At 36.5% G+C, this 288,358-nt stretch overlaps 2 protein-coding genes across 3 annotated transcripts; both read right to left on the reverse strand.

Annotated features, from left to right (window-relative positions):
• Nucleotides 1-19,067: 19,067 nt before the first annotated feature.
• ITGA1 (integrin subunit alpha 1) lies at nt 19,068-178,182 on the reverse strand. Its single transcript, XM_081054507.1, has 29 exons — nt 177,446-178,182; nt 117,945-118,065; nt 105,027-105,139; nt 102,169-102,257; nt 101,935-102,046; nt 101,199-101,326; nt 85,588-85,736; nt 81,800-81,950; nt 73,367-73,532; nt 70,045-70,118; nt 68,847-68,991; nt 62,419-62,561; nt 59,095-59,238; nt 57,616-57,873; nt 55,206-55,336; nt 52,937-53,103; nt 51,396-51,532; nt 49,286-49,396; nt 47,156-47,365; nt 46,295-46,375; nt 41,153-41,229; nt 38,657-38,746; nt 37,139-37,241; nt 34,283-34,396; nt 32,477-32,581; nt 32,211-32,315; nt 30,948-31,040; nt 28,684-28,800; nt 19,068-25,013 (listed from the first exon to the last, which is right to left on the reverse strand). The coding sequence occupies exons 1-29, from the start codon at nt 177,504-177,506 to the stop codon at nt 24,969-24,971; spliced, it is 3,540 nt and encodes a 1,179-aa protein (XP_080910633.1). The 5' UTR covers nt 177,507-178,182; the 3' UTR covers nt 19,068-24,968.
• Nucleotides 161,950-167,626, reverse strand: PELO (pelota mRNA surveillance and ribosome rescue factor). Of its 2 annotated transcripts, none has more exons than XM_081054508.1 (2): nt 165,153-167,626; nt 161,950-164,863 (listed from the first exon to the last, which is right to left on the reverse strand). In XM_081054508.1, the coding sequence occupies exons 1-2, from the start codon at nt 165,876-165,878 to the stop codon at nt 164,432-164,434; spliced, it is 1,158 nt and encodes a 385-aa protein (XP_080910634.1). In that variant the 5' UTR covers nt 165,879-167,626; the 3' UTR covers nt 161,950-164,431. The 2 variants fall into 2 exon arrangements, with proteins under 2 accessions (XP_080910634.1, XP_080910635.1); XM_081054509.1 differs by having other exon boundaries at nt 161,962-164,695; nt 165,153-166,221.
• Nucleotides 178,183-288,358: the final 110,176 nt, after the last annotated feature.

Consider the following 288,358-nt stretch of genomic DNA (forward strand, 5'->3'; position numbering starts at 1 on the left):
CAGGAAAGATCTGCTCACAAGTTATGATTATCCGAGGTGCTATTTAAGCCAGACCTGCTGCAAGAGGGGTGTGTGTGTGTGTGTGTGTGTGTGTGTGTGTGTGTGTGTGTCTGTGTGTGTGTGTGAGAGATAAATCCTCATTCATTCGTCTCCTCCAAGAGAATAAGAAGCTGATTTGTCTACTAAGTTTAAGCGATTTACAACAAGACGCCAAGAGAGAAGAGAGCCCATTTATGAACTTGTGACTCTTTTTCTGTATTACACCGTGACCATCCCCCCATCATTTCAGTCTTACATCTGGAAAGAGAACATTCTATAATAATATCTGAGATTTTTTACGTACCAATCTAGGAAACAGAATATTCAGTTTTCTTTAAATCTGATTTTTCTACCCACAAATTCCCATTATATTGCTGAAACCAGAATTTGTTCAGTGACTACTTTTGTGAAATAATCAAATGTTTCAATAAATTAAATCTAAGGAGTTATTAGTCTAATCATCATTATCACCAATCCAAATCTTTGTGGAGCTGGTACTACAATATAAGCAGGATAGAAAGATTAGAATACTGTCACCAGAAAGCAAAGTGGTTCAAGGTGGGAAGGACTTAAATGGCAAAAATCAATCCCTTACCAAAGTTAGGGCTGGAGTCTTAAAGTTTTAAGGTATTAAATTGGGGGATGGCGGGATGGCTCAGTTGGTTAGAGCTTGAGCTCTGAACAACAAGGTTGCATGTTCTATTCCCATGTGGGCCAGTGAGCTGTGCCCTCCACAACTAGATTGAAGGACAACGACTTGGGGCTCATGGGCCCTGGAGAAATGTTCCCCAATAAAAATTTTTAAAAAAGTATTAAATTGGTATACATCAATTGCTACTGCTTATAATTATGACTATAAACTCAATACCTTTAAACTTAAAATGTATAGCCCCTGGTTCTTACCTGTTTTCTCATCTGTCACTGACTAACTACTTACTAATCCTGACAACACTCGAAGGCTGTTTTTCCTGACCTGCCTATGGTACTCACCTGCTTACTAAGACTCCAGATATCACCTGTGGGCTCTTAGGTGGCCGCTCACTAACCCTGACACCCAACCTAGACTCTCTTCATAGACTTCTTGTGGGAAATGAGCCAGGTTTCAGAGAGATGAATATCTGTCTGTTTCCTTTTGACTCACTGAAATGTGAGTAAGTGTTTGGAACAGACCCTTGTTTGGGAGACAGGGTAGTTCCCTTCACATAAGGCAGGAATTTGTGCTTTGTCTTGGGTGCTGAAAGGGAAAATGCACTCTTCTTGCTTTTGTGCTCAGAACTGGACAAATTAACATTTTGCTGGCATGAGGTACAGAATAAATCAAGAGTTATATTTTTCCAGAGCAGGCAAAAATTTTAAATTTCAAGAAACAAAGCGCCAACTCCTGCTCCACGTTAATTTTAAGAGTGTAAAATCTTCTGAGATGAAACAGTGAGAACTCCTGCCTTAAAATTCCTAGAATCTATCCTATCTAGGTGTAATTGTGCTGGACTCCACGTTCTGAGGAGGATATAAGATTAAGGGAGGGCTTCTCAAACTCTTTGATCTCAGGAGCCCTTTACACTCTTAAAATTATTGAGGATCCCATGGATGAATGTATTAAAATGTGACATATATATGTATACATATATGTATGTATGTGTGTGTATATATATATATATACACACATATATATATATATATATGTATATATATACCAGGGGTGCCTAAAAAATGTATACAAGTGGACACTTTAGTCAATGTTGCTCAAGCAGTAGTTCGTTGTAATCAGAAGTGTCTGGATGCTGATGGTAACCACTTGCGCACCTATTGTAATTGCAGAAGTGAAACGTGACTTGTATTCATCTTTTGTTGTTGGTATATATTGAGTATTACTATTTTAATAGGTTTTCCTTTCTTAAAATGTGTATACATTTCTTGGCACCCTCTGTATATGAATGTATAATATTATTCAGCCATAAAAAAGAAGGAAATTCCTCCATTTGCGATCACATGAATGACCTGGAAGACATTATGCTAAGTGAAATAAGCCAGACAGAGAAAGACAGATACTATATGATCTCCTTACACGTGGAACCTGAAAAAGTCAAATCACAGTACAGATAATAGAATGATGGCTACCAGGGCCTGGGGGCAGGGAAAATAGGGAGATGTTGGTCTTAGGGTACAAACTTTCAGTTATACGATGACTAAGCTCTGGGAATCAAATGTGTTGCGTGATGACTATAGTTAATAATATTATATTGTATACTTGAAATTTGCTGAGAGTAAATCTTAAGGGTTCTCATCACACTTATATAGACACGCAAAGTCACTATGTGAAATGATGGATATATTAAATAGCTCGATTGTGGTAATCATTTCAAATTGTATACAAATATCAAAACATAACTTTGTACATTTTAAATATATATACTTTGTAACTGTCAGTTATATCTTAAAGCTGGAAAAAATATTGAGGACCCCAAAGAATTTCTGTTTATGTGGATTGTTTCTACCAATATTCACCACATAAGAAGTTGAAACAGATAAATTTTCCAACACTTATATGTTAATTCATTTTAAAATAATAATGAGGCCATTGAATTTTAACACAAATAACATATTTTATGAAAAATAACTATATTTCCCAAAATAAAAAAAAATTCATGAGAATTGCATTATTTTATATATTTGCCAATCTTTTAAATATCTGGCTTAAAAATAAACACTTGGATTCTCATATCTGCTTCTGCATTCCATTTGTTGTGATATGCAGTTTCAGTGAAATTATATGAATTAATCACATAGATATGTAGTTGGAAAAACAGGACATAATTGTGGATCTCTGTACCCACCCACCAGAATCTTAACAGTTTGTATAGAGGTCTTCACAGGGTTCAGACATGTACACCATCCAGACGGGCTCAGTAACACATTACTCTCTCAAGGTTGAGTTCTTGAAGTAGCTTCTAGTGTGGGAACAGTGGGCAGAAGGTAGGTTCCAAAGACAAGGGAGAGAGTGAGGAGCCTCTGATTGCCTGTGCCCAGTTGTGAGTTAATCAGTGATTATGTATTTTTGATGACCTCCTCCAATGTCTAGTGCACTAAAATTAATATGGCCTATTGAGCACTTTCAATAGACTTTTACCGATGCAAAATTTTTGTCCCATCAGGCATTGGTTACTCGGAATGTATTGGTTCACTGAGTTATGCAGCTCTTCCGACTATTGACACATTTCATGACATAATATCAAAAAAAAAATCATACCACTACCTATCTCATCAGAAAAGCCTTTCCATATTGGGAAACTGGCAAGCTCATGCTGGGAGATATACATTTTCCAAAATTTTAATTTTCATAGAAAGTTTGAATTTTATTATCGACAACACATTCTATCAATTGTTTTGTTTGAAATGAACGGCCTGCTTTGTTCATTCTTGAGAAATGTCTGTCTAATATATCACAGTTCTCTTTCTAAAATGCAGGATTGATCTGCTGAAAATCTTTCCAAGTCTATAGAATAAAGTTCAAACACTTTAATGTTTAAACTCCCAGTTGAATACCAATCTGACTTTGCAGCCTCTCTCACCATTCCTCCCTCCTGTACACTACACTTCCGCCATATTTGCCTATTTGCTGACCTGCCTCTCCCATTCTTCTTTGCTAAGAACCTCAGCTATTTTTTCTGCCGAGAATGGCTTTCTCCCTTTCCTTCATTTCTTAATGTTCTACTTTGAGGCTCCAATTGAATTTTATGTTACTTGCCATCCTTTCCCATCCCTTTTATTCAGAACCAAGTTTTCTTCTTTTCTTGGCTTCTGACTCCCTTGGTAAAAAAAAAAAAAAAAAAAAAAAAAAAAAAAAAAAAAAATCTTTCCTTTGGATGTATTATGGTGCGACCTGAATGGAATTGCATATGTATACTTCACCTTCTCACTTAAATGCTGGCTCTCTGAAATCGTATATGTTTATATCACAAGAGTTTAGTCTTATACCTGGCAAATGAGTTCCTAAAAATAATTCCTAAATTGAAATGAATTTCCTCATAGTTCCATATTCTTTTGCCTAGGGTAGTGTAGGTGAAATTCCGTATAAGTCCTGGAAAATTTGAAATGAAGTAACTAGTGACTCCTCAAACATTACCCAGTAAATCCACGATAAGACTGAGTGGTACTCAGAATCCACTGAGCTTGAATCATACACAGGCCTCCAGGCATTGGTTGAGTTGCATAATGTCAAAAATAAAAGAGAAACTTGCAACTTAAAAACAACAACAAAAAAACAATAAACAAAAGTAAAATAATTCTATGTTCTCCAGCTGCCTACTCATCAATACTCCTAGCATTTTATTCACACTTCTATACCAGCACTACTAGGGTTGACTGTCCTTATCTGTTATTATTGTTCTCATTATTCATGTGTGTAGCAGACAGGAAAAACAATCAGACAGCTCTGCCCACAGGTCGTTCTGAGTTTGCCATGACTCCGCTCCAGAAAGCACTGACTCACATAACCCTGTTTCTGATATATGGGTAGACGCCTGACCCAAGCTGGATCCTTCAAATTCTTTCCCAGGAATTTGTATTTAGGGTATAGAGATTCTAGAGAGTCTTTGCTCACCACGCAGAATAGGAAGTTATGTTCACTTGGGGCTATTTTCTTTAATGAGCATAAGAAAAGTCAGTTTGCAGCTATTCATACAAAACAGAGATGCAGAAATGAGTGACTAAGAAACAGAGGTGTACACAAATGGTGTGGGGGAAATGGAGTGGGAGAGAGAGAGAGACAGAGAGAGAGAGAGAGAGAGAGAGAGAGAGAGAGAGAGAGAGAGAGAGAGATTTTTTTAGTTCTGTATCTTTTTTTATGTTCTGTTTCCAGTCATTTGTAAGATCTGGCTGCACTTCCTTCCTTAACTTCCATGAAATGCTCCTGTGTCCTCCTAATATTTTGTTTCTATTCTTTTAACCTAGTTTAAGTAGGATTTTTTCTTTGTGTTTATGTTTTTATTCCTTGTATTTATGTGTTTATGTAGCTTATGTTTTTCCTATGGAAAATCCTTGAGGAGAGTGAACATGTCTCATTAACTTCTTTCACTCACGGTGTACGTAAAACAGGTCCTGACACAGTGTTGATGCTCAATAACTATTTGTTGTACTAATGAATAAACACATCTGTTCAACTAATGGCTAACGTTAAGAAGTTTATTTCTTAAACATGGAAAAGCTCAATGAAGGGAAAACATTGTTCACATGTACTTCAGGGTATTTTTTTTTTTTTAAGAAATATGTCATATGATGGATCAAGCTAAACTGTATGGCTCTTTGCTACTTTCCTTTTCTAGAAAACTTAGATGTTTCAGCTAGAGATCAGTTATTTTTCAAGGGGAAAAAACCCAGTCTTACTTAAACTAGCCTAAGTCAAAGAATAGTTGATTGAAAGGATCTGAGGAAATTTCAGAGAACTCAAAGACGTGGATTACAGCCAGGTCTCAGGGATCTGAAGTGGAGACCGGAAAGACAAGAACACAGATCACCCTGTACAACTTGTAGGGATGGTGTGAGTTCTTGTCTTTTCCTGTATGTACCTGCTCCATTCTCCTCTCTGTGGACTGACTTCCTCTTTAATTACTCACCAGTTCCATTGCCCTAGAACTTTAGCTTGCTCAAGCGCCTTTAGTTTTCCAAGGCCTGCCTAGAGTCCTGATTCTATGAGATGTAATTTTAACTCAGTGCAGCATCTTATTTAGTTTGACACACTCATACAACCACTCATGATGAAGTGTTTTTTCTCAAAGTTCTCTGCCAAGAATATACAATCTTTGATTCTTTAGGTAGTTTTTATTCTTCTCTGAAGCCAAGACCCCTCCTTTCCTCCTTTCTCAACAACTTTGCAATTTAACTTTTAGTGCTTCCTATGAATGACACTAACTCCTATTTTATTTGCAGTAATTTTCATTGCACCATTAGATTGGAATCTGTCCTTTTAGATGGAAATGAATTTCAAATGTTTAACATCAAAAAAGTCAAACTGAGCCAATTTTGCCATTAGGATTTATTTGACTGGCAGGCCAGTGAGCTCTGTTTACACATCATCAAAAGAATGAAATCAGTGAAGATGGGTGAGCTTCAAAAGACTTTGAACTTAAGTTTTGCCAGGAATCTCAGTCTTGATCATGATCTGAATTTTTTCTGCTTATACATCTCCTGTTATCGTATATGAGAAAGCAAAACTTCTGTTCCTGGCGAACAAACTTTGGTCCATTTCATGGTCTTCTAGTATTTGTCTCTCAGTTTCCTATGTAGTTCTCTTCCAGACTTCCTACCTCTCTCTTTCTCACAAATTCTTGTAATTTCTAACATGGTACTTCACTTGGATTAAGTTGAGAATCTTGCTAGTAACTTCACTTTTGTCATTTGTTCACTCACCAACACACATCTATTGAGCACCTACCATGTGTAATGTAATGAGCGAAGCACTGTGGTGAGAACCAATATGTTAACTGGCTGTCCTCAATGAGCTTGAAATCCCATGACCACGTATTGTCTTAGGAGTCTTGCTAAAGCTGAAAGCATATGAGGTGTAAGAGCAGAAAATATGGAAGTTCCGCCTGGTTTATGTCATTCAGTGGAATGAGGCCCTTTAGTTTCAGTATGAACTTTATTAAAATGCAGTTATAAGGAAGGTGGCTTATGCCATAAAAATCTTTAGATCTGAAGGTAATTGAAGAAGTTTCAAGGCTTAAATTTGAGGGGACCACATTTTAAAGCCTTTAAAACCATATATTTTCACATGGTAGGCTATGGTCATGAAGTTTATCTCCGTCATAGAGTTGTGGCCCACAACAAGCTTGTATACATAAAGGTGTGACTTTCACACCTTTGTTAACTGAAACTTGCCAGCCTTGCCAGTCTCTCAGTAAAAATGAGATCCCATTCATGCAAATGCCCAAGTGTCCTCCTCTCACTGTTCCCACTTGTATGTGTAGGGCCCTCAATCCCTGAACTATTTCTTGCATCCCTGGGGTGCGACTTATACACATGTGCTCAGTCCTGGCTTTTGCTGGTCTCTGCTGGTAGAGGCCCCTGCTATCCTCCACCACTAAATGGGCAGATATGGCTTTTATCTCTACAACTTGTATTGGCTTCAGACTTCACACTGTCAGTTCTGCTTGTGAGTCTATCTTAAAATGAGGAGGCTGCACCTCCCTTTAGACTGACATTCTCTTACAGGGATTCCCCAGAAGGCTCACTTATGCCCCAATGTGTTCCATGATCCAGTGAGATCTACCTGCAGCTGTTCCTCCCTTCCCCCTCCCTCAGGTTGCATACCTACGTCCAGGGTAGTTGGGTCACAGAGCGTTCAAATAACTTACCACACTGTATCCAGAAATACTATTTCCTCCTGAACCTTGGCTCTGTTTCTGGGTCCGGCTCAGAATTTTTCAAACCATACTTCCTTGTACTTTGGCTTCTGTTCTTTTCCATTCTTCATCTTCTGCTTTCCCAATGACCTAAGTCCACATGACATATATGACTAAATCTCAGCTCCAGCCCTAGCATAAACCCCTGCCATATGTATATTTTAGTATGAGATTTTAACAGTGATTATATTTGTTTTCTCTTCAACAGCTTGTTCTTTAACAGTAAAACTGACATGCAATAAACTGCACCTATTTTAGTTGGACTATTTGATAAGTCTTGATATTTCATATTTACAGTTTCAATAAACTGTTAAATAATCTTAAAGGATTTTTAAAAGTCCACACACACAGTTGTGTAGAAGTGTGTGTGTGGGCATGCATATTTTTGTGTGGGGTTGGAAGGCAAGGAGGAGGCACTCACAGCCGTGTGAGCTAATTTGAGGATCCTGACAGAGTGTGCAGGGCTACTCTGATGGACCCACGCCTCTATTTGAGCTGTAAAACCTCCAGGGAAGGAATTATTCCTAGGAGATAGTCAAGGTGTGAAATATTAATTAAAGGAACAAGGGTTTTCAAGGGACAAGATTAATCTGAGTAAAGCAGGGTGTCCGTCTGTAGGGAGAAACATATTAAAATGATTACAGAACAAAATGGTAGTGTCCTCCCAGGGATAAAGCAAAAGTGCTATACTTTGTATATCTTATAACACAAGTGAAGTGGTAGATAGTTTCCTTATTTCAGCAGACATATTACTGAAACTTGAACCAGAGGAGGGCCTGACTACCATTTAGAAGCCCCCAAAAGAGTTCAGAGTATGCCACCCCAACGTGTACCAACTCTGACATAAGGATTATTTAGAGCTAAAGGCAATTAAGAATAAGCAGGCACAAGAAAAGCTCTTTTAACTTCCCTTCTCTACTAGAAAGGGCAGGACATTTCTTCGTCACAAGAGAAAACTCTGGCTCTCATCCTGGAGAAGGCACCTGAGAAACCTGCATAACAAACCTTATTAAGTAGCCTTATCTTTCATTAGTTTCCCCATATATTTACTTTTCCACAGTTTGCTGCCCCTAAAATCCTAAATCACTTTTTCTTTGTCTTGTCATTTCTCTGTACAATTATTGTTTTCTGTTAAGATGCTATATAAGCCCCAAATTCTAACCACACCTTCTCTTGGGGGAGGTCATCAAGAGGATGTGACCACCTTGACCCATGAAGTAGACCAGGGCATTTGGAGGCTCCTCACCCTCTAAGTTGTCCTTGGAATGAATGCTCCGCTCACCAAACGTTCCCATAGCTCACGTTATTTGCAAGGACACATCTTGGAGAGAGCAATGTTTTGTTGAAATAATCTGGATGGTATATATGACTGAACCCTGTTAAACCTCTACATACACTTTCAGATTCTGGCAGTTTGGGGAGGAGGTATACTCGTCTTGCCGTCACTCAAGACAAGTCTTGTACATAAGTTCTGTTGCTTGTTAAACCTGCCATCTACCAATTGGAGTAGATTAAGTAGTAACTTCAGTTTCTCCTGCCCTCCATGTATAGAGGTCAATTTACAAACCAACACTTCAGCGTTACTCATGAATGAGTTTCCCATGTGTATGCTCGATGCACACGTTAATAAACCTTTGTTAATTTTTCTTCAGTTTCTCCTGCTCTCCATGTATAGAGGTCAATTTGCAAACCAACACTTCAGCGTTACTCATGAATGAGTTTCCCATGTGTATGCTCGATGAACACGTTAATAAACCTTTGTTTATTTTTTTCTCATTTTTCTGTCTCTTGTCAGACTAGTTCACAGGGTCCCTAGGAGGATAGAAGGAAAAGTTTTTTTCCTTCCCCTACACTACCAAGAATGTTCAAATGATTAGTACCAAGAGTACCAAGAGTACCAAGAGTAGAAGAAGACAACAATGACCTGGGCACCGAGCCATACAGTCTGGGTTGAAAATAAAAGTAGCAAAGGAACAGAATGACATGAGGACAGAATTACTGCTAATTGATATCTGTGAGATATACATTCTAGTAACACAAAGGAGATCAAAAGGAAAGACGTAGGCCTGTGGTTCCTACACATCTCTAAGTAAGACTTGAGTCAGAGAAATCCAAGGGTTACACATATCTGCTTGGTGTATTATATATTATAGCATGTAAGTTGCCATTTACTTTTGTTTATAGTCTATTTCCACCCCACTTCACCCCCCAAATTAGTGTTTCCTTATATGCTTTTCTTCTGGGCTCAATGTTTGCAGCAAAGCAGCAGGACTTCCTATACGTGTCATCTTTGGGTTGTAGGCTGCAGAGAGTCACATGTGGATGGAGAGAAAGATAGGTGACAAGCATCACTGCTGATCAGGAAAAGATGAGATCAACCAGTTCCTCACTCACTGTCTGTATGTTGATATTCAGTTTAATTTGAACCAAAAGGCAAACTAACTGTTGCTATTTCTACATGGTTAAAAATATAGATGTATGTTCTATAAACTGTGGCAGAAAGAAAATGTGTCTATTTTTCACTTAAAAAATTAATCATATTTGTTAATACCAACTACAGTGGTGATTACATTTAAAATAGTTTAAATAAGTTATTTGGGATCTAAAGAAAAAAAATGACTTTCTTCTTGCCCTAAATTATTATAGAAATTAAAAATCTGTATATGTCAAAGAGATTATTCAGAATAGGGAGCTGAGAAAGGAGCAGTGAGAGAGCTATTTGTCAACCACATGGACCAAAGTCTCCAAACTCCAAAATCCATTATTTTTCCACTATGTTATGGGGAAAATCATACTTTGAGATACAAACTCCAATATCTCACTCTTCGAAACTGTTTTATAGAAGAAAGAATCACATAAATTTATTAGGTGGTTTATGCAACACATAAGATCTGAGTACATTTCAGCCTGGTCAATACAAGACACATATAAATATGTTCAATACTTGGTGTGATTCTCTCTCATGTTGTCTGATAGGAAATACAAAACAAAAGAATCCAACTATAATACAAACACAATTCCCTCCAGTCCACAACAAACACAGATTTCAAAGACAAGAAAAATAAAATAACTACATCACGATCACGAAATACATCCATGCAATGGAATACTACTCAGCAAAAAAATGGAATGAGCAATTTACATATATAATCAGCAACATGGGTGAATTGCAAACACATCATGGTAAATGAGAAAAAGCAGATACAAAATACTATGTACTTATACTTGATATCTGTTGATATGAATCTATTGATATAATATTCTGGAAAAAGCAAAACTAAAGGGACAGAAAGCAGAGCAGTTGCAGAGGCTGGGATGAAGGGAGGAAATTGACTAAAAGGGCATGAGGAAATCTTTAGGATGATAGAAATACTTTATATCTTGATTGTGGTGGTGGTTATATGACTATGTACATTTTTAAAAATCCATAAAACTGTGGATCTGAAAAACATAAACTTTGCTGTATGTAAATTATACCTCAATAATCGTGACTTAAAAATTTTAAAATATAAATTAAAAAGAAAATACCAGGGGTGCCCAAAAAATGTATACAAGTGGACACTTTTGTCAACATGGCTCAAGCAGTACTTCACCGTAATCAGAAGTGTCTAGACGCTGATGGTAACCACTTTGAGCACCTCTTGTAAGTGCAGAAGTCAAACATGACTTGTATTCATCTTTTGTTATCTGTATATATTGAGTATTACAATTTTGATACAGTTTTCCTTTCTTAAAATGTGTCTACATTTTTTTTGGCATCCTCTGTATAAGTCTAGATAAAGGGATATAGGTGGAGCAAAGTCTGGGCTACAGAAATGTCGTCTGGGGAAGGAGCTGTGGTGGAAGTGGACCTCAGGACAAAATTTAAGGAAAACAAAATGCCAATATTAATGCCACAATGTCCAGGAAAGGAAAGAAGAGAGACTAATTATTCATATTTAATCACATCTTTAAAGACATTTTCAATCTAAGCACATTTGGCTGCCCTGCCTAGAAATTGATTAAAGTGAATGGATGTATCCTTTTATAGTCAGTGGAAATGATACTTAAGCATAAAGTAAAGGTTTCATTGGAGAGCTAGGCAGCTCCTAGGGTGTCTGAGCAAGTCCCTCTTCCTCTATTATTTCTATCAGTTCAAGGATGGCTCCCGGACAATGCCATCAAATGCAATTCAACCAACATTTCTGGGAAAACCTTGTGTTCGTTCTCATGTTTGCCTTCAGCCAGCTTCTGCATTCTGTGCACTGAGGAAAGATCCTCTCTTCATGTTACTTAGGTCCTGTCATATTCAATCCAGCACTTGTTTATTGAGTACTCTGTCGTAGCCAATGACTTCACAAGGAAGCAGAGGGAGGACAACACATGCTGCCCTCAGTCTATTTATGGGGTGAGGAGGGCAATGGGCATTTTTAGTAATTTTTAGTCCCTGCTAGGACTTTGTCTGAAGGACCTGTGGAGTTCTGAAGGACCATAACTCTGCAGAAAACTCACAGCTCTGCAGGAAACATTTTTCAAAGAATTGTCAGAAAAGAATTTCCCTCAGGTAGAAAGCATCTTTTGATGTCTCTTTGAGGGAATGGTGACTGCTCCTCAGTTTTCAGGTGTAGAATTATTTGCCTACAGTAGATACTTATGTTGATTATACTTGAAATACTATTTGAGTGGACATTACGAGTTGAATCACAATCCCACCCAACACCGCCTGTGTCTCTTACTTCTACTATAAAAGCTAGAAGTTAAAAACTCTGTTTTCCCAGCAATTAGGAATGGTCATATAACACTATTATACCCAACAAGACATTAGTGGTAGCCTGCTGGGAAGAAGGAATTCTGGGAAATCTTTTATGATTCTGATTTTTTTTTAAAAAGGGCAAACTGGCCTTCTACCTACTTTCTTCCAGCTTGGAGCACAGATATCATTCCAGAAGGGGCAACAAACTGGCTTGTGACCAAGGCCAGCAAAAAGGCCAAGAGAATCAGAGTTTTTAAGAACTGGCCATGATATCATTAAGCTACAGCATCCGTCCAAACTATCCACCATTGGACTTGTGGTCACGTCAGAAAATCAAACCCACACCTTTTTAATTTTTTGTTAAAATAATTGAGAAATTCAATTTTTAAAATATACTTTTTTATTATAAGGCCCATTTCTTATTTCAAGAATATCTTCTAAAAACAAATATTTTTAAACATTCATTCAATTGACTAAGTGTCAGAGGATTAAGTGACCTCTTGTATTTTGTATGTATTATTATTGTTATCATTTTAAGAATTTTTATTTGACTAGAATAAATTTGATTCCTTTTTCCAAAAACATGCCCATGGGCGGTGACATGTTTTGGAGTCGTGGGGCATCCAGTATGTCTGTGTTTCCTATTTGCCCATGAAGGAGGACTGAGCTGGGATTCTAAGGTCATTTCCCTTTTCCCTCAAGTTTCTGTTTTCTAGTTTCCCATATTACAGATGGTGTTAGTCTCATTCTTTTTCCTCTGTACACAATATCTTCATCTCTTGGGAACCTTACAAGATTTTCTCTTCATTTTGGAATTCAGGCTAACACTAGATCGTGTCTAGTATTGGGCTCTTTTTAAAACAATCCTGACTGGAACTTGGCAAGCTTCTTTCATCTGAAAATTCTAGATGTTTTCAGTTCAGGAAAATTTCCTTCTGTTATTTCCTTGATTATTGTTTCTCTTCCATCTGTACGTATCCATCCTTCTGTAAATATTCTATGCACAGTGGATCTTCTCCTTTTCAGTTTTTTGGTTCCTGAGAGGGCTTCTGTCATGCAGTTCAACATTATCCTTGGAGTTGCTCATTTTCTGTGCATGGCTAAGTATTTATAATTTCGTTTTAAATACTCTTTTCTTTTCTTTTTTGGGGAGGGATCAGCTTTGTTGAAGTGTAATTTCTGTACAATAAAATTCACTAATTTTAAGTGTGCGATTTGAAGAGTTTTGACAAAGGTATACGTCATGTAACTATCACCACAATCACCATGTGGAATTTTTACATCACTCCCAAGTTCTCTCATGCCCTTTGCAGTCCATCCTCTTCCCCCAGTCTAGCCACACCACGTACCTGCCTTCTATCACTATAGTTTTGCTTTTTTAGAATTTCATATAAATGGAAATATTCAGTAGGTGGTCTTCAGCTTAATGCTTTTGAGATTCAACTACGTTGTTGATTCCCAGTATAGTTCATTCCTTTTAATGGTTGAGTGAAATTCCTCTGTATGGCTGAACCATACATTATGTTTAATCATAAGAAAATTTAAGCCTCTCTAAATTAAGTTTTCTGTTATAAGATGACAAATATATCCCTAAATGAATTATTATTAACCCAATATACTCCTTTTATTCTGTAACATGTATATGAAAATATGTATACTTTTTATGCAAATGGAAAATGATTGTTTTAGTGTCTTGATTTATAATATTTGGGTATATGGCTTTGATATTACTTAAAATGTCAAAGGCTACTTTCAGAGATGAAGTTCTCCAAAGCCTCAATTTCCCATCCTCTCAATACTATTTAAAAATTATTCTTATCATTTTTAAGTTTGTATCTTAGTTTTTACCATAAATAAGCCCACTAATATTTCAAATAGTTTCACTGAAAACATTTTACCCGTAAACATAACAATATAATAGGGTCTTAAATAAGTACTTATTTTTGACCTATGGCAGCCTCATACATGAACTAATATATTTTTTGTAAAGTACATTCTTTCATCTTACGCTTTCATTATTCTATCAAGAACCTACTTGTATTGTCACTATGAGAAAAGATTGTTAGCTGCAAAATGCATCATAGATATACTGCATTTTATGTTGGTACTGTCATACGTTGTCTTGATTTTTACAATAGTTTATCATATAGTAATGATCCTAATATTGCTACAACTTTATCAATTGGGCATTTTTATATTATGGATAAGTTAAAACACTCATTTGAGAATCTTGATAGTTGGGAGAGGAGAAATAAATTGAGACATTAACTGGAGAAGCAATGTTAGATATTACAATAATATGGAGACAGAAATTAAATGAAGTATTACTTTGCACAAGAGGTAGTCAGTTTATGGAACTCATTACTCTAAGATATAATTAATAGATTAAAATGTTTACATAAATTTAAGCCTCTATCTTAAATAAGTACATCAATACTTTAGTTGATGTAGTGCTAACATTAGAATTTGAAATACAAGGACATGCTTTCGAACAATTAGCGCTTCTCAGAAGCAGAGCAGGGGTGCAGCTGGAGAAATGAGCGCCTCACTCTTAAAAGAGACCCAGATAGGCTGGGTAACACTATCAGGGACATTGTGAAGAAGTTTCCGGTAGTGGGTGACTTTTACATTACCTTCACATCTATAAATCTATGATTAGCCGCCCCATTGCATGTTCACAGTTTTCCTTCTAAAGAGATATAATAGTTAGACAAATAAAATCTTTATCCACTTATCAATTCTTGTATTCATTCAATAATAAACAAATATTTACTGAGTATCTACTATGTGCCAGATACAACCAAGATAGATGTGTGTTCTCCTGTATCACTGTGTTTTCATTTCTCTTCCCATGACTTCCTCTCAAGTCCCTGTTGGGGAAAATAGCTTTAGAATTAGACAGATCTTGGTCTTTATTTAAACATCACCACTTAATAGCTTTATAACCTCGAACTAGCCCCTTAACGCCTTCGAGTCTCAGTTACATTATCTGTTAAACAGAAGTAATAATAACACCACCACTTAGTGTGATTGATAGATTAAAAAAATGTAATGTTGGCAAATTGCCTAGCCCAATACTTGGCACATAGGATGCAGGCAATAAATGTTTGTCTCCTGCGTTTTTCTCTCTCCTCATAGAAATATGGGAGGCTTCACCCAGTCCCACCAGTTTTATTCAAAACTACCTGCCTCACATGCCCCAGTTGTAAATCTCTTGCAGAATATTACAACACAAATGACTCTTCATTTAAACATAATCTTCATTCGTGAAGATATGGACCATCTTAGAAGATGGAAAACCAAGAGGCAGTCAAACAATACACTAATAGGAATCTTTTCAGAATTACCCACCTTATAATGACGAGGTATGCAAAATAGGTAGGAATGAAATAAAGGTTTGAAAAGTGTGTAAAAAGGAATAATAGATGGTCCTTGAGTGCAAATGGAATAGAAAAGTCTGAGATTAAAGGAAGGAAGAAAATAGAAAATAAGAGACTGAGCGAGTGACACTGAAGAGCCCTGGGTATTTCATTCAGGACGTTTAGAGTCCCCAGTGTGGCTAACTTCCAGCTCCCTAATTACAGTCTGATATCCAGTTCTAAATGTTATTTTATATTTACCAGGTTGAGGCATTTCCACTCTTGCCTTTGGAATACCATTCGGGATTGTAGTATCTAAATGAATTTGTGGCACACATACTCAGTTGAAAGATACTACAAACACAAAATAGTTGAGTGAAGTGGAAACTAAAGGTGAACCTGCAGATGTTTCAATGTGGCTTTTATTAATTCAAGCCAGTACTTGCCAGTCAAGTACTAGCTAGAGCTCTGGCACATGAATAAACTGCATTCATCTGTGAAGTTGTTGACAGCCTGGGTGCTTACAAACAGTGGTGCTTGCCCTATTATTTCTGCTATTAGAGAGGACGGACCATTGTAACTGGAATCTCTGTAGGTCAGGGACCCTACACACTGATTTAAGAATCAAGTCTCAGAGTGGGATGGCTCCGTGATTCTGCTATAATCCACATAGAAGTTTCATTTCAGGTACCAACAAGTCTTGAAAATCTGCAGGACATCAAAATAAACTCAAGGATAATTCTAGGATTTCTATATACTACCTAGAGAAATTCCAGGAGGCTTTTGCTCCCTCACAGGGTAAGAATCTGCCTGGCATGCAGGGACTCAGCTCCTGCTCCCCACTCAAGAACGCAGGATATGGTGAGGCCAAAATGGAACACTTACGGAGCCATGGATAGGGGAGTCATACCACTATATTCTCACTGGGTTGGAGATACAGGGAGCAAATATCCACCAGTACCCCAACAAGGGGCCTTCCTGCACCCCAGTCTCTCTGGGAGCCAGGTGAGACACACGAAGTAGGATACACATGATCCACAATCTGCAGTCTGGTTCTCTGCCTGTCAAACAACCAACCAACCAGTGCAGCCACGGCAGTTATATCAGTGGCTAATTGGCTAACTGGTTACAGCTGATGGCCATGAAGTCACAGCTGATGGCCATCTACTACATGAGCCAGTGCCCTTCCACATGAGGCCGAAAGCCTGGAAACTGCTCTCTGGGACTCTGTCCCCACACTGCCTAAGTATGAAATTGCACACATTTAAAAGTTCATTTGTTTGCTATTAATACAGCCACTTCTAGCTCTCTTATGGTTATGTTTGCATGGCATATCCTTCTCCCATCATTTTCCTTTCAACTTCTCTGTGCCTTTGAATCTAAAATCTGTCTCTTTTAAAGGGCATACACATGAACCTTATTATTTTATCAGTCTGACAATCTTTGACTTTTGATTTGAGTGTTTAGACCATTCACTGGTCGGAGTTACATTTGTCATATTGCTGTTTGTTTTTTATATCTCTTTCATTGTTCTTTTGTCCCCCCTTCACTGACTTCTTTTTGTAAATGCTTGTAATGTAACAATACCAGGTCTAGTTTTTTAAAAATTCTTTCTTTTTCTAGGATTGTGAAGAAAACAACCCGGTTGGTTTTGCATGATAAACAGGGCCACATTTGCTATTATTCTTAGTGAAATTATTTTTTCCATTTTTCTCCACTTCTTATTGTCTGCCCTGCCTCGCTCCTGCTTGAAGAAGTAGGTAAAGAATTATTTGACATCTGGACTATAGAGAATTCCAGTATCATATGTGTATATATGTATAGTGGTTATTAATTTAGAGAGAATATGGGAGGGGGTAGTCTTCCTACCTATTGTCAACTCCAGAGTGAGGGAAAGACTTTGATGGCTATTACCTTTTTAATATTACCTGTAAGAATAATTAAGTAATGTAATGTTATTCTTTTAAGTGCAAGGTACCATATTCTCTGACTTCAAGTATGTCAAAATAGAAATGTGAAAAAAAGTAAACACGTATGCCCAGAGAAAAGACAATTTAATGTCATCTATTTCTGATGCTGGTATAATGACAGTTTTTAAATTATTTATTTGTGTTTTTCAAATTTTCTAGTACGTGTATACATTCCCTTTTATCTTAAATCAATTTTTGTCTTATTAAAAAAATTGATATCAGTTTTAAAACAATTCAAATAATATAATTCTTCTACAGAAGAAAAGAGAAATCGCCTCCAATCTTCTTGATAACCACTTTTGTTTGGTGAATATTCTTCTTGACATCTGCCAATGATTATCACATTAATTTTTATAATTAGAGTTAACAAAGGCATTACAAAGGATAAGAAAAACATGGTGTCTATGCTCTAGCCTTAACAAATAATAAATATTGATGTATACAATTTCTATAATATTGATGTATATACAATTTTGAAAATATCCAGATTCTTTCTAGTAACTCCACTTCCTTCTCTTCCTGGGCCAAGGTTGAAGTAGGAGAGGAACTACTTATCTCACACTAAGAGAGAAGAAGGGACATTGGGACATGTCCTGCCACAAATTTGCTACAGGACTTTATAAATAACCTCTTCACAACTCAGTCTGTTTCTTCTGTAAAGATACCTTCCTCACTCACCCTACAGCATAGTTTGAGGATGAAATCCTTTACAAGATGAACATATGTCATTACAACTATAACTTCTTTCTGTATTTTCTTCTAGACTTATATATTAAATATATTTCTTTAAACTATAGATTGAATAAATAAAATAACGTTTTTTACTTCTTAGTATTTTTTGTGGTTGTTTCACACTATGTGGTCCTATCTATTATTATATGGCGGATAATTTATTATTAAAACATCTCATTAGGAGAAGATACGTACTAATATGGATTCTGTGGGTTTTGTCTCAGGTTTGCAAAAGACTAAATTGTGTGCAGGAAACACCACAGACAGACTTAATTTGCCTTTTGTTTTTTCCTTTTAGAGCATCAAAGTGAAAACCTAGTAAAGAGCTAAAAAAACAGTTGGAACTTTGAAATAAATAGTAAACTTGAATAAAATTTGTGTACTTAAAATCAAGGCAATCACATTATTCTTTGAAAGAGTCATTTTTTAATTTAACATATAAGACAGGACGCTCATTTACCTTGACGTGAAATACACAGCTGATGCACAAGACAGATTTATACAAAAATACCAAACCCCTGACCTCAAATCGGTGTACAAGATGCCCCACACTCAGGACATTCAAACACTCTTTTGGTCTCTCAGCTATTTCTAATTATATCAGCTTAAATGACTGTTATCTGATAACAGATTTCTTTTTAAAAAGGGGCTTAAATTAGGTACCTAATAAATTACTACAGTCAACAAAAGTTGTGCTTCTTTGTTCTCGAATGTGACCAAAACATTTCCTTTTAATGAGTTTGTCCAATAAAAATCTTGTAGAAATGCAAATACCCTTAGCTATGTATGAGTTTATCCTGAAATGAATAAAAAAATAAGCAATGCAATATACTTTATGTTAGATCATGCAGAAAAGTTTATTGGCGTGAATATGATACAAGTCTCAGGGCAGTAGTTATTATGTACAATACTTTGTTTTTTAATAAAGTGGATATAATTCTTTACACTGCCCACTAACAACTTTACAACCTCCCAGTAGTAATACACGGTACATTCTCCCTCACAGCAATGATTCCGGATAAGGAATGCAGAGCGCGCTGTTGCAACCCGACTAAAGGCCGCGGGTGTCTCAGAAATTAAACACTGAGAATTGGGATGTCCTGTGTGAAATGGTTCTAGTGTGAAGAAGGCCTGAACTGTTGCTCTTTCAAATTATTGTTTTCACTTGAGCCAAAAGTATGTGAAACTCCAGGTAACTAGCCCTGGTTAACAGACAGGTAAGAATACACTTTTCCTCTTATTTAATCAGCAATTTACTTGTAAAAAGTATGTATGTTAGTATTGTGGGCAGGTACAATATGGTCTCAGGGAGCTTACATTACTTTTAGGAGAAACGACGCATACATCAAAGGCAAATAACTTCATCTCCTAACCCCACCCCTTTTTTTCTTTCTCTCAGTGCAAGTTGCCTCAGGGGCATGACAGCAAAATTGCCACCTGGCACTGGACCTATAGGCTGTGATCTCTCAGAAAGCCACAATTACGTTCTATGTGGTGGCTCCCTTCCATTTGGCTACTCTGGGTAGGAAAAAAAAAATTATGTCACTCGCTTTTTCCCATCCAATCTCTCTTCTCCTCTAAAGGGTGTGGGGACAGGGAATCTCAACAGGGATTGTTCAAGAGGACATATGGCTTTCGTTGTGTTTCATCTGGAAGATTTCTTTTAAAAATTTAGTCCCCAATCTATGTGCACAGATCAAATGGAAATAAAAGATTAAATACCGAGTCTCAGTTTGTTGCCGAAATGCTCCTAAAATTCCAGACTCAGACTGTTTTTCATAAAGACGTGACGTGAAATATGGTAAAATCAAGCATAATCATAGTTATGAGTGTCACTGGTCCCCAGCTGATGGCCATGATTGCCATGGTGTGTCAGATAATTAAAGGATTTCTGAGCCACCAGTCAAGGTCTTGTGGGGGGCACAGGCTTAGAATGGCCTTGCCAACGAAGCCCCAGATCAAAACAAAACATCTCCATAGTGCAGCTGAGAAGAGAAGAAACCACCTGGGAGACAGAGGCAGAGAAATCCTGTACCTGGGCTCTGGCTCCTGCTGCCATTCCCTGTGGCATTCAAGTTCTCTAGCCTGTGGTGAGAGAAAAATGCAAGAAGTCTCATGGAAAGTTCGGAACTCATTAGCTACAGGTGAAAAGTTTTGATAGGTTTTTAAAAAGAAAAAAACAAAAGCTGATCTCATAGCAGGGAGTCCAGCACTCAAAGTGGCAACTCATCCTTGCATACTGCTGGGTATTTAGGTAAAAAGGCAGCAAGGTGTGCTCTTGTACATGTCTGAAGTGGAGGGACTGATGCTGATGTAGTGAATTCAGGAGTTAAGTTCAGGACCTCTGTAGGGCCAGAAGGATCCATTCTCGTCAGTTAAGAGCCAGCTCTCCTGGGTGCCAGCTGTTGTAGGCGACAATGGAGCTGAGGCGTAAGAGCCTGCACGCTCCTTTACCATCCCGCTGGTCCCCAAGTGGTACAGTTGCTGACAATAGCCCGTGATGGTTTGTCTCTTAAAGATGCTAAAAAATTCTCTTAAACATGGTCCCTTTGAAATACATTTCATTTTGTCCCCCCTACATTATACCATGTCATCCCTTTAGAGCGGCACAGAAGAACCGAGGAGTGAAATCCTGTATAAATGATCAATTCACTGACGCCGGTATTTGCAGCAAACAGAGAGCACATGTTTTAGACACATTTTTCTCCAGTAATGTTCTCGAAAATCTCCTTTGGGAGAGAAGACTAATGGGGAGGGGGACTTGAGACGTGTTGAAAGTAAACAAGAGGTGCATAGGACATTATTTTTTAAAAAATTGATTTGCCAGAAGCCTCTTTATTTGAACAATTCTGTGACTGCAATCTGGCACAACAGCCATACTTGGGGCCAGGGTCTTCCCTCGTTTGCTCAGTGGTTTGCAAAGCAAGACAGTTAATTCACACAGAGCAGATTACAACATGTTGGACAAATTTTATCCTGTATGAAACAACACGGCACGACCCTAGTGGGGCAGCCATTAACACCGTGTAGGCTGTGGCCTGTGGGGGATGCTGAGAGAATAGGGCCAGAGCTTCTCACAGCCTCGGCTACAACTCAGTCTTACTCAAGCACTATGCAGCCAACGTTTGCTTTTATTTGTTTTCCAAGGGAGCCTTGACATATGTTGTTTTATAAAAGAAAAAGAGGATCTGTCTGTATATATCTATATACATTAGTAGGTAAAATTATCATGGTTGAGCAGGCATCAAATTTTGTAAAAACATCTACCTCCCCAAGCCTCATTTCAAGAACACTTATGCCATAGAAAACATTCGAAGTTTAAATTCTCCATCAATCTAGTGCTTAGAAAAAATAATTGAACAAATTAGATTAACGGAATCATTGAAGTTCAAATTGAATCACAGAAGTTAAAAATATCTACAAAGAATGACCTTTCACAATATTGCTCCCTGGGTTCTGGATTCTAGAGAAAGTATAGCAGCTTCTTTGTGGTTGTAGATTTGATTTTTTACTGTGTACCAACCTTTATATATTCTTGCTTCCAACTCCTTCCTACTCCTGCAAGTTTATATCATTTTATTAATGTTAAAAGAAAGTTATAATTTTAGAAATTAAAATTGAAGAACAAAGAACTACGTAGCATTTTGTCTACTGGACTTGAGATCAGCATTTTAAACATCATCTGAAATATAATTATATTGTGTGTGTTTGCATATGTATATGTACATGTTTTATCTATCTATCATCTATCTATCGTCTTTCATCTATTGCTCTATTAATCTATCATCTATATCTATCTCCTCTTTCTCTCACTAGCTATCGTTGTCATATAATCTCAGTAATGTGCTAAAGGCAGCTTATACTGGTTCATAAGAACTGACAGATAAATGCTCAGAAATTCTGCAAGCTGTTTAGGGTTATGTTAGTAGCTTGAAAATGGCCATGGCGAGACTATCTAGGGCATGAAAATTGGAAAATAATGCAAATCAGGCATTTTTTTCCTCTTGGAGAGGTATTTGTTAAATAATTTACCAATATACCATTATAGGTTTGGTCAGGAAAGGGATTTTATACATATTTTAGTTCACAGGAGAAGCAATAATCAATTAAAAAAAAATAACCAAAGTTAAAAAAAAAGAAAGTATTTGGTAATTTATTTTAGCCAATAAGTTCTTAGTCTTAAATTTCACCTACTATTCTTATTAAATATTTTAAAATAAAATGATAGGGTTTAGTATATTTCTTAATAATAGACTGTTTTAAAATATTTGTACAAAGATAATTTGGGACATCTGCGGCCTTATATTTTTTTAATCAAAGATTCTTCCTTTACGTTTTTTAAGATAGTTGCAGAATTGTATGCTAAGTTAAATATTAATGAAAATGGAAACATATTCAAAAGTGGACAAATAAAATTTTTCTTTTTGGTGTAGCTTTTCTGTATTTACTTTTTGTAAACTCCGTCATTGGGTGTTACTGAGGTATTTCATGTTAAATTTGTATCCGTGTGTGTGTGTCTGTGCATTTATACACACAAACACGCACGCACACAGATGCCCACATTAACCTGAACAAATTATAATACTATGTGATACCTAGTGAAGTAAATATTCTACTTAAAAGCCAGGAATGACATGTGTTCAAAATCGCGCCAGTCTTACAAGTACCTACTTGATCTGGCCAAACAGTTCTTACACTCTTTTCTAAAAAGTTCACAATGCAATCATTTCTCTTGTTCCTCTTCGTGTTAACATGTATTTAGCTTACACGTGCACGCTCCTAGTTCAGTGATGGCTTTGCTTCATAGTCACAGAAGCTGAGTGTGAATTGAACTTTATCTGTTGATTTATTTCTAAGGATGTGTTGAGATTGGAGTGGAGCTGCTGAGCAGGCTGTGCCCTGGAATTGTGTGACATGATACTCAGAATAAGAGAGGCCAGAGGTGTTGGGCAAAGGAAAAACAGATGGCAAGAATGATTTCTGAGCCTGGAGACAGATAGGGGGAATGAAGGAAATTCTCAAAGTAGACATTCCTCAACAAGACAGGCCAGCAGGAGGATAGCAAATCTCTGGAAAGACTTTTCTTCTAGCTACTGATAATCTCAGCACTCCCCAGGCGTACGGCTTTGACCATCAGGATCTTAGACGTAGATGCGGAGAGCCACGAGGCAGGCTGACTCTGAGTCCTCAGGTAATTCCTTGGAAATTAGTTCTAAAAAGTTAAATCCAGGGCATTTAATTTCTTTATTGAGTTGCTGCTTTTTGAGCAAAACAGCCCAGCACTTTCTGGATAGCTACAAGTTCTGGTCTTGTGATGGTCAATCAGGTGGAGACATGGAGTGGTTGAGGAAGCGTCAGCAAATGTTACAGCAGTAGTTCACACATGCAGCTACTATACATTCATTCCTGGGTATTTTCCGAAGAAATGGAGCAACCTAGGAGCTTATGCTACAGTACAGTCCGATGCACCATGACGATGACTTCGAGAACAAAGAAGCACATACAAAGTTGTAATATCCTTCCGCTGGTGCGAGGTTTCAAACCTGAAATTCTTTAAAATACATTTCTGGAGTTCTACTTAAATATTGATATGCCACACTCAAAAAGCAGTGGCTTCTTAGTAAAACACAATACTGAAATGGAATGCTGCCTTTTCATAGAAATAAGAAATGTATTTGGAAAATTACATAACTGTAAAAAATGAAAAATAAACATACTCTCACAGCTTGAGGGTTTGAATGAACCATGTACCAAAGAGTTGAGAAAACTCCTACTTTCGGTTACATCCAAGGTCCTCTGACGTTCGTTCAAAACGTGCCTAGCAAAGATGACTTAGGCATTTCGGTGGCATTTATCTACGCTGCCATGTTCCATTCAGAAACCATTTTAGTATATGCCACCCACAATGTGGCTTTTTATAACACATCACTGTTATGACACACAAAATTGCTCTAAATGTTTTTCAGTATAAAAGAATTTTGAGTTTCAGAGCTCAATATCAAAATCAAGCATGTTCCATAAAAACTTCAATTAATCCATTCAGTGCACTTGCTTTTAGCATAAATAAGTCTATCTTAATTTTCCATCATAGATAGAATTTCAGCTCAATTGCACTATTTTCCAAACACTTTGGAAAGAAAACCTTCCAAGTACTGAATTGAACACAAAGATACTGAATGTTTTTTCTGTGATTTAATTCTATTTTCAGTCCAGGTTATATATAGATTCTACCCGGGAAATTTTTCTCATTTGAATTGAGGGAAATGATCTTTTTAAGGTAATTCCTTTCTTAGCATTTACAAATGTTGACTGTCATGCTGAATGAGTATATTCATCAAGAATCAACTGAAAAAGTTAAGTTATATAGTTTTGAAAGTAAATGTTTCAATTATCATAAAAATATTTTTATGCATTCCTTAAATACTTTGAATGGTGATTTAATACATAAACATATTTGTACAGGTTATTCTTCATCTTCAAAACACTTTGTAATTTTTCTTAAGTACTCAACAAAAATGAGTAATTATTTAAAAATATTTTTCATCATTTTATAAAATATATATGGTATTATTTTTGGATCTTGCTTGATCTGTCATTTTCCAAGTGATTAACCCTGATGGATTATATAAATTTATGTGACTATGTCTTTAATTATATTTATAAATTTCTTGTCACATAGTTGAGGCAAACCTGAGGATAGATCATTTAATAATTTTTTTTTCTTTTAAAAAATATTTCATTTCTCCATTTTCTTCTTTAGTGGTCTTTTGAAGAATCCAATCTGTTGAGAGAATATCAAATATAACACAATTAATTATTTGAATTTAAATAATAAATACTAATCTCCTTAAATAGAATTTAATTTAATAATATGTTAGCAATTCTGAACATACAAATAATTAACATAATTGAGAGATTTTTTTCATTGACTTATTAAGTAATATTGGATGTTAAGAAATGACATTTATCAATTTGCTATTTCATTTTTAACCTTTCATTGGTTAAATATAACACGTCTCCTAGTAAACATTGGTATATGTAGTAAACTAACTAAAAGATTCTGGGAAAATATTTGGGGGACATACAAAATGCAGTTAGCTAGCACTGCCTCTCTTTTGCCATGGTCTTTTTTTTTAGGTATGTAGCAGAGAAATTTCCAACAAATAATTTATGGCCATACATTGAGGTCATTAAAGTTGATGAGAAATATAGTAGGTACACTGTGGCTTGGGGAAATTTCTGAGTTGTCTGGTTTAACATTAAATGTGTCAGAGCATATGTCTATATAGGCTTGGCATGAAGAGCCTCTTGAAAACAACCTGCATCATTTGGATATAAAAATGAAGTCATGGAAAATGTGAAAATTTTCACTTGGGGTGACTATGTGTATTTTTCATTATGCTTTGTGATTTGGGACATCATAAAAATTACAAGTGTTTTATTTATTTTATATTATACAGAATAATAAAAATAAGTGTAAGGACTGGAAGGGATCTTTGTAATAATATAATTGAAAATAGGTATTTTAAAAAAAGGAAATCAAGGGTCCCAAAGAAAGTGTTTTTTTAAATCTGTCTGTGTGTGTGTGTGTGTGTGTGTGTGTGTATTTTTATTTGAGAGTGGATTGTAATAGTTCAAACAAAAACAATAAGTTGATTCTTTGAAAGTGCAGTAGCTTCATATCATTTTAATCATAAAATTATAGTAAATTATTCAAGGCAATTATATATTTTAAAAAATAATTACTGAACAATTGAGGGCTTAAAGGGGGTAAACGGTAAAAAATGTGCAGTTTTAAATTAGAGAAGTTTTACTCAGGGCTTATGTTTTCCACTATGCCAGAAGCCAGATGATGGGAGATGAGGAAAAGGTGACAACAGGACAGGTGAACATAAAAAAAAACATTAATTTGTCTTCTTTAGAATGCCAGCTCTCCTAAATGTCTCAGGCGTTTTCCTTTGAACCAAAAATAAACGTTCTGGATTCACAAACCAGTAAGCCCCTTAACTTGTGCCTGCACGTCCTGACTTGAAAATAAATCAGACAAGGCTTTCACAGAAGCAGGTGGTGGTGAATTATAAAACTTTTCTCTTTCCTGCTCTACCAGTTCTTGAACTTTTATCCTTTCTCTTCCAAATCTTTTTGCTTTTTTCCAACCTTCCTGTGCTTTCACATATTAAATGCATTACTTTAAAACTCAGCTTCTGTTATCTAAACTTTCCCACTCAACTAATTCTATTAACATAGGGTTTTTAGTGGACGTTGGATAATTAGGGAGGATACTAGGAGAATATAGTTTATAGCTTCAAACTGGATGGAGCCAATACCAGCCAAAATTTGAAACAAGTTTGTTTTCAACTCCCAGACTTTCCTTGTAGTTTTCGGTTTCCTTCTTTTTCTTTCCCTATTTACTTAATGATCTTATTTATGTCCCCCTATTTCAAAACCTTATGACAAAGGATCTGATTAGATAATCCCTGGCAGAAAGTACATGCTTAATAACTATAATACGGAATAAATTTTCAATGAATAAATTTATACTAACGTATAAAAGACTGAAAAATTTCCCATCCACACCCCCCCAAGGATATGCATATTGAATAGGGAACAAAGTTTTAGGATTAGTAAGTAAAGCATCAATGGTGGAACTTCAGGCATCAGTATGAGATTAAGTTAAGAGAGAAGAATGTTCTGCTTTCTCAGGGTTCCTCTGTGGGCCGAGTTTCATTCCACTCTACTGTGGAAAAGCTTAAAACAGTTCCTGGCTTAGAGTAAGCACTCATTAAGTGCCAGTTCACTTCCCTTCTACTATGGAATCACAGTTCTGATTGCTGGAACTAACTGTACCTGTTGTTCAGGACACTCCAAAGGTTGTTAAATGACCATCCCTTGGGCTTAAAAAGATCTAAGAAGCCATCAGAATGTATCAACAAAATATTTGCTGGATGTGTTTATTTTTACATTAATGCTTTCTCAGACTGATGACAAAAAAACAGGTGGATGAAACATATTTAAAGGGAGGTATGCTGCCAGAGAGAACCTATGCAAATATCAGCGTTAGTTTTCTTCTTCTTTTGTCAGCGGAGTCCTAAAACTATAGGGGAAAGTTGTCAGAATAGAAGACCACACTGAAAGAAATCACGACTAAAACGCTCTCTCTATTAGAGGTGCATATAATGGGAGATACTGCAATCTGTATTTCAAGCAAAACCTTGACACCACTAAGCCAGGCCTCGGGTACCACAGTGTGGCAAGGCCAGGTATTACAGACAGAACAGTAGGAGGAAGAGCTGGGAGTTTGAGATGGTAGAGAGCTCTGTTTTGGAGACTTTGCTGGACAAAAGCCATGGACTCTATTTACTGACCTAAACACCACTGACTTACATCTTTAATGTGCTCTGATCATCTTCTCTGAGAGTAATCCCCCCAAAGGGGAAGTTAGTCATAAGAGAGTCAGAAAGGATCAGAACAGTTGGTATTTGGTGGGAGAGAAATTTGTTACTTAAACTATTTGATTAAAAGAAAATTCTGTTGCTCAGGTATTAGAAAAATGAATAAGTAGCCACAATCTGTATTTTTAACATAGTTTAGCTATTTAACAAAACAATAGGTAAAAGATAGGGTAAAAGATAGGGTGGTATTTATGCTAGAATAAATACCAATTTGATGTTTAACTGGAAAACATTAAATTCAACTTTTCTATGTGATTTTATTCTCTATTAAATTTATCCTAAAGCTATCATCTTGGTTCTGCTTAATTTAAAAATGACACAGTTAAGAGTTTAAAAAATCTTGCATACCTCAGTTTAAGCAAACATCTGTGTAAATATATGGATTTACCAGACAGAAAGTAGATGGTTACTCAATTTTACAAGAGGATTTGAAATAGGAGTCTGTAAAACTATAAATAGATTCCCCTTCCATGAATTAATTAATAAAACCATCATCTCTCACTCAGGCACAAAATGATTGCATAATATGTGGTATATTTGTTTATACATTAAAGAAGTATTTGATGTTTATAATACATAGAAATATATAATTAGGATAAGGCTTATCTTAACCATGATTCTATTGCTTATATATTCATAAATTGACATAGGAATTTATTCTTTTCTTTTCCTATAAGGGAGAGTGTACATTCTTTTCTGATTATATTTAATTTAAAATTTCCAGTGTTATAGTCCTAATATAAAGGTCTCTTAAAATCCCAACTTCTAGAGAGATCCTCCATGGTTTTAGGATATATTAATTTTTCTTATAAAAATGGGATCAAGTTGTGGCACAATGTTCGAGAAACACATTTTTCTTTTTTCTTTCGTCTTGGTCATCATTTCAATGGTTTTCATTGCTGTATGATACTATATTCCACAGTATGGATACATCAAAATTTAATTTACCATTTGCTGTTGATAATTGAAATAGAAAGTCAAGGGAACTTTGGTGCTTACCTTCCACAGTGCTAAAATGAGCAGCATTAACAGCAATAATCCAGCAAAAGCACTCAACAAGATAACCCATAATGGCACTCTGCCTGGTAGCCCATCTTTGGATATTTGAATAGCAAGCTGAAAATTATTAAACAAGACTGTTAATATTGATAAACACCTATTAGAACTTCCAGTGCTTTGGGTTCTTACATGCTAAAGTTTTCTATCATAAAGTGTTCTTAATCTCATTACAGGGAAAACATTGAGTTTACATTTGAAAATGCCCTTCATCTATTCTAAATCTCTAACCATATCAAATGTATTACTACCCCCCAAATTATAATCTTCTCCTTAAGAAATTTATACATATAGAGTAAACTGTCTATGAATCACAATGCTCAATGGTAGAGTGGAATTTAACTCAGGGGGAACCAAAAGTGTTGTATGTTTTAAAGATTTATGAATAGACTTTAGTGCTTTATTACAATAAGTTTAGACTAGAATGTCATCAGAGGTTGACATAAAAACCTGAGTAGACCTTCTTATTTTAATTCTAATTCTACTGTGTTTTATTTTTTTGTTTACTAATCGAGGTATAATTTTTATAATAAAATACATACATCTCAAGTGTGCAGATAAATGAATTTTTGCAAATACATTCATGCTAATGTGCTTTTTACTATGCCCCACTGTATCGTCCAGTTGACTTACTCTAGTCAGAATCTATACGGTGTATTAGGTCTTTAACTGAATTTTGAAGTGGACAGCTTTGAGTGTTCTAGCTACTCGAGCTCTCTCAGTGTGGCACCCAAACCTCAATGAAACTTGTCTGCTTTGTGTCCCATCCCTTAGGTTTCTGAGAAAAAAAATGATTTAGGATAGATATCCATGAATAATAATAGATCAAATTTCTGTATTTGCCTTTAGCAGGAAACATCACAATTCTTTAACCTAGAGAGAAGATTAAGGGTAAAAAATGGAAACCAATAGGGAGATATTTGCATATGTTGAATACTGAGTCAAACCCCTCAAATGGCTCAAGGTAGGTCACTGCTGATACATGTGAACACAGAGCAGGCAAGAGTATCAAACTTTTTAAGACAGACTTCAAACACAACTAAAAGAACTCCCTGAACTTAAGATACAGAAACTGAAGTCTGGATGGGATCAGTGACTTCTGTAAGATTAAATAATTATGGAATGATCACTGAATAATTTTAACAATTTAGGTATATTTCTTCCTTAGGATAAAATGTAGAACAAATAGCTCCATAGGGAATTTTAAGCTAACATTTAGGGGAAGTAAAGCTAATTACAAAAATTATAACAAAATATGTTTAGGAGCTAATGTACTCTTTTCCAGTATAATGTATACTCATATGTTTTGGTGTTTACTGGTGAAAGTTTGGCTTCTCTGTGTTTGGAACAACTTTGCATTTATCAGGCTAAGTTCTCTTTATAAAGTAAGTAATAATTATATGTATGTATTCTATGTATTATATGCTTATATTCTTTAATAGTGAATGTTTATTAGAGGTCATTGGCATTATACTTATTTGAAATGAGTAATACTTGGAAATAAGAGGTTTTGAAATAACATCTGAATGTTAGGTAGCTTCCAAATAGAATTTTATGACTCATAATATCCACATAGGGTATTTAAACTTTTCCATGATAAGAGGGGAAAGTATGCTGAAGCACCCTTATCTACAACAACTATTTTGGCTTTATTTTATAATAGCACAAGAGGAAAAAACTCAAACCATTTTATTTTAACCAAGGACTCAAGCATGAATTTGTATTAGGGAATAACACTTCGTTTTTATTTTAAATTTCCCACTGACTAAATGAAGAAAACTTTAAAAATTGTACATGTATTCCTGTATAATATAAAGACACTTTCTGTAAAGGAGTTGTTTTTCAAATCTGCTCTTCAGATGTCAAGTACATTTTAAAACATCAGTTTTAAAGGAGGAAAATTACAAATGCATTATTTGTTATCAAGGTGAAAGTAAAAACATCAATTTACTGTGAAAGTTAGAAGCAATGAAGTCAAACATGGCATGTTAACTGTAAATATCATGGTTTTCCCCAGTTTCTTACAAAGAAGGATGAGACTGAAATCACATTTCAGTCTAATCAAGTATAATTTGAAGCAGAAAGTGTCTGTCACTAACTGAGCAGCACGAGTCACTGCTTTAGGGGCTGTAAGCAATTATACAACATTATATCACAAAATTCAGAGTGAAGTGTACAATGTTTTCAAAACTTAGAGTTTCACTTACCTGTCTTTTTTGATTGCCGGTACTTAAAACCAGTGATGTATTTACACTATGAAGCTCTGCCTTTACAGTGAGATTTAAGCTGGAAAAACGTGCCTGAAAAGCAAATGGGATTTATTTTCAATATATTAAGTTGATCACAGTGAGAGCTAGTCATGTTTGAGTAGTGCAATTTTTAAAAGTAAGATTTTCCTGAGATTAAAAACACTGGTTTTGTTAACATTCAAATGGAGCTGGTGACTGTATACCCACCCTCCCTCTCTGCACTTAAAGACTCATTTAGATCCTTGTTACAGAACGGAAAAGTTTTCTAAGTAATTTCTATTGAGATTTATCCTTAGCAAAAACAAACCTCAAACCTGCCCACATCTCGTGTAACCAGGTATAAATAGCGACACGCTGATAATGAGGTTTATATAGGAGTTTGTTTAGGCTTAAACATGAAATTGCCAATATGCAACAATTTGTGACTTATGAAAATAGCAACTTAATATGATCAAATCTAAAAATGGAAATTTTGTATAATTAACCAATTATTTCTAAGAAAGAAACAAATAGTACAAAGTACAACAGATTAAGTTCTAAAATTGTTTGTTGTCAGATGAATTTGACGTTATTAGAGGTTAAAAATTGTCCTCCTATATACATATCATATATATATATGATATATGAATGTATGTATCTATATAGATACAGATATAGATGGATAGATAGACAGATAGTGTGATCTAATATAATGAGTCCATAATATGTATGTTAGCTCTACTCTTTGTCTGTGGTGTCAAGGTTCGTCTCCCTGTAATTCTTAGTCCCTTAACTGAGCTCTAAAGTATTAAGGTAAGTGCAAACTTTGATATTATACAGGTGTTTATCTCTTACAGTGCAAAGAAAAAGGATGAGATTGGAGAAAAGCATATACTATCTGAAAGGAGACCTTGAAGATAACTTAGTAAGTGACCAGGAAAGTGAAAGCCACATCGCTGGTTAAGTGGAGCTGGGGCTTGGAACACATTCTTTTACTTTTTTTTTTTTTTTTTTAAGGAGGGCACAGTGCACAGTGGCCCATGAGGGGATTGAACCGGCAACCTTTGTGTTATTAGCACCGGGCTTTAACCAACTGTGCTAACCGGCCACCTCAGAAACAAATTCTTTTAGACTTCCAATCTTGTGTTCTTTCTGCAGAAGTACTCTGCTTTGCATATACTAAGGATCGAACAAACATTTGTTAATATAGCAATAATTTCAGAGAACAGGGCAATCACTTACTTTTATAAAAGTTGGTTTCCATAAGATAAGTGAAACGTTCACTTGGCTCACATCAGAAGGAGTCAGATTACACGTGATGGTAGCAAATTTACATGTACTGCAGTCCTGTGTAAATGTCCAGAGGCATATATTAGTATCGTTGACATTTGATTAGAGATAGTATATTAAAATATTCTATAAGACAGTTATTTTTAGGTCAACATTGAGTTTATTCACTTAGAAAGCAAGAGTTCAAATTAGTACTTGTCTTGGTTATCAGCATTTACCAGAATTGTGCCTCGTTTGAGATCTTCAGATTTGAATCTAATCGGTTTCTTCTCCAAGTTGATACCAAGAGGATCCTGAAGACTACTGGGTCTGCAGTTTGCATTCTAAGAAATGAAAATTTTGCTTTTATCAGACAATGCCAAATGTCAGAGGGAAGAACAATTTGGTACCATAACATGAAGACTCTGTGAGTGACAGTCATGGACATAGAACAAAGATCCATCTTTGTAAGTGTGCACTATGAGGCAGCTATGCCGCACCAACCATACACACCTACCTCCAGATAATAATTACAGTTCCGGAGCCACTTTTGAATGGTAACAAATAGCAGTGAGCTTATGCTTGTAGAACTATTCCATAGTGATAAACATATTCGTTTATTATTTTCACTAGAAAAGTTTGTAAATTGCCATAATACAGACAGAGAGCAAAAAATTAAAACCCTATTGAGGAAAAAAAGGGTTAGCATTTGTTATTCAATATGATGGCTTATAGGATGATTTATGAAACAAGAAAAGAGAGGGACTTTCATCTGTTTTTATATATTCATCCAATGTTATTTTTGGAGTCTCTGTACACCAAAGGTAAGACGCTTAGTCTGTGTGGAAGGAAGATATAGGTAAGCAGCCCTATAGATGTTAAAATGTCACGTTTATAAGATAGCTGCTTCTGGATTGTTGCTCCAGACTTAATCTAATAAACTTTTTGCTTCTTCAGGACTCTCTACATCCTTGATAAAAGGTAATAAGGATAAAGATTCATAAGTAGTAGGAAAAGTACAATTTTATTCTTTCCAGATTCTCACAAACCTGATTTTTTGATTAGAGGGAAATGCCTGAGGTTTATTTTTTCCTTGCCGTTTGAAAAACATTTAGCTCTTACAAGCCAACTACTGTTGGTATTTCTTGATTTCTGAGACTACTTTAAATTAAAACAAAGTCTCTAAAAAGAAGACATATTATGATTTTCTATATTTTAGAGACTGAACCATAACAATTAACTACCCTACCGTATACAGGTACAAAGGGGGTGCGATATTGCTATTGTTTGGTATTCATTGCTGTTGCGATAAGTGAGTAAAAAGTGCTGTACTGCTTTATGTGCAAGCTCTGTGTGCTTAGGTACAATTAAGAAGTCTCTTTCTAGAGTTATTTGATCATCTCAAACAAATTAAAGGTGTAATAAACATTTCAGGCATAAGTAAAAAATTAGTTACCAAAAATCCATTCTAATGGATTGAATAGTGACCCCTAGGTCCTAACACCAAGAGGGTCATTGTGGGTACAATTAAATTAAGGATCTCCAGATGATACCATTCTGGATTTAGGGTGGACTCTAAATCCACTGATGAGTGTGCTTATAAGACAGAAAAGAAGAAGACACAGAAACAGGGAAGACAGCATGTGAAGCCACAGGCAGAGATTAGAGTTATTCTGCTGCAAGCTAAGGAACTCCAAGGGTTGACAGCTGCTGCCAGAAACTAGGAGAGGCAAGCCTCCAGAGGGAACCAACATTGTCAACGTTGATTTCAGTATTCTGGACTCCAGAACTGTGAGAAAATAAATTTCTGTTGTTTTAAGCCACGCAGTTTGGGGGTAACTTGTTACCACAGCAGCTGTAGGGAACTAATATATCTACTGAATAATGAGCGGATGTTATTATTATTATTTAAAATTTTTTCTAAATGCCTCTTCATGTTACTTTGCTAAAGCTCTTTATCACAAGTGGCATGCTGAACAGAAGGCTTTAAATTCAAACTGAGAAAGAGAACAGAGATGACATAATTCCAAGGCACCATGACTTACATCAGAAGATGACCATTCACTTGGGTACAGCACTGGATAACCATCTGACGTCAAGTTGGGGAATGAAATTGACAGCTTAAGTTCCGGCATTGGAAAATGTCCACTTTTTCTAATCTATGGGAAGAAAAATCAAAATATAATCTTTTCTTTCTCTTTCAACAGCATCCTTTCTGTCTTACGTAGGGCCTCAATTCTTCACTGAGGATTTGGTTGAGTAATATTTTGAATCCCCAAAATGAATGCAGATGGTTTATGACACTGAGACTAGAATTGGTATAATTAAAGGAGCAAAAAATAGGAATGTTTAATGGTCAGTGGTCATGTGTATCAGCCCCAATCATATATTGTTCGTTTATTCCCTCACTCCCAAAATAGAACTGAGATTCAAGGAAAATCAGAATTAAAATTTTTTCTTTGTTAATTTACCATGTTCATCATCCTTTCCAAATCCCAGCCTTTTGGGAGGTGGAAAGGAGGGAGGACACTTACCTGACCCACTCAGAACAGGTAAGTATATTTTTGTTTGCCGCAACCCAGTTTGCTATAATTCCCTAAGTCCACAAACCATTTCTCACCGTGGCTTGATGGTATATGCCACCACTGTACCGGCACACCAGACCTCCAGCTGCTTCTCTTTACAGCCTTATCCCCAGCTATGGTTCTTGTATCACTGGTCATTATTAATTCAGTCCATTAAGAGTCAGGGTGATGCTTATCTCAATCCCCATCTGTTTTTGTTCACTAATGTAATATTCCCACTCAATAGCACAGCATGCCACTCAATAGCACAGCATGCCACCCAAGGTGAGTCTTTCCTGATATTTAGTTAGAAATCATGTGTTCTGTAATTGACATTTTTTTCTGATTAAAAACAATGTTCCTTATAGAAACATTGGAAAATATTGAAAAAGAAAATAAATTTCCTAGAATTTCACTACCTTGTCAACATTTTAATGCACAAATAACATATTATTTGCATATATGCATATGTTATAAAATTTGTATTATAAAGTACAAAACTTGGTGTCCCATTTGTAAAATTGTGTATGCCATGGCATTTTCTTATAAATTTAGAGATTTGTAATATGACTTAAATAACCACTTATAACAACAACAACGACAACAACAACAACAATAGCAGTATGTATTGTTGGCTGTGTTCCAGACACTGCTAATTTTCTTGTTTGCATTATTGCCTTTAAATAGCCCTATGAAGTACATTCTCTTATTATGCCCGTTCTATCAGTGAGACAACAAGGTTCGAATGAGAACAAAGAACTTCCAGGGTCACAGAGTTGATAAATAGCAGAATTAGGTTTTTTGGTATTCGCCCCCCCCCCTCAAATGGGCCCTCTGAACTATCAGAATAACTATCTTTCCATTGAATAACCATATGACAATTTATTTAAGTAATTTCACGTTGTTAAGCATTTGGATAGTGCCCAAGTTTTAATTTTTAAACTACTATAAATAACATTGTTAAGACTACATCTGAGCATTAATCTTTGTGTCACCAATAATTTCCTTGGTAAATTTCTTGCAGTAAAGTTACTGGGTATGACCTAAAAAAGAAAAGTTCATCTTTTAAAAAATTGTATAACTCCAATTTTAGGTTTTACCTCAGTAAACTAATCAGAAATACAAAAGATTTATACTCATAATAAAGGGGTATTCTTAACAACGTTACTTATTTCAACATTATTTATAATAGTTTGGAAGTATCTGTTTCTAGTCTGGACTCTAATAAGTGACAATACATGAAGATCTATAACATTCAAAGTCTCTTTCTTTTTTCCTTCCTTCCTTCCTTCCCTCCCCGCCCCTTCCCTTTGATCTCCTTTCCCTTCCCTTTCCTTGTTTCCTTACTTTCTTGTGTTTTTGAAATTCTCTCTAATCCAGGAAAGCAAATGGGGCTAGAAAAACCTGGTAGTCTGAGTTCCAAAAATCTATCCCAGTGGTCGAGTGATTAGCATTTATGCTAATTTCCAGGGGACAGCTTGTCATAGGAATTTCAGCAAAAGGCACAAATGAAAACAATGAAATGCATCTTCAGAGTATACATGTATTTTACTTTGTAAGAGAATTTCCTTTTTCATTGTTGGCAATCCTCAAAAGATTGACCATCTTCACTATAATAATGTAGCATTATTTCATACTTTTGAATACGCATATATATTTAAATTCATCATTTGAATGGGATCCTCTTTCACTTAAGTAATATTTATTTGAGTCTGAGTCTGTAAGTAAGCGTCATCTAAAATGAAAGTCTGGCTCAACTCCATGGTTGTTTGCGATAGTGGATAGGAAAAGATTGTTATGTACGATTCCAAAAGAACAATGTTGTAATAAAAAACAGTACTTAAGGAAATGGTAGTGGGAACATAAGTTATAGTATAATACATATAAAAGGTAGTGATGAGCAGAATAAGATACACATTTATTTGTTGAGTAAACAAAAATATTAGCAAGACAATTTTAAATAATCAATTTCTGAAATATTCATAATTATTTTTTAAAAGTGCTTTTCTCAGTCATACTGAAAAAATAATGTAAATAAAGTCTACAGGTTTATAGGTAGTATCTATTTGGTTCCATTGTTTATTTTTTTCTAGGAAATCATTTTCATTATGTCTTATTGTCAGGAAATTAGAAAGCTAGATCTTTAAAATTACTTTAAGTGTCATTTTTACTTTAAATAAAATTATTTTAAAACAGTGAAATTGTAAAGAAAAGAATGCTGGAATACAAAGCCTAACTGTTGACGCAACATAGTTCTACGTGTCTGTTAATACTTTTATTTAATTTATAAATTTACAAATAACTCCTTACAATACTAATTTAGAGGTAATTTCTTACCAAGTAGAAGACATTAATTTCATTTCCAATGTCCTCGGTAGAATTAATCAATTCAGGGACTGTCTCATTGGCCGCAACTAAAATATGGTATTCACTCGCAGAGCTTAAAAGAATTAATCAGAAGAAGAAAAATAAACCACAACAAAATTTAACTTTTATTTGCCTTTGTTCTTTTTTCTTTTCTCCTATTAGGTAACCCCAGAAAAAAATCATTATAGAGATTTGAAATCAGAGGCAAATTCTTGTACGCTGAAATCTAAAATTAAGTCATTGAGGAATGTGAGAAGGATTATATAAATTAGTTCAATAGTCACTAATTCTTATATGGCCTTAAAATGCTAATATATGTATTTTTTTAAATAAAAATTCATTGTTACCAAGTGAAAAGTTTCCAAGAATTCACTAATACCACTTACATTTAGTGAATAGCCAGCTAAAACTTGGTATTTATAGTAGTGCTCAATTAAATAAATTTCAAAAAATTGTTACCTTTTCACTGTTTCAAGTTCTATATTTACTGCTAAACTTAAAAATTCAATCTTTTCCTTATGACTTCTTCATGATCTTTGGATGAACTTGATAGAATGAAATATAATATAAGCAATTTTTTAAGCTGTATGTCAGTTAAGAGAAGAAATTAAAAAAAAATTACAATATTTGCCAAAATCTGATTTTAAATAAATGAAAAATTCTTGGGAAAAGTCAGTACACCAAGAGAATTGGATACAGCAAAATAGAAAATAGCCAATAATAAAATTTAAAGGCTAAGAACTATAAGCAAAGTCTACATGTATATCCTATAATCCTCTCATTTTTGTGGTCTGTTATAAATAAAAGGAAAGTCCATATATAATAAATTAATAACATGATAAGCCTTTTAGACCACACTTGACACTGATTCTTATACTTTTTGTCTACATTGCACATATTTATTTAGCCAAAGCTTGGAGTCCGGCTTAAACAAGGGGATCTACAGTGGGAAAGTTCGCCAACATGATCTGTGTTTGGACAGATCAGAAGTTCTTAGGAGAAAGAATGGTTTATGAAAAATGGAAGAAATAAACAGCTCTTTGTCAATGATACATGATTTAATCTTGTGTGTCCAGAATGGACAGGCTCATCAGATCCCACACAATGAAAATGACAGCCAGGAAATATGCTGGTGACCTGTAAGAACATTGCCTTTTGTAAGGTCTTCTAGGTCTTTAGCTTGCACTCAGCATTTAAGGCTGGACTGCTAATGCAATCCTGTATCATTAGCACCTGACATTTTAGATTGTTCAATGTGCTGGTGCTCAAATTTTAGAGTGCATAAGAATTTCCTGGAGGGCTTATTTAACACAGATTTCTGGGCCCCACCCCCAGAGTTTCTGATTCAGTAGGTCTGGGCTGGTGCCTGAACGTTTGCCTCTCTCACTAGTTCATTGTAGGTAATTGATACCTTTCCCAAGACACTGCACTTTGTGAATCCCTCGGTTAGTAGAAAGGCATCGACATAAAAATGCAGTTTCCTCTCACCTGTAGAACTGTAGTCCAACTTCATATTTTACAGGGATGGAAATGTTTACTTCATTATCATAAAGGGCTTCAGGAGGTTCTTCACTGTCACTAGAAAATGCGCAGCACATACAGACAAATCATTAAACCATTGACTATTTAGAGATATTTCTGAGCATTTGGAAGAGCAGCTTAAGTTGGCAGCTAAAGAAAAGCACAAAAGAGTGGAATTCTTGATTTTTTAATGGAGGTGGGGAGGGAGTTCAGAGATGGGCATTGTTAAAAGTTCCCATGTTGATTCTGAAATGCAGCGAGGGTTGACAACCACAGTGATTTAGTCCCAAGTTTCTCAGACTTCCATGAGGAGAATGGTAAGAATCCTTGGGTCAATTCTTAAATACACAGATTATTGGGCTCCTCTCCCAGGAATATGAATTTAGTAGGGCCTAATTTGGGCCCAGGAACCTTGTGTTTTCAACAGGTGATCATTATTTATTTATCACAGGTGATGACCTTGTAAAGAGATGGAAATAGGGCAGCACAACTTAAAGCAAATCTAAAATCTTCTGGCTTGAGTTTAATAGTCTTTTCCATCCTAAATGCTTGATGCTCTCTTATTATTTAAGCACTTATTTATTCCCCTGATTTTAGTTATCATTTTATTTATATATTACATAAACACATGCATATATGTGTACACACACACATACACATACATGAATCTTGTAATCCCTCTATTAAAAATGCATGTATGAGTGATAGAAATGTTTCAAACACTGGCTCTGGGCTAGAGTTCATGGAAATGTTCTTGACATTGACACATTTTGGGCAAATTATTTACTCTCAGTGCCTTGGTTTCTTCACCTATAAAATGGAAATTTTATTTAAATAATTAATAAATGATGAGAAATAAATGTACAGTGCTTAACATAGAGCCTAGGGCATAGGAAATACTTAATAAGCATTAACTTTCACTACTATTATTACATAAACCCCTCCATGTGACTAAGTGCCTAGCATTTTTTTTCTCACAGAATGGCCAGTGAGTAGCTTTTAATGGCTCTGCATTGTTCCCAAGTGTATTAAGTGGCTTTGTATGAGCCAGGGGGCAGTGAAGGTAGTCCCCTGCCTCGGGTTACAGATATTTGTGTGACCGAGCTTTTGTAATGAATGGTCCCCTTCTCTCTGCCTGTCCCCCAATTTCACACTGCAGCAATGTTAATCTTCCTAGGAAGCAGCTCTGTACCTACGACTTCATCTCTCAAAAACTTTCCTGGATCCTCATTGTCTGTTCAATGAAGAAGAAAATGCCTCTGTTCTGACATTCAATACTTGCCATAACATGCTAGGATGAACACTCCAGGTTACTTTCCATAACTCTTTTGTGTATTCTCTGTATTTGAGCTAAAATGGATTACCCAATATTCCTCCAAACAGATCTAGTGGCCTACCTTTCAGTTTTTGTTCAAGCTGTATATTTTGCTTGAAATGCTCCACTAACTCCTCTGTTTATGAATTGCTATTCATATTTTAAGGATCTTCTCAATTATAACCTCCTTAATAAAGCTATCTTGGATTCTCATCGGCAAGTAGATGTAATTTCGCCCTTCATTAAGTCTCTGACACAAGACTTATATTTCTTTAATGGATTTTCCTTATTCTACACTAAATTACAAGAAATCATATGCTAGATTCAGCCCCCTACTGCAATATTCACCCCATGAAGAGGGGTGAAGAGGTTCATGCCCTTTTTAATTTTTATATTCCTACAGTGACTAATTCAATATCTTGTCCATAGTAGGTATCAAATAAATATTTGTTGAGTTGAACTGAGTTGAGTATACAGAATTAATCTATCCATTAATTCATTCCCTCATTTATTCACACATTGTACATTTATTTAGTGATTATTAGATGCCAGGCACCATGGTAGTTACTTGACAATAAAGGAATCAAAGATAGAACTGTATCTCAGAGAGCTTACAGTCCATTGGATAACTATACTTAGAAGAAAATAAAGCCACTATTTCAACTTTCTCATTAGCCTTTTGCTATATGTAGTCCATGTTATCTTTCAGAAGCTTTGACTTGGGAATAAAATTGGTCAAGCTACAAAAAGATATCATAAAACTAAGTCTGTCTAATGATTCAGTTGACCTTGATGGGCAGCCAGTAAAAGTTTTTAAATTAGCAGAGGCTGTAAAATTTTAAATGAATTTAAGTGCAGTTTGGCCAATATAAGTGATGTGTGATTACAAAATGTTCCACAGCTCATGAACCAATGGTTTAATCCAGTTAGATGTATTATTTCTACTAAATAAAAATGTCTTTATTTTGCTAATTACTCGTGAGGCTGTTTTGTGAAGCAAAGTGGTTCATTATCTTCTACTTCTACTGATACCGCCCCCCCCCAAAAAAGAGAAGCTTTCAGTGAGTCTATAAAGCAAAACATTCAAAGTATACAAAAGAAATTATATACATTCATACACATGCACTCATGCACACATATAAACCAACCTTGTTGTACTTAAATAAATGGTCACATTTTCCGTGAGATAGGATGTATTAAACTGAAATAATATTTTGAAAGTTACCTATGAAATAAAAATACACATCTTTAGTTTAGTACCAGATAAGGAAAACATTTACTTTGATTAAAATGTTCAGTTACATAAATGATATTACTTAAACTCAAATTATGACATTATTTAAGAAAAATCATCTTACAAAATAAAAAGTCATCACATCTCAAAAATAGACAGAATAAGATATGATGCACACACACTTTTCAATAACGTGAAATGTAATATGCTTTGCATATTAATGTTGAATTTAAATACTTTACTCAAATTATATTAATAAAGTAATTTATACTAACCATAAACTATTACCGTGAAGGTACATCCTATTTATTTTATTATATTATCATAGTTTGCAAGATCACAATCATAAACATTATAATTATGAAATGATCATAATTAAAGCCTCTTTAAAAGACATTTTCAAATAAAAGCAACTATCTATACATATTCATTATAAAATAGAGGAAAACATACTTGGCTCAATTAATTTGACAGCGTAAAAAAGTTTTAGACCTTTAAGCAATACCAACAACAAAATAAAATAAAATAAAATACTATTTTAGAAGTCTTTTTAGAATAATGTAAATTATAATAAAAAAGTAGTGAATTTTGTTTTAAAAAGTTGCATAGTTAGAATAATACCTAAGAAAAACTGAAAAATGTTTTTGTTATACTGATACTCTGACACTGGTAACTCACTTGTGAGAAATTATTCCTGAGAGTGAGTGAGTGTGTGTGTGTGTGTGTGTACATATCTATATACACACACAGAGGGTGCCAAAAAAATGTATACACATTTTAAGAAAGGAAAATACTGTATTGAAATTGTGATAATATATACCAATAACAAAAGATGAATAGAATTCATGTGTATACATCTTTTTGACACCCCATATATATACATCTATATGTATATATGAATTATATAATGCATAACTCTTCATAAAACACCAACAGGCAGACCAAAATAAATTATTTTTTGAAGAAATATGTCAACAGCAGAGTTCTACTCCCACAGTCCTCATAATGCTTATAAAACTGTATTTCCCATTTTCAAAACTAATCTTGGTTTGTGCTAAGTTTGGAATTTGGCAGTGTAATACGTAGTCCAAAATGCACAATTAATAGAAACTACCTAAAATTTTATCTTTGTAATTAAATGCTAGACAGGACAGAGTTTAATATTTAGAGCTTTTTTAATCAATGTAGGTACTATTCACAGAAGGGATACCTAGATTCATGGGTCATGATATTTACACGGTTGTACCATATTATGGTTTTTTTAATTGTTTTTTGTATTGTTGTTTTTTTTGGTATTTTTTTCTCCTACATATATCTTAAGCTACATTAAAAATTTTTTTTTTCTTCTAAAAATCTGCAGCTTTGCAGTTTTCTTCTTTCTTTTAAATAGCAATCACAATTGCAGCTGAAGCTTTACTGCATAGGCTTGAACAATAGATAAAGGGTCAAATTGCCAGAGTCTGTCAGTGAACCTTTTTTCCTGCTTTTTCTTAGCCTCCTGACTGGTCTGGACATATAAGTCTTGGCATTCCTGATGAATCTTTAGACTTAAGGAAGACACTAGCAGAGTACTGGGGCTAAAGAAGCTATGCCTATTGCATATTGACCTAATCCTGAAATGCTTCAACTAAAAATCTAGATCTTGAAATCAAAGAATTTCTAAGTGTAAAGCCCACGTAAAAATTACTTTCAAATTATCCAATTTATCTTCGTATCTCTCTATTGATGACATGAGACACGTTGATTTAGGCTTTTACCCCAAGCAGGAAAAAATTGCTAAGGAAAGGAAGAAATAGTTAATAAATGATTAAGACTGTAATTAATGTCTCTAATGATTGAAGTATAACATGAAGTGTGTCATTATTCTTTGAGAAATGGAGATAATTCCATGGTTAATTAAAGTGGTCAAAGAAAGGAGTAGATATGAACTGACATTCCTTATTTCCATGTCAAATTAGAGGAATTATGGGTGCATTTTTTTAAATGTAATGTGTATTTATAGATTTGTAGAGAAGAAACGTAATTTCACAGTACATTTTATTTGGGAGGGTCAAGAAATAGACTTTCTGATGAGGTTTTGAAACTAAATTGGTATATCTAGTTCTGTAAACTAAAATGAACATACAAGAGATTTATTGAATTTGATAATTACTGTGATTCATAGTTAGTTTCCTGGATAACTGGTAACGATGACAGATTGTGGGGACAAAGCCAGGAGTGCATTTTCCAGGCTCTCGGCCTCAAGTGGAAAGTTGCTGGCTCAGGTAGTAAATGACCATCAACTGTGATGGGATGGCCATCAGCTGTGGCTAGTTGGCTTTCAGCTGTAACCAGTGAGCCACTGGCCACTAATACAACTGCCGTAGCTACGCTAGCAAAAAATGGGGGCTAGCAAGAAGATGGTGGCTGGCAAGCGTGGATTGCAGTTAGCACGGCGGAGTGCGTGTTGCGGATCATGTGGATCCTGTTTCTTGTGTCTCCAACCCTGCCGCCAGCAAGACTATAGTGGTATGACTCCCCTATCTATGGCTCTGTGGGTGTTCTTGTTTGGCCTCACCATGTCCTGCGTTCCTATGTGGGGAGCGGGACCAGAGATCCCGCATGCCATCCTGCATGACACAGGTGTATTAAAGGAAAGGTCTTCTTGAATTCTCATTTGCAAAAAGAAAAGCTAAAATATTTCATTATAGATATGTGACTCTGCCATTTCCAGATATCCCACCCAGTGTTTATCATCTTTTTAAGATGTCTGTTAAAGATGGCAGGGACCTATTTTAAAGTCTTATAACACTATAATATGAGAAAATTGGAATAAATATTGGGAATAGTATTTCTCTTTTTATGTTTAAATAAAGTACCTCCTTATCTGAATCACTTTGATTAAATATTTTCCTCCTTAATAGTGAGTAAAAGAGCAAATATTTATACTGGCAAGCAAGCTTCATTGAAATATATGCAAATACCTTGTTTATCATTGAGATAATTATTCTCTGCTTTTATGGAAGGAAATATTGTATTTAAAAAGAAATGAAAGTGTTCTCACATTTATTCAACTTCTATAGGAGGTTCTAGCTAGGGCAATTAGGTAAGAAAAAGAAATAAAAGACATTGGATTGGAAAGGATGCCTCTATTTGCAGATGACATGATCTTATATACAGAATATCCTAAGGGATCCTCTAAAAAACTATTAGAACTAAAAAAAATTTTAGCAAGGTCACAGGAGAAAAATATCAATATTCAAAAATAAATTGTATGTCTATACATTATTAATAAACAACCTGAAAATAAATTTAAGAAAATGATTTATTTTATAATAGCACCAAAAAGAACAAAATGCTTAGGAATAAGCTTCACAAAGGGAATAAAACTTGTATTCTGAAAACTACAAAACACTTTTGAAAGTTATTTGAAAATCTAAATAAATAGAAAAACATTCCATTGTCATGCATCAAAAGACTTAATGGTTTTAAGATGGTTATATTTCCCAAATTGATGTACAGATTCAGTGTAATCCCTATCAAACATTGTGCTGCCTTTTTTTTTTTTAACAGAAAATGACAAGCTGACTCTAAAAAACAAATAGAAATGCAAGGGTCCTGGAATAGCCAAACAATGTTGGAAAATAAAACACAGTTGGAAGACTATGTTTTTTAAATCATTTCTTGCTTTAAAACTTATAACAAAGCTACAGTAATCAAAACAGTGTGATACTGGCATAAAGTTAGACATATAGATCAATGAAATATAATTAAGAGTCAAAAAATAAATAAGCCTATGTATTTATGGTCAACTGATTTTCAGTAAGACTGCCAAGATAATTCAATGGGGGAATGAATAATCTTTTCAACAAATGGTGTGGGACAACTGGATATCCACATGCAAAGAATGATGCTGGGTTTTTCTTTACCCTATACATAAAGTTCATCAAAATGGATCATAAACCTAAATGTAAGAACAAACACCATAAAACTCTTGGAAGAAAACACAGGAGTAAATCTTTGTGAGCTTGGGTTAGGCAAAGCCTTCCTAAATATGACACCAAAAGCATAAGTGACAAAGAAAAATAGATAAATTGGACTTCATCAAAGCGAAAACTTTTGTGCTTCAAAGGACACCATCAATAAAGTGAAAAGGCAGTTTACAGAACGGGAGACAATATTTGTAAATCAGATATTTGATAAGGGACTTGAATGTAGGCTGTATGAAGAGCTCTTACAACCCAACAACAAAAAGACATCTGAGTAAACATTAGGTGAAATATCTGAACAGACATTTCTCCAAAGAAAATATATACATGGCCAATAAACACATGAAAAAATGTTCAATATCATTATATTATTTGGAAATAAAAAGGAATGAACTATTGACATATGAATGAACCTTGCAAACATGGTAAATAAGTCAGTCACAAAAGACCACATATTGTACAATTTCACACATATGTATGTCAGAATAGGCAAATGCATAGAGAAAAAAAGTAGAATAGTGGTTGCCTGGGGTTCGGGGAAGGGCTGTTGAAGAAAAAAAAGAGCAGTAACTGGTAATGCGTACAGGGTTTCTTTTTGGGAGGTGAAAATGTTCTAAGATTGATTGTGGTGATGGTTGCAAATCCACAATTTGGTGGATATACTAAAAGCCATTGAATTGTATGCTTTAGATGAGTGAACTGTATGTTACATGAATTGCATCTCAACAAGGCTTTTATTAAAGAGTGAGAGAAATGACAAAAGAGTCTCCATACAAAGATCTAAAATAACCTGTGTGGAAGATTCGTTTTCCTACAGGTCAGAAAAGCCTACCACAAAGGAGACTCCCATGTGAGAATTTCCCAGCTTCATTTTATCAGATATGTTACCTAGTATAAATTTGTAATTTTGCCTTGGTCTTTGAGTTTGACTCATGAAATAATTGCCTTTTGATTCCAAGAACTCAAAATTTAAACTCAATTTTCTTCACCTACAACACCCTAAACTACCATGAGGATTTATATATTTGGTTTTGAGCATATTATTTTTCATATCCAATTGCCACATGTATTTTGAATATTCTGCTTACCATTTCTCCTCTTCTCAGGAAAGGATATCCAACTTTACAAGTGATATTATGATTGGATTCACAACTGTCTTTTTGGATATCCTAGAAAGAGAAAGTAAACAGAATTAGGGTGGACACGCAGGTGAAATCCTTTAGCTTGGTATTCCAGAATTTTCCCAGCTTTGCCTTGGACTCGGCCTTGCTAAGATTTTTCTCTCAATTTAGTTGTCAGAGTCACAGCATTTTGGGATCATCTGTCACACAACCCCCCCAAAATCTTTAAGTATTACTTATATTAGGGTGCGTGAAGGACAAAGCACACCACAATATGTTGTCTAAATCTTCCACTGTGAAATAGATGCACTAATAGCATCCAACTCACAGGATGATTAGATGGGTAGATGAAGTAACCCACACACAGTCATTTGACACAACTTTCTTGCCAGTGTAAGGAGTTTACAGAAGAAGTGGGAAATGGTATCTTGATTTTTCTGCATGTAAATTTTCTCTTTCCCTTCAGTACCTGCATTACTCCCTCTCTGCACTTCTGTTACACTGTTTTGACTTTATTAAGTTTATTGTTTTCCTTGACTCAGTCTCAATTTCAGCAATTTAAGGACTGTGAAACATGATTTTGATACATCAGAGAGTCTCTTCTCATACTGAATCCAAAAACGATATATAATCTCTAAAGAATGATATCGAAACAAAAGCTTTAAAGAAAATCTTAGTACTTTCACTATTAGAGATTACTAATTTTGTACAAAACGATTTTGGTTCTTTTAAAATCAATACAATAAAAACAATTTGCTCAGCAATACAAAAAATAGCTTCAATAAATGATTGTTACGAGAATAAATCAATGAAAAATTAAAAGTTTACCTCAATTCCTGAAAAAATTAGATTTGGAGAATAATGCACCATGGTTCTGGTATTATAGGCGCTGTCCTTTTTATTTTTGACTGTGAGGCTAATGTTGAACTTGTCATTGTGGGACCTGACAATAAGCAGACCCTTTTCTGTGGTGGATACATTCAGGGCGAGGTCTGAGATACATTTTTCTTTGTTTCCACAATCCTTGGCAAAGGGAATCTGAAATGGTCACAGAAAAGCATTTTCAAAATTTACTTAATTATTATTGAATATTATCTATTAATTTGTGTAAAAGAAATGACATATTGACAAATAAGCACCTCGTAAAGAGAACAGATTTCACTACAGAAATCATACGATATTTTATATTTGTTCCGATAATTTATAGGGGAAAAGAATCAACTTTTAGTTTTGAATAGAAATTCTTCCAGTCCTTTAAAGAATGCACAATTTTCACAGATATTTTTCATTGTCTTTAATGTGCTTGAGTAGAATTTCCAAAAAATTAAGTCAAGTACTTTAAGATCTAAGTCTATCAGGGAACACTTGAACTCAACTCCAATTATGAGATTTTCTATTAAAAAGAATCAAATACTTAAGAACATAATAGAGTTCAGTCATAAGGATAGAAAATGGTCAAGCCACACAAATGGGAGCTTTCCTTGATCCCTCTTCTTCATTAAGCCCCTTCTCTTTATTCAATCCATCATCAAGAACTGTCCATTCTACCTCTCTTCTAAATATCTCCTACATCCTTTCTGTGTCTTCACTTCTACCACCACCTCTGGTCTTGCCGTTTTTGTTTCCTCCTTTGCTTCCTAACTGATCTCCTGCACCCACTCTTGATTCCCTTCAATCATTCTCCACATTGCAGCTAAAGTAACCCTTAAAAAACAAACAAACAAACAAAAAACAACAGAAAAACACAAATCCAGTGCTGCTGCTGAACCAGTGAAAGCCATCAATAGCATTCCATTTCTCTTCAAGAAAGTTTGAAATCTGTGCGGTGGCCCAGAGTCCTGAATGACGGTGCCTCTGCCTATGCCCTCGCCTCATCCCACATCAGCTTGTCCCCAGCTCTTCACATTCAGTCACACTGTGAGGTTAGTTTAGTTCCTTTTAGGCCTCAGAAACTTTCCACATATCCCTCTGCCTGGAACACTGCTCTGAGCCCTCCTCTAAATAGGGTGGAAATTCATCCTAGCTACACGTCTCAGTTTAAATGTCACAACCTCAGGGAGGTGCCCCATGTCACCTCAGACTAAGCAGAAATTCTCTCGGAATTCTGAAGCTCCCCTCCAGAGCACACGATCTAATTACTACCTAATGCTTGTTTCCTAGGTTGGACTGTAAGCTCTGATGCCTGGTATGTACTCATAATACTCATAAGACACCCAAGATATATATTTGGAAGGAAGGGAGAGCAGAAGGATAGGTGCATGGGGAAAACTAAGTCCCTAGTGTTTCCTCCCTTGGTGCCAAACTGGTGATCCCCTCCTTCTATGCACTCATTCACTCTTTCTCAGGGCTGGGGCAGTGGACTCTGAATTTATAAGGAGGAGCTGGGTGAACACAGGTCAGTCCCTTCCTATCTGTTCTGCTCTTGAGTCAGTGGTGTGCTCATGGGAAGCACACATTCTTCTCCATACCTCCATTCTACAAGTTTTATGAGGTATGCCCCCCATGGAGAAAGCCAGAGATTTCTCAGCACTGCTGGTAGATGACCTACTTGGTTTTCTGTGGCCTAAATCTGGTTCAGCAGACAACCATTATACCTAAACCATGCCCTGCAATCCAGTGTTCATGAGTAATAAAGGGGGCCCCAAGTGGCTAACCCATGTCTTTCTTTTCATTGGTTCTAAACTCAGGAGAGATAAAAATAGGTGCAATTTATACATTCTCTTAAATCCCAACAATAGGAAGTTAGAAGAGTTGGGAAAAGTCGAAAAGAGTCAAATTCTTATAAAAAAATATAATTATAACTAATTAACTATAATTTTTCACCATAATTTTTAATATAATTGATTTAGAGTTTTGTGTGCATGTCTATTTATCTGTTTTAGGTTTTACATTCCCTAACATATTCCCTAACATATTCCCAAATAGGTATTCTGAATTGAAAAAAAAAATGTGACTTACGTATTCATGTACTGAATTCGGTAAAGAATCATCAAGAATGGGACCATTTTCTGGATCACTAAGATTAAAATCCAAAGTTATTCTTACAGAGTCCCGAAAGTCATGCTTGTCCTAGAGGTCGAAACAAAAATAAATCATTGGTATCATACATATTGGATGTTCTGACCTTGTTATGGCTTCCTTTTTCTGCTCTGTGGGTCAGCCTTTCTGGAACGTTCTTGTGCACCTGATATGACATAAAACCTCATCAGGCTTTTGCTTTGCTGGAGAGGAACACAGCTGGAATGCAGAGTTCCAGATGTGGAATGCAGGCACAGATCAGAGGTGCCTGCTGGAGTGATGGAATATGTCGCCCCTATGTCACTCTATACCACTCTGAGCTACTTGCATGCCAATATTGTTTCTCTCGAGACCTCAAGCTAAAAATCACTACGTAATCCTTCTAGGAATGTCTCTGAAATTCAGAAGAGCAAGCTTCTAAATTGAGCTCCTTCCATTAATATAATATGTACCTCGAATTGTAAGAATTTTATAATGTAAAATGATAAGTAAATGATGTTAATACAATCAATATTGATTATACTATTATGAGTAACAGCCATCATTTATGGCATGTCCAGAATTATGAGCTTTTATACACATTAATGAGAATTATTTTAACAATCCTCCAAGATGAATAATCACTATGGTCTTTATTTTACAAATGAAAAACTGAGCCTCTAAGAGACTAAACAACTTTGCCAAAATCAGTCGGAATGTGGGGAATCTGGGATACAAATTCCACCTTGCCTGACTCCAGAACAAATGTTAAAGTATCCATTAAGCTCAAAAAGTATTTTGGAAATTTGGAAACTAGTTCATTCCTTTTAATACCAATGCCTAGACTAAGCCAGATACTAAATTTTGGACAAATACACACTACAGGGATTTTTAGCAGGGTGGAGTCAATGCCACATCTGGTTTCATGTCCTTTCGAATTTTATCTAAGTTCTAACTCCTAAATGTTCAGTTCTGAAAAACTGAATAGGAGGGACAACCCCAGGTTTCTTTCCCCCCCATCATAGATTGATCTTAGTGTTGACAGAATACGTTTATTTTGATATACGTCATGGGGAATATTGACTTGAAAATCACTGAGGTAAGATAAGTATAGCACACCAGCTCACACATTTTCTATCACTCTCCTGCCCCTAACTACAATGTTCAAAAAAATAATATATAAACACATCAAGAATACAGAAATAAGTCAGAGTTGAGGGAAAATCAGCCTGTTCCTTAAAGACTCCAAGATCATGTTCAAATCTCTAAGCTTCAATCTCGGTTACTAAAATAGGTTTTCTCTCTCTCTCTTTCTCTCTCTCTCTCTCTCTCTCTCTTCCTCTCTCCCTCTCTCCCTCTCTCCCTCCCTCCCTTCCTCCCTCCCTCCCTCCCATTCTTTCTTTCTTTTTCTTACTTTTTAAGAAAATGTTTAAGAAACTCTTGCCCTTTGTTGGGAAAGCTCCCTAGATGCACGGTGACTCAATAAAATACATTTACAATGGTTCAAACTGACTTACCAGCCATTTCTAGATATTAACAATTTGCTTTCCAAGGCTCCCTCATCCACTATAATAGAAACTTAGGTAGCAAAAAGCATATAGAAGATAGAAAATACCACATATTTCCCCTTCAATTTAAAGTCAAAGAATGAAATACATAGCTCAGGACAAGAAGAGAGCTCAGAAAGCATATGGCCAAACAGTTCCATTTAGGGCATTTAATCACTTATCATCCATACTTGCCAGACAAGGCTGACAGAAGTTAAATGTTTTCAAGTTCAAAGAACAAATGAATGAAGAGACAGGTCTCTTACTGACTAGTGCGCTGAGCCTTTTACTATCCCATACTATATGGAGGTCTGATAACCCACAGAGAGAAGATGAAAGACAGCTTTATAAAATGTAGTTGGAAATTAGAAGATCAGACTTGTGGTTTTCTGATAAAAGTGAACAAATAAAATAAAGTTTACTTCATGATGTGTGCTTTAAAACAGTAACATTTGATTGAGTTGAAATAAGACATCTATATTCTTGATTTCGAATAAGGTAGCTATAATATATGATTTACTTGCCAACATGTAGAAGAAATGCTTAGTGCATTTTGATTCTCGAACTGTGATGTTTCTTTGAATCTTTCTCTCTTGAGTTCCAGAGAAAAAACTTCGTGATATCTGTCTTAGTGAATCTAGTGTGACACGGTACTGCATATCTATAAAAATTAAAAAAAGAATAATTGACAGAAATGTTTTTGGAAGGTTGATTTTCATATGAGCCAGTTCATTAAATTAGCATTATAGAAAAATCTCTTGGGCAATCAGTCAATAAAGTTTCTATTATTCAGCATATCCACACTATCGTAGTACAATGATATTCGCAGTCAGGAAGATAACCTCAAGGAACTCTATAAAACTGCTTTCCGAGTTCATTATTCTTTTAATGTTTAATTACACTTTTTTTGTAATACATATGTTTGTATGCACACACACACACACACACACATGCACACTTACATGTCATCTAATTTCCCGACCAGGGCTGTGTTTACTGAATTTTCACTTAAAATATTTTTACTTTGGAAGTGTTGGAGCCTTGCTTAGAATATTGATTATGCTACATTTCAATAGAGACAAAAATATACAGTAATGACATCTTTATCTTTTATAAAAAATGTCATTTTAGACTGTTCAAAGCTTATAATAAAATAAGCTTAATAAATAAATTTAATAAAATAAGCATACCACAATGTGATAAAGAAGTTAAACCTCATATTTTCATGAAGGCAGCAATCCTCCTTATTTGGTCATTTAGTTAGAATATAAAAATTAAATAAGACTGAAATAATGTTAAGTATGAAAATGTAAATCATTATTTTACATTCCTTATACCTCATTTCTCTTCTAGTCAGAGACTACTGCGGAGCATAAATACACACATAGAACAGACTAAGAAAAATCGATTGTAAAGATTAACATTTTTTTCTCGTTCCACTTATATTTATTTGGTTTGAAGAAAAAATTCCTCTTCTGCATCCAAAGGGCTTCATAGTTTGGCACCAACATATTCCACTATCATAAAAACAATAAAAAAATCCTTAGAAAGTGTAGTGTGTGGAGAGGAGGGGGATACTCGGGTTGTGTGATGTGCCTGATGTCTGACTTGCAAACGCGAGGGTAACCTTCTGAGTGGAGCAAAGGGATCTTGGGAAGGTGGGGGAGGGCAGGAGAAGGATGGGAGGGTTCTTCGTGAAAACCCATAGGAAGGACAGCTGGGCTCATTTGGAGCCCGATTTCCAAGCATGATCTCTGAATTGGTCTCTCTTTCTCTTATTTATTTTTTAAGCACCTGGTTGTTTATAGTAAGTGCAGAGCCAGAGGGGAACTCTGGAATGTTGAGGCCATCCCATACAGTTTCAGCTCCAGAATTTACTGGGTTCCATAACCTGTTCTTTCTGCAAGAGAATGTTTTTTTCAAGGTTCAACATATTCACAGGAGCAAATGTGATGGGTGGATGCCTATCATTGGGGGAAATACAATACCTTCCTGGATTTCATCCAGCTGGAGTAATTATATTGTCCTCCTGCCCCAAAGGACTTGCTCTATGTATTACACTTACCAGCTTCATATATTGTGTCTTCTTTCGACTTTAATTTCACATCAAAACACACTGTAGCGTTTATGCATACTGTTTCCTTTCCCTCCATGCGACAGTTTTTCTTTTGAATATTCACTTTATTCGGCTCAAATTTCATGGTCACTTTAACTACTGCCACGTCTCGGGACCTACAAACACGTAAACAGAGGTGATTCCTCACTCATTTTAATATTCGGTGAATGCCACCATTTTGGGAGTACAAAGAGAGCACATCCAAGGGGATGATTCTGTGTGCATATTATGGGCTCCCGGAACTCCATTTCTCTGGTGAATCTTTGATACACAAGAGATTGTGTCTGATGTTCTGAGGACACTCAGATTGTTTTGGAACTATCCTAGGTTTCTGTTTCTAAAGGGTAGTAGAAATGCCACCCCGAAATGTGACTGTAGGAGTTCAGGACATGCCATTCCAAAACATGCTGCTTCTGTGTATTGATCATTTTGAGCTGTCAGCACTTGAAAAACAGCTAATGCAGGAGCAGGCTTTCTCTGAACCACCTTATCTGCTTAAAGACAGATCCTCCAAAGGGAACTCAATTGTCACAAATATCCTCCCTGGGAGTTTCATCAACCAGGGAAGATTGACTCATTATAGGAGAGGGAACTAGAAGTCCACACCACACCTAGACAAACCTTGTCACAAACTGTCATACTTCCTATCTCTTCTTCTAAGGGCCTATTCATCTTTCCTAAAAATCATTTCCTTTCCCTAAGAGGTACACTTGGCCCTTCCCCTATTAAGGTAGTATTTAAGCCTGAATTCTAAGCCATCTTGGGGAGTTACTCATTTTCCCCTGGGTATCTTCCATGTATCCATGAGGTACACATGCTAATTAAGTTCAGGATTAACAGTTCAAACAAAAACTAAATGTATGTACTCTTTGTTCTCAACACTGGTGACTTCTGGTTTGGAGTGCTGCCGGATTCAGTGAGCCCTCCCCAAATACACAGCCACTTGCTGCTCAGCATTCTCCTTTCCTAGGCATCTCCTTTCAGTGTTCTTTTCTCCCTGCTATAAAGTATAATGTATATGTAGTTATACATATAGTTAAAATAGGTTTTTAAATAATGGTTATTATCTGTGTATGATTTAGTGTACAATTTGTATTTGACCATTAGCTCTTCAGCATTATTCTAAATTAAGACCAAGCCATCTATTTTCAGGTTTCTGTCTTCATCTCAGTCTTTCACAGTGGTCTTTACTTTTCTAGATAATTTTTGGAAAATGACCACTGAAAATGACCACTGAAGTTTGTTTCCACCTAAATTACATTAAACCAATGAGTAATTTGGAAGAATCAACATGTGGACTTTCCATTGAGGCACATATATATATATATACATATATATACATATATATGTATATATATATATATTTATATTTTTTTTTAATTTTTATTTTTTTGGGGGGATATTAGGGAACAGTGTGCTTCTCCAGGGCCCATCAACTCCAAGTCACTGTGCTTCAATTTAGCTGCAGAAGGTACAGCTCAGCTCCAAGTCCAGTTGCCGTTTTGAATTGAACCAGCAACCTTGTTGAGAGCTCACTCTCTAACCAACTTAGCCATCCGGCCGCCCCTCTGGAAGCTCAGCGGCAGCTGGTTGTCTTCAATCTAGTTGTGGAGGGTGCGCCTCACTGGCCCATGTGGGAATTGAACCCAACCGGCAACCCTGTTGTTCAGAGCTCAGGCTTTAACCAACTGAGCCATCCGTCAGCCCCCATAAATATATTTTTTATTTATTAAATCCGCTCTTTTTATTTCTTAATGAGGTTTGTAACTTCATTTTTCAAAATTCTCACTAATGTTATTCTTGATATGTTGTTAGCCACTTTTTTCATATAGAACCCTTTTTGAAATTGTTTTTTAACTAGCTAAAGCGAGAATTATTAATATTAATAAATTATTTTATTGATGTGAATTAATAAGTAAAATGATAATAATATATGTATTTGACCACTGATGAGGATTTTGCAATTAATTGAAATTAATTTGGGGATGCAGGTATTTTAAAGTCTGAGTAACTTAAGGGTTAACTCTACTTGTTTCTTTAATATGATTTCTTTTTAAGATTTCTAGTCTTCTTCAGCTTACCAAACTGCATAGTTTTTATCTGAATAATGAAGCACAAAAGGAAATAAACATTTGGTGTGATAGAAACTTCGACCATACTCTGGGGTCTAGAACTATTTGTGGTTATCAGATACATTGGTTGTTATTAAAATACATACCAGAAGAGGGCAGCACCACCAAGGCCTCCGATAGTCACATCAGTCAGACCGTCACCATTTAAATCCATTTCTCCGTGAATAGACTGGCCAAAAAATTTCAGTGTCTCGCCATCTCCACCTGATGGAATACGCTGTGAAAATACCAGCCGAGAGTATTTATGTCAGAAGAGTGTCTTTAAAACAGTTTTAAATGAATCTGAGAACTTGAGTTAGTTAACAAAAAACTAAAATTAAAGAACTTTTGGAAAAGATGCCCATGAGTCTGCTCATATGGAGACAAGAAATTACTCAGATATTCCCAAAGGATATTCTTTTTATAGTACAGACAAAATCATTTCAGGGTTACTGACACCAGAGAGAGGAAAAAAAAATGGTATAACGTCATCTTGTCTAATCCTCAAGGAAAACATTGTGAGTAATTGGCTCTGATTTCTAGTTCCTGTTCAATCCCATTACACAGAGCTACTTAAAGGACTGGAAACCTTGAAAACACATCATACAAGCAAGGAGGGGAGTATAAAATTGTCCGAGTGTCAGTTTGGTTCACTGAACTCGGGCTGGGTATATATAACACATTCCATCGAATACGTTTTTCAATATGTGATCGTCTTTACTGTCTGTCAAAAATTGTCCCGCAAGTCAAGGGCACAATACACTCAATTTCACTCACATGTATCCACAAAGTTGGGAGGGCACAAATGAATATGGAGTTCTCGAAGACTGGTTGTTGCACATCCTCATACATAATAGGCTTGACACCTGCACTTCCTGACTTAGCTTTGGTTCAATATGATACTATTTTAATAGAAGCTGATGGCAAGGAGACAGGACAGACAGACCCTTCCTCAACTTGAGGTCTTCTCATCCTCCTGTTTTCCACTTAAAAATCATGAATTAAGAAGCCAAATAAGGCAAACCAAATGGAAACAATTTTCATGCTTTAATGTTTGTAGCTCATTGGGAATTAAGTATTTCCTTATTTTTTCCGCAAACAAATCAGAAGATATCTGCATCATTGGTTCTGAAGGAGTTGATTCAGTGTGATCTGGATCATCCATACACAAGTAGCACCTCTGGTTACCAGAAACAAGGGAACACACCCTCACCTAGCCTTGCAAAAGCATTTTGCCGATAGTGAAAGAAATTCAACTTTAATATTCTTATTTTGTTGTTTAAAGCTGTCTCCTGATTTACCACAATTTTGCAAAATAAATGGCTTATGACAACAATATTACATTTATTAACGATTTTAAAATCTTTCTTTTTCTATTGCAAATGCCACTGCATTAAACTTGCAGGATTAATACTGAAGGAATAAAGTGGCAGAACACAAAAAAGAAACCCCTTCCTGTAATTCCTGATTCTGTCACACCTCAATTGTTCATATTGCTTGTTTTCAGTAAAGTAACTAATATTATGAAGATGTTTAACAGAAACAAATAACTCACTAAATGGACAGGAGTGTTGTTACTGAAATATGCCCTTTATTCTGTTTTCACTATTAATGTAATTATGATTTTATGAAAAGTTAAGCACAACTTTCTATACATGAATAAATTTTGGGTATTCTATTGACAAAGAGAACAATAAAATATAAAAACAAATAATTAATGTTCTGATTTTATTTTCTTGTTATATAAGCTAAGTAGTAAATTCCATTTTATTTATAAATAGTTGTCCAATGACTAACTAACTATGGTTACTTAAAAGCAGACAATTACATTAGAAGAATTCCTTTAAACTCCTATTCTTATAGTGCATTAAACACTTCTGTAAGTTTATATTTTTCTCATGTAGGAAAAAATTACATTTGTGGATTAGAGTCATTAACTGACAATGAATTTAAAACAGGAACAATAGAAATTCCTTGAAGGTTAAACTTAATTATTCAGAATTTTTTCCCAAAAAGAATTACTTGTGAGAAAATGATAAATCTCTGGAAACCCAAATTCATTTGATGAAAATATACCAATTTAATTCACAAGTACAAATATAATGTAGTTTTATTATAACCACATAAAAACAATAATCTCATCTCCCCTTATTGACAAAATCATGTAATTACTGTTCTCTTATTCAGAAAGTGGTACCCTCGGTTTGGGATCAGACACACTTCAGATGTTAAATAGCATTGTTAAAAAGTGTTTTTGTTTTGTTTTGTTTTTACCATTTCAAAAGATCAGATTACGGAGACATGGCAAATAACATAAAAAAAAAAAAACAACCTTGAAAAAAGGATAAAATACAAAGTAATTTTTCTATAAAGATAACTTAGAAGAGAATTAGAAATCTAGTTTCCCAATAGAGTCAGAAGAATGAAATTAAATAACTCATGAAGCATGACAGGTGATGCATGGCATTGAGCCCACTTATCACTTAAGGGCGAGAATCTGTAGGTTTAACTTCTTACTTGTGCATACTCTTTCCTGATAGTCTTGCCACTTCCATGATAAATGTACACAGCGCCCCCGTGATCATCTTCCAGGGGAGCTCCTATCACTATGTCATTAAATCCATCAAGATTGAGGTCTTTCACAGCAGCAATAGCTGTTCCAAAACGAGCCCCACATGGTTCATTTTTGTTTTCCTTTGTGCATGAATTGTGCTTCAGAGATGAACAGCAAGTCTGTTTAATGGGTTCCAGGCTCATTTGATATTCAAACCTTGTCTGGAAGAAAGATAAACAGGATACTTATAGATTTCTATCATTACTACAGCAGAGTGGAATTTTTAAGTGCACACTAAATCAGCTCTATTAAAAACCATTTGTACATTAACGGTAAAGTTTGTAAAACTTCTTAAAAACTGTGCCTATCTGAGAGCAAAGTTAGAGATTTTTAAAGAACAGATTGTAGAAGTGTGGGAAAGAAGACATATTGAGGATTTTAATGGATTCTTGTTTAAATGCAATTGAGTGAGTGTATAACTCACAGCATCTTTTTAAAGCTGAAGAACTGAATTTTAAAATCCTCCATTCATGTCATTATCCTTTCTTCATCCAATATCCTGCTTCTTTGAGATGTCTCTATATATTTCCCCCTATAGAGAAAATTTACTCTGTTCAAAAGAAGACTTTTCCCAAAGCTATCTAGTGTGAAAAAGCTAAAAACTCAATAAAGACCAGAAAGTACTAGCAATGATGGACAGGAGGAGAATACTTTCTTGGAAAAAAGGGAAAAAACCGTACAGGACCAAAAAAGGTTGACAGGAGGAAGCCCAAAACAAACAAACAAAAAGATAGAAAAATGTATGTGAATTAAATAATGAATATGGAGAGAATCTAAGAATTTAAATAACTAAATAGATGAACACTGACTTTGCTGTAAACAGCAAAAACCTCTATTGATGAAGAAATCAAGACTTATTTCACCTAATAAATGATGTCTGAAGTCAGAAGTGGAAAGCAAAATCTCACTCCAGCCCAATGAAATAATCCAAAGACCGTGGTAGTTTGCTGAAAATGTCTGGTGACACTGCTTTAAAATTCCCTACTTTTCCATAGTCTCTGCACTCCCCCAGCTCACCACCCACCCCTTTTGGCTTTAACTGCTAATATGGTTCACACCTCTAAGCCAGAGCTCATGAATGGGTGTCTTGTGAGTTTATTTATTAGTTTATTGAGATGTATATTTATCTTTATCCTATATATTCTGTTAACAAAGAATAGCTCAGATTTCCAAGCGGAAAATATCTAATGGTCAAAACTACTTCATCAGAATTCTAAATGTTCTTTTAGACAATAAGGGGTCAGTGGGGGTACATGAGCCCCAAAGGATACTTTGTTTCTTTTTCCAAAGTGAGTGAAAAATTAGACCCACATTATGTATTCAAAATTGAAAGAAAAAGGGAGATTCTCCTGGATTTTTACCTAACTCACAGTTCCCATTACCTGATTCAGAGTGTACACATACACTTTTCCTTGCTCCTCTTTCTCTGTTCCCATGTACATAGGAGCCCCAACCAGAAGAAGGTCAGTATGAGAATCTTTATCAATGTCAATCGTTGTTAAAACACCTCCGAAGTAGGAACCAATCTAGGACACAAAACAGAACAAAAGAGTCTGATGAACATCAGAAATTCTCAAAGCAGCTAACAATATCTGCAATTTCTTTTACTTCTACCAATCTAGAAGAGCATGTGAGAGTCAGAGGGCAAAGGAAGTGAACTATAGAAAGTGAAGCTACCTGAGAGCTCTTTATTGGCTCTTGCATGAGGCTAATGGTCATGTGCATCTTGGATGATGAGTCGCTGTTATAGGTTCTGTAGCTTGAGAGAAAGAAATTACTTCCTTTAGATCAGAGGTGTCCAAATTTTTTTCAACGTTTTTTACCAAGGGCCATATGCGGTAAAATACGCAAACAGCCGAGCCACTCACTCGAGATGAAGTACGTATTGCCTCACCTGGTTTATTTAAGTAAACTAAATATATTTTTGGAATTTGCTGCGGGCCAATTAACAATGGATTGCAGGCGGCAGTGGCCTGCGGGACGCAGTTTGGACACCCCTGCTTTAGATCTTACCCTAACCTCTTTCTTTTCCACAAATCAGAAAAGAATTGGTAAAGCTACAATGATTTTTTAAAAATGAAATAAGATGAGATAAACAATAGAGGCATTGTGAAGGCTTCAGTGTCTGTTTGAAGGCAGCAATGCGAAAATATGAAATGAAATACGTGTCGAAGAGCTGAATTGTATTGGAACACCAGGGCAGCATATTTCCCCTGATAGTCTTAGAAGACTGTCTACTCATCAAAATGGCTTGGTTGTGTCCCAGCTGCTATGGGAGACAGAAAAATATAAAGGGATCGCAAGGGACCATCCCCTTGCAGGAATGTGTTCTTTTAAAGATAGGAACATATTTTAGGGAAATGCAGGGACTTACTTTTCATTATCTAAATGCAATTACCTTTCCAAATATTGACCTGTGTTTCATATTTGAGATGTTGATAATTCTCTTATTGAAACTTCCTGTCTTGGAGTCCAGGATTTTATTTTTGCTTTCCTGATTCTGCCACTGTATCAGAGACCACCTTTCATTTCATCTTTGTTGGCATCTTTCCCTTCTCTGATACCCTAGATGTTGGCCTCCCCTAAGCTCAGATCTGCATTTTTCCCCGCGCCTCATTCCCGTATCTTAGATGACCAGTCCTGCCCAAACATTTCCATTGCTGCCAACTGAAAATTTCATTCCATCCTCCTTCTCAAGGCTCCAGGTCTACATTTCTGGATAGTGCTAGACATTTAGAAAACTGCTAGACATTGAATTTGAATGTTGAATATCCTTTTCTCACAGGCTTATGAAGGGTTTAAAAGGTATTTTTTTAAAAAAAAATTTTGAATTCATTACAAACATAAATAAAGTGTGTAAGATCTAGCGACGTCAGTCCTTCATTCCCACATGGCTGTCACCACCTGCAACTGGATGGAAGCTAAACATTTAGATGGCACCTGGGCTGCCCAAGCCATAGTTGTCACCGCGTCTGTCTTCTGTCCAGCAGCTTATTCATTTACTTTCCCTACCTGGCACCTGCAAGCATTTGAAGTTGTGCTCACTGCTATAGGAAACGAGACTAAAATCAAACACCAATTTTAAAAAGATCTAAACTGCTTGAGTTGCTGACGTTCTAATTGTGGTGCCATCTTTCGCCCATATTTCAGGCTTGAAATTCAAATCATTCATAATTTAAATCATTCATGACACTCTTATCAAACTTCCATAAGCATTTTTTTCACAACATTTTACACTTTGTATTTATAGACAATTAATAGAGTGGTAACGGACCTAAGAGGTCATCCAAAATGCTTCATTTTACAATCTTGCTAATTCCTCCTTATTTCTATCTACCATACTCCTTCCTTTTTCATTTTATTTTTTTTATATCATTTCAAGTTCTTCTCACCTCATCCTTGAGCTCCAACAATATTCTTGTTTTTATTGTTAATGCATTTTCTGATTACAAATGTGGACAAAGGGCTCATAACAAACACCCTTCCACCTGGTATATGAAACTCTGACCTGTGGCTTGGTCTAACTCTGTTCCTCTGTACATTTGATGAGAGCAGAAATTCAGCTGTATTACTAAGCAACACGGATTGCAGTAAAAAAAAGTAAAAAAAGTAAAAGTAACTTCTGACGCGGGACAGCCGCATAAATGCATAGCATTTAGGCTATGTGGAACTGTAAGTGAACTATAAATATCGGATGCAGATGACATATTTTGGGTTTTCCAGAGTGCAGTAACTCTTGTAACTGCATTCTCTTAGCAGTAACTCTGGAAGCTATGTCTATGGTGTCATAAAAGATGTTGGTTCCCGTGGGGCTTTAAAGCTACGGCAGCTCCTGCACCTGCATGACGTGTTTGCCTCCTGGCACCTAAGCTGTACACTCGTGCTGGGCTGCTGCAAGTGTAGTGAAGCCTGAGAAAGCCCCTCATTCTGTGAGGATTGCAGAAAAATGTTAACAAGTTCTCATTATAGAACACTTGGAAAACACAGAAAACTGTAAAAAAGGAATCAAAGGTATCCAAATTATTACAATTCAATAACAACAATAGCGTAGGTGTTTCTTTCAGTTTTAAACATATTTATGTATACTTATGTTTGCATATTGCATGTATAATTTCTTAAACTACTTTTAATATTCAAACTTATCTAATGAGAATTTCTGATTTCACATGTTACAAATAATTTCCAGTTACCTCCTGGAGAAAATCCTAACTCTTTAGTCTGTTATGCAAAACCTTACACCATCTTTTTAAACTGGCTCTTTCACTGCTCTTTCTACCTATCTACATTCTGACTTTCCTTCTAGACTAGCCCACAGTTTATCCCTTAAGACTTTCTGCACCAATCCTAGCTTAAAACAATCTTTCCATCTTCCGAATTTACTGCCTGTGCCACCATCACTTTCATGCTTGTTAATGTTTTCGATCTCTTTTTTTTTTGTCTATAAACATCTGTACATCTGTATCTACACCTGTCTCTATATCTATTATCTATTCGTCATACCTCCACCTCCATCCAACTGAAATATTCCTGAGGCCAAAGATACAGATACTTTACATGCCTCCCACGAACCTAACACAGGGCCTTGTTCTCAGCTGGTGTTGAATATGGGGGTAGTAGCTTTTTAAAAGTTTAGGACAATAGACAGTTAAGTTAAATTTACATAGAGTATGAGTGGATTAATTTCAAACAGTAATTTTCAAGCTTACCTGTTCTCCACGGAGTGTCTGGACAATCCTGATGTCCCCATCTTCCATCCTGTAGATGATGACCTGGCCTGTGTGATTGTACCGAGGCTGTCCCGCGATGTAAAGCACATCTCCAGGGATGGTGGCAGAGTTTACCGTGTAACCTGACAAAGGAGAGATGCCAGATAGTCTCTCTGACCCCGTAAAGTCCGCACAGAATAAATTAAGATCCATTTTCAATGATGGGGGACACTCATTTTTATAGTTTTATATGGACTCCACTTTTTTTGAAAATAAATATGTATTTTGAAATGCAGGTAAGTTTGTTTTGGCAGAAGCTTTTAGTGTACTCTCTGATTATCTACCACAACTGTTTTGTCCAGAAAAGGTATTTTACCCCCCAATTTCAGTGTTTCATTGTTTAGAGGAACCAATGATATAACAATAATGACAGAAAGAGAAAAAACAAACAAACATAAAACTCTTGCAATTTGAATTCACCGCTTTGTAGTAAACTGATTGCATTTTATTACATTTGGATACATATATCTATGCCATAGAAATTAATAATTTTACATAGTTGGAAATGCAAGCCTGCAAGCCTTATATAGTTGGAAATGCAAATGCAAGCCTTTCTGTATTGTGATCTAGGTTTTTAAATTGAAATTTTAAATGCTTGAAGCTGATTTCTCTGAGTTAAGGCATAAAGGCTTGCTTTTATCAGGATTATTCCCTGAAGGAATGGTGGAATTTAAATGTTTTTTAATTTTTTGGTATTATACTTAAGCCTGGAAATACATCTTTCAAGATTTAATCTTTTTCTTCTTTTGGATTTTTTTGATGATAAATTTCAAGGAATGGATTGCTGGATCAAATTTTTAATGGTTCTTGTAGAGTCTAGCAAATTGTTTCCATAACAGTTGTACTAATTAATTTCATCAGCAACCAAAGGGGAGACTAATTCCACCAAACTCTTCCAAAGATTGTGTATCATTACCATTATTTAAATTGTGGATGTTCTAATAGATGTTAAACCTAATCTAGTAATAGTACTGTACTTTGATTTTAATTTACGTTTATTTGAATAAAAGTGAGCTGGGACAGTTTTTCATGTTTAATCATTCCTCTTTTTAATTGGGTTTTCATGCCCTCTAAATTGTATCTTTGAGGCAGGTTATTATTAATTTCTGAGGGAAGAATTAGATTTATTCTTTGTGTGTCTAGAGAACAGAGCTAAATCAACACATAAAAATGATCACATGGAGATTTCAACTCTACAGAAGGAAGAAATGTTCTAATAATGAGAGCTGTCCATCATTGGAGCAGAAAGCAGAATAACATTTTTACTGAGGAAAAGATTATATTGATAATTAACTTATCAAATAATTTACTGGAAGGTAATAGTTCCACTTTCTTCCAAAATTTTAAAAAAGGAACAGGTTTTGTATACTAAAATATGTTTTATTCTTACAAGTGCTAAAGAAACACAATTCCTCAGGTTATTTCCCTCATGAATATTTTTCTCACATCCTGATTTTTTCATCTTTCTTTGAGCTTTTAATAATTATTATATATAATAGAGTATTTTTTTCAAACATGTAATGTTATAGTTTTATGTTACTAGCTAGAATATTGCTTAAAAATAAAACTCTAGGGCCTGTTTATACATAAATAAAATAGAAAAGAAGACTATGAAAAACAAAGGCTGTCTTATTTCATGCAACTAAGAAATATTAAGAAGGAAGTAGGATGAGTGTTAGTACACATTGATTTTTTTTTTTGTCATTTTCAAAACAATGAATGCAAACCGATAAAAGAACCTTAAAAAAAGTAAGTTGAGGGGGTGGGGGGTCGGTGATGAGGGTAAGGGGGATCAAATATATGGTGATGGAAGGAGAACTGACTCTGGGTGGTGAACACACAATGAGATTTATAGATGATGTAATACAGAATTGTACACCTGAAATCTATGTAAATTTACTAACAATTGTCACCCCAATAAATTTAATAAAAAAAAAAAGTAAGTTGAAAATTATGTTTAAGGCTTGGAGTTGTATGATTATTTAATCAACTTTGATGATTTGCACTTGATAACTTAAACTATTAGCCGAAAGCTTCACAGGGACAGTAACTTGACAGTAACTACCAGGTAGGCAGTGGTTGAAGATGGGGCATGTAAGGATAACACAAAGGGAGGGAGAAAGAGGGCCAAGTAAAGTCTAATTTTAATTAAAGGAAAATAATTGTAAATATTAAAGCTTAATATTGCTTTCTAAAAAAAAAAAAAACAGCACAAAATTGAAGAGAAAGAAAATTGATAGCATAGCCCCATGCATGGATTTATAAAGAATAAAATAAATCCTTACAGCTCCCATAATTCACTTCTTGGAAAAAGTGCTAATATATCTGGTGAAGTAATGGGAAACAGGTATGACCTGTCTTGATTTCATGCACTTGTCTCACATCTTTCCTTTTCCTTTTGAATCTGTCTGGCATGATTAGAAATCAGCAAACTGTGGGTGGGGGAGGCAGGGAACAGGATCTTGACTGTATTCTCACCATCAAAACGACTTGCTCAGTTCATATTGGCATAAGGCAGCTAGTTACTGGGTTGTAGAAAGATGGATGTGTGATTATATCCTGAGAGAGGTTCAGTCGTTTCAGTTCCTACTCCTTTCTGATCATCATTGGTTAGTATGGGATTTTAGATATTTACCTCTTATTTTGCTTCCTCCTTAAGATTTTTCATTGTCTAATAACTTGCAAAACCACACAGATTTTGGCCATATGTTCAAACTCATCTTAATTTGTAACCAACACAAGGAAGCATTTTGAAAGCCTCCTTTTAATTTTGGATAGTATTTTGAAGAAAGAAAGCTATTTTTGTCCCCTGATCCTTTTCTGGCTGCTTTTCTATTTTGAAAGAAATCTTACATATATTAAACTTTATGTTGGCAAAATATCTTACGTGCTAATCTATGACTAAGTGAACAAAATGATTTCTGAAATAGAAAAAAACATCGTCTTAGCACATTGTAGAAAACATACCCCCAAATTTCCCATTCTGGGCAGAAAGGAGTCGTACATTGTAAATACTCTGGTCAGGAATGAAGCTTCTTTTTTTTTTTCCTTGCTTGTTGTGATAGCTTTAAGTTGTGAATTCTCTAAGTCGGCTTTAAGCAAACATTAACACAAGCTTTTTGGCTATAATAGGTTTAGGACTCATTAAGAATATTTGTTTTTAAGGAATTTAATCACATAATGATAGCTCAGAATATCAAAAATACTATAGTGTTATTAATTAAAATGTGTGAACTTCCCCAAATTAGTGACAATGCCACACATATCTTTGTGGACTTCATGCAAAGTCTTTAATTTGGTAAATATTCAATATTAATTAGTAGCAGTATTAATGTCAGCTACTGTATTATATATAATACAGTATAAGACCTGTATTAATTTTCTATTGCTGCCGTGACAAATTACCACAAACTTGGTGGATTAACAACACCTCACAGATTTATTGTCTTACAAAGTTAGAAGTCTGACTTAGGTCTCCCTGGGCTAGCATCACGGTGTTTGCAGGGCTGTGTTCCCTTCTGAAGGTTCTGGGGGAGAATCCATTTCTTGGCCCTTTGTGGGTTCTAGAGACTACCCACATTCCTTGGCTTGTGGCTTTCCTTCTCCATCTTTAAAGCCAACAACATTGCATCTGGCTGACCATTTTTCTATCATTCTATCTCCCTCCAACCATGTCCAGAATAACTTCCCTGTTTTGAAGATCCCATGTGATTAGACTGGGCATAGTCAGGTATCCCAGGATAATGTCTACATTTCAAAACCCTTAACTTAAACCACTGCAAAGCCATCTAAGGTCAGGGTCTGGGAACAAGGACACAGACATCCTTGGCGGCTCGTTAGTCTCCCTATCATAATACCAGTAAGAAGAATGTTTATTATATAACATTACATAATAACAAAAAATAATACCTATTGAGTGTTAACTATCTGTCAGGCACAATCCTAAGCAACTTACAGGTATTATTTAATATTCAGAACAACTCAAATTTATGTATATACTATTTCCATTTTAAAAATAAGGGAATTGAAGTTTTGAGGAATAAAGTAATTTTCCTAAAGTCATAGCTAGGGGCAGAGTCAAAAAACAAACTGATTGTAAACCCAGTGCCATTATTACTTCAAATCTTTAGTATCATAGGATCAGCAGCTTTATGATTTTTATTTTCATGGGTGTATAATGTTCCATTAAGTGGATTTACTGTTTATTTAACTATTCCCATATTTAAAACAATACATTGAAAATCATTGCTCAGTTAATATTCTTAAATAATTGGATTTTTTTCTTAAGTTAGATTCTCAGAGTGAAATGTCTGGGTCATTGTGGTGTGAACATTTTTATGGCTCTGTATTACACGTTGTCAAATGACCTTCCTGAGTTATATTAATTTGTATGCCACCATTATACATGAGTATAAATGTTCTTTGGTTCTTCTATCTAAGAAGATAGAAAGGGCCTCAGATTAAACTGTTCTTGATTCCAAAGTCCCATAATACCGCCTCATAGAATCTTAGAATATGAAGAACCTTTAGAAACTAACCTAACCTCCTGTTGTATTTTTAGGTATTCTATGTCATAATATATACTATACTAACAGTGATTGCTTGGTTATCTATCATCTCTCATCCAAAAAGGTAAGCTTCATCAACGAAGGGATAGATATACCTTTTTTATCAGGTTATCCTTAATTTAAAAGTCAATGTTTGGCACATAGCAGGTACTCATTATTTATAAGTGCTTTCTTTATCAACTGGACTAAGAATCAAGAGACCTAAATTTTAGCTTCAGATTGCCATAGGTAGCTGTGACATAATTTTTCTATACATTTTCTTAATTTGGAAAATTAGATGTTTACTATATGCTCTCTAAGATCTCCTTTCATGCTAAAAGTCAATATGAACTTTTAGCTCAACCCCTTTAATTTATAGCACAATCCTCCAAATACTTAAAAGGCAGGAAGCATACACTTTGTTTCCTAACAATCAATTTTTTCAAGTTTTCAGGGGAGAGGAATAAGTAGAGGGGATTGTTTCCAGACCTGTACTCTTTAGAGAATTTTTCCTAGCACATCTTAGTTTGGCATTTTCTTTTGTAATGTGTGATGCTTAAGATAATGGAATGAATACTCTCGCTGCTCTCTGACCAGGGCAGAGTCTAATATAGAAATGGACTAGACTTTCATGAATGCAGTTCAACATGTCTTAAGAGGCTTTAGCACTCACATTATATCTACTGCTTACCATTGTACTTTTATTTATCTAAAACCCTCAGCCCTTTTATTCTTCTTAAATTCTGTTGCCTCTATAGCTTAAAATTGTGCCCTCGAATATGTATGGACCTACTATAAAGACCTGTCACCTTACTCCTAGAAAAAAATCACGCTGGTGAGAGATAAAGACTAACCTTCCACTGAAAAATCCCAGAGAGGAATGCTAACATGTTAAAATATGAATGCTTCAAGGTATTTGCTTTCTTTACCAGGCATCCTCAGCACCAAGAACAATGCCCGGGGCAAAAGAAATACTTCCAAAATATTTGTCAAGTGAGTACAGAGCTGGCATACCTTGAGGGTCCTTTCCATCCTAAGCCCTTGCAATTGTTTACTGAAATCATTTAGTGATGTAAGGTCCCCTGGTATCCCCTAGGCAGCTCCCTGCATGGTACAGATCTAGAATACGGTGATACCAGACACATACCTCTTCACCGCAGGCAAGTCTGGCAAATGAGATGACGTTACATCACTGGGTTAAGTTCAATATTTGTCTTGTCAATATTTGACTAGAGCTATTAAAGAATAAGCTACATGACAAACCAAATTAAAATTTTCTTTTCCAAAATTAGGACCCATAAAAAGAAACTAATGATAGAAGATATTTAAGGAAATATGGATAATCGACAATAATATACACATAAAAATTGGTTAAGAGGATACATCTTATGTTAAATGTTTTTCTCACAATAAAATAAAATAAGACAAAAAGAGAATATGAGAATCTGATCCTCAGGATATAGGCTGGGTCAAGGTTTTTTTTTTTTTCTACTCTCATTTCCTGTCCATCAGGTCCAAAACTCTTCTTGAATTGAAAGAGAATACTAGACACGGGGGACCTCAAAAGTGCACATATCAGCTTAAATCATTTCCTGCACTAGGTAGCCCTTCTGAGAAAGAATGACTTACATATTCTGTTATTTTGAGTAAGACTGCTCAGAGGCCCAGAAACATTCATGGGTCCTGTAAAATAGCTGAATCTTGGCAGCAATCTCTCTACATAGTTGTAAGCAAGCCTATATAAATAATAAACAAATAACACTAAAAATAAAAACAAAAATAAAAATTCACAACTTTCTATCAGTTACATACAAACTTTACCTAAGTAAGAAGCAAGCTGTTCATTCTTTTTGGTAGACTTCACATTAAAGGTCGTGTTTTGGGGGATTATGATTTGATTAGCCTTCTGCATGACGACTGTTCCATTCCAATCATAGGCTCCTACTGCTCCAAGCATGACCCAGTCCTTATATCCAAATAGAGAAAACAATGACATTCAATAAAAATAGTAAGAGCAAACACTTACATAGCATTAAAATGTGATAGGTACTCTTCAGAGTGCTCTGCACATATTAACTCATACATCCTCACAATAACCCTATGAGCTACCATGTTTCCCCACAAATAAGACCTAGCCAGACAATCAGCTCTAATGCATCTTTTGGAGCAAACATTAATATAAGATCCGGTATTATATTATATTATATTATATTATATTATATTGATTATATTAATTATATTAATTATATCATATCATATAATATCATATTATATTAAAGACCGGGTCTTATAATATAGTATAATAAGACTGGGTCTTACATTAATGTTTGCTCTAAAAGACGCATTAGAGCAGATTGTCCGGCTAGGCTTATTTTTGGGGAAACATGGTAGATGTCATTATTACTATCTCTATTTTACAGAAGAGGAAACTGAGGCAGAGTAAGTAACTTGCCCTAGGCGATACAGTACAATTACACATTGAAATGTCAATTTTCCTTTGCAGAGACCATGATGTCTTTACTTTTATCAACTATAAATGATATATTTTTCTATTCTTGCCTTTCTGCTTTATTCTGGGTGCCAAGAATCTTAGGTCTCGAACCTGGAATTCTAGTAATCCCCTTGAGGACGTGACACTGAGAAAATGATACATTCCATATCATTAGCAAATGTTTTAAATTAGTGTATCATTTAGCCAGATATATAATTGCATAAGGCAAACTGATTCACAATTATTAGTACAATGTAGGGAGCTGTGTGAGAGACCATGTTTTCCTAATCAGCAGCTTGGGAAATGCCGTTTTCCTATGTGGGCTAGAAATGTCACCACGGACTGAATAACCGCTGAAGCCATTAACTGCAAATTGCCCTTGTTATGATAATGCCTGGGTATTGGTTTTGGGAGAGGAAACTTCAAAAAAGAAAAAAAAGGAATTTAATATTCTTGAAATATATTCTTGAAATGTCTTTTATTTTCTTGAAATAAAAAAGACATGTGATTCACAGGCGGTCAGCATACCTGTGAATAATGAGCACTGAAGCCGGTCTGAGACATTTCCATTTCAAATGAAGCCGCTGACTGGTCAGCTGTAGCTGTAACATAGAAAAATAAATGCCTTTTAGCGTGCTGCGGATTTGCAGAGGACAGAGAGACCCAGTGCAGCCTAGGGCCTTTACCAACCAGAACTTCAACATCTTTAAGGCATTTTCAGCCACACATTTCTCAACCCCAGAGGCTGGGCTGCATAGAGGACAGAGAAAGTTAGCAGAAGGGCTGAATCGCACATTGTTGCTATTAGCTTCCACACCTTTGCTGGAGTTGTGGAGAAATCTCCACACCATCTCCATCCATGTTCGTATGCTCCAGCGTGCTTACAGATCCATTGGTGTGTGGTTCAAGCTGAGAGTCCTGTGGAAACCTCTCTCTCTCATCCTGCCACCCTGAGAGTTCTGCTGTGACCTGATATGTTACAGGGCTAAGAAAATTTCATTCACATTTTCAAGAGGTTTCTCGATTCTACCAGCCCCACATGGATTTCTGGCTATAGATCCTCTCGGAATTCTATTTTTGACACAGGGTGTAGGGATTCTGGGTTTGTATTTGTTCTAATTTCTGGCTGTGGGTATCACTCAGAGATCAGGAGGGGACTTTTTGACAGGGCTCCAGGCCACATGCCATTCAATCACTTTTTTTTTTTAAAGATTCCATGTCCATTTTGAAAATCTTTACTAAAATGCAGAGATAATCCAGAGTACTCTATGGAAATGTGCTACTCTCAAAATTATTCACCAACCCAAAGCCACAACCTCCTGAGGGGACTGAGGGAATGTTTTTTTTTATTTGCTTTCAGTAGGGAGTTACTGATTTATGTGGCATTGCAGATAAGTTAAAAGCAGAGCATCATTTTGAGAATGTCAGTGTACCCTTTTATTGACGCATGAGCATAATCACATTTGTGGAATCAAACTTATTTACTAGTTTTTTACTGGCATAAATTTGTTAACAAATATATCAGTGATTGCCTTTTTATAACACTAGATTAAATAGGGAAATCAATCAAGAATTCAAACATCATTTTAATCTCACAAATTGCCCTCTAATTTAAATGTTTCTCCCAGTGTTTGATGGGAAAGGGAGATAGTAGACCATTTTCTGATTTTATTGGACAAGTTGCTGGCATGCTCACCTTAGTTAAGTGAAACTGTCCTTGACAAGCAGGAATTTCATAATTGCAGCTATTTACTATCTCAAGATAAAAGTTGGAAGGAAATGGAGATTGCCCAACTAACAAGGAAATGGGGCCCTTTCTGATCTCATTATTTAAAAAAAAAAATCAGAAATAGGCTAGACAAAACACTGCTTTTGGTTAGCCCTGAAAGTGCAGCAACAAAGCGGTGCGAAACATTTTTAATGTGGAGAGTTCCTTATAAAATATTTTTGTTTTTCAATATAGAGACTTCTTGGAATCTTTGGGTACTCCAATTTGCGAACTATAACTCATGGTATGTCTAGGTTAGAAACTGAAAATGTCATGTAAGGCAAATTGATCCTTCCTCCATCCAACAGCTGAGATAGACTTTATTTCTACAAGTCTTAGGTTATACTTACTTGCTTACTTAAGATTTAGAAATGAGACTGTATTGTGTTTAACTACCTAATGTAACTCCGTATTTTTTCTTTTAAATGATCTTTACAGATCATTTCTATCATATCTTGGTTCATGTTTATTAAAAAGTAAAAGTGCACAATGATTGAAAACCTAATATAGTTCCGTAAGGAGAACTAAGCTCACCATCATGCCTAGTAGCAATGACACTAGGATAGCTGTTGCAAGACCAAAGCCACTTAAAAGTGTCTAGTCCACAGAACATAGGCAAGCCAAGTTCTTCTCACAGAAGCACCTGTGACTTTGGACTGATAAATACTTTGAGTGTTCAGTTTCTAAAGGCACAGGAAAAAGGAGCCAAGGCAAAAAGGGAACCAGAGAAATTCAAAGTCTTGATGGTCTGCAGATTTCCATCATCTAAATCAAACTTACTGCTTACTGGTTGTGGTCCAGTCATAAAATCAACAGGGTGAGTCATAACCAGCATTCTTTTTTTTTTAAATTAAAAGAGAAGAGAGTAGAATGGACGAGATGGGAAAATATCAGAGTGCATTGCATATAATAATGGTTATTTTGTGAAATTTTGTTTTACTTTATATGCACAGATGTGTGTGCACTGGGTCACAAAGCAAAATGTATTTATTATTGTGGGCCACTGCCAAAAATTGTTTGAAAACCATCGCTCTAAATCATTTTCTTTATATACATTTTAATATTCTGTCTGTTAGTCACTTCTGTGCATTTCCTTGTCACTTGATGCTTAATCAAAATGGTTCACCTTTTTTCACTTATGTCTCCTTCCCATTTTATCTTTCTGTTTCCCATTATCAGGTTATATCAGAGAGACTAAGAAAGTGCTTTTTAAATTTCTATGTTTAAGATGCAGAAACAACAGTCCTTCTGTGCGTCTTCACAAAGACAGACTCAATCGAATTTGGATGGAGAATAAAAGCAGAAATCTCTGGTGGTTTCTCATTCTAATTGAGAAAAAAAGTCTTGTTCTCTGAATCTCCAGATTATCAGAGAATGTGAAGAAAGAGGCTTTTTCATTGGCTTGGCAAAACAATTCTGACAACTTCTCTTCTGTCAGGAAAGATCCAATTCCTAAGTAATTTGTTACTTGACATCTTTTACCTAAGGCAGAGGAGGGAGTTCCATGACTCATTATCCCCAACAGCTAGTTGCCATTGAAAAATCAAAGAAAAAATCTACAAAGCAGTGATGTGATTTAGACAAATATAGTGAACGGATGTTTTGCTGCCTTGGGACTTGAGGCAGAGTTCCATGAAGACCTTTAAAATGGGCAAGGAGCAAAATAGGAGAAAATAAATGAATAAAGAAATTGTTGCCTAAGAGAAGTCCCATTAGAAGCCCAGAATAAAACAAATGAGAGAAACAAAACTTGAACTAGCTTCTCCATTTTTCACACCTGTATCTACAGAAGAGAAATAAAACTCGGGTACATTTTTGTGCTTGCACGTCTGCACTGACTCTTGTCTCCACCAGCTCTCACATCAGCACTGCCATGTCCTTACAAAGACAGCAGCCAGCAGACAAGGAGCTGTGTGAAACAGCCATTTATTTCAATGACAGATTTATATAAAAGGACATTGTTCCATGCTGACTATTGTACACAGTAAAAATGCATTAGCCACGTGGTAGGAATAAATACCAAAACCACTTACATTGCATTTGAATTGTAGAGAGATGCAGAATTATGAGAAATAGTCATACCTTCCAGGGCAAATATTCTTTCTCCAAGAGCTTCAACAATTGTGACTAGTGCCAATTCATCAGAGACGTTGAAGAAATGCTTTTCAGTGGGCTCACTTGCAATTGATTTTATTTCCTCCACAAATTTTTCAGTGCTTAAATTTCCTCGGTTATAGCTGCCAAGAATCTAAGACGCAACAAAAATAGCAAGAATATAGTTTAGATTCTATGTGTTAAATAAAAATCTCAAGCATTTTGTCAGTGAACAAGAGATTATATAGTATCTTAGCATAATGCAATTTTTATGCACTTCCACATTCTGGGAAGAGTAATTTTTAGAATATGTAGATTCTCTAATATTAACAGTTACAGACTATAATAGACACAGGAAATTTAAAGGGCAATCTCGTATATTCGTGAAACTTTCTCTTGCATTTTTGTGTCCCTGTTTATTAAGAGCTGTATCTTTAAAATATGACAGTTCAAAAGTAATGTTATGGTTTCTGGACGTCTGATATATTAGACCAGCCAGTGATATCACTGTTTGCTGGCAAAAGCAATTAGCAATGAGTTTCTTGATCTTGAATAGGCAGTTCTTCCTGAAAATCTTACCAAGGGGCAGTCCAACACATATATGTTTTAAACAGATATTGGACTAACTAGTAATCTAACTTGGCAACTTAGAACATGAACAATTAAGACTTCCTGTTTGAAACCAAATGCTCAAGACAGAGACCTTTTTATTTTTAAATAAAGAGAGTCAGGAATTATCTGTTATAGTTAACCATAATTATTTAGATGTCCTAAAGTTTTTCTGAAATATTTAGTTTACTTTTTAAAGTAAGGTTTATCAAGGTCTAATTTATATACAGTGAAATTCACCCTTTTTAGATATACAATTCTGAGTTTTGACAAACCTATTAGTTCTGTCACTGCCACATCTAGATGTGGAATATTTCTAACACCCCAAACAGTTCCCTCTTGCTCCTTTCTAGGCAATCTCTTCCCCAAAGCCCTCACACTCATCTATTTTCTGTCCTTATAGTTTTGCTTTTTCCAGAATGTTATATTTAAGGAATCATATAGTATATAGCCTTTTGTGTCTGGTTTCTTTTCCTTTGAACAATGCTTTTGAGAGTCATCCATATTACCTCGTGTATTGGAAGTTCAGTCCTTTTTATTGCCAGGTAGGGCTCTGGTATACAAAAGCATCACAGTTCATTTATTGAGGACATTTGTGTTGTTTTTAGTTTCAAGTGATTATGAGTAAAGCTGCTATAAATATTTATGCATAGGTATTTGTGTGGACATATGTTTTCTTTTCTTTTGAGTAAAGACCTAGGAGTGAGAGTGCTATGTTCTATAGTTAGTAAATGTCTAACTTTCTAAGAAACTGACAAACTGTTTTCCAGAGTGACTGTTCCATTTTGCCATTTTTTACCATTCCCACCAGCAATGTCTGAAAGATCCAATTGCTTTGCATCCTTGTCAACACTTGGTATTATCAGGGTTTTTTTCTGTTTGTTTGTATCAGTTTTAGCAATTTCATTAGTGTGTAGTGGTATCTCATTTAATTTACATTTCCCTGATGACTAATGAAATTGAGACCCTTTCATGTGTTTATTTGCCATAGTATTTCTTCTTTGGTGCAGTGTCTGTTTAAATCTGTTGACCATTAAAAAAAAAAAAAAGGATTGTTTATTTTCCTGTTATTGAGTTGGGGAATTTTGTATATACTCGTATCTTGGATACAGTCCTCTATGTGTTTTGCAAATATTTTCTCCCAGTTTGTGAGTTATCTTTTCCTTTTCTTAATAGTATTTGAAGCCCAGAAGTGTTTATTTTGATGAATTCCAACTAATATATTTTATTTTATGGTTTGTACTTTTTCTGCCTAAAAATTTAGTTTTTAATGTAAAGATTTTAAAATTTAATTTAATATGAAAATAAATGTTCAAGTTGAAGTAAATAAAAATTCCTTTTAAAAACAATATGTAAATTACAAATCCAAAAAAAGTTTAAAAACCAAACATATAAACAGGACCTAATTCTATTTTTTTATTGTATAAAAATGGCATTAAGAAAATGGCATTTTTGCCTTTTTATGGAAATGAAAAAAAAATGGGGAGAATTTTTAAGAAATAAAAAAGAAAAATGTGTACCATTATTTTGTGTCTATTAGATTAGGTATTCCACCTTATTTTCACTTAAATGTTTTTTTTAAAGTTTTTTTTTTTTAAAAAAAGAAAACACTTTTGTAACAAGATAAATGTCTAGCTTTTACCTCATTGCAAATGTTACTTGAAAAGTAGTTTTTACATTCTTTGTCAGTATTTATGGAGCATTTATTAAAATAACCCAGACTGAAAACAACCTAAATGTCCACAAACAGAGTATAGAATAAATTGTGGTATATTCACAATGGAAAATAATATTAAAATAGGATGAATCACCAATACCCAAAATATCATGGATAATCATTACGTTGAGTGAAAAGCTTAACACAAAAGAGCACATGCTGTATGATTTCATTTATATAAAATACAACAGGCAACTTCAGTTTTGGTGGTATAAGTCATACCAGTGGTTGCTATAGAAGGTGCATAATAAAAAAAAAAAGGAAAGCACAAAGGAACTTTCTGAGGGTGATGGACATGTTCTATTTCTTTTTTTTTTTTTGGTTTTTGAGAGCCCATTGGCCCATGTGGGAATCGAACCGGCAGCCTTCGGAGTCAGGAGCATAGAGCTCCAACCACCTGCGCCACCCGGCTGGCCCCATGTTCTATTTCTTGATTGGGGTGTCAGTTACGTGGGAGTATACAATTGTCAAAATTTACCAAATTGATTTTGTACACAGTTTTCACATTAAAATATTGCATTTCACTGCACGTAGTACCTCAACATAAAAAAAATGAAAGAATTGTTAATATAATGCCATGTAATAATATGGATGAATCTTAATATAACATTAAGTTTTAAAAATTTCAAAATATTATGAACTTTTTAAAATATAGTTAAAACAAGGAAGCCTTTTTAAAATTTATTTTTCTCTGATATGGATAGACACTAAAAGATTATTTGGAGAAGCGGAGCAAGAGATGGTGAGTATGGGATTTGGATTGATAGTTAGGAGGTGAAGGAAGGCAGGTGGTGAATGTGGTCCGATTAAGTTGTCAGAGGACAAAGCTAGCTCCATTTTAAGTGGTACAATGATGGATGTTTATAATGTTATTAAAATAACTATGAAGGTACAATTATAAACCCAGAAACAAGGTGACAGCCTCCAAGAAATCCTGAGAATGTCTCCTACACCAAAGAGCAAAATTAATCCAATTCTGTGCTCTGGGAAGTGAAAAAGCAAAGGTAAGCCCTGTGCTAGGTTATTGCTTGATTGTTTTTTTTTTTTTTTGAGATTTTATTGGGGAAGGGGAACAGGACTTTATTGGGGAACAGTGTGTACTTCCAGGACTTTTTTTTTTTTCCAAGTCAAGTTGTTGTCCTTTCAATCTTAGTTGTGGAGGGCGCAGCTCAGCTCCAGGTCCAGTTGCCATTGTTAGTTGCAGGGGTTGCTGCCCACCATCCCTTGTGGGAATCGAGGAATCGAACTGGCAATCTTGTGGTTGAGAGCCTGCGCTCCAACCAACTGAGCCATTTGGCTGGCAGCTCCGCTCAAGGGGCCATGTTCAATCTTTAGTTGCAGGGTGCGCTGCCCACCATCCCTTGTGGGACTTGAGGTGTTGAATCAGCAGCCTTGTGGTTGAGAGCCCACTGGCCCATGTGGGAATCGAACCAGCAGCCTTCGGAGTGAGGAGCATGGAGCTCTAACCGCCTGAGCCACCGGGCCGGCCCATTGCTTGACTATTCTTTGAATATCTGACTCTTTGGGGAGAAGGAGAATCGTGTCTTACAGTGGCCATGAAGATAACAGAATTTAGAATTTTCTAGCTTTTCTTTCCATGTTCAAATGATAGTCATAGATTTCTCTGGTATCGCTAAAAACAGAGAGTTCTATGGTGCCTTCTAAGTCCTGTTGCAAAACACACATGAAATAGTCTCCAACCACAGATGAGCATGATGACTGGGTGGATGGTGGACGCGTAGGTGGGCCCATGGGCATCAGTCTAGAACACACTGGGCCTTTGGTCACCCCCCACACAACCACCACCACCTGCTCCCACATCTATACGTATATTGTAAATGGTAGATATAGAATGTTAGACTTAAAAACTGATATTTTTTATTAAGAAGGGTACAGCTTCTATTTGTAGTAAGTTAGAAAAGAACTAAAATTACTGTTTTTAGTGTTGCTGTTTGTAATCTACAGCATACTCGTTTGTGTCATAAAACCCATAAGGGTTTATTTAGATCAACGACTGAATAATCACTATAATGCACACCAAATGTTAATGTGAGAATAGGAGCTGTGCACTAGCTAGTCAGGCAGGCAGTGCAATAGATCTCAAAGTCTCCTTCCTTGAGAAAAGGCGGTGGGGGGGCATTGTTATTCCTGGTTCCCGTACTGGAGGACCATAGGCCGTCTGGCATCTGAACACCAGGGTCTTCCTGCGTTCGATGCCAAGTGCATCACTCAGAGCACCCTTGTCAGTTTCTTAGCTCCTTTACCTGTAACACGTGTTCGTGAGGCATCCTGCCCTAACATTTAGGAAGAACTCTGAGTTGCTTTGAAGAAGTGCCCCATTTAGGAAAACCGGAGCTGACTCTTGAGGGAATAAGCTCACTATTTGGGTAGCTTTTTGATTTTTGAACTTACTCTCAATTACTATGTCCAGATTTGAGGTAGGAAGGTCTTTTCCAAGAATTTAAAAATTGTACCAGAACACAAAACTCACTTCCTGTCTACTTGGCAGATAAGCAAATGCCAAATAGCAAAAGGGTTTACATTTGAACAAAGACCTCTGGTGCTTTCCCCACTGCAGCTTCTCATTCGGGGAAGAGAATGGAAAGGATACTAGAGAATTGTCCAGATATGGACAGAAAACCCAAGGGCCACTTGTTCTTACTACATTGAACAAATCCTCTCTCATTTAGAAAACAATTAAGATACTCTTCTTACAATTGGGTATCTCACCATGTCTGGATGTACTTGTTCCAGAGTAAGCTGGTGTGATTCTCCAAGCTCCAGGGTCTCTATTCCATCTGTGGTGTGAGTTTAGGATAACTAGGGCTTTGCTCAACACCTCAATCTCTGGAATTCTCTGCAGACACCATTGGGTGCCTTTTTTTGCCAACAGTTTTGCAATGTATGGATTTTTTTCTTTTTTGATTCATACAAATTCTGCATCTTGTGAAGCCCTCTGAGTCCCCATTGATTTACCTAATTTATTCTCTAAATTTGCTGACATCCTGGGCTGAAAAGTCACCATCTTTCCCCCATGGCTCACATTTAACATATTCTAGATTCAGTGTCACACTGACACGTTTAACTTCCATTTCACTTATAAATTGATGCAGTTGGAAATACAAATAAAAATTCTAGACTTTTGGATCATACATGATTGAAGTTCTTAGTTATGATGTAAATATTATCAGACATTTAGTGCTCTGTGTGACAGTACAGAGACAAATGGATAAAGTTCAATGGGAGGAAATGCTCAAATGACATACCTAGAAAACAAAAACAAAATGTATAACTGCAATATGGGAGTATATTTTTAGGAGAAAATACAAGAGAAAAAATTTCCAGAAATTACTGTGATTTTATTGCAGTTTGAAGTATTTTGCATCATAGAATAAAAATAAAAATAAAGAGAAATGCATTTTGATCCTTCACCCAAGGGTCTGATAGCTTGTAAAAACATTGTTTTCTACGAATGAGAAGAGATGCACAATAACACATAAATTACTCCTGTTTCACTTAATACAAATATGTCAAGCCCAGGCATTTGGTATTCTGCTAATATTTACCTGAAATAGATAGGAGAATTGAAGCTCCCTTGAGGCAGATGTGTCAAATGTAAAGTGTACAATTCATTTACATGTAGATCAGTGCCTTTTGTGTGCAAATGAATGAAATTCTAAGACACTTTCCAACCTCTCTCATTTTCATTTGAATGCTGTAGGTGATTCACAGCCATTATAGTCCCAGCCATTTTCATTTAAGATTAGAATCTGAATCTAAAACCGGTTCTTGCTAGCAATGTCTTATATCCTCAAGTGACAGAATAGACATGGAATAGAGAGCTCAAACCAGCTCAGGACCTTCACCAGATCTGAGAGTTTAACAGGAAGTGTTTGGAATTGTGTCACAGAGTGCTTATAGTTTTAGTAGTCAATCCTTTTTGGGTGTTATCTCTCCCCAAAACATATCAGAATGGTGTTGAGGATCAAATGGTGGGTATAAAAAGATGGAGGTAATAAACATTCCAGGTGATACCTGGCCAGACCCCCAGGTAGATTTAGTAATGTGTAGCATGAACGATCTTGAGAAGTGCCTGAAACCTTCCTGTGTGAATGCACAAAGAAAGTAAAATAACTGTCTTGTTTCCTAGTTTGGTACAAACTGAAAAATACAAGAGTCACTGGTGAAGAGAAATATAAATTGGGAAAATAACAAATAAGTATTGCTAAAGTGAAATTTTCTTACACATTTTTACTGATACCATTTTGAAGAGCAATTTGATAATATATAATTCGCAGATTAAAATGGGAATGGAGCTCAGGGTTTTATGTTTCTCCAGGAAGATTAATACAATTATAAGACATCTTTGTGACCAAATAGGAAGCAGAGTATGAATTATGAACTAGAAATCCAACAGAGGGAAACATAGTGATTTAAGGGCTAGAAATACTGAACATGTAGTCAGAAACAAACAAGTGACAGAAGATTCACCTAAAATTAGGAAGTCATCTATTGATAGATAGTTTCCAGTGAAGTTTTCCTAATGTTGTTAATACTGCTGATGGTTAATTCAGTTTGTGGCCTACATCTATGGTACTTGTGATGCTAGACTATATTCTCTGGGAGGGAAGCTGAACAAATGCTATAATAGTACCTTTGGTACCCAGTTGCCTGGGACAAAGTGGACATGCACCGGCTTTGCACAATGAAGAGACCAGCCATAGCCTCTAATCATGCACAGCATCTCTGTGTGAAGGATGGGCCATGGAATTATTCTCAACCACAGAAGAGACTGAAATAGTTATGCTAATGGGGAGATAGTAACGGATTGAATAATAATTGGCAAAAGATAATTTATAGAAGTAACAAAAAGGGGAAAGAGAGAAATGATTTATTTATATTTTTGTACCCCAAATGGAAAAGAAAATATTGCAGTCAGAATTTATCACTGCTTATAATTTAGTGAAAGGGTTAGAAATAAAAGCTGGATGTAGTTGTAAAGGTTCTTAAACTGAGAGTAGATTTTATAGTGTATGGGGGAATTTCTGAAGGTTTCTAACCAAGAGGATAACATAATTTATCTCTAAGATAACTTCTAGTTCTAAAACACTATGATTTTATTATTTCATGGTTGCAAACGCCTGGAGGTAAAGATCCTTAAGAAAAAGTAATATTGTAGTAGATGTTTTTACAGTCATTATCCCACTGATTTTTTTGTTTGACAGAACAAAAGAGAAACAATATTACCTTATTTTACAGATAAGCTGAAGCTCAGAGTGTTAAGTAACTTATCCACTGTCACAGAGCCAGCCCATGGCTACGGCAAAGGTAGAATTTGAACAAAGTTCTTTCTGGCTCCAAACTATAGTTTGCTCTACCCTTCCCCGCTCCAACCCTTCTACTTCTCACTTCTGGAAAATGTCCGTGACTCCTTTGTTGTTTTAAGGTTATGACACATAATGGTACATGCTTAGTATCTCTTTGCTGGTATTCTTTTTGCTCTGGTACAAAAGGAGGGTTAGATGGAGAGGACTGTGCTGCTGTTTAGAGGCTGGGGGAGTGAGTGGAAACCGGTGAGGACAGCCCTATAGCACCATCCAGAGACTGGCAGCAGGAAAGAGACACGGGGGCCTGGGGATTAAAAGACCAGGGCAGTGGGTCATATAAGTCAAGAGAGGAGTCTGCAGACTTGGTCATGTGGTCTACAGCCGTGGGGGCCCTGCCCCTTGGTTTCCTTATTCACAAACTGGGGGAAATGAAAGCTACTCTACTCTCTCTGGGATGCCATGAGGGACAAGGAAAGGTACGTAGGACATGGATATAAGAAAACATTGTCAATGACAGAGTGCTGTCTCTGTAAGTGGCAATTTAAAATTATTTCCCAGATTTGAAAGACAGAAATTTTATGTCTCTTTTTCTGAATGTCCTCTTTGGGGTAGCACCATGAAAATGAATCCTGCCTGCACAGAGTTTACCTGCAAATGGAGAAGTTTCTCCTTTTCAACTTTGTGTAACTTCCGTAAAATATTTAGGATATGAACACAGCTTTAGTCTCTACACCAGAGTTTGAAAGCTATGTGTAGCGATGTACTTACAGCTATGGAAAACCGCTGAATGTTTTCATCTTCACAGTCTTGGATGACCTTATTCAGCCGATGGTTGTCATGCGACTCTCCATCAGTCACAATTACCATGACTTTTTTAACGCCCCTTCGGGCACCCCGGGCTTCAGTGAAAGCCTCTTTCCTGAAATAATTACAGACAAAAGAGAAGCAAATAAAGCACCACCCTGAGGTTAGGCGAAGCATAAACAAAATGGAAACTGACCAATCTAGGTAGCTCAGGGCTTTCTCTCCAAGATCAACATTGACGCCCATTGTTCAAGCTGGGAGGCATGATGATCATTATTTGCAATCGTTTTAGATTAATTCCAGATGATGGAGAGGTCACCATTTTACTAATCACCATATATCCCTTGTACAAAAGGCAGCAGTGTTTCATTCTTTGGAAACTTCAAAGGCAGGGTGTGACTGGTGCATACAACAGATTTAGAGAAGGTCAGATCTCAAATACTCTCCCAGCCACTCCTTTCTCTATAAAATCTCCTTCTCTTGCTTGACAGGCTTCTTTTCTTCTGCTTTTGGCAGCAGCTTTTGCTTTAGTCCTCACTTGCCCCACACCTCTGGTATTCATAGAATAGCTTGGAAATCCTCTGAACTAAGGAGGGGAGATGGGAGAAAACAGAATATTTGTATGGCTGTGAGTGCTTGAGAGTGCTCTTGGGTATGGGGGAGGAGACAATCAGACACAGGAATAAAAGATTGCAGATGGCAGTGGTCTGAGTCTGGGGCAGAGCTGGGTTATAGGGGCAAGAGGGATTGGAATAGCTATGAAAGATTTGGTTTGAACTAGGTTTCAGCACACAGGCAGCTGAGGGTGGGGTGGGAAGAAATGGCCTAGGGAGTGAGGAAAAATGCTATAGCAAAGAGAGGAATTTTGATTTAATTCAAAGAGGATTTATAGAAAGAGATAAAAGATAGGGAAAATGGACAATTTTTGTTTTGTGTCTACACACACACACACACACACACACACACACAAACACCACACTTTCCTCCTCTCTATTACTTTGTTTTACTCAACTCACTTTCCTCTCTGGGGTCTTGGAAAAGAAGAGTATGTTTTACTTAGAACTGAAACAATAAAACAACTTCATATAATAGTATTTTTCAAATTTTGATATAAAATGCAGTAATCATTGCACTGAATAGCCATTTAAATACTTTATTTGGGTCATGAGGACAAACAGCTGCAGTTTGGGATATGCCAAAGAGATACATGCCTTAAACTAACCTTCCAAACAGTATGCACAGTATACATTAATTTTACCATAGATGCACAGTAAATGTACAATAGTGGGCATTTTGTGAGCAGTGAGAGAGGATCCTGATGATGTGAGCAAAGGGATTTTTTCTGTGATTATTTTTCTTTTAATAGGACTTAAAGCAAATATGACAGGTGTTAACAACTGTTTTGATTCTGTTTGATGCATATAGATAGCATTTTGTTGCATTGTTTTTATATTTCCAATTTTTCATAAAATTTTCAAAAGAAAAATATGTTTAAAAAAAGTAGTGATCACTAAGGAACTGTGTCTCTGCTCTCTACACTATGCAAATAGATTTTTCTGACTTCTTTATATGCACAAGCAAAGGTGAAAACAGATGTTAAAGGCTAGTATCAAAATGAAGTTTGGACATAGACATCATGAAATTCAGTTCTTTTTATAGCTCTAGTTCCTTAGAGGATCACCAAAACTTCCTAATTCTCTTGAAGATCAAGTCATAGCTGAACAAACATCAACTGAGGGAGATGATTAAAAGAGCTTCATGATTTTCTTCAAAGAAAATCAAGCAGCTCTAAAACTGGAGCTGGCTTTATGTCCTGTAAGAGTAGCCATTGGCAAAACTGCTGAATACACCCTTTCTGTTTTAAATCTCTTCAGCAAACTGCCCTTGACCCCCAAATACCACCACCCAGTGTTCTTCAAATTAAACATTGACCTCAGTGCATGCTTTTAAACATGAAAATGTCTCTGGAGAATCCCTTTCTTTGGGATAGGAGAATACATGCCTTACAATTAAACACTGTGGATCTATTGAAAAGAAAGAAAATGTGGGATAGGGATAAGGGAACACAAAAATGTTTTGAACTGGGAGACACTGAAAATGGAAGTAGAGGATTCTAAAAAAAATACAAAAAAAATAGAAATATTGTTTGCAACTGCCCCAGCCTGAAAGGAATAAAGAGCAATTAAAAATATGCTTAAGCATGAAAAACTAATGTACAAGAAGGCTACTTAGTCATATCATATGGAGTTTTATTTATTTTCAAAACTCAATAAACTCTGTGTCCTACAGCTAGACCCTCCGTGAGACACACAGGCCAAAACCATATAGGGACATGGTATTCAGAGTGGTATTTATGCAGAAGCAAAAGCAGCCAGAATATTTCTTCGGTTAGTTTTCAGAGATGAATATTCATTCTTCAGTGGTTGCCTTTGGAAAATACACAGCTCCCATGGTGCAGAGCTTTCAAAGAGCACCTTGATTTGCTTTGAATGTGTGGTCACATTCAGTCAATTACTTCAGAGGCCTCATTCAGAACACCTAAACATATGCACTCTTCGGGCATGCAAATTGGTGATTCTACGGGCAGGTAAATGCGAAATCAGCCATCTGTTTGTGGTTATTTTCTCTTGGGCCCCATATAACTAGAACCACATGCTTTCCCAACATTTATGAATCTAAAGCTGCACAGAAAATTTAAAAGTTTTGAATATTCAACTCGTTCTTTGGAGTATCCATATTAACCATTTTAATCCCCTTAAAACACTGATTTTAACAGGCAGGTGAAGTGACAGTATAGGCAATTAGCTCTTCAGAATCAGGTGAGAATCCAGAAGTCGAAGGCACTTAACAAAAGGCTCCTTAACATCAGTCAAACTATTAGATTTCCTGTGATTTTGGTATTGTTTAGTGTTTGTTCATAAGCTTACTAGGTTTAATGTGACTGAGGTGAAAAACAAGAAAAGAGTTGAAATCGGAAACAATACAGAAAAGGAAGTGTTCTACATTGTAAAAAAAAAGGACAAGTTCTATATGTTCACAGAAGGAAGTTCAATCACAGCAGAGTGAATTACGTGCTCTCCGTGAAGGAAACTGCAGAAGGGAGGAAGGAAGGGATGTAAATTGGAGGGAATTTGGAGAAAGTAAGAAAGAAGAAAGAGTGAGAATTACAAATGAGTAAATCCTTTCCACTTCTTTCAATTTTTGCACTGAAAATGGTTGCAAATAAGGCAATATTGTATTTGGCCTCTTAAAAACTTATTTGAGAGCTTCAATAATACTAAATCAACTATTGTTAAATTATAGGCATACTAGAATATATATATATATATATATATATATATATATATATATATATATATATATATATATATATATATACTGTAGAAGTGGTCTAACCACTTTTCTTTTCTTTTTTAGATTGAGACTTCTAGAAGTGGAAAACAAAGAATAAAGGGAAAAGATAGCCACTCATAGCGTGTCTTATTACCCAAGAACATGAGGCAGTAGATGCCAGTGATTTTTGATTGATTTTCCATCCATTAAACCCTTGGAATAAAAAATAAGAGGAGTGGTGAGATTGTGGTACAAAAAAACCTGATTCTGTAACTATGAGCTAATCAGCTGAATCTAGTTTTAAACAAGATGGCTTTAAATATTGCCGAGGTAAATGTTCAATCAACACTCCAATGGGCTAGATCGTGAACAGTTACTTTTGTACAGTCTTTTACTCTGGTTTATTTTTAACCATGTACCTTGCTGTGTCTATTCCAAGGGCTGTCATAGTCTGGCGTCCACCTCTCTGGCCTATTTTATTTGCCGCAACCAGTACCTCTTCCGTCGACGAGTAGGTATTGAGGTTGAACTCATGGGTTACGTTTTCTCCATACTGTACAATTCCAACCTGAAATATCAAGGCATTGTGAGTTATCTACCTAGCAATATTCCCTGTTTCAATTTTGCTCAGTTTAAACATGTAGATCAGATGTAATGCATTTTAGTCTTTCAGACAAGTTTAAAAATCAATGAGTACAAAAATCCTTCTACTTTGACAGCAATAATCATTGCCATTGTGGATATTCATAGCCTGAAGAACAAAAATGGAGGTGCCGTTACCAAACTTCTCCAATGATTGGTGTTATCTCTTCAACAGTTTATACTGAATGACTCTGGTTGGCCTTGGGGGGTAGAATGTGAAACACACTGATAGGGTTTCTGCCTTTATTTTCGTGGGGCTTCTAAAACTAGAAGGAGAGCAAGATTAAGCACATGATCATCCAAATACATGTATGTTCAACTGCCAACTCTGAAGAGGGCTGTAACAGAAAAGCTGTTATCAGCAAGTATAACCTAAGGCCCTAATTTAAAATGGGGGCTCAGGGAAGGACTTTCAGGAGTAATATTTAAAAGGTGCTAGGAGGGCCTGTCCTGGATGGTGGCTGAGAAGTAGGATGGGGTCATGAAAGGAACTGTGTATCTGAAGAAGCTGAGGTGGGGAAGAGGGAGGCTCACTGCCTTTCTTTCTGTAGACCAGGCTGGACCAGGCTGTGAGGGGAGTGTGGAGCTAGGGGAGGCCAGCTGAGAAAGCAGCAGATGGATCTGGGAAGGGCACACGCGTGCGTCGTGCTTTATGTAACTCAGCCGTGGCTTTGTTTCTCTCAGATCAGCCCTTCTCCCACCACTCTTTTTCTTGTTCTCTGTCTTCCCTCTCTTACTACCTTTCTCCTTTCATTCCCTCTTTACTACAGATTGGACAATGTAGGCAGAGCCACCATAAAGTAAAACAATATAGGTAACATGCCTCCAGATTCAATTTCTCTTGATCCATAGTCCTCTCCCCACCCCAGAGATACCCAGTTTACTTATCATTTTTCTACACCCTTCTTTAAAGGTTGATGTGAACCAATAAACTAATCTACATCAAGAATTATGCCGAAGATACTTTTGTTTAGCCTTTCTACCCCAAAATTAAGGACTGAAAGAATTCTTTACCCCAAAGGGATTTCTTTTCAGGTAGGAATTCCGGGCACTTCATTTCTTGGGTAGGGCACATAAGTAGAGACAGGGTTGCCTTCTTTCAAAACAGTCGCCCATTGGTAAAGTTGCCTCTGGTACAGGCTTTAGAGAGAACCCTATTTCCAAGTGGAACAAAGAATCAGCATCTACCTTACCAGGCTCCCCTCCTGATAGCGCTGTCTTTAGAAATCTTTAGGCTTAATGATATGTCTGTTGCTTTATCAACACATTTCCACAGCTAGGTCCTTTTGGAAACCAAAAGCGTACTCTGGCGTATGCAGAAACAAATAAGAAAACCTCCAATTTAAAATAATCTTGATGATCTTTGAGCTACCTTCAAGAGTACACTAGACATCTGTAACAATTATGCCTAAATAAGAATACTGTCATGTATTTTTATGACATTCTTTAAGACATTCTTTCCTAATTTATTAAAATGATAGTAACAGAAATTACTATCACATCTGATAAATGAGGAAACAGTTTAAAAACCTCACTCCCCACAGTGAAGGGGCAGAAGGGGGTGCAATCCATGATGTGTATGCTTTATCCCAGGGCTCTATCCATCACTCTACTTCCTCTCAACAAAAATGCACCTCCTTAGTATCTCCCCATCCTCTAGTCACCTCATCCTGCTCGCTTCTGCCAAATACTGCTGCCATTTCATGGCTACTGAATGAATTCAATTAGCTAGCTAGCTAATTGAGACACACTAGAGAATATAATAAAGTTCAGAAACAAACAAATAAAGAGATCATATTTTAAAAATAAATAAATAGAACCTATTAATCTTTCCGGAGAGCTGCTTAATCAGGTAAGAAAATAAGAAGTGACTAGAGAATATATGAGAGAGTAAAATAAGGTACACCATACACTAAATGAACATGTTGAAAGGAACTGCTTAATCCATGTCCAGGCGAGCCCTGCTCTTCCATAAATGTATCTTTCACCTAATATCTGTCACTGTCTGTGTGCTATTATAATTGGAATGAAGATGAAGAGAAGTCCCTTTGAGAATAAGGTAGGAAACAACCAACTAATTACACAAAAAATAAAATGGATGAGGACACACCCATGACTTCAAGTCAGGTTATTTCTTTGCTTATAATTAAATGTTATCTATTATTCTCTACATAGAATTAAAACTATTTTCCCAGTGACCCTTACAACTTTTAGTTAGTAATCCAGGGAGACACTGAATTATTATTAAGGGGAATCATGGAGGTTTGACATTGCCTTTGTGTATATAAATGTTCAGTGTAAATAAAGATGAAATGATTTTGTTACTTAGATAATCATTATACCTTATTTTGGGTAACAAGAAAATAAAAGCTGCTGTGAAAGTTAATTGCTCATCCATCTGAGACATCTTACAGAGCTGGTTTTGTTTTTATTTTCCTTTGTTTTTGTTTGATTAAGCAAGAAGCTAAAGAACTTTAAAAATTGTCACTCGTGTCATTATTCTTGGACATTTTATTACTTGGATGAATCTATTGAACACCCTAGTCTCTCGTTTCTTTGACTTCCTCGGCTTCAGTAATGTTTTCCTCTAGCTCATCTATGTCATCTGCTCCCAAGGTCATATACTTGACCTTGTCATCTGGAAAAATTGCAGCACCTCAATGTCAATTTCTGATCATTAACTTCAGCTTATTTACCTAGTATATCTAATTCATTCCTTGACCACATCAAGACATCCAATTAATTCATAGATCGTACTTTTTTTTTTGTACCTAGCCTAGATTCCATGATCCATCACCACAATCATTTACTTGCAAACATTTAACTTTTTTAACCTTTTCTTCCCTCCATTAACTCACTTGGCTAACTTCCAACTCTGGTGAAGTCCAAATATCTCCTTCTGTGTGTGCTTCTGTGACACTGAATGCCGCTGGACAAAAAAAAAAAATCACACAACTTGTAGACTGCTCTCACTTTCAAGTTAGGACCATGGATCTCAAATAGGGTTTCACAAAGCACTGCCCAACAGCCCCCTAATTTTTGTTAATGAGTGCACTTTGCTTCCATTTATTCAATTCAATCAAATTCTAGACATAAGCTATTAACTCCTCAGGAAAAAGGGAGTTATTTGACTCACATGAAGAGAGGTGGAAGTCACACTAACTAAACAAGGCTGCTTTGTGCCATGATATTTTACATTTACAACACATTTTACATATCTTATAGAATTTACTATAAATGATTGCATTATCTGGACAAATTAGCTTTACACCAGAAATAGCAGAGAATTTTTAGCACCTTAATAAGTAAGAGATTAGTGCTTTCTATCTTCTCTATCATCTATCTGTCTATCTACCCATCTACCTACCTACCCACCCATCCATCCATCCATCCATCCATCCATCCATCCATCCATCCATCCATCCATCCATCCATCTATCTGTCTATCTGTCTATGATTTCTCTACTCTCCATCATCTCTATGTACTTAACAAATATATCACGTCTATAAGCTTATTCTTTGTAAATGTTAAGGTATCACCTTTTCTTTATTCTTTGCTCTAACAACTCCACCTGAGCTTTTCTTCAGATGACTGCCCTTGGGCTGCTGGAGCTGCTTTGTCCCAAAGGTTCAAAAAGCCAGAAGTGCCTGTAAGTTTTCTCCTGCCTGACGTTGGGCTCTGCTCCACAGGTAATGTCTGAGTACAGGCAATGAAAAACCAGACTCAACTTGGAGCTTCCCTTCCAGATTAGGCTGGGGCCTTGATTTCACCTGAAATCACACCCTTATTTGTCTTCTGTTGTCACTCTGTTTTGCGACCCAAAATCCCTTACTGTTTTACTATAGGAAGCACTCTGCCATTTGACTCCTCTCTTGGGGTTTGCTTCTGGGAAATGGGGCCTCAGGCAGCTATTATCTACATTTCTTCATTTCTCCTTTAGCCCAGGCCAGACATCATTGCCTAGAACCAGACCATGTCAGGGGTTGGTCTCTCCACTGCTGATGTCCCTCCTTCTACTTCCACTCTCCTCAAATCCTTCTACATATTAATGGCAGGTTACCTGTCTTGATGTTCTGCTTTTATCACATAACCTTCTTGTTCAAAAATCTCCAGTAACTCTCCATTGCTATATCAGTGACTCTGAAGTATGCTTTAAAAGATAATTTTTATTCCAATTAAAATAGAAAACAGATAAAACTTCAAGTTGCTACTTGAAATACTAGGCCTGTTGGTTAAAATGCTGTTTTCTTCCCCTGGTCCTCAGGCACTCAACAGTCTGACCCTACCATCTCTGACCTCCCTCCTTCATTTTGAGGGCTCCCCAATATGAACTCTACCCCTACCAAATTCCCTTCCTTATTGCCCCAACTAAGTGGAATTCTACCCATTCTGTAAGATTCAAGTTTCACGTTCTCTGTAAAACGTTCCCCACCTCATTGCCAGTATAACCCTTACTGATCTTCCCCTTCTCTGAAATCTGAAACAAACTTGTCCGTTCTGTTCCTGTGAGTACTGCACTCTTCTCAACTGTTTTGTGTGCATGCTTTATCTTCCCAACTACATTATGAGTTCTGAAGGGGCAAGCAGGGATAAAGAACATGAACTATGTCATAGCTTTTGGTATTCTCTTATCCATTCCCACTGTTTTGCTTTGCTCACAGTTGACCCTCATACATTCTTACTCCATGACTGTAACATTTCACACGAGCAAGTAGAGAACTGAGATGGGACGGAAATAATGATAAGCAGAAAAAGAGAGATACAAAGAAGTGTGAGAAATGAGAAGAGTGGGCAGTGGAAACTCAAATCTCAGGGAAATGACATTTAGTGTAGGTCCCTGGCTGATACTGGACTTTAGGAATCAGATAGAGTAATGCCCAGAAAAGTGTGCCATTTATTAATTTTCCTCACAGGAAAATGGTCATATCACAAAACAAACATCTGTAAAGCTTTGCTGAGTATTGGTAAAACACAGGTCAATACAAATAGTTTCAGTCTGAGCTTAGTGTATAATTTCAGGCACATGAAGTAGATTCTTACTAGCATAATGTGTATAGGTGCACATGTAACAGAATGAAATAAGTGTGAGAATTAAAGAATAAGATAAAAAGTGAGCTCCGTGGTGAATACACATAGCAAGGAGGCTGAGGAGAGGGACTCGAAAACATATCCACTGCCTCACATTGACAAGCCTATGTAGGAAGGGAGGAAGCTTCCTGATACCCTGATAAAGAAGAGACAACAGGTTATGCAAGTAAAGCAGGAGAAAGCAAAGCAGTCTGGAGCCTGGAAAATACCTCAGGATGATATAGAATTTAAATGATTCTAGAAATTGAGAAAAAAGGAAAAAAAACAATAATTATCAAGTTGACTTAGAGCAACCAATCGCACTGGAAACCAGAGAGTGCAAGTGAAGGAGGGAGCAGGTGAGGAGTAATGGGGTGGAAGGAGTCTAGGCATTTTTGCTGAATAGAAATCAGTAAGCAAGATGACAGCTACTAGAAGCAACTGGGTTCGATGTGGACTTTACTTCAAAAGGGAGAATGGAAAGAGTAGCTTGTGGCATCCTCAAAGGAGTAGATGAAGATGGTCACAATAGACACCTATAAAGAGATGTAAGTCACAAGGAGAAGGAACAGTTACTTTTCAGAGACAAATGGAAGGGATGCCTTTACCTCCTGGGGAGATCCAATTTGAACTTCTTAATTAAGTGGAACAAAAGATAGGTATATAATTACAATCTAAGGTCAAAGAGGCCTAAGAGCTGATTCAGGCTATAGCATAAACCAGGCACACAACTGGCTGAGGATTCTGTTATATGAACAAGACGTGTATATCATTTCATTGAACCTTCCACATAAACACTAGATTTATAATCCTTCTTTAGCTAAACCCCAAACTAATATCCCCTTATCTCTTTTGCAGGAAATACAAGCATGCTTTTTTATGTTACTAGGTATGATTTTAAAAAAGAGTTCCATGGCCAAGTGATCTTAAAAAACAATGGGTACCACAAAGATAAACATGCACCTTTAGAGCAGGAGCCCTCCCCTCTGTTTCTCTGTCTCTGTCATTATCATCTGTCTGTCTCCGTATTTTTCCCTCTGCTAATTACATTAAGAAAAAAAAAGTGCCACAAATTTCAAATGGTCCAAAAGGGCAAGGCTTTCATTTACTCGTGTCCCCAATTTCTCTACTCCAACTCATAAACAAGTACTTTGGCAAATGTTCTCAGTCTTTAATATGAAAACATGCATTGTGAGTCACCTGATGTATTTTATTCTTATTTAAGGGAGTTTGTGTGTATATGTGAGGAACATATTCAACACCTTAAACAACAGAACTTGGAAAACATTTGCTTTATGATATTAAGAGTTACCAGCTTGTAAAGATCAATGAATAGTTCTCTTCATTCATCCTTGTTATATTTATGATACTCTGTCATTCACTGTAATTATATAAATATAAGCTTTTGCCTCATTTCAAGTTTTTTTTAGGGGGGTAGATTGGGAACAAAGTTTTAGAGGTTTTGTTTTTTTTTATATTGCCCATGACACCTAGCATAATACTTAATAAGATACTTCATAAATATCTGCTGAACTAAAATGAACTAATTATCCAAATGGCTTCATTTCTTTCAGGGGTGGAGATGAAAGAGGAGGCACATGAATGTGAAGAATATAAAAGGAAGGGCATTGTTAGAAATCACTGAAAGGAGGACCTTACTGATTTTTCTCTCATGAAACTCAAAGTCACAACTGATTGACAAGGGAGTTCAAGAAAGAGAATGTTCAACATAGCTTTTAAGTATGTTGAGTCAACGAGTTTTGAAGGAGTGGAATTATTCACTCATTTAGAATTATATTATTACCTTACATTGTTCATCAGAGTTATAATACTGGCGCCTACATTTTAATGCCCAGCAGAACTATGTTTCTGGGCTTTTGTCAACAGTTGACATTATCAAATCAATGGCTTTTTTAGGGGAATAAAGACAGGGTAAAACAATGAGGTTTTCCATGTTTCCATAAGATGCACAATTTATACTTCCTTTTACCAAACTATGGGACCAAGTTTGGTAAAGATGCATGTACTGTCATGAAGTCAGGGTCAGAATGTGAAGATAGAAAAGGCTCCACTCCAAGTCAGCTGTCGGCACAAACCATTTTGAGGCTGTTGGCTGAAAACAGGCTTCACCTCTGTTACTATGGAAAAGGACATACATGGGACTGTTTCACAAGTAGACAAAGTGAGTCCTCAGAAACATTAATGAAGTTGATAGAAGATAGATATAGGTACTAGGAAAAGGGTGTCTTTAGCTGGCTTCTTGCTTCACGGAAGATGGTGCAATAAAATATGGATCCATGTTCTAAAACGCAAGGATAGCAAATTTGAAAGTGTTTTGGAGAAGAGAGAAGTCTGTGGCAGAAATCAGAATAGAGGTGAGTGGGGCTAGATGAGGGAACACTTACAAAGAAAAGCCTGAAGCCCAATGTAAAGGGGTGTCTGGGGGGATTCCCCACAAGCAAGTATCTTTTAGCTCAAAGACTTCATGAAGCAGAGTGAGAGATGGCAGTCACTACAATAATGATTTTCAACCCAAGGAGAAATGAAAAACTGCAGGAATTACATTTTCCCAATGTAAACAATTTGGCTCCTATGTGCTAGGCAATAACATAAAACTCCGAACTGTATACCATAGGGAAAGGATTAAGGCAAAATGCTGTCGTTGTGGAATTTACAGTCCACCAAGAGACAGACGCATGAAACAAAACATGACACTACAGAGTGATGGATGAGAGCAATAAGTGAAGGGTGTCCAAATACTGTGGGAACATGGGAGGGGAAGGAAATCTTGGGAAGAATGGGTAGAATAATCATAGCAAATGACAGAGAACGTGACATTTGACCTGAGTCTAAGAAGTTCACCTAGCACCTAAGGCTGGGGTGGAGAAGGGCACAGGAGGCAGAGGAAATCACGCGAGCATAGAACAATATGTTCAGGAAAGGCCAGGGTGAGAAGAAGCTGTGGGGCAAGAAAAGAGGTGGGCACCAGGGAGGCAGAGGCAGTGGGAATGACTGGCCCCAGGTGAGAAATGTCTTATAGTCCACTGGAGAGATTGGATATTACTCAGCAGGCAGCAATAATATATTTGTATCAAGGGAAATGCCATGATCTGAACTTTACCTTGGAAAGATAATTCAGGTGAGTGATGGATGGAGGTAGGAGAGAACGGAGTCCAGGAGGCTGGTGAGTGAGAAGATTCACACCACGTTCAGAAACTATAGCCTGATTGACAAAGAAGGCTGCATGGCTCAATCAGCCTTCTTTTCAGACCTCAAAACAATGAATCACACCTCGTATTTAAGACTTCTAGGGAAATGGCCATAAAATGTGCAGTAAAAGGAAAGATAAATAATATTCCTAAAATTTAATTAAATTCTCTTTTTCGTTTTGCCTGGTTTAATGTTATGCTGCACTCTTGATGGGAACAATCTAGACATTGTTCCATTAGTATATTTCACTTTTATATCAAGCCTCACAATTTACTGGTTTTATTTAGGGTAATGTACTCGTATTTGGCATATTTATATCATTCTCATTTATTATTAAAAGCAATGTTACATTTATGTATTGAGGATCAATAAGACCTTCATAATATTTATACCATCATATTTTTTATGGAAAGCTCAGAGTGTTTCAGGTTTGCTTTTATAGGTGGTTTTTTAAAAGGCAATTTTATAGCTTTTACCCTGTCTTGGGTAAAAAACTGGTTTACAAAAATTCCTTGACGATGTTCGCAAAAGTCTTAATGGGACCACACAGAAACATGGGAGAAACTTTTAATAACTACAGTTGTCCGTCTGTCCCCCAGGGACATGTGCTGAGACCCCCGTGGATGCTGAACCAGTGGACATCATGGGTAGTACCGAACCCTATACATACTTTGTTTTTTCCTGTACATACTTACTTATGATAAAGTTTAATTTATAAATTGGGCACAATAAGAGATTAACAACAATAACTAATAGTAAAGTAGAACAATTAAAACAATATACTGTAATAAAAGTTATGTGAATATGGTCTCTCTCCCAATGTCTTATATTGTATATACAGTATGAATACGCGGGGGCAAAGGGATGATTCACGTCCTGGGTGGGGACAGAGCAGAATGGTGAGACTTTATCACACTACTCAGAACAGCTTGCAATTTAAAATTTATGAATTATTTATTTCTGAAATATTCTATATAATATTTTTTGGATTGCAGTTGATCACAGTAACTAAAACTGGGGGTGGGGAGCAGAATTGCAGATAGGGGAGGATTACTGCATTTGGAATTAATGTTTCTGTTCTGTCACGGGTGTTGCATTTCCCTAATGTATCCCAATTGTCATATGGAAACTTTTATGCAAGGTTTTTATTTGCCTGCCTGCTTTTCTCCTTTCATTTCCCCCTCCCTTTCTCCTTCTTTTCCTTCCTTCCTTTTTTTTTTTCTTTGTGGAGGTGACAATCACTATGGAATGTTTCATATCCCTGAGACTGCCTTTCAATATTTGCAATTACTTAATGAAAAATCTATGACTGCAGAGAATAAGCCATCATAGTTGATCTTTACCTGTTGTACCAAGTGTGTAAATGTAATTGATATAACAAACAGGAACTCATGAAATACACAGTAGTTCTCCCCTTATCTGCAGTTTTGCTTTCAGTGGTTTCAGTTATACCTGGTCAACATTAAAAGGAAAATTCCAGAAATAAACAATGCATAAATTTTAAATTGCATGTTGTTCTGAGCGGCGTGATGAAATCTCATGACATCCTTCTCCATCCAGCCCAGGACATGAATCATCCTTTTGTCCAGTGTACCCACGCTGTGAACCCTATCCACCTACTAGTTACTTAATAGCCATATCTGTTATCAGATTGGCTGTCTTGGTTTCATAGGCTTGTGTTCAAGCAGCCATTATTTTACTTAGTAATGGCCCTAGAGTACAAGAGTAAATGATGCTGGTAATTTGAATATGCCAAAGAGAAGCCATAAAGTGAAAGGGTGAATGCAATACAATAAGATGGTTTAAGAGAGAGACCACATTCACATAACTTTTATTAAAGAATATTGTTATAATTGTTCTATTTTATTTTAGCTTCTTGTTCATCTTTTACTGTGCCTAACTTATAAATTAAACTTTATCATAGGTATGTATACATAGGACATAAACATAGTATATATAAGTTCAGTACTATCCTTGATTTCAGGCATTTTGGGGGTCCTAGAAAGTATCTCCCATGAATAAAGAGGACTACTGTAATCAGAATGCAATTTATTTTGCCCTTTAAAACTTATTTATGGTGAAACTGTTCCACTTTTCCTTGATGGAAAGATAAATGTCTTATGATTTTTCTTATTCTCCATTTTAAAATATCTGTTAATTAAAAAGTCCTATATTTTAATTTTAGTTGTACCACATGAAATTGCTGTATTTGCAGGTCAACAAATGATCAAATAGCAACAATTTCATATGGTTCATCTTAAATTGAAATAAAACCAACCAGATGAGCCATTAGTGTTGATTTATAATTAAGTCTTCCCTTCACCCGCTACTAAAGCTTACAGGAGGTGAGAAAAATATAGGTCAGAAGGGGCATGGCTGGCTGTTTCCCACTCATCTCCCCTTAGATTACTCACTAGAGTTTCTGACCTTTCCAGGGACAGGGGTAGAGAAGATAAATAAAGAGTATAGAAACTCCTACTTGACTGGAAGTACGCAGATGTTAACAGGTGTTTACAACTTTCTTATATGTTCTTTGGGAGTCTCCCCTCACCTCTAGCATTGCCTGAGTGAATGCATTTCATTACTGCCGTGTGTAGAAATCAGGGCTATCTTCTGCTTTCCTGGGCAGAGACCCCCACTCACTTGCAGGAGATTCTACAGACAGGACCTAACATGACCCCATGATGCTCCATGTCAAACACACTCATTCTTCATGTTGACAAACTCAGGAGTGTAGGCCGATCCCAGTGCAGCTACCTCTGCTTTGACTTGGCGAGGCAGCTGCTGTCTCACCTTTAGATATTTCAGGCAGGAGTCAGAAACTCACTGGTCAACTGTGAGTTTCAACTCTAGTCAACACATACCAAGCTCATTGTATGATCCCATTGAAGCCTTTCTCACGAGACTCTTTCTACAGAGAAATCCTCTTCACAAATCTTATCAACTCCATTCTTAATGCCTTTATACCCTTGGTATGAATGACAAGTCCAAGAGTCCTCTATCCAGTTCTTAACTTGCCGTCTTTGTAACTCCTCTGGGTAGCCTCTCTCACAATTCGTGTTTATGTCTGCCCCTTTCAGAAATGGAGGTAAGGAGGGTAAGTAAGGAGGAAGAAAAACTTTAGAAGCTAACTCTACCAATCTTAAGGCAGAGTTGAGTGCTTCTTTGTAAACAAAGCACATACACCAAAAACTTATTTAAATTGAGTTAGCAACAAATCAGGGAAAAAAATGGTTAAAACAAATAGTTTTTGGAGAGAATTGCCATAAGATCATACAAAAAAATAAGCATACTTTTCAGTACACATTTCTTTGAAGAGGAAGTATCTTTCCAAATTTTCTATGAATGAATTACTATTCTGAATCCATTGAAGGAAGGTTAAATTTAAAGAGAGTTTCAATTGTTATACTTAAAACCCTATTAAATTCAGTTTAGCAGAAGTAGTGTTCTAATAAATATATCCTTCCAATCCCTTCTGTTTAGAGAACTAATGAAACTAGTCATTAACACAACTTAAGCCAAAATAGACAAACATTAGAAAATACTAAAGCCTAAAGTATATACCTAAAAGAATATGAAAATGCCAGTTATAGAAAAAAGTCTTATCAAATGTCCACCCATCAGAGAATAATACAAACATGCATTTATTATGGTCTACACGTACGCGTATATTCAACAAGTGCTCATCGAGAGCCTGCTATGTCCCAGCAAAGCACTGGGCTGGCCACTGACAAGGACAAAAAGGTGATGTAAAGTCTTCACTCCTGAGGTGCCTGTAATCTACAGGATACAGCAAACACACACACACACACACACACTCACATGCACAGACACACACACATATCAGTATAATAAAATGCATTAGTCCAGTGTTTCTTCAACCTCAACCTGTTTACGAATTATGTGGATTGCTTACTAAAATGCAGGCTCTGTAGCCCCAGCCTCAGAGAAGCCAATTCTGAATGTCTGGGAGTTACAGTCCAAGCACCTCAGGGATTCTGAAGTAGGAATTCCATGAGCCACAGTTGGAGAAACACTGCATTTTACAGAAACTCCATGAAGGCAGTGGCTGTCTGTTTTATTTTCCATGATTATCCAAGACCTATCACAGAGTCTGCTACTTAGTAAACCCTCAGGAAAAACATCTGAATAAATGAGCTCCACAATAAATGATACAAGAAAAATGTGACACAAAAATCCAGCAATTTAAGCAGCTCCTTGCTCTTTAGGGAGCAGGTAGGTTCCTTCAGATGAGTTGGCAGATGCTACAAACAACTCAATATAGAACTGCATTCCGAAATCTTCCTCTCTGTGGAATGGGGTCCTGGAACTGAGTAAATGTGATCTGATTCTCCTGCCTCCCAGTAAGTTCAAGTCCCTCCCATTCACTATAGCATCTGGACCCTGCCCCCATCTCCATTCTTCTGAATAGAGTCATTGTTCCCTAAGAGAAAGCCTTAACTCCATGAAGTACACTGGCAGCTGGAATTCCTCTGGTGGTTAGGCAGAATAGCTCTTCTATTAGGAGTCTCACTACAGAAACGTAAAATTAATTATAATTCTGATAGTTAGAAATATCAAATTTGCAGCAGAATGGGTTGAGTATATAAGCTACTGATTGTTATTTATTTCTTTACAAAACTTAGCCACTGTCTCAGATCCCCAAATGAAGCAGTGATTAATATTCTAAAATAGTCTTATAGATTTTCTTCCTGAAGTTGTAGAGCAACTTCATACATATCGCAGCTGCACTAATTTCCACAAACAGCTACAAATAAATAAATTTTTACAGTAAAATAGACAAAAGAATTGAAAAGTAAACTTAAATATTCAGATGACGATATAATATTAGAAATTTAAAACTATTCCAAGAATATTATTAGCTTTGGAAAGAAAGCATTGGATAGGAAGGTAAAATGGGCGAGACAAAACAGGTGGAAGAAAGCAGCACATCATGGGGAAAGCGCTGAGAGAAGAGAGAGCTGTGATCCAGCAGGGTGGTTGCAGGTCTATCAGTGCAGGGAGTGGGGGCACCAAGAGGTCTGGCCTGGTTCCAGCCAAGGGGCTGGCCTAAGAAGGAGGAGGACAGTCATAAGAAGATGGAAAGAACTAGAGACCTATTATTTAAGGACGTCAGATGGGACCAGCTCTGAACCTTCTCCCGAAGTAGGGCTCTCAGAAAGGAAAGAACATGGGACTGTAATAGGAGAGTGGTATGTTTTGATCTGCTGTCAACAAACAAGGAACCCTGAACAAATCACTTAGCCTCTTGTGTCCCCTCCATAAATTGAGATTCTTGGCTAAATTACCTCTGAGATTCTGTCCAGCTTAATTTTCTGGCTCTACAAAATCTATAGACTGAGGAGAGAAAGGATGTGGAAGAGAGGAAAGGAGGCAGGGAGAGAGGTCCTAAGAAGGGAAGAGAAGGAGATCCATGTGGAAAGGTATGAGAAGGAGGAGCAAGTCACGATTCTAGAGTGGTTTTCTAAGAATGCAGGCCGCCTGACACCTGCAGCAGAAAGAGATACAGTATCCTCTCCAAACCTCTGGTAATTCACTTGGGAAGATCAATTGTAGATGAGAAACTTGCATCCAGGAAAATTTACATTTTGATGTGTAAAAGTCCATTTTCTTTGAATGATTTAACACTTCAAGTTCTCTATGCTCGAGTAGGATATACACAAGCTTATGCCTCACCTAGCTCTCTAAAGAGAACTGTTGAGCTTGGAACACAGCCTTATGACCTTTCACTTTGAGATTTCAGTCTAATTTGCAATCTTCAACTACCATCCCTTTGATAAAATTTGTTTTCCATGTATATACATATGTTTATATATATCTATATGGATATACACATATTTATATGGATATACCGGGGGTGCCAAAAAATGTGCATAAGTGGACACTTTGGTCAGTGTTGCTCAAGCAGTAGTTTGCCATAATCAGAAGTGTCTGGACACTGATGGTAACCACTATGAATACCTCTTATAATTGCAGAAGTCAAACGTAACTTGTGTTCATCTTTTGTTATCGGTATATACTGAGTATTACAATATTAATACAGTTTTCCTTTCTTAAAATATATATACATTTGTTTGGCACCCTCTGTATACACACATATATATGGATACACACACACGTGTGTGTGTGTGTACATTTATATCCCAATTTTAATGTGGGTGTGGCAAACCCTGATGTGTTCACACCACGTTTTCAGTGCCTCATAAATTCCTCCAAGAGTGGAGCTCTCAGAGAAGAAAGGAAAGCTCCTGGACGCATGTGCGGTACTAATGTCTCCGGGGCTCTCCTATAGCCCCAAACCAGGCAACAGTAATTTTGACTTTGATTCTAGGGCTAATTCCTTCATTCAAGGCACTGACTTCACTTGGATATTTAATTTGCCTGTAATCCTTTTGTCTTTATATTTTAAGCCATATGGCCACAAAGTATAAGAAACTTTAGATTAATTAAACCCAAACTCATTGTCTAAAGTGGAAGAGCCACACGAGAAGTTCTTCATTGAGTGGCAATAAAGGGGAAATCTTTAGAAACACAAACTCATGGGGTGAAAAAAAAAGACAAGAAACTATTTGACTTAATGCAGCTAAAGCATGGATCATTTACTTTTCACTTAAGGAAAGAAATTATTAAATATAGGCAACAATAGACTTTAAGCAATATTCTGTGATCAGTTCCTAATTTATTTGTATAATATGAGACAGTAGATTATAATGTGATGGGTTCTTTGGGATGTCCGATTAGTTTCTATAAATTCTGAAACCCTGCTCTGATATTACCAAGGTGACTGCAACTTATTTTATAACTAAGAATCCAATGATGATTTTACAGAGATCTATTGGGGACACTTTCCAAGGTCATTGAAAGTGGCAGATTTCATAACATTTTCTGTTTAGAAAATAACATGGTCTACCAGTAATGTCCCGTTTATCAGGAATAAGAACAGGGTTATGGAATATAAAATTCATGCTGAATTTTAGCTTTATTAATTAATTTACTTACAGCATGTTTTGCTTGATTAAAAATTTGTGCACTTTTGTCTTTTAGTCAACAGAAATCAAAATGCGGAGATCAAAACACAGCGTCACATACCTGTGTCTGTTTAAGACCAATATCCATTCTTTCAAGAAGGTTGTTTAAGAAAGCTGTAACACTTTCCCAGGGGTAAATACTGTTAGAACCATCCAGCACTATGACTATGTCCAGTTGAGTGCTGCATTCTGCAAAAAAAAGGAATCGATTGTTCAAATTGGAGTCTCTCTTTTTAGAGGTATATGAAGCATTTTCTTGCCTGCAAGAAGCTCAGTTTAAAAGATTAATTATGTTTTACAAAGTGGACAGATTGATTTTTTTAATCAGAAGAAGTAGTTTTAGAAAAAGTGAAAGTGATAAATACTCATTGCACTCAATAATGATTGGTATGGGATTCTTATCAAGTAAAAATCCACCTCTATTTAATTTTAATGAACATTGTATAAGTTATCTTCGGAAAGTTCCTCAGTGTGAGATTTATATAACAGTTCTCATTCTGTGTGCATTTCAAATGAGGTTACGATCCTCAAAGAAACTCACCCTTTAAATACAAACAATGTGACAGCTTCAGCTATGATGTTTACATATGACTCTCTAAAGGTTATTTACACTAATATCAATTCCAAAAATAGCAGTGAGGTTTGGTTATATATTGGCAAAGCAAACATTTACCTAAATTGGTAACGCTGGTAGCTGAGAAAATATATCAAGCTTTTTGGTATGCTCCTTTGTATACATATGTCTCATTAATTGCTTACGCTTTCAAACATGCAAGACCATTCCATAAAATTTGTACCTTGTACAGGGGCAATGGAGTTCAGGACTTGAAATGTGGGACTGACATCAGAACAGATTCCAGTTGTGTAATGCAAATGTCCACATCTATAGGCATATAAGGGCCCACATGCCTTTTAAAAATTGAAAACAAAATGAAAAAAAAAACTGAAGATTAAAATTATGTAACAGATTCTAATAGATTTACAATGTTAGCATTCCTGGTTCATTAACTATCATTACTCTGCTTTCTTACCAGAAACCCTCCGTTTGGGTTGGTGACTAACGTTGATCCAAACGTCATGTTCTCCTTTACTTCTGAGACATTGGGAATTGACGTATTAACTAAAAATAGAACAAAATTTTAGGAGGGTGGAAAACAAAGTGTTTTAAATTAAGGGTCTTCTCATTAAAACGCTCTAACTTGCTTTGCTCAAATCATAGCACATTCTTCTTTTGATTCAACTAAACAGTCTTGAAAGTATATTAAGGAATATAATGAGCAAGCTAAGGCTGAAAACATGGCTTATGTCCCAGAAACTTTGTCTGGATCACTATCCCAAATAGTTTTGCTGAACTGTAAAAGAATGCAGAACTATCAGGGCAACTAGAATGTGGGATTGTCTTTCACACATTTTTGCTAATTAAACCAAACAAAAAATTTATTCTTATAATATTGTAGATGTTATGTAAACTTACACATGTATCTTACGTGTTATATCTATATGTTATAAGTGACCAATAATGAAACATAACTTTTGGCAAGAAGAGGGAACCTGGATAGAAAACCAGAAAAGAAAACTCAAATACAAACTTTTGGATCATTAACTTCAATATCATGGGCATATCATGAGGGTTACAAAGAAAACTGGAGCAGTATTAGAGCAGTGTCAGGAAGTTTGAAGAAAAGAAACACAATGAAGGGACTATCTTTGACATTCCCCATAGGAATGTTAGGTTGTAAAGTAAGCCACTCTGGCAAAATTGGCAAAAAGTTCTACTTACTCACATTAAAAAAAAAAAAAAAAAAAAAAGATTGGACAGGAAAAGCAAAATCTTCTGAACTCTGCTTAGTGGAGTGTTGACATATTTGAAAGTGGCAAAACTCAAGGTCAAGAAAGATTTGCCTCACTATTCCTGCCCAGAAGAGTTTCCTACCTTAAGATTATACATAGATTTAAGGGGGGATTTGAAGCAGAGATTCCCAAATGGTCCCATTGACTTCTCTACCTGAACCTTGGTCTTTACCCAGAGTTTAGTCTGCTTTGCTTTGAAAGCACCTGGAAATGGGCTATCAGCTACAATAGTCTTGAATAACCTGGATTAGAGTTTTTAAGACTAGGGTTGGTCCAGGATGAACAGTCCTGGGACATTATAGACTACAGCAGAAACTTTTCTACCGTTCTGTTTTTTTGTTTTGTTTTGTTTTGTTTTTTGATATGATAACCCCAATGAGTCTATTACCCATCTGATACTATATATAATTATTACAATATTATTGACTACATTCCTTGTGCTGTACTTTATTTTTTTTATTTTGAATCTTTCAAAGTTGCTGAGTTTGTTAGTTATTTTTAACAGTATTTTCTTCTGGTTTTTTTTTTTTTTTTGTTAACATTTTTTTTAAATTAGTTTCAGGTGTACAAAACGGGGATATGAAACTCTACTGTTCTTCATATAGTTAAAGTCTCTATGCTAATGCTAAAACTCTATTCCAGTTTCCAGGAATGGAGGAGTATGTTCTGTCAGAACAACTGTTTTCCAAATAACAACTATAAACTCTAGGAAAAGGAAAATAAAATATATGAAACAACCATCTGAAGGCACTGGAAAGTAACTAAAAGCAGGCAGAAACTGGAGAGAAGCCTATGCCGGTAAGAAGAGATTAGCACAGGGTGAGTTTTCTCTTTTTTTGTATTCGTTTTTTCCTAAGAGAAGGCCCTAGTCGGTGGCTAAATCTCAAATAGAACTCTCTCAGTCTTACAGTGTTGAAGAAAGAGAGGACAGAAATTGGGGCAATGGCAGCAATTGCAAAGTGTGGGGGAAGATCTTGGAAAGCAGAGCCACGAAAGAAGAGTTCTAATACATACATACATATTCTGTCCAAATAGCTGAATGACCTGAACTATATATGCAAGGTATATATGCAAGGTAAACTTCCAACAGCCCAGCTTTCCAATGAAATTTGGAAATAGAGTTCAGCCAAGCAAATTGCTTTGCTAAAACAAAAAGTTAAGGCTATTTAAAGGCATACAATAGATCTAGGTCTCCACACTTATAACTTAAAAGTATAATCCAGGATACAATCCAAAATTACTAAACATAAGAAGAAACAGGAAAATGTGACCCAACTTCAAAAGAAAAGTAATAAATGGAAAGTGATGTAGATATATTCCAGATGTTGGAATTATCAAGCAAGGATATTAAAGCAGCTATTATAACTATGTTTTTGCATATAAAGGAAAAATGTTCATAATAAATAAAGCAATAGGAAATTTTAAAAAAGGAGAACTGAAAAAAATAATATCTGAAATAAAGCTGTAGGTTATGAGTCAGTTCCATATTATTTAATATTGTATAGAACACTGACAGGTTTCTGATTGCTGGATAGTTCTAATAGGAATTGTCTAGTCATGTTCTAACCACAGTGATATTTCTATCAAATATCTCTATTTCAATGTAAATTTACCGTGTGCTATTCTCTTTTTTTTTTTTTTTTTAATTCAGTTTATCTATTTCAATTCCTCTTGTACTATTTTCTTTTAAAAAAACAAACACTAAGTTATATTTTGTGGAGGAAATGTGATGGGCAGGTTTTATTTGGAAAAGTTGTTTCATGTTACCACTGGTTTACAAAGGATTCTGAACGATGGAGGCTGTTAAAAGTTACAAAACCAGTAAGATCTTCTAAATCTCTGGATACTCTATGGTGAATTTCTAAAGCAAATAGAGAGCAGAGGGAAACAAAATGTCATTTAATGTGAATTTGAATGAAAAGAATTAAAGAATGTTTATAGATTAGTTTTAATATTTTCCTGAGTTGGTTGAAATTTATTTTTAGTTAGAATACTGGGCAAAATTTAGGACCAGACTTTAACATTCTGAGTTACATACCTGGTAGATCCAACTTTATGCAAGGTGATGATTCTCCTCTCCCAACTGGACATTTATAGACATCTCCAGTTCTGTTCTTGGGTTGGCCAACTAAAGGAGAACCAATAAGTACCCTGGAAGTTAAATAATGCAATTAACATTTGTGAACAACAAGAAACATTTTGTTCTAGTTATTTTATAACTAATTCTAAGACAACAGACAGCAGTTCCCACAGACATAATCAGATAGTCATCTTCTATTATTAATTTAATGTTATCTAAAATGAGCAGAGTGTCTTTTCCAAACTGCAGATTGATTTGAATTAAAAAAAAACAAACATAAAATATATAGAGGAGAAATCTCAGTATATTTTATTTGATTGTATTAAATATTATTTTATCATATTTTCTATTTGGGGGCTAAAAATAATAATTAGTGGTTAAGCCTGCTGCTGTGTTAGTTTACAAAATACACATGGAAGTATAAATGCATTTTTCCCATCAGGAACTGACAATTTAATAGAGAAGTTAGGAAATACACTCGCAAACATTTGATCATCAAATGGTTTAATATTAGTATATGCTAATTTGTAAGCACTTAGAAAATAAGAATAATTATAAGACCCAGGTTAAAATCATTTAATGTCTTTTTAGACAGAATAATAAAATCACTGATTATAATTAATGGAAAATATAATCATGATTTATTGCAGTTCTAGCAAACCATTTAACAAGATGTCTTATGATATCTTCAGAAATGGGATGGATGAATGTGACTGATTGTTAAGGTACTGGTGCGGAACCACAGCTGCTTCATTGCTGGCTAAATAGCTGTACCCAAAGACATTGATGGCTAGTAACCAAAGAATTCCAATTATGCACCATAGGATTACACTTGGGACTGTCTTAGCCTATACTTTACTAATATCTTGAATGAAGATACAGAAAGCATAAAGGTATTCATCAAGTAAATATGCCTATTTGGGCATTCAGAAGTATCCCAACATTCTGAAAAAAGAAACTTAAATTAGCTCAAGTTTAATGAAAACCTATGTAAATAACTTCCCCTAACTGCATACTATTATCTACATCAGTACAGGATGTGGGAAACCTGACTTAATAGGAGTTCTCGTGAAAAAGTCATGCAGGATTTAGTTGACAGCAAGTAAACATGAACCAACAGTGTCTTTTAGTGCCAAAAATGCTAATGTGACCTTAGGCTGCATTGCTGGAAATAGATGCCTTGGTCAACAAAAGTGATAGCTCCTCTGTGCTCTGTACTGTCAGGCCATGTCTGGAATCTCCAAATTAAGAGGGACATAGGCACAATGGAATGTATTTAGGAGACTATGACTAAGACGGTTCAGTCTGGTAATTTTGTCAGACCAGAGATGAGAAAGTTGGGGATGTTTAGCACAGAGAAAAACATGTCTGAAGAAGAGTTGAGAGGTTGTATAAGGGTGCAGGCGGATAGGGCATACATTTTTAAAAATCTAAGTATGTGAAAGTCTGTCATATTGAAAAGGGATGGGATTTATGTTGTGTAGGTCCTTTGGGAGAAGCTAGTATTAATGGAAATAAATGTAATAACAATTGTAAATACTGAATTATTCAACAGACTCCCTAAAACATGGTTATGATATTAGGCCTTTGCAAAGCCACTTCTGATATGAATAAATAACCATAAAAATGTTTAAACCCTTTGATATATAATTCTTACTTCTGGAAATCTCTCCTAAAAAAAAATTACCTAAAATTAAGGGGGAAAATGTCATGCATAAAGATAATGCTCAAAGTGTTATATATAATAATGAACGATTAAAAGAAATATGATGATCAGCAAGAACTAATTAATTATTGCAGGGTCATTCTATAGGATATTGCAGTCATAAAAAAATAATGAGTAATAAGATTGCGAGGTAGGATTAAAAATTATTTTTGACCTGATTTAAAATAAAAACCTACCAAATTTAATGAAAATGTATGACATAATTTAAAGTGAAAGATACCAAATTATACTCAATGTGCTCATTATAATAGCAATAATAATAATAGCTATCATTTAATTAATTTATGCCATGTGCCAGACACTGTTCTAAGTGCTTTCCATGTACTGCTTAATTTAATCTTCTTTGTGAAACAGCACGAGCTTTGTTTCCAGACTTCGTAAATTCAAATCATGACTTTAACATTTACTTAGATATATGGTTTAGGACAAGTCAGTTACCCTTGGTGCCTTAGTTTCTTCATCTGTAAAATGAAAATAATAAGAGTAGCTATCTCACAGGGTCACCATGAAAATTAAATGTCAATGTACATAAAATACTTAAGACAATATTTGGCTCATAATATATACTGTTAGTTTTTTTGATTATTATTGTATATTTTTTTCAGATGATGAACAACTACATCTATGTAAAACATAGATTAAAAGGGAACACACCAAAAACATAACAAATTATATTAAAGAGGTTATGGTTAGGCTTTCCCCCCGGTATTTTCAAAGCGTTTTTGAGATGTGATTGATTACTTTAGTTTTATGGTTAAAACAGTTTAAAGGAAAGTAGTGAGTGTACTGTTATGGAAAGTTTTTAACTTGAGGCTAGATAGATCGATTAATGTTTATTAAGTCTACATGCTTGGCATTTATGGCAGGTCCTGGGGATATAAAATAGATAAAACACTGTTTTTAACTTTGTTTAAAACTTAGAGGGGAAGCAAAACTATAAATGTACTATAACAATACTAAATAGGTCTGAACTTGGAGCACTTCAGCAAAGACTCAAAAGGAAGAAAGAATACGGCTGTTTTGAGAAGTTCAAGTGGTTCACTGCAGCTGGAATGGAAGTTGAGTCTGGCAAGGTTATAAAGGTTCCAATTCTGAATATTCTTATAGTCCACCTTAAGAACATTAGATTTATTTTATGGAGGGGGAGGTTGGGAACCAGTGAATATATCAAAGAGGGATGTGACATGATCAACTCTAATTTATAAAGTTGATCTGCTTGCAGTATCATGAATAAATTGGGGAGAGGGACAAATTAGAATCAAAGAGTGAAGGTAAGAGTTCTTAAAATAATCCAGATGAGAAAAGAGTGTCTGAATTAAGGAAGTGAAGACAAAGTGAAACCAATTCTAGAAATATTTAGGATATATGTCTTAGTTTGGGTTCCCCCAAAAGCATACTCCAGATAAGGACTTTGGTACAGGTAAATTTTGGGGAGGCAATTCTAAGAATGCACTAATGTGGAGGTGGAGAAAATGATGGAGGGAGGGAAAACAGGTTAACAAAGAGTGCATTAATAATAGATTACTTCTGAAGGCAGCTGGGCTCAGTCTTGCTGGGGAACATCTAAGAAACCACATGGAACATATGTGAATATGCTGAGAGCATGGTTGAGACCCTGAGTAAATACTACCACCTTAAGATAGTAGAGTAAGAAGAGAGCTGAAGGCTAGCATCTAGGGAAAAAGAACACTTGAGATTTCAATGAGCAAAGGAAGGAAACTAGTAGGAGTGACTAGAGAGGAAGAAGGAGGATCAGGAAACAGTGGTGTCACAGAAGTCAAAGAAGGAAAGATTATCAAGAATGGGAGGTGAGAATGGGATCCATAAGTATAGGGCAGACTTCGTTTCAAGTAACATGGCTAAAAATGAGGGAGATAGGCCATGTTAATAAGTGTGGGCTTCTTTTTATTAGGTAAATCACTAGAGGTTTGAGGCAACTTTAAATTTATTATGGAGGCAACCTGGATATGGTTAACTCATAATAATAGGAGAAAGGCTGATGTCACAGGAGAAGGAGTAGAAAGTAGAGTTCCTGAGCAGGTAGAAGGGGCAGATCCAGAAGGACAGGTTTGTCTTAGAAATGCAGAAGGACTACTATCCCTAGGCAGGGCTCTGGATGGCCTGGTATCCAGAGGTTTGCAAGTGTAGTAGATGGTTTGGAACTGTGTGCATTTTTATGATGAGACTTTGTCTCTCATCCTTCACTGAGACAGAATGATATAATTATTCCTCCTGTTACAACTGGGATTTGCTTGACAAATAAAATGCAGCCAAAATGATACTGTGACTTCTAAGGCTAGGCCTTAAAAGGCTTTGCAGATTCCACTTTATCATTTTTGGAAATCTGAGACCAGTATGCTATGAATAAGCCCCACATGGCTTAATGGAGGATGAGAGGCCAAATGGAGGAGAAGCGTTGTTTGAGCTGACAGCAGGAACTGCCAGACGTGAGAGTTAAATCATCCTGGAACATCCCTCACAAATTAAGTTACCAAATGACTGCAGCTTCAGGAATGAGAATTCCTGTGGTTCCCTAGGCAGCAGGGGCACACCTATTCAATCCTGAAAATCTTGAGAAATAATTAATTATTGTTGTTTTAAGCCACTAAATTTCAGAGTAATTTGTTATACAGCAACAGCTAACTGAAACAGAAAGGGAGGATAAAGGTTTGATGTAGTGTATTCTTTTTCTTTCTCTCTCTCTCTCTCTCTCTCTCTCTCTCTCTCTCTCCCCCTCCCTCCCTCCCTCCCTCCCTCCCTCCCTCACTTCCTCCTTCCTTCCTTCCTTCCTTCCTTCCTTCCTTCCTTCCTTCCTCCTTCCTTCCTTCTTTCCTTCCTTCCTTCTTTCCATCCCTACCTTCTTCCCTCCCTTCTTTAGAAAATACTAGCTGTAGTCATCTAGTGAGATTTAGTGTGAGAGGTACGGTAGTAGGGTGGTGGGCTTGTAGAAACTGATAAATATTTAAACTGACAAGGAAGACATAGGCTGGTTAGATAGTCCTTCAGGCCAAGATGAAGTAGATTACAGTAGGTCATGGATGTTTTTGAAGATGTTTCTATAGTAGATGGAAGTCAGGCCTCCAAAAGAGCCTTTCAATTCTAGGATTCCACCATCAGATTAGAACAAATTCTAAGTGTGTAGAGGAGAAATGATTAGGTGGAAAATGTGAACTGGGGAAAAATCTAGGATAATCAATGAAAAGTGAGTCCTGAACAACATGTTAATAGTAAAGTTATTGTGAATTGTAAGGCAGGAGGGAAGGGAGATCATGGACAATTCAGGCGAAAATGTGGAAACGACAGTGATAGCTAAAAATGGAAGGTGAGAAGGAAGTATGGGTGGCTGGAACATGAGAAAAAGTTTCCATATAAACAAGAGCAGGGAAGTTGAGATTGGCTGGCAGTGGACTTTGAAGGAAACGGAAGGGTCTGGAATTTATATTTGATCTCCAGAACAATAGAAAGCCCCTTAGAGTATGGGGCTCATTGGAAATAACTTGATATAGCAACTGGAATTATGGCCTATTGTGTAATATGGGTGAAGTAAAGATGGAGGTGTGAGAGCTTAGAAAGTGGTAGAGTGCAGCAGGCCAGAGTTGAGGCCAATGGTAAAGAATGGGTTAACAGGACCTAGGACATAAAACAATTGTGTGTATTTTTCTAGGAGCTATCTGTTCTAATATCAAGCATGGAGCTCTGGAAAGAACATGCATTTTACCCCTTAATCCTAAGTAAGCCTTACTTTCCCCAATCTGTGTAAAATAACAAGATCCTAAAAAAGTAACGGCATAGTGTTTATAGAATTTCAAGAATCTCCAGCATTCCCAATTCCCATTATTTTGCTCTATTTTTGTTTCTCAGAGCACTTATCATATTCTGACATGTGACATAACCTATCTATTCAGTAATTTTATTATTTATTTTTTGTTCCCCCAACCCCGTCACCAATAGAATATAAGCTCCATGGTAACAGACATTTTCATCTGTTTTATTCACTCATATATCCTTGGTACCTATAACACTGATAGGTATAAAATAAGCGGTCAGTCGCTATTTATTAAATGAATGAATTGGTGACTGTGTCAGATACTCTAAGAATCTACATAAGGCCGACCTGGGAATTTTCAACTCATGTGAACAGCTAGGAGGTCCTAATGGGGAAGTTTTTGTTTTGTTTTGCTTTTTTTTCCATTTTAGAGGTTAAATATTTTGCTTAAGCAGCATGCCATACATGTCTTTGGGTAACACAGGAGGCATTTCCACATGTCAAGTTTCCAGAGAATCCTTGTTAGAGGAGAGAACTGGCTGAAAGTCAGAATGCTGCTGTTCCGTGTCCTGGCCCTGTCACGTACTTGCTATATTAAACCTTTGGCAATTCATTCTCAGTTTCCTGTTTAGACAAATGAAGATGATAAGAGAGATATTCACCTAAATCCACAGTGTCAATGTGAAGACCACGTTGTTTCATGAACTATGGATGTTTTTATTTTAAAATTCAATGCAAGTTTGCTTTAACCCATTATATTTTATTTCTATTAGATTTTTATTTTTATTTGACATTATTGCAGGGATTTGTCAGCAGATTAAGAGTATTAAAAAATGTTCTGGATTTCATTACTGAGCATTAGAGAAACACCTGATGAATTCAAAGATCACTGAAGTGAGAGAAACATCTCTTCTCCATAAAAAGCTCTAATTATAATAAAATTTGGTAAACTGAGAGATGTTTGCTATTCATAATAGTCATTATTACCATTGTTATATTTATCTGAAGAGTAGCTGATCTCTGACTACTCTGTTCTTGTGTTTATATTTTTTTCCCTCTATAAAACAGTTTTCTGGAGATTGGTGTCTCATAATTACATTATTTCATGAACACTCTTTTCACCTAACCCTTTCTTGATGTCCAAGCCAAGTCATTATCAGAGTGCCAAGTACCCCTGCTGCCCAATTTTTAAAAAATAAATGACGTGTTTGGTCATCCTAGAGAATGAAGTTATAAAAATGGCCCCACATTAGCTGTAGTGCTCTCGGTCATGAAAGGTAGAAGGGTGTGAATGAGGTAAGCCAAGACAAGTTTGGCAAAGAGGAAATTTCAACTTCAAAAGATATTATAAACAATGTAAAATAAATATTATATTAAAATAACGCAAGAGAACATTTGATAGAATCTTGAAAAAGTCTTTTCTTCCCCAAACTTGAACAGGCTTTATTTAAAACATACATTGGAAGCAGGGCATCAATCAAATGAGCCCACTAGTAAACTTTACCAGCATAAAGCAGGGTCCTCTAGGGAAAAGGCATGAAGCCAACAGATTTGGATACACACACACACACACACACACACACACGTATGCACACACATTGGATTGAGGATTGAGGATTGGCTAGGGAGGTATTTACATCATGAAAATCTGCTGTTTGAATACAGGCCCATTAAGTCACTGAAGTCCCCAAAAATGATTGCTGGAACAACAATTCGAAGGGCATGTACACAATGCTGGAAGGAATGAAACAAAGGAACAACAGACAGTGGAAAGCCCCACACCAACATCTCAGATTTTCCCCTTTAGCTGAGATCTTGCCCTGCTGGTGATTACCACTGAATCTGGAAGGGCTTGTACAATGCCGAGCACATTTAAGTTTCTTCTCTTCAAAGCACAAATATTAAACCAATTATGCTCTTTGTGAGTTTTTCTGAACCACATTGCAATTACGTGGTTGCTTCAGCTCATGCTAACCATAATGAACAACAGCTGACTTTAATCAGAGATATAATGTGCTCTGCCACTAAGGAAACGTGGCTTTTGAACCAGTGATATAAAATAACTTACACTTCACAGTAACCTTTGGAAAGGTAAAGGGTGTATAAAGCTGCCTCTTCTGTTTTTTAGTTCTTTCAAAATAATTAAAGCACTGCTTTTCAAATACAGAGACTACGCTTGTAATGGACAAACAAGTACTTCTTCTTTAGGCATACTTCAGCCAAGATGCAAGATGGCTCAGGGTGATTTTGTAAAAATATGAGATTGATGAGCTTCCAAAATAAGAGCAATAAATATGATTTAGAAAGGTGCCCACTTCAAGAAAAAATTAAATAACAAAATCCATGTTTGTCCAAATACGGAAGGTGCTAAAAAACTGTATACACATTTTAAGAAAGAAAAACTGTATTAAAATTGTAATACTCAATATACACCAATAACAAAAGATGAATACAAGTCACATTTGACTTCTGCAATTACAAGAGGTGCTCAGAGTCATTACCATTAGCGTCCAGACACTTCTGATTATGGCGAACTACTGCTTGAGCAACGCTGGCCAAATGTCCACCTGTATACATTTTTTTGGCACCTCCAGTAGGTCAGTTATTCCATAGTCCATTTCTTAAAATAAGTTCTGAATATGATCAGATTTTATAAATATTTACAGAATATCCAAACATGTTTCTAAAATTTATTTTGCCTTCCCAGTGCCTGGATCTCTTTACAACAATTATATGCTGGTACCATCCTTAAAGGTTTGGACATTTAGATTTTTGTAGTTTGCTAAGTTTTTGTTTTGTTGTTGTTATTGCCCTGATTTTTCACACCTTTTCAATAAAATCATTGTAAATATGGAATGCCAAAATGGAATTAAAGTATCTGAAATCCATATACATTCAAATGCTCAGAAAGTCTCACATACATATGAATATGGAAAGTCTGAGACTGCAAAGATAATTATTATCAACATTCACTGTTAATATAGTTCCACTAAAGAAAAGAGCACTAGACTGGGAGTGGAGAGACTTGAGTTTTATTTTCAGCTCTGGCCCTAAGTAGTTACCTTTCCCTAGGGGAGTCACTTGAAAAGAAAAAAGGTTTTATTGAAGTAAGAATGACATATACAAAGCTGTATATATTTAATGTATACAACCTGATGTGTTTGGAGATCAGTATACATTTGCAAGACTATCACCATAATCTATGCCGTAAACATACTTGTCACCTCCAAAAGTTTCCTCCTGTCCTCTTTAGTTATTATTACTATTATTATTATTTTGTGGTAAGAACACAACATACGATCTACCTTCTTAGCTAAATTTGAAGTATACGATTCAGTATTGTCAACTCTAGGCACTATGTTATAATCTCTAGGACTTACTCAGCTTGTATAACTGAAGCTTTGCACCCTTTGATTGACACCTCCTTTTATCCCTCTCCTTCCAGCCCCTGTAACCACCATTCTACGCTATGCTTCTATCAGTTTGACTATGGTAGGTTCTTCATAAAAGTGGAATCATGCAGTATTTGTTCCAAGTCTGACTTATCTCACTTAGCAAAATATCCTCTGGGTGCATCCACATTGTCTCAAATGGCAAGATTTCCTTATTTCTTAAAGCTAAATGATATCATATATACATACATATATGTATGTATAATTTTTAAAACTGTATTCATCTGTCAATGGGTATTTAGATTGCTTGCAAGTCTTGGCTATTGTGCATAATGCTGCAGTAAACATGGGAGTGCAGATACCTCTTCAAGATACTGATTTCAATTCCTTATGATATTTACTCAGAAGTGAGATGCTGGATCATATATCACAGTTCTAGTTTTAGTTTTTTGAGAACTCTCTATACTATTTTCCATAGTTGCTGCGCCAGTTTACATTCCCACAAACAGTATACAAATGCTCCCTTTTTCCCACATCCTTGACAACACTTGATAGCTTTTTTTTATAATAGCCATAGAAGAGTCACTTTTAACTTTATTTTTGTGTCTGTTTTTTCATCAATGATAATAAGGAGTTAAATTAAATTCAGTTCTTTAGCCAACAAATAAACACTGAGCACACATTACGTCTAGGAACCCATGCTAGATGTTGGGCAATTCCCAAGATTGTAAGTGGGAACCAAAACCAGTTCTTGCTCTCTACACATTTCCTCTAATATGTTAACTTCTCCCTCTTACCTGTTTGCCATTTTTGATTTCCAGCTACTTAGACATTACCTTGAACTCCCGCTGTTTAAAACCATACTCATCAATTTCCTGATAAAACTGATTTTCATCTTTTCTTGTATATTTGTCTCTGAATGACAACCCATTTCCCAATGGTCCAGTATAGAAATTTTGGAGTATGTTTGACTTCTCCTACAACTTCATTTGCCATTTCCAAACTTCCACCAAGAGTTAATGATTCACCTACATTTGTCTTGGATACTCTTTTCTTTAATTCCATTTCCCCCTAATCTATTCCATGACTTCAAACACCAGCTTGCTGTTTTTGCTTGCCTGTTGACTTCTTAGCTTTCAGGCACTCCTGTCTCCAATCCAATCTATGTGTAATTTCCTAAACTAAGTTTCACAAAACAACCTTCTCAATGGCCTCTACTTAGGTCTAAGCTCCTTTGTCTGGCTTTTAGGTCTGCCAGTATTCGTTCCTGTCTACCATCCCAACGTCAGACTTGTTTGCTTACCCCAGTGCACACTTTTTTTCAAATCTATGCCCTTGCTTATGTGGCTTCCCAACTTGGAGTGACATTTTGTCTTTTCTTATTAAAAGGTAAGACATTTTTCAAGGCTCAGCTCAAGAATCAAGAATCATTTACTCCCTCTTTGAACTCTATTGAATTAATAGTCTATATTACACTGATTAGTGGTATTCTTCACTTCTATTTCATATATGTCCTCTACTAGATTATAAGCTTATATAGTTGTCTTATATCTCCCATAGAATTTAGTATAATGCCAGACACATAGGATGTACTACATAAACACTTGTTGCTTGACTGGCCTACATTTATACCATGGGTGTAGAAAAAGTTCTAACCTACCAACAAACATTTGTACAGCAACAGTTATGTTAGATTTCATGGGTTAAGCAAGATGTATAAAGCATGGTCTCTAATCTCAAAAAGGTTAACATCTCATTATTAACATCTCACATATGTATATAGAATTCTGAATGGTTGGTCTGCCTAAAGTTCAATTCAACCCATTAACATCTATCTGTTGACCTTATTCTTACTATCCACTCTATGTACTCTTTTGTTTCTTTCCAAAAGTCATTCTGGCTATCTTTCTTTTTTTTCATCTACACATTTACTTTCTTCAAAGATAGCTATGGAAAGGAAATTCGTGAACTGAAGGTCCCATTCAGGTCTGATTTTCAGTTTCCCATTTGTTTGCCTTCTGGTGGCTTGAAAGAGAGGGATCAGAGAATTCAGAGGATGGAAATCTCACAATAGGACAGGCTCTTATAATAAAGGACAAAAAAAAAGATGGAAAAGATCAAATGAGTGCACTAAGTCTCCTAAGAAGAAATATGAACCTCTTCCTTACTCTATTCAGATTCACTCAGACAATTAGGGACTTCCTGATATCGGACTGCCTTAAAATCAGAGAGACAAGACTGAATGAGAGGGGGCTTCCAGGTTCTCCTCATATCAGAAAATGGAAAACAGACTTTCATAAAATGTTAACAATATTTGATTATCCTTTAAAAAGAGTTCACTTTAACTAGGAGGTTTAAGTTTTTAAGGCTTGCTATTTATTATATTCCTGTTTAAAATTTATGTAGCTATTAGTAACTAGTGAAAATTAACTTTTATATGTAGTTGTTATGTAGTTAAATTTTTAAAGAAAGACACACACTGTATTTCAGTTTATTATATACCGTATGCACAAAGAGAAGCTTGACAAGTTGGTCCACTCACTATTATTCTCCCAGAAGTAAACCTCCCTGAATTGCAAACCTAATGCTTAAAAGAATAAAATGATGACTGGGATGATTTTGCCAGCTGAACTTTAAAAACGAGCGTAGGGGAGAATGAGAGCACAGGATGGAAAGACAAAGGATATAACAACTTTGACTCCATTATTAGAATTCTCATCTGAGATAGTCATAAGGCAAATAGAAGAGGGAAGCACCCCCACACATTCTAGTTTACACCTAGGATATGAGGTTGGTGCAAAGGGAATGGCAGTTTTTGCGATTATTTTTAACCCTTTAAACAGCAATTACTTTTGCACCAACCCAATACAATATTTGTACTTAGGAAATGTGAGAACACAAATTCTTACTTTTGATAGCTCTGAGGGGATTATTATCAAATTAATGAAAAGTAAAAGATAAACATCAAAAAGGTACATCTTTTCATCTATGAAATATAACAGTGATGGATAGATCACAATTTTCCTAGTAGAATTAAATTCCTTTTTGTTTATTATTGTAGTTACTAGAAAAATGGGCTTGTTTAGTTTGTTGTTAAGCTGAAGCAAAGTTTTACTAACTTCTGTTCTTTTTTCTACAAGATGCAATAAAAAAAAAGACGCAATAAAAAAAAAGACTCACTAAAAATTATGTTAAGTATAACCCATAAAAGCTCTAATATTATTTTTGTGTAATTTTCAACAAGTTAAATATGTCTTAAAATCATTAAAAACAAACAAACAAAACAAAACGCCCTTGTAGACAAAGAGAACAGATTGGTGGTTACTAGAAGGGAAGCGATTGGGGGTGGGCAAAAGGGGTGAAAGGGGTCAATTGCATGATGATGCATGGTAATTAGACATTGGAGGTGATCACTTTGCAGTGTATACAGATGTTGAATTATAATGTTGCATACCAGAAACATAATAAAAAAAGCCATAAAAATCATACCTAAAGTGAACTTAACCAATATTAAAGGGTTTAAAAATATGTAAAAGAAATTCAGTAAGGTTCGTTATAAGTAGTAGATCAAACTCAGTAGCTCAGTAATGGGCCAAAAATATAAGCTCAGTATTATATTACAGAAGCAACATGGGACCGCATCTCATCCACCACCTCTCAATCCTTCCTGCTGAATTTCAGCTACTTTAAAATGAGAACAATTAAAGAACTCTTGCCATAAAATGTAATTACAGAACAATGGCTATTTTGGATAAGTACCTTCCTTGGAGTCAACCCAGGCTTCCACAGACATCACTAACTACTTATTTTAATATTGCCAAGGAAGTTTTGCTTTTTAACTTTGTCAGTATCCATTACCAAATGATTAGACTGCATTTTCTACCAAAAACGACTAATTCTGTTGAAGTACAGAACAAACTGTAGCCAGATAATATTTTACATTACCTTGTGAGAAAACTAAACAGCAACAACAGCAAAACCCACTGGCTTACCATTTTCCTTCTTCATTTTCATATTGTTGAACAGTATATCCAAACATGTCCTCCACGGGGCCGCTGAAAGTCATTGAATTTTTCACATCAACATTGAAGGATACGCAGAAGCCTAGAACAACTTTAAGAGGGAAAACAAAGATAGTTACACAGAGTTAACTAAGATTCCATTGTGTTTTGAATTATGTTAGGCATTCTTGATGTTACCATTGAAAGCTGTGCTCTTATTAAAAAGAGCAATGATGGTCAAGATTGAGAACTGCAAGAAAGGTCTAGCATATTAACTTATTACTGACTGGAAATCAACATAAGGGTTTTAAAAAATACAAATATTAAGATTCAAACAAACTCCCATAGTAATTTAGTATCTGTATAATGATACAGACACAAATTCCCAGAGCTTAAGATTTCAGCTGTGTGGGAAAGAGTGGGCAGAAACTCAAGCTCACATATGACCAATGCAGTTACAAAGGGTTTTCCAGTAGTGAGCCCCACAGCAAACCATGGCCACTAATGAAATGGAAACAGCTTCATTTTCTTGTTTTGACTACAGAGGATGCAAGAATCACAATTTAAAGCTTTGGGAGAGGAAGTTTTCTCATTGTTGCTTCTAAAGGGAAGTCAAAGTGACTGTCTCCACTCAGAGATGGCTTCCTATGCAGGCCTGAAATTTGCTCTGCTTTTCTCTCTGAATCAAACAGTGGATGGAAGGTTACACTAATACACTAAAGCTTCCTTACAGTGTTGGTGGTGGTGATAAACTCACTGGTTGCTGTCAAAATTAAACCAGATGATATAATATATCTAGAGTTCACCCAATGCCTGGCACGTACGAGATATTCAATGAGGGTTGATTCTCTTCAATTTCCTTGTAGTTCAGGTAATGGAAACCCTTTATAAGTGAGACTCTCTCCTAAAAGGGTTCTGGATGGTGCCAAATTCTTTCAAATGGATGGTACCAAAATCCATGCCTGGTACTGTTTTTTTAAAGTATACTTGTGAAGTTCCAAAGCATTCCCCTCTTAGATGTAACTCAGAATTCTTCTCAAGAATCACTCCCTTATAAAATCACAGAGCATCATAAGGTGCATTCGGACGTGGTTAAATCTACTCTCCTTTGTTAAACCATGATATAGCTACACGTATCTTGAGAAATTCTCTTTCCTTACCCACTGTAAACTCTTCTATAAATATAGTCTAAATCCAGACTCTAATTCATTGTATGTTCTAATTCATAACCTTCACATTTTGGTAACAATATGCAGTCTTTTTTTGAAGCATAGGATTGTATATAACTTAGAGAAAAGTTTGTTCTTAAAAAAAGATAATTACATATGTCTATTTACAAGAAATATATACTTATGTATGCCCATTTATAAAGTCTTTCTTGATCTCCACACCTGAAAATAATCTTTTAACTACTAAACCTTCCTCTTTAAAAAAAAAAAATATCTCATACAGATAATTATTAAACACTATATACATTGTAGTTATCTCTGTGAGTTTTTTCCCTAGATCGACAAATTATTTATTTATTTTTATTTTTTAAATTTATTTTTCAATTACAGTTGACATATACTATTGTATTAGTTTCAGGTATACAGCATAGTGATTAGACATTTATATACCTTATGAAGTAATCACCCCAATAAGTCTAGTACCCATCTGACACCATACATAGTTATTACAATATTATATTCCCTAGGTTGTACTTTATACCCTTGTGACTATTTTTATAACTGCCAATTTACATTTGTTTTTTTCCAAATTTATACTTCTTAATCTCTTAATCTTTTTCACCCAGCCCCCTCACTCCTCCTCCCATCTGGTGACCATCAGTTTGTTCTCTGTATCCGACTGGAAAATTCTTAAAAGCAGGGATCTCTTACTCATCTTTCTTATTCCTCCTCAAAATCTAGCACAGCTCCTTGCACACAGATGAGCAATATCATGTTTGTAGAATGAAAGATAACACGCAGAAGGAAGAAGCGTGCCAGTTGTAGCTAGAGGTGAACTGGCAACAATTTCATCTTAGTCAAGACTTTATGGAGATGGAAACTTTCAAGTTAGATTTTGAAGGGGAGTGAGAGATGTGACTTGGCAGTGAGAAGAAAATACATCCCAAGGATTTAGGAGGGTCTCTGCAGCAACAAGATTTAGGACAGGACAAATATGGTAGCAAGATGATAGAGACATTTGCCTGGCTCGCGTGGAAGATGCAGAAAAAGAATCGATGGGTAGCACAGGTCCATTTATGTACATTTCCTGTTCATTCTTCAAGGGTGATGAAGAACAGCTGGTTACCATCTTCCACATAATAGCCTTTCATATATTTGAAGACAGTTTTAAACTCTGTTGACTCTCTACTCCAAACTATTAATAAATAGTACATGCTCCTACCCTTTCCTCACAGGTTTACTTTTATTTTTTGAACAGTTTCAACAAATTATTTTTGATATGAGCAACACACAAAATAGTACTTCTACAGTGGGATTTCTCAACTTCGGCACTATTGACATTTTGGATGAGAACATTATTTGTTATGAGGGGCTCTCCTATGCATTGTATTTAGCAGCACCCCTGGGCCCTATCCACATGATGCCAGTAGTAACCTCTGAGTTGTGAAGACAAAAATGTCTCCAGACAGTGCCAAATTCCCCTGAGACCAAATCACCTGAGTTTAAAACCACTGTTCTATGGATAAGGACCAGAACACCACCACCGATGATTTTGTTGAAAAAGATGACTGAAAACCAAGGCAGCAACGTCTGTATCACCTGGGAGATCATGAGTGGTCCAGATATCTCAGGTCCCTTCTTCTAGATTGTCTGAATCAGTATCCATGTCCCAACAAGATCCCCAGGAATCTGATTCCTGTTAAGGTTTGAGAGGCAAGATCTGTAACATGGTACCCCTCTTTCGTAATTGATGCAGGTAACAGAATTTACCTAAATTAAAAGTTCTCAGCATCCTTTAGACAAAAGAGGAAAGGGATTATCATTAATCAAGGTCAAGTCACCCCTCTCGAAGGATTTTTCCATCACTTCATCATCTTTAGTATATGCTCTCCCAAAGGCCGTTCGTGGTACTGCCCTCAATATAAGAGCAAAGCTTTTGGTTTCCTTTTTGGGCCTGTTTGTTTATTCTACACGTTGTGTGGAATGTCCGGGGGTGTGTGCTGAACTTTTTTCATTTCCTGTCCTCAGAATTCTCCAGGCAATTTGCCAAAAGTGATTGTAAATCAGCCTCTTTCATGTTTGCTAAGGCACCAAGGAGCCCGCAGCACAGGAGATGACATAAAAAAATAGTTTACATTTTGTTCTTTTGATTTAAAGGAGTGCATAAACAGTAAAAGCAGCTACTCATACTTTTAGTTCAATGCTCATTTTGTTATACTAAGTTGTCTTGGAACTTTATGTACCAGAAGTAAAGCAAAATCATACTTACTCTCAATCAAAGTCAAACAAAAACAAAACATACAAACAAACAAAACTGAGGTGGCTTTAGGGGTCATATAAAGTGAAAATGATTGGAAATAAAACATAGACAGTAGTGAGATATCAAAAGTAAATTCTGATTTCACATCTACCAGCAAAAAAAGTTTTCCCCCTTAACTATAACAACACTATCGTGTACTTGCTATGTGTTACTCTTCACATGCTCCTTCTCACATAATTTGCCAAAAACCCTACAATTAAACAACGTTATTATCACCACAGTGCAGATGAGGAGAAGGGGGCTCAAGATGGCTGAGAAATTTGTCCACGTTTCCTCAGGATTCCCAAGTCATTAATATTGATTCAGTTTTTATAACAGCCCTAAACTGGGAAGAGCTAGTAGAAAGTGACATGATGGGTTTAGAAGAAAGGCTACTATCATCCCATGTCATTTCATCTCTTGAGAAACAGAGTTAGGGAGGAGGCTCTTCTATAGTGGTCACAGTTGGGAGGGTGCTGGAATGAGGGGGAAGGTTAAAGAGAGAAGACATGGCTACAGAGCTCCTGAGAAAGCTGCATGAGGGTTTTCAACTTCAACATATAAGTTCGGGTAGAAAAAAATTGAAAAAGCTTTCTCTCTCAAATATGCTTATATATACAATATATCTTAGGGTTGAAAACTGAGGAGGAAGATGAGACTGTTGGTATTGAAGGACATCTCTTGTGAAAGAGATCATTTGGTGCAATTTCTTATCCCCACAATGGAATATGATGTGTAAGACCAATAAAAGAGAAAAACCTCTTACTAACTACAATTGTGTAATGTTTTCTGCTTATATTTTGCCACTTACATTTTCACATAAATAACGGTATTGAGCTCGTCAATAAACTGTGGAGGTTAGGCAGGATAGCAGTCATTACTCTCTCTGTGTTAGGAAACTGGACCTCAGAGGGGTTAAATGATTTGTCAAAGGCCAGGCTGGGTGAGTGGCGGAGACCAGACTTCAGCATTGGTCTTCTGAGGTTGAATCATAGACTTTGTGACTACAGTGCTATTGAGCTGGTCATATTAATAAAAATAAAACAACCGAGGTCAACAGAACCCTCAAATGGCCCAGGGGAGCTCTTAATCATCCTGTAGCTGTGCAGTATTGTTTATTCCACAAATACAAATCACGTCTGTACTTCGGGTTGAATATGTATGCTAACCCTGGAGATAAAAAGTCATAAAAAGTCAGTGCTCCTGCTTTCACAGCTCTTATGGTCTAGCGTGGGGAAAAAAAATACAGCAAATGATTTAACCTCCATGAGCCTCAGTTTATCCCGTTTAAAATGAGCTTACAAATGCCTTCCATAGGGAATGGCCAATAAATGAGTTAATGCATTTCATGAGTAAAATCCAAAGGGTCAGTTTACCATTTGGCAGTTGAGTTTTCTTTTGCAAGAGGATTTCCCCCCATTCTGATGATCATTTGTATCTTGAAAAGTGATACAGATGTGTGATATCAGTGAGCAGGACAGGGGTTCATTGACTCATGTCCACAGCACATTCCCAGTTTCTGCTCACAGCTGCAATGACATGTATAAAGAAAATCTGAGATGTGGGTGTCAGGCCCTCCAAGTGGAAGAGCTGGCCGAGGAGGAGGAGTGCAGGTGATCACTGTTCTTGCAGTTAGATCCCTTGGCATCTCAACTCAGTCCCTCAAAAGGTGGTGCATATTTATGATACCACCCACGTTGTGAGCTAATAGCAAGTCAAGGCTTCTCTCACTCCAGTGACAAGCTACTCACGTCTAACCTACTTCAAAGACCACAAGTCTATTTCAAGGGTAGGATGAGCCTGCATACTCCTCTAGTATATTCAGGCCATACTGACTGTGTCAGCATGTTGAGCCACCTGAGAAGCAGAGAGCACACCTAGGCACTGTAACCTCTATGGTGAGGAGCGGCAGAGGACCCGTGCGCCCCAAACCCGGGTGCTGGTACATCCTGGGCACCTCTTTAAAGCTTCCTGGTAGAAAGAGTTCGTCCACTGCTGCTCGAATGGATATAAACTCCTAAAGTCATATATGCTCACGGTAACTATGATTTGATACGTGAGGGATTTGCATAACTCCAATTTTACTTTTTATTTTTTCCTTACATTTAGATAAAATATATTTAACATTGAGGCACTCCAGGGAGTTGGAAGAAAAACATTTTAAATGATAATAGTTGGTGAAAGTTGGAAGCCCTTTTCCTCACCTTGTAATACAGTATAATTAAATACCTTTATAATATCAGTATTGTGGATCTGAAGTCTTAGTTTAATTATTCTGAAAAGGCTGAGTTGGATCTCAATTTTGGCATACATGGTGACTTAAAAGACAAAATCTGATCAAAAGTGTAACTGAGCCTGTACAATAACATCACAGTCCTGCATCATTCTCCTTGATTTGAATTCTGAGATGATTATTTTTACAACATTGCAATCTTGAGAAGGAGGAGCCAAAGAACTCCAGTGGTAAGGACAAGAGAAATAAAAATAGAATGAAAAGAAGACAGTGTGAGAGCCTTCAGCAAAGAGTACAGAACCAACACATGTGTTTGGGAATGACAGCATAATCTTAAATACAGGCATTTATATTTTCTGGAAAAAATATCATCTCCAACTCAGTGTCTCCTTCAAACAACTGGAATTTCCCAATACAGTTATAAAAGGAAAAAAAAAGGCTCAATCAATCTCCCCATTCAAAGTTCTTTCACAGGAATGATGTAATATGTCAGCGACATATCTACCTCCATCAGCAAGTCCAGAAAAGCCAATCCAAATAAACACCTCGGTGTCCAAGGATTTTCCAAGTTTCATCCTGGGAAGCTGCTTTTTAACTTTAGCTTGGTGTAGTGAGCGAATTGTTTTGACTTTTAGTGCTAACGTCCCGTGGACCTCCAGTTATTACAAATGGTATTTGAACTTCAAAGTGAGTGTGTGTATATGTGCATATCTCTATATGGCTAGAGGGAGAGAGGCAAGGAGGCCTAATTCTTGGCACACAGTAGGTGTTTAGTACAAGTTTGTTAAATGGAACAAGACAGAATAAACAAAGAAATGAAGATTTCTAGTATAAAGGTCAGTTTGGCTGTAAGAACGTGTCCCCTTCAGTAAGTGCTGCCCAGAATATTAAACTCCAATAGAGTATTTCCCAAACATCCTTTGTTAAAAAAAAAAAAAAAATCCCCGCCCCCTAAGATTTTTCTACACAAGTTTGTTCTTCCACAAAGTTTATTTTCCTTTCTGGTATCTACAGACATCTGCTCTTTTCCCATATCCTCCCACCACAAATAATTGCTGGCTCTGCCAGCTCCTCTCAGACTGTCCCTTCTCCTAAAATTCTTTAAACAGCCTCAGAACCCAATGCCTCCATTCTATCAGCATCATCTTCTGGTTCAGTGTTTTACAGGATAAAAAAGCTGCAGAACCTTAGGGGTCCCTGGCTCCCACTGTGGGAAACATGCCTGGTGTGTTTGTGCAAGCAACATGAGCACAGCGCTCTGTTCTCCAGCTGCCCTGGCATTCTGAGAGCTGAACTCATGAATTTCTGTGACCATACAGTGTGGAGCACGGCGTATGGGAAGGCGTATGACACTTCAAAACACAGCAGGTTGTCAAACACTTACCCAGAAATAGGAGATCCAAAGTCTTTGGATGTGCAAGAATCTACATGAAAGCTGTACTGTTGTTAATGAAACCTTTTCAATGAGTTTCATTAATTTATGGATAATCTCTTCTCAGTGAGATAGTAAGACACTGACAGTTTTGAAATTATTTTTGTTAGTATGTACAACAGTACTCATGAGGGCCAGGAAATCAAAAAGGTAGTATGCAATATAAAATAAAGGATTTCCAATTTACCAGTAGCTTTAACTGGCAAAGTCAAATTCCAGGCATTGGGAGATTCCATTATTGATTCTCTTATACTATTTAATGAAACAATTTTTCTGGATGGTTTGAGTGTTAGCTTTTGAAGGGTATACACTTGTCCAAGTGTATGAGACATGGTTACTACTTCAGATACTGCCATTGCTTCACTGGGACCAGTGAAATTTTTTCTACTTATTTGTTTGTTTGTTTCTATGTTTAATAAGCCCAATGGAAATTAGGAAATTGAAAATCATTCATATCACTGTGTATACTACCCCTTTGCTTTCCTGACCCATAAAACTACCTGTTGTGTATACTAACAAAAATAACCTTAGGACTGGCAATGTGTTACTAACTCATATGTATTATTGAGAAGAAATTATATGTAAATTAATAAAACTCATTGAAAAGAATCTGTTAATAAAGGTACAACTTTTTATTCAGTCCTTTATTGTAAGGTATCAATACACGGAGTACATATGGTAGCTGGCTGATTTGACTCTGAATTTGAATCAATGACATCTCCTATATATGACAATAAAAAAAAAATTAAAAAAGGATTATCCAGTTACCTAATTGCAAATGGTACAAAAAAGAGTCAAAAGCCATTCTCTTTTTCTTAATTGTACAATTTAGAGTTTGGAGTTAAAATTGAGTGAAAACACTCTTATGTGTAACAAAAAAAAATGGAAAAGAATAATCGTAAACATTTCAAATATACATACTAGTTGAAAACATTTGGATTATTGAAATTAGAGGCAAAGTCAAATTTTAAGCTTTTTAAAAAATGTGATCATTTGTACTGCAATATATCACCTATTAAAATATATCAGACACTCCTCATTTAGTAGAATTCCAAAAAAAAAAGGAAAAAAATCAGTTAAATTAGGTTCTGATATTTAGATTCAAAAATAATTACCAGCATTTTGAGTCAGATACAATATTTTTTCAAAAGAGACATGACTAGACTTTTAAAAATGTTTTGACTTTTATGCAAGGTTTTAAGAATGCAACCAACACATAAAGTGAAGTCTACCTGTATTTTATTTTGCCATGATCCCCAAAAGGATATTAGATTTAACTTGCCTTTAGCTCTTGTTTTTTGTTTGTTTGTTCATTTTTGTTTTGTTTTGTTTTGTTTTTGCCAAATTACTCAGAAGCAGGAGGCAAAGTGTACAGATTTATAACATTCCTTCTTGATGGAATACGGTTATCTAAATGCTTTCTAGTTTAACACGCAGTGGTCAATCATTAACATTAATACAGTAAGAGTTTCATGAAGCTAACAAAATGGAAACTCCAACCAAAAACAAAACCTATAAGAAAACGATTGCTCATCCTAGAGTTACCTAGTAGCTTTAACTGGCAATTTCAAATTCCAGACACTGAGAGATGCGATTATTGATTCTTCTATACCATTTAATAGGATAATATTTCTGGATGGCTCAGTACTTCCCCTAATAATACACTACCACTTAAACTAAAATGATTCTGTATAATTATTCTCCCTTCCTAGTTACTTATTACAGAAATTTTCCATTATATCATTCACTACCAAACTTTCTCTTCATCAAAAGCTTCCTGGTACCTCTACTCAATTTAAAACATGTCCGGTTTATCAAGAGGAAACAGTGTAAGCTAAATGAATATTACTTGCTATTCACCTGAAAAAAGTTGGAAAAGAATTTAGAAAGTATTTTAAAGGACATTGGGGTTTGTTTATAAGAGATGAAGAAAAATCTCAGTAGCCTGGAATGTTGAAATATTTAAGAAGGCAAAGGTCAGTAGAATGCTTGTTTTCTTTTCAGGGGAAAGATATAACTTTTTGATGCTTTTTTCTTCTGTTTTGAGAAAGCTCTAAACTTTGTTTTCTTAGCTATAATTGTTGTTGCTAACTAAGACCATAATGATCTTTTAACACTTAGAACATTAGCCGAGAAGTAATATCCTTGGATCCAAACTCTATTTCTATCCAGTAGCATCATCTTTTACATTCTTTCCATTAGCCTACAAGGGTATCTTGAAATTGAAGTAAATACAGATGTTATTGTTAATATCCCCAAGAATTGGCAGCCGGTATTTTTCTTAATGAAAGCATTCTTGTACTTAGACTCACAAAACTCTAGCAACTAAATACTTGTCACATAAAAAGATCTTGCAATTCAGGTAGAGGTTACCTCTGGACTGGGGAAAGGGAAGGAAGATAACAGGTTCCAATAGGAGATAAAAATGTGGCTTTAACTTGACATGTTTTTAGAGGACAATGCTCACTTCCCATTCCTTCCAGGTAGAGAGAGATTCACTGGGTGTAACACTCCTTGTCTATTTCTGTATCTTCCTTCCTTTCACATTTAACTGATTGGTGAATTTGGAAGGAAAAACTGTACAGTAGCCCAGTCGTCTCTTATTCATTTTCTCTTGGAAGTGAGCCTTTTTTATATAAAAAAAAAACAAAAAACAAAAAAACACACACCGAAACACCAAAAAACAAAAAACAAAAAACCCTGCTTTATTCTATTCCTCCAGTGTCAGGCTCTGATCTGGTGCTGGAGGGTAAGTCAGCTTCATCTAAGGGTCAACAGTGGGAATTTCATTGATCAGCTGTGCTCCATTGTGATTCGTTGTCATTTCCCAATTGGTTCTGACCTCAAGCGAGAAACTGATTTGCTCGTCATTAGGCTTTCTCAAAAATCCTAATGGTGCTTTATTTCTTATAAACAATAAACAATTATGGGGAAATATTTAGATTTCACAAAGCTGGGTATTGGGCACATTCATGTTTGTTACATAACTTCTTTAATTTTCTTGTCAGCTTGAAGTATTTCATGATAAAAAAGCTTATAAATTTTCTCTATGTAATTATTATGTTTGAAGATGTATAGACATGATATAACTTCTCTAATTCTCAATTTCATTACATTTTTGTCCTATTTTTATAACTTTCGACAAAGAAATTTAGAACAAACACAATGCCGTTCTGTTTCTTATTGCTGCAAGGAGACACAAAATAAAAGAACTTGAATGAACGGTCTTAATTATCTTTATCCATTTCCTATTTACATAATGCCTTGACTTTTGGTGACATTGAAAGTAAGGAGTGAGGGTCAGCAGAAGAAGATATAAGGAGGCATGATTAGGATAAGGGGGGGATATAATGACTTCAGCGGCAAGCAAGGTGTGTTAACAACAGCCTAGTGGAGATCTGGCCAAGGGTAGTTTACTGTGGGAGCTGCAATCTTATACTCACCCTCTGGTGAACATCGCTGAGGGTGAACTTGGAAGGGCAAAAAAAGTCAAAGATTTTGGAAATGAGATTAACACAATGATTAGTCAAAATCTACAATTTGCTTAAACAAATACACTGACCTGAAAATTTGTTGAGTGCTAGTATTTCTGCTAGTTCCTTTCCATAACTTCCCCAGTACTTGTCTACATTCTAGTTTCTTATTTCATATCCTTTTATATGGACGGATCAATGCCTCTTTGGAGAAGTACAGACAATCCAAATTATGGAACTCAGAATTACATTAAGAAAGAGACACATGTGCTGCTCCAGGAGCTCATAATTCGTTAATCTGGGAGAAGTTTAACCAAGAAATATGGAAATAAATCAAGTAACACTGGCTTTCCACTGGCCATTTTTATTTCACAAACACTAGGCACTCAGGGAAGACATTAAAGAAACAGGTCATCACTCAATTTGGAACTGTCCAGCATGATACAGTTGAACTGAACATCTCCTTCTGAGAATATAAACATATTAAGATGGAAGGGGAAAATGCCACGGAGTTCTACAATTATCAGCAAGTCTAAACAGGATATAGCAACATTATGGCAGATGAATGAAAATGTTTGTTTGACAATTTTCCTCAGCTATCTCTCAACTTTAGAAAGCTTGCTGACCTCATCATTTCTCACCATTCTATGTAGTCTTGCAACTCTCTGCTCTTAAATTATCATTTGGATCTTTAAAGGGGCAGAAATTAGCACAAATGAATCAATAGTAACAACAAAGATCTCAACCTCTGACATTAATTGGATCTAGTACTACATTTCGTTAGAAGAGCTTCTTGTGGTAAAATACACACACACACACACACACACACACACACACACACACCTCTATCTCTAAATTCATCAATTTATTTTCCTTTCTGTTGCCCAAAGTGTTATTTTTAAAAACACATATCTGGTTATAATACTGTCTTATTCTTGGATGGCTCTCCAGAGCCTAATAAATTCTGTCCCACTCCCTAAATAGCATTTTAGAACCATTAAAATGAGGCCTCATTTCACTTTTCCAATCTCATTACCACTTCTGGCTAAGAATGTCAAGTTATGGCCACCCTTTAATATTTGCAGTCCCGTGAAACATCTTCTATTCTCATCTGAATCACTTCTCAGCCTTAAGGACTTCCATCCAATCTTTTAAAGTCTATCTCAAGGTCACCCTCCCCAGCTGCCCCACTGATAATCATTCTTCCTCTGTGTTCCTATAGGATTTTGACTTATGTATCCCATAGGACACATTATATCACATTACAAGTATCTAGGTTACATGCTTTATTCCCCTCTTGGACTATAAACTACTAAAAGTTAAGAATTCATATTCTCATCTTCAATGTCTAGAACAATTTCTGGATATAACAAAGATAACTTGTGGACTTCTAATCGCTATTTCTTTCTTTAATTTAGTAATAAAGTTTTTACTCAAGGTAGCAATGCATATGGCTAAAAGACAACTTGTGTAGCTATGTGTGATTCTATGATTAAATACTGATTAATGAAAAGTAAGTGGAAATATTGTATGAGACATCCAGGAAGCTCCTTAAGCAGAACTAATTCACCTAAAAGATTTGCCCTTTTTTGCCCTTCCATTTTCTCCTTCTTTTGTCCTTCTCCTTTCTTCAGTTATGAATTACTACATAAGAGAAAGAGCTCTGTGAGGGACTGAATTATGCCTCTCCCAATTCAAATGTTGAAGCCCTAACATTCAATGTGACTCTATTTGGAGACAGGGCCTTTAAGGAAGTAATTAAGGTTAAACAAGGTCAGAAGAGTGAGGCCCTAATCCAACAGGACTGGTATCCTGATAAAGGAGGAAGAGACACCAGAGATTCTCTCTCCACACACATACAGTGAGGAAAGGCCATGTGAGGACATGGTAAGAAGCCAGCTGACTACAAGCCAGGAAGGGAGGTGTCACCAGAAACCAACCCCGATGACACCTTGATCTTGGAATTCTAGCCTCAAGAACTATGAGAAAGTAATTTTTTTTTTCTTGTTTAAGCAACCCCTCTGCCCCGGACTGTGATATTCTGTCATGGAAACCTGAGCAGACTAATATAAGGTCCAACTGCCACACTAGATTATGAGGTGAATTTGAATGGAAGTGATGTGACAGAATGGTGGAATGGAAAGACAGAAGAAGTAGCATGGGATTAACGACAACAGAGCCACCTCACTAGCACTGAACTACCTTCATATAGACTTCTTTGATGTTATGTGTTATTCTGTATTGTTCTATATTACTTGAGTTACTGAAAGACACAGTTTTGTTAGTTTCAGGGAAGCCTAATCTTAGTGGATTCATTGGTACACAATAAGTGGTCAACAGAAGTTGTTGAATAAATGAATATATAATATGAATAACATCCTTTTAAAAAAGAGTTTCTTATGGAGTCTAATTCTCATGTTTCTTATTGAGTCTGCAATTCTATGTTACCTTACCCAGCCATTGTTTTTCTTTTCTTTTTTTTGCCTTTAATGGTACAATTCAACTAAACTAACACACCTACCTTTTAAGTGGCCGAATCACAGATTTAAGTTATATTCTAATTTACATATACATTTATCAGAATAGCTTCAACTTACTTCAAAGAATTCTACTCCTAAATACATTCTTGCAGCAAAATAAACTTACTCTAAACTATAACTTTATGATCACATAAAAAAGCAACCTCAACACCTACAACAAATAGTTCCTCCCCCGCAAAAGAAGTATTAGTTCCTACTGAATAAGCTTTCAGAAAACTCTTAACTCTAGCCAAGTTCAAGGTAGTAAAGTCAGATTAGAATAATTTGATAGACACGTAAAATGGCTGGGATATGCATATTCACTATGAAACAATTTTCCAGAAGATACATAGCCATAATGCTTTAGGAAACCCACAATATATTACATAATATTATGAGGGTTTTTTTCAAGACATGTAGAGTTAGTGCATCTTATAAAAATGTATTGATAACTAAGTGGCATTAGACTGGATGCACTCTCTTTTATCCGGATCCTGAAGGTTCTATATAGTGGCTTATCCTAGTGCAAGACCATTTTACTGTTTTTCAAAGACCATTTTATAGGTCTTTTCTGTCTATTGATGCTATACAAAGGTAACACTCCAATTTTAAAATCTTTGGTGGCTTGCCAAAACTAAATAACCAAACAAAACTAAACTCTTTTGAGCAATGGCACCAGGAGAAAAAAAATGTATATAGATATATAGATATTTCTGTTAGAATAAAAAGGGTCTTCTCAATATGTAGGATATTGTTTTAGTATTCAAATCTGCTTCCAGGCTTCTCGTGATAGTGTTAATTCCCCATTCTGACACAGTGTATGAAATTTTTGGTTGTATATTGGAATTTCTACAAGAGAAATCCATTTGACTCATTCTAGGTCAAACTAATGTGTTTAGGATAACCTGCATGTAATTAACTATGACTTCCCAATATTTAACTGTGCTGTCTAAAAGAAAGTTGGGAACAGATATCTTGAGACTTAACTTGGGTGATCCTTTATGTATTATGAAAACGTGTAACACCTCTTTTAGTTGATTAGGCCAGTGATTAAATATGATTTATTTTTATTTTTTATTTTTTAAACTTCCCGAGAGAAGTCTATACTTCAAATTGAAAAATACTTTCAGAGTTTCAGGTCTGTATTAGAAGCACTTCCAGAAGGTAAAAATAAACCAGGATGAAAACATGACATAGAAATCACACTGACTTTCATTGCTAGGTCAGATTTAAAATTGAATTCTTCCACTATGAAACATAAGAATAATTCATCTAAATACAAGCAAAAGGGCAGGATGGTGATGATGTCACCACAGAATAATTGCATCTTTGTGTCAGACTGGTCTTATTAGGAGGGCAAAGCTGAAGGCAGCATCAGCTTGCCCATCCACAAACTGGCACCTCTGCCGGGCGTCTAGAGTGAAAAACTGTGAGTGATTCTGTTATATGTCAGCTATTTCACAGCCAAACCCTGAAGCGTGTTTTTCCTTCAGTGTCTTGAGTGCAACTACTATTCCATCCATATTATGATGAAAGATCAGTAATATAAATTGTGTGGACACTTTATAAAATACTCAAACTTTTACTACTTTAAAGGTATAACAATAGCTTTGTGAAAAATTTAAAAATTGAATTTTCTTAATTTTTAACTATACCCAATTGGCTTTTAGTACGAGAACATACAAATTTAGGAATTCGGACAATGGCCTTATTCAGAAGACAGAAAGCTTAGAAGCCAATTTTCTGGATCCTAGTGCTATTCTGGGATCTTTTTTTTTTTTTTTCCTTCTTCTTGGATAGTGCTGTCTGTTAAGAAACAGATGATAAGGCTTTGATTCACCACCTTCTCAAACTGTCCCCACTATAAAACATGACTTCAAAGATAAATTTGGGACTCTTCAAATGCAGGATTGTATGAACGTTTAACATAAGTCCTAATTATTCACCAGTGAGCATATCTTTTAAAAACTTTTTTTACTTATTTTGTTTGATGAGTATTCTTTTTTAAATAATCTAACAGTCATTTTTAAGTTGATTGGAGTTCATCCAGAAAATCATTACTTGTTGGAAAAGGTGAAAATTAAGGAAATCCAATTTTTAAATTTTGGAACTCAAATAACTATCAACCTTTTTATATTTAGGAACTCAAATAACTTTTAATGTATTGGCTCAAATGTCATTCTTGACTAGAAAGGATTGCTTCATTGACATTTCTAACTGATGCATGAAATAACATCCCAGCAAAGGTGAGCACAGCTACATGTCACACTAAACACAAAGGTGCTGTGGCTAAGTGTCAGGTATAATATTCCTTTTATGACTTGAATCCCGAGTCAATAGTAAACCAGACTAAAGTTAGGATCACAACGATCAAAAAGGCCCAAATCTCAACATAATAGATGATTTAAAGATAAAAGAAAAAAAACAAACAAAAACAAAACAAAAACAAGAGTTCATCATGAGTAACACTGTGAACACAAGAAAACATGCTTTCTAGACATTTTAGTAGAGTCCTGTATTTGGCAATACCAAAAAATTCCAAACTCTTTATTATCTTAAAATGTATTCTCTCTACATGTGAATATGGTACTGTTCTCATTAGCTTGCTCTCAAAAAAAGAGAAATACACATCAATGTCCTTTGAAAATCTTATTTGAAAAGTTCTTTTCAGAATCATAATTAGTGAAGTAATTTTTCAAAAACTGATTAAGAATTTCTCTTTTAAATGGTGGCAAGTTTGTGCGATTTTCTTTCACTAATCTATAGATCTTTTGACTCAAATTACCACATTTTTCTAAAATTGTTTACCATTTCTTTTCTTAAAACCTTGCTTTAAAAAAATAAAAATAAAGCATGACATATATTCAGTGTAGTGATATGAATTGTGTCCCCTAAAAAATAGGTCTAAATTTGCAACACCTGTTATCTGTGAATGAGACCTTATTTGGAAATAGGACCTTTGCAGGTGTAATAATATATCCTAATGATGAAAGGAGAACGACTCGGGATGGTGAACACACAATGTGATGTATAGATGATGTACCGAATTGTATACCTGAAACCTATGTAACTTTACTAACAATTATCACCCCAATAAACTTTAAATTAAAAAAAAAATGTATCTCAAGATGAAATTATCCTTTAGTTAGAGTACGCCTAAAATTCAAAGACTGCTCTCCTTATAAGATAAAGGAAAAGGAAGTGAGACACCTACAACCAGAAACACAAAGGAGAGAAGGCATGTAAAGACAGAAGTAGAGACTGGAGAGATATGTCTACAAGCCATAGATGGCCAAAGAATTCAATGAACCACAAGAAACTGGAAAAGACAAGGAAAGATTCTGCCTTAGATCTTTCAGAGAGGGTAATAGCTCTTTCAACATCTTGAATTTGAACTTCTGACTTCCAGAACTGTCAGAGAATAAATTTCTGTTTTTGTGTTGTTTTACTTCCTCCTCCCACCCGCCATTTTTTATAGAGATATAATAGACATACAGCACTGTGTAAATTTAAGCTATACAGCATAATGATTTGACTTATACTGGGGGTACCAAAAATATATATAAATGGGCATTTTGGTCAACATTGCTCAAGCAGTAGTTCGCTGTAATCAGAAGTGTCTGGATGCTGATGGTAATCACTTTGAGCACCTCTTATAACTGCAGAAGTCAAACGTGACTTGTATTCATCTTTTGTTATTGGTGTATATTGAGTGTTACAATTTTAATACAGTTTTCCTTTCTTAAAATGTGTATACATATTTTTGGCACCCTCTGTATATATCATGAAATGATTACCATAATAAGTTTTGTTAATGTCCATTATCTCATATACAGAGGGTGCCAAAAAATGTATACACATTTTAAGAAAGGGAAAAGTTGTATTAAAATTGTAATGTTCAATATATACCGATAACATGTACAAATCACATGTATACATTTTTTTGGCACCCTTGGTATATACACACACACAAAAATATTTCCTTGTGATGACAACTGTTAGGATTTATTCTCTTAACAACATTCATAGATACCATACTGCAGTATTAACTATAGTCATCATGTTGAACATTACATCCCTAGTAAATATTTATCTTATAACTAGAAGTCTGTACCTTTTGACCACCTTCCTCTAATTCCCCCTCTGTCATCTCTCACCTCTGGTAACTACAAATCTGATCTCTTTTTCTATGAGTTAGGGTTTCGGTTTGTTTTTTAAGATTCTGCATGTAAGTGAGATCATACAGTATTTGTCTTTCTCTGTTCTGATTTATTTTACTTAGCATAATGCCCTCAAGGTCCATCCATGTTGTCACAAATGGCAAGATTTCCTTTTTCATGACTGAATAATATTTCCTCTTATACATATACCAATCATCTATTGATTGCCACTTAGGTTGATTCCATGTCTTGGCAATTGTAAATAATGATGCAATTAACATGGGGTGCAGATATCTCCTTAACATAATATATTTTTTTAGGATATATTCTCAGAAGTGGAATTACTGGATCACATAACAGTTCTAGTTTTAATTTCTTGAGGAATCTCCATACTATTTTCCATGGTGACTGTGCCAATTCATATTCCCACCAACAGTGTGCAAGTGTTCTTGTTTATCCACATCCTCACCAGCATTTTTTTGATGCTAGCCACAATTTCTGTTATTTTTAAGTCACTGTGTTTGTGGTTATTTAATATGACAGCCTTGGGAAACTAATACATTCAGAAAAGGGAACATACCCTCATTTTTCACAAAGGTACATAAGGACACAAAGTGAATGCACCAATATAACTACCATCCACATCTAGAAAAAATTTATTTCCAGCACAACTGAAGCCCGCTTGTCTCCATTTCCTTTTAAAATAAGAATCAATTCAACGACAAAAAAGGCAAACATCACAAATAAAAAGTGGGCAGAGGACTTTGATAGACATTTCTCCAAGTAAGTTACACAAATGGCCAATAAACACATAAAAAGATGCCCAACGTCAGTAATTATTAGGAAAAAGTAAATCAAAACCACAATGAGATACATCACACCCCATAGGATGGTTATAATAATTTTAAAACCCTACAAAATAGAAAGTAAATTTTGGCAAGGACTTGGAGTAATTGGAACCCTCATACATTGCTGAAGGGAATGTAAAATGATGCAGCAACTGTGGAAAAGAGTTTGGTGGTTCCTCAAAAAGTTAAACATAGAGGTACTATTATATATGATGCATGTATAATACTCCAAAGATCTGAAAACGTATGTTCACTCAAAAACTTGTACAAAAATAGCAGCACTATTCACAATAGTAAAATGGTGAAAACAACTTAAATTCCCATCAACTGAAGAATGGATAAACAAAATGGAATATATCCACACAGTGGAATATTATTCAGCCATACAAAGGAACTATATGCTATAGTATGCATGAACCTTAGAAACACTTTGCTAAGTGAAAGGCACCAGATACAAAAGGCCACATATTGTATGATTCCATTTATATGAAATATAAAGAACTGGCATATTCATAGAAATAGAAAGAAGATTTGTGGTTTCCACACCCTGTGGGAGATAGGAACGCCAGTGATTGCTTCATGGATATAGGGTTTCTATTTGGGGTGGTGAAATGTTCTCCAACTAGATAACTGGCAATAGTTGCACAACATTGTAAATGTACTTAATGCCACTGAATTGTAAGTTTAAATTGGTCAAAGGGCAAATTTTTAAATGTATATTTTACCACAATAAAAAATACAAAGGAGCTCAATTATCCACCCTAATCAGACAACTATATGATTTATTCTAAATTAAACTTGTTTTGAGGTAACTGCAGTTCACATGCAGTCCTTATTTCTCCTATTTAAAACAATCAAACGAAAAATTTAAAAATACATTCTCTTTGGCGTCTAATCTAGGATTGTGTAATTGGGCATTTTGCAAATTGGGCTTCCTGCCACTAACACAGAATAAAAGTACAATATGTTTTACTTGGTTACTTATCAGCCTATTAAGAAAGAATGACCTTCCCCGCTATTTATCTTTAATGAGAGGCAAAAGAAAACACAAATAAAGATAAATGTTGCTATTTGGATGATTCATGTACACCTTCGACTGCATTTTGGAAAGTAATATATGTATGTGTATATTTTTATTTTAACCCATAGAACAAAGCATGATCAGGACTGAAAGAAATGAAGTCACAGATCATTAAGTATGAGAATAGAAAACAAATACAGCACTCTTAAGTTAGGGTACATTTTCTCCAAGCTATGACTCTTCAAATATCTATCTCAGGAGTGTAGAACATGTTCATGATATTTTGGATACTCGTGAAGTAAGATGGCAAGTGCTGATGATAAGTCTAAGTTTTACAGGCATATAAAGACTTATTTTATTTTCCAAGTATGTGAGAGAAATTAAACAGAAATGTTAAAAGCACTATTCATCTTTTCTCCTTTCCCTTTTCTTTGTTTTCTCCTAGTTTCCAGTTATTTATCTTCATTTGCCTATATTTCACCACTCTCTGCACTGCTTTCTCAGTCTCCAGTGGGACATTTAAATGCCCAACCACTGGCTAAACATTGACCAAGTAAATAAACATCTAATTGGTTGTGGGTTCTGCCGACAGCAGGAACGTGGGATCGAAACTATAACTAGAAGAGATCTCAGGAGTTAGGTGACCTCCATTTTCCTAAGGCATAAAAAGATTGCGTGTCAGAGAGAAAAAAATAACCTTCAGGGTCACTCACTATAAACACATACATTTAAATGTTTATTTGTGATTAAATATCTTTAATCAAGAAATGAAACTGATATAGAGTTGTATATTATATATATATTATATATATTATGTATATAACTATAAATATATATGTATATATACATATATATTATATATATGACTCTATATTATATAGAGTTTCTCATTAATCTGGAAAATGATTGTCTTCGCCAATATTTTATTCATCAAACATAATTTGAACTGGACTCAAACATGTTTATCTTTGTTAACGTCTCTGTGTCTTAAACAGCTCTGTCAACGGTTTTTTAATGTTTTTGTAAAAATTCATGATCATTTAAAATGCTTAAATACTCCATAAAAATCAGGTGCTACCATTTTGAGCATTCAGTCAGAGTCTAGCTCTGAGGCTTGTGCAAGATTCAGAAGGATCTCGGGAAAGTCAGCACAACTGAGAGAGCTCACTCACTCTAAAGCTCTTTGGATCCAGCTCCTTGGAACCTTTCTCTCAGTACACTGAACAAACCCAAGGGTGCCCTTGAGAAATCTCAGAAGGCTACAGCCAGAAAAGGTCTTATTTAGATCATCTAATTAGAGAGTGTCCTTAAAGGAAGAGAACACTGAAGCCCAAGCACTTGAAATATCTTGTTTAAGATACTATGGCTAGTTTGGCGGTGGAACCCAGAGGAGAAAACAATTTCCCTGTCTTGTTTGAGCTCCTTCTCCACCAGCCCACACTATGAAACACATGAAGCGATGATGGGCCATCTTCACTATGCATTCCTGGGATGTAATGACAGTTTATACATGGTGGAAAGATGGGAGGCAACAGACCTTCTCCAGTCTTGCAGCTGTTTCCACTGGGGAAAACAATGTCATGGGTAGAGGCTAGAATAGGGACTGGTAGGGAACAGAGTCAAGTGACAGCCTTCCAGTTGGCAACAGGCTGAAGCCCGTTGGCTGGGCGCCACCTAAGTGTCCTGCAGCCCTGTGCAGAGCAGCCAGGGTACTTAGCAGCCAGCTCTTCTAGGAAACTAGCAACACTGTTGCCTCTCTGGGATTGAGGAAATGGCCTGCTCCCCCGCCCCCGCCCCCAGCCTAACCCCCCAGTCCACACTGAAAAGAGTCCCTATGTCAATGGGTGGGAGAGAGGTGGGAGATTGTTGGAGCAGGGCTGGGTTTCATCTTATTTACCTCTCTCTCCAGGGCCTTGCATAAAAAAAGATGCTCAAAATAAATTCATTTGAATAGAACAACTAATTATAGCCAGAACTTTGTCATCAATCTACTTCAGACAAAATATCTCTTTCCTCTGAGCCTCAGTTTCCAAGTCTGTCAAGTAGAAATGCTAATAACAATCCTTGTGGTTTTATTCTGAGATTGAAATGAGATTCTGCATGTGAACACCATTCGGGAACTCTAAAGCACTCTACAATATAAAGGATAAAAGTTCAGAAAACGGCCTGCCTGTGGAAACTCCTCAAGTAGGCCCACTGCCAATTTTGTTATTGACATTCTACTATTCCATAAAACATGCAACCGAAGTTGTAAGAACACAGGCATGTCTACTATCAGGTGAGCCAGTCACTCCTAATGGCGATCTCATGGTTTCTGCAAAGGCACATGTGAAAAATAACAGCACTTACGGTAAAAAGAGATTTGGAGCAGTGTGCGCAGAACTTACACGACTTTGTAGCCAAAGCACAAGCAAAACCAGTAACAACCAAAATAAAAATACTAGCACAGTTTGAAAGGCATGTTTAATTCCTAACAAATAAACACTACACTAAATATAGGACTTTAGTGGAGGGGAATAAGACAACTTTGAGGCTGCAGAGTTATGGTGACGAGGCGGAAATGGACCGAGTGTGGGCCGATCACGTAATGAGCCCTTCCAGAAATCACGAAGGCAAAACGAAGCCAAGGGGAAGAGCGTGAGGAGAAGGGGCATGGCGTACAGAGCGTGAGTTCATGCTTGCTGTGCGCAGCAAAGTGTGTACTTGGCATTCCAGGGCTGGTACTGGGTGGCACAAACATTCAAATGCTGGGGAAAACTGCATTATAGTGACACATGTTGTAGGGACATCATTGCTCTATTTAGCAGTTATGGGCTAATGTGCTTACAGCAACATGCACCTGAACAGAACGGACTCTATTCTTCTTTTTATGGTTTTTTTTGTTTGTTTGTTTGTTTTGTTTTCTCTTTTATTTATTTATTTATTTATTTATTTATTTATTTATTTATTTATTAGTTTCAGGTGTACAAGACAAGGTAATACTTAGACGTTCATCATTTATATCCCTCACACTGTGAACCCCCCTCCCCCCATCCACTATCCCTCCGACCTCACACTGAACCATCACATTATATATATAAAATTATAGTTGGCATTCATTAATGTTTAGCTTCTGGTGTACAATGCCATGATCAGGTATCCACAGTATCCCTGAGGTGGTCTCCATTTTCATTCAACATGGAGGAAAGAAAGAGCAGCCCAAACACGTAACTTTTTCATACTTTGAGGGACACTGATCCAAATTAAAATCCCTAAGCAGCCTTAGAAATGCAAACTAAAGGCAGTCACCCTTAATCTTTGTGTTATTGAATGGTGCCAAAGTTTAATGACTACGAGTCTCCAAATTCACTGCTGTATATACAATTCCCTTTGTCTAGTAATCAACCAACACTTTTTGAGTACACACTGATACATAATTGTTTTCCTGCGGTGACTGTAACTGGAGAAACAAGAAACACACACACACACACACACACACACACACACACACGGAGTAGGCTATCAATACAAAGGAATATGCGTCGTGATACAGATTTAAGGGTTACATAGTTAGATAAGAGTTTCACTTATCCATAAGTTAAACGGCAGAGAATTTCAAACACAACAACCTTAAACTGGGGGAAAAAAGCAGAAGGTAGCAAACATTCTATCAGCATATGTTCTCATCAAAACCAACTAAATGAAAACTGAGGTCATATTAATGAGTTTCTTATTAGTCCTTCTCTGATTGATTTTTGGACTCAACACCAGAACCCAATACTTTAAATGTTTTTTGGTGTCACTTTGGGGCTCACCAGTTATCACTGCACATCCAGATGCTCCTCTGAATTTCCCAGCTTCCCTTGCAGTTCGGTGGGAGCCATGTGGGCTGATTCTGGACAATGAATGATGAGCAGGAGTGACACTGTGTCACCTATAAAGCAGTGAAGAGGTGTGCTGCTTCCGACACCTCTCTGTCCCCTTCTGCTGCGATCTTACAGGCATGTATTCCTGATGGCATAGTACAAGTCAGTATGGGGCCACCCACCCCACACTGGACTGAGACATGTGGGAGAAACAGTCAGTGTTAAAAGCCAGTGACATTTTGGGGTCTTTTGACAGCTAACCACGTCTACCTTGTTGTTATCAAGCTCCTGATTCTTATTCTCAAAATATGATAAAATTAGTATTTAGAAAATAAAATTTAGAATCTCTAAATGGTGAGAGATTGGATACCTTTCTAAAGTACATATCAATGCTGGGTGCTTTAAGGAATGAGGATCGACTTGATTTCATATTATGTCAGAAAAGGGATGCGCATTCTTAAAACACATTGTTTAAGGTGAATGTGGGTAACGGTTATAAAAGACTGAGATCTAATCCTGATTTAATCCCTGCAGGAAATTCCTTAAAACACAATGGCTCAGATATTGTCAGGTAAACCATCTTTGAATGTACTTTCCAGGAAATTCACAAAATATTCTTGTGCAGCAGAAGGAAATCCTGTCTTGGACCTTCACGTAATGGGTTTGAGTCCAGTTTTGAAATTTGTCCACCACATTAAAACAGTAAACCCTATTGTCCAAATCCACATGGCTCTATGTTTAAACTTCAAAAAGTCCTGGTGAAATGCAAGCAGATTACAATGTAATGTATATACCAGCATCTCAACTGAATATACTTAGAAAAGAACCACACTATTTTTTTTTAATTTATTTATTGGGGTGACAATTGTTAATGAAATTACATAATTTCAGGTGTACAATTCCGTATTACATCATCAATAAATCCCATTGTGTGTTCACCACCCAGAGTCAGTTCTCCTTCCATCACCATATATTTGATCCCCCTTACCCTCATCTCCCTCCCCCCACCCCCCTTACCCTCTGGTAACCACTAAACTATTGTCTGTGTCTATGAGTTCTTGTTTCTCATTTGTTTGTCTTGTTTTTGGTTTATATACCACATATCAGTGAAATCATAGACTTAAGCCATGTTGCTAAAGAAATAAGTGTATACACTAAGGTTGTTTTTATACAACTGCTGAGTTAATAACTTATGAATGCATATTCATACACATATTTTTCTTTGGGTAAGTTATTTTAATTATGCCTGATTTGTAGATAACCTCTACAGTCTGCTGTAGGCCAGGGGTCAGCAAGCTGTCCTGTGGGCCAAATGCCAAATGGCAGAGTTAAGTAATCACGAAGGAGACTGTGTGACCTGCAAAGCCTACAGCGTGCACTATCTCTGACCCCTTCCAGAGAAAAAGGTTGCAGCTGTCCACTACAAATAAATCTGAAACAACCTTTTAAAATACATATATTACAATTTGCATATGCAAAGATACCTATCACAAATATTTTAGATCTTCTTAAATCTGTACCATCTTAATCTCCTACACTTAAATCAAAGGCAAGAAATAGGGTAAAATTTTGGCAGATGAAATAGATGTTATTCTGTAGGCAGTGTTTTCAATATTTGGTGCATTAAAGCAGAATTGTACACTTCTGAAGATTTCTATCATCTTATAATGATATCTGTCTTCTCAAATCACTTTAGTTTCTTTGGGAGGAAGATAATATCTATTTGGTCAGGACATCAAAGCTTTAAAAATAACATTCATTTTATATTTACTTAAAGAAGCAGCTCTAACAAAGCTGTGACCTTATCCCCCTAAGGCCATAGATTTAACATTTACTGAGCACCTACTATGTGAGCTGTGCTCACATAAAGGTTCCACTATTAAATCTTCCCCACATTTCCAGGCGGTGTTATTCCGCTTTATAGATTAGGCTCACAATGGCTTAGTGATGCCCAAAGTATAGTTAAGAATCCAAGTTTGGGCCTAGTTCTCCTGAAACCAAGATTAGGGCATTTTCTACATCACCCCCTCCAGCCCCGACCCCACCCCAACACACTCTTGTATTCAGTAATTCCGGTGTATTAAACTCTGACTGACTGTTACAAAAAGAAAGCCAAATAAGGGAAAACAAGTTTTTAAAAGATTAGCATCTTATTAGGTTTAAGCCAGACTAAATGTTTAATGGAAAAAATTCCTCAGATATGATTTCTTAGCAGATAGCATTTAACACTTTAGAATGTGTTGGGTTTGAGAAGTTTTAAACAGTACTAAATTGATTCCAAGCTGCCACAGTTTTTCACCCCATGTGCATTTTTTGCTTTTAGGGCGCCAATTCTGTCCAGGCAAAGGAATCCAGCTGCTAGATGACACTACTTGAAAACATTACTTCGAAGAAAACCCCCATCTGCTGTACCCAGTCATAACACAGATAGATTTTCACTATTATTATTGTCCCCGTGATACAGAATAAAACTGAAAAGGCCTGGGAGGGAATAAACACACCACTTTTCAGAAATGCGGAGTACTGAAAAAGAGCTCTGCTATCTCTCCAGGAGGATTACAGCTTCAAGATTCTAGAAGGAGATGTGCAAGATTCTAGGAGGAGCTGTGAGACCCGCTCCTCCCCTTGAACGTGGTTGCATGGTCCTTGGTAACCAGGACTCTGGTCGCTAAGACAGGAATGGCCTGGCTGCTGTGGATGGGCCTATCAAGTCTCTTTCAGCCAGTCAGTGAGCTTTTAATTGACTAATTCAGGAAACATTCCGTTCAATAGTCTCTCCCTCCTCCTCCATTCCATATTCCTCCCTAAAACTGACAGTTTCTAGGATGTTTGTGTAGGGTGGAGGGCATCATGGAAACTTCATGCCATGGCTCAGGAATAATTCTTTTAGAATATATACATATATATAAATAAACACCAACTTCATGATTGGCCGATATGTTCAACTCTCTATATCATTAATTTTCATCTTTCCCATAAAGAAATGGTCATTATTTGAAAACAAGCATATCTATTTTTGTTTCTGCTGGTAGAATGGTTTTCTTTACGAATTGAAAATGTGCTCAACGTTCATGGATATTTATCAAGTTCCAAGGAGGTAAATTTTAGATAAAGCAAATAAAATAGGTAAAATGTCTTGAGTTTTCCTGGACAAACCGTTATCAAAAGTGTCCATAATATCACTTACTTTTCAAAAAACCCATTAGTTTGGCCCTTCGTTTACAGATTAGGAAACAGCAGGAGGTTACTGAAATAATCAGAAGAAACCAGCCGGTCTAACTCCAGACTTGACCCACTACCTACAGACTTACTCACTACCTAATTCTGTCTCCATTATGTTGTTCCTGCCTTTACAAAAGTTCTTGTGACTTAGTTTCTGTTTAGTGACACATTTTAAATTAATATCCCTTAATTTATCAAGATAAGCCCACTTATAATTTATAACTTTATTTTTTCACATTATCAAATTGCATCAGAAACATTACTACTACTGTAAAGATGTCTTGCAATTAGGTACCTCCTTGGACTAAACCTCAGATGATTGAATTGAGAAAAGTGATGACCTCATTATTTTAGGATAGATGAATGATCTAGAAAAGAGGATGGCTAAATAGACATTCATTTACATTCAGCACTATTGTTGAAAGGCTTAGAAAAGTGTGTTCTAAACACAGGAGGAAAAGATTGGCACCTTCTCCATTTTTCCAACAAAGTCCCAAACTAGGAGCAAGACCAGTTCTGAGCAGGAATCCGTTCACCACTGCTCCTCACAACAGGCACCCTACCGAAGCCACTCAGGGCCAACGGAGCTGAAGAAATGAAGCTGAGGTACCAGGTTGCTAGACACCCAGTGAAATGTGAATTTGACAAACAATGAATACTTTTTTCAGTATTCACCCTCCTCCTCCCACCCCTATACCTGGCAACCTCAGGGAAGAGGAAGAGAAGCACTTGCTATGTTTTATGTTTCAACTTGGGCTCACCTCCAAATTTAGATTTACTTGTAAACGAGTAAAATCCCTTGTGGACCTTGTTCTTTTAAAATTTTGTGGCTTCCCTGCTTAATATTTGGTGCCCAACAGGAAATCTGGATGTATTTTCTAGCTCCTCCTCCTCCATGCTTGAAGTCTGACAGCTGGATTGAAAAACAATGTTTAGGCCAAGGACAAGTGGATGCTGGGAATGGGGGGGTGGTACAATATCGTCTTCCTCTTTCCTGGCTTCCACTTCCTTCCAGAACTAAATGTCAGCTGGGGAAAAGCAGAGATAAGAGATGTAAGTGGCCTGAAGTGACCCTAAGGAGACCTGAGTCTGCAGGAACCAAGTGTTCAACGAGTCTCCTGCACTTCCATCGTGTTTCAGGACTAACATCGAGTCTCTTACTGAGAATTTCCCACACTGAAAATTTAGACATCTTCTGAGTATTTAAATGATCTACCATTTTAAATCACAGAATAGGACTTGTTCTTAAGTTTTTGCTGGCAAATCAGACACGCATTCCAATATCAGGAGCCCATGAGCAAACTGAAGATTTAAGATAAGCATTCAGAAAAAAAGGTAAAAGGAAAAAGGAAATTTGTGTCAAGTAATTAACTAATTTATATGATTAGTTAATTTTTTCCCCAGCAGATACGACACCTGAAAGGGAGTCAGTCTAACGTTTTCCTAACTAATTGGGTCTCTGCTACAATGAGGAATAAGAGTTATAAACTGGACTGAATGAATTAGTGATGGGACATCAGGCCCTGGAGTCAGACTGCCAGCGGCTACACGCTCGTGCTGATTCCAGCATGTGGCCGAGATGGGATGTCAACCATGCCAGTCTGGCTGCCGGGGCCTGTGCCCCTCCCACCAGCGCAGAAGCTGCCTTGCTAAGGGATTTAGTAAATGTCAGTTTTCTTACTTCTACTGTTCTGAAATGGTTAGTGGATATTTTCTTTTGTTTTAGCTCTCCAGCATCCATACACTTGTAGTTGGGGAAAGGAGTGGAATTCCAAAGTATGGAATTCCAATGTATGGAGATAAGGATGGAAGTACTGAATTTGTCCTGCTTCCTAGTCCATAGATTGTGGGCATGTGACCTCTAGATGGCCAGTCTCATGTTCCTGCCTATTAGAAATTACTGTCAGAAGCTCTGGTTGAGTTTTAAGCCCAGTGGATTGGTTGTGGTTGTCCGGGGGTGGCGCTTCCATCTGCTGCACTGTCCTACACAGGTGATTTCTGTAGCAGGGGTTTGTGCTTTCCTTTTTTTCTTCCTATCTGAGCTTCCTCATCTTCTTATATAATATTCCGTTATTGCTTACATTACCATAGCTGCTTTCCGTTGTTTGCAACTGACTTAGAAATACCAAGAGAACTGTGGTTTGTTTATGACTTATGCATGGCTGAAACACCCAGATAAAGAAAGCTGAGCAGCTGAGGAATGATATTCAAATAATCATTAACAGGTGACATAGGGATTAAGGTGATTAAATGGAGGGAAATACAACACTTACTGTTTAACCTAAGAATCAAAATTAATTTGACTTGATGGGAAGTGTAATGATGGGTGATGGCTGGTACAGAACCAGCCTCAGCGTCATGACGCTGCACAAGCTTCTGTGTTCCTGCACACACAGCCAGGACCTCCCACGTGGGTGGCTGCGGTTCTCTGTGTGCACGCACTGGTATCCTTGAAGGGGTTACTTTTCCTGCCATGAACTTCACAACTGACATGTGCTCTTCTGTGTTCCTCTTTGTCATCGGCTTGTGTCAGTTACAAAAATTAGGTTTTCACCTCGATCCTCTGTGCAATGAGGTGGGATATGCACAGGTATGTGAATATGAAGAAATGAAAATATTATAAAGGCTAAGAAGGATCTGGCTAGCCCATTTCTTGCTCAGGGTAACTGTAGAGGGAGTGGGTCCACTTTTTCTGGTTTTAACACCATCTTAGATGGATGGTAGGAATTATGATAGGAAAAGGTATGAGACACCTTTTCTGCATTATACCCTCCACAGGTGATCTGGTGCCCAGGTAGTACATATGGTGAAAAGAGGCAATAGGAAGGAGAACTAGATAAAACTAAGTTAAATACAACTCTTAGTAATTCCCAGGTATTTTGCTTAAATCATATCATTTACTCCTTGTACCTCTATGAGGAAAATTTTATCATTTTTCCCATTTTGCAGATTAAAGCTCATAAACCTAAATTTGAGGATCATAAAGGTAACATGACTTGCCCAAGGTCACACAGCTCATCTGTGATGGAGCTAAGATTTTCCAGTTCAATATTCTTATCACTGCTGCCTGCCGAATGAGTGAAAGAAGACATTCAGAAGGTGGCTCATACTCAAATACCATCTACCCAGGTGAGTCCAGCGAATTATTTTGTCTTCCCATTGTCAACAATTTTAGCTTTTATTCTCTGTACAAAATGTGATTTTGAAGTCTTGTTCTGTTTTACATAATTCTTGCTTCCAAGACTTATAAGCTCCATCCTTCAAGGAGTGGGAACCAAGTTCCTCTACTTTTTGGTACCCTCATCCGACTGTATCTAGCAACATGTGTACATGTAAAAGCCATAAATAAATATTCACAAATTGGTCAATATTAGGCCTAATTTTGAATTTATTATAGCAAGTCAAAGACACATAAAAGTATAGACAAATCCCACGACGACGCGTTATAGCTAAAGAAATACATTCCCCTCATCAACCTTTAGAGTTGTCTTTTCAGTAGTGGAGATCAATTAATCTACAGTTTCACTTTTTTTTCTATGCATTATCTCTTTTTCTTAGCCAGACAGCTGACTGGTATTGTGGCCACATTAAAGCCAACTGGCCTACTCAGTGATGAAGCACCATGGTTTAACCCGGCTACAGCTAAGAGACACCTTTGGGGGAGCTTTTAAAATATTCACATGCCTAGGCTCCTTCCCCCAGTATTCTGATTTAATTATCTGGGGGGTAGAACACAGTCATCAGTGTGATTTTAATTTTTAAAACTCCCTAGTTAATTTTAATGTGTTGCCTGGTTTGAGAACCACTGACCAAACTGAAAGAATATTCCAGAAAAAAAAGACCTGTGTTTTCTCATTGCCTAGTTTTTTGGGACTGCAAGCAAGGTTGATGGGGAGTGAAATAGCAAGAAGGAAAGTGGCAGGACTATGTAACTTGGCACACCATTGGAATGTGGTAAACTATCCAAAAATATTTGTAAACCTCAACATTTTTATGCACCTATTGAGAAAGTGTCTTAAATGACTGTTTCTCCCCTATTCTCAAGTTTAAAAGTCCACAACAACTTTGAATTATTTGGCGAGGCATTCCACATAAATGACCCTCAGCTGTGGACTTTGGTCCTTCTAGCAGGCTGCTCTCTTTAGCCAGTCAGCCAAACCCAAAATTTGGCAGTTTTTGGAATATGGTGCAAAACAGATTCTTTTTGAACCCGAGAGTCACAGAAGATTTATGTTGCTGGAAAAGTAACAAGCAATTATTGCTACTGCAACAAGCAGAATCAGAGATCTGCAACAGACTACAAAATCAAGGCCACCTGTCTTTCCTCATTCTACTTGAAGAAATACAGGCTCAAAAAAGATGAAATTATTTCAAGTCACAAAACCTAACGGCAGGGCCTAGGCACATCCTGATCTCCTGACTCACAGGCTAATTCTCATGCTTGCCCTGCCATGGCCATGTAGTCCTCTGAGAATGGTATGGATGATTCTTCTGTGATTCACATGGGGTTATTCACAAATGCAATGTTCTTGCAAATACACCTATATGATTGTCGTGCGGGGTGTCCGGCGGGGCGGCCTGCGGGGTCTCTGTTCCCGCTCCCCACATAAGAACACAGGACATGGTGAGGCCAAAAAGGAACACCCACGGAGCCATAGGTCGGGGAGTCATACCGCTATGGTCTCACTGGAGGCTGGGTTTACACGACGTGCGATCTGCTGTCCGTTTTGCTGCCAACCGACCAACTGTCCTCGACTCTCCTTACTCTCCTTCAGTCTCCTCCTTCACTCTCCTCGGCTCCCCTCCGTAACCGCGGCAGTTATATCAGTGACCAATGGCTTGATGGCTACAGCTGATGGCTAAACCAGCCACAGCTGACAGCCATCCACTATCCGAGCCAGCACCTCTCCACATGAGGCCGAGAGCCTGGAAACTGCTTTCTGGGGCTCTGTCCCCACAATGATCTTCAGTAATCGTAGCAAATAACATGTAAGTTACTTTGTAATTTTTGGTGTGCAACACCCTTTCCATAGACGCAAATATAAAATCTGGTTGTATTACATTCTTGTCCCTGACAATGAAAGTTTCTAGTTCATCTAAAAGACCATATGTGAAACATTTAATTTGGGGAACGTAATCAATAATGTTGTAAAGATTTTGTAGGATATCTGATGGACACGTGTCCCATTTGGGAGACAACCTCAGGGATGATGTAGATGCCTGATCATGGCACTGTACACCTGAAACTGAACAATAATGAATGCCAACTATAATTTTATATATATAATGTGATGGCTCGGTGCGATGTTGGAGGGATAGTGGATGGGGGGATGGGGGGATGGGGGGGTCCACAGTGTGAGGGATATAAATGATGAATGTCTAAGTACTACCTTCTTGTACACCTGAAACTAATAAAAAAAAATAAAAGACCATATGTGATCATATGCCTAAAACGCAAATCTATGAGCTTTAAATCTAGTATAAACCACTATAAAAGGGTCTTGTCTTTCTCTGTATTTCCTGTCTACTCACCCCATTTCCCACTATATTTTACTGTAACTTAGGGAAAGTACAGAAGCCAGAGGTAAGGGTGAAAAATGATTCCCAGAAAGGCAGGAAAAATTCCAACCTTAACTTCTATTAGTTCTAGGCAAGAAGTTAGGGCTAAGTGAGAAATTTACTACGGTGCTAACAGACTTTTTTTTTTTAATTATGTAACTCATTTAATGATAATTAATTTTGTCTCAGTTCTTCCCACTTCCCCACATTCCACACGTCATCCCACTTCCTGTCCCTGAGACTGAAAATACCATTGAGACACAAGGGTCAGAGATCTATTCTGAGTTCATTCCTCCTCGTAAAATATGTTCTTCTTTTCTCCTTTTTGCAGAAAAACTCCTTTCCTTCCACCACATCCAATGCACGTGGTACATTTATTGAAATGTACTACTTAAAAGAGAAGTTGTTAGCTTATTAAGGGTTTTTCCCCTGAATTTTAAAACCAAAGATAAAATGCATAGAGAGGAAAGACCCTAGTAGATCCCCCCACTGTCCAGCCTCTGGCAGCTCCCTGTCGCTTCCCTTTTCTTGACAGTAGGTTGCTTCCCTGGTCCTGAGGTGGCTGCCACCACCTCCCCTCAGTCCTGGAATCCTCTTATCCAAGAATGGCTGTGAGTAGGACATAACGTCCCACACTTCCCTCCTCACCACCCCCTTCCTTGCTGAAGGAAGGCATCAATCTCTCTTTTCTGGTTTCACTGTTTTGCTGTTAGTCATGAGAGAGAAACAGAAGATAACAAATACATGGAAAATACAAAGGCTCCAGAATCTTTCAAAATTGTTTCTGTCGTGGTCGCCGGTCCGTATTTTTGATTCCACTTATGCCCTTTTCACTTATTTCTGAGGGTGGGAGGCAATGTCATCTCTTTTCTCCATGATGTCTCTTCTGTTTGTTCACTCTTCACCATAAATATTTAACATCTGGGGAGCTTAGGGGATTATACAGACACCATGACGTAGACGAGAAAAATGTTACCAAGTAAATTCGAGACGCCTAAAGAGGAATGCTCTCAGTTCTCTTTGCCTCATCTCTCTCGAAAGTAATGGAAGAGCAATGTGCACTAGCATTTATCATCACTAAGCTCTGACAGTACCTCCTAGTGAAGCCAGGATGCAGTCAGGGCGCCCTCTGAGCTGCCATAGTCCTGCCCATGTCTTCTTTCTGCACCCAGTGCAGGGCTATGATTGCATGTCCGCCGTCTGCTCCCCATCCTAGACTGGGTTTCCCTGGAAGGAAGGAACTGTGATCTTCTCTATTCACTCCGTGTCACTGAGGGCTGGTACAGTGCCTGGCACGTAGTCAGTACTTAGTAAATGGTTCTCAGAAGAAGAAAGGCAGGAGGCAGAATCTTTCTTTAGCAAAAGATAAATACTCCAAGGAGTGGACAATCAGACTTCAAAGGAGGGTTTGGGTCTCTGATGCTGCCGAGAGAGAAATTGCCTTGCCCCAAGATGAAGAATTATTTGATAAGTAAGGCGTATTGAAGGCATTTAAATATCCCACCGTGTTCCTTGTTTCCCTATCCCAACCACTTCCCAATATGCATTGGTGACAAGAAAATGGGTAAGAAATTGGAACGGGATGGATCAAACAGGAATGCAGACCTATGAAACACTCCATTCATGTGACTTTGACCAAGTTAACAACCCTCTCTGGGCCTCAGTTTACATCTGTATCATGAAGTGAGTAGGTCAGATAATATATATAAGGTTCCTTACAGCATCAACCTTCCATGATTCTAAATAATTCAGAGCCATGTGGTGCAATGTATTTTCAATTTTCCTCTCCTCCACCTCATCCAAAACAAGAAAACAAATCAAAACTGACTTCTACCATTGTCCACAATACACTTGGAGAGGAAGAAAAACTATAAATTATGGTCACAGGATCAATGAGCTGAAATGAAAAGATTAAAATGTTTTATATTCACAGGGCAATTTTTCACAATGGTGTCAAACAAAAAGTTCTAGTCAATGTTTACACTAGGACTTGATGAAAAATTCCAGACATAAAACTTCTGGAACTTAGACGTGAACTCAGAGGACCTCCCACTTCTGAATAAATTTTACAACTCAAATCTATTGGGATGTTTTTTCCTTAACAAGAATTCATCTTTCAGCAATGAATTGTCTTCTTATTAAGATTATCTCTGGCTACCTGGAACTGTCATTCTAGGTATGACAGCTAAAGATTTATTTAAGTACCTCTATCTTTTAATAATTTTAAAGGAAAATCATTTTGAAAAACATTATATTTCCTTGACTTTATCAGAATGCATGGAATGCAATTCAATCTGTTCGTCAACATGAACTCCAGTTACTATAACACAGTAGTCTTCAGGCCTCAGGGAATTACTCTATCACTCTAAGCCCTAGACTTTTTCTTCTGATGATGCTTCAGGGTCCCCCTGAGCTGTCAGCTGTCACTACTCATTGCTGTCACCTCCCTGTCAGCTTGCATGCTTGTGATCATTTCTCTCTAATATTTAACTTGCTGACAAAAGGCAGGGAAAAATTTATTAACTCATCATTGTATACCTAAGGGTAGCATAGTTCCTGCTACTTAAGATGTTTGGTAAATAAATGTTTATTGAAATAATGCATGAATTAACATAATAGGTTTAAAAATTATTTTAAAACAAGTTTGCTAAAAACAGGTGTGAAATAAATAGATGCGAAGTAAAGACTTGAGGGGCTTCCAGAAATGGAACCAAATGAAACAGAGGCAATCAACTTACCAGAGACAGAGTTTAAAACACTGATTATAAGAATACTTAAGGAACTTATCAAGAATTTCAACAAAGAGATAGCAAGCATAAAGAAGGATATAGTAATCAAAAAAAATAACCAGTCAGAAATAAAAAAAACACAATAACTGAAATGAAGAATACACTAGAAGGAAATACACTAGACTGGATGAAGCAGAGGATCAAATCAGTGATTTAGAAGGCAAGGTAGTAAAATTCTCCCAATCAGAACAAAAAGGAAAAAGAATAAAAAACAATGAAATAGTTTAAGAGACCTGTGAGACAACATCAAGCACAACAAAATTTGCATCATAGGAATACTAGCAGGAGAAGAGAGCAAGCAAGGGATTGAGAACATATTTGAAGAAATAATGACCAAAAACTTCCCTAACCTGGTGAAGGAAAATGACATACAAGCCCAGGAAGTACAGAGATTCCCAAACAAGATGAATCCAAATAGGTCCACAGCAAGACACATCATACTTCAAATGGCAAAGGTTAAAGACAAGAGAGAATCCTAAAAGCAGCAAGAGAAAGAGAGGGAGTTACCTACAAAGGAGCTCCCATAATACTATAAGCTGACTTTTCTACAGCAACTTTGCAGGCCAGAAGGGAGTGGTAGGAAATATTCAAAGTGATGAAAAACGAGGGCCTACAACCAAGACTGCTGTACTCAGTAAGGTTATCATTTAAAATAAAGAATCTCCCAGGAAAGAATAAGCTAAAGAAATTCATTACTACCAAGCCAGTATTACAGGAAATGTTAAAAGGGCTTCTTTAAGCAGAAGAAAGGTGAAAACAAACTAACTGACAAAGACTAGAAATACAAATAATAGCATGGTAATAACTATATACCTATCAGTAATCACTTTAAATGTAAATAGATTAAATGCTCCAGTCAAAATACATAGGGTGGCTGAGTGGATAAGAAAACAAGACCCTTGCTTATGCTGTATACAAGAGACTCACCTCAGATCAAAAGACACACACCGACTAAAAGTAAAGGGATGGAATAAGATATTTCATGCAAATGGAATAAAAAAAAAAGCTGGGATAGCAATACTTATATTGATTTTAAAACGAAGACTATAATAAAAGACAAAGAAGGGCCCTACATGATAATAAAGGGATCAATCCAACAAGAGGACATAACTGTAGTAAACATCTATGCACCCAACACAGGAGTATCTAAATATATAAAACAGATATTAACCAACATAAAGACAGAAATCAACAATAACATATGATACTAGGGGACGTCAACACCCCCCTGGCACCAATGAAAAGATCCTCCAGACAGAAAATCAATACAGAAACAGTGGCCTTAAATGACACATTAGACCAGTTGGATTGAATCGATATTTTTAGAGCATTTCACCCCAAAGCAGCAGAATATACATTCTTTTCAAGTGCACATGGAACATTTTCCAAGATACACCACATGCTAGGCCATAAAACAAGTCTCAATAAATTTAAGAGACTGAAATCATATCAAGTGTCTTCTCTGACCACAGTGCTATGAAACTAGAAATAAATTACAAGAAGAAAAGCGGAAAACACACAAACACATGGAGACTGAATAACATGCCACTAAATAATAAAGGGTCAACAAGATCAACGAAGAAACCAAAAGATACCTTGATTCAAATGAAAATAAAAGCACACTGACCCAAAATCTATGGGATGCAGCGAAAGCAGTCCTACTAAGGAAATTCATAGCAATGCAGGCCTACCGAAAGAAACACGAAAAATCTCAAATCAACAGTCTTATCTTTACACCTAAGAGAACTGGAAAAAGAACAGCAAAATAAGCCCAAAGGGACTACAAGAAAAAAAATAATAAAGATCAGAGCAAATTAAATGAAATAGACACCAAAAAAAAAAAAAAAATACAAAAGGTCAATGCAACCAAGAGCTAGTTTTTTGAAAAGATAAACAAAATTGATAAACCTTTAGCCAGACTCATCAAGAGAAAGAGAGGACCGAAATTACTAAAATCAGAAATGAAAGAGGAGAGGTGACAACAGACACTACAGAAATACAAAAAAATTTAAGAAAATACTACAAGAATCTATACACCAACAAATTACACAATCTGGAAGAAATGGATAAATTCCTAGAAGCATACAATCTTCCAAGGCTGAATCAAGAAGAAACAGAAAATCTGAAAAGAACAAGTACTACCAACAAGATTAAACCAGTAATCAACAAGCTACAAATAAACAAAAGCCCTGGACAAGATAACTTCACAGGTGAATTGTACCAAACATTCAAAAAATAATTATCACCTATTCTCCTTAAATTATTCCAAAAAATCCAGAGGGAAAGAAGGCTACCAAGCTCATTTTACAAGGCCACTATTACTCTGATACCCAAACCAGACAAAGACATTACAAAAAAATAAACCTATATGCCGATATCCCTAATGAACATTGATGCAAACATCCTCAATAAAATATTAGCAAACCGAATTCAGCAATACATTAAATAGATCATACATGACAATCAAGTGGGATTCTTTCCTGGTATTCAAGGTTGGTTCAATATCCGCAAATCAATTAATGTGATACACCACATTAACAAAATGAAAAATAAAAATCATACGGTCATATTAATAGATGCAGAAAAAGTAATTGACAAAATCCAGCATCCATTTATGATAAAAACTCTTAGCAAAATGGGAATAGAGGGGTCATATCTCAACATAATAAAAGGCCATATATAATAAACCTACAGCTAACATCATACTCAATGGAAAAAAGCTAAAAGCATTCTCCTTAAGATCAGCAATAAGACAGGATGTCCCCTTTCTCCACTTTTATTCAACATAGTACTGGAAGTTCTAGGCACAGCAATCAGACAAGAAAAAGAAATAAAAGGCATCCAAATTGGAAATGAGGAAGTAAAATTGTCATTCTATGCAGATGACATGATACTATGTATAGAGAACCCCAAAGATTCTCCACCAAAAAACTATTAGAACTGATAAATGAATTTAGTAAAGTAGCAGGATACAAAATTAATATTCAGAAATCAGTTGCATTTGTATACACCAATAACTATCAGAAAGAGAAATTAAGAAAACAATCCCATTTACAATTGCTTCAAAAACAATGAAATACTTAGGAATAAATTTAACCACAGGAGTAAAAGACCTGTACTCAGAAAATTATAAGACGTTGAAGAAAGAAATTAAAGAAGATACAAATAAATGGAAACAAATACCATACTCATGGATAGGAAGAATTAATATAGTTAAAAGTGCATACTGCCTAAAACAATATATAGATTCAACGTAATCCCTATCAAGTTACCAATGACATTTTTCACAGAACTAGAACAAATAATCCTAAAATTTACATGGAACCATAAATGACTCCGAACAGCCACTGCAATCTTGAGAAATAAGAACAAAGTGGGAGGTATCACGTACCTGACATCAAATCATACTACAAGGCTATAGTAATCAAAACAGCATGGTATTGGCACAAAAACAGACACATAAATCAATGGAACAGAATAGAGAGCCCAGAAATAAATCCATGCCTAAATGGTCATTTAATCTATGACAGTAGAAGCAAGAGTTTACAGTGGCATAAAGACAGTCTATTTAATAAATAGTGCTGGGAAAACTGGATACATACAAAACAATGAAGCTGGACCACCTTGTTATGCCATATACAAGAATAAATTCAAAATGGATTAAAGACTTAACTGTAAGACCCGAAACCATAAAACTGCCAGAAGAAAGTATAGGAAGTAAATTCACAGTCATTACCCGTAGTAATATTTTTACTGATATATCCTGTCACGTGAGGGAACGTGTGGGGACATATAAACCTGTGAGAAAAAATAAACATGTGGGATTACATCCAACTAAAAAGTTTTTTCACAGCAAAGGAAACCATCCTAAGACAAAAAGGGATCCTACAGAATGGAAGAAGATATTTGCCAATGATACATCTGATAAGGGGTTAATTTCCAAAAACACTCAAAGAACTCAACACCAAAAAAAAAAAAAAAAAAAAAAAAAAAAAAGCAAACAACCCAATTAAAAATTGGGCAGTGGACATGAAGAGACATATTTATAAAGAGGACCTACAAATGGCTAACAGACATATGAAAACATGCTCAACCTCACTAATCATTAGAGAAATGCAAATAAAAGCCACAATAAGATACCACCTCACTCCTGTCAAAATGGCTGTCATCAATAATTAACAAACAACAAGTGTTGGCGAGTATGTGGAAAAAAGGGAACCCTCGTGTACTGTTGGTGGGATTGCAGATTGGTGCAGCCACTATGGAAAACAGTATGGAGGTACCTCAAAAAATTGAAAACAGAACTACCTTATTACCCAGCAATTCCACTCCTGGGTATCCATCCAATGAAATCCAAACACTAATTCGAAAAAACATATGCACCCTTATGTTTATTGCAGTGCTATTCACAATAACCAAGATATGGAAACAACCGAAATGCCCATCAATAGACAATGGGATAAAGAAGTTGTGCTACATTTATGCAACGGAGTATTACTTGGAGATATATACTTGGATATATATATGAAATCTTATCATTTGCAACAACATGGATGGACCTAGAAAATATTATGCTAAGTGAAATACATCAGGACTGAAAAAGATAAATATCATATGATCTCACCTACATGTGGAACTTAAAGGACAGAATAAATGAACAAACAAAACTGAAATAGACTCAGAGATATAGGAAAAAAAAAACTGATGGTTACTAGATAGGAGGAGGGTGCAGATGGAGGAGAAGGGGAAGGGATTAGAAAGTACAAATTAATAGTCGCAATATGGTCATGGGGATGTGAAATATAGTATGGGGAATATAATCAATAATGCTGTAAAGTTTATGTGGGGCTCCAGATGGGTACTGGACTTATCGGGGGGAATCACTTCATAGACTACAGATGCCTGACCACTGCGCTATACACCTGAGGCTGAAATTGAATAATATTGAATATCGACTATAATTAAATATACATATATGTAGTCACAGGATGTGGAGTACAGCATAGTGAATATAGTCTATGGTATAGTAAAAGCTATATATGATATCAGAGGGATAACAGATTGGATGGGTTATCACTTTGTGATGGGTATAAATGTCTATTATATTGCTTTGTACACCTGAAACTAACTTAAAAAAGAAAAACAGAAAAAAAACTTAAGGCATAAGATTTGAAGCCATAAAAATAAACTGTGAGTTCTAGGAAAAAAAAAGACTTTAGGGGCTGGGTTTAACATGCAGATTTGTAACAGTTTCTATACATTTTCTAATTCTCAATTCTATCCTAGATAGATTAGAGAGCCATAGGATTGTGTTATAATTTTTCATGAGATGAAACAAAATCATACAAAATGATTAAACTTTTATATAAAATTTAGCTTTTATCAAATAATTTTTCAATTGTGAGGCACGTTTGACCTACTCCAAACAGAAAACTGAAGAATGGACTGGCATTCTTTTTTTTTCCTTTTTTTCATTTAGGGAGTTGCTTGACTGGGTACCTCGTTATACACACTAGCTATGTGATTTTGGACAAATTATTTAACCTCTTTTCAGTTTTATTATCTCAAAATAATAATGACAAACCTTTCTCACAGGGCTCTTCAAAAAATTACGCGAGTCATTCTTTTTAAGGCACTCATCATAGGCTCAGACGCTAATAAACGTATAGTTACTGTTCTTGTAATACGTTGGCCATTCCTGGAGTTGGGCCAGTGGTGTCAACCCTGTGTGTGGCCAGGCACTGTGGCTGCAAAGGCATTTCTCTGCCTGGCAGATACTGCCATGGTTCAGCATTGGGTAATTTGGGATAAAATGTGGCACCCTAAATCCATACAAGCTCTGTCTTCTACATTATAGAAAACAGGCATTTCCACTGTACTAGCATTTTAAAGAATGGAATTCAATGTGGGCAATGTTAGAGGAGGAAGAAAAGGGAACCTAAAATAAGACTGGCAATCCAAGTCCCACAATTTGTCATAAATGTCTCAATCCTTAGCAATTTGCATCCGGAAATATAAGACCTTCCCACATTGAAGCCAATTATTACAGAATGAAAATATTCACTGTCAAAAACAAAAATGAGATCCTCAAATTTGTACGCAGCTGAAGTATTACACACAAAAGTGGATTTTACTTGAGGGAACACATTAGTTTCTCCTCCATTAAAATAAACAAATTCACAATATTCTAGTTTCTTTCTCACTGTTACGTATCACAACAAAATATACTAACATGTTTCTTAATGTAGAGAAGTTAAATACTACAAAATAAATGGGCTGTATTACAAATAATTATACTTGGAAATCTATAAACACTCTAAAACGGATGAGGGCACAGATGGTGATACTCTCAAACACTTCCTAAAAAGGAATTCTTGCTATATAAAGAAAAACGATGAATGAGATTTTATCATCTCCACTTAGCTTAACAAGTATGTTTTGCCAACGTTTTTTCATGGTCTTCCTAATCTATCTTCTTACTGAACTTGGCCAATTTCTTTTTTATTTCTAGTCAAATTTACCTGCTACTTGATGACTATGTTACATAACTCCTCAGACTGTTCTCCTTGCTAAATTCTAGACCCTTACTATAGATCTTATCTTTTAACTTCTTAATTAGCTCCATTGTTGACTTCTGAATCTTTTCTAAGTAAGGCATCCTTGATAGACAAAAATATTATACTTGTGTCTCAACTCCTTTAGACATCATTTTGACTTTTCAGTAACACACACTAAACTTCTAAATCGACAATTCATCAGCAATCTACATAATGCTTTAGGAAACTCTTGAAGAGCACTTTTCTGAAATACTAAATCTCCCAGAATACATAAACTGAATCACAACACAAAGTTTAAATATACTCACATCAATAGGAAGACAAGTATTTTATTTCGGGTTTTGAAAACTTATCTGAAATTGTGTTTTTTCTTTGTTGTTGTTTTGTTTTTAGCTGCTCTTCACTACTTGGGAACTTATTTACTGAAAAATGTGTATTGGCAAAATTACAGACTGACCAAAATCAATTGTTAAAACAAACATAAATAAAACTTTGTAAAATTTATGTCACAATTCTGACACTTGTGGTTCTGCAGGGAGTAAAAGAGGACGTAGTAGGAAAATCGAAGATGTCTTATTAGGACATCCCATAAGGGCTAAGGGTCCAATGCCAGTAACCCTTGGGCCTGAATGAGATAGAGCTTGCCAATAATTTCTGTACATTAGGAATTCTGAAAATGCCTTCTAATAAATTCAATTGTCACCCTTAATATACCTTTTTTGTAAACCGGAATTTTTCATATACTAAATTTGTATGTTAAGACCCACTAAAAAACATACAAAAATAATTTAGCTTTTGTCCCAAAACTTAGAAATTTTTTTATCTTAAGGACTTATAAAAACTCAAGTTCTATGAAATCAACATTTTAGCTATTGTACGTGTATATTTCTAGCACACTATAGAGATCTGTAGGGGAATAATTATCTGGCCACATCAATTGTTGAAATATATAAACACCTCTGCTTTGAATAATTATAATACAGGTAACGGAGTCAAGTAGCATTTAAGAGAGATTACATGTTGCTGTTTCCCTATGCTTCTGTAACTGACCCTCTTTTTTTCAAGTTTTACTAATTCTTTTTAGGTCATATTTTTTCCTTCCTCTATGAATGATTTCAGGTCTACTTATATGCTGACATAGCTTGTATCATTATCCCCACACAACTGTTTTTCCCTGAACTTAAGATCTGGATGCATAATTGCTAAGGAATTTTCTTATGTAGATTCCTTCACTTAGTCAAATTTTTTTTGAGCATCTGCTCTGTGCCAGGAATTGTTCTTAGTGTTGGAGATACAGAAATGAATCTAACAGACCACAATCTCCATCCTCCTGGTGCTTACCTTTTCAACAGATGGGGAGCAAAACAAGTGGAACAGGCATTACAGATTAAAATAAGACAAGGAAGGGGAAAGGAATTTTGGAGAAGTGACATTTTTTTTTAAAAAGGCTGGTTTGGGAAGACCTCACTGAGAAAGTGACATTTAAGCAAAAACCTGAAGGGAATAAGGGAATGAATGAGCATATAGAAATCTGGTGGAAAAGCATTCCAGATGTCCCACAGGCACTTCTAACCAGATTCAAAATTGAACTTACTGTTTTTCCTTGCAAGCGAGTATCTCTTCCTATAATTCCTGTCTCTGAATTGTGCCATCATCTCTTCCAGCACTCAAGAAAACAATTTGGGATTTACCCCTAGACACCACGCTTTCAGTAACTCTGAACAGCAATCTGGAGCCCAAGTCCTTTTGATCTTACCTCCTCATATCTCCTAATTGATTTCATTCCTATTGCAAGGAATATTGTCACTGCCTTTGTTTAGGCCATCGTCATTTTTCCTTCGGATTTTTCTAATGTGCATTCTCTTAACCAGTGTTACTGCTTCCAATCTTGCCTCCTCCAATACATCCTCGATGCTGCTAGAAAGTGATATTTGTGAAATGCAGTTTATCACGCCATTCTCCTGCTTCAACTTTTCAGTGGTTTCTCATTATGGTCAAACCCACACTTTTTACTGTGGAATGAGGGTCTAATGTGATTAGCATACTCACTTTGTCCTCCTCGGCAGGTTTCTTCTTACCATATGAGGTAAACTTACTGGCTGTAGCTAAAAGTTCCTCTCAAAAGTGACTCCACAACACTGTGCCCTTATTGACTTCTACAGTTACTTTCATAACAGTGATTTGTTTACATGTTTGTCTTTCCTAAACCTCACTCAGTGCTAGGTTCAAAGAAGGTACTACAAAAAATGAATGGATACAATTACATGCATTACGCTTAATGATTGGTGTAATATAAATATGGACACTCATAGCTAAGCTCTGGCCACAGGCAAAATGGTTCCTCTCTCCACAAACCCTCAGAATCACCTTAGAAACCCCTCTTTAACATGCAATTCAACATATTCTGACACTGAACACAAATAGCCACTTATTATTTGCTTGAAAGACCATCTAATTTAAAAGCACAATACTCCTTTCCCAACAGTTACTTTGGGAAATTCATGTATACACCATTTCATCTGTGTACTTTCATTGTTAGTAACAAAGATTTTCAGTTCCAGAATATACGAACTACAGAAATTATGAGTCACTTCTGTTAAAGATAATTTGAGGTTGAGAGAATTGGTCATAGGGTTTAGAAAAGGAAACTAATGTTAGTGACAGAAAGCAAGTAGAGATAAAGGAAAAATAGCTTTACAAAGCTACTCTAGTGGCATGGGGTAGGAAAAAGACCCAACTTGTATATAAGAGAGTAATGAAAGTGAAACCCAGACTCAACAATCCAGACATAAAAATATTTAACATATAAATGGGGGACGAGGAATATCAAAATGCAATTTGATATATATCGTATCTAGAATAAAATAAAACAATTTGCAAGCTTCTCATTTATTGAGCCTAGTGGGGATAACAAATTTTTCACAAGTACCTGGTAGTAAATGGAAATTTACCGCACAACACTATAGTGAGAGGTATGTAACTGGTAGGGTTTTCATTTGTTACCACATGGTCTTTCCCTATTAATGAACAGCAGTTGAAATTAGACTGTGCATAATTTCCAAAAATGTATGGCTCATTTTGCTTTTTTGAGAATAGTAAGAAATCAGAATTTTTTATTTTATTTTATATGCTTCTATCACTATTTTGATATATTCTACCATGAATATTGGCCAGTTAACTCTCTTGGAAGTTAAAACAAATCATTGTCTATATGGCTCGTGACCTCAGAGGTCATTTACTAGAACAGAAAGAATAAGCTATTTTGCCTATGCTTATCAGATGTTATTATCCACAGCAATCAACTGGAGATGTCATTAAAATGGACTGCAACTCAGTAGGTCTAGGGTAGACACCAGGATGCTGCTGGTCCATGGAACACACTTATGAATAACAAGGCCTGAATCAGTGGTTCTCACCTTTGATGCCTACTGCGATCACCTGGAGAGCTTAAAAAAATATATATATTTCTAGGGGTGAAAGGTTATATAGTCTGAGGTCCAATCTGGGTATTGAGTTTTAAAAACACCCAAGCAGCTAAATTTGAGAATCTGTGGCCTAAAATGGATTAGGTTTATTGGTAGGTTTTATTTCCCCTAGTTTCTATTACTGTGTTTCCCCGAAAATAAGACCTGACCGGAAAATAAGCCCTAGTGTGATTTTTCAGGATGACATCCCCTGAACATAAGCCTTAATATGTCTTCTGGAGCAAAAATTCATATGAGACCCAGTCTTATTTTGGGAGAAACTGGTACTACTGATAGCTAGAAATAACCAATACTACACAAGATTAAGACAGTAATAGATGCCCCAAGTCTCCAAATTCTTACTGAGAATAATTCATTATCAATCAGGTTTTAAAATTAAGAATCTTAGTGGCTTCATTTATATATTCCTACCAAATTATTTAATAATACTTTTAACAATATTTTAAAGTTAAATATTCATGGAATGATAATGAAATGATCTGAATTATTTTTAGATTAGGATGCAGATATGTAAAAATGTGATTTTAAGGAATATGGAGGTGTCTACCCATAATTACAGGTTCAAAGGTCCAGATTAGTTAGAAAGTTTATAAAAAATCATCCCCAAACCTGGTACTCACAAAAGTACAAAGACCCTGATGCAGATGGGACAATCAAAAGATTTCTTAGTATCCTTACTGAAGTAGGCATCATTGATCCTGGAGTTACAAACAGAAGTATCATTCTGTCTTTATAAGGCTTTTCCTAATTATTTTGCTAGGTTGAGGTTTGTAAAAGGTCAAGATGAAATTCCATTCCAAGGCCCCTTCCCTAACACTTAGAATTGCACATCAAAAAACTTAATAAAAAGAACATTTTAAACTCACAGGCATTTGCAGAAATTCCTTAATTATAGTAAAGAGTATGAGTGTACAAGTCAACTGCCACATACTATGTAACTTACTAAAACTTTCTGAACAGGTTTTCTCACCCCTAAAATAGGGTGTAGAGAAAGTCCAATAAGAATATGAAAGTATGTACAAATATAAGATAGCATTACGTATAATGAATAGTGTGGCAGCACAGAGCGATGGAGTCAAGGCTGTGGACCACTTCCAGCTTTGCCACTAATTAGCCACATAACAGCAAATCCCATACCTTAGTCTCATTTTAAAAATAAGAATGCGTCAAATAGATTATCTTGAGAATCCCTAGCAGATCAAAGCTCTATGATCTAAAAAGAACTGATTAAGTGATTCTCTGAAGCAAATGATTAATTCTAACAAAAACCTAAGAGTTTCCTTTTTACATGACTATTTTAACAAGTCTCTTAAGAAAAATACCATTTTATACTTGTCTTGAAAAGAGTACTAATTATTTGACTATCATTTAAAACAGCAAATTAAAAAGTTAAAAAAACAGAGTATAGGGGAATGGAGGAGAAAAGGGATCTTTAAAAGCAATGCAAAAAAACACTATGCAGAATTAAAATAAACAATGTAAACTGAGGATAATGAGGTATTAAACAGCTTTTCCTAAGGAAAACTATTTCAAAGCACGGAGTATGGGATTTTATTTTATGCTCTATCCCAAAGAACATATAAGCATTCTTATGAAATACACAAAATGTTTGTAAGTACTGCAAATAACTCATAATTCCTATATAAAATTATGCCAATTAATAAAGATGGTAGTACATGGAGATTATTTCCTTTTAATTTATTGTTTAGTTTTAAGTACATGTCCTGCCAACCACAAAATACCTAGTGTGACCAAATACATGAGAAATCCCTGTAAGAATCACAAAGTGCAGCTTTCTGTCACAAGGATGCTGAGAAAATGTAACAGGGAAGGAGACACAGGTTGTCTCAATTATAAGTTCCAATCATTAATCTTCTGCAGAACTGGAATCATCCTCCTGGTCAGAGAGTTCAGGGACAGGGAAGCGGAGAATGGCAGCTACTCCAGTCAATTGGCTGAGCTGTTCCCCAGACACATGAAGACTGGAGAATATCCTCACAGTGCCTGCATTCTCTTTCACACTGTCCACCAGCCTCACATACCGGCTCCGTGTGGCTACATCCTGATGCCTGAAGAGCTCATCGCTGATAAGCAGTGTGTCAATTGCCATGGCCTCATTGGCCTTCTCCACCTGCTTGAGTCCATAAAAAGCTCGGTCAGGTTCGTGCTGTAACATTTTATAAAAGTCATCCAAGGCTTTCACTTCCCCAGCAGCTTTAGTGTCTGAAAGGCGGCTAGCTACAGTAGGGTCACAAAGGGCCTCTTTCAGGGAGTACTTGTGTCCAGAGGAGGCATGTACCTAGAATCACAATTATAAAAATGAGTTAAACGAATCTCTTAAGACTACCCATTAATCAGCCCACAAGGACCTAAAGCCCAAAGCACGAATGGGGCTTTACACGTTTAAGGACTTAAGCGAACTTGGTAGGTAGACATGCTAGCTATGGAACAGTTCTCTCTTCATTCTCTCCCCTACATCCCCAATACAGACGTTCTCCTCTTGCACTTTTCCCAGTTCTAAAACTTTAGAAATGGTTGATCCAAATCCCGCTGCCCCTTCTTAATTATCCGGGGTAAGACTGTTTTACCTGAAGGAATTTGGACCGGTTTTCCAGGAGCACTTTGTTGTCCGTCTTCACTGCCTGTTGAAACATGTAGTCGCAGAACTGCTCCCGCACGAACCCCGGGCTGGCCACGAGGATGCACTTTACAACGTCGAAGTGTATGTGGCGCTGGATGGCCTGGACCACCTGCTCGTAGAAGCGCTCCAAGGCCCGGTCGTGCTGGGAGCAGTTTCCTTTCCGTTTCCTGGGGATGTTCACCTCCACTTTGGCCCGAGTGAGGGTCATGCTGGCGGTGACTAAGCAGACGTGGGCGAGGCCTTCCTGCATGACCACGGCCGCCACATCAGCACTCCAGGCCGGGTCACAGGCCTGCTCGATGCGCTCCAGAACCACACTGTCCCACTGTTTCTTGGCCAGGGTGAACTGGCGGTTGGGCTCCAGCTCGATGGTGTGGTAAGCCCCCATCTTGACATACTCGTTCTCTTGGATGTTGGTCCCTTTCACGCGCAGCTGGCAGGCCTGCGAGTCGAAGTCGATGGCCTCCACACAGAGGGTGAGAGTAGTGCGGACCCGGTTGCTTCCCACGCTGCCCGTGGAGGACTCGGTCTGCACCTTCCGGATGGTGGAGGCGCGCAGGCTGTCTCCCACCTGCACCAGGTTGTAGGTGTGCCACATGTCCTCAGGTTCTTCGGGGACCAGGGTCACCTGGCCCGCGTTGTCCTTCTCAATGTCCTTCCGCACGAGCTTCATGACGTCGGCGGGGGCTCGCTGCCAGAACGGGAGGGACGGAGGGGCTCCACACCGAGAGGGGCGCAGAAAGGGGGTCGGGAGTCCGGGCAGGGAAGGGGGCGGGGTCTGGCTGCAAGCTTCCTATAGGCACTTGCCTGGCGGGGAGGAAATACGCTAGCTCCGACTCCAGCGACCGAGGGAACCCTTAGTCAAGTCCTTCGTTTCTTAGTCTCGGGGGGCGCCGCGCCCAACAGGCGCGAGACACATCTCAGGGAACACGGTCTCCCCCGCGGGGCCGGCGGCACGCACCGACCGAGCGGCTGAGGCAAGGAGGGCGCCTGCGCAGCCCGCGTCCCGCCCCCGGGAGCACGTTTTACGTCCCTCAGGAGGAGGCGGGCCGCAGCTTGCGCATGCGCCGGCGCCCTGAGCGGGGAGGGTCTCCGGCCGAAGATGCAATCTACGGGAAGTGCGCGAAATCCTCGGTGGAGAGTCCTTGGTTTTAATGCAGAACTTGGACTCCTTAAGTTTTCACTTCCGGTCCTGTTTGTGAAGAATCTGGGGCGTATGTGAGTGAAAATGTATGTATTCTAGTTTTCAAGCTGCGTGCCCTTGCCCCTCTACCGCTCTCCCTTCGGAGAACGCCAGTTTCAAAACCTACGCCAAGGGAATTCTCAAAAGTGCAGCCTGGGCCGCGGAGTTCCAAGTTATTCTCGGCTTTGCTCTGGCCTCATCCGCACTTAAACGTTACACGCCTTTTGGCGCCTGTGTTTCCAGGAGCGGTTTCTAACAACGCCTGGTCCTGCAGGGCCAGCCTGGGCTCGGAGCAGCGCGCGCAGCTGTTTTCGGTGCTTAGTTATCGTGCTTGCACGATCGGATTAACCCAGATGTTAAAGCACTGCTCCCAGAGAGAGAGAGAGAGAGAGAGAGAGAGAGAGAGAGAGAGGAAACCATCTGTGGAATGTACCCCGGCAGGACCTCTCAGTTGTTTGCTCTGATGTCCTGGGAATCCCAGAATCCAAAATTGGCCGTCTCCGATTTCCGCAGCGCAGGAGCTTGTGAAATGTTTTGTAGGCTGGGGGTTGGGTTGCAGTAGCTTAGGGCGGGACGTTCACGGCCGGAGCTGCGAGCTGAGGATGCGGGAAGCGGGGAAAGCTCATCTACGAGGAGCGACCCGATTGGATAGCTACAGAACTGATGTTCAAGAAATCCTTAAGTCACTGAACGTTTCTTGGGAGCGTGATCAGTTTGAGGAGCCTTTACTTCTTAAAAAGACCAGTGAATAGAAAAAGCCCACCAAAGTTTTTAGTTAAGATGGGGTGGAGAGGAGAGGAATCCTAGGCACACATCTTCACATTCTCTTTCTTAGCTTATTGTGTACGGCATTGAAAGGGAAGCTTACCACCCTCAACTGGTAAGACAGGTAAAACGGAGGAATCTCACTGGCGCAAATATTGATACTCAAGTCTCAATTATCTTCCCCATAGATTGTAAAGGGACACAAAGGTCCCCTCTAAAGCTCCAGTGCAAATTAGAACTGCTCTTCGTTTTGTGGCCTCTCCTCTGCCCTCTTTCTCTCCTTGTCTACTTCTTTCCCTCTTCCTTCCCCACCTTCCTGTCAGGCTGAGTGTCCTGGCAAAGTTCTAACTCAGATTGTCTTCTACTTCCAAGAGAATCCAGCAGGAAGTAATCACACTAAAGTGTGAAGTTGGCATGCCTCTGGAAAGGATAGTGTGTCATTTTGAAAAATGCTTGTTAAACTAGAAGAATTTCTAACGGGGAGGGAGGGAGGGAGGGAGGGAGGGAGGGAGGGAGGGAGGGAGAGAGAGAGAGAGAGAGAGAGAGAGAGAGAGAGAGGAGATACTTTGAAGTTCTCCTTAATCACCCTTCTAAATACAATTCACCTCTATCCAAATTCTGCCAAGGATTAAAAACCACAGAATCACAGTGGCAAGCACACAGTAGGATCTTAACAAAAGTTAGGTTTTTATTGTAGAGCTATCATTTATTGAATATTCACCAGGTACTTTCCTATGCTCTTTCTAATCCTCACCTGTAAGGTCAATTTGTTATCCTCATTTCATAAATAAAAAATGAATTACAGAGAAGTTAAGAAATGTATTTAAAAATCACATAACCAACAGTAAAATTCAGACCTGCTTAATGTCACACCCTCTCCTCTTTCCACTACTGCAATGTTGCGTTATGGATGTTTGAAATCATCTCTGCATCCACGAATTATGTGCTGTTATCAACTGCCACGTCCCCTTAACTGTCACCTTTACCAGTTGAATAAAGACTAACAGCTTAAGAACCAACCTAAAGGATTTGAAAGACACCATTCCCTTCCTTGGTCTTTTATCACTTTCTAAAAGCTTTTACATTCTTCTTTTCAACATACTTTTCCTTTTGCCCAGCCTAAATCACCATTATAATCCTTGAAAAAAACCCTAATATACTACTTGAGAAAAATACACATATATTTCTACGTTTAAAACCTGTGGAAAACCCATATTGGCTGTTAAGTCTGTGGTTATTTTTTAAAAATTTATTTCAATTATGAGGCAGACTGTTTTGGGCTGTCTTTTAAAACATAAATGTGCTTCAGTGATTGAACATACTAGAACATTTTTCATAGCATTACTATTTGATCTGAAACATCTGTAACAGAACATTTTTTTAGTAAATGGAGCTTATTATTGAATGATCAGATTTTTTCTCCCAGGTTTTGTATTAGTATTTCTAAACCAATCATTATACTTTTATTTTGAGTTATTTGGAATTCCCATTCCCTATTAATTAAAATCCGAATTTCCTGGCATTCAAGGCCTCCATGATCTGGCCTTATAAGCTTTATTTCCCACTTGTCCCCTTAACTACCCTGTATTCCACCACAGAAATAATCTTTGTTCCCAGTACATCCTGGGAACTCTCTACTTTGCTGCCTTAATTCACCCTGTTCTCTCTACTTAAAATGTCACTTCCTCTCACTCCTGCTTCCATAAATCCTACTTATCTTTAAGGAACAGCTTAAATGTTATTTTAAATTTGAAACCATGCATTGTATTAATTGGAATACATATCCTTTCTTTCTTACTGAACTCTGAGTGGATTCATCCTTGTATCTCCCACTGACCCTTGAAAAGTCCCTTGCACAGCTGAGTGGATCACATATAAAGTGTGGCAGCTATATTATCACAGATAGTTCTTAAAGCACTGATATTGTTGTCAACTATAGTTCACTCAATGACTTAGTTTAAAAATAATTTCTTATTTTAAAATTGCTATAGTTATAGTAGTTATATAATGTATAGAAGTATATGGTATTTTCATTCTTTACCAAAATAAGCAAAATGATGAAGAAAAAAAAAACATGATTTAGCTCTGTTGCTTTAAATTCTAATTTTATACTTATTCATTGGTTCTTTGAAAATAGAAGCCTTTACATAGTAATTTTATACCTATTTCTTCTATTACGTTTTATTTATATTAATCTCTCCAGAAGAAAAAAAATAGTTAGCTATTACTTTAAAAAGTTTTCAGTTCGGTGTTTTTGATATACTTCTAATGTATCAAAAAAAGAACTGGGCTAGAAGTCAAGCCTTCTGGGTTGCAGTTCTTACCTTGTCAATGGTGTAACTTTTGGCAGTACTCACTCTCTTTGAAACTCCGTTTCTTTTACTTAAGATTGAAGTAATTCAATTCAATAATTAAAATCGTTTTACTTGTAAAAATTATGCAGTAACAGTATTTAAAAAATTAAAACAATACCCATAATCTCAGCCTAATACATTTATTTTCAATTTTGCATATTATCTTTTGAATTTGATCCTTCCTAAGGCCCATTTGAGTGATAAAAGATGGATACTGAGTTTAATACTTGCACACCAAGAGTCAGCAGACCTGAGTTACAGTCTTTTCTAGCTAGATTCTAGCAACTTTGATAAGTTCCCCTATCCTCTACTAACCTAAAGTTTTTCATTCTAAATAAGATTACTTGTCTTGCCTCTCTCATATGATGTAGAGGTCTATAAACATGTAAGGTAGGTACTATGGTAAATCTCTACGAATACCTGGCTTGAAGCTAGAAATCTGGATCAAGACAAAACAAGGGGCAAGGGCTCACTTTAATGTGATCATAATTATTCAGCCTAGGAAAAATAACTGGTTGAGTAAAGATGGCTGATGGATGGATAATCTGTCAGGTATATTTATTTATATTAGCATCTCTTCTCCAGGGAAACCTTAGCTCAGTCCTACTGCACGAAGTAGTTCGTGCATCTCATTGGTGAACTGGATTATAATCTTTCCTATTAAAATATGTTAGAAGTGGTTTGTATAACAGTGGCAGGGATTATGGGCTCCTGAAAGATGGAAATCATGTTGAATACCCTGGGCTTAGCACAACAGGGGCTGTATAAATTTTCTTGTTTCTCTCTTGTATTTTTTTTTTTTTTTTTTTTTTTTGGCAAGGCTTATTTCTACAATACAAACGAATCTTTTCCTTCCTATGCTTAGAGAATTTTAGGGGCCCCTCCCATCATTACTTCATGTCTAACGCCACTCTCAAGACTGTGAGTCTCTTAAGGGCACAGACTACCTTTTATTTGTCTTTTTGTCTCTGGAACCTGACACAATAACTGGTATATAATCATAGTAATTATATTAAAGTATACGTGGTTGTTAGTTCTCCTTTAATTCAGATTTTTTAACTTGTCTATCCTTGATATCTTAAAATTAGGAAATCACATTCTGTTACATAATGCTAGAAGATTAATAATGCTAAAAATTTTAAAAGATTACTCTTAAGGTAAGGCTCTAGAAACCTATTTCGATTTTTTTGAGATATCCATGCTTGGATAAGAAAAATGATTATTTTAAACACATCTTACTGAGAAAAGGTCTTGAAGTGTTTTAAAATAATATATGACAATTACTTTTATTTTACATGGTTTGGAAAATGATCTTTACAGAATAAATACCTAGAGCTGTAGTTATGAATACCTAGCAATAAATGCAATTGTTTATGTAGAGAGAATGTGCTAACCTCAGATTGTACAAAGTGATGCCCAAGTGACCTTCACGAGCGAAGCTAAGTGGACGACTGGGAGAATTATTCCTCTAATTCAGGCAAAGGGGAAAAGGGAAAGTGTTGTTTTTTTTTAAAGGAACTTCTTGTACTCACTATCTAAATGTCCTGTGATTAAAAATACTTACTTGCAATTGTCACCAAACAATACAAAACCTCCTGCTGAATAAACAAAATCTTATCAACAAAAGTGTGTGTGTGGTGGGGCGGGGGAGGCCGGAGGGCATTTCTGTTTGGATGCATTCCTATACATTACAGGATCATTTTACCAAATGTATTATAATGAAAATTATAATTTTAAAGACTGGTCAATCCCCATGTATTTTCAAAGTTTAGCATTTGGCAAACTAAAAGTATAGCTAATAAAGTAATTTTGAAAGTACATTGTAATTTGTATTAAGATTGTAGGATTTACAATCAAATATTCAGCTTTTAATCATCTTAATAATTTGACATTCTAATTGATTTAGGTGCCCTATTCAAATTTAAGTATTTGGATGTGTTTCAGCAGATTTAAGATAATCCATACAAACAAAACATATGTCTCCACTCCGTTTAATATCTGAATTACAGTGATTTTTCAATTCATATTTCTCATTTTATTTATAGAGATCGGCTGTTTGGATGCAACAATATTAACGTTTCTGTACTAAAGTGAATTCTTAACACCAACCAGTGCATATTTTTCAATCTCCTTTTAAAACTTAGTGGCTTTTTAATCTCCCTTTTAAATTACAGCAGACGTTATATAAAAATGAGTTCCCTTCATGTATACATAGCCCTAGCGTTAACCACCAATATGGCAAAAAGTTAGGGTTTGCTAAAACTGGAGTCATTGATTCTGTGTAACTAAAACATTTTTTTGATTACTTCATTATCACCTTTTTTCCTGAGCCTTCTTTTAAAGGTTTTTAGAGGAAGTTCTGTTCTTGGGATCTGGTGAGGCTTCTGGTGCCAGAAGAGCAATTAGCCCCTGAATCAGATATAAACTTGGCTCTGGAAGAGAACTAAGAAGAGGGACAGTGTTCATATCTTTGTATCCAGAAGCAGTGCCATTTGTATCCAAAAGGAGTGTGTTTGAAATCTTATGATGCAGTTTCTAAAAATACAAAGAAATGTGAAAGAAAATTGCCATGCTGATATACTGTGTTATTGATTATAATTATCAGATGCACATTTTCCCACATTTAAATATCTCTGAACCTAGAAGGCATCTAACAGTCTAGCAATTATATTGGATTGACAGTACTCTTTCTCAGTAGTGATTAAATTATGGTGCATCATTCAATTGATGCTGTCTTCCATTGAATTAGATATAAATTTCAGTATATACATATATATTTTTAAATATATACGTATTTTATGTATAAATAAATATATATATATATATGTATTATATATTTTGCAGGTAAGGAGATAAGTAAAGGAGACGATCTGATTTTTTTATTATTTTATGAGTTTGTCTATAGTCTATTCTTTCATGATTCAGTAACAAATTTTTAAGTGCCTATTATTCTTAGATGCTAAGGATAATAAACAGACAAACACCCTACTCTCAAGAGCATACAGAGAGCTGGGGAGACAGACAACTAGATATTTAATTACATCACATGGTATGCTATAGAAGCAAAAATCCTTGGGTCTCACATGTCTCTGGGGGAGGGGGTCAAGTTTACTGCACTGGTTTCCTGGAAAATGACATTCATGTGGGGTTGGAGGACCAGTAGCAGTGAAACTGCTCATGCAAAGGCCCAGCGACTTCAGAGGAACTGGCACAACCGAGGAACTGAAAGAAGTTCAATAATCTTCAGGACAGGAATATATTCAGCTCATTTACATGTCTTAATACTCTACTGTACTTGTTTTGAGAGCAAATACAATTCTCCAGTCAAAGACCACTCTGAATAGGCAATGTATTTGAACAATAGCTTTGTGGTAACAATTCCAAATATGTTTCTTTTCAATTTCGTAACATGAATTCAAATACACTAGTTTGTATTTCATACAATGGAAGAACAGTGTAGGTAAAGGATAGCATTTTGATCCCTAAGTTTCTGAATATATTTTAAACATGAGCTACTTTATGAAATGTTTAAGGGGCATATGAAAATTCAGCAAATTGAAGATCTAAACGGGAAGTTTGTTACGTTGGAAGTGAAGAAACACAGGCAGAGGAGCAACCGTCTCAGGAAGTAAGGTTAACAGTTATAAACTGTGGCCCAAGAGCTCAGGCATCAAAATAGCCTCATGACAGCAGGGAAGAAAAATAGGCAAACTCGTTTAGCGTATGTATTTCATGGATACTCTCACTGCCTATTTACTAAACACATAAATAAAAATCCTGTGAGTTTATTGCTGCCTTTACAGACTTTATAATGACTAAAGAGTTTTACCATCATCAGTAATTCCTGGCTATCCATTGTATTGCCATCGGTCATATTTTTGTTATGAGTAAGTGGCTGACTTCCTCCCATATTGAGCCATCACCTCACCGGACTTCATTTTGAATAGGAAATCTTGACTGTGAAGAGAAGTCACAAAAGAAAACCCTAACTTCTAAGCCAACTAAAATGTTTCTAGGAAGGACACACCTATAACTTATTAGGGGGTCATTCTATAATTATATTCTTAATAACCAGAGATAGTACTCTTACTTGACTTACAATTAATCTCTGGTGGGAAATCATCTAATTTCACTACCTAAAAGTCATGACAATAACAGACTCACTTGCATCCTTAATTATATCCTTATCAAAGTCTTTTAGACAAGTGTGCTTGGATTCAGCATTTAGAGAGTTGAACAAGAGGGAAATGGACTTCCATTTAGACAGTCTATATGGCATATTATTTCAGACCATGAGATTTGAGGTCAGATATCTGAGCTGAGTACAAGATTTGCCAATTACTAGTTGTGTGATTTTGGATCAACTGATTTAACCTCTTAGTATTTTGGTTTCTTCATCTCTAAAATGTAGGTGATAGTTCCAAAAATTTCCCCTTTTCTAAGATTAAAATGAAATACTACATACAAAGTTCTTGGCACAGGGCCTTACACATAATATGTTCTCAATAAAGTTGTGTTACTTTTTCTGAGTTATTGCATGTTTGACCTTTGTCCCCGGGGAGGTTGAATTCTGCCATTTCGACATGGCCAGTGGGAGGGTTGGGTACAAAATGAAAGGATGGGAGAAAAGGGGTCTTTATTTTCCCTACTCCCTCCTTGCTGGGCTTCGGTTTGGGCACTAGCTACATTCCTCTTCCTATATCTATGGCTTCAGTCTGAAGGAACCCTTCCCATAACTAGAATTAAGAGTCAAGCTGACACTGCTCCTTCCGCAGGTCTAGGAATGGTCATGGTTTCTCTCCCCACTGTCCTGAGATGCTCCACCATCTTTTATCAGTTCTTCTGTAAACAGTCCCTTTATTAAACCTTCTTCAGTTAAATCCTTTATACGTGCCACTAGTTTTTTTTGCTGGGTCTTTGACATACATACAATAACAATGAAAACTTTATTTGGACATAAGGGAGGACATCTTTTTTTGAATCATTGTTTAAATATTGGAAAAACCTAATACAAGGCAGTTCTAAACCTGACGGGAAATGTATTGGGATGATTGTGGTTTGTTGTGATGTAAACCCAGTTTTGAAGGCTGGAGAGAGCTTGTTTAGAGGGAAGTGGGTGGTGGGAAGGAAGGGTGGAGTTCTTTTCTAGACGCATAAAATAATAAGATCATCTTCACAGTAGCAAGATGAGCAAGAGGATTATGGGGGAAATAAGGAAGTATGACTGACTATCATGGGAAGTTTATGTTTAGAGGTTTTAGCACACAGAACGATAGTCTCCCAAAGGTGTCCATGTCTCAATCCTGGACCTTGTGAATATGTTATCTTATATAGCAAAAGGCACTTGGCAGATGTGATTACATTAAAGATCTTGAGATGGGGAGATTATCTTGGGTTATTCAGGTGGGCCCAAGGTAATTAGAAGGATCCTTATAAGAAGCAGGCAATAGGGTCAGAGTCAGAGAAGGAAATGTGACGATGAAGCAGAGTCAGAGGGAAAGATCTGAAGATGCTACTCTCCTGGCTTTGAAGATGAAGGGTGGATCCACAGCCAAGAAATGCAGGTGACTTCTAGAAGCTAGAAATGGATTCTCCCCTGGAGCCTCCAGAAGAAACACAACTCTGCTGACATCTTGACATCTTTTACCCCAGTGAGACTTCTGACCTACAGAACTCTAGCATAGTAAATCTGTCATGTTTTAAGCCAATAAGTCTGTGGCAATTTGTTACAACAGCAGTTGGAAACTGATACAGTGGTTGTAGAAGATAAAGCATGCTAGATTAGGGCAAACCCTGAATGATCAGTTGAGAATTTTGGATTTTAACTGAAGACAAGAACCACCAAAGGTTTTTTGACTAAAGACTAAAATACAATGAAAATTACTTGTTAGGAAAATGGATTAGAGGTTGGGTTCAGATTGGAGACAGGAAGAGCTCTCTACAGTAGTATGTGCATGGGTGGGTATGGTGATAAAGCTCTACTGATGAGGTTTCCAAGAAAGCTGACAATAGGATGACTGACTGGGAAACCAGCAAAGGAAGGCCGTCAAATTTCAGATTCTTGCATTTTGAAATGGGCATAAATATAGCACATATGAGAAACCTGTTGATTCTGACACAGTAACTTTTTCAATTCTAAATTTCAATGTGATTGAATAACATTCACATATACACACACAAAAGGGAATTAAATATAATATAGAAATATCTATGCACTATTTTCCTTTGAGTCCCTTCCTGGATCCAGCGAGGCATATTATCCCAACAATTGTAGAAAACCTACCATATGCAACTGGTAACTTTTAGGCATGAAGAAATAAAATAATTGAACCTAAAAAAAATACTTGAGCATATATATATATATATATATATATATATATATATATATATATATACATATATACACACACATATATATATATACATATATACACACACATATATATATACATATATACACACACATATATACATAATACAATTATATATAAATGATATATATGAAATTGTAACTTCTTATCCTTTTTTTTAAGTCTCATTCTTGTCCTTTTAGAGGATATGCAAATATAATTTATCATTTCTGCATTAGTGACTGCCTATGTGTTAAAATGAAAAAGGTACTACTTGAATAGTTAGTAAGCTATTCAGATTTGTACAACAGCAACAAAAAAGCAAGTGACTTCGAAAATTTGAGATGGAGACGCATCATAGGTCAAATGTGTAAAGGGTAGTGACAGTAAGCCATAAATTAAACTATTCACTGGCTGAAAAGCTGCACTGTTTGGATTATTGGACATTTCCTGAGTAGTGGAAAATGTTTGGATGAAAAGTCAGTAGTTAACTCTCTTTATACCATTTCACTATGAAAAAAAAAACACCTTGGTTTGCTAATAATCCAATTCTAAGTTATCTTCATAAAAATTAATGCCCGGCTATCAAAGCCAGGCTAAACTGGCTGGATCACCCCCAATTTACCCCCATTATAGTGGTAAAATGCTAAATTACCTAGTAGTACTAACAAGCACGCCAGCAGTGAAGACACTGAACAATTGAATACCGATGATATGCTAAAAGCTAACCATTAATTATACTACTAATCAGGTCATTTTCTTTAACACAAAACTTCACCGGTCTGTCTTCTCTCTTTCATGGTTATACTTTTCCTCCTCAATCAGTAACTGGTAAGAAAGATCTGACCATGGGTTAATCATTTTGAATATCTTAGATAAAGCTATGAATCCATCCTTTTCTAGTGGGATATAATTTTTCATCTCCACTGTGTTTTTTAAGTCCCTCCTCAAAAATACCTATTCATACACAAGTAACAATATTACATTTTGCATTTTTAAAAAGTCTGCTCTGTAGTACTTAAAAGTAAATGTTCACTATTCCTTCCTCAATTTCAAAATATTCCTCCTCCTGGGTGCTAATACAGAAATACCATTTCAGGACAAGAAACAATTTTGCCTTGCATTCCTCTTTCCTTATTCTGTAGCAGACTGGATTTGAATAGTTGACAGCAAGAAAATGCAATAGTGTCCACTCCTGAGCAACCTGAAGGCAGGACATTTGTGTACAAGTCAGGCGCCCTCTAGTTACCTCCCTCCAAAAGAAAGGAGAGGGTAAGAAATACAACGCATATTGTCAAAACAACTTTAATTTGAAAAGTCGATTCTACCTTGTCAAGTTTTCAGTACTGCCTCCCTCCTACCATTGCGGTGGAGGAGTTTGAAACGACATCTGAACTAATTCCTATCAAAACGAAAACGCAGAAACTCCTTTCTGTATTCCAACCTGCCCAGACGACCTGGAGCGCCCGAAAGTGGATCAGGGCTCCCTCCTCCTCTCTGGGCCACAGCTCCGCGTGCCTCCCTCCCCACTTGGAGCCCCGAGCCCCACGCGCGCAGGAGATGCTCAGAGAAAAGCAGGGTCGCTCACCGGTGAGGAGCCAGCAGCAGGCGACAGCGACCCCTGGGCTGGCACGGGGCCGAGGGGCCATGGCGGGCGCGGCCGCGGCGCCCGGGACGCGCGGGATCGGAGGGCAGGACCTGGCAGGACCGGGCGCAGAAGCCGCGCGCTCTGGGACACTCCGCCCGCCGCCGCGGGTCTCAGTCGCTGGCCCCGCCGGCCGTGGCGCCCAGGAGCTGCCGAGTGATTTCCTGTGTTTTCGACGAATGCCTCTAGGTCCGCTGCACGCTTTTCATATCCCAGACGGATTGCCACATCTCCCGCCCCTTCGCGCTCTCGGTCTCTGAAATCCCTGGCAGCCTCCCAGGCTGTGTCCGAGACATGGACAAATAAAGCCAGCTTCACGGGTCCGTGTTTAGGCTAAAGTCCACGAGCTGCAAAGCAAACCTTAAAGGGACATCTGCCTTTCATTTAGAGGGCGATCCCGCTCCCCGTGCCACCTCCCTAAGGTGATAGGAAGATGGGCGAGGGCTGGACCTTCGGGAGGGTGTCCCTGGCCCTGTGGCTCCGCCTTCACACCCCTCGCTTTCCCCGGGTCTGGGCCGGGAGGGCACTTTCAAAGTGCCAGGACCCCTGGGCCCTTAAGAGGAGGCTGCTTTCCTGGGGTTGGATTGCGCAGAAGGCATCAGACCGTCTGCGAAAGTGAGCAGGTCCGGCACCCCCCTTCCCTCTCCTGCGCACACTGGAACTTTGCGGTGCAGGCGTCTGGCTCTGAGAGGGGCGGACCGGGCGTGCGGGGGTGGGTGGGGGAAGGGAGGCCTCCACTCCGACACGCCCCACTGAGGGCTTTGCTTTCACTTACCGAGGGTTTGCTTCGTTTGTGGTGATTTCTGGTGAAAGGGTATTTGCAGATAGCCTTTTCTTTGAGAAGACTATAATGAGTAGAAAAGGAGAAACAAGACGTGGAGAAAAAAGAAAAGGGAGAAAGATAAACCCAAGAGGGAAAGTAGGAGGGAAGGAAAAGAGGGAGGAAAACCGTCTCCGTAAATACGGAATGTGTGTGCGCTATTTTGTTTAAGCTGAATTAAGATGTTTGTACACTGGAAATTGAATCTAACAAAGAACTCACGGTGCTGTTTGTTTGTTTTTTCCTTGCTACAGACTTTTGTAAGTAAGAGTGCATTAAGTCATATTAACATTACTCCTTCCTCATTCCCACTACTCTAGGGAACCGAGACTTGGGAAGTTAAGGTGGCCGGAAAATATTGGGGCTTGGTACTCCTCTCTGGGAGAGTAGGGCAAAAAAGAAGTGCTTAGAAGTTTGCAATGCTCCCTTTATCTGGTGAGTTGTACAACCTCCCTGAATCAAGAACCACATCCACGTGTTAGCTTCACCTAATACTTGCTATTTGTAAAGCCACTGTGCCTTAGTGGCTTGGAGAATTTCAAAGAAAGGGAAGGCGTTGATGAGTGGATTTGTTTTTACACGTGGTGGAGGATTTGTATTTGGCTCCATTCAATTTGATTCAATTCAATTTAATAACTGTCTTTCTATCTGGCAGGCGAGGCAGGACAAGAGTGCCACCCAAAGGAGGACTCATTGCCTAGAACACAATACAGGTGACAGTACAGGTAGCACAGGAAAAGGAGGGGAGAAGTCCACAAGAATGAGTGAATAAATTGCCAAATAGAAAATTGCAGAGGCTAAAAGTTAAAGACACAATTTAAACAAGTTTAATGAAGATTAAAAATGTGGAGGACGGAGGCAAAAACAAAAACAACATAAACTGGACCATGTCACCCTCTGCTCAGTAGAAAAAAAATGTGGAGGGCTGAGTAGAGAGTTTGAAGGCCATCAAATCTTAGTAACATGACCCTCACCCAAGGAATTCCTTTTTTAATTTACGTATTTGAAGTGATCTACTACTTAGTAAATATATTGAAAATCCTGTTTCCCTTGCTTCCAGCTTTCATTTTTTTTCATTTCTTAGTTGTATCTTCAAAATTGTGCGGATAGATCTCTAGAAAAATTGCATTGTGTTGGCTTATAGTTCAACTTCATTAGATGCTCATAGTTCAATCTCATTACTTAGGTTTCTTTGCCTGCGTTCTCATATACCAAATTGGCTTTCCTGTCTCTCTCCCATCTTTGTTAACTTGGTATCATCAACCTGCGTCCTGCTGTTCCCTTCCTGGGAAAGCTTTGCCATGGAATGCCTTTCCTGGATACATCTCATCTCCCTGTCTGTAGTCTCACTTAATGTCTTATGACTCTCAGTATGACCCACAGGGCTTTGCACAATAATTAGTAAATACTGATTAACTGATTAATTCTTCAACACTTAAAATTATGATAAATATTTGATTCAAAAATATTGTTTTATTGCAGAAAAAGTTTTCTTCAATTTGCTCAGTTTTCAAAAACTGATAATAGTGTGAGTGTGTGTGTATGTATATGTATATTTATACATACATATGCATATACATATATGGACTTTTAGAAAATGACAATATATTGAATTAGAAAAAATAAAAAGAAATTGTCAAGTTATATCTTATTGAAATAAAGGAAGGTTAAAACATACGTATCATGTGATTAAAGCTATAATTATGGGGACCTTCCCCTTTCTTTCTTGGGGTTAATAAATACTTCAACTTTAAATATTTTTCTATCTCCTCTAGGATTTACAAACTATTAATAATAGTGATAACCACCACTGCGCTGCTGAGGTTAAAGTTAATGTCCATGTGCATAATGAATCTTATGGCAATATTGATTGATGTTCTTTAGATCAAATACAGAGACTGAGAAAATAGCTATTACTGGAGAATTACATTTAGAATAAGTGCTCCTTTTCTGAACTTCAATAAATCTAAACAGCAATCAATGTCAAGCAAACCATGTTCTTAACCAGTTTTGTCCTGACTGATAAGAAAATACGCCATTGAACAAACGAAAGCTTTGGAAAGATGAAAACTAAGGTCGCAAACTGGTGATTATATGAAGTCACTTGGTGGCAAATATTAAGCTTTAGACTTTGTAGTATATGCTCTTCTATTTTTAAATGATACCTACTCTAATCAGGTCTTTTTTAGAGTTTGAGAATATGGGTGAAGAGTAAAAGCACACTAAGAGGTTAGAGACTGGACTGCTAAAGAATTTTGAAAGTAAAATTTACGAAATGAGACAAACGTAATTGGAGTTACTGACCAACAATCTCAAAAAAAAACAACATTTATTTCATACGAAGGAATTCTCCTTAGAGGTAATCTAATATACTGCATAAAATTACTGGAATGAGTAAGATTCTGGAGCTAGACTGCTTGGATTCAATCCTGGAACCACCATATGGTAGTGGTGTGATTCAGGAAAAGTATATAGTAATTTCTTTAAGCTCAATTTTCTCAAATGTAAAATGGGAAGGAAAATACTGTCTCTCTCTGAAGATTGTTGTACCGATCAAACAAGACACGCCTATGAGGCATTTAGCACAATGCCTGGATTAAAATAAGTGCTTAATAGAAATGAATCCTTCTTGGTAGTAAAAGAATTTGTATTAGATAAGCAATGGAAACATAGGGCAGGGCCTGTGTGTGGTGGGCCCTCTTAGAACTGATGTAATTTGATGGGTACTAGAAGGAAATTTTAGTATTTCACTAAAGATATCAACTGCTACAATTGTTTCCAAAATCCTCACCTTTAGAACATTTACTTTGGATTAGAGAATTATCTTGAAGAATATCCCTGTAAAATGGGTATACATTAAGACATCAGAGCCCATTATGACATTAACAGGATTTGCTTTTCAAATTAGCTAGTTGTCAAAGGGATTTTTGGTTGTTTGTTTGTTCACAAGAGAAGAAAATTTCACGAAGGGGTTTGGAATAGAAGAGGACCTAGAGTTCTGCTTCTGGTATATGCCACGGTTTCTTTGGCAGTAAGATAATGGGTTCTCCAAGCCACAGGAGAGGTTATTCCACCTAGGTAGGAGGGTGGTGTCAGTTTTATTCAACAGTAAATACTTTAGTTAAAATAATAGATTTTTCTAAGTAAGAAAAATGCAAAATGTGTTTTTTTTTAAAGTTAAGTATGAGGTTTCAAATGTATTTTAATGTAGTATCCAAGTGTATTTCATTTTGATCTGTACTCCCCAACTTTAGGGTATTAAATGTAAGTAGTATTACCTAGAGCTGCTTCTGTTTTTACAAAGATGTCATAAATATTCAGATTTTTAAATGTTACTATGTATGTATTCAGAGGAATGGACTGCAAGACAGTGATGGTAACTCATAGGGCTAACCCATATAGGCAGCTAGTTCAATAATTTTAAAATTCCTGCCATCTATTGGACTCCAAGGCTATGTTCTACAGAGGCAAAAATGGGTAGAACAGTTGATTTTCTACTGAAAATATGCTGTCCATTAGTTTCTTTCACTTGTAATTAGGAACAGAAAATAAGCAGTTTTATGCTCCCTTCTAACATTGACATGTTTCATTTTAAGTCGTTAAATTAAACATTCTAGTGAAATTACCGTATCAGTTGTACTGCTAGAACTTGAGATCGCTTCTTCTATGACCAAAATAAACTCACAGTGATAGGGAGCTTGAACTTCACCCACCCGCCAATCAACCTTTTTTTTTTTTTTAATTTTTGGTTATTGCATAATGTTCTTGTGTGAGTGTTTTTTCACTTAAAATGTAAAATAGGTGTTCCTCCCACCCCATTTCCTGAAGAAGTCTGTGCCAGAAACCTGGTCCAAAGACATTTGGGCAACTGGTACTGATGAAAAAAAAATAACTTTATAACTCTGGTGAGGTACAGTTCTTAATGCTGTAAGAACTTCTCAAAAATTTATTGGCAGACTTCAGCATGGGTGACACAGAAAGGCTGCTGGGAGGGAATACCAGGGTGGTGCCCTGGCAAGAATATTCGATCTGTGGCACTCTCTGACTCAGAATAACCACCACTGATGAGCAGTAACATTTTAGCTGCATTGCTGAATCCTTCAATTTGAAATGTGAATTAATTATATCTTAAGCTCTTGGGTGACTTTGGGATTATTTGAGCAGATTGGTTTAGTTACCAATTTCTTTAACCAATTTCTAAAAAGTTAAATCAAGTAGGTGGGCTCTAAAATCCCAAGTTTGCAACAAATAAACGATTAGTTGGTAATCAAACCAAGAGGACTAGCATTTTCTGTAATAGGGCTGGGTTACCAAATAAATACGTAGTGTTTAATAAAAAGTAAATATATCAAGAGAAAGGGTGTCTATCATTTTGTTGTGAAATAATAACACTAAACAGCTTATTTTACAATTATGTGGTTATTTTTCATTTGCTTTACCAGACCATAATCTATACCAAGATAGTCAATTACTCATTTTTACTGCCCACAGCATCTGCCTTCATGTAATTCATTCATTCAAACAGTTATGGAGTTACTTCTGTACAGCAGAAAGTCTTGTAGGTCTTGGGGATTCTAGATGTTGATGTGCTTGGTTGGCCCTATCCCCAAGGAAATTCACAAGCTACCTAGAGTTGTGCACAGAACGCTCTTTCTAATTGTGTCTGATGGTCCCTGGAATAAAGGATAAAGTCAACAGGAAGAAAAAGTTAGAGTTTCATACAGATAGTGGAGCTGGAATTTAGTCTTTGAGAAAGTGGCCTGGGGCTTTCACAGGCGGAGAAAAAGGGTAATGGACATTCTAGGCAGAGGCATCAGGAAATGGATGAATAGGATGAAATAGAAGTTAAGATAGGCAAGTGAAGTTGGGACCAGATTTGAAAAAAATCTTAGAAGGATGCCAAGGAATTTGGACTCCTCATAAGCACAGAATATTTTCATAGTTCTGAGTGACATTCAAACATGTTTTATACTGTTTTTCCTCCCTCTTATTTGTTGAAGTGGATTGATTAAATCTAATTTTGTAGTAGAGGAAATTAAATATATTAAATCCACGAAGTACACTGTGAAATTTCTATCCCGTAAATTTTTATGCAATGCCTTCTTTAAGGAATTTTATTATTGTTTACTATCAATAAATGCAATATATGTACTACCAGAATAAAGTTGGAGGATTGGACATTTGTCTCTGGCAAAAGAGCATAGATAGTCTGGAAAAATAATCTTTGGTGGTTCTTTTAAAATTCAAAGAATATGAAAATAAAGCCACTTATTGTGATGCCGAAAGAAGTTTTAGATACTCCAATTGAACACCATGTAATAAATATTTCAAAATGAGTAAAGATATACTGCTGATATATAGAATATTTTAATCTTTTTGGTCCCAAAGTTGATTGCTGGGATGAAGGAAGTCACGAGCTCACAACCATCCAAATCTGTTCTGTGGGGTGAAGACTGCTTTTAAAGGCCCTGTGCTAACAGAGGAGATCCTGGGACTTTTCAGGAAAGACGTAACCATGACTAGCTGATCCCCTCTAGGAAAGGAAAGTGTGGGCAGCCAAGAGAATAGAGCCAGAGACTGGGAATTAAAAACCACTACAGTTGTAAGGTAAAGCAAAAATGAAAAGCCATGTGTGAGTAGGCATGAAGAAGGAAGTATTATGTAGCGAGTTTTGAGCTGGATGGCGGGAAAAATGCAAAACGAAGGCCATAAACGCCAGGATCTCGCAGTTTTTTTTCCATTTGGTCCCAGGAGTACAACAAAGGAATAAGAGAAGAATTTTAAGTCCCTAACATGGAGTTATGGGTAGATTGATCTCAGCTATAAAAAGTAATAAGACAAGTAATTATAATAGTAAGTGTATAAGTGAGGCTAATAAAAATGATAATATTAATTGAACAATTATATGTTTATATTGCAGGGAAGAATTTCACAGTCACAAAAATGAGGAGTACAAAAAACAACAACTATTTTTTATGAGACTACATTTCTCTCTCAAGCCCCCAATGTACTGTACTAAGAGATAATTCCGTGTTTCTTTCTCCTTTTTCTTTGTCTGGGATTGACTTTATTTTTATTTTTTTCCCCTAATTTAATTCCTGTTAAGAAGAAAAGAAAAATGAAAGAATATATGACCCCACCAAAAAAGAGTTTTCCTTTCCAAAGAGCTACAGAAAGTTGTTGAATGAAAATAGAATCACAAAAGTTATAAGAACTGAGAGAAATTGGAGGATCCTAAAATGGGGGAGCACCTTGCAGCTACTTGCACCAGAGCCTATTAGGTACCTACCCGTTATTCACAGGACTACCAGTTACTTTGAGTAAGCAGAATATATCATTGCCTCAGGACCCAGTGACTTAAAAGTCCTCTATCAGCCATAGCCAGTTATTGTGTTGTCCGGGGTATCGCCTGAGTGAATCCACATATGGCTACCATGAAGACAACACAACTGTCAATAACCTAGGCCATTTAAAACATCCTAACGTGCGTTCCGGGTAATAGGAGGAGAGGTGGTAATGTAGAAAGGGAAATAACCGCTCCCACCTGACCTACCTGTGTTTGTGGGGGACCGACTGGAACCAGATTAAAATTTTTACTTGAGTTGAGACATTAAAAAAAAGCATCCCACATGCATTTATGAAAAAATAAATTATATTTAATTAGGCTAAGAATGATTATCAATGCTTAGCAAAATTAGACATGACAGTGCTTAGAAACAAGGCCTGGAAAGTTACAAACTATATTTGGCACCTGACTATATCATAAGTGGATATCTATGTTTATTTCTTACAAGATCTTATAACTCATTTTTACAATGACCACTCTGCCAAAATTCACACACACAAGTATAATAAAAATTTAACCTAGCTGAAGTAACAATATTTAGATTTTTTTCTTATCGTCTCCACAATACTTAGTGTTGAGTTTGTTTTGTATTTTATATTACTAGAAGTTAGGGAAAGTAAATTAGAATTTTCTACTTTGCGGTGATCAAAGTTAATTCTTCTAAGCAAATATGAGATTTTTATTTCATGAAAATATCTTCATGAAAGTCTCAGTTCATGGGGACAATAGTAATAGGTATATTTGTGCAATATTAAAACAAACAAGAGAGGAGAAATCTTTCCAGAATTACAAAGTAAGTACCTCCCCCATACTCCTCCATGAAAGCCTTGAGAACATTGGCACAAAAAAAAAAAACAGTCAAAATCAACATTTTCAGACCTCTGCCCAGGGAGGTGGGGGTTGGGGGGTGCATCACTGGCTATTGTTTAACGCCACAACAGCCTGAGGCAGCAAACCAGTTGGGGCTAACAAGAGGCTGACCAAAAAAATGCAGAAGGAGAAACTGAAAAATCAGATGTCCATAGGGAGCTTTGAAAAGAGTCTACATATTCATGAGAATCTAGAAGGACAGATGCATGTACAGGCCTGTGTGTATACTCTGAAAAGACCTTAGGAGACCCTAATCTCTCACCTCTGGCTAACCTTGAAGCTCTGTGCAATCAGGAAGTAAGGGCTAAGGCAGAGTATAAACTGCCTGCTGGGGCATGTAAAATGTGCCTTGACATGCAGCAAGAGCCCTACAGTAAAGGCTGGCAGACTTAACGTTTCAAGGTAGTAACAAATCTCTGTATAATCATTAAGTGACCATTAAACTAATCACGCAGAGACTTTAGTAGCCATAAAAAACAGAATAAAGACTTGACAGAGTTAGTCCAGGAAACTCAATAAACACACACACAGCTGCAGCGTCAACAGCAACAATGACAACAAAAAGAACAAAGCAATAACAATAAACCTTAGAAGGGAGAAATTTGATATCCAGAACTGCATATTAAAATATTTTAAATGACCCGTTTCAACAACAAAAAAAAGACACATAAAGAAATAGGAAAGTATAGCTTAACACAGGAAAACAACAGCAGCAGAAGCTGTCCTTTAGGAATCCTAAATGTCGAAAATTTTAAATCAGCTGTAATAAATATATTCAGAAATATATTTATTTAAATCAGAAAATTTTAAATCAGCTTTAATGAATATATTCAAAGAGCTAAAGAAACTATGTCTAACTAGAATGACAGTATGAGAAGGATGTTTAATCTAATATAGAATATCAATAAAAGATAGATGTCATGAAAAATGGGAATTGTAATGTTGCAAAGTACAGTAGCTGAAATAAAAATTCACTAGAAGGGGGTCAACAACAGATTTAAATGGGCTGAAGAAAGAATTAGCAAACTTGAAAAGATTATCCAGTCTGAGGAATAGAATGACAACAACAACAACAACAGAACAGAGCTTTAGAGACCTGTAGGACACCATCACATATACCAACATGTGCATGATGGAAGTCCCAGAAGGAAAAGAGGAAGAAAATGGGCCAGAAAGCATATTTGAAGAAATAATGCTTGCATTTTTTCCAAATGTGATGAATAATAATATTTATATCCAACAAGCTTAAGGACCCAAACAAACAAAAAAAAAACCAAAGAGAGCCACACCTTGGCTCGTCATAGTTAAACTGTTGAATGTTTGAAGAAAACTGAAGAAAAAGAGAAAATAATGAAAGCAGTAAGATAAATGTAGTCATCATGTGTAAGGAATTCTTAATAAGATTAACTATTGGCTTCTTTATAGAAATCATGGAAACCAGAATAAAGTAGGATGACATGTTCAGATTTCTGAAAGAAAAAGATTATTAACCATATCCAGCAAAATCATCCTTCAGAAAAGAAAGATTTACATATTCCCACATTGAGAAATACTGAGCTAAGTCATTGCTAGCAAACCTGCCCTACGAGAAATACCAAAAGAGTCCTTCATTCTGAAATAAAAAGACACTAGACAGCAACTCAAATTCACATGAAAAAAGAAAGATCATTAGTAAAGGTTACTACATATGTAATTGGAAAAAAGAATATGTATGTATTTTCTTGTCTTTTTACGTTTAAAAGTAACTACGTAGAGCAATAATTATAAAACTGTATTGGTGAACTTATAATTAGTAAGATGCAATTTGTATAACAATAGTACAAAAGAAGGGGAGGGGATTGGCTATATTAGAGCACAGTTTTTATATATTATTGAATTTAATCCCAACTAGATTGTTTCAAGTTAAAATGTTAATTGTAATCCCTAAGGTAACCATCAAGAAAATAACTGAAAAAGTTATGTAAAAAAGAAATAGGGGATCAAGTGAAAAAAAAAGTTCGTTTTTAGTTTTCAGTTTGATGCATGTAAAAATTCTAGAGAGCAACATGAAATACTATCCTGAAAATAATTACAAAATAGAAAAAACAAACTACCAGACTTCTTCAAAATAAATAGTTTGTTTAAATGATAAAGGTTGATTTACTGTTGGTTGAGGCACTGATTCAATATCTACTAATTAAAAAGAAGTATTAGACAATATAAAATTCACTCAGAATATCTCTGTTGATCACAAAATTTTAATATAGTTGCATGAAGTAGATAAGAAAACAAAGCATAGAGTATATTCAGTGGGAAAGAGCTCTAGATAGCAATGTGAGACCATGGGCAGAGTGAGCATTACAGGGAAACGCTCTTCATTTGCCCTCAGCCCTGTCATTGAATCCTTGATTATAACTATCCTCATAAAGTTAGGAGAATAAAACTGAAAACACAAAGAAATACTAGAAAGAAAATCCTAACAATTGAGCAACTTCTAGTGGTCTGTAATTAACTCTAATCCTTATTTATAGCAATTAAATAGAATTCAAAGTTGACAAAATGAAATAGACTTGAAGTGACTGTATTTTCGGGGAGTCTTAAGATTTTTCTTATACCAGTTAACACAAAATAGAAGACTTGACTGTTCTTCATTTAAAAACTAATAAAGTCAGTAAATTAAGTGAGTCTGGTTGTGTCCTAATATTTAAAATCACACATAGGACTGTGAGCATGTGTGCTCTGAGATCACAGAGATCCCAGGACATCATCCCACTATGACACTGGTCTACACAGACCACAAGACGAGGTGAAGAAAGCTCACCTATTTAGGTATATAGGTGGCTCTTTCCAATGTTTTACCCTTTTGCTTCCTTTATTGCCTTTACATTACAGCTCCCTAGGCTTCTAAGTGACATTGTCTTTTATCGTTGTTTGCAAAGATTTAGTCTCTTTCCAAATTTAAGAGCAGTTAAACATTCATTTCACTTCATAAACATTCACAGAAAAAAATTTAATAAGTATTATTTGTATGGCATTGTGTAATTATTGAGAATTGTTTCATTATTATTATATTTGAATTTCACATTTTCCCCATTAGGAAGACTGGGTAGGTATCTCTAATTTACTTTAGTATTTAGAAATTCAAAGCCACACAATAAATGGATTAACAAGATTGAAATCGAAAACTGGAGGTTTTGTTTTTTGTTTTTAAATTCTGCGTACCCACAATCTGAGAATATTTTAAGGATAAATTTAGAGTACTTTATGTTAATCTTGCATTTTAATTTTTGTCTGTTTGTAGTAAATATACACAAAATATGAGAATAAATCACTAGGACACATCTGTTTCCTGTTCATTGTGCACATCATGTTAGAAGCTTTTGGACTGAAAAGTGGCATTTGGAAACCTCAAGAAATGACAATAGCAGCAGTGATGATGTTTTTCAGCTCTCACTGGTAATGTGGGAACTGATTATCTCAAAATCTTTTATAAAAGAAAGCAAACTTTGGAATACATTCAGTTAGGAAATAAACCTTGAAATGATATGGTTTGCAATAGCAATAAATAAGAGTTTCAACAAAGAACTCAGTGTTTTTTTCTTTTTTAAATGCTAACAGTTCTTAAATACTTACCCAAGTTGTTTTTGTTAATTTTATGATTCTGTCATAAGTTGACATTGGCATGTGTGCAAAACATATTATTCCATATTTTAGGAATACAGGTGGTTGAAACACCAGAACACACATTTTCTACCTAAATAGGTGCACAGCTTTAACTTGTCTATTTTGGTCAATTACTAACTTTGGACTTGAAAGAAAATGTATTGAAGTTTGCCCTACATCCTTAATTTGCTAAATTAAGAAATCTTAATTTAAATCTTAAAAATCTAAATGAAGGATTTCAGAATTCAAATTAATTTGATGAGAAAATTATTTTATTTCAAGTGGAATCTATTTTTTAAACATACATCAGGCATCAAGAACTGAAAAAAAAAACTGTACTGAGACAAAGAATAAATTTCCTCTCTCTCCCCTTTCCTTTCCTTCCCTTTCTCACTTCCTTCAAGGGAAAGTTTCTGCAGTCTTTGGCTAATTTTCTGTAGATATCAGTCCCCTCACTAGGAATGAGGCCTCTCTAGTCACATATATAAACATGTGTGTGTGTGTGTGTGTGTGTGTGCACATATGCATGTATTTGCCTCCCAATCTGTCATCCATAACCCAGAAGATAGTATCGTTGTCATGCGGGGTGTCAGGTGGGGTCTCTGCTCCCGCTCCCCACATAAGAAAGCAGGACATGGTGAGGCCGAAAAGGAACATCCACGGAGCCATAGATAGAGGAGTCAAACCAATATATTCTCGCTGGCGGCTGGTCTGGAGACACAGGAAGCAGGATCTACATAATCTGCAACCCGCCGTCCTAACAGCAGTCCGAGCTTGCCAGCCACCATCTTCTCTCTAGCCCCCATTTTTTCTTCTAGCGTAGCCACAGCCGTTATATTAGTGGCCAATGGCTTACGGGTTACAGCCGACGGCCAACTAGCCACAGCTGATGGCCATCTGATCACAGTTGATGGCCATTTACTACCAGAGCCAGCACCTTTCTACGTGAGGCCGAGAGCCTGGAAACTGTTTTTTTGGGGCTTTGTCCCCACAATCGTGTTTCCCCCAAAATAAGACCAGATCTTATATTAAGGTTTGCTTTAAAAGATGCATTAGGGCTTATGTTCAGGGGATGTCATCCTGAAAAATGAAGCTAGGGCTTATTTTCCTGTTAGGTCTTATTTTCGGGGAAACACAGTAGAAATTGCAACCAGCTGGGAGTTCAAATAGAATTCAATAAAGGGGTCTTTACAGAGACATGTTAGGGTTGAGAGAACCAGCAAGGCATGTTGGGTCACAAACTACTCTCACCCCGAGGCCTCCAGGTACAAAGAAAGGAGATGGCATTACCAGTAAGAGTTCGAGTCTTGACAGCAGAGGTTGTCATTGTAGAAGGAGGCAGCCAGTGGAGTGGGGGTGCATAGAGCCTAAATTGAGAGGGAGCCATGGAAGGGCAACAGCAAATGGCTACCGTCTCCCTTCTTTTGTTCTGCAATATCCTGCCAAAGGATCCTATCATCCTAACTCTCCAGAGGGTAAGGGGACCTGCATGATGCCATTCATGGGGGTCAAGCTTCCCTAGAACACAGATCAGAGTGGAAAAGGGCAGGGAATGGACGTGGGGACCAGGGGAACCAAGGCAAATAGCTAACCACCATTTCCAGTGCTTCATTTTCTTAGACTGGCTGGCTAAGCTGTTGGGTGAATTGACATCTCACAGCATGGACTGTGTACTCACCTAAGTGAGCATTACTTCCCAGAAGGCTAGAACGATGCATTATCACTGGGACTCCTGAGAAAAGCAGGCAAGGCCTCCCTCTGCCCCTGTTCTCTATCCTTAGAGACTCCATTTTATTGTAGTGGTGTCATGGGATGAAGAGTGTTTTCTTTTTCTTCTTTTTCTTAACAGCTTTATTGAAATATAATTCATATGCTATGCAATTCACCCATTTAAAGTGCAAATTCAGTGGATTTGGGGAGTATATTACATTATTAAGTTTTTAATTTTTTTTATTATCTTCAGGTGTACAAAGCAACATAATACTTAAGACATTTACGCCCTTCACAAAGTGATAACCCCTCAATCTACTACCCCTCTGACATCATATATAGCAGTTACAATATCATTGATTATATTCCCTATGTTATACTTTACATCCTGTGACTATATATATACAGAGGTTGCCAAAAAAATGTATATGCATTTTAAGAAAAGAAAATACTGTTAAAATAGTAATACTCAATATGCACCAATAACAAAAGACGAATACAAGTAGATACTTTGGTCAACGTTGCTGAAGCAGTAGTTCACTGAAATCAGAAGTGTCTGGACACTGATGGTAACCACTTTGAGCACCTCTTGTAACTGCAGAAGTCAAACGTGACTTGTATCCATCTTTTGTTATTGGTATGTATTGAGGAGTGTTTTCTAATAGGTCCTTCTAATTTTAGGCTCTTCTTATCCCAGAGTTAATTTATGAGAATGAATCAAAGCCAGGGCCATAATATTGGAGAAGAGTTCCTGGGAGTTCTTATATACAGCCTGGTACTGATTCGCCCCAGTGGGTTACAATCCTCTCACCTAATTTCAGTTAGATCAGGACTTTGATGATCATATTGGCCCATACTTCGAAGTTAATAGCAGCTCCTCAGAGGGCCCGGGGACTCTGATTGTGCCCAGAGCACTGGTATGCATATTCTACTTAGACAAAAATTCACCAAACTAGAAGGGCCTTGTCTAAATCTCTGAAATATTTTGTTTCTACAAAACGAAAATGTCTTGAAACTAAATTCAATATTCAATCTTGATTAACACCAGAGGTTCAGACCGTATACACCCCTCAATACGGTAAACAATATATTTGAAATAGCTTTTCTGTGTTACATTTGTGTGCATCTCTGTTTCTCATTTTTAGGAAAAAGATCTTCTTGCCAAGACACTGCAATCATCTTTAAAAACTCATCTGTTCGGTATCATGTAAACATGAACTAATATGAAGATAATTAAATATTATTGACCACTATTAATGAATCTTATTTTCCCATGTTTTGAAGGTTGTTTAAATTCACCTCTCTAGGAGGTCTGGGAGAAACTTGTAGCCATGGGAATTAACTGCTACATTTTACTGAATGAGACCATTGATCCAATTCTTTTAGGAATTAAATACTTTCAAAATGTGGAGAAAATTATACCAGTACTATGATTACTGTTATTACAGTATGTCCTTTTGTACTTTTCCCCTTATGTCAAAAAACATAGTGTTAAAGTTGAAGAAGAAAATCACAATAAGAGAAGGCTTAAAAAGAAAATTTGAAACTTACAAATAAAGGAAATAAGGGTATTAGATTTTCTGCTATTTAATGAGCTGCCCTTGAGATTCTACTACTTGATGGCTCAATGTATCAAAAATTATCTTGTCTGTCAAGAGTTATATAGGGAAGGACCACCAAATATCAGCTGAAATCCTTTTATCTTTAAATTCAGATTGTTATTGTTTCATTTGTCAGCACAAACTGTGATGCCCTCATTTAAGTGCTGGAGTAGGGATAGAGATGGGGGCATATAGACTAAGGGTGGGGACATGCTAAAGGGAGGTCTGATTGGTTAGCAGACAAATCAGCGGAGGTAGGTAGAGATCCATGCTACTTAAAGGTCCCACAACCTGCTATGAGAGCACAAAGTAAGGACACAGTGATGATGTTTTCTAAGTAGCTGAACAGGAGGGATTGTGAAATGTTCACATGCAGAAATAGGAATCTGGGGTTTTTGTTTCAATTGTGAAAAAATCTGAGGGGCAAGGAAAAGACAAATCAGTGCTTTCATTTCATTTTGGGTGAGGCTGATAAAGGGCTGAACTACCAGGAGAGGAGCACAGAGAAGGTCAGGGGGTCAGGGGCAGAAGAGTTTTCTTACAGAGGCTGGAGGTAGAATGGCTTCTTTGTTTAAATTTAGTTTGCAATATATATAAATCCCTTAAATCTACCTATCAGTAGGATCTGCCATTTCTGTTAAAAACACACATATATATATATATATATATATATATATATATATATATATATATATATTTATTTATTTATCATTCAGGAACCTATAAGAAGTCTTTAGAACTTAAACAGCAAATAGTATACGGGATGCTTGTGCTTTAATTTCCTGATTCAGTGGTTTAATAAATACTTATGGATCGCCTACACTTATACTACAAGCAAAATAGTATAAGCCACTACAAATATATTTATCACTTACTAGTATTTTTTCCCTCTGGTTCAGAACCCTTATTTGAGTCTTTAATGCTGATATGTGTACTTGTGTATGTTAGATATTTTGTTATATAAAAAAAGGAAAGATTATCAATGTGTTTTATAAAGATAACTTCCCTAGAAAAAAGCCATGACCTGCTGAAAAAAGTTTTGGGCAGCCACATAGCAACAAAAAAGTCACCCTGTAAACAAGGATTTCTGGAAGTTTGATATACAAGGTTCTCCACCCATTTTCCTGTCACACAGGATGTAATGGCTTTGGTTGAAATGCAGTATGACACTAAATAACTGGCGGTCACTGAATGTGTTGCTTGTCATTTGGATCACTCTATCGAGCTACATTTACAGGAAACCAAATAACCTGTAATAGATAGGATGTGTTGATGTCAAATAAAAACATTTAAGGTTTTGTTATGAAACTTCAGGAATGGAGATTAATATTCCGTACATGCCAAGAATAGCTTTATTTAAAAAAAATTCACATTCATTGTTTAGGTGTATATTTAATCACTTTCTATGAATCAGAACGAAGGCCTGTGATCTTGCCTTACTCACTCATTGCCTCCGAACATAATTTCTGCTAGAATGCGCTGCCATTTAACAACAGAGCTCCTTCAGGGTGTTGCTGATTTAGCAGGAGTGCAATTATACATTTTAACCTAATAGCTTACTCAAGTTGCATTGTATTGTTATTTTATTGAATGTTTTCTTTTGGAACCAAAATTTAACGTGCTATTCATGAATCTATGTACTGTAGGCCATGGAGTTTTGCTTTTGAACCATAAGTTAATGAAAGTCATTAATTATGTTTACTCTCCTGTTGGCCTTGACTGAGTCCACAATTGTAAGGCAGGATTAGGTACAGATTTAAAATTGCGTAGCTTTATCAATCTCAAACCAATCTCACGGAGTAAAGAAGATTGACACAGTCCCTGACTCGTGTAGCTGAAAATTTGTTGGGAGGAGATAAACAATAAGCAATAAGTGAATAAATGAAAAAAACCTGTCACAGAGGAAAAAATTTCACACTGATAATTATAATAGTGTGGCTGGTGGCTACTTTCATTTGGACAATCAGAAGAGATCTGTCTGAGGAAATTACATTTACTATATCTTTTGGCTGATAAGAACCAGCCTTCTGAAGTTCATGTCATAGTATAAACCTAATAGATTGAAAGTTATATTGGAAAAAAATTCAGAAATAAGTTGCATTGAAGGTGAGTTATTTGCAGAGGTGAATATAAAATCATAATGAACCATGGCATGAACACATTGAGGTTGTAGGCAGAAGGAGAACCTGGGAAGAACAAAAAAATTCAACAATTCCCTTTTTTTGGTCATCTTTCTAATCTGTGGGCCTAGAGATACAAAGAACTAGCAGAAGGATGGCTTGAACAAGTAGCATAGGGTTTTTCTAGTAGAGATAGGAGGGAGCTAAGAGATTCAAGTCTCTTTCACCCACAGTTAATAGCATCATATCTTCTGAATTTGGCTCTATATTCTACAATATAAAAAGTAACCTTAAAAGATCAAGTTAAGTACATGTTTCTAAGAGTTAAATATTTTTTAAAGTACACGAGTATATAGAAGTCTAGTTTTACAAATCTTGACTCTCTCCCTTCATAATAGACTACTTTTTTGAGGGGAGTATTAGTGTACTGATATGAAATTACAAGTTTCTCTTTCAAACTGTGGCTTCTCTGCCTTTTGCATAAATCTAAGTGTGGAGCTTGTTAGGATACATTTTTTTATCTCAGAGTTGTGTCTAAACATCTCTTTATAATTAGAGAAAATAAACTCACATCAACAAACTTGGTCATTAAATGGAATGCCTAAGACTCAGGTAAGAAAATCTATGAGTCAACTGGTTTCCACTTTCTTGTTTGTGGTACATAAACTGAAGTTACAGAAAAATCAACCAGGTGAAGTTGGATTATGTCCAGAATGAACACCATTTCAGACAGAGTCTAGAACACTAATGTGAAGTGTCCAGAAAAACTATGTCTGGTCTTTAGAAATGGAGTGCCAAGTTCATTAATATTTTGAGAACCTATGGGTTCAATTTAATAATCTTCTGTTTATGTGGATTACCTTTAATCTAGCTTCCCAAGAGAAAATAGGGAAGGGAAAGACATTTCATTATATTGAACAGAAAAGTCTAAATCTTGTGATATCTATTTTAAAACTCTATGCTCCATCTAGAGTAATGAGTAGTAAAGAATCTTTGTATTCTTTTTTTGAATGAATCATGTTTTATTGTTTGAAATACCAATTCTTTGCTCAGGAATATTTACTTTATAACCTTTATTGTTCCCCTCATGACAAAAGAAATCTATATAAGTACAAATTAACAATAAAGAAATATTATACAAATTAGACAATATGTAAACAAAGTATTAAAATTAGACAATAAATAGACATAAAATAGTCTAATCAAGTGATAACCTATTAATAACATTTAGAACCTTTAAAACATATGATATATATATGTCTACATGAATATTTATAACAATATGATCATGTTATGAATACTATATTCTGTAATCTATCTTTTCATTATGCATTACATTTTTTCATTATGCATTACATTTCACTATGTAAGCTGTTTTTTATTATGAACATATTTTCATGCTGTTGAATATACATCGATACCATTATTTTTTATTGCTATATTTCATTGCATAGATTTACCATGTCCTCTTCTGTTTGTAACTTAAGTAATTTCCAATTTTTGTTATTATAAACAATGTTCTAGTGGACCTAATCATGGGTAAACAGTGCAATCAAAACACACATGATGGACACTTAACCCAGTCCAGGAGGTCAGTGAAAGCTTGTCAGAAGATTAAACCTCTCAGCTGATGCATAAAAGCTGAGACCTAAAAAACCCATTTGTAAATGATGAAGAAAGATAAGACCTAAGTTGAACATCTTTTCTTTTTTTCTTACTCGTTCTGTAATCATTAATTTAGCAGAACATTCTTTAAATGCTTTCTTGTTCTCACTGAGCCTCAGAATACAGAAAAAAAAAATCCTTTCACTCTTTTCTTTCTCTTTCTCCTTTTCTCTCTCTGCCATATTAATAACAGTGTAGTTATTTAAATAGGAACCATGAAAATTGTTCCCCTTTTTTCAGAATATAGTTGAACAACATGATTATGCAACCAAATTGTTGCATTTTGTGGAGAGCCCTGTGAGAATAGCTTTATTTAATCGAGCATAACAAGTTCATCATTAATGAGTAAGTGCTGCACTTCATCTGTAGAATCAATGCCTACAAAGACCAGGAAACTGGTCAGATGTCGGTTTTATCACTTACAATGTAAATAAGGTCATTTCCTGGCAGCCCAGGAACCTTGCATATTTGGGGGAATCTTGAAAACAGAAAAGTCAACCTATATTTGCCCTGTCTTTGATCATTAGAATATTAACTATCCTTAAAGTCCATTTCCAATGTCATCTTCATAAATCCTCAAGAAGAGACCATGGATTAGAGAAATTATAAACTGTGCCCCCTGATCTGGGCCCAGTAGATTGGAGAACCCAAGGAATAGTGAAGACTGAAAGATAAACTAGTAAAGGAATTTACAATATGGTTTAAGCTAGTGACAGGAAAAAAAGGAAAGACTAAGTCAGAATCCAATGTGGAAGATATGTTTCTATATTACAACACAGTTGTGGATAGGGCCCACGTCATGAGCCAGAGAAAATACAACGGGATTAGAATTCCTAGATCACACATAGCAACATACCAGCTGAGCTGGTTTAAGAATAGTGTTTCTGATAACTGTCACTTCAGTCATGAATCAAATAGAGATTGCCGGCAAGGTTGTATTAATATTTGTTTATTTTAGGTTGCCTAGGATTTTATGAACTGGTTTTGCATAGGTTATAGGAAACTACTGGCCTATGAGGTAGCACTTTTGTCTGTTGCTTCCACTTTGGATGAGGAAGGTGGGTGGCGAACAAGGACTACACAGCATGCAAGAAGCTGGTCCACAGAGCTTGGGGGAAATAAAAGGAGCAGAGGTTGTAAAGAAATATTCTGAGTTAGATCAGGCCTGCACAGACTGTTTGAAATTTTTAGCAATGTTTTAAGAAAAGGATAGCAAAATAAGTTTTTGCCAGAAAAAAAAACTGAGAGATTTGATCAAACTTTGGAAAATGGATTGTACTTCCTTCAGATGGAGCACTGTGATGTAAGAGACCAAAGAAGCTTTCAACAGTTTATTCATGTGCCAAAAGATTATGAGTGTGCCTTATGTCCACATTCACCAGGCAAGTTTTGCTGTGAGTTTTCCTAGTTGGGTTCATTTCATGACACGACAAAGGGAATTATCAACATGATAAACAGTTTTTCTACTTATGATCATACCTTACCAATGTAGGTAGGAATTACAAACAAAATGTTAACCATTTGCTTATTTTGTGCTGTCACCTGGACAAGAGGTGAAAGCATGTTCAAGAGAATTAAACTATGTGTTGTTACCAGGAATTTTTGTAATTAAGGACAGCTGTAAGAACCAACTTCTCAGACCCTTTAGATCATGGCACGGGAGTTTTGTACTGATGTTATAAAATAACAGCCCAAATTAAACTTAACCATCAAGAAAAAGCAAATTAGATAAGAAAGGGAAATAGACTCAAACCAAACTTGTAAGTTGAGTAAATGGAGATTCATTTCCTTTTTTTGATCTCCCTGGGTTTAGTAAAGACACAGATTGCCCAAATTTGAAGATATTGTGGTATAAATGAGGGTCCAAATCCAGAGGAATTTCTTGTTATAAGAAACATAAGGCACACTTTCACTTTTGGCAGATATCCTTAGAAGATAAAGCTTAAGATCTCCCTAGATAATTACAAATCTTGTATACTTATGTGCCTCAATATGCAAAGAAATTGATGAAAGCTGTAAGTGAATTTTTCTCTACAAGGTGACACATAAAACCTGGAATCCTGTAGTTGTATGCATAAATCTTAAAATTAATAAAATATTTAGCTCTGTAACCAAACTGTGCAAAAATTTAGCAGAATTTTCCAAATATGTCTGAAAGTCACTGTGAATGATGTTAACTTAGATTAAGAATTGGGGTGAGCCCTGAAAAAAGTTCTGGAGCCTTTCTTTAAATAACAACACTGCATTGCCATTACTTGATCAAAATTGATCAATTAATAGCACTAGGTCAATTAAACAAACTTTTAAATTTAAGAAATTGATTAAACCAGGTTTGGGTTACTTTGGTATGTTTTGCTCATCTATTGGGTTATATTTTACCAATGCTATTAATAAAAGACTCATGCAGCCCACTCTTGTGGATTTCTGGTCACATGAACTACTGTAGAGAAACATGTGAAACAAAGGGCCATTGGCCCAGGTAGAAGTCACATAAATTAGTTCCCTGAGATTTAAAAAAAAAAGTAAATAAAGCTCTTTTGATTATAATAACATAATCTAATCTAGGCTAATATATATATATATATAATATACATAATACATATACATACATATTATATATACATATTATATATACATATATATTCTGAAAGAGAACAATCACTTGACCTTAGAAGCAGGGATTAGGAAACCTAATCCTTTTTTGGAGATTATGAATTTTCGTTTTTCTGTTCTGCTTCTCTCTGGCTGTCTCTTCCATTCTCATTATTATCTGTCCAATGTCATAAAATTAAAAATTGAAATTTTACAAATATAAAAATTAAAATCCTATGAAACCAAAAATTCAAAGGGAGCAAGTCTGGCTGCTTTAGTGAAAAAACAGGCCACTTCATACTCAGAGGTTAATCCAAGTTGCAGTGCTTTTGGGTTAAGTGCCCTGGAATGTCACAAAGAATGACTACTCCTTGGCAAAGAACGATTTAGAGCGATTTCATTGAACGTGCCATTCGTGAGGTGGGTAGGTGTGGTAAGCAAGGAAGTTTCCGAGACATTAGTCATGACACATAGGTCTATTATGGGTTAGCAGTCTTAGTAATAAATATTCTTCAGTAGAAAAAGAAAACAGGAAGCTGGTGGCTTTCAGTTACTATCTATGAGGTGAATTAGTAACCATGACTATAAGTCAGAAATCACAAACTCAAATAAAGCCATGGACTGGAGTATGAAAAAAATCCATCTCAAGTTGTTTTCATGCAGCTACATATATGCATATTAAAACACAGGAGTATTCTTCATTTCCACAAAATAAATGTGATTCTTCCCATTAAAAAATTGTTTTTCATTCCCATCTTAGTTTTTTCTTTTTTCTCAGTTTTGATGGTGACATGGGAAGAGAAATATTTTACTATAATAAAGTAATAATGTAGATCAAATCTGATAATTGGTAGAAACTGTCATTTGTTGGTAAAAAGGGTGAAGAGAATTGGGGTGAACAGGAAACCTTTCAAAGGAATAGTCACTACTTAGATTCTGATGATTATTGTCATTCAGGATTGTGGGCTTAGTGTAGTGATATCTTCAAGTGTTTTAAAAGAATTGAAAAATTTAGAATACTTTAAAATTGGAAATCATCTATTTTTTGTATGTTGGCCTTTCCCCTTCTCTCTACCAAATTCTTCAGTGGAAATTCTTCAAGAAAAACCTGTTTTGGTCCTGGAAACAGTCTATGAGTCTAGTTTGTGACCATGTCTGAAAGAAGATGAGGTAAAAATTTCCTTTTCTCTTTATATTTCTGAGTAGTTTGTAACTTTCTCTCTTTAAAAAGAATTACTTACATAGTGATTAGAAAAACAAGCTTGTTTGGGGGATAGAAAAGGAGTTGGGTGCCAAGAAAATTCTACCCTACTCAATAGACAGGTTTTTCAGTAGATATTTCTCACATAATAAAGTAAGTATTAAAAATGTTAAAAAGCAGATTGAATCTTTGAGGCTTGATACAAGGAAGAAAGAGGTAAGCAGAAAAGATTTATTATTAATCTATTTTTGTTATTAACTCTGTAGTCTGTGCAAATCTTTTCTCTTGTAAGTTTCTGAATCTGTGGAATTAAGGGGCTAGACTGGATCAGAAGTTCTCAAACTTGTTGGACATGAGAGAACCTGCAGTTCAAATTCTTTTTCCAGACACCATACATTTTTAGTGGAATATCATATAAACATAATCTTTAATTTATCAGACGGACTAGAGGAAACTGTACTAGTAGAAAATACAGTTATACAGAGACAAAATATAATCACAATCATTTGCATGTACCTATGATAAATGAAGCTGCTGCAATAAACATTTCTGGGTTTTTCTATTTTAAACTGTTTGCTTCTTGTTTATTGATTTTTGATGTCTGTTAGTACTTATTTGTTGATATGTGACTGTAGTACTAATATCTTCAGAGAAATTTATTAGAGAAAAATTTGAGAAATTTTTTTCTAAACTTTCTGTTTCTGCAAAATGGAAAAAAAAAATTCTTCAATTTTATTGTGGGAAAGCGTTGTCTAGCTATTGTGGGAACATAGTTGGAGGTCCGCTGGAGTAGGTTCCCTAAGGCTCCTTTTAGCTGTAACATTCCATGCATCTACATTTTTCAAGTGTGGCCAAGTAAGATCCATGGACACTTAGTTGGAGAGAAATTCTCTTAAAAACAATATATAGCTGTGGGCCACTTTTTGTTAATTGAAATTGGGAAAACAGACATTTGAAGACAAGTAAAATAATTTAAATGCATGCAAACTTTGTCCCAGCAATAAACTTTTAGGGGTTTATCAAACTTCTCTTTAATCAAATCTCTATCCAGAAAGCTTCATTAATTCACTGCATTAATTTGTTTCAGTGGCTACTGCCTGCTAGGAAATTATTTGCTGGGAATAAAACAATGAATAAAATAGAAGAAAATTCCTATATTAATGAAGCTTATATTAATAAAGAGATTTAGGAAATTTTAAAAATATGAAAATTGTATATTAGATTGTGATAAGTTTTATAAAAATAAATAAAGCAGAAACAGAGGAAAATGTGAGTAATAGGAATTTGGGTAATGAATTTACGATAGGGTAATCAGGAAAGTCTTCACTGTGAAGATGACTTTATAGCAAAGATAAGAAGGTTGATGTTCGAATCTAGGGTGAGAGAGTTAGTGTAGAAGGGCCTGGAGGAAGGAGTGTCCTGGGATGTTCAGGAGACCAGTCTGTTCAGAGTGGAGTGACTAAGGCAGAGAGGTAGAAGATAAGATAAGATCATGTGGTAACTTGTAGGCCATTTAGAGGATTTGACTTTTATTCAAGCCAGTGTATACATTATTTTGGAAGCCAGTGAAGGACTTTGAGAAAAGCGGCATCATTTGACTTATTTTTTAAAGAATCACTCTGTATGCCTTTCTGTGCTAAGACTGTAATGGAGCAGGGGTGGAAACAAAAAGAGTAGTGAGTAGACAGTTGCAATAATTCAGGTGTGAGATGATAGTGGCTCAGGCTAGAAAAAGTGATGAGAAGTGGTTAGACCCTGGATATATTTTAAAGGTACAGCCAATAGCATTTGCTGAAGGATCAGATGAGTAGTGTGAGAGAAAGAGAGGAGTCTAGCACGACTCCAAAGTCACCAAAGCAAGCCCTTCCTCACTTGCAAATATTCCTATCTCAATCACCACAGCTATTAAAACCCATGATTGTAACACACTCCTTGGAGTTCTTTGTCAATTGCCCATTTTCTTCCTTCCCTTTCAGAGGACTCCACTGTCATTAGAACTAGGACTAGGACCCACGTTAAGATCACCTACAACCTGCTGTCTTGCAAAAGGGCCACTGACTCTTATGAGCTCACCACCCTCACTTGGTCCATAATAGTCTGTGCTTTGTTCTACCCTTACATAGGATCTCCCATCTTGTCCACTGAGCTCATCCATCAGTGCTTCTACCAACTGTTGTGATCTATTCTCCTGGGTCTAGTGCTTGCATCATACTTATCACTGGAGTTGTTGCTTCTATTATAGGATAGGATCTTATCAAGAGTAAATCTACCAACACCCGGGCCATGGATGACAGTGGAAATGGCTCTGTCACGAATAAATATGCAAAGCGCTAGGTGCTTAACAAATGTTAGGTATGTATTGCTATCATTACTAGTTACTATTATTATTATAGAGATTTATTTAAAGGGAAGTGTATTCCTGTTCTGTAGAGCTCACTGCTCATTACAATAGCTACTAGCCACATGAAGCTATGTGGATTTAAATTAAAATTATTAAATTAAAAATTTAGTTATTCAACTCAAGTCATATTTTAATATAGCCACGTATAACTGGTGGCTACTGTATAGGACACTGCAGAATGGGGGACATTTACATTATTGCAGACAGTTTTATTGGAGAGTACAGCACTAAAGAATGCTTCTTTTTATTGATTTCAGAGGAGAAGAAATGAGAAGCTGGAGGTGACTATACCATTCAGTTGACCTAAGTTTCACCCTTGGTGAGTTGTTTTTCCTAACTTACTTGGAAATATTTGGGATTATTTATACGAATGACCATACTCTAGGTTTTCAAGGGCTTTCATATTGCCTTTGTGCCTTAATACATCTTTTTAAGGCAATGAGTACAATTCCAATATTGTGTGCATATGTACACACTGGAAATAAAAAAAAACTCTCATTACAATATCATGATATATACATGATACATACATGGTAAAACTCTTAGAATTTTTCAAATGACCTTTGCTTGAACTTAAAAAAAATTAATTTACATTTTAACGGAAATGAATCCCACATCCTTTGGTATATTTATGCTTGTTCTTCCAGCATTTGGTTTGAAGAGGACTTGCGGTGTCTGAAAAATCTTTGGGGATTTTCAAATGTGGGTGAATATTAACTTTCCCATCCAAAATAGGAAGTTAGGTTAGGTCATGGGTAAATGATCACAAAATCTCAAATGTTTTAGGTTGCCTTCAAAGCTCAGATTTGTCAATTTAGAGTGGGTGTCAAATTTGGAAGAGATGTTCTTTCATCTCTTCCGTTAATGAGTTCTTTTCAAAAGAGAGAAGATAGTGTTGGATGATTTATAGTAAATAATTTAATTATGAATTTATTATGCAAATTATGGACCATACACATTGTTGAGAGTCTTTATAAAGTGAAGTTGGGCAAGTTTGCCCCAGTTGCCCTTTTGAAGAAGCTGCAGTGAACCGTTAAAACTACAAGAATGAAATTTAGGATAAAATTTAAAACCTTCCAGAACTTTGTTAAGTAGCCACGCTAGATAGTCATTGCTAGCACAGTATTTCCCATGACCCTGCTACTCTGGCCACCATTGATCGGCATACACTGGCCCAAAATTTGGCCAACAATCTGTACTATACCCAGGTATGCAGCATTGACCCCTTGTCCTAGATGATATTTGGCCAAGAATAGCAGATACAAAAAATAGTAAGAAAAATAGTGATACTACACATTGTGGTTTTGCTTTATAACAAGTACTATGCAAAAATTTTAACAAAGTTATGCTTAACGTGTACAACAAATTTCATGGTAGATATAAATATACTCAATTTTTTAGCCAAGTAACTGAAGTTCAGTTTATCAGAAATATTGCCTAGACACAGGATCACACAATTTTCTGATGCCAATGCCAGATTTCTTTTTAATAGATTATTCTGTTCCTTACTTTTTCTTTTAATTTAATTTAAAACCTATAGAAAATGTTATTTGGGTTATATAGTAAATAAGATAAAAACAGAGACAAGTTATATTTGAGTCTTCGTAATGAAAGAGCAAATAGACTTCCTGTAAAGGTGGACAAGCTAACAGTTTTAGCTGGAAGAGTTTTAGTTCATCCCTGAAACCTGATTGTAAATATGTAGCTGTGTCCTGGAGTTGTTTTCCAACATGTCTGGCCATAGGCTGTTGAAAGTATTTGCTGTTTTTTATCCCCATATCCTTTTTTGATAAATCTGTTCATTAGGAACACTGGAGCTATGTTTTTAAAATTGAAATCTCCTCGTTATTTAATGAACGTTCTTTGTTGTGCCATTATGAGTTCTAACTTAAATACTAAAAGTCAAATTGTCTAATACACTGATCCATAGTAAGCTCTCACAGACTTTAAGATAATGTTAGTTCTCTTCTATTCCCTTTGTATTTATTTGTACTTAAGAATAAGTTGGAGTTTTCTGATTTTCATTCTAGTCCAGCACACTCTGTTAGTTTTTTTCTTTAATTATAAATTCCATTTCATAACAATTGCAAATTCCAAGGAGTGCATTTCAGGGAAGTTATTACAGTTCATTTGAGGATAAGACCGTTGGCATTTGACCTTATGTCACGATCGTAGCATGTTACAGCTTCTCAGAAATGTATTGCCTTGTCAAGCCTTCCAGTTAATTAAATCTTCCTGTAAATGTCTTGAAGGCAAAGTAACTAAATAGCAGTTATTGATGTGACAATAATTGTTTTATATTCAGTAGAGTCTTGGACATGAATACTGAAATATTCCACATCCTGTGATCATACAAAATAAGAACAATGGGTGTGATGAAGAAGTGTCCCCTTCCTCTTTTCATAGCCAACCCTCAGCCTTGTGTATCATCTCATACCTTCTGAGTATCAAGAAGGAACAGATCTACTACCACCTTTGCCAACTTGAGACCTGAGCTTTGGGGAAATTCAGCTCAGCCAGAATTGGGAACTTGGATCAAATTCATTGTCTGAATATCAGCTCCGGGGCGTCCAGGTGGCTCAGTTGGTTAGAGCACGAGCTCTGAACGACAGGATTGCCGGATCGATTCCTACATGGACAAATGAGCTGCACCCTCCACAACTACATTGAAGAGAACGAGCTGCCGCTGAGCTTCCAGAGGGGTGGCTGGATGGCTCAGTTGGTTAGAGCGCGAGCTCTCAACAACAAGGTTGCAGGTTCAATTCCTGCATGGGATGGTGGGCTGTGCACCCTGCAACCAAAGATTGAAAACGGCACTGGACGAGGAGCTGAGCTGCACTCTCCACAACTGAATCAGAGGACAATGACTTAGAGCTGATGGGCCCTGGAGAAACACACTGTTCCCCAATATATTTTTTAAAATAAATAAATAAATATTATCTTGTTGCATTGTCCCCATTGTCCCCATTGCATAGCACTGCCGTTAGACCTCGAAAAGCAGGGACCTGTGCCTGCGAGAGCCCATGCTTTGGAATGCATGCTCTAAGTCTCCCTTCAGTGCCTGGGACCAGCTGGGGCCAGGGGTACCATCAAGGAGAGTTCCCTGAGCTTGAATAAGGCCCTGGTTGGGCTTTTCTCCCTTCTGCCGCATTCCATCTGACCTCTATCATGGCATCAGAAGGGACAGAATGTCAGCGTGGTATCACTGAGGTTAGATTCCTTGCCTACTTGAAGGTTTTACCTAATTTCTTCGGGTCTCAAATATGCTAATAAATAATCTACTGTTAGATTTGCTGTCATTATCTCTAAATAATCACTCTTTTTTTTCCTCTGCTAGCTTTTAAGATCATCCTTCTTGATTTTTATAAAGTGTTCAACTGTAGATTTATTTTTATTTAATCTCCTTGCTTCTTGGAGTACCTTAAAACTAGTCCTCCTGCAATTCTGGAAAGTTCTCAGTTATTTCTTTAAATAATGCATCTTCACTACTTTCTTTTTGCTTCTTCTTCAAGAACTAATTTTTCGTAAATTTGGAGCCTGTCTAGCTTCTCTAACTACGAGGTCTGAGAATTATGTTCACGAACTTGTTGCAGCGATGTTGCTAAACATTTTTTATGTCAGAGGGATTCTTCATGCTGAATTTGTACCAACTGGACAAACAGTTAACCAAGTTCACCACTTGGAAGTGCTGAAAAGGCTGTGTGAAAAAGTTAGATGACCTGAACTTTTCACCAACAAGTCATGGTTCTTACATCACAACAATGCACTCCTCACATGGCACTGTCTGTGAGGGAGTTTTTAGCCAGAAAACAAATAAATGCATTGGAGCACCCTTCCGACTCACTTGATCTGGCTCCCAATGACTTATTTCTTTACCCAAAGATAAAGGAAATGTTGAAAGGAAGACATTTTGATGATATTCAGGACATCAAGGGTAATACGACGACAGCTCTGATGGCCATACCAGAAAAAGTGTTCCAAAATTGCTTTGAAGGGTAGACGAGGTGCTGGCATTGGTGCTTGGCTTCCCAAGAGGAGTACTTCGAAGGTGACCGCAGTGATATTCAGCAATGAGGTATGTAGCACGTTTTCTAGGATGAGTTTGCAAACTTAATTGTCATACCTTGTATGTTTTCTGATTTATGTTTTCTCTTCATTTTGGAATTCTTCAGTTCTATGTTTTAGCTCATTAATTAATTCTTGGGTTGTTTTGCATAGAAGTTATCTCATTTATTGCATTTTAAAATTTCTTGTTGTATTTTTAATTTCCAAAATTTATAATTGGCCTATCTATCTATCTCTCTGTCTGTCTGTCTGTCTGTCTGTCTATCTATCTATCTATCTATCTATCTATCTGTCATCTTTGACCTTGCTCATGTCTGTTTTTGCTCAACAATCTTTATATTCTATTTAAATAAAAATTATGTCTTCAGTTATCCCTTTGACATCATCAACATTTTTAAAAAATCTTAGTCACACTTTCTATAAAATAAATGTCATATTGAAGAGCTTCACTAGCTGATTGTTGGTTTTATTGATCATATTTTTTAGCATTAGATTTTTTAATATGTATTGGAATTTTCACAAGCTGATTTGTCTCGAATAAGGTCTCTCCCTTTTTCTCTCTCTCTCTTTCTCTTTCTCTCTCTCTCTCTCTCACACACACACACCCACATACACATCCCCCATATACATACATACACTCCTCTCATGGACACACATACTTCTTACCGTTCTTGGTCCAGGATTTTTATAGTTGCCTCTGCACACGTTGAATCTCCAATATAGGGCTAGATTTTATAATCGCAGTTTGAGTTACTGCCTCTATGGGCTCGTTGAATCCAGGCTGAAGTCTAAAGGCAGCATGACTCACTTTTAGAGAACGAAACTTTTATTTTTTTCCCAATGCTTCTTTGAACCCACAATTGCTATATACCCTTAACTCTATTCAGCAAGTTGATAGATCTTATGTACCCCTGCTTCTTTTTGGAACTGGAGGAAGTTCACCAAATCCATGGCTATAAGGAGTAAGTGAAACTCAACTCCTGCCTCATTTTGAGAGGACTGCTTTTAATGACTTTGGCCTAGCATTGCTGAATGATTTGCTACAACTATAAAACCCAGAAAACTATGACTTCAAACTCCACTCACCACTGTTTGTTTCTATAGTTTCTCATCCACATATTTATCTCATATTTGAGTCCAGTTGTGGGATGTGTGTGTGTGTGTGTGTGTGTGTGTGTGTTTAATATCCCTCATTGTTATGTGTTGGGAAGAAGGTTTCTTGAAGCATAAATTCTCAACATCACATTGGCCTGGAAGCCTCCTTCTCTTTTCAACCTTCTTGAAAATGTAGTTCATTTCAGTTTCTCCATGTCTTTCTCACCAATTAAGGCCTCTACTTATAATCAGGTGTCCGCTCCCACATCAATAAAATTGGACAACATCAAAGTCATGGAACACATCTAGTATTTCTTCATATTATCTGTTTATTTGCTGACAGAAAATTCCCGTACTTTCATGCTTATTTTTATAATAAACTAACTCACTTAGGTAACCCAAGGAACTTCTGTTCCTTGCAACCTAAAAATCCTATTGAACATGGAACCATAAAAACTGGTACGAAATTTAAAGGAAAGTCCATTCATATTTCTCACTTGCTTAAATGGCTTTAGTGACTTGCTAGCTCATACCTACTGAGATAAAAGCTGAAATTGTTTAGAGTGACATCCCTGATGTTCTGCATATTCCTTCTTTTGCGCTTCATTACATGTCCCTCCAAACCCCATTTCACATTTTACACCCCAGAACTAAGCACACATGTCTTCATCTCTTTGTGCATACTGGCCCTTTGCCTACAAAGTCCTCCTCTTTTTGCCTAGTTCTTCCTAATCTACTCCCAATAGCCAAGTCTTATATTCTAATCTATTCCTTTAGCAATGCTTTTCATATGTATATATATATTCAATAATATTTAAAAGATACTAATTGATAGTCTTTTGTACACATTATCCTGGGTGTTGAGAATTTAATAGCGGACAAGAACAGACATTATCTGTGCCCAAACGGAACTTACATATTAATGGAGGAGACAGATGTTAATCAAATGATCGCTGGATAAATGGAAATTTGCATCTGTGATATAACTGCTATCTAAGAGTCACAGTACTACGTGAGCCTGTAGTTAGGAAATTTGACCTTATGGAGGAGATTTCCTTAACACTTCCACAAAATTAAACACCCTCTTCTCCAGTATTATATACATGGTTCTGTTACTACAATTATCAGAGTGAGTTTAAATTTATTTGTTTATGGGTGGCCAGTTAGCTCAGTTGGTTAGAGTGTGGTGCTCTTAACAACAAGGTGGCTGGTTCGATCTCCACATGGGCCACAGGGAGCTGCATCCTCCACAACTAGACTGAAACAACTACTTGACTTGGAGCTGATGGGTCCTGGAAAAACACACTTAAATAAATAAGAGTTTAAATTTATTTGTTTACATGTCTAACTCCACCACTAAGCTGTGAGGTGTTTACTCATTTCTGAACCTCTGTGTTGAGCAGATTATCTGGCAGATAGTAGGAATATATTAAATATGAAAAATAATAAACTATTTTCTGATCAAGTCAAAGTGAACTTTAGTTGTGGATTATAGAGAAATTTATAGAGGGATTATATTTTTATTCCTATATTTACTTTCTCTGGAACAAGATGTTCAGTGTCTAGTTGCTTTGCAGTAAACACTACCATTCTCTAATAATTATAAGCTTCTTAGAATTCTTTCTTATAGGTCACAGACTATTCTAGCAGTTAGTTGCTAGCTTTGAGGTTGGAAAATGAGGGAACAGCATTCACTAGTTCAATTATAATTATTTCAAAGGTCAGAGCATAAGAGCACAAACTACACTAGCTCCTTTCAGAGAATGGCAAGTGATGAACATCTATTTGATGAAATAAATATTGTAATGAGTGGAGCAAATATAGCCAAACAACTATATCCAACATTTCTGGAATAAACAACAAAACAATAAGGCAATGTCAAATAATCTTCTATGGCTTTCTGATCTTGTGTATTTTACAATATTGTCACACAGAAAAATGATCAGAAAATGGACTTTCCATAGATATTAGTTCATTTTTTACATGAAATTCAGTACATTAAGCACAGTCCATACAGAGCCAAGATTATTTTCATACATTCCAATCTCACCCTCTTCCTTTCTCTAAAACTAGGTCATCAAAGATAGCAGTAGTGTTCTCCTGTCCAGTGCTTCTCTAGCCAGCTGCTTTCCTGGCTGCACACCCCAGAGCTGGGATCTGTAGCAGCCACAGACAGGCTAACACAATGCATGATCTATTTTTCTATGTCTGGGCACAAAGTGCTGGTCCTGAGATGTCCTGACAGTTCTCCATAAGGCTAAGGATGAGACAGAGATCCTTGGACCTTCTTTGTACCTGCTTTTACTTGCACACATCAAGATCTCATAAATTACCAAAGAGATTAATAGTTATTTTCTATTTTGATTATAGCCATCCTAGTGGGTATAAAGTAGTATCTCATGGTTTTGATTTATATTTTCCTAGTGACTAAGGATGGTGAACATCTTATATGCATATTTGTCACTGGTATACTCACATGTACTTTGGAGAAAGGTCTGTTTAAATCTTTTGCCATCTTTAAATTAGGTAGTTTGTCTTCTTAATTGTTGGGTTGTAAGAATTCTGCATACTATATATATTCTGGATACTAGACCCTTATCATATATATATGATTTGCTATTATATTTTCCCATTCGATGAGTTGTCTTTTCACTTTCTTGATAGTGTTCTTTGAAACACAAAATTTGTAATTTTGATGAAGACCCATTTATTTATTTTCCTTTGGTTGTTGGGCTTTTAGTGTCATATCTAAGAAAATGTCAATCCAAGGTCATGTAGATCTACAACTATTTATTCTAAGAGTTTTATAGTTTGAACTCTTACACTTAGGTCTGTATCTGTTTTGAGTTAATTTTTGTATTATTCTGAGTAGGAATCGAAATTCAATCCTTTGAATGTAAATATCCAGTTCTCCCAACACTGTTTTTTATAAAGACTATTCTTCCCACATTGAATGCTCTTGGTACTTCTGTTGAAAATCAATTGATCATAGATATTATTGATCGTAGGGTTTATTTCTGAACAGCCAGTTCTGTTTCAATGGTCTATATGTCTGTTCTTATTCCAATGCCACTTCTTCTTAAATACAGTAGCTTTGTAATAAATTTAGAAATCATGAAATTTCTCAAAGTCTTCCACTTGTATTTTTTCAAGACTAGTTGGCTATCCAGGATCATTTGTCTTTTCACATTAATTTTAGGATCAGCTTGCTCATTTCTGCAAAAACAAATGAAAAAAAAAACAACACAGTTGAGATTTTAATAGGGGTTTATTATATTTGCAAGTCAATTTGGGAAGTACTGCCATCTTAACAATTTAAAAAGTCTTCCAAAATGTCAACACAGGATGTCTTTCCATTTTTAGATCTTTAATTACTTTCAATAATGTTTTGTGGTTTCTCTTTTTTAATTCCTCTTTACCACTGCCCATATGGTCAACAAGTCTGCTGCTGCTTGTTCCAGGGATGGTTATAATAATCAGCCTTGGAGTTTAGAAGTAGTAGTGGAAGCAGTGCAGGCATTGAGGGGCTGATCAGAGAAATGGTGAAAGGAAAAGGAAATTTTAAGTAAAAACCGAGAGAGAGGAAAAGAAATTCCACTTTATGACTGAAAGACCTTAAGTAGCTCATGAGTAAGTAACTCATGACACTGTTAAGCACTTGAAAGTAACTTTTCTTGAACAAACAATCATCTCTTTTACAAAATCACTCTTGAGAATTAAAGTCAATGATGACACTGCCATTGCTCAAATAATTTATTAAAACTTTTGTTTCAGAATTGTATCCAGGGACCATGGTATGGTCCTAAGAATGCTCTTGTGATGCTGGTGTCTTTTGAAGACCATTACTACTTTATTAAAAGAAGTGAAATGAAATTATAGTGTAATAAGTTTAGTTTCTTTATGGAAGTTGGTATAGTGGTAATTTATTCATATATTAATTTTTGTTTAGTTCTAGGGATATTTTTTCCCTTCTAGTTCCTAGTGAGAAGACAGGCTCTTTTTGTTCTTTCGTCTTAAGGAAGCTTTTTGTTTCCTCACTGAACAAGCTTTCCAATACACAAACTCTCTTTCTAGCTTGGGTATGTTTGCATTTGGAATGTTTGGGCTCCTTAATACTATTAAGAGTTACTGGTGATGGAGAGGCAGAAGAAGGAATTAGAAGGACTCAAAATAAAAAGTAATCCCAGACTGGGGAATGGATGAATATGTTCAAATATTGGGGGGATTTGGGACTTATGATCTGTTCCGTAAATGTGATACAGAGAATTGGCCAAGTCCTCTTTGATAATTACCACTATTATCCTGGCTTTGTAAATCTACCTTATCTGTCTGTACCTCATACCACAGAGAGCACAGAAAGGACAACAGCGCGTAATAGCTTGACTCTAAGGTATTTCCTCACAGGGTCTCTGACTTGCCCACACAAGCGTTTGTGTTCTATTCTCTTCTGACTGGCTCTTCAGTGCCTGAGCTTCTTAATTATGCCCCATGTATCAGTTGTGGGCCCTCTTTGATTTGGTGATTTTTGATTGTGCGAGTTGTATTCTCTGCTGTTGGACTCTCTTCTTTTCCAATTCATTTGATTCAAAATTTCACATTTTTCCTAGCTTGTAATGCTTTCATCCAGATAAGAGACACTTGTTCTACTAGTTTTGGTTCCCAAGGCTCACATCATATTCAGGGCTGACCCCAGCCTAACAATTACATTCAAATGTATTCATTTATCCAATCATCCATCCCTATGTATAGCCTGATTATTTCCAAGAAAGATTTGGGGAGGTTTACAATAAAATGTACAAAAGCCATAAAATTTCATTACTAGGGAGAAAAAGGAGGGTTATTATTCTAGAAAATGTAGACCAGAGAAAACTACTTCTCTGTTATAGATTGAAATGTGTCTCCCAAAATTCACATGTTGAAGTCCTAACTCTAGGACCTCAGAACGTGACTTTACTGGGAAACAGGACTATTGCAGATGTAATTAATTAAGATGAGGTTATACCGCAATAACATGGTCCCCTAACCCAATATGATTGGTGTCCTAATACTAGGTTGGTGCAAAAGTAATTGCGGTTTAAAAGGTTTAAAAAAAAGTTTGTAAAAACCGTAATTATTTTTGCACCAACCTAACAAAAAGGGGAAATTTGGGCATAGACACTCACACAGGAAGAGTGCTATGTGAACATGATGGCAGAGATTTTCGTGATGCATCTACAAGCCAAGGAATGCCATAGATTGCAAGCAAACCACCAGAAGCTAGGGGAGAGGCCTGGAACTGTTTTCCTCACCACCCTCAAAAGAAACCAACTCTGCTGATACTTTTACCTTGAATTTTCAGCCTCCAGAACTGTGAGACAATAAATTTTTGAGGTTTAAGCCACCCAGTCTGTGATACTTTGTAATTGGAGCCCTAGCAAACTGATACATGATCTTAAACATAAAATTAGTATTCCTACTTACATGGAAGGCTGATCCTTTTTTTGCAAAATTGTATTTTGAACTTGATTGATTGTGTCATATATGACATAGACATTTATTCTGTTTCCTAATCATCCAAACTGGACAATGAAATCTTTACTATTTTTCTATATTTAAAAATATCAACCAGAATAACATATATGGGATATGGAATTGCCCTCGTGGTTTATACTCATAAGCTCCATCTCCTCCAGACACGAAATGCTTTACTAAGCAAATTAAATTCACAAAATATATTTTATTCTCATTTCCCTCTACTAGTGGTTTGACCTGATTTTGATTCCCTAAAAGGGCAAAAATTTGGCATGGCTCCCCGTTATATTCGGCCTTTTGCAAGTTGAAACTTCCTTAGACCTTCCTTACTCCCTTCCTCCCCAGCCCCTTCAATTAAATCAGAAATAGTTTATTAACTATTATTTCTGAAACCTCTGTATATTTTCTTCAAAAACCCATGTTGTTGAGCACCCATGTTAACCAGGCACTGTGTTAGGAACTGGAAATATAGCAGTGAACAAGACAGAAAAGTCTTTGTAAAGAACCCTCTGGCATTGTGTTGAGGTTAGCAAAAGAGTTAAAGTAAAACCTTTTGTGGCCTGAATATTTGTGTTAACTTCTTTTGACTGCAAAACTTTTGTGGTGGCTTTAATAATGCACCAATCCAGACATGATTATGTATCTTCTTGGTACCTACCAAATTAGGTTATGGACATCCTGGGTATGCAAAATTATATACTCAGGGATCTTGACATCCTGGGTATGTAAAATTATGGAATCATGGTTTCTTCCAGGCTATTATCCTTAATATCCCAGCAACCCAAAGGTACTTTTCTTTTCTTTTCTTTTGATCCCAGTAATAAATACACACAGTTTAAGAAATCATATAAAGCTAAAAGTTTCCTGTTGAAAAGCTGGCCCATATCCTCCCCTACTCTATCCCATGTACCAGAGGTACAACTTTCAACTTATAGCTACTGCTATTTTTTCGATGTTTAGAAATACTATTCCCAATTGATATTTCTTGATGTATCAATTTTAAGTATTACTTACTGACTTTCTGGTGTGGTAGTTGAAAATTTCATCCTCCCTTGTCATTATCCTGCTCTAAGTTCCCTTTTCTTCGGCCTTGTAATACAGTTCTCCCACACATTTTGGTTAAACAGGCATGATAATATTGTTATGGTTATGTAAATAATAATTATTGCTATTCTGAATTCCTTCCTCAGACAACCTTTGGCTGTTCCTATGATTAATAATTGCCTGTTTGAAAGACCCTTCATTTAGTGAGTAGACTTTGAATGACCCTCTCTTTTCAGCATGGTACGGCCCCAAGGCCCTTGCCTGCCCAGAGAACTGGTAGCCTAACCCCTGAGCCCTTGCAAAGTGTTCTGCAGAGTGAAATGACTCACTTCCTTCCGGACTTCTCCATGCAGACCTAGGTTGTCACTTCCTCTGCTCTATTCAGTCAGTAACCAGTCTTACATCTCCTTAGTAGCATCAATACTGTTTTTCTTATATTATAATTTTAAAGAGATTTGAGAAAGAAAAGGAAGTTAACATGAAGGTTCAGAAGTCCAAAATTGCTCTCTTAATAAATCATATATTTTTCTTGTGTGGACTCAAGATCTCTTTCTTCTCTCTCTTCCCAAACCATTCCAGAAGTGGGCTCATTCATTCTCATCTCAAGCATCTGATATGTTATTTTCTTTCTTCATCTTCTCAGTCTCCCAACCTCTTCTATTTCACCAGTGGCCCTTAGATTGAGGGAAAGATGTAAAATGATATAATCTGCTTAATGGGTGAAGATTCTTGCACTTACTATAGCAGAAAATTAGAGTCAATCACCCAGACAGTCTGATTGTATAAAAACTTTACTTACCTCAGTATATTTATGGCAAAAGACATATTTTCTGAATTGATGAAGCAGCACAATTATCAATTATTCTAGGGAGAGAAAGGGCTTTCAAAGGCCAGAGTGCTGAGGGGTTAATTTATTATCTCATTTCATGCTTACTAATGGTCTAAATTTACATATCAATAAAGTTGAATAATTGAATGAGATGTGTGGTATGTCCATACAGTCGAGGGTTACTGATCTTTGAAACAATAATGAAGTACCAATATATGTTACAACATGGATAAATCTTGAAAACATTATGATTTTTGAAAAAAACTCAGTCGCAAAAGACCACATATTGTATAATAGCCTTTATAGTAAATTATCAGAAGAGGCAAATTTATAGAGACAGGAAGTAGAATGGTATTGTTTAGGGATGGGGTGGGGGAGGGAGGATTTGGATTGACTGCTTATGGATATGAGGTCTTTTGGGGTTGAACTGTATGCTTTACTTTAAATGAATTGTATGGTATGTGGCTTATATTTCAATAAAGCTATAAAAAAAGCAAAGCAGAGAGAGAGAGAGAGAGAGAGAGAGAGAGAGAGAGAGAGAGAGAGAGACGCCTACATTAGTCCTAGTGTTACAAGACCAGAGAGATGGAGTCTAAATTGGGAATCTTCAGCAAAACTTAAACATATTGAGTACAAATGGCAGCGTTCAGCAGTTAGTATTCCTAGATTGCTCATTTCCAATCTTTCTTGCCCACCATTGCATCCTAATATGAAGCATATGATTTTCCTCTTTATAGTCGGATGCTCTGCCAACTGAGCTATCCAGGCTCTTGCTTTTCCTCTTAGATAAGATATATTTCTGACAAGAGGTGCTGGTGGGGATATCATGGATCTTTTCATTCCCTGTGTATACATGAGGCAGGGCAACTTCTAGAAGACAGAGTCCTGTTTTCCTGGAAGGTGGAATCAGAGTGGTACAGAGGGCAATCGTTAGAGTCTGCCTCCTTCTTGGGCTGCCTCAGGCAGTGCCAATGGTGGAATGCTTTGATAGATCTTTGGAAAACAATATGCCAAGCCCTATGCTAACAACAAGATATTGTCCTAGTCCTCTTGGAGGCAAAATGTCTCAAAATACCCTGAGCGTGAATCTTGGTGGTCTTGATGGTACTTCTTTTTAGCTAGCACTAACCTATTACAAGAATACTTGCCGGTATGATAGCTAATTTAGTTCACAGAACGCCTTGTAGGTAATATACATGCTAAGCATGTATGTGCAGGGAAGACATAAAATCCTATACATCTATTTCAACAGTCTCCCAAATATCTAGCATAGAGTGGACACTCAACAAATATTTGCTGATGGGCAACATGGCTTTGCCATCATAGAACTTGCAACTAGCAAAAGAAACCATATAACAAGCAATTATAATGAACTATGTTAAGTACAGAGAAAGTAATTTTTGAGAAGTTACTTACCCTAGATTTGGAGAGTCATGGAAGAGCTTCTGGAGAAAGTGATTTCCAAGTTAGACTGAAGGATGAGTGGAACTTAGCTGGCAAGATGTGGCTTTGTGGGAATTGAGAGAATATGGGGGGAGTGCAACATTACAGGAAGGAATGTTCCAGCAAGAGGAAATAACATGAGCCAGAGCTTGGGAAAGAGACAGAATTTGCAAAGAGATTGACAATGACTGGACAGTAGAATGAGTGGAGTGACTAAAAATGAAAAGAGGAGGCAATATGGTGAGCCATAAAATCCACATTTAAGAGTTTGGATTTTATTTTAAGCATCCATTGAAGGGTTTTAAGCCAGGGAGTGACAGAACCTAGCATGTCAGCTGGCATGATGTTCTCAGAAGCATTAGAATTCTTGAACTTCAGTGGAAAGGCTGAGCAGCAACCATTATTTCTTTTTTTGGCCATATTCCAGGGTATATTTTTGAATATTGGCAAACTGAATATCATAACTCCTACCCAAACCAAAATAACTTTTTGGATCTAATCCTGCCTACTCTTAATTACTTTCCAGATTCTGTGTAAAATTGACACCTGGTATTTATTATGAAGGAATCCATTTCTCAAAGCTCCTGGAAGTCAAAGAAGTTGCTGAAGCCCAACGTATTATTTCTTTCCAGTTGTCCCCAGTGACTTGTGGATACCATTTCCTCATATTCTGTGGTTTGAGAATTTGTTACAAAAATTCATGCTGGACTAGATTTAATACCCAAATTAGGAGATATAATTTCAATAAATCAATATCCCAAATTCTTATCTATTCCTTTTTAGGCTCACCAGAACTTTGTGGCAGGATATTTTGTTTTACTCACCAAGTTGATGAAGGAGACTACTGAAATCTGCTGTGGTAAAAGTGAACCTGGTGATTATATCATAACAGTCTTTGTTTCACTGTTCCCCCACTCTTTCTCATCACGCCCATGTTTATTAGTGCTGGGACAGACAGTATCCCCTATCATTCTAACAGTGAAAATCAACTGTGCAGCAGTGCCAGGTTGGCTTGCATAGTTTCCTCCTAAAGCAGTGTGTAGGTAACTCTGATTTTGTTTCGCCTTCTGTCTCCCCTCTATTATCCTTGGACCCTGGTAATAGGATCCAACAATGGAAGAAGCACAGAAAAGCCTTGGTAATTGGATGGACCAGGGTTTGAATCTTGGTTCTATCGTCTACTCCGTACACTATCTAGGGAGTAGTATCTGTTTTCTCAGCTTCATTTTCCTCACTTATAAAATGAAGTTACAATATCCAATATAAAAGATTGTTGTAAGGATGAAATGTGATGATAGGTATCAAGTGCCTAGCACGATGCCTGGCACATTTAATGCTCAATAAATGGCAGATGCTGTACATTCATGAGGAAAATGTAAATCTTTGGCAACTTGTCAGTAGGCAAAACAAGTCTGGACACTAAAATTAGCCAGCACTCCAGGCTAGAGGAACATATGCAAATCACATGCAGATGTGGCCTTCACTCTTAGGAAAATCCCTAAGACATCTGCTTCCTGTCATTATAAAGTAAATTTCACAGGGATTGAAGAAGCAATGTTCTGTGTGAGATTTGAGATATTATTTCCTTTTGTTGATTCTTAGTGTCCTCATCTATACAATTAATATTTTAGATTAAATGACCTCCAAGTAGTTTGAATTCCATATTTCTGAACTGCTATGGACATGTTTAAATCATATTGTAATTTTATTAAGGGCTAAGGCCATTAAATACTGTGTTTCCCTGAAAATAAGACCTAGCCGGACCATCCGCTCTAATGTTTCTTTTAGAGCAAAAATTAATATAAGACCCGGTCTTATTTTAGTGTAAGACCAGGTATAATATAATATAATAAATATAATATAATATAATATAGTATAATATAATGTAATGTAATGTAATGTAATGTACTATAATATAATATAATATAATATAATATAATATAATATAATATAATATAATATCGGTTCTTATATTAATTTTTGCTCCAAAAGATGCATTAGAGCTGATGGTCCGGCTAGGTCTTATTTTGGGGGAAACATGGTATCTATATGTAACTGAGAACATAGTTGTATAGTCGTGTGTGTGTGTGTGTGTGTGTGTGTGTGTGTGTGTGTGTGTGTATTGAGGGGTGATTGGGCTAAAGACAAACCCACTGACTTCAAGAGTTTGCCCTAACTTTAAGGAGTCCCTGAAAAATCCTGCTTGTCCCAAATTTATCTCCTACTAATCCAACATGGATTTTTCTGTAATGCTATACAATGTCTCCTAGAAATATTACCTAACCAGTATTTCTTGTTTATGACTTCAACTACCACCTGTATATGAGTAACTCCCTGAACAATATTTCTAGCCCTCTAGAGAAAGCCCTAGTCTAAAAACATGTATTTCAAATGAAACCAGTGTATGTAGCACATGACTAGTAAATCAAGGTGATTGATTTCTTTTCTTCATTTATTCTGAATGCAATTTGCTTCCTCATTATTATCAGTGGTTTCCTTCATTGGAAATGGCATCTTCACTTCTGCAGTCACTTTGTGTTTTGTCAGGAAACCACGGTGGTATGTGAAGTAGTAACAGGAGTTAGCATTAGTGTTTGTGGTATGAATTACAGATCAGGCTAGATATTGTTAGGGAATAAAACAAGAATAAAATAAGCAGGATGTGCACATAGGAATGTATTTATAATTAGAAAAGTTGTAAAGTACTTGGATTATTTTTGCTGGCTGATAACTTTGTCTAATTTAATAGTTTAAAAAATACCCTTAACCCTTATATCAGATTCTTGGAGATATATATATATATATATATATATATATATATATATATATATACACATACATATATTACAGATCTAATATAATATAATCTATAATATATTATAGATTATAATACATAACATAATATATAATATATAAAATATTATATATAGTATACATTAGTGTATATATAGTATATACAGAGGGTGCCAAAATAATGTATACACATTTTAAGAAAAGAAAAAAACATATTAAAATTGTATTACTCAATATATACCGATAACAAAAGATGAATAAAAGTCATGTTTGACTTCTGTAATTATAAGAAGTGCTCAAAGTGGTTACTATCAGCGTAATTTTAATACAGGTTTTCCTTTCTTAAAATACGTATTTTTTTTTTGTCACCCTCTGTATATACTGGAAGTCCTCTTTCATGAGTGTTTTTATTTCATCCTCTATTATGACCATGTTCTGTGTTACACATCTCTTCTAGTATGACAATTTCTGTCAAATAAAAACATTGTGGTGTGTCCTCATCCACCTTATTCACCAGATCTGTCACCGTGCAACCTCTGCCTCTTCCCCAAAGTCATAATGACCAGGAAAGGTGAACATTTTGATTTGATTCAGGTGATGAAGGCAGCCACCACAATGCAACTAAATACACTCATGAAAGAGGACTTCCAGAACTGCTTCAGAAAGTGGCAAGAATGATGGGATAAGTGTGTTCGAAGCGAGGAGGAGTATTATGAGGGGGATTAATGGCAATGTATCTTTTACTGTGATACATTTTAAAAAATTTAAATATTCACTGTATTTTTTATCATACCTCATACTACATATATCAGATATCTGAGATATATATATACCTCCAAAAAAGTATACACATTTTAAGAAAGGAAAAAACTGTATTAAAATTGTAATATTCAGTATATAACAATGAAAAAAGATGAATACAAGTCACGTTTGACTTCTGCAATTATAGGAGGTGCTCAAAGTGGTTACCATCAGTGTAATTTTAATACAGTTTTTCCTTTCTTAAAATATGTATACACTTTTTGGCACCGTGTGTGTGTGTGTGTGTGTGTGTGTGTGTGTGTGAATGAACCACATGTACAAACAAGTTTAACTATTCTGATTAAAATTATCTGCAAAAAATTAGTTAAAAAAACTCCTGAAGTCAATTAAATAATTAAGTTTACTCTCTTTTTACTAACTTGGTATTTCTTTTTACGAAATAACAAATCAAAGCAATTAAACTGGTTTATGTATGATAAACCTCCCAGTTTATTGATGTGTAGCCTCCATTGTTTGAAGCTGAATTCCAATTTCTCCAATGTTAGCATCCCTCCCAAGTTTACATCTGTTTCTCCTGGATGACTCATTTCTTAGTGTATCTCTGCTTTTGTTACTAGTAGCTTCCATAGTCAGAAATTTAGCAGGGAAACATTGGGAAAGCGGCAGTAAAGAGCAAACCAAATTTAGAACAGTAACAATAACGAAGGGAATGTGTATTGCCGCGCTCAGAACAGAGGGCATGAGAAAGTCTGGGTGGGAGTCAATTTGAAAGCAGGCAGTGGGAGTTAGGCTAGGTCACAGATAAGGATGTTATAGGTATTTAAGACTAAAAGCTTGAATGAGCAGAACCAGAGTAACAGGGATGGATAAAACTGATGATGGAAAACAGGAGGTTGTAGCTGAGCAAAAAGAACAGGAGAATAGGTAAAAACCAGAGGTCAAGACCAGGTCACAGTTAGAAAAATTATCAGGAGAGCAGCAGCAGACACATGCTCAAAAGATAAGAGAGCTTTAAACCAAGGCACAATCTATTCAGCAGGAAATCTCCTCATTTCTTGTTGAAGCAGGAAACAGATGATGTAATTTATAGAGCAAGTGTCCCAAGGCCTTGAGGGTTAAGATCAATGCCATCTTCAACAAATCCCCATTGAATAGATCCCAGGAATGGAAGTGGCGGTCGGTGGGTAAGAGGGTCCTCCAGGCGCCTCAAATTAAGTCAGTCATTTTTAAGGCACGTATTGATTTTCTTTGTAGGTATATTTCCAAAGAAAAATTTGTCATGGGTGGCTGGACATTATGAGATGGAGTCTAACAACAGGAGAAAAACAGTTAACATTAGGACTATCTCAGAATATCCAGGCCAAACATTTGCTGCAATTAGTCTGGACTGGAAATAAGAATGGGAAGAGTGATTTTACATAGCATAAAGAAGTATCGTATAAATATAAGCCTCAGTCTCCCACAAAAGGGATTAATATGATTCATGGCTCCGACGATAATATAAAGTAACACATTTCATATTAAATGAAGACTGAAGTGCTTGAATAGGATATCGTGGCAATAAAAAAACAAAGACTTTCTTAGTCTAGTATTACTTTCTATATTATTTTACAGAAAATATCGATCACTGAGTACTCAGTGGATCATGGAATAGTAAAACTGTAAGATTCCACAATAGAAAAAACATGGAAGAGTAATAATGAAGTCATTTTTGACTCCTGAAGAAGTAGATTAATCTGAGGCAAAATAATATATCTTAACTCTGCAGGAGAAGCAAAGTAGCTCATGGGGCCCCTTTTAACCAGGAACACTCTATTCCCAGCTCTTTTCAAGTTAGTAAAGCAAGACCTTTTCCTGGGGGTGAGAATGGAGGGTGGGAGGGTTGATCTACAATCAGTAATATGCTGAGATTCTCACAAATATAAATACATGTGAACAACTGATTCTGCTTCAGGGAAGTTTTCTTAGCTATGTCTGGGGTCATGGAGCAGTAAGAAAATTTAGAAAGTTGAATGTTATCAGAAACAAGATGTAGGACTGTTCCATTTTTTCTTTGTGATTTCTTAATTATTTGGGAATAACTTTTCTTTTTTTTAAGGAGGGTGCAGCTCACAGCTCTCAGTGGCCCATGTAGGGATTGAACTGGTGACCTTGGTGTTCTTATCACCATGCTCTAACCAACTGAACTAATTGGCCACCTCTGGGAATAACTTTTAAAAATCCTAGTTCTAAAAATTTCCATTCAGATCAAGTCAATAAATATACTTAAAAATCCATCTAGTGAATTGAACAACTAGCACATATTTCCCATCTAAAACAGGTACTTAAATATATACTTACATAGATTTTTTTTATTAGTTTCAGGTGTACAAAATAATGTAAAAGTTAGGCATTTAGGAAATCTGAAAACAGCTTTCAAAGCAGAGTATTCCTTTGGATCTATGAAGGTAGTAGTCTAGTGAATTTAGCAAAATTTCTGGGTTTAACAGGCAGAAGGCCTGCTAGTAGTTACACAGATTGCTGGAAAAACCGTTGAAGTTTTTTTTACCCAAATATGGGAGCAAATAGACTTGTGCTCATCCCTGTTTTTTGAGGGAGTCAACCACTGAGATGTCTCACATCCAGCAAGACAACGTCCTCAGAACAGCATATGGGGGGGTGGAGAGGGTGTTCTATAGCAATCTCTGATGCAGTGCTTTGCAAGGTGAGGTGCAAAGGATGATGTAATTTATAGAGCTAGTGTCCTGTTCTGAATCACCCTAGACTGTAGTTAAAAATGTGATTCCTGGGTCTCATCCTCAGATAATGAAATACTACTAGCATTGTTGGTAAGGAATCCTGGGCCTTCGAATTCCTAACCAAACTCTCTAATGGACTCTATATCTGAGAGCTCCTGTGGGTGGCTCTTTTGCTCACTCTTTTGACAAATACAAAGACATTGTATTGCTTCCCTTGACCATCAGGATCTGGGGGAAAGGAGCCAACTTCCTGTGACCGCTTATGGCCACATGACCCTGGAACAATTGCAGCCAACCAACGAAGACCTCCTTCTAGTGTAGTCTTAGATGATCTCTGCTGGAGTTTTACAGTTTCAAGTTGAAGATTATTTTGCTGTTTTGTTGTTTTGAGCCCTTATGGTTTTCCTCTCTTTATAGTATCTCCCATTTGACTGTGAGGAAAAGGCTTCATGGTGCATTTTGTTTTTATTTAGTTTTTATGTCTGCGTCTTCTTTTCCTTTTTATTTAGCACCTACTTTTGTAATTTCACTATCTGTTAGTTCAACAGAGGAACACAAATTTTTAATTTTTTTTGCCTATGATGATTGTTTATGGTTTAGCACTCTCTTCACACTCCTTGCTTTCTTTGACACTTTGGAGACGTTTTAAAAAAAAATGTAGACTGTAAATAAGTGAACTGATCAGTAACCTTTCTCCCAGTGCAGTATCTTTTTAAAAAATCTTCCTCCAGGGTAATTGTGTCTTTTCTCCTTTACAGCTCGTGTTCTGGCTCCCAATTAAGGAGCGACCCTGGCCTTTGTTTCTGCTTCCTTTCATATTGGGAGATAAGATAACGAGGAGGGACATCCTTGTCACAGATAGGAGCTGGCTCTGGTTTGTGATTCTGCAAATGTTGGATTTTCTCACACTTTCCCTTCTCACATAAGACCTCACAAAAGAAGAACTTCATGGTTCTTGTGGCTCTTTCCCAGAAGGAAAAAAAATTCTCTTATTTCCTAGTTTTCTCTTCCTCCTCCTCTTTTTTTTTCTTTCATTTAAAAATTATATTAATGTTGATATGCTCAAAAAGAAAATGTTATTGTATTTCTCCAAAATTTTTGATGACTTAAAGAGATCAGAGAGGAGTAGAGGTTAGAAAGGAATTCTGGGCTGTTGGTTTTCTAAACACTTACCCATAAAATTAATTAATATTTTTACAATCAGAACTGTACTAACTATGAAAGACATTTATTTCCTTGGGGAAATACAGTGTGAAATGCTGAGCATTATATTTGCATTTACACTTAATGGGTATACATACCTTATCAGTGATAAAAGGGGGTAATTATAGACCAAATAATTAAAATGAATAAGGAATTCTCAAACTTCATTGCATATAATAGTTTTCTTACAAATATAGTTTATAACTAGATCTGATCCCCACCCCCATCGCAGCTCCCCTTTTCCAACCTGCCCATCACCTCATTCCGTCTAAAATTTCCTGAAGCATGGGTGCTGAAGACCATATGGTGATAATGCTGTTTTCAAATATTGCTATCTTGAAGAGTTATGTAGTGTGCTGATAAGATTCATTTTCTAGAAAATAGATTCAGGTTTTTGTCCCCATGGCTGAATGATAGGGGAGCCTCTCTAGAGAATTAAAGGAGGACTGCAAAAAGTTTCGTAATTCTGGGTTAGATGATCTAATCTCTTTGTTTTTTCTTTTACTTTTTATTCAGTACCTTTTCATAATGTGATAAATTTTGCTGTTCAAAATTTTACCAGTTCAATTGAGGAATAAATATATTTAATTTTTAACTTTTTGCCCACAATATTTGTGGCTTTTGTTTTAGTACCCCCTCCTTTACAGGAGGGGTTTTAGTACTCCCTCCTTTACAACACACACACACACACACACACACCCCTCATTTATAAATTTGAATTGCTTTAGGATTCAGATATTTATTTCTTTCATCGAATTCCATCACTTTTTGGGATACCTCCAACCAACAATGGGCTGGTTAAATATTTTAAAAAATACAGCCAGTAAAGTAAGACAAAAAAACCTTTGACTCCTTTTTTCCCCCATTTTGGACTTTCTAATGCATATAGCAGACAGTAGGAATGGTTTAGGGGAATATGTGCTAAATGTCATACTATTCATATCACATTATTTCTGTTTCCCTTTTATTTGGCAGGCATTGCCATGCACTGGACTTCTCTTAGCTGTTGCCCTTTCTGCAGGAAACTTCCATGGTTTATTCTTTTAATCTTAATTCTACCTGACCTGACCTCAACCCATCTTAACAGAAAAATTCTTTTAGAGAAGAAAAAGAGGAGGCTGGTGGAGGTCTCATTGACACACCACTTGTTAAATCTTTATGCATAAGAAGAGACAGGAGTGGTCTCAGCACACATAGAATTTCTATATATTGTCATTTGTTTTTCTTGCACCTCAAAATAAATTGCCATTGTCATTGGTAAGTAATGGGTTAGATTTAATTAGGCAACATATTCCATAGCATATTTGAGAAATATTGCCACAACAGTTAAACTACATCAAATCAACTCATCAAAGTGTATTTTAGTTGTTTCAGTGATTTCTAAAAATTTTAATATCAAGAGTTTTCTACAAGTAGGTATCTCTAGAGATTTTTAAAAATTCTTATTGCCCATGCTTGAATAGTAGATACTGGATGATATAGGATACCTAGAATGCTGAATAAATGCTAAACATAATGTTTTATGAGCAAATATAAAAGTCACACAGTGGAATAACTATTCTACACGTTAACCAACCCAAAGTTTATACTTAACATGTCTTTTTAAATAGCTTTGCTTCTGGTTGAGCATACTGTTTTCTTGTTTTAAGAATTATTCCAGAAGTCTGACTTATTTACATTAAATCTGGTCTTAATCTGTTTAGTTGCTACCTCATAAATGAAGCAGTTGGAATTATGTAAGTGCTGATAAATTTCAAATTGTGTGATTTAAGAAGAAATCACAGTGAACAGCACCTTAGACAGAAATGGGCTGTTTGCAGTCACAGGCAGTTTACGAGAAGCAGGAAATACTACACATTCATCTGCTTGCCTGGGTTTCATCATGTGGTAAATGCAGGGTGAGTAACAGCTGTCACAGATAGATACAATCAATACTGAAAGATTAGCACCAGCTATCAAAGTGCATAGGCACACACTCACTATTAGGCAATTTGAGTAAAACTGTAAATTAATGTATTAGGTTGAAGCATGTGAAATTGCCTCTTTTTTTTTTGGTCAAAAGCATGAAGTATTGGCTATTCCATTTGATTCAGCCTTATATCTTTTAGAACCCAAAAGGACTTTGGAAATAATTTAATCCAAGGTTTCTTAACCACGGGTTAATATAGGTTGATTTCAAGGAGACAAGGGGCCCTGATCTACTTATTCATTCAATGGATAGTTTTTGGTGCCAAGTACTGTTATAGTAACTGGGGATATAAATATGAAAAAAAGACTTAACTCCCTTGCCCTCACGGATAGTACATTTCAGGGGGAAAACCTGGCAATTAATATATAATATAATGTCACTACGGACTCAAATGCAGAGATATATGTCTTATATTCATGTATGCATTTTTCTGGAGGGAGAATTCATTGAATTTCTGAGAGTGGTTTATGATCATCAAAAGATTAAGAACCAGTAGCTTATTATACATTCTGCTCATGTGACAGATGGAGAAACCAAAGCTAAGACACTGAGTGATTTGCTCATTGCCATGTAATTCATCGAAGGGTGACAGGTTCAGCACCCCCAACTTCCCAGTGTCACTATCAGTCACTGTTGCAACTGTAAGAAAGAGGATATATGATTTTTCTTTTCTGTATTTATTCTGTCTCTCTCTCTTTTTTTTTTTTTTTTTACAGTACCCATGTGCCATTTCAACTGAACAAATTCATGCCAAGATTTGAGAATCTGGTCACACAGACCTCAATCCTAATTTCAACATTGCAGCATTTTAGCTTGGTGACAGAAAATTGCTTAAAACCTTGGAGCCCCACTCGCCACATCTGTAGAGTGATGAGTAAGTCATAAGTGACAAATTATTGTGATCATTAAAGGAGACTATTTACACACACATACACACATCTGGCCCCTGTTACTTGTTGTAATGCCTTTCACCTGATAAGCACATCAGTTATTATTATGATGACTCCATTTTTTAAAGATATTTTAAAGCTTGTTCTTTGGTACCATGTCCCCAGGCTCTGAAAACTCACTCCTGCCTTCAACAGACTATAATTCAAATGGCAGACGCTGGGCTTTTACTCAATTTAGAGATGGATGCATGACTAACTACTACAGAGTATAGAGCATGTGCTCTGCAGCTTGCCTCACTGGATTCGCATCCTGGCTCCACCACTTATTATATATGTAACCTCAGCCAGTGACACAGATTTTTCTGTGCTTTAGTTTCCTCACACATACAGTGGTAATACTAAACTAGCTACCTCATAGACTTGTTATGAGGATTAAATGAGTTAACATATATTCCCACAATTCTGTGAGGTAGAGATTATTTTGTATGCTGGATTTAAATAATCAGGCTAAAACAATTTAATAGGTTTGTCTGCAGTCACACTGCTATGTATGGCAGAGCGATTATTTGAACTCAGAGTCAGTAAGTACTTCAGTGTTTCTCAGAGTGTTTAAAAACCAATAGATGGGGGAAGGCCTGGTGTGCCCTCAGAGCTCCCAGCATGGTCTCTTTGTCCTCCTTGAGAAGAGTAAGAGAAGCTGTCCAGAGTGCCCTTTTCTCATTGACAACCAGCCAACCCTCTTGTTTACTTGACAAACACCGTGAGGACTTAAAAATGTAAGTCCAGTGATCTTTGTCATTCTATGTGAGACTGTGTCAAATGTCAGGTTTCCACCACATTATAAACTCCTCGAGAGTATCTTACCTGTCTTCATTGCTCCTAGCTGTGTTTTACATAATGTTGAACACAAGTAGATGCTCAACAAATTAGATGCTTATTTCAGATAATTTTCTCATTCTTCCTTGGGTTTTTATGTGTTGTCTGAATTTTTGTGTAATAAACATGTGGTAGTTGTTTAATAAAAAATTAAGCTCTTTTCCCTGTAAAAAAAACAACATGTGAATTGATTTGTTGGTGGCTTGCCATATCTGTCCCTTTGAAATCCATCCTTCGACCTTGGCAAGCTGGGGTATGTGGCTGTCCCTGCCCAAAGGGATCCTGATTGATCTTCTCTGGTGGCAAGAGGGTTCAGCCCCCTCCTTCCTGTGGGATAAAGGAGAGGCTTGGAAGAGTGGTCAGATCGGAGGCCCCGGAGGCCAGCTCTTTTTCCCACAGTCCTTTCCTTAGTCTCTGACTCAGAGTGAGGCTGGCTCTATTCTATGGTCTCCTCTCTCCTCTCCACACCTAGTGTGCCAGAGTTTTCCAAAGAATAGGCCACGCAAAGTCTGTGACCCAAGCTTTATTGATAAGGAAGAGAGACAAGTGGAAAGGAAAACAGACCTCCAGCATTCTGTAAACAAAACATTGTTTTAGAGAAACCTAGTTCTTTTATGACAGAAGGTAGACAATGAGGGAGGAGACCACATTTCTGGTGATATTTAGCTTCTTACTCCCTTCAGAAACTATTTGTACCTCAGGATCATTTTTTGTTTGTTTTAAGAATTATTTGGTATGTGAAAGTGTGTGTGTGTGTGTGTGTGTGTGTGTGTGTGTGTGTGTGTGTGTATAAGAGATATATCATTTTCCTTTATATTACAACTAGGGAAAGGTTTGAAATCTTTGCCTATTTCATTTTCACAAAACTAAAGCTGACATAAATCGTACACTTTATAGTGTTAACTGATATTGCAGGGCAAAACTTGGGTAGCGTTTTCACACAATGATGGTGATTGGTTTGGCAAAGATGGACAATACTGGATAAGAAACATTTAGCCTTTTTCCAAGTCTTTTATAAGACTGAGGTGCTGCACTGGGAAAAGTATCAAAGGGTGAGAAACAGCACAGGTGGGTAGGCAGCAAAAAGGGTGATAGTGAAGAAATCTTCAAGGACTTCAAAATATATACTCAGATATAAACTTAGAATGCAAGTTATCTATATTGTTGAAGAAAATGGATATGTATGTCTTCTATTATGTAGGTCCTTTTGTATTTCAAAGAGAAACCTTCAGACTTCCCTAAGTCTATTCACCTGAAGTGTCCACTGAAGTGTCCCTAAATAGCAGAATAAAAATGGATGTCTTCAATCTGTAGGGAAATTGGACTGGGGAGAAGATTCTCAAGCACTGCATAGGAAATTTGAGAATGATTTTTGTGTCCCCTGTTTTATTGCAGATAATAATATATAATTCTTTAAAAATCTTAAAACAGATGTTCTAGGAAGATGCATCAGGCTTACTATTTGGCTTGGACCAGTCTTAATTTGTTAACATGTACCTATATTCATTTCTGTTTATTTTTGTTTAAGAAGCATGGCCTTAGATGATGGATTTTTTCTTTTTCTTTTCCTTTTTCTTTTTGGAATAAACAGGGGCATATAAACCACAAGAACTTGTTTATGAGTTTCAGATTCACCTTGGGTCTCTACATTGTGGGGTCTCAAGTCACCTGACATGAAAAATTTTTAAAGAAGAATATCTTTTAGTCACTCTACTGAGGAGGGCTGTATGTATTACAAGTATTTTCTGGAGTTGTTATGTACTAAATAATGACTACTTTTTAAAATATACTATTTGCATCATTTTGCATAATATCTGACAAATAGAGTTACAAAAATACTCAATATGTTTGAATGATCATCTGAACTAATCTGAATTATTATAATCTGAATTGACATGTCAAAGAATGAAGCAAGAGTGGTGGGTTTTGTAATCCCCATAAGAATAGCCTCTAAAACCAAGGAAAGAGAAACTAGAAAGGGTCTTTTCACATTAGGATCTTTATCACATTAAGGAGGTGTAAAGAAGCCTGGGAAAGAGTATAAGGCACATCCTGGAGAAAACACCCACAAATTTAATGGGCCAAGTTATATGTGCCTCTGTTTGATTTTCAGACCTATATTAAAAATACAATCCATACTAGAAAAGTCATGGAATTATCAATTTGAGAGCTAGATGGACTTAAAGCAACCACGATATTCCATCATCATACATGTTACCTCCATATTATAGTCAGACAACTGAGGTGAAGAGTGTTGCCCAAGTCCATGTTGCTGACAGATGGTAAATAGAGATCCTCACCCATGTTTCCTGCATCTGACTGCAGAATTCTTCCAGCTTACACTCTGCTGCTTTCCCATGAGTCAAGTAGTGTGGTCAGTAGCTTCTGAGTGGTGATTCAAGCATTTTGTGTTTGTTTTTTTTAATTCAACTTTTAAAATAAGTAATATAGGCAGTTTAAGTGATGGAAAAAAACATCGTTACAACATGCTTATCAACATTTATTTAACTATATCAGGCTTCAATCTGTAGAGGCCAGTATCTTAAGTGAATGAACCACACAGGTCCTAATTTAATGAAAATAGTCCTAGGGAATATTCGTATACGGAATTGCTTTTAGCAGTTTAATTTTTTTTTAATTTTTAATTTTAATTTAATTTTATTTTTTTAATTGGGGTGACAATTGTTAGTAAACTTACATAGATTTCAGGTGTACAATTCTGTATTACATCATCTATAAATCCCATTGTGTGTTCACCACCCAGAGTCAGTTCTCCTTCCATCACCATATATTTGATCCCCCTTACCCTCATCTCCCACTCCCCCACCCCCTTTACCCTCTGGTAACCACTAAACTATTGTCTGTGTCTATGAGTTTTTGTTTCTCATTTGTTTGTCTTGTCCTTTTGTTGTTTTTGGTTTATATACCACATATCGGTGAAATCATATGGTTCTCTGCTTTTTCTGTCTGATTTATTTTGCTTAGCATTATACCCTCAAGATCCATCCATGTTGTCACAAATGTTCCTATATCATCTTTTCTTACCGCCGAATAGTATTCCATTGTGTATATATATATATATACCACAACTTGTTTATCCACTCATCTATCGAAGGACATTTTGGTTGTTTCCATGTCTTTGCCACCATAAACAAAGCTGCAATGAACATTGGAGCACACGTGTCTTTGTGTATAAATGTTTTCAGATTTTTTGGGTAGATACCCAGGAGAGGGATTGCTGGGTCATATGGTAATTCTATTCGTAATTTTTTGAGGAACATCCACCCTGCCTTCCATAATGGCTGCACCAGTCATAGCAGTTTAATTTTAAACAGTTGGACCACATTTGTTAAGCTGTAGCCTATTTCACTTTTTGAAAGGAATGATTTTTTTTTTCCTACTTGTAAGTGGAACTTTCCAGAAAGTCTGAATATATCCCCCTTCTTGAACTCATAGAACAGCAGCTGCTTGGGGACTCTGCTGGGTAGCGCGGGCTTTTGTCCTCCACCTGTGTGCTGCTATTAGAGTTACTCTGTGGTAAGTACTGATTAAAGGCTGAGGGGCTGGCTGCTGTCCAGGACCCCATTGTTCATGCCTTCCTTTCATTTAACCTTCTGTTTCTGTAATTACTGATGTTGTTGAATTTGATCAAGAACCCAGATGTGCCACCTCTTGCAGGTCCATGTCATCTTGAAGGTTCAAGAATCCACAGACTAGTTGGAACAGAGGAGTAGAGGAAGAAGGAAAGAAAGAATATTTATTGTCTTGACTTCAAAATATGGTGAGAAAACTTTGCAAAATACAGGTTAAAAGATTGCAGCAACTTCTTGACAATTCACTGTTGTTTGTTTTACCAACCTCTGCATGCTCTATGAAGTTGGATTCCAGTTTATCAAGATGAGAAGTGGAACATGGCCCACCCTGACTCTGCACCTTGCTCTTAACAAACTCCATCTGGCAAATGAAACAACAGGAGGTTTTGCTGGAAGCTGTTAATGGCTGGGGTTAAACAGCAAGCAGTGAGTGGTCTAGAAATGTTGTAAGTATTGACCTTGCCTCTACTGAAATGTGGTAGGTTCCAGGGTAAAAATAGGACAAGTGTATATCAAAAGCAAACCACTGGGTTTGGGTTTTTCTCCTGCTATATTCTCTGGAAAATGTTCCTTGTCTGATATGGCGCACTGTGTTCCAGCTCCTACTGTCCAGGTTCACAACTAAACCTTTCTGAAGACAGAGGGAATGATGGAGCAAGACGCAGTCATGGTTTAATATAGGCAAGGTGTCACGAGTAAATTTCTAGGCACAAGTTAAAGTACAAACGAATCCTTGTCTGGTGCTCTCTGCTCTTCACTTATTTTAGGACATTTAGGGCTTAAGTTTATCCAGATAAAACCACCTGTAGATACTGAGCCATTCATTCATCAGTTCAACAAATCTTTATCGAAGGCTGTGCACTCAATATTGCATGCCAGGGGCTCAGGACCGTAAGAACTTCGTCATAACTACTCATGATATGGATCTTCTAGAGGAGCTATTGCTTCTAACCTTAATCTATTCTCTAAAGCAGCCTTTCTTCATCAGTTCCCTAAGCAAATTAAGGTGTACAGAAAATGATTTGACTATTTTATCAGTTCTTTCAAGCATGGCAGTTGTTGGCACCATTCCGGCTGCAAAAGAGATAAGTTAATTCATATACAATGGATGCCTTCGGCCACTGGGACTTAATTAACCCTGGTTGATGAGAGTTTCTCACAAGGAATAAGGTCCTATCTTCTTAGAGTCCCCACTACAACTTTAGTCAAAACTAGTATGAGTAGACATCATTATTAATAATTAGGACATTCACGACACCCTCTCTTCCCCCTATGAAAGTGGCCTTGAGGAGCGAAAGGACAAATAGAAGTCAGTAGATTCTCCTAAGAAAAATAACACATTAGTGTTGAGCAAGTTGGGTGAATATTATATGGGGGAAGATGGTGTTCAGAGGTGATCAGTAATCAGATAGTAAGGTACCACTGAATTTGGGAAGAAAGAATGTGTAACAGGTGAGAGTCTCTCGGGATTACAGAAAGGTGGGGACCAGACATTTAATAGAAACTGCTGTGAATGTACAATGTACTAGAACCTCTTCAAATATTTCAGAAAGATGCAAATAAAGATTGGAATTCCCATTTTGCTCATGCTTATTTAAAGACACCTCTCATACCCTGGACTCCATGGATTTTGGTTTTGATAGGGTTATAGTCCTATGAGCTCAGGCACATCTGTTCACCAGTTTTCTGATGTGCTGTCATCTGACTCTTGGTACCGACCTTTATTCTAACAGGTTCCCTATCTCTTGTATTTCAGACCCTCCATCTTGAAATACCTGTTTATTTCTCTTTCCTGTTCCCTCAGTGTATCAGTCAGTGTTCTCCAGAGAAACAGAACCCAAAAGTTATACACACACACAGAGGGTGCCAAAAAAATGCATACACATTTTAAGAAAAGAAAAAAACTGTTTTAAAATTGTAATACTCAATATATACCAATAACAAAAGATAAATACAAGTCACACTTGACTTCTATAATTATAAGAGGTGCTCAAAGTGGTTACCATCAGTGTAATTTTAATACAGTTTTTTCCTTTCTTAAAATGTGCATACGTGTTTTTTTTGGCACCCTCTGTGTGTGTGTGTGTGTATATATATATATATATATACACACACATACACATATATATATATATATATACATATATTTATGTATGTATATATGCAATAGATATAAAGTCTTACTGTAGGGAATATATGTGTATGTGTATATATATATGTATATATGTGTATATGGCAATAGATATACAGTCTTACTGTAGGGAATTAGTGATTCATGGGATTATGGAGGCTGAGAAGTCCAGAGCAGACCCAAGAGAGTCAATTAGGATCAGTTCTAGACCCAGTTCAAAACCTGAGAAGCAGAAGTGTCGATGGTGTAATTTCCAATTCAACTCTGAGTCGAAGGACAAAAGACTGATAATGTCTCAGCTCAGACAGTGAAATAGAGAAAGAGAAAGCTCAAATTCTTTCTTACTCCTTTTTTATTCCTTACTTTTGTTATGTTCAGGCCTCCAATGAATGGAAAGTGCCTGTGGGGACAGAGCCCCAGAGAGCAGTTTCTAGGCTCTTGGCCTTAAGTGGAAAGGTGCTGGCTCAGGTAGTAAATGGTCATCAACTGTGATTGTATGGGTATCAGCTGTGGCTAGTTGGTCGTCAGCTGTAACCAGTGAGCCATTGGGCACTAATATAACTGCCATGGCTACGGTAGCAGAAAAATGGGGGCTAGCAAGAAGATGGTGGCTGAGCTGACAAGAGTGGATTGCAGCTAGCACGGAGGAGTGCAGGTTACAGATTGCAGAGAAGTGGACAGCAGGTTGCAGATAGTGTGGCTTCTGTTTCTTGTGTCTCCAACCCAGACTCCAATGAGAATATAGTAATATGACTCCCCTACCTATGGCTCCGCGGGTGTTCCTTTTTGGCCTAGCCATATGCTGTGTGCGTTCTTATGTGGGGAACGGGACCCGAGACCCTGTGTGACTCCCTGCATGACAGTGCCCGACACACATTAGTGAGGGAAATCTGACTCAGTCTACCCGTTCAAATGTTAATCTCATCCACAAATACACTCACAAACATACCTAGAATAATGTTTAACCAAATATCTGGCACAGCGTGGACCAGTCAAGTTGACCAATAAAATGAACAATCATAGTCAATTCTTTAAATTGCTCTGTTACCTACACTTGTACTTTTTATTTCAGTCTCTGTCGTGTGGGGCGTCCGGTGGGGCGGCCTGCGGGGTCTCTGCTCTTGCTCCCCACATAAGAACGCAGGACATGGTGAGGCCAAAAAGGAACACCCACGGAGCCATAGGTAGGGAACTCATACCACTATGGTCTCACTGGAGGCTGGGTTTACACGACGTGCAACCTGCTGTTCGCTTTGCTGTCAACCGACCAACTCTCCTCGACTCTCCTTACTCTCCTTCAGTCTCCTCCTTCACTCTCCTCGGCTCCCCTCCATAGCCGCGGCAGTTATATCAGTGGCCAATGGCTTAATGGCTACTGCTGATGGCCAACCAGCCACAGCTGACGGCCATCCACTATCCGAGCCAGCACCTCTCCACATGAGGCCGAGAGCCTGGAAACTGCTTTCTGGGGCTCTGTCCCCACAGTCTCTCTATTCCATTTCCTTCTGATAAACCACTCCTCTGCTGCAAACATACATGTATATATGACAGACTGTTTATATTTCTGTGCTGAAGAAGCACTAAGTTGTGGAGCTGGAATGACTCTTCAGAATAGTTCTGCCTTGGGTAAGGGGAGGGAACAGGTCTTTAAACTCCTGTGTGAACGCTTGTTGAATGTTTGCTGCCCTTGGGTGTCTTCTATTAAGGTCCATCTCTGGACAGAGACTCAGCTTGCAGTTCCAGAAAATGCAGAAACAAGAGCTTTAGTCCTGAAGAATAATCTGTGTGGTTCACCTTAGTCTACCTATCCCTTGAGCTGCTCAGATACACCTAGTTCAGATACATTCTGGAACACCTTTGGGATTCTGGTTAATGCGTCTGCCACTACTGCTGATCTTCACCTTTTCCCTCCTCTACTATTCAGTCTGGATTCTTCTTATCTTTGGCTTGTATCTCTGCTGGTCTAAATGGATTAACTGATAGGGTGACTCAGACCCTCATCCCTGAAAGACATAAACCCAGGTCACTATGCTCTTTTCAGGCCATTGCTGATACAGTTGTCCATTTATCATCAGGATTGCTCAAGGAAGTACTAGGAGATATCCAGGTGAGTGGACCGGGTGAGAAACTCAGTCTTTCCTGCACTCATTGCGTAACAGCTGCCCTGATTGGGATCAAAAACCCCTGCAGGATGATGACTTCTTTTCTTGCTTCCTGGTGTGTTGGAACCTGAAGTATGAAGTGACCAGGAAGCAGCTGTAGCTTAAATTTTGATGAAACTCTTTCTACAGAGCCCATGTTTGAGGGGACAAGAAGTACAAATTCTCTAAATTGCTAGGAGTGATTGTAAGTGAGTGGGGCCACTCTTACTGTGACTTTAAATCACTTCTGTGACAGCAACTCTTGGCATTTCAATGGTCACATCTGGAAAAATGAAGTCCTTGGTTTGGATGACCAGTTTCTAACATTCTTTCCATTGCTGATAATCTGTGATTCTCCGTATGATCTAAGATCATTCATAATTCAGAAACTTTGAACATATGTGCAAGACAACATCAAAAGGACTAAAAATGTACTGTTTGCAGTAAATATCCCTTTGACAATGAAGCCCTTGGTGCGGACTTATATACATCAGACATCACTAAAATAATAAAAGACTAAGATAAGATAAGATGAATGCCAATGTCTGTCTCTTTCTCTTTCTTTCTTTCTTTCTTTCTTTCTTTCTTTCTTTCTTTCTTTCTTTCTTTCTTTCTTTCTTTCTTTCTCTCTCTCTCTCTCTCTCTCTCTCTCTCTCTCTCTCGCTCTCTCTTTCTTTCTTTTCATGTGTACAACGTTATAATTAGATATCTGTTTACAGACAGCATGATCACAACCAAAGTTCTGGTTTCCATCAGTCACCATACATTTGATCCCTTTACACTTTTGCCCTCCCCCATCCCCCTTCCTCTCTGGTAATCACTACTATGTTGTCTGTATCTATTAGTTTGTTTTTGCTTTGTTTTGTTTGTTCATTTGTTTCTTTTTGTTTTATATTCCACATATGAGTAGAATCCTATGTTTTGTTTTGTTGTTTCCTTTTTAGTTAGTATACCCTCAAGGTCCATCCATATTGTGGCAAATGGCAAGATTTTTTTTAAGACTGACTAGTACTCCATTGTGTGTGTACAAATATATATATGTGTATATATATATGTATATATATATATACACATATATATGTATATATGAAGTATATATGAAAAAGATGTGATAAGATGTGATATGTATATATCAATCAGCATATATATATATATATATATATATATATATATATATATATATATATACCACATCTTCTTTAGATATTATGTTTATCCCTTCAGATATACCCTGAAAGACTAAACAGGCTACCATTGTTAGAATTATTATAATTCTGGACTTCAACCTGGTTTTTCATTTCATTGTTGATGTTAATTTTCACTCTAACCTAGGTAAGTCGAGTTATTTCTTTGGATATCAGTCTCCCCATTTATGAAACAAGAGGCCACAGTAAAATGTCTATCCATTCCTTTCCAAATCAAATATTGTGTATTTCTATGATTCACTTCTGAAACCATTTTTTTGTTAAGTGCATTTTAACTAAGTATTTTGAAGTCCAACATGCCTTAAGTGAAATACTGTTATTGGTGCTTATGCTTTACAAAGTGGGTAATTGAAATATTATGTTTATAATTAAACTTAATACGTTATTTAAAAACTCAAACCAGTAATAGATAAAACTAAGAAACACAAATTTCACCCTCTTGTTGAACAACATTTGTTAAATTAATAAATTACAAATACTACAGAATTGTTATTCACTTTTTCCCAATAGAAAACGCACCCACCTTGACTCAGAGCAATGTGACATCTATTCTTATAATTCTCAGCACTGTGTACCATATACATGAGTGAAACACAGCTGATTATTTTCAAATACTCTTTTGGTATGAACTCTTCTGATCTTTTGAAGTACAGGTTTTACTTTGAAGTTTACAATGTTCAAGCCATCAGTTGCAAAGCACAGAGAAGGCTATTACATAACATCTTTGAGAAGACTATTTTCTACCCTATACCAGTTGCCATGATTTTAGCTATGTTCATGGTCAATTAACAATGCCTATCAAATATATGATGATGGAAGGAGAACTGACTCTGGGTGGTGAACACACAATGTGACATATAGATGATGTAATACAGAATTGTACACCTGAAATGTATGTAACTTTACTAACAATTGTCACCCCAACAAACTTTAATTTAAAAAAACCAAACAATACCTAACTAAGATCCTTTTCAATAAAAGGATATATGCATATAAAATAGAGCAATGTAAATTTTAAGACATGTGTATATTAAATATACATATTCATTTACATATAGTATATAAATATACTCACACACATTTTTTTCTTTTATTTAGTAATGCTTTTCTGCAATTACATGTGGCAATGGAGGGAGACTGGACTGGGATTTGGAGGACCTTCATTATAGTTCAGTCTCTGTGACCTATTAACTCTGTGACTTTCCATAATTTTCTTAACACCTTTAGGACTCAAATAAGCCCTTCTAAAATAAGGGGATGGATTAGGATGGCCCTTCGTGTGTGTTGATGTGATGTGATTTCTGACCAGTGCTCTGAATGTCAAAGTGAGAAAATTCAATGAAGGGGGGGTAATGGCGAAAGTAACTATGACTCTCAAGGTAGCCAAATGCGTCGTCATCCAATTAGTGAGGTGCATGAATGGGTGAACCAGATTCCCACTGGTCCTAACCACTATCCAGGGAAACTATAGCCAAGTGAATGGCTTTGGTGGAATCAGCAGGGAAAGAAGACCCCACTGAGCTTAACTCCAGTAGGGCACCGTGAAGAGACATGAGAGGTGTAGAATAAGTGGGAGGTCTCTGGGGGCTGGCGGGGTCTGCCTGCGTTGCAGGAGCAGGTGAAATACCACTACTTTTATCATTTATTTTTTCACTGACCTGATGAGGTGGGGAAGAGAGGGTGAACCCCAGGGCGGGGGCATCTCGCTTGTGACACCAAGTGCCCCAGCTCTTGGTGGGGAGTGACCAGCTCCCGGGTTGCTGCTAGGTGGGAAAAAGTAAAAGGTAAAAAAATAATACTAAAATAAAATAAGGGGGTCAATAGTGGTTTTTAATCTCTCTTTTGATTATGGGTCCCTTTATGAATATGATGAAATCAATAAGACTCTCCCCCCAAAAAATCATGAATACATACTTGCACTAGAGTTTTGTGTGACTTTGAGGAAGGTCATTAACTTCCTGAAGTACATTCATGGACTTGAGGGTAAGAATGACCGGACAGAAGAAGTTTTGAACTTTATATTTCTATGTGACAGGTTTCTCAAAATCACTTTAGGATCCTGAATAATTATTAATAAGTTCTTTGTGCTCACTTAGACCTTGACTTTCAGCTCCTTCTGAGGTCTGTTTCTTCCTGACACCAAACCTTGGCTTCTTAAGAACAGGCTTGTAGCTGGAGAATAGTGTACAAGCTGTAGAAAGAAAATTGTGTTCATCCAGCATAATTCTGGACCATCTGAGGCAATCAGATCATTGACCCAAGTTTATAGAGAAGCCAGAAAACTTGGTTTGTTAACAACTCACAAAAGAACTCACAAATGCTGGGGATTTTACTTGACTACAACCTCCCTCTGAACCAGCAGTATGATGTAATTTCTAGAAATGTCTGTACAAGCCCATGTAACCTTTAAATAAGTTGAAATTTCAAATCCTGGATGGTTAAATTCCAGGGCACAGTTCCGGTCATGCCACATTTATAGTTTTGGGACATGTCATGAAAATCATAATTTGAAGAGTCACTGTTGGGATAAAAAAAAATTTAAAGGAAATGGACAGGATGAAGAAGGATCTGGAAACTTTGCCATATGAGAAATGGTCACAAGAATCAGGGGTGTTTCATCAAAGAAAGAGAAATCTAGGTTATCTTCAGATATTCCATTACTCTGCTAACTCTGGAGGTCTAAGCCAGTGGCTAGATTGAATATAGTGTGAGGATGGGCTTTCTAACCACACATGCTGTGCATATATGAGACAAACTTCTTTGTGAAGGGGTGCAGAGCAAATGCAAGACATGAAGCAGAGGCTGCATAAACTCCTTTTCAGAGAGGTTTCAGAAGGGATCCAGTTTGGGTGGGATAAAAAGAGCAGTGGTTGGTGAAAGAGAGGCCTCGATGAAATCTAAAAAAAAAAAAAAAAATTATTCAGATTATGAGATTTTATACCTCTAGATATTTTTGGGTGGAAGAAGTGGCTTGGGAGAGGTGGTTCCTAGAAACAGAGTATAGTCTTTTCTGAAACTATAAAGGACACCAGGAAAGAGGCCTCCTGTGTGGCCACTGATCCCAGAATGTGGGTGTCAGTCTGGCAGTGAAGGTAAAGATGAGGAGTACAAGGCTGTCTGTCACTCCCTGTGACGATTGCCAGATTACATAGTAAAATTCTTGCCCTGAATGAAAGGAGCTATTGTAAATATAACATGGTCATATACAGAGATTACACTAAGTGGAAATAAGCAGAAATAGTAGCAATACTATTGTATACACAATGTATATTTTATTCATTCTTCATTACAACCCTGCAGGGGAATCATTGATGGCATCCTTACCCTCATCTCACAGAGAAAACAAAGATTTAGATAAAGTAATATAGCAAGTAGTAGTAGAGCTGACGCTTGAACGATCAGAAGACATGCAATGAACAATGATACCAGATCGCTGCCTCAAACTAATGTTTATTAAAGAGATCCACAGTGTTATTTATTGTTTCTCAGGTTAAGGACCCTATTTATATGTCCACAATGAGTTTTAGTATACGATTATTTATAAGAGTCATTGAACAAATATTGATTGAGCACTCTTCTAGGCCAGGCACTGGTCTGGGGTTGGGGATACAGCAATGAACAAAACAGACACAGAAGCCATGTCCCACTTACGTTCTAGTGGAGAGAAACAGCTAGTAAACTGGAAGGACATTTTGTATTCTGTTAGAGAGTAAACAATACTGGAAATACTGGAAAGGAAAATAAAATATAGCAGGAAAAGGGGGATAGGAAATGCCGGAGGAGGAGCTTAAAATTTGGAGATGTAGAAGTCCCATTGAAAAGTGATATTTGAGAGGTGGCAGATCTTCCTTTGATCCAGGTGACTTTGAATTTTCCACCAGCTCTGCATGGAAAGGCTTAGGGAATCTTGGAGAAACCTCTAAGAGCAGTTCAAGTTGCTACTTGAATTCGTAGTACATGCTTATGTGGGCCCAAGAGTAATGGATTAAATAGAATGTGAAAATAAAAATGAGAAGTACAGTGTTGAGTACTGGAATTGTTCATTGGTCCTGAAGGCCAAGGGCTTTGGCTGCTGCATCCTGCCTGCTGAACTGTGGGAAAAACAGGCCATCTGCTTTTGCCGAGTGTGGCAGGAGGAAGTGAACCTTGCAGATGAACCAGTGGCTCCCAGGGAAATACCAGAGATCTCTTGAATAAATAGTATGCATTCTTGTGTAGTATGTAGTGAAGTTTCCTAAAAAGGAAGATTTGACAGGATGTCTAGTGTTTAGCTAACTACCTCCATTTGTCATTTTTGCTGCTGGGTCAAGCATTGTGAGTTTTGTGGGAAATCTTTAAAGCTTTCAAGAGTCCAATGCTTTTTTGTTACTTTTCTTTACATATTTGTGACTTTAAGGCAGACAACTTATATCTGGCCCATAGGTATATTTTTGTTCCTAGGCTGTTGAAGAAAAAGCCTAAAAACTTTGGAATGATAATATCTATTTCCTAGACTGACAAACTCTGAGATCTTTGAAGGCAGTAATTATGGCTTATTGATATTTGTGTCTAACCATAACCATATGTGTAACCACCCATAACCACTTGAATATAGTAGGTAGGCAATAAATATGTTACAAGTTGAATAAATGGTGTTCTTGTACATGGCTATTTTAGGAATAATGGACACACAAAAGTGATATCCAACCTGTTAGCCCAAACAAGTATAAGATCCAAAAACTACAACATTTATTTTAAAATAGGCAAGTAAATCCAATATGCTAGATTATTTTTCATCTCATTTGGGAGTAGAGTAGTATAAAAACAAGTAACCAAATAGCAAGAAACAAAGTTTACTTCTTGGTGTTTTTGATTTTTAGTATTCATTTTCTTTTCAGAGACAAAAATATTTTCTTCATAGAATATGCAAGAAGATTAGTGGAAAATGATATTTAGGAAGGAAATTTACATCAACAAACCCAACAGCAAAATGTGCCATGGGCTTTTTAAATAAATGATTTTGCTTAATTCTCACAGTCAGCCATTGACTTCATATTTTGCAGTTATTCTTTTCTTAATCTGTAAAAGCTGATAAATGTTGGGAAGAAAAACACAATGGCTCACTTATGGGAATATGAGAATGGAAAGTAAAATTAAAGAGCAGGGAATCGTCATTTTGTCTGCCCCAATTCTTGTGAAACTTCCTGTAATTTTTGTTTTTCCAAGCACTGAATGAAGACTTCAGTCTGACGCTCCAGAGAAGAATGTTATTTGCATAGGAGTAACACTAAAATACCCGGTTAACAATTCTTGGGCAAATTTGGCATTTTAAGTATAATCTGGCAGTAGTTCATCTATATCTGTGTCAAAAAGGTCCTTATTTTGAGTCAAAGTGACTTTCCTTAAATGTCATATTTTCTTTTGCCTTTGAAAGACTAAATATCTTCACCATTACTGCTAATAAAACTAGCAGTTTTGTGACTGCTAATAACATTGTGACACGTCCCGCCTTTCTTGTATAAATAGCCACTCTCATTCACTCTTGACCAATCCTAAATGTCTTTTGCATGTCTGATGTATTTCCAGTCTTAGGGTGAAGGTAGGAATACAGTAGATAAAAATAACTTCATTTGAGTCACTGCAAAATAAAGTCTCTGATGGAAAAAGTTAAAAGAAAAAAGAAAAAAAGCCCAGGCTGTTAATCACCATGTGATACTGCCTCTTCCATTGTTTTGAGTGGGAAATTTATCAGTCAGGAAAACAGAAGCCACTCTGCATATTTCAGTTATCAAAGAATTCAAGACAGAAAGTAGGTGCTTATAATACTTTCAAAAGGGCAGGAAAGAGAGGTTACCTCTAGACCTCAGATTTGCTGCTTTTAGGAAGTTAGGAAATTGTAGGAAATGGCTGACAATGATCACAGCTGCTTCCAGGGGTATTTTTCAGTGAAATAAATAGAGGCTGCTATCATCTAATGTCTGGTGAAGTCCATGGGCCTTCTATTGCAGCCTCAAGAGACCAAAAATATGTCTTCCGTTTTTTAATTTTTTTCCTTCTAAATTTCACTTGCGTGCTTATTATGTCTAGAGTGGAAACTGCCAGTCGGGAGTCTTTGAAATGTATTTCCCAAGTCTTCAGGCCTTCTGATTCAGTTGAAAGCATAGGAGAATTACAAGCAATAACCTGCCACTGGGAAAAATAGATTGCTGGAAGTTAGGGAACAAGGTAGTCCAAGACAAAATTCTGGACAGATTGATAAAGCAGTAGTTTGCACAGACTCCCAAAACAAAATGTTAATTACCATAAGCCCCACAGTTTCAGCAGAAACTAAATCATGCTAAATAAACCTCACTTCCTTTATTTGATAGGACACTATGACTGGCAAATAAGAGGAAGGCATTGCCATTTTATTTGGAGGAAGGATTTTAAAAATATATCATGCTCTCCTTGTGCAGAAGTATGAACTGCTTGGTATTATTGGTAGGGATTCATAATTGGTTAAGAACCTTTCTTAAAAAATGTCATCAGTGAATTAATATCTACCTGTCTAGAGGAAGTTTTGAAGTAATGAGCCGCAAGTCTCAGAATTTAGCTCTATCTTGGGTGAAATGTCCTTAAACATGACCATCAGAACTTTCTAAAATGACACCGAAGGAGAGGCCTCCATTTGGACTTGGAGTGAGGAAGAGAGGAGAGGGAGACGCACATGTTCAACCTCCTATCAAACGGCTCCACTAGAATGTCTCTCAATGACTCCAAAATATGTCCACAATTATGCTCATTATCTTGTGCCGTCATCTACTCACTTGCCTAAGCCAGGAAATGACATTGCTCTTGAATTTTGCCCTTGCTCCCTCTATCAAAGTCAAGGACTGATTCCTGTTCATGTCACCTCCTAAACACCTCCCAAAGCTCTTACTTATCTCCATCCCCCTCTTTCACCTCTTTACTCTAGGTACTAATCTGTGTTATCTCTGTTTAACTGCTTTAATGCAACTTCCATTTATTTGGGTTTACAAAGTTTCTCTGCATTTACCAGTGTTCGTGGTTCTTTTTTTCTTTTATCATTTTCAGAAAGACCTTGTCAAAGTGCACACCAGCTCACGTCTCTCTCTTTAACACTTGTCAATAGTCCAGTTGTCCGTAGGAAAGGTCCACAGATCAAATACGGGATATAAACTTCATTATGACTTGGCTGTGCTTACCTGTCAGGTTCATCTCTTTATGCTTCTACCTTATTCAGATACTTACAGCTCCCTGAAACACTGCCAACTTGCCTGAATTCCCCTTCTTCCTGGCTGGCCAATTTGTATGCATTCTTCAGGTCTTTCTTAGAGGACACACCCTCTGGGCAGTCTCATCTAATTCCCCAAGCCTGGGATTCAGTTTTTTGTCCCACCAAAGCATTCTGCAGCACTCATCATATCAGAGTTATTAAAATGCTCCATAGAGAATGTATTTTTCCTACATTTTACCTAGCAGCATTCAGTCTAGTACCTAGCATACTGTAAGGCCAAAAGAAAGACACAGTGAGTAGAGAATGAAAACTAAATGTGTAAATATAACTCTAGTCACTGAATTTATAAATGATACCCCTTGCTAAATATCATATATTCTCCAAGAATGCCGGAACTATGTTTGTTTTGCACACTGTTTTATCTTCTGTATTTATTGTAGTGCCTTACACATAGTAAAGAGGGGTTTAATGAGTGAAGTAATTGACCATGGTTATATCAGTGTCTTTAAGCTAAGGAATGAGGAAGAATAGTTAATTTAAATTTAATACAAGCCATCTTGAGTCCATTTTAAGAGGACTACACAGGTGTTACAGACTGCTTATTTTGCTATGAGCTTTCTGTTTTTGACTTTTTACATGACTTCAGTCAGATCAGGTTTTACTCAACCTTAGTCCTAATGACATTTGGGACTGGATAATGCTTTGTTGTATGTATGTGTGTGGGATGGGGGGAGGGAGGAAACTACAGAATGTTTAACAGCATGCCTAGCCTCTACAAAGTAGATAACAGTAGCACTCCTTCTTCCCCCAACCCCAGATGGGACAACCAACAATATCTCCAGACTTTGCCAAATGTTCCTTAGGGCATGGGGAGTAGGAGAAACTTGTTTGAGAACCCCAGAGGATGTATGTATATTTGTGCAGGGGGATTCTTTGAGCAACTCCCATTGTATCAAGTGATGCTTTATTAGGTTTAGGTTTAGGATGGTTTATTAGTTTGTTTTTTGTTTTGTTTTTTTTTTAGGATAAAAAAAAATCTCTGTACATCTTTTCCATCATAAAACAATTGTGTCTTTTTAGCATTTGTCCACTGTCACCTACTTCAGAGTGGCATCAGTAATGCACACACAGTAAACTAAAGCTTCAAAAACATCCTTGGGTGGGTATTTTGGGTACTCCTTCTTGGTACTCTATGTACCGGTTCAGGACGCTTTGTAACAAAACAAGAAAAAAAAGTGATGGGGATGAGTCTGCAGACTCAAGAAAAAAAAAGAAGGCAGTCCAGCATAACACATCTCTCTGTCCCAGGCGTCCCCTTTGCCTCTGCCTTTTTCCTCCTGACTAAACACATCAAAGATTTTAAAAATTCTTCACCTCTCATATTTCAGTTGCCAGGAGTTACTCTGCAAAAGGTTTTGGAAAGCTTCTCTGATGGAGCTCGACAGCACACAAAGTGGGTGAAAACCTGTCCTTCATCTCCTTCGTAATACTGGTTCACTTTGCATCCTGTCCAAGGGTAAGTGCTTGTGGGGACAAAGCACCCCAAAAACAGTTTCCAGGCTCTCGGCCTCACATAGAAAGGTGCTGGCTCGGATAGTAAATGGCCATCAACTGTGATCAGATGGCCAGCAGCTGTGGCTAGTTGGCTGTCAGCTGTGACCAGTGAGCCACTGGCCACTAATATAATGGCTGTGGCTACGCTAGCAAAAGAAGAATGGGGGCTAGCAAGAAGATGGTGGCTGGCAAACGCGGACCGCTGTTAGGCAGATTATGTAGATCCTGCTTCCTGTGTCTCCAGCCCAGCCGCCAGCGAGAATATATTGGTTTGACTCCCCTCCTTATGGCTCCGTGGGTGTTCCTGTTTGGCCTTACCATGTCCTGCGTTCTTATGGGGGGAGCGGGACCAGAGACCCCGCAGGCCGCCCTGCACTGCAGTGCTTCATCGGCTTTACGTAATCCTCACCAAAGCTGGATGAAGTCACTAGCTTTAATTTACCTCGAGAAATTAGGTAGGACCGGTGGCTTGCTCCAGATCACACTGATAATGGATGACAAAGCTGCCTTTAAAACAAGGGTCTATTAACTTTGTCTATAAAGGGCCAGATGATAAACTTTTGGTTTGGTGGGCTATATATTTGTTGCCATCACCCAATTTGTCTATTGTAGTGTGAGAGTAGACATATAGGCTATGTAAATGAGTGTGGCTGTGTTCTAATAAAACTGTATCAATAAAAATAGGCAGCAAGTTGACTGTGCTCTGAGGGCTATCATTGGCTGACCCTAGGTCGAGAATACAATTTATTCTCTCTTAAGCTATTATACATTGGTATTAAAGATGAGATATACCATAAAATGGGTGCCCAAATTTTCTGTAGCATTACTGTCAAATATTTCTAGAACACACTAGGCAAGGGAAGGGATGCTCCTTAAATTAAATGAGCATTGTAGCTGGAGTGTGGTAGGCAGTGCTTCTCATCTAAAGACGAGTGGCAACGTCCCAATTTGGAGGCAAGTGAAGACTGTAGTATGAGAGGAGTTGCTTTAAATGTTTTACATTTGCATTCTGGTCACAAAATAATGTATTCTCTAACCTGGTGTACAATTGCTTCTGTCAATCTTTTATTGGAGAGATTTGACATGATTGTTTACATGCCTGTCAAAATTTAATAGCTGATAACCTACCAGTTGACAATCTGGGTTAGAACAGAGAACGCTTGCTGGGCTAAAACAATATGAAATTCTCACATAATTTAGTGTGATTCTGTCATTGATAATATATATAACAAAACTATTTCTGTCCCGAATCTTTATGAAAAGCCATACAGCCTAAGTTTTGACAAACACCAGGCCATTTTATAACAGTTGTATTTTTTGTTTGTTAGCCTTACAAATAATTTATGAAATTCAATATGCCTGAAAAAGTGGTATTTGGTCCACAACATTCATATGGTCTCCACTAATCCTATATACAAAAAAAAAAGGCTATTCTGTTCCTTTCCTACTCTCTTCTCCTTTTTGTTATTTCCTACTTGATAAGAATAAGAGTATACTGATCCTACCAGTAAAAAACACCTTTAGAGTTCCTGACCTCCCAATGAATATAAATAGAAGACTTAAAATGAGAACAATATTTAAATCCAGCACCTGCTGACTTGTTTTAGGCTTTGGGCATATGAACTGTGACAACAGTTAGGGCTGTGTAGAAGGCAGAGCCTTTTATGGTTGTGCAGTTGGGGACAAAGTCAGTGTACCTGGAGAGGGAGGTAGGGACCGAATTCTGTAGCTTGTGCTCCCCCCCATCATGTGCCCTAGGATGAAAATGCCTTTTCCCCTAGAAAGGGCATCCTTTTTCCTATGTCTTTCGTGGTGGAGGTGCCTTTTCTCCAGAGAGTGAGATATATACTAACAGTGGTCTTGGATGGAATTACTGTACCCCATTATCCTTTTGCTGAGTTATTGTTATTGTGCCTTTATGATTTCTGATAATGAAACCTGGTTCTACTTTTCCATAGCCTTCTTCCACTGAAATCTCTATGATGTCATATTTTTAATAGAATCAAAGAAACTTGCTATTAGCCAAATAGGAATAGGGATAAGTATATTGAGTTGTATGCTCTGCATGCAACTTGGGTCCTTGGGCTTATTTATAGATATGAGAGTTGTGTGATTATTTTTAGTACGATTAGATTAAACCTTTTAATCTAATGAGAACCTCTTGCTTTTTTATTGAGTCCAGTTTATAGGCCAGGAAATAGCTTTCTGGGATACATTTCTTTGAGTTCTTATAAAATTTAAAGAATATAACTATAAGAACATTTAAGACTTGCTTTTGAAAAAGACTCAGATTCATTTGCTTTTGAAAATCTCTCTGAACTGTGCAGACCTCTAAAAACATGAAATATAATGCTGAAAATAACACAAGGGAGGGAATCCTCATGAGGTTTCTGATACTTCCTGCCCTGGTCAGGCCATAAATAACATAAAAGAGTCATATCTTTGGTATTTCAGCATTTCCATGTTTAGTCTTAAAGATAATTGGATGTGCAGAGGTGTGAGAAAAATGTAGGATTTCCATAATGAGCATAAACTGGAGTTCTGATTTGAAATTTGTGTAAACTTTGCCCTTTTCCATTAATACTCAAATTTTACTTAAGGTTCCACTGAGAGCTTCTCCACTGGACTCTTTGCTTATGTAAGCTATAATTGGTGGTGTGCATGTAGAAAAGAGAGACTCTATTCCCAGCCTATAGCTATAAAGACAGACAGACAGAAAGGAACTAATTTGCAAGCTTTAGACAAAAGCAAACACTCATTCAGGAATGAAAATCAGAGAGAAGTCATAGCTGATGGCATGTATGTCTCTGAGTTCTGATATGCTGTTTTTTATTTTTTTAATTATTTTATTATTTTTATACATATTTTTTACTTTCAAGTGAAAGAAACTACTTTGTGGTAGCTTACTTCAGAATAGGACCCAGCAGGTTTTTTGTTTGTTTGTTTTTTTCCGACTCACTCAACACCTTATTATCACTCAAACCATATTTGGTCCACCATCTATCATTATTAATCGTGCTTTTCCAGAACTAAGCTCTTCTATCCGATGCATCACATACATCTATGAATGCTTCGAATGATACTTGCTGAGGCCTTTTGAAATAGAGTATTAATCTGTAATTACATAATATCAAATGGTTCAGAAGGAAACAGGCCTCCTAAAACGTTAGAAATTATCGTAGATGCAGTCTTTTGATGATCAGTGGTTAAAAAGAATAGCTTAAACCCCAGCTCATTCCAAATGTCAAGTAATAATTATGGCAGAATATAAGCACTTGAATTTCGGCATTGTATTGTAATGCATTCTGGCTTGCATTGTAGTGAGTCACATACTATTACTGACAGTATTAGAAAGAGCCATTCAGTGCTTATACTTTATCTGTGGGAGCACAATGGGGAGGGGAACTTGTGGTTTGACCATTCAAGGTCATCCTGATTTCACCACATGGCTAGGCACTACATAACATTGGGCCTTACTTTTAAACCTTCCATTTTTAGAGCAGCAAAATATTTTATCCTATAAATTGAATTTTTGCAGATGTTTATAACATAAATTGTGCCCTAATGCTTATCTTTGTGTATAGTTTTATTATTAATTACCATTTTCATATTTAATAAATCCTCAAGAAAAAAACACTCTGTACTAAGTCAAAAGATATGAACAATTTGGTTCCTTGATACATATTCCCTAATTTCTTTGAAAAAATTTTGGGTCTAAGTTTAAAGCTTTCTACTACACCACATTGCTTCTGCCAATGATTGTGACAACAAAGGAATCTTAAAAGAATGATCTTATTATTAAATCATTGTCCATGAACTTTAGTGTTGAACAGCTTACTTTGTGATCTTTGAGGAGTATAAGTGCCTTGATCTACCAAGTTGGGGTTGTCAGAGTGAAAACTAAAGCCAAATTCTACTTAACCAGAGTAACATTTTAGTGAAGCAGTAGTGTAATCTTAAGAGAAAACAAATCAGAAGTTTTAGAAAAATCTCAACATAAAGTATTTGCCAAATGTCTTTTAAAAAAATCTTACTTATCTAGAACTAATTTCTTCATTAATATTTATAATCAATAGTTTTTATTTTATGTCCCCCCAGAATGGTACATATTGAATTCTGAAAAAGAACAAATATGTTCTAAAATTCCAAAATACACATAGACGTACTACATGTTTAATATATACTTGAATGTTACTTAAAGTAATAAATATTGTATATGCAAAATACTATTAGGGCTTAGTTTCACCAATAGTAAAGATCTATCAAAATAACTTTAAAAATTGTTGGTGAAATCATGTCTGCTCAGTAGAAATAAAATAAAAATTAGAAATGCATAAAATGGCATTATTGTAATGAGAAACCTGAGTTAAATCCCTGTGACTGTACAAAAACACTTGTTTTTATTTAGTTTAAATTATTTAAGTATGTGGAGCCTATGACAGAAGGAAGTACATATATTGAAAATAGTACTTATTACTTAGGCTACTGCCAATGGAACTGAGAAATATTTACATGATTATATTTCAATAATAAACAGCATGTCAAGATAATGTTTCCCCTTTATGCTTATAAATACAGTACACTTAGTGAAAAGCCTGAACTGTAGAATACCTCAATTAATTGCAGCATGATTATTACTTTCAAATAATGCGTCTTTACATATCACTGAACTTTTGGTAACTTTATTCCTTAAGATAAATACACACACACACACACACACACACACACACACGAAACATGTAGTAACAAACTTAAAATTTACAGAGTTTATACCCTTTTCCAGTTACGAAACTTTAGGCCCTGTAGATGTGATCTACATTATATTCATTCAGAATTAAATGTGGAAGGAAACATTGCAATTTAATATACCAGATTATCCCATAAATAACAATGTATAAACAGTACAATAGAAGCTCTGCTATCTGAAATATCTGGGTTGTGTTTCTTTCTCCATTTGTTTTATTTGGATGTTATATCTGGGTCTAATATAGAGAAACAGTTTTGCAGATCTTGTGTTCCTCGGTGTTAGAGTATAAAGCTTGATTTTCCAAATGATGCCCTTGCATTGTCATGAAAATATTTTTGTAGTTTTAAAAAATGTGCTGTTTATAAGAGGGAGACTTGTGAACATGCTGCAAATAATTCTGTAAACAGGTTATAATATTAAAGATGTGTTGTTTATAGTGGTAATTTTTACTTATCTGGAAAATCCATATGTGCTAAATATTTTATACCCACATGATGTTTGAAAAATGGCTTTCCCTTTATATTATACATATCCTAAATACAGATATAATATAGGTTTATGTATTATACATTTTAAATACAGATATAATATGAATTTCAATACAATTGTATAATACATAAAATATTTTATAATATGTGCCAGAAATATCAAAGGTCCATGTTGTGACATTCATTCCATATTTTATATTAAATGGGAATCACGCATACTATTGTGTCTCCCCCAAATTCATATGTTGAAATCCAAGTCCTAATGCACAACATTTGGAGATAGGGTCTTTATGGAAGGAATCATGGTTAAATACAGTCATAAGGGTGAGACCCTTATCCCATAGCATTAGTGTCCATTTGAGAAGAGACACCAGAAAGCGCTCTCTCTCTCTCTCTCTCTCTCTCTCTCTCTCTCTCTCTCTCTCTCTCTCTCTCTCTCTCTCTCTCTCTCTCTCTCTCTCTGCCATTTGAGGTCTGATGAGAGCACAGAGAAAGGCAGTTTCTGCAAAGTTAGGAAGAGAGCTTTCACCTGACTTCCAGAGCTGAAACTAAATCTCTGTTGTTTAAACCACCAGCTTATGACATTTCATTACAGCAGCACAAACTAAGTAAGAAAAAACATTTGATTACAAATAGAATAGATTCTGAATTCAATTGGGCTCAGATTAATTAGATTTTTCTTTTAATCCTTATGAATGTTATACAAAAGTTTCCATAGACTTTTATAAACATGATTTGTCCTGCTAATGTCTTCCTGAGGCTTTGTGATAATAGCTCACTCCCAAGAAAGACCCAGTTTACAGAAACTTGTTTATTTGTTGGCTGACTCATGTTGTTAGCTGAGTCCTGCCTATAGGACAGTGATCACTGTAGAATATGTCTGAAAACACTGCTTACTCAAACTCATTAGAACTTGCCTAAATTTAAACACAGCTGAACTGTCCAATAACAAGTGTTTATACAATTCTATCCCTGTTGTCATAGCTATAGTCACAGGCTCCCCTGTATGTGAAACCACAGAGGTCTCTGCTATAAGCTGCTGTCAAACCCATTTGTTAGTGATCAGGTCAAAGATATAAATGCAAGAACACAGAAAACACAGGACGTTTGCAGACACAGTGATGATGAGCCTGTCTCTCTTCTTGGAATTCACACTTCACAATTAAAGCAGAATCTCAAGGTGTTCTGCCACGTGTTAAACGTGTTAACCACGTTTGTGGTTAAAGTATGGTTTTCAAAATGAACCTCTTTGAGGAGGAAACGTCATGACATGCCATAAAAGTTCAAGGTCAAAAATTGGGAGATTTCAGTTTTTGTTTATGCTGTATTACTAGCAAGGTCTGTATCTTTGGGTAAGGTATTTGGTGTGTTCAGACCTGTGTCCTCATTTATAAATAAACACATTGAAATGGACCAGAAAATTTCCAGAGTTTTCAGTGGAGATGAGGAAGATGAGGTGGGCTTAGAGAGTGAGACTGTTCTCTCCCACCCACTCTTTAACCTAGAAATTCCATCTTTTCTCCTAAGATTTTTTAGGAGAAAGGGTACTCTTGCTTATTAAAGTTTTCAGTGATTGAGCTTGGTGACCTCAAATGCCTTCACATGTCAAATGAAACAGGTGGCATTTTTTTCTACAATCAACTATGTTGATGCTATGATCTCCCAATTGGATTTTTTTTCCTTGAATACATTGGGATTTCCTGTTCAGAGACCTTTTATTGCTCTTCTCTGTTGTCCACAATTTTAGTATCACACAGATATGGAAAATATATTTAGTGTTAGGAGCATTGCCTTTTATAAACTTCTGGAGAGAAGAGGTAACTTTAAGTAAATTAATGAATCTCTGGATGTCAGAGATTATATTTTATCAACATTATCCAAACTTTTCCAAGAGTAACTTAAATTACACACCAGTGAAGATTTATACAGTGAAGATTTAAAAGAATATTGACAGACTAGTGCCTATTTGAAAACAGCTATCAGTGGACCATAGACATTACCTTGAAGATAGTCTGCTTTTAGGCTACATATGAGTATATATATTTTAAAGGCCAAAAAGTATAGAGAAAAATTCAGAAGATATTGAATTATTAAGTAATAGCGTGGTTAAGTCAGAAAGATTCTTTAAACATAATAACCTACAAAATAAAACCCTTGTGGACTCTATTTATGAAAAAAGGAATTGAAGATGTTACCTCACAGCTTATGATGAAAACGTAATTTAGCAGAAACAACAGTGCATAAGGGGCACAGATATAAGTGGTCAGAAGAAGATTGCAAACTTTACTAAAAGATTGAGAAAACAGGGAATGATAGCTAAATTATAAAGGAGAAGATTGATGAGTCAACTAGCATTAGGCAGGCTGATGATGTAGCTTTTTAAAAAATAGTGAATTAGAGTTCTTTGCTATCTATAACTCACAACACCTCTCGAATGCATGTCTGGACATCTTCTTAGTCAATGGGAAAATTGGTGAAAAGAGAAAGGCATCAGAATTAAGTCAAACTTCCAACAGAAAACTCTGCTTTATGTACTGAAAGGAGGCCATGTGTTATAGGGTTGTCCATCTATCATGAGGCTAAAATTATGGGGGAAATGAGAAAAGAGAAGAAGCAGATCTAGCACATAAAATGGGAACAGGGCTGTGATATTCAGACATCTCATAGGGACACAGTGGATCATTCCTTTAAGTCTATTCCACAATTGGTAGAAGTGAAAGCAAAGTACTTAGCAGAGGAAATACGCAGTGCTCATGGATTTAAAAAAGGAAGCCAGTAAGGGTTAGATGCAAAAGATGATGCTAAACAGTGTCAAGAAAAGAGATTAAGGAAGGTGAGATAAAAAGGGAATTTGCAAATCTTCTAGAACATTTTGACTCATCAAGTAGTCATAAATTTGGGTCTCTTAATACGTTCTGTCTGGTTATCTTTATTGAGCTTATTTTATTACAGCTATTTTGCTGGTTATTACGTCTACCTCAGCAAATGAAGGCTGAGAAGTGTTCCACATGAAATATTCATTGGGCTTATAGCTTTAATCTTAAAAGTAAAAGCTGAAGTAAAAAGTTTTAGTTTCCATTTTATGTATTTGAAAGCATGGTGAGAGGATAAAGTGGAATTCAGCACAGGGAGGAAAAAGCTAAAAGGAAGAAACTATACGGAAATATCTTGAGAGCAAAGGCCATTTTAAAGTGGAAGTCTGAAGATATGGGGTGGGGGGGGGTGAAAAAGACAAAGGAATCTGAAGAATTGAAAACTGTTAGAACAAGCCAAGATGTGACTTCAGCAGTTCAGTGTGGGAAATTGCCGCTAAAGGAAATGGAAAGTTTCAAAGACTTTTGTCTGAATAGGGGGAGAATAGCCCCTCGTTTCATCAGACAGCATGGAAGTTATTAAACAACCTAGCAAAGAAAGCCTCAAAAGGAACAGAATTTATTTTAATTAGCAAGATAAACACAGTAGAGTAGAAGATGCCATTCACAGAGCACCTACTTTGTACCAGGCACTTTACTTAAATTATTTTAAGTTCAGTTCTCACAAACAGGAATCATTATCACAAAAAGGGAAACCAAGACTAAAAGAGGTAAGCAAGCGACTCACCCAAGGTCATAATATGGAGTACAAGAACTGAGATGTAACTGTCATTAGAGACTAGGCCTTTTAACATTATACTGCTTCCCATCTAACTGCCCATAGAATCTCCCACAGTCAGAAATGGAAAGTAGCAGTGACCACACCTACCCCACAGGGGGGTAGGTTGCTGCCAATTTTGCTGCCATTCCCCCTGCTGCCAATTCTGAATTAGAAGCAAATAACTACTTCAGATAAAGGTCCTCTGAATGGGTTAAATAAAATACAGTTTGGAAACTATAACCCTTTATCTATCTGTTCGGGAAAAAAAAAGAAAAAAAGAAAAATGCAAGGGCAAGAGAGATCCTTTTGCTGAGGGCATGTAGGCTCTGACACAATGGATAGTTCCAAAGCGGTAATTCTCAGCATTCTTAACCTTGGTTTCACATTGGGATAACTGGGGAGCTTTAAAAAAAATCTTCACGTCTTTGTCCCACCCTAGCAATTCTGAATTTACTTGTCACTGGAGTCACTGGAATTTTTCCCACTGAAATATTTCACTGGAACTCCGTAGGTGGTTATAATACGTGGCCAAGTTCAAGGACCATTGCTCTGTAAATTGAATTTAATAGAAAGGCATCCCCCTGTTACTTAGCCTAGTTCTTATGAGTAATAGATGCTTAATAAATGTTTGCGAAATTAACCTGATGAGCAGCAGTATAATGATATATGTACAGTACTGGTCCTCTATACTCTGGGTAAGCCATAATGCCTTTAAATGTATATTATTCCCAGGAATGTTCTATGTTTCTGTCTGGTACAAACAAGCCTCAGAAAAGCTGTGCCTCAGGAAATTTCTAAATCAAGGGATACTTGTGTCTTCTCATCTGTGGTTAGTGTTCTCCCTTGGTCTAGACCTGATGCTGAAAACACTATTGGATCCCCCAGGACTTTGCTTCCTTTGGGGAGGAACCATAGCTCAGTCACTCTTGATTCCTTCAGGGCAGCTGTCCTCTGTTGGCGAGATAGGCAGTATATCATAGTGGTTAAGAGCATGCACTTGGAATCAAGACTTCCTGAGTTGTAAGCCTTGGCCTGCTTTTTACTGCATTTGTGATGTTGGGCAAGTTACTTAGCCTCTATGTGTCTCAGCTTTCCCATCTATACTATAACATGAGGGCATAATCATACCTACCTCATAGGGACATGATGAGGTACAAAGGAGTTTGTGTTTGTGAAACACTTAGAATGATGTCTGGTACATGGAAAGTGCCATATAATTTTGTACTACTACTCTGGGGAGGATATTTTTAAAGATGAGTTTGTAATGTTATCTATAAGCCTCTATCGGTACTTTAGAAGAGGAAGATTTTTAATAGATGTTCATATAAATGGTAGAAACTGTAGGAATAAGTTAAAGATAATTTTCAGTTGGTGAGAGAATTTTCAAGTGTTACTGAGAATAGATGTGAGGTGGGCAGTGGAGATGGTTGGGTTTTACCATTTGCTCTTTACCTTATCTATTCTACATGGAGGCCAACCTCACAAGACACACTATATGGCCAAGATCCATATGAATAAAACTCACACTATTATGATGCCAGTAATAATATGAAAGGCTGGACATCTCCATCCTTTGATACCTCATTTTCTTTGTTCTTTTGCTTTCAAATATAAATACGGCAACTAGGGCAATAGATGAAGCTTGTGGCGAAAAGATGGTTGATTGTGAAATAATTTTGAGGAATCTTACATCTCATCCCCACTTCATCAGGCAAGAGGATGAGAGTTAGAGAGGAACCTTTTCAAGTAGGATAAATGGAAACTGCCACATATGAGCAAGATATATAAGGGAGTGAAATCTATAATTCAGGAAGGCATCCAGGTTAGACTCCATAAAGGCTTATTTGACACGGTAAAGAAGATGATAAAAGTCAGGTTGCTGAAAAAGAATGTAAAAGGATTGTAATCATTCATACTAAATAATTATAAGTGATATTAAATTTTAAAGGTTTACAATAATCCTTAACCCAACAGCAAGTTACCTCTAATTGGGATTCCTTGGTAGAAATCAGGATGAAAGCCCTGTGAAGTTAATTAATGTCCTACTTTTCTGTTTTCTCAAGGAGATAATAGATAATAAAATGATAGAATCTGAGGATTGCGAATGGTTTATTTTGGGTTTCCAGCTGTGATTTTTCTGGACTTCAGAGCTACTGCCTTGATATTTATTTATTCTCCTGGGAGAGAAGGGAAAAAACCTCCTCCTGCATTCCCACTGTCTAGGATATTAGCTGTTACAAAACATATTGGCTGACCTCACGAAAGAGGACATAGCATTTGACCAGCTCAGCTTTTCTTCCTCTTTTCTCACTGTAGATGTTACTGTACAATACACACTGAATATTGGATTAATCTTTGAGAGACATTGTAACATGACCCTCACAAAGAGAGTAACTCTACACCATGTCCTTCCAAGCTCCAATTGGCACAGCTAAAATTCCCATATGTTATCAAATTATAATTATAGTTTGTGAATTTCTGGAAAATGCCTTCTTTGGGTTTGGCTTTAAAAAATTAATCTGTTGTTTTACACACAAAAAATGCAGAACTAATTTAACATTCCATTTTTTTTCATACAGTTAGTCTATTGGCTAGTTTACAAGACCTAAACAAATCTAAGAAAATTAACCATTGTAGCTTGTATTCATGAGTGATATGCTTGGTGTCAATGAGAATACAAGTGGGTTTACAAAGAAAACCAAAGGTGTTTCTTTGTTCAAAGAAGAAACACCTTGATTTAAAATCATCAGTTGTTTTCCTGTGTTTGTTTATATAGACCAAATGGTGGAATTCTTCTAGATGTTAAAAAAAGAAACCCTGACACAAAGGGACACAAAATGTCAATACTTCCGGTTATCTCTGTGGTTTCCTAAATCAGAGTCACAAAGGGGCTACATGGGTGAAAAATGGTTTGAAATATATTCACTAAGGCACTAATGTGGTATGAATAGTCTTAGAAAGGACACAAAGCATAGAATCCTGGATTAATAAGCAACTTAGACATATTTATTTAGTACTTTTCTATTCATAAGCATAACCTATGTGTAAGTGGAGTGAAGAATTTGCAAATTCCAAGCAAATGGACAACATTTAATTAACAAGCCCCTGTGTCTGACCTCAATATTTAATCATGGCTCACTGGAAATAACAGAATAAAGACATTCTAAGCAGCGGGAAAGATGCAACCCCCAAACTGACAGAGCTTATTCACCTACGCAAAAGCAAGAGGCTCAGGAAATCCTTCTAACCCATAACAAAGAGAAGGAGGGTGTTTAGTCATCAGTGTTTTATAAAGGCTATGGCACTGGGGAACGCCTCCAGTTCTGAAGTTTCTGGCTTTACATGAATGTCTGTGGTAACACTTAGCTTCAGCAAAAGTTAACGTACCTGAAATGTAGTTTAGAAAAGCTGTGTTTTAGCAGAAGTTTTGAAAGACTGTGGACAGAAAAATACCAAAAAAATCCTTCCTCTGCAGATTTCTTGCACAGACAGCCTCGTGTCTCCAATCCTGGGCTACAACATGAGTTCGGGCTCTGCACAACCTTAGTCTCTTCAGAGCTTTTTTGTCTGCATCCCTGGAACTTCTCCTTATTTTCTCTTATCTTAGCACTGCCCAAGTAGCTCCAACTAAGCAGGATGAGGATGAGGTTTAAGCATCGTCTCTATAAGGAAGTTTGTAGTAGATGACCAAGTCAGTCAAAGCTCACAGAAGTTTGTGCATACCTCTTCTAGGAGAAATCTAAAAAGATGTATAAGCCTAGGTTCCCACTTTATAAATCGGAAACTCATTTTGGGAATTCCTTGGAGATAAACCAGGAATGTATTTGTCTGCCGTAGACACACTTGGTGACTGCCTTACAACACCTCAAAAACAGGAAAACTTAATCCTGGGGCAAGGAGTACTTGTTGGACTTATAAAGTCCTTTTTAGGCCCACAGAAGTTACCTTAGTATGATCGTGGAACTGTCTGTGGATGTACCACTTTCCCAGAGAAAAAAGCTCCATCACTGAAACCAAACATTAGACCTCAGGTTCTTATAAATAGTAATAGTCTGTAAGTCAGATTGAAAAATTTAAATCTTATCAACAGCGATTTCAGAGGACGTGCTCCCTTGTTCTGGGAGGAATTTTTAAAATGGGCAAAGGCATTTTTGGTTGTCATAGTGATGGAAGGTATGGTATATTACACAAACACAAATTCTTTGCAACTTTTTCCATTGAAAGGTGAAGTCTATATATTGCCCCTTGAATCTGAGTGGGTTTAATAAGTGCTTGCCAGAAGAAATGTGTCAGTTTCTGGGTGCCAGCCTAATGAGACCAGTGGCTTTCCCTTTTTCTCTCTTAGAGCAAACATGTGTACAACCCCGATATACCATGTAAGAAAGCTGACTATGCTTCACCATGTAGGGAAACCCTAAGAATATATGGAGAATAAGAAGGGCCCAGGCGAGCTCAGCTGTCTAGCTATCCTTTCTAAAGCTCTAGGTGAGTGAGTGAAACAGGCACTTAGATTTTGGGGTAGTGCCTGTTTCACTCACATGCTTATAGGACCAGGCAGTGAGTAGAAGATGGACAAGCCTCAAGGAGGCTATTGGTTAACACTGAAAGGGACTGTTGGAAAGTGTTGATGAGGGCTCATAGGACAGTGAAGAAAATGTTATTAGAGGCCGGAGAAAGATACCTGTTGTTACGTAGCTCCATAAAGTTTGGTGAAGCTGTTGCTTGCAGCCATGTGGAAAATAGAAAACGTGTCAAGTAAACTGGTGTATCAGATAAAGTTTTTAAGTGGAAACCCCAAAGTACCGACTTGTATATTTGAGCTGCATATGATAAAATAGGAAAAAGGGAAAGATGAGCTCAAGAGAGCTGTTAACATTTTTAGCAGAGTTTAGAGGAAATATAAAATATAAAGGAGTAGGTATAAAATGTCTTGTCTTAGAAAGAAATGTGTAGGTGACTTTTGTCTAATGGAGTTGATCATAAATTGATATGTAAGAAACCTACAGTGTTTTAAAAGACATAGTATGAGCTTGGACGGAAGGGACAGAAAGATGCAAAACAGAAGGAGGGCTTTAGACCCCAAACATGGGTAACCTAGCTACAAATGTAAGTTATTTTTTATGGAAAAGAAAGGGTGACTGAGTGTGGAATGAAGAGCCCAAAGAAGGAGCCAAGAGCTACAGAAGTCTTACCTTGGAAGCAGGCCTGGGGCCTAATCAAGGAATTGTGTCTTAGTCTGCTCAGGCAACCTTAACAACATATCATAGAATGAATGCTTAAACAACAGAAATTTATTTCTTGTAGTTCTGGAGTCTGAGAAATCCAAGATCAAGATGCCTGCAGATTTTGTTCCTGGAGAGGAACTGCTATCTAGCACACAGCCATCTTCTTGCTGGATTGCACTTGACACAGAGAGATCACTCTCTCTCATATCTCTTCTTACAAGGGCACTAATCCCATGACAAGAGCTCCAGCTTCATGACCTAATTATCTCCCCAGGGTCCCATCTGCAAATACTATTACATTTAGCATTAAACATGAGTTTGAGGGGGACACGATTCAGTTCTTAGCAAACTGGCAACATATACCAAATGGACTTCAGTATTGCTATGGATTAGAGACTGCTGTGTTCTTCCCATCCTCCCCTTTTTGAATGGTAGTGTCTATTGAAATTATCTTACCTCTGTCCAAACATCATACGTTGTACAGTGGGTGTGTGAGGGGCAGATATTCACATAGAGAGGACTGGTACTTCAGGAGCGGTACCTGAGGAACTATCTGAGAAACCTTATCTGCACCTGGACCTGATAGAGACAACAAGATTTTAGTCTTTGAGGTTTGGGAGCTTTGGGAGGAGTAATTATTTAATTTTGCATGTGGGAAGAGTGTAAATAATTTGTAGTGAGAAGGTAGAGTGTGGTAAATTAAAGATGTCTGTAGGGAGATCCAAGATAGTGGAGTAGATAAACACTGTGCCTGCTTCCTTCTGCACACACATTAAAATTACAACTAAATTATAGAACAATCAACCTGGAGAACTATCTGAAGTCTAGCTGAACAGAAGTTTTATAACTAAGGCTATAAAGAAGAAGCCACATCAAGACTGTTAGGAGAGGTGAAGACGCAAGACGGGCTGGCCCCACAAACCTCCATGTGGCAACTGAGCACCAGGAGGGATATCTTAGCCATGGAGATTTTCTCCAGAGGAACAAGGGACCCCAGCCCCACTCCACGTTCCCCAGCCCAAAGTACTGGTGCCAGAGAGAGGAGACCCCACACATTTGGCTGTGAAAAACTGAGAATTCTGACCATCTGGGTGGGATAGAATGTTGTGGGAAACTCAGACAACCCCTTAAAGGGATTGCACACAGACCCATTCACTCACAGGTACTCATCCCGGGCTCTGGTAGAGAGAAGGTGACTTGGGGGGAAGGGTGTTGCAGACACACCAGAGGGCAGACTGAAGTGTATGGCTCTGAATAGAGGGCTGCAGGATAGTTGTTATTTTCCCTGTGTGGGGACTTCCTTCCCTGCAGTTGCAGGCAGGTGCCATCTTTCCTCTGTTGAGCCCTTCCCCTCACTCTCCCAAATCTGAATCTGACTGGTCTGGTGAGCTCCACTTCTCCATCCTGCTGACTCCCTGGGACCCTGCCCCACCTAACTTCCCCAATGCTGGAAGAACTTTCTAGGCAAGCAGCCAGCAATGCCCACATTGCACTCTTTCTTGGAAAACTATCAGAGTTTGCGGACTCCAGGTGAGCAGATACTGGCCTTGGAGTGCTCTGAGACTTTTGCTGAGTAGCTCTGGGCTCAGCACTGGCCTCAAACCAGTATGTATATTAACCTAGTGACCACAATGCTTCCCATCCTAGTGACCCCCTGAGACCCTGCCTCAACCAATTTGCATACCACACGAGACTGTATCAGTGGCTGAATCTGAAGGGAGCCAGGAGGTGGCAGCAGGCCTGAGTGTCCTGGCTTTTTGTGGAGCTATCACAAGCTCGGTACTGGTGGCAGACATACACGGTTCACAGCGTGGTCTCTCACACATGCCTCCAGGAGTAGCACAGGCAGTGAACAATTGCAGATCACTTTGTAGTTCCTACCAGGTAGTCCCCAGTTGGTCACAGGCAGTGGGTGACCTAGCCCTGTACCAGATCCCCTCTCAGGTGACCCCAAAAACCAACATACCTGGAGGTTGGATTCAGACCACAGCAGAATATTGCCCAATTAGCCCCATAAGTGGCACACCCAAAGAGTGGTCTCAACGGACACTAGAGCCCACTGGGGCAAATCCCACTCATTTTCTTATTAGTCTTTTTTCACATTCTTCTATTAATATAGGGAAACCTTATTTATATTCCTTTATTTTTTAGAACGTTTTAAATTTACTTATTTGAAGCTTAATCCTGATTTTTAAAATTTACTTTTTGTCCTTTAGCTGCAAAATTTTATTCTTGTTAAGTCTTCTGATTCTCCCTTAAGTCTGCCTAGAATGCAGGTATTCAGCAGTCAGCTACATCTTCTGTTTTAATTGATTCCATTGTACCCAGGGCTGTGGAAACATTTCTAAAGAGTAGATTTAAATTTACCTTGCTTTTAAATTTACATTAAATCCCCATGAGTTTCTCTGATTCTGGACCAATTTTTATAGTATAGTTTCTGGTTGGTATGAATTAAATTTTAAACTCTCATAGAGAACAGGATTGGGGTTTTGGTATCTTTTTATTAAAATCTTTCCCCCTCTTTACTGCTCTGGGTTTCAGCTAGCATTTTCACTATATTTCCAGGCTAGTGGGTGACATTTAAAGTTTTTTCCAATCTTTGTTTCATGGGTTTAATGAAATTTAGGAAAGGATATATAAAATCTTGTCACCTCTTTCCATGCTTAATCAGACTTATTTTAGTGTTTAATGTACTGAAATAAATCTGCTATATGCCATTTTATTCTAGGTTCAGCTGCCTTGAATCATAAGGACACTTACTTGCATCAGGAGTCCACTATACTTTTTAAATAAATTTTTATGATTCACTTTGAATTTTTAAATATTATCTTAATACCATATTGTTTTAGTACCAACTTTCCTCTGTTTTCCTTATATGTTGAAAGCTTAATGTTATACATACATCGATACAATTCCTTTGTGTGTAGAATCAGGAAAGACAAAGTTACCAAGAGCATAACAGTATATTATGTTTTTAGTGTGCCTATTCTTTGAATGTCAATTTGTCTATCTTAGTGTTTTCTAAACCCAGGGGGAAAAATCTTATTTTTATAAGAATTCTTTATTCATAGCTCAATTAGGAATATAAAGAAAGCAGTGTTTATTAGCTTCCAGAGAATTTGTATGCCTAATTCCTCAAGAATGTTAATAGTTAATTATAAATATAATTGGAGATCAGAAGTATGGAAGGGATATGACTATTATCAAAAAGGGAAGGAACATTCGTTGAAGAAAAAAAAGAAGAAACTGATAAAATGTTTAATAAATTCTTTATGTCACTTACCATTGAGGATAAAAACTGGGCATAAAGCCAACAGATTTCCTGGGAAAGGATATCAAAAGTTCTTATACAGCAAATAAGCAAGATTGAAAAGGAAGTCAGGATGTCTGAACATTGCAAAAACTCTAGGGAATGACATGGCTTCGGAGTTTTAATTGAAGTGACCAGCAATCTAAGCAAAACTTTAAAAATGAATCTGCAGTTTTCGGAAGAACACTGTACATCAAAAGGGCAAATCATTATTTTTGTTAAGATTTTGAAAGGCATTACTAGTATTTAGTTTCAAATTTAGTAGGGGAAGCAGGTATACTTTAGAATGTTTTTCTAAAAGGACACCATTTTTCTAGTTTCTTGAACCCTTTTTATGGGTACTGGCAGTTGTCTGATTACCTTTCAGGCATATGGAAATAAAGGAAAGATACACATCTGTGTGACTCTTCTAGGAGAGGACACTTGGAAGCTTGAGTCTGGTTTCTCCTGGACTTCATTAACAAGACCTGTCACTAATTTCAGGACATTGTCCTGATGTGTTTATTTTTCTACCTGTAAGAGTAGATGTCAATTCCAAGTTTGTTTGTGTATGTGCATGTATGTGAAAGAATAAATTAAAGAAACCCCTCATATCTTGCATAGTTTATGAAATGTCATGCCTAACTTTTAATATGCCCAATGGTTTTGCTAATCAGGTCTTTAACAATGAATGTAGTATGAAATTAGTAGGGACTATGTGAGACAAAGACGATGACAACCTAGGAAAACAGAAACAAAAATGTGTCTGTGTGTATATACATATTATATATATACATAATATACATATATATGCACACACATATACATATACATGTTTATACATGTTTATGTATATGTATATATAAACACACAGACACACACACACACACACACACACACACACATTATTCTTTCATTGTCCTAAATCTTTCCCTGGATGCTTTCCCATGTTGACCAACATCTGGATTTTGTTCACCTTTCTCCTGACTTTTTTCATACTAGCAGATTTCCCGTGCCCCTGTTCTTTTGTATTCTGCCATTTACCTTATTCCTTCCAGTGCTCCTTACTTCCTCCTCATTTATCTGTTTAACTCCAGGCAGGTCTCATCTTATTCTGCTTGTTTATACCTCCTTCGATTTCTACTGTTGTAGAAAATTTAGCTCAACTTGATCTTTTATGTTTGTTCACATGGCCATATCCTGGAATAGGTTCCCTAGTTTCAGTCATTCTTCTTCCACTTAAGGCCCACTTCACCTACTCTCTGGCGGAAATTCTTTGAATCAAAATTGAATTAAAAATTACAAAAGACATCTAAGTGGATCACATGAGTCTACGCATTTGATGAAATGGCATAGAACCAAATACATACACAAACAAGTGCCTATTTTTATAAATGCATTAATTACAAGTGCATGTATTTATAAGGTTGATGGACCGCATCAATGTAATTTTCCTAATTGTGATATTGTACTATAGTTGTATAAGGTGTTACCATTGGAGAATACTGGGTAAAGGGTCCACAGAATCTCTGTGCGTTCTTATAAATGTATGTGAATCTACAATTATTTCAAAATAAAAAGTTGGAAGAAGACATGTGAGAGAAATACAATTGAGTGTTTTCAGTTTCACTTTGTATCTTCTACTGAGTTAGTAATGCACAAAACCACAATCAGCTAGCACCTTCATCGCTCCCCAGTTTATGAGTAAAGGAAATTCTATGTAATATGCATTAAGATCCTTCAACTAAATTTGTCTATAAATACTAAATTATTTTTCAGTCGTTCATTCATTTACTCTGTCAGTTAATAAATCTTTATTTAACACCTGTTGTGAACCAGATACCCTTGTAGGCACTGGAGTTACAAGCAATCCATTTTTTTCCCTGACTTGAATGAAGTTTCTTTCCTGAATGAAGAGCATTTGTGGTATACTAAGATATGCTGAGTTTGTAGTTTCAGTTTGCTCATATTTTCAGGCTGCTTCATTGGTATCTTCTTATTTGATGTTATGATGTGTCTAAGTGGACTCCAATTCCTTCAAACAGAATCAATTTTTTCAGTGAAAGAAATCTCAAGATTAAAAGTAAACATCAGAACCCACAAAGATTTGCGGAAGCAAAGGAACATGGTGAACTATCTTGTGATTGACCCACAGTATTGAACCTAGAAAAGGGTTTCATTTGAAAAGGCTTGTGGTAAACATACTGAGTCACCTCCTCGTATGGACTAGATCTTCAGGCAAAGCTGCTCTGATAAACCATATTTGACAAGAGATAGAATTTTGCTAAATTCTTTTTCTTCCTTTAATTTATGTTTAATTATAGTTGACATACAATATTATATTAGTTTCAGGTGTACAACATAGTGATTAAACATTCATATACCTTACAAAGTGATCACCATGATGTCTAGTCACCATATGTCGCCGTACATAATTATTATATTATTGACTATATTCCCCACACTGTACATTATAGACCCATGATTTATTTTATAACTGGAAATTTGTACTTCTTAATCCCCTTCACCTTTTCTGCTCGTGCCCCACCCCTTCCTCTGTGGCAACCATCAGTTTGTTCTCTGCATCTATGAATTTGTTTCTGTTTGTTCATTTGTTTTGTTTTTTAGATTCCACATATAAGTGAAATCATGTAGTATTTATCTTTCTCTGTTCAACTTATTTCACTTAACATGATACTGTGAACGAAAAAGCGGCTATGTAATAAACCTCACAAGCTTAGGGGGAGCATATGGCAGGCCTGTCAAGCTCAGTGATTGAGTTTCAAATTTAGTAGGGGAAGCAGGTATACTTTAGAATGTTTTTCTAAAAGGACACCATTTTTCTAGTTTCTTGAACCCTTTTTATGGGTACTGGCAGTTGTCTGATTACCTTTCAGGCATGTGGAAATAAAGGAAAGATACACATCTGTGTGACTCTTCTAGGAGAGGACACTTGGAAGCTTGAGTCTGGTTTCTCCTGGACTTCATTAACAAGACCTGTCACTAATTTCAGGACATTGTCCTGATGTGTTTATTTTTCTACCTGTAAGAGTAGATGTCAATTCCACACATGATGGTCTCATCACAAATTCCTAACTGGGCAGGTCATAGCGAGTAGTCACATCACAGGCCTACAGCTTCCTTAGCAAAGGTTAATCGGTAACCTTAAGTGAGCCCTGTCCACTGTTTTTATGAATTTAGGATAACATGCCTTTGAAATGTCAGAGTAATTTTCTTTTGTAGACCCTCGAAGGCACAATCACAGGCACCAAAGCACGAGGTCACCAGAGCCGGAGACCACAGAACACTTCATTGTTTTCTTGCTGCCTGCATACCATCTCTATGTGCTGTAAATGTTAATTATTAACTACTCTGCACCCACCAATGTAAAAGTAGTATGTATCTCCATTTTGCTTTTTATCGAATCCTAGAGATTTCCCCACTTTGCTTTTTTCTGCCTCCTTAGTATACCACCAATGGATTTCATGTACCTCCCTTAGGTTTTCTCTTTTGATTCTAAATGCAGAAAAAAAAGGAAATGCAAAACTACCATTCTCCGGAGCATTTTCTCAATCTGTTGAGATCTTGCTTTTGGGCATATCCTGAAAAACTTGGCTCAAATAAACTTTTATAAAACTTTCCTCTAGGTTTCGATGTTCTTTGGTCAACACTAACTTCTTAAGACTCTTTAAGTTACAGACTCTATTTCTAGCCTCAATATACTCATTATTTCATCCCTGGATATGTCCAACCACATTTTAAAATTTAAATTGGATCATGGGAGATAGGTTTAATTCTATTTTTAGTTCAGTAGTGTACATGGGGGAATAAAAATTAAGAAAAATGTCAAAACAGTTTCTCTATATTTGAACATATTTACTTATTTTCGCAATTCAACACAGGAAATGAGCTGGGATTTGTTTTGCGGTGTTTTTTTTTTTTCTGGTTTTATAGAGCATTTTTCCTGTGATAAGGAAAACTGATCTGTAGAACAGTGATGACATTACTAACTTTGCAAACACTGGCCCATCAAAAATGTGGGATTTTATATTTTACCGGTTCTATCAACATCCTTTTCCTTTGTCTTTCACCACAACTGTCTCTATAGACCAGCATTGTGGCATCAATACTTTAATCTGATTGAAAAAAACATACACAATTAGATCAATGGCACCAAAAATTAAGTTTTCAGTCCCAGTGGTTTCCTCAACACCAAACTTTTGTTCTGCTTCTTTACTATTTAGAACTTTGGAATTCTCTTCCAATCTTCCTAATGTGATTTGGTTAATATTATGGCTCTCAGGACTCCGTTTTTGGATGTGTGGATATGGGACATCCCCACATTTTGCTAGACTGTATCTTGGAAGCTGCTTTGGAAAGCAAATATGGTAGGAAATAGTTTAGTTTTATTTTTAAAAAAGTCACTCTGTAACCTGTGGTTATCCTATTCTAACAACAAACCACTGACTGCATTTACAACTGGGTTTTGAAGAATCTGCTTCTGAAAGTAATAAATTAGTCAGACAGAAAAAGCAGAGAACCCTATGATTTCACTGATATGTGGTATATAAACCAAAAACAACAAAAGAACAAGACAAACAAATGAGAAACAAAAACTCATAGACACAGACAATAGTTTAGTGGTTACCAGAGGGTAACGGGGGTGGGAGTGGGAGATGAGGGTAAGGGGGATCAAATATATGGTGATGGAAGGAGAACTGACTCTGGGTGGTGAACACACAATGGGATTTATAGATGATGTAATACAGAATTGTACAACTGAAATCTATGTAATTTCACTAACAATTGTCACCCCAATAACTTTAAAAAAAAAAGAAAAAAAAAGAAAATAATAAATTAGCAGCTGAAAATGATGAATGAGAGACTCACTGGAGCTCAAAGTGAAACACAGGTGCTTTTCATCAATGTTAGACAGGTAACTGGACATGGAAAAGAGTGGTGACTGCTGGTCAATGTTTGAATATATATTTAGTAGCAATTACACTTACTTATTTGAATTCTGTTTGAAGCCCTCTTATTATTATACCATGCAAATTTTCTATTTTGAGGAGCACTACTAACAGTAAATCAGAACCAACACTTAGTAAGTGTCAGTCATATGCTAAGCCCACTGCTAGGCTGGGGAGCAGTACCTATGAAATATTTAGTGTGATCTCCAAGCACCACTTATGGCAAACTATGATCTGCTGTCTATATTATTGCACTATCTTTAGATATGACAGGAATTCTGGATTTTAACACCTATTTATAATCTTTCTAGTGTAGTTTATGCTTATTCAAATGGAATATTTTTCAGCTTGTTCCTTTCCAAGTGCTACTTATACACCTGCCATTCATGGCTCTTTCTACTCTGATTTGGATTTAGTCTATTTGTCAGTGTTCCCTGGTTACTAGTCTATTTAATGGCCTGTTCATTTGTACATAAACATTTATACAAGATGGAAAAGTTGAAGTAATTTAAATTTAGTCCATTATTTTTTTTTCCAATGTGAATTGTGTGTCATTACACTACTTCAGTGAAAGGTTGGTTATTCATAGGTTTATTCTCTGCTTTTTTATAGCTTCTAGGCATGTTTAATATCTGTGATTAACTGAATTTTTCAGGTTAACATCTGCATTTAATCACAAGTTATTACCCATTTCCTAGGCTGGTCAGTGTAACATTTCAATCACTCCTTCCTTCTTTCTCCACCCGTGTAGTAAAAGGTTCAAAGTCAGTTATACTTTCTCTCTTTCGCAGTCATAGAGCTGCACTTAAATAATATTTAAGAAAGTTATATTTCTTTTGAAGTGGTCACAGGAAGCACATGCTTAATGTATATAAACAGAAAGAGAGCTGAAGCACTGATTTGGAAGGCTTGGTTGATTTACAGAGCTCTTGTACCTACATAGAAACATTTTGCCTCAGAGAGAAATGAAAGGCTCTTTTGGGCTCCAATAGCCACATAGCTTCTGTTTAACATGCGGAGATTTAAAGAGCACGGCTTCATTCAATTTTACATTGCCCTGTTTTTTGGTACGGCTCAACAAACTTCTGAGGAGTCTCTGTCTTAGCTTAAACATTCTTTGTCTCGCTTCTCAAACTGTTTAAATTTTCAAAGTCATTTGATCATGGAGAATAAAACCTAAGGATTAGCCATACTTCAGGTAAAGGAAAAAAAGGCCTCATTCCAGTTTTTTTTTTTTCCTACTGAACAGGATCATTCAAACCGATTCTTCCATTTTTCTCTGAGTTCTCCATAAACCTGTCACAAGTGATTTAATTTAAGGAAGAAAAATAATATTAAAGCAGAATAGCTAACCATGTGGTAATGTCTGGCCACTATATTTTTGGCAAAACTTGGTCTAATCCAGAAATTTACATCTCTTCCAAAACTGAGTATTTTTGTCAGGGAGGCTCAGAGGTGGAGGACATAAAGGACCATGCTGGGATTTTAATTGATTGAGAACTAGCGCATGAAAAATATTCTGCATTATTTCAAGTATGGATGATACTAGACTACGATTAAAACTTATGAAGGGAACCTGCAAAATTCATACGTTTTATCTAATCAGATAAATCTCACAACAAAGTTACATTTACTGATGAACATGATCACTGCTATTCTAGGACGTTTTTAGGCACAATGTATATAAAAGCACACAATGACTAAAAATAATGCTCCTTATACATAGTCAGATAAGACACTCATAACTTTTCTGAACTCACTTAAAAACAACAGAAATCATTGCGTGCCTTCTATGGGCAAGACCTTAATTACCATGAACTCCAGAGTGACCTCTTGTCCATCATTTTATCACCAACGTCAACTACATTGGCTGATGATTGGTAGATAGTCAAAGTTCACATAAAAATGAATATTGTATGGAGCCTGGTGTAAAAGACTTTTAAATTACTTCCTTTTTAGGTTCACAATTTGTATAACTATGTTTACTGATGCATTCCCCTCTATTTAGTTCAATCGAAAAGGACCTCGGTTAAATTCTCTGCATCAACAACACTGTTGTTTTTTTTTTTTTAATCCTGGCCTCAATCTCTCATGGCCTAGGTATCCTTGACCATCAAGTAATGGCTCACTGCCTTTTAAGGTTCAAGTGGCTGTGAATGGTATGTGGAAAGAATGTCAACTATTGTCAGGGGTGGAGACAAGAGGTGTCTCAGGGAGTCTTGGAGAGCAAGTGGTTGAATTTTGCATTGAGGTCATCTGGAAGTCTTGGAGCATAGGCAGGGAGGGTAAAATGGGGAATGAGGGGCTGGGTAATTTACCCTGTGTTTGGTGAAGGAAGGAATGGGACCTGGCCTTTTAGTTATATGGATGTAAGACACTAGAGCACAGTTCCTCAGTGGCAGAATCTAAGCCCTTCTAGTCCACGTGTCCCAGAGGAGGACATTCTGTGGAAGAAAGCCAAGGGTGGTTCTCTCTGTCTCTGCCCTTTTAGTTACCTGAAACCAACTGAACCAGGTTGATATGCAGAATTGACTTTCAGGTGACATTTCTGTGTCCATGAGGAAGTGCTCTTTATTCATGCTCTTTCCTAATGAGTTCAAATACAGCCTCAGAATCTTTTTCAACATAAGATTTCAGTCTGCAACTATCAACAAAGTCAGACTTTAATTTTAAAAATAAAACCAGTCCTTGCTCTAATAATCCTGTCATTTCAGGGGCAATGGGAAACCCCTCTTTTGCTCCTATTTTGATTTCTCCTTGACTTTCTCCAATATAAATTCCCCTAACCAGTCTCTGCACTGATACGCGATGTTCTCTTTGACAGACAACACAATCATTTCTTCAACAATTAGAAAGTAGAAATCAATGCTTACACAGACTTCCAGCTTTCTTCCTATCTGTTACCTCTTCATATATTCTCTAATTCGTCCGTTTATGCTCAGACTTTCTCTAGGGCACTTACTTAAAAAAAACTTGTCTCAAAACTGTTATTTGCATAATCTGTTCTCCTGTCTTTCTGTCTTACTAAGGTCTGGTCCAGGCTTACTGCATCCACATATTGACCTATGAGTTTCTTCATCCTCAGCAGTCTGGCTTCCGTCCCTTCTGCACTCTAATCCTGCTGCTATTTTCCCTCTATTGAGGACTAACAGTCATCCAAGAATTGTGGTAACATACATGTATGTTACCCTTTAATCACTTAGAAAAGAACTCTAGGGGGTATATACTAGAAATTGGGTATAAAGAAATTAAGTAACTTGTGGAAGAGCACACAGACAGTAAGTAGAATGAGGAGAATTTAACTCTGATCTAACTGTAAAGCCAATGCCCTTAAATACCTGGAAAAATCACTTCATGTTGACTTTTTTTTCGGTCTCAGTCCAACACTGTCAGAAAAACTACCATGATGGATTTGTCCGATATCTGCACTATGTTTTACAGAAGCCCCTTGCCACATGGGGTGGTAAGCACTTGAAATGTGAATAGTGCAACTGAGGAACTACATTTTTAATGTTATTTAATTGAAATTTAAATAGACACATGTAGCTAGTACCTACCCTGTTGGATTGCACAACTTCAAAACCTCAGTGCCATTAGATCCCATAAAGGGTGTCCCCCATGGCTATCTTTTCCTTTCATTCTTTTGTACTGAATCTGGTGGTACATTTAGTAATTTGTTGTGTGGCAACATACCCAATGATGTATGAATTGTAGTCTTACTTGAATTCTGGGGAAAAGGAAGCAGAATATTTTTTGACAAGGGCCTTGGTACTGAAACTCTTCCCCTTGACTATCCCCAGAGGCTGGGACTGCTGGCCTCAGGGCCACAGAGGTTGATCCATCTGTTTTCTCAGGCTCTGTTGTTGGGGAGAGATGTGAAGGAAGCTCTGCCAAATCTCCAGGGACTCGCTAGGATTCTTGAGACATGTTTATAATTTAGCTCTGTGAAGAATCTTCCATGACTATTAAGATGAGACATTTTATTCTATTTAAATATTCTTAGAAAATATTTCATTTCCACAAAAGTTAATGACAAAAATTAATACAGTATTCTCTTCCTTTTTACTATTCATTCTATAATACAGCTATGACTTTTAGAGACACATTCAAAACAATAAGATCTGGAATGCATTGAGAAACACACAGATTTACATATATACATATGTATTATTTTAATCTGTAATCATTTGAAAGTGGGATTTTAATATTAATGAGTATCAATATATTAATAAGTACTCCGTTTATTGTGAGATTTATAAACTTCTATATAATATTCCTTTATGATTGAGTACTACAAATAATATAGTTATGCATTACATTCTTAAAATTATTTTTTTAAATAATTAAGTTTATTTTATTTAGTTTTACATTTCCTGTATCACATTATATTTCTGACATGTTTTCTGATTTGCTCTTATCCGTTTTGAAATCCAATACCTCAATGGATGGAGCTCAAATTACGTTATTCTGCTACCTTGTGGTTGCAACTTGAAATAGCAAAAGCTGTATTCAAGGCCACTTCATATCACTACTATAGACCCTTACGGCAGCTTAGTTCCCGTCTTGTGAAAGAAGGATTGGCTTCTATTTAGATTCTTCCCTGTCCCCTATTCCAAAAATCTAAACACTATCTATAAAAAGTCTCATTTTATAGAAACTCTGAAGGGATGTTCCAACTGTGGAGTGGGTACTGGAACCAAGTCTCTCTGAGTTGAATCTCGTTGATTTCTTAGATAAATTTTGTTTCATCTATGTTGTTTGTGCCTTAACTTTAATTCTTCAATCTTTATTCACTAAATCTCACTGTAGTGTAATCAGTGAATAGATACACATCTGCTCAGTCCTACGACCACCTTTTAAAAACATCTTGTCCTTTACAAAGCCCTCTATTTCCTCTGGCAGATGCTGAAAGTATTAATGGTATCCAAGAGGCTTCTGTCTCTTAACGAGTAGCAGGTGTGGTCAGAATGCCTTACTATTTATCACTTCCTCACCCCGGATATTGTTCTATGCTTGTAAGACATTTATGCAGTACTCCATCAATGGCCTCTTTATTTCCTATGGAGTATCTTTGACTGAAATGAATGTTCCACTTTCACATTAAACCTTGACTTTTGCTACCTCAGAGACTACCTTCATATATAGGGGACAGTGGTTGGGGTCATCAGGAGAACTTTACGAATGTTTCCCAGATTTGGGGATTATTTGTAGTCATGGGGTAAGGTATAGTGGGTGGAGTGGAGGGATATGGAGAACCTCCTATGAGATCACTATATACAGCTTTTGTTTCTGATTTTCACATTATGATTGAAAAGCCTTCCCATAGTCTCATCACTCCAGATGGATTGGAACTGGTCCATTTTAGATTGCTGTGTTTGATGTTCTGCTATGGGATTAATGAGAAAAACACCTTTTTGGATTTATGATAGTTTTTCATCTTAAAGCTGAATCCAAATGACTATAGGTTTTAGAATTCAAGGAACTGGTGAAGTACAAATTCCTTGATTGAAAATAGCGAGATTTGAGACCTTGTTACTCGCCTTCCTGAAATTCTTCTTCCACAGACCTTTTAGAAGTCATGATTGATTAAGCTTTTTGATTTATTCGTATTTTCTCAGACCTCTGCTTTTCTTTCAGGACTGATAGAAATGTTTGCAATTCCCAATGGCAAAATTTCCTGGTTTAATTTTTAAAAGCATCTTGGTACAGGGTATGAAGGATGGCAATCTTACTGTTTGAAGGAAAAGTCAAAGTCTGGTGGCAGCCTTCTTCCTTAGATTTAGTTGGCTTATTGGTCCTTAACAGTGTCTGATTTCATTTGCTTTCCTTTTTATAGGACACTTGTCCATGGAATGCCAGTAGATCTAAGTAGATAGATGTTGGGTTTTGGTTTTTCTCTTCAGAAACCACCTATTAGCTGCTAGATATTTTTAAAAAATGAATTGAAAAACAGAGATTAAAGGGTTAATTAAAGGTTTTAACATATTTTAAGCGTAGAGTTAATTGTTGTTAAACTTGATAAGAAATTACTCCATATAATGCTCACATGGCTATATAATTATAATTTAAATGTTTGTGAGCCTATATACATATTGAATAAAAATCATTGTAAGCTTTTAGAAGTCTCATTTGCATGCTCTTTGGCTTTAAGAATCATCAGAACAAAGTTCAGAGTTTTCTCATTCTGTGTTTCTGAGATTGGTTCACTAAACATCCTCTACTGGAGGTAAGCCAAGTTTTTATAGCCAAGATGGTTTTATGTGAAGGAAGTGGTAATTCAGCTGCAATTTTGATTTCATGAACACTTCAAGAGAGTTTTCAAATGGGTGAGAGTTGATTGGAATTGTCTACTGTATTTTGTTCTGACCATTTTACTTTAATTTTCTAATTATTATATACATATCTACCTTATATTTAAGAAGGAAGATGTCTGTAGCAACTATTTGATGTGTAGGTGGTCATAAGCCTCCTTAAGCCTTCCTTTCCTAAAAGCAGGAAGATACCATTTGCCAAATGTAAACAAAAGTGAGTACAAAAGCAGGGGTGGGGTGGGGTGGAGTGAGAGTTGCTTTTGTAATTGGGAACCCACAATTTCAAACTTACCACTCAAATTTAGCATCACACAGCTAAGGTGAAGAGAATTTAATAAATACTTTTGGTATTATTTAAAGAAATATTTATCACCTTAGTCTAGTGTTCAGTATCTGTTTTCTATTTCCTGGTTTATCTTTCGGCAGGAATCTACAAAACACTTTAAACTTCGAGGTGTCCAGCATTTTTTCCCTAATTTGAACAGCCTCCTATTAAAAAAGTTTCGGGCATTTAACTTATTGTACAGTAATACTTATGGCCTTTATTCTTACCCTAAAAAATACAGTCCAGGATTTATCTGCCACCAAAAGGGACAGTAAGAACTGGTTCATCTGTTGATAAGAGTAGAAATATTTTAATTGAAAGTGGAAAAGAAAAAAATATTAACTACATTTTAGAAGTTTTGACATATATAATTTTCTTGTTACTTGGATTAAATGAAGGGAGTTGATATGTTAAAATCAAATTTAGGAGTTTTATGAGAAGAGATAAATTGTTCAATGACTCCCACTTCCCAGAGGGCTCAGTTAAATAGCAAAGGTAATTTGCTGCAAAGGTGCTATAGCTAAAGAAGTTTATATTCCAGTTTTTCTTCCTCAGATTAAAAGTATTGCCTTCACCTGTTCTCATTTTGGGGCCCAAAGAGAGAATTATGGGCCCTGATTAGAACTGATAGATTATCTCCTTGAAATCGACTCTGTGTCAGTTTTTTCCTAAGGGGTAAGACTTTAAGGATAGTGGGACTATGTTTTCACTGGCAGCAAGGGCAAACCTAGAAGAATTTGAGCCTGGAGACATGATGTCTTAAAGTGATGTCTTAGCTTCTCCTCTCATGTAAATCTTTCCTTCTGTTACTTCAGATGATCTCTTCCTACATTTACTATAGAAGACAGACAAGTTTACCAGAACGCAGAAAACTAGGCTATGTCTTGTCACTTATTAATCCTAGAGAACAAAGGTTTACCAATGGATGAAAATATGAATGTTTAAGAAATATTTTTTAATAAAATGGAGGCAAAGAGCTATACCACAGGAATCAAGATATCCAAATCTGTCAGTGATGTGTCCCTTGCTCTTTAATGCACTTCCCTTTTATAATAAAACATCTCAGTCATATGGTATTTCTGAGAACCAGGTTGGTAGAAATCTCAGTGATAGATATCAGAATATAGTTTTCCAAATGCAAAACACATCCTGTGCCTGCAAATTAGGATCTGAGATATGTCCCACAGTGTTTGTATTTATTTGAGAGGTGCAAATCATAGCTGTTTACTCCTGGAGGAGCCACCAAAAGCAGATATTTTGAATTGGAGCAGAGTATCAGACCTAGGAGAAATTAGATGCTAGACAGAGTGTATTTTTATAAAACTCATGCTTTGTTCTCTATCTGCTGCTAGGTAACCAGCAACTATCTTCTCCTCCAACTTTTTTTCAGTAAAGGGTCAATTAATCCTCACTTAAGTGTTAACTGTAGAGGGGATTTTACCCTGCAAAAGGATATTTGCCTTTTAATAAGGAACCCTTGAAAGTCAAAAATTCTGTCTTTAATATTAAAAGAAGGAATCTAGAATGCTGGCAATTCAGTGACTTCAAAGAGAAAGGATGATATTTCTGAGGACACCTTGGTGGCCACAGATTCCATCTAGATAATCCTTGTCAAATGTGTGCTGTGAGGTCTCTTACCACTTTGCCCCAGCTTGCCCCTAATAATGTCTTGAATACAGGGGCTGGGTATGCACAATTTATATTTGTACTGGGAAGAAGAATGTTCTTCTCTTAGAAGGTCCTTGAAGGGATACCTTAAGAGAGCTATTACCTCTTTTCTACCTCTCATTCTTTTTCCAAAGTGTAGGGGGAATTGGGAACTTAGGAGAATTCTGTCTATCCCCTGAGAAGAGCAAGAATCCACAAGTTTTATTATATATCTTCTATAAATCTAATCCCGACCAATCTCCACATATTGTTTTCAAACTATCCTATAGGCATCCTGTTATTTTAAGGAACTTAATCTAGATGGTACTTTCAGATTTGATACCATTTGCTTGTGTTTCCATTTTATCCGATTGCTATTCTTAGTGGAAGGAGTTAATAACATAATTCAGGAGAAAGAAAGCCCCATGGAATTTGACAGTAGTAAGAAGCAGTGGTGTGCTAATTTGGTCATTGTACAGATCCCAGCTTGGTATCTCAATTTTAGCAGTATCTCAAGTGCTAAGTCATGCATGCAGATGCTGAAGATATGACCTCAGGGGCTCCTTCAGGCTGTGAAGACTATTATACCCAGTGCACTTTGTTACTGAGACACTCCTGTCTCCAGTCAGCAGCTAATTTATACAGCACACATGATCTGCTTATTGGCCAAGAGGGGCAGAATATACACAATATCTAAGGCAAGCTTTCAACTTGCAGTGCTAGTCTCTAGATATAATTTAGTCCAGAAGTCATAAAATAGCAATTCTGGGGGCTAAAACATGGAAAACTATTCATGTTGCATGAATTCTTGCAGATAGCTACACATATGAAATATGCAAGAATGAAAGCTCACTTTAAAAATTGTATTGTTTTAAAATATGAAGATGAATGCATCCTTTATTTTGGTAGAGTATACAGTATTGCATACATATGAAGAATAAAACCATGTTTTGTTGTTCTGGAAACTCTGCCCTGATGTTCAAAGTGTTTTTAATATGAAAAGGTTAAGTAGTATTAAGAAAAGTTTTTAAAATAATTTAAAAACTTTTATTAGTTACACTTTTCTAACACTAAATTCACTTATAAATCAAATTTTATGACATAAGACTTAGTGTGTGACATTAGCATAATTCTTGCTCTTTTTAGTAATAATGTGTGGTCTTATTAGTTTCTTAATTAATTTAAATGTTTACCTTATTCAAATTAATTTAAATAAGAAAAGGTATGCATTCCCAATAACAATATAAAAATCAGAAAACTGTACCCTTCCTGCCCATATCACTTTATAGAAGAAAGTTCTCTTCAGTTCCCATAAATCTGATACTTTGTGTTAAAAGAGTGAGGGGTAAGGCAAGGGTATAAGGTAGCCATTTTTTCCTACTCTTCTCACAAAATAGAGTCTGTACGTTGTCAACAGGCTGGAAATTACCAAACAACAGTGATTATGATAGATGGCTTTATCTGGCCAATCTTATCTTTTCCAAGCTTAAGCAAGCTTTAAAAATTGGAAATCCTTGTTCAAGCTTTGCTCATTTCTATGATCTAAGGCAAAGGCCTCCAACTAGTAAACAATAACTAAGGTAACTGAAATGGATAACTTCCCACAACAAGGTCATTTTCTGTCCTCTGAATCTGCTGGTAAGTCTTTAGAGGAAATCTAACAAATATTCATTAAAGGACAGTTCCAGAAAACGTTACTTTCTTTTTAACTTTTTTAAACAATCAAAACGTTAACATTTATTTAGCATTATTATTAGCTAACCTACAGATTTTATTCAGATTTTGTAATTGTCCCAGTAATGTTCTTTTATGTGGAACAAAACTTTCAGATCTTGAATTGCAGTCCGTTATCATGTCTCCTTTTTAAAATTTATTTTTGTATTTAAGTATAGTTGCTATACAATCATATTGGTTATATCAGTTTCAGGTGTACAATATAGTTTTTCCACGTTTATATGTTACAATGTGATCATCCCACTAATACTAATAATCATCTGTCACCATGTAAACTTATTACAATATTATTGATTATAGTCCCCTTTCACCCAACCCCCACCCCCTCCTTTCAGGTAATCATCCCTTTGGTCTCTGTTTTTATGAGTCTGTTTTTATTTTGTTTGTTTGCTTTTAGATTCCATATATAAGTGAAACCATGCACCCCTATGTTCTTTGCAACTTTATTTATATAGCCAAGATATAGAAGTAACCTAGGTAGTCATTGATAGAAGAATGGATGAAGAAGGTGTGATATACATCTATCTATATATACATCTCTAGATCTAGATCTATGCAGAGGTTGCCAAAAAAGTGTGTATATGCATTTTTTTGTTGATATTATTTTTTTTCATTTTTTTTAATTAAAGAAAGGAAAAATCTGTATTAAAATTACACGGATAGTAGCCACTTTGAGCACCTCTTGTAATTGCAGAAATCAAACGTGACTTTTATTTATCTTTTGTCATCGGAATATATTGAGTTTTACAATTTTAACAGTTTTCCTGTCTTAAAATGTGTATAAGAAATGAAATGTTGCCATTTCGGACAGCATGGATGGATCTAGAGGGTATCATGCTAAATGGAATAAGTTACTATTTTTTTAAAAGAGATGTGAATCTAATGAGTATTTCTCTTTGTGTCTCTGTCTCTTCCTCTTCCACTCACGGGTTTTACTAAAATTAGTGGCATAGAGATTTGATCATCCCTTTGCATTAGTTTGTTAATAATACATATTTCTAGTCATGAATTTCATGTTATGCTCTCTTTTGAAATTCTGTCAATTGTCTGAAGACCAATTGTAGTTGTACTTTTTTTCTGGAAGTTTTTCAGTTGCTTTTGATTAATCAGAAATAGTATTTTGACCTGATCTAACATTAGACCATTAAAAGTAAAATTCTTTCCCCGTCCCCAGTAAAAGATCAGTTGTAATCTATATCCAATTGCCAAAAATTGAATTAATTTCCTTTAGTTTGATTAAAAAAACTTGAAGATAATAATGACAATTATGATAGTTTAAAATTTGAGGTGTGTATTTTCCATTTGTGTATGACCGAGAGAATAGAATATAAGAGGAATTGGGATATTTTAGCACAAGACTGAAAACCAAGAGGTCTAAGCTCTGTTAGAATAAATGACTAATTAATGATTATGAGTTCAACTAGGACTTCAGTTGTTCTCATTGGTGAAATAAAAAGTGCGATGGATTATAGGAGCCCTAAGTTACTTTTATATTATAAAATTGCATGATTTACTGCAAAATGTAAGGGGTACATTCAATTTTGTGTTCTGAGTACTAAATAAGATAGTTTACATAGCGTACCTAAATGTTGCCTGGCACTTAGGGAAGACCAATAAATAGCAGTGATGTTTGTGATGATTTCTTGAATTAAATTTTCGCCAGTAACCCATCCTCATCTAAAACATGTTATTTCAACCGCAGCCACAAGATGGTAGTATTTACTTTTATACAGTGTACTTAGGACCCCCCCCCCCTTTTTGTTCTTTTATAATTACATTGCTGAGGGAATTGCGTGTTTTGCTTTAACTATTCCCTTGTAGAACAAATGAAGAAGTGATTTTTTTTCCACCTGAAACAAGAGAAGTTTTACCACATACCAGTTTAACACATACCAGTTGTAATGCTGATAAGGGTTGCCTGTCATAGTAAATTTATTACCTATGTTTTCTTCCTAAAAAATTATGAATCAGTTTTGATTCATATGAGGACATGATGCTTCTCTAGGTAATGAATTTCCTTTTCGTCACACTTATCTATGAGGATAAAAGGGAGAAATAAATTACAGCTTAAAATTTGTACTTTGGCTGGTGAAATACCAGGCATAATTTGAATAGTCTATGACATAATCGAAGACTTGGGTTTACTTTTTAAATAATACTTTTATATTTTGATGAAAGTTAACTAGCTAGCTATAATATGTAATCTTAGTTTAAAGATGTGTGAAAGAGGAACTCTACTTAAGATGAAAGCTAATTGAAATCTATAAATGAGCACTGAATGGGGGAAAGTGTGTTTTCCCATGATTGTACATATTAGACATACTTTGGTCAAGTAAGATTAACATGGGATTCTGTGAGCTCTTACTAAGAACGACGGGAACTCACACCTTCACTGCAGCATGATTCCCATAGACTCCATGTGTGTGGTGGATTCCTTTGCATTTGAAGGATCCGTTTTGGTTCTGAGGGAAACATTTGCCGGTGAAATAAGTGGGAGGCACAGGCATACAGACATAGCCTTATAGGTTGGCAAATGTTAATGTTAATGAAATATGAGCTCAACTTTTGTTTCCTGTGAAGACTATTTGTATAAATTGATCGGCAAGGGACTAAAACAATGCAGATGTTTACAATTAAGTTTATTCCCAGACAATATTAAAGAAAATGGTTTTCATTAAAAATACGTAAATGAAGGAACTCTGGATTGACATTTATCCCTATTGAGAACTTAGAAGTTCCATGGAGGTAGCTTTTCTCATATTCATAACATTTAACAGAATCTGCATACAATTAATGGAGGAAAAATATATTTGTTATAGCGTTGTGTATATAGGTGTGAATATTATACATTTTATCTTCAGCTCCTCACTTGTCTCTTCCAATGAAGGTATATTATGCATATTAATTATTCTAAATTGGAAGACAGATTAAGTTGGGAGAAGAAAAAAATTGCCTCAAAACTCTGGTGAAGGTGTATTGGTGCAATCACCTATATTGTGCAATGAAGTAACAAATAAGATTTTATTTGAAGAAGTTTCATAATTTACATTATTTGGGAAACACAAATCTCTTCTGGAATTTTCTTTCTCCTCATATTATAGATGGACAATGATCAAAAGAGGTTAAGTGGTGAACTCAAGTAACACCGTATAAATGGTAGAACTCCAATCAGAGCCCAGATCCTAGTCTCCAGGTTGTGGCTCTGTGCCTCCCTACCTTGTCATGCACTGTCTCCAGTAGAATGAGGCTGGTCCTTCTCTGTATTTCAAGCAGGAGCTCCTATGTCTTCCAGAGATTGTTCAGCCTAACAGAGAATCTTATTTTCTTTCATTGCATTATGAGAAAATTGATACATGCTCATTCTTCTGCACTAAGTAATGAATGGCTTCAAGCAAGTTCTGTTAGCTAATTGTTGTTATAGAGAAGGGTTCAAGGCAATCTGTTCAAAACCCAAATTGCTGTTTTCAGCAAATGTCACCCAATCTTTAATAGCTGAGACCATCAAATTCTATTTAGCAGATCAAATATCACATAGTGCATTTTGCAAACTAGAACTAGAACACAGTGGGAAGTTAATATTGCTCAAAGTAGACTTCTGTTGGTGCTGTATTATGCCCATGCTCTATGTCCTGGAATCCTTCTTGACCCATCCCTATGTGTAGGTGTGGTGGCCATATAATCAGCTATAACTTTTGATGAGGTTATTTAATTGCTGTAGGAAACCTGCTCAGCTATTTCTCAAAGAATATGGATTTGCCCTCAATCAGCAACACAATATCCACACTATAAGTTCTAGCCACAGAATATGATTTTGAACTCTTTGTTGTTCGATTCCTATCAAAATCTTGGTTTTGAGAAATTATAATTAAGGAGGATGGACTGAAGTTATGCAAACCTGCAGGTATGATCACGTTTTTATTTTTTTTTTTGTATCAAGCCATCAGAATGACACATATTTTCACCATGTAGTTTTAGCCTCTTCTAAAAATGTTTTTAATCAGTTACATTGGGCATATGACATTAACTTGCATGGAAAGAATTGCTATGCAAAAGAAACCTACTCCAAGTTCAGAAAAGGACATTGCTGAGGGTCCATTACATCTCAAGAGCATCTTATAATAAAAATTAATAAGAAAAGTTCTTTTCAGGTCTTAGTCACAAGAAAGTTATTCATTCCTGAGTGTGTATATTTAATTCTTATGGATACCATGAATCTTTTCAGTGGTTTTATTTCATTCTGTCCTTTTATTTTTAGGAAGCACCGAGTTAAAATTGTAGCACACCTCTAGCACATGTAGACATGTTCATGAAATGCATTTTTTTTGAAAAAACACTAACCAAAGCTTTTCCCCTTCCTCCATATTTCCATTCTATGTATTTTATCTTATTGTTTGTATTTTGAGGAAAAGTCACGGAATTTTTTCCTAGAATAAGTGATACATGTAAACATACGTAAAGTAATGAGATCTTAAGAAAGATTTGCTACTCAGATTTATACAATGATGTTTTATGTAAAAAAAACAAAAACCCAAAACAATTTAATAATTTGCAATGGATAGAAAAACATTTCCTATACAGAATCCTATTTGGAAAGGAAAATCAAGAGCAGAAGACTTTTAGGTGGATATTTAAGATAATTATTTTTTTTAAAAAATAGGCACCTGCTCATCTATCTGGGTTTCTGTGCTTGCTCTTGCCCCGGGGATCACCAAAACATACTACCTCTAATTGTCCATTCATATTGTCTCATACTTCTCCCTCTACTTTCACTGGCACTAGAACTGTAATCAGAGAGAGAATTGCTTCTGCTCTGTCCTGGAGGGTTAGAATAGATGTTAGCAGATCCCAAGCCATCATGTTGAAGGTATAAGACGAAGGGAAAAAATGGTTCAATTGACTCCTTGAAAGAAAGGCAAGGATAAAGAAGGAGGGGAAAGGAAAACCAGGAGGGAGAAGACGTGGAAAAACGTGAGACTGGACATTGCCTTGGGGAGCAGGTAAGAAGGAAATTCCTGAATGAGAAGACAGATACACAATTTACAGATCAAGTTGGTCTTCTGGGTGATGAGTGTTGCACACCTCTGCTCTGTTTTCTACTCATAGTCAGTAACAAAGAATCTCAAGGTTAACTGTGTGAGTGTATTTTTGTGTGGAATTTGAAGGGATGAGTTTTCTGCCTAGGGCCACAAGCACAGCCCAGAGAGAGAATGCAGGGTCCTGGGAATGCAGAAGTCTGGGTTAACATTAAGACCCTGGGAATTTGTCAAAATCTCAGGGAGCCATTTGGACTCTTAGACCAAGATCTTGTGGAAAAAGGGAGAGGCTCCTGTCAAATTTACTTAAATCTAAAAATGACGAAGGTCCCACTGATGTTCTGTTAGAATAAGGTAACTATACAACTAACATCCAAACCAGGATACTTTTGAGGATGAAAGGTGGTGCTATTAATAAATATGCTATGACAGCATGTGAATACCAGTGCTGCCTCAGGCAAACTGGGGGCAAATGGTTGCCTTAGGATATACTACTTAATAGTGTTTGATTGTTTGTGTAAAGGTTTCAAAGTACGCTTTTAGGAGATACCTATTTATATTCACTAGTAACAAAGGCTCTTGAATACGCATGCTTTAAGTACTCAAGTCGCTGCTCATCATGATGTATTTCCCAGCCTCCTCCACTCTTTGCACTGCTTCCTCCCTTTGATCATAGACTTGGCCAATTTATATTGGTTTCTCTTTCTCTGGGGATCCCCTAGACCTAGCCCATGCTTCACTTCTCAATTACAGATGTAGACCCTATTGCATAGTATTTTCTTCACTATCCTTCACTGAACTTTATTACTCATTACTTATATTCCTATTGCAAATCACAATACCTGGCACAAAAATATATTCAGAAATTGTTTATTAAAGAAATGAATGAGTTGAAATACCTTTGCAGTCAATGTCATGTAATTGTCAGTCCATAATTTCTTGTGTCAACGTACCTTCAGGTAGCAGGCTGAATCCTGTACTCTTGTATCTTGAACCCCTCAGGCCCTTGGGTGAGGTTGCCAGTTTCTAAGGTAAGAAAGAGACTGAGCAGTACAATAGATAGGAATTGTTGTAATCCATTCCTGGGAGCACCTGAGCCTAAGGGTTGATTGGTGAGATGCCAACCTCTCTCTCATTACCAGCAGAGAAAGCATTGCAGCTTTCTGATTCAAAAAATTACTCACTTTTGTTGGATTTTCTGATCTTATTAAATATGTTTTCTCCTAATGCACTACCAACAAACCACAGATTTCTAAACATTTGAGGTCTATGATTCCCCCCCCCCATGTTTTGAATGGCTCTGCAGTGATAAAGATGTATTGTGGGAGGTGGGAGAGCTGACACAATAGACTATAACAGCTCTCTCAAAGCAGCATTAAAATCTGCCTCCTACAATAATTTGTACTCCATCTGGAGTGGGTCTGAATTTTTTTCCTCTCATGCTGCAAATGACTAAGTATGTGTACATTATTTATTACTATCTGCTTTTTAAAAGGTTTGCCACTATATTAATGCATGTTTGAAATGTTTTCTGAAGATCATATTTTTCTTTCAGTTTTTTTAACTTTTAATAAGTGCTCTTTCAAAGTTGATTAGCTTTAATAATAATGAGAAAAAAATGGCATTACACATTTTTCATAGGTATATGTGACCCAGGAAAATTAAGTTAGGATACTTTTCTTGAGATTATGTTTATTGATGTGTGAAGTAGTCTGATTGAACTCTTTCTTGATCCTGTTCTGTTTTACAGACCTTACACCAACGTCTGAATCCTACAGACTGTCATATCATTACCTTTTGTCTCTTCACCATCTTCCTTCTTCTAAAACATTACATAGAACAGATATAGTAGGCACTTGCGAGATCATTGTTGCTATTATTGCCTGATATCCAAACCCCCTCTTATGTAGACATAGCTGGATTTTGCACTGGGGTACTGAATGTCTTCTAATAATGACCAATGTTTTGAGTGATGTCCACCCCACCCCAACCTTGAGTCTTCAGTGATTGAACCCAATCAACAAATCCCATTCTTCTGGCCAGTTCCCAGATTGGCAATGACCCAGTCAGAGTTAATGACACCTGACGAGATGTTTACTGGTGGTTTTGGAAGATAGATATTTTGTGTCTTCCCATGGTTGGTATGGTATGAAGATACAGGTTCAGAACTCCTGTGTCCACTTGCTATCACCAGAGCAGAGCCCGGAGCACTGATGAGGTTTGTTTAGCGTCCAAGGTTGAAGTGAGTACCACTGATGGAGTCCAAGGATGAAGTGAGTACCACTAATGGAGTATGGCAAAGGTGTGGAGACGTGAGTTGTTCTCCTCTTCGGAACTGGTGGAGCAAGCCTTTCCTGGATTCAGAATTACCTTTGGATTTTCAGTAACATGAGCCAATTATTTCCCTTTTCAGTTTTAAGCTAGTTTGAGTGGGGATTTCTATACCTTGGAACTAAAAAGAGAAAAAAAAAATCCATTTAATATGTAGGAAACTTTGAAGTCATAGGACATATTTTGATTTCTTTTGATTTTCGATTAGAAGAATGATGGTTGGGATGGAGTGGAAATTGGGATAGGGTGTTAGGATCAGTTTATGGGAGGTTGGATGTTCAGCCTCAGAAGAACTGACTACACCACCACTTTGGGGAATGGATGGGAGTTTCCACTTCTAAACAGACTCCTTTTCCTACTAAAGATCCTTAGAACTGAGAAAAGGTGTCTTTCATGGCTATAGTAGGTGGGGCTAAGATATTGATTATAAAATGTCTGTAAGATCTAATATTGATCTAGATTTACTTATCAAAGAGATGTGATATACAGCTTTTATTGAGTGTACTGCTTTATAATTTCTAACCCCAAATTACATTTAAAAAAATCTTTACTGAAAAGCACAGGTAACATATAATCCTTATTACATTAAAAGTTATTTGATGCAATTTTTTTTGGCAATGTCTCATTCATGTATCTACCTCCTGAATCATCTTCATGGTTCATTCTCTTTTTTCTATTTATCTTATATTTTTCCTTTTTGTTTTGTTTATTTCAATTTATCAGACAATAGTGCTCATGTGTGGTAGCCACAGGTATTACCTAGTGTTACTACTAGTATTAATAGTTAAGACATTTCACTCTATTAATTCCATGTATTTTATTTTTTATTTACAAGAAACTGTTTTCACTAGGTTCAATAATCTAGATATGTGAACATAAATCATCAAAATCATATGCGTCCTTAGATTTAATGTTCATAAATGATTCAGAGATTTAAAAATTAGAGATCATTCACATTGATATAAATATGAATTCTACTTTAAAAGGTAAACTGTTAGTAAATTAGACAAGAGACCTAGAACACAATTTTTCTAGGGAATCAACATAAATGTAAAAAGGAACTACCAAGGAAGTATACGAGTAAGAACAGTCAGTTTTCCAACTATCCAATATGAGTGAGTCTGTTTATTTTCACACAATAGACACGTTTTTGTCATCTTCAGGCAAATTCCCACAAATGGAAATTGGGTAAGTAATAGTTACATTATATTTGACTCTTTTCCCAGTGTAGAGCTTCAGCTTCATTTCTGAATTAATATGTGGACATTTAAGTACCCCTATTATTTGCATGATAATATTCTCTTTCAAAGTAATTTCAACATTTAAAAAATTTGATTCTAATGACCCTGTTGTGAGGTAGGAAGATAATTGAAGCAGAGGAAGTAAACCATTTGAAACAACAGTTACTGTTCCTTCATCTTTTTCTCTATCCCATACACTTTTATTTAGCAGCTTCTTAGCCTTCTTATGGCTCAGGTTTCCTAAAAAAATGGTCATTACAATATTGCTTACCTTATTGCTTTATTTGCTATAAAATTCCTTTGACCATTGTCTATAACTGAAAATTGGAAATGATGTCAATTGCCAAAATAGAGGAATGGGTAAATACATTTTGTTACATACATATGATGCAGTAGGCAACCCTTAAAAATCATGTTTTTAATAAATAAGGGATTGAGGTAATGTTATAATGTTAAATGTAACACAAAGCAGGAAACATCTAAATATACAACTTTAGCCAAACATATAAACTAAAATTTTGTGTTGTTGGAAAAATGATTCAAAATAAGTGAACATTTCAAGGTAGTATCAGGTTATCTTTTTAAGATGGGATTTCTGTCTTAGTTCAGGCTGTTAAAACACAAATACCATCAACTGGGTGAAAAACAGAATATTATTTCTCATCGTTCTAGAGGGGCTGGGAAGGCCAAGATCAAGTTGCTAGTCCATTAGGTTCCTGGTGAAAGCTCTTTTCCTGGTTGGCAGATGGAACACCTTCTTACTATATTCTCACATGATGGAGAGGGAGAGGGAGGGAGGGAAGCCGAGGGGGAGGAAGAGAGAGAAGGAGGGAGAGTGAGTGAGAGAGAGAGAGAGAGAGAGAGAGAGAGAGAGACAGTCCTAATCTATTTCTTTTCTTATAAGGTCTCTAAGGACTCTAAATTCATCCTGGGCGTGCTCCACCCTCATGATCTCATCTAAACATAATTAACTCTGAATGGCTTCACCTTTCTATACCATCTCATTTGGTGTTAGAGTTTCAGCATGCAATTTGTTTTGGGGAATACAACCATGTAGTTTATAGCAGTAACTTTAGGGAATATTTTTATACATATTTTGTACATTTTTTCTACAGTGGGTCCAGCTACTTTTATAGGAAACGTATTGCAGTCATGCTTTTAACAGCAAAAGAACTGGAAGAGTCTACATCTCCATAAAAAAGGAAATAGCTTATAGTATGGAACAGTCAGACCTGAGAAAGTTATTCAATTGTTAAGAAAAATGGAAAGACATACAAGATTTAGTTTAAAAATCAATTGTTTTTGCTTTATTAAAAAAAAAATCTACAAGTTTATCATGTGATCCCCAAGGATCAGTCCATAAAGAATCAGCGAGGTCAGTCCATAACGCTGTCTGTATTTTGAAACTGTGGACTCACCCACTTAAAATTTCTCTCACTTTTACTCCCAAGGCAACAACTAAGCAGGATGGAGAATGACAAGAGATTGAGTATATTAGTGAATGAAGCTGCTACTAATTTCCTAATAGAGACTTATATAAAGTTTAGAGGTCCCTGAGGTCTATGAGAAGTGAGGAATCCCTGTGGACAGGAAAAAAAAAAGTTCGGGGGGAGTAGAGGGTGGGAGCACAGGCTCCGAAGACCCACCCAATTACTTTATAAGCAACCTTTGCTGAGTCACAGTGTGAAACTTTCATCTTCTTTCTTACTTTGTTATGGGACTTGGTCTAGTTTCTGTGCACCAAGTCTAGCAACAATTTATGCAATCTCATGTATTTGGGAGAAAAGTTGTATATAAATACAAAGCAAGTTACATACTGAATTATTTAGTCATTACCTCTGGGAGAAAAGCATCAC

Source organism: Rhinolophus hipposideros (assembly GCF_964194185.1).
Source record: "Rhinolophus hipposideros genome assembly, chromosome: 7".
Lineage (NCBI taxonomy): Eukaryota > Metazoa > Chordata > Mammalia > Chiroptera > Rhinolophidae > Rhinolophus > Rhinolophus hipposideros.

What these genes read in the sequence shown, in the direction of transcription:
- PELO (XM_081054508.1), bottom strand. Translation starts at nt 165,878, where the DNA reads ATGAAGCTCGTGCGGAAGGACATTGAGAAGGACAACGCGGGCCAGGTG. An exon ending in ACCGGTCCAAATTCCTTCAG is followed by an intron (nt 164,864 to 165,152) that starts GTAAAACAGTCT and finishes TTGTGATTCTAG; the next exon opens with GTACATGCCTCCTCTGGACA.
- ITGA1 (XM_081054507.1), bottom strand. Translation starts at nt 177,506, where the DNA reads ATGGCCCCTCGGCCCCGTGCCAGCCCAGGGGTCGCTGTCGCCTGCTGC. An exon ending in CTTGGAATAGACACAGCAAG is followed by an intron (nt 81,951 to 85,587) that starts GTACATGGTTAA and finishes TAATTATTTCAG; the next exon opens with GAAAGAGGCTTTCACTGAAG. An exon ending in AGCATTTCTTCTACATGTTG is followed by an intron (nt 49,397 to 51,395) that starts GCAAGTAAATCA and finishes TTCGACCTCTAG; the next exon opens with GACAAGCATGACTTTCGGGA.